The sequence below is a fragment of the Homalodisca vitripennis genome, chromosome 4 (assembly GCF_021130785.1).
Source record: "Homalodisca vitripennis isolate AUS2020 chromosome 4, UT_GWSS_2.1, whole genome shotgun sequence".
Classification (NCBI taxonomy): domain Eukaryota; kingdom Metazoa; phylum Arthropoda; class Insecta; order Hemiptera; family Cicadellidae; genus Homalodisca; species Homalodisca vitripennis.
The window spans coordinates 133,169,103-133,457,460 of NC_060210.1; the positions used below are offsets into that span (position 1 = coordinate 133,169,103).

Genomic DNA, 288,358 nt, shown 5'->3' on the forward strand with positions numbered 1-288,358 from the left:
TGATATGCCTCCCCAAACAACAATTCCATATCTTACATGATTTTCAAAAAGTGCAAAGTATGCAACTTTAACTGGCTCTACAGAGGAAACTGTTCTAGTTCTTCGAATTGCATGCAAAGTTGAGCCCAGTTTGCTACATAAGTACTCCATGTGGGTGGTCCACGACAAGCATTCAACTATAATTACACTCAGATGTTTTGTTGTATAGATTTGCTGTAAGTTTGGTAGTGGCTGATAGCTCGTCTTTCTTCACAGTGTAAGTTTCTTCCCTGAACTGATTTGTCATAGGCGTATACATAAAACAAATAAATTTATCGTAACAATTTTATTTTTATACTAGCAGTTATATGCAGCTATGCATGCAATTTCCTATTGAATAACAGGTACGTTTTTTTTTAAATGGCATAATAAACACTCCTGGAAAAAGTTATGATCTTTGTAAGATATTCCATTTCCTAATCAATTTGAGAATGATTGGACTTTAAGTTTATAGAGCAATGTTTTGGGACCCTAATGTCAGAGAGATTTTATGAGTACCAATGAAATACAACATAATATTTGAATGAATAGCTTCAACAAATTTCAGTAACATTTGAATTATTTTAGACTTAAATGGAAAAATATGAAGTCCCTAGTAACCTTAATGAGAGCACTTATGATGCAATGTGGAGTCCTGTATAATTTTGAATCAGAATTAGACATGTTTAAGGTAAATATTATTTCAGCATTCAATGTAAGGAGGTTCATAAGTTAAACAAAATTGGCACTGGCTCACCCTTAAAGTTTAACACTTGAAGAAGCATTTCTGGTTTGGATCAATTATATTTCAAACCTCAAGTAGAGTTTACTTTGTTTCCACAATCAAAATAATATTTACTTAATTGGTCTGAGAAGTGTACTGTAGTTAAACATTTTCTACATTTGCCCTTTATAATCTTCATCCTGTCTCTAAAAATTATTCCTAGTGCATCTAGTAGCATTTGCATTGTTGCTCTGATAAAATTTTATATGTGTGTGTATATACACATATGCATTGATCTAAAGTCTTCCTCAGTGAAAAGCATCTACTTCCAACCATTTTAATTTTTTTCTGGTCTAAGATATTTTTGCCCCGTTGTAGGATTTGTAATGTTGCCCTGATCAAGAAAATATATAAATACTATATAGGTCTGAAAAGTCTTCTTTGGTGATAAAGATCCCTGTTCTGGTAACCGCCCTAAGGTATTTTTGGTACCCTTCGTTCGCATGGTACCACAATCTTGTTTATCAAATTTTACATCTCAAGGACAGCAGGAATGTAAAAACTTTATATAGTACTTCAAGGGGTTGCAACCCCATTTTAACCCATAGGTCTTAAGAGTTTCTGTTAAGAGCTCAAGCTACGATTATCATAATTCCATAATTCTAGCTAGACCAACGTGAAGTTTAAAAACAAATATATGGGTTTAAACCTGTTTGGGTACCTGATCATTATAAGAATGTTTTTATTATTCTTTGTAAGTCATGAGACATGGGTGTGTCAAATTCATTTTTCAAGGACATTGAGAAGTTTGAAAACAAAATATAGTTATTTTGGGGTTCCAATCTTATATCAATCCCTACGAATGTTTGACTTAATAAAAATGTTTTAGTTTTGCTATTTAAGTCATGAGGCATTCAGGCCCAAATTCAAGTTTCTGTGACACCGAGAAGTTTGAGAGTTAGTAATGGGTGAGTTAGTGACCTTTTATTTATATATGTAGATAAAAGCTCACAGTCTTCATCTACTTTTCGATGTAATTGCTACCAATATTAAGGTACATGTCTTTATCATAAAACAACTCTTTTGTGTACCTATGTCATATAAGTTTGCTGCCTGATTTTAACGATTGTTTTTAATGCTATTGTCATTATTAAGGTGGTAACCTTTAAGATGCTTTTTCAGTTGTAAAAACATGTGGTAGATAGGAGCTTTATAAGCAAAACGATCAAATTGTTCCCATCCCAATTTTGTTATGGGATTTTGAGTTTGTTTTTCCACATGTGGACGGCGATAGACGTGCAGTGAAACAATCCTTTTTGATTTTTTAAACATTCAATACAAATTTTATAGAGAATGCTTTTTGAAACTTGAGAAAATTCCTGTAATAAATAAATAAATCGTGCAAAATCTGTTCACTTTCAGTAACAATCATCCAATCCATTTCTCATTATGACCATTCGTTTGGTCATCTTTAAATTACTCACTCATCTGTAATAATAATAGTAATATTTTTTATTGCGGTAACAATTATAAAATTGCATACAAACGTCATAAATAAATGTATGCCACTTCTTCACTGATAATGCTTTGTCTCTAAACTCTCCACAATTCTTATATATATATATACATACATACATACATACATACAATACATACATACATATATACTCTTCACACAAGTAGTTTTTGAATTCATTCCGGTAGCATAAATTGGGACATTGAGTCCATAAATAAATCTAAATTGTTGTCTGTACTGATATGGTATCTGAATATCCCTTGCTTCATCAAGAGTCTCAACACCACCATTATCTTTTGATACAACACTTCTCTTGCACAAGCAACTTTTAAAAATCCTTACTTGTACACTATAATATTGTTGGAGATGAGAAAATTTGCAAAACACATTGGAGTCTTAACATGTAACAAAAGAAGGCTAAGATTGAATAATTGAAAGTTGTTTTTGGATTGACAGCAAAAAGTCTGTAATTATGTCTTTCTACTTCATGCCTCCTGAAAGTTCCTAATTTTTAAATGTTTGTCCTAAATATAATTCTGTGAAATTTCATGATCAGTCACTTTAGTGCAAATTCATCAGTTTCAATTGATCCTTTTTCATATTCTGACTGCTTGAGTTTTCCCCATTTTTGAATACTATTGCATGTATAAAACAATACTGTTTGTGTTTAACAATAAATAATTCATTACCATCCTAAATACTCATTATTGCTATCATGGCATACTTTTTATCCAGTAACAAATCAGTAGAACAACTTGAAATTAACACGCTTATTTATTTCAGTCAGCCCAACGTACGGGGTAAAACAAGAGTTGAATGAAAGTAAAACTCTGAAGAAATAAGGATGGTTTGTGCAGTTCTTAAACTTGAACAAGTTCACTCAACAAACATCTTGGAATTCCTTGAATAAGAACTTAACTTAAATAATCATGTTGATGAACTAAGCACAAAGCTATCAACTCAACTCTGTTATTTTTGATCTCAAAAGAGTGAAATCCATTCTCCTGAGGTAACAGTGATGGCTCATCATGCATCTTTTGAGTTACACAATAATTATGGTTTAATTCTATGGGAAACTAAGCACAAAGCTATCAACTCAACTCTGTTATTTTTGATCTCAAAAGAGTGAAATCCATTCTCCTGAGGCAACAGTGATGGCTTATCATGCATTTTTGAGTTACACATTAATTATGGTTTAATTCTATGGGAAAGCAGTTCTGAAAATCTGCACAGAATCATGGTTCTACAGAATAGAGCTTTGAGAATTATAACTAACCTAGCTTCCATTGCCAACTGAATACAAACTTACAAGAATCTTAAAATACATTCCTGTAATAATTAATATCATTTCACTTGCTTGCAAGCTGGACTTATTAAAAACAAAGATATTCATGGACGGCTTGTTTGAATCTTCTGCACAATATGCAGAAGAATTAATTACTGTAGTACCTCTCTCACAGAGCTATCCTGTTTGAAAGAAAACACCTTCATGTGCTGGGCAAAGCTCTATGCAACTTCCTACAGAGCTGAAGACACATGATGTTAAGAAGTTGAAGACGATTCTGTGAAAATGGTTTGTTGAGAGACACAATTTACATTATTCAACAAGTTCCTGGCTCACTGCTTAGTTTTAATGGCTATCAAATAATATTTTAGCTTAGTTGTTATTGGTAATATGTTCCTTGTACATTAATTATTGTAATGTGTATTGGTACCAATGCTGTAGTCTATGTTCAAGGGTATAGCCTTCTGATTCTGATACTGATTAACCTATATTGTTACCTACCCATCTTATCCTTTGTAGATATATTTTATGTTTTGTATTGTTATGCAAACTAGCAGAAACAAATTACTCAATGTTTGAAACATTATGAATCTTGTCATCATCATTTGTGTTCAATACACCATGTTTTTGCAACTGACTAACTGAACCAATACTGAACAACTGACGTATAACAATACAAGTACTCTTATATGTACACTTTTCCTGTAACGAACACAGTGTTTTATTTCTATTTGCAGTGGAACTTTTACACAACGAAAACCAGTCTGAAAAGAGTTGCTGTTATAGGATCTATATTGTTTACTGTTTAAGACCAACAAGAAAGTATAAAAATTGTAATAAACATTAAGGTATTTGCAAAATTTTAAACAATTGCCATTGCATTGAAAAAATTGTATTGCTAGTTTCCAGGCCGTTTATTAGGCAAACGGGATGGTATCTTAAGGGGGTAGCAATAAGAGAAACAATTACAACAAAATTGTATAAATTACCGTATTTATAATGAGCAAACAAAGTTAGATAAAAGGGCCTTGTGTTACTTTGAAACTCAAATTTAATGAAGACGAATTAAAATGAATTTATATTCAGAAAAAACACAGTTACAATATTATAGATCTAAAAGAGCAAAACAGAATACAAACTTGATTATAAAAATAATAATTTTTTATTAATACGCAAAAAATATTAAAAGCTAAAACAGGAAGTAGGCCTACAATGGCAGGGACCTGAGCATAGGCTTGAGTTGCACAAAAGTTAACGTGTAACCGGAACAACATATTTGAGTGCATATAAAAGTGAAAAAGATGAGTAATGATAAGATTATTTACTCAGAGAATCAAGACGTTTATGGTGCAATCAAATTGTGATTATTTAAAATAAAATTATTGCAATCATTTAGAAAAATAATTTGGTGGAAATTTAAAATGAAAATGAAATAATGATTTATTCCAGATTTTTTTACAATAAAAAGAACAAAACAAAATCAAAACAAACGCAAATAAAATTGATAATTTTTGTATAATAAATAATTGAACTATTTACTTTATTTCTAATATTTAAACACAATTAATTATAAACAGAAACATTGATATACTAAAAATATGTACTGTAAAGAGTATACTACTTACCCTAAACAACAATATAGCTCAAGAATAATTAATTACAATGCATTTTGTATGTTTGAAGATAAAATAAATGTTCTGAAGAAATGGGCCTAAATAGGTAGAGAGGCCTGTGCGTACACCCGAGTTCATACATAGGCTACTATTAATACAAAGCTACGACCAAGGACAGTTGGAAATCAAAACAAAATATGATTTAGTTAATTTAATTTGTGAGTGAGATTAATGGAATTCAATTCAGAAAAGACGACAGCCGCAAAAAGCTGTGTGGGGTTCATTATGCCGGTCTTGACGGGTGCGGGGGCTGGGAAAGTTAAGGAAAGATGGGGATGATGGAATGGAGGGAATTGGGTATTTGCATATCTGATAGATATATGTACCACCAGTAGTGCTAATACAACTCAATAAATCGTCACTTTTCCTTTTAACTGCTAAAACAAAAGTTTCATTACACACCCTAAATTTTGGGAAATATTTCAGATTTCCACACAATATATTTGAGATAGACACAGTGGCAAATCAAGGGAAGGGCTATGGGAACCATGGACCCCTTCGAGGGTTTAAAAAAATGAAGGTTGTATGACAAAAAACTTGTACTATTTTAACCATAAATATAAAAACGATTTAAGCATAATAAACTAAACTTTGAGTATACATACATTTCTTTCTAAAAGTGTTATTTTTTGTTGTATCTAAGTGCAAATCACATGTTTTAGTAAAGATAATGGTAAACTAAAACCAAGAGGCTCCCTTCCGAAAATCAGTACGGGATCCGCGCTCTTGGATTAAAAACCAATTTGTTATAGAAAAAGTCTAATTTAATCATGGTACCAGTTTTCTTGGAGTGTCTATTTATGCCAAATCTTCCAAACCATTCCTACAACCACACCTCTGTTTGAAGATTGTTCTAGACTGGAAGACGTTTTGACAAATGAAGATGTTAAAGACATTGAAGAAAATGAACTCCTTAACGAATTCATGCAATAGCAAGAAGGGTACCCAAAGACTCAAATCCATTAAGATGGTTTCTTGAACTACATCTCTGGCAATTAGCTAATTGATTGTGCCCTGAATTTGTTCCTTGTTTTAAAAATCTTGTCTTTAGCCTTCATGTGGCTTTTATTAGTGGAGAGCTTAGTTTTTCAAAATTCAAGTTAATTAAAACTTACTTTTATTCGACAGTGACGGTGGATCACAACAAGGATTATCCATCCTATCAATAGAACACGACTGGAAACCACACATTTAAGTGTACCTTGCTATCCTTTCACAAAAATGAAACCACAAGAAATGAAATTGTAGATATATTTTATGTACACTTTTAGAAATAAAGTTCTTTCTACTCGATTTAAAAATAGTTGCTTTCTTAGGGGATTAGGAGATTGAAATCTGCTTTATTCTTTGAATGTAAAAATCCCTAATGCATAAAAATGAGCAAAAAACTTAAAACTTAAAATTGTGACAGTAGAGTGTCACTCTAAAAATACGCAATACCCGACTGGTATACCTACAACATGATGTTCAGACTGAAGAGAATGAACCCAAGTGATATCATTGCGCATAAGCAAGAACACAAACAACATGTCACAAGCACCAGAGAAGGTGGGAAACTGAATAAGAAATCAACGTCGGCATGGCCTGTGGTATCGCGGTGCCCACCACAAATCGTGGAGTTATAATTTTTGTATCAATAACTGTGTTAAACGTCAGAAATCTTATTATCCTTGTAAATAACATCCATCGTCAATATCAAACTTTAAACAAAAAGTTATAGCACCGGGAACTCCATGTTGCTGGTGGTTTGTAGTCCTCTAGGTTTTGTATTCATGTGTTCTTGTTTAGAATCATATACAAAACGGGAAATATCCTGTTGTTCCGGTAATCAGGGCCGCAGGTAGAGGTGGGCAGGGGGGTCGTCTGCCCCGGGTGGCAAAATTGTAGGGACGGCAAAATAATAGAAGGCCGAGTCGTTATGTTACAACTACTATTTACGTATAGTTTAGTCTCCGCGCGAATCGCTTTACTATCGGATCAAAAAGTACAAATACCCGTGTTTGAACGTTAATCACAAAATAACTACAATTACGGGAGTTAATTTTAATTTAGATTGTTTATTTCTACATTTATAAATATAAAACAAATTATTTGCAATGAATAACTTCCAGTTATGTCATTAACAACGAATAAGGTAACAGTTTTTGGTGGTTTCCGACCAAACTGTAACGTTTAATAATTCATAACTCAGAAGCCTGAGATCTGATTAACACCAAATTTTAACACAAGATAGGCAGAAGTGTACTGTTTTAGTACGCCATTTTATAATTATATAAAAACGTTTGTTATTAAATCACCGTCTTAAAACTTACTCTTGACTGGGCGGTTCAAAATGGCCGACATTAATTGGAACTCTTATGAGATTTTCTCGGGCTTGTAATTTTTGTAAATCGCTATTTGTTTAACTTTTTAACACAGATTTAATAAATAGTTGTTTTTATTTACCGCGTCCGACGCGGCGCCTGCTCATTTGAAGGTACAAAGCACCAGACTACCGAGGCAACACCGCCCTGGCCTTGATTATAGATCCTTGACATAACATTAACATATTATTTGTTTAAAGTTTTTTGACAAGAAGCTGCGAAACCTCTCATTGTAATTAGTCCCAAGAGAATCTTAGTGCTTGCTTCCGTAGTGGCAGAATATTCAAGACGGGCAAGAGGAGGCCAGTCATCCTCCGAAGTAGACTAGACCTGTCGATCTTGTCTTGCTCCCCAATATTTCGACATTTACGGTTAATGATGTGCCGGTCCTGGTCATCCATAGAATTGTCCATATTTAAGTGACACATAGGTTTTGTTGCACCCAGTGTGGGTTCAATTGAAATGTATAAATCAACCAGAAGTTAGCCTAACTCTCCTGAAGACATGTTAATATTTTGAACATTTCTTATTATAACAAAATGATTTGTTGGCTGAAGCCTATCATTCGAGAGGTTGGAAAATTTTTATTTATCTCTGTCTGTCTGTCTGTCTGTCTGTCTGTTCTCAAGATATCTTGAAAACGAACTGACCTATACATTTAAAATGTTGTAAGAAGTTTTATTAAAATATTAGGGAATCTGAGTTCTATGATGATGTATATCGCGCACCGCACGATTTGGCTGAGGGTTAGCGAATATTTTTACAATGGTATGATGGATAACCATGATGGCAACGAAAATAATAATATAATAAATAAATTTGCAAACAATCGTGTTAATTAAGGACCCTTTTATTTATAGAGTAAAGAGAAAAGAAAAGAAAATATGATACACTAGAGTCAATGTCAAAAATCGGTGACAATATTTCATTTCGCTCTCTTGCGTTGTACTACCTAGTTTACAGAAGCTTTTATCACTTAACACTGCTATTAAATCTATCTCACTGAACAAAAATGTGAATATATCATGAATCATATCACTCAGTAGGCTGATACAATTTCTCTTTTGTCTGCAGGCAGGATGAAAATATTTCTATTCTGTATGTCTATCTGTCTACCAGTCCATAGGACATCTAGAGAATGCAATCACACACACACACACACACACACACACACACACACACACACACACACACACACACACACACACACACACACACACACACACACGCACGCGCACACACACACACACACACACACACACACACACACACACACACACACACACACACACACATTTGAAATTGTGTATGAAACCTTATTGAACCATGTTACGCAACACCAGAGTGGTTTACTACTTATATAGTTTTTTAGCTGTGTGAACATTCGATTTGATACATTGAAATATGTAAATTTGAAATTTGAGTGGTTCTCAAACAGTGTCGTAGCCACCGGGAGAATGCCGGGACGATGAAAGAAATTGTAATAGGAAAAGTAATTTTTTAAACAATAAAAATTCAACCAGCCTTTTGGGCACTTTTTGTTTGTCCTCACGTTTCTAATCTGATAAATAAAAACGAACTGTTAAATGTGTTACTTCGTAATTCTTTTTTTTACAATAATCCTAGGAGTCCGATGAAGCTTTTTACGGAGATAAAAATAGAAAAATTTTCCTGGAATATTTTAGAATTTGTAGAAATAATACGGAACACAATCCAAATTTAACTGACAGTATACAACTGTTGACACTTTCAGCTGAATTTTACCAAAGAGACAGAGAAATTTGTTTTCATTTAAATTTTATAAAATACAAAATACACAGTGTTTGATCAGTAGTATTGCGCAGATTGCAAATACGAGTACAAAGTTACTAATTTTTACTACATACTTCACCAGTGACCAATTTAAACCATGTAGTGAATTGGAAATACTATTTAAACGTTATTATAAAACCCATCTTATGAACAAGGCTGTAAATATTTTTACGTAAAGTGCTCGAAACTGGTGTGTTCCTTTGACATATATAGTGTATGATATTTGTACTGTGGCTTCAGGAAAAGTAGGGGAATGGATACACATGTGCCTCAACGACCCATTAAAGAATGGGTTCGACTACAAGATTACAGTCTGTAAATAAGAAGAATTCTATCACGCAAAAATTATTATAAACGCTTATTTAGAAATTTTCAATAAACATATTTGCAATAATTTTCCATTCTATCATTTATACCGGAAGAAGAGCACAAGCGACCAAAGTAGTCTTTTTAAACATACGTACGTAAGTTATACATTTTCTTCATTGGGATAAAATATCAAAATCAAATATATCACCAGTAATATGGTAGACCGGAAATATACATTTTTTATGTAAATTAGCTTCCAAAACCTACGTGAATATTTTTTTGATGAGTGTAACAACGTAAAGTCAGCTGTGGAACCGTAAATAAATTAGAGAAAAAATGAATTTAAACGGCGGGAATAAACACATTTGACAGCAGTAACTTTTCAGTCCTACGTGAGGCTATATATATTTCATTGTCATAGAAATGATAACCCCAACTATGGCACTTAAAGTGTCTTAGATAGGAAGTAGAAGGTTTTTTGGCAGAAGTTGGGCTTGAAAACTAACATTTTATGTATACTCGTATATTTTCTTTATTAGGGTAACAAGGCGCTGTGCTAGACTGCATGGACTTCGGAGTAGACTCTTTTAGATTGATTGTTGTTGATAAAAAGGCCGAGGACGAAGGGCTTACTATATATATATTAGGACTGAAAAGTTACTGCTGTCAAATGTGTTTATTCCCGCCGTTTAAATTCATTTTTTCTATATATAATTTCAATAAACAATGAATCGCAAAAAGTACTTGCTCCGCCGGGAGTCGAACCCGGATCTCTCACTTGCCGGGTGAATGTGCTACCATTACACCGCAGAGCGCTTACTTTTTCCGATTCAATTATTTTGTATTTGGCCGTATCTGTCACATATGCGTTTATAAATAAGCAAACTAACATATGATCGGAAGACCATTTTACTTATATATGTATATATATATATATATATATATATATATATATATATATATATATATATATATATATATATATACATAAAAGTTCAAAACATTTCTGTAGTAGCACAACTAAAAGGAATTATCCGATAATTGGTAAAATGACTTGTGAATCCAGCAATGTTATTTACCAATTGTCATGTAAAGACTGTCCGAAGGACTACATTGGTCAGACCATAACTCCATTGCACATTAGAATGAACAAAAATCGCAGCGATACAAATCTTGAAATTAAATCAAATCCTATTTCGGCCCACGCAATGGAGCATAACAAAAAATTCGATGAATGCTTTTCTCTAAAAAAGTATTAACAAAATTCAGAACCCCCATAAACTTAAAATAAATTATTTAGAAATAGCTCATCAGAGGGTGCTACAAACTAAACATCCGGATGGTCTAAATTTAAGATACGGATAGCAGTATGTATAAATTATACGTTACAATTTTAATTTATAACATTACACATTTAACTACAATTTTAATTTATAACTTTATATTCCTTGTAATAAGCAAAATTATTTACTCTTTGTACGTAATTCAAAATTAGTTTTATTAACATATGATGTTTCTTTTGTTTATTATTTTTTGTTGATATATTTGCTTATTTACCTACTGTATATCTCTTGAAAATGTCTTAAGACGAAATATAGAGAATTTTTATGTTCTTTTCTTCTATTCTTTTCTATTCTTATTGAAGATATATATATATATATATATATATATATATATATATATATATATATATATAGTGTCTTTATTGTTACAACAAGGCAAACTCAACTTAAACACTGGAGATCGGAAGTAGATTACAAGGGTCGGAAGTAGACGCCTTTGATCAAAGTAGGTTTCTGAGACCTTTGTATTATATTTGTTGATCGGGATATTAGGGTGGGCACTCATCTGTGGCGCCAGAAATGTAATTTAATCGAACTAAAAATTAATGATTCGACACGTGCAAAACGGGAAATGAGACAGTACAAATTTTATGTCACCCTTGAATCTATAAACCATGGACATTGAAATCATAAGTACCAGGTATATGCGTACGTTTGCCCAAAAAATGTCGTAAGATCTCATCATAAATGCTTTCACTAAGAAGGAGTACTTAGATCTTGAAAATTGCTTGCGGTGCCGCAAGTAACTGTTAGTAACAAATATAGTAATAATTATTAAGTACTTCTGGATTATTTAAAAGCTGATTTAGAAGCAGCATAGAAGGAAATTTTTAAAATGCTTGAGTTGAGTGGTGGGAAAGGGCAGTAGGCTAAATTTAGGGCTTGCCCTTCCCCCCTCCTAGAAAATGGTGTAGCTGTGGCTCTGCCTGTAATAAAGGTATTGTTACTTTTAAAAACATGGCATTGAATTTTTTTTTTAGCGTTTCTGCGATGAGGGGGAGCGTGGAGCAATGTAGTTAGTTAGTGTTGGGGTCGACAAAGAGGTATTTTGTTTAGGCCGCCAAAATAGTTTGATTCATATAAAGTACCTTGGTCTAATATAAAGGAAGATATTTTTATGAACTATAGTATTTTAATGATGGTTCTTTGTTGAAAAGAGTCTGCGATGTTATAATAAGCATTAGCATGTACATTACATTGATTTGTTCAAATATAAAGTGGCCGTGTATTTTTTCCTTTAATACATGTCAACAGGACACTGTAATATCATAGTCTTCCTCTGCTTGATGGAATGGTTACTTGTTCTGTAAATAATTGTGATTTAATCTTACCATAAGGGATCCGTAGAGGGTAGGCCAAAGATGACTAGAAGACCGGATAGGTGGTGAACCCCACTAGATATGGAATGTACAGTTAAATATGTTTGTATACTGGAGGAGTCTCATCCCAGTTGTTACAGCCCAAATGTGTGTAATTATACTAACTTGTAAAAATATAATTGGACCTTTGGGCAAGTTCTTTGTTTTGAAAATGTTGTAAGAAAACATAAAGGTAATATTAACCTTTGTTTGAGTAATACAAAAGGCACCTCCTGAGTTTGAGTAAGTATCATATCTTTTTATTTGTAAAAAATAATTTAATTTAATATTTGCATAAATAAAGTCATGCAAGTGGATCTCCTTAAAAATGGAAAAACCACAATGCGAAGTTTTGACAGGGCCTTATTTACAACTTTTTATATATCATTTAATTGTTATTGAATGGGAGATGGATGTGGGTGACTCGTCCCAATTTTCCTGAATTTTCTCATCACTTAGGAGCTGAGTGTTGATATTTTTAATTTAGAAAATCTATGGACTGCATAATGTTTAATGAGAACACTTAAAAAAATTTCACGGTGAGCTACGATGAACACAATATTACTAGTTAGTTAATATGATGATCTTGAGTGTATTGATTTGTTAACATTCTTATGTACAGTAGTACCACATTAGAAAAACAGGCAAATTACAGACATTTTCTGAGATGTTTTTTTTTCCTTTGTATTTCGATATAAAACTGTTATTCAGATATCTCAGAATTTGCTAATAAGTTGTCGTTTCGAGGAGGGAGCTTCTACTCACGTGCCCCTGTATAGGCTACTCGCTGAAGCATGGTTTGCACATTTTGGGCCCACACATTACAAACAGCTTGTCATCTGAAAGCCCTGCATGGTGGAGTCTCACACTATTTAAACAATCGCTAATGTTGACATGTCAATTGGTCGCGGTCGACTATTGGTTTAGCACGCGTGCCATTATCCACAGACCAGTAGTCGACAATGTGTCAGTGGCGCAGCGTAGCGGAAAATGGGGCAGTTTAGTTCCGGCCCATTGACGTCACGGGAGGGAAGAGAGGCCGTGCGCTGCTTGTCTTCCCACAGACCAACAAACAGAACCGGCCGGCCACAGCACGCGCCCATCGTTTATCTTGTTTCTGTAATCTGCAGCTTCCCCCGCTCCCGCGTACTTGTATTCCTTTATTCTTCACCCTTTGTAGTGTTTGAGTTTCCCGCCCAAGTGGGCAGCCTTTCGTCAGAAAGCGATGTTCTAAATGTGGTCACCGTAAATTCATCTGCTCTTCCGTTATCTGGTATGATGGTGATGAACTTTCTGTGCTTTTATTCATTTATGACCACCACAACACCATTACCGCAAACCACAGTAATGTATTGTATAGGTAGAGTATACTTATTGAAAAAATTACAATTACATGTGGTTGTTAGATTTATTTAATACCTTAATCAGAGGTATCCCTGTTTAAAAATAATACTAAACCTAAGCCGATAAATCGCTTGGACATTTAAAATAAGAATCAAGCGACAAGATAGGATGAAATAGTATTGAAACATACTATTTGCAGACCAAACGACTCCCGAATGCCCATCTTCATAAAGTAGCATTTTGTGACTTCATCCATCTTCATTTCTTTGGCAACTTCCGGAATGATTCTCTGGCGAAGCTATGCAAAGAGCCAAAATTAATCTATGTTTTAACGAAAAAGAACTGAAAAGAACTCGACCAAGTCCAATGGAATTTTAACACGATTTCTTCGTTGAGTACCTATTGCATTTTCCTGGTTATTAAAGAGGGCATATACAAAGAAGTAACTGAATGTAGGGTATATCTATGCAAACTTATGGTCTTGGAGAGCAAGCTGCTAATAACACAGCTAATAAAAACTGTATAGACTAACATAGTCAATGTAATGCCAATGGCCTTGCCCTATGGTCATTTTTTGACAGCGTTATAAAACAATTAAACAAAGGTTTGCCTTTCCTAACCTTATATGTCTTTGGGTTGGTGACATCTGAAGAAGAAAGAGGACGGATTCCACTCTCGCCACTTATTTTTAGTTATTATTTTTACTCGGAGTCGTAAGTATTCTGACTCCTCTAATTATGTACTCATTTTTATAAATTCAATTTTAATATTTAGTAACTAAGAACAATATTTGGTACTTTGGTATTATCTGGAGACTACTCTGTCCTTATATACTACTTACTATTACGCGATATAAGTAGGTTTTGTAAATATATTATTAGTAGTACATAATTAAAGATAACCTTTACGAGCGCTCACGTGATCTGAGCTTGAATTTTGGTAATTTCTCGATAGATATTTTCGAGTGCGGGGTGTGTCACACGTGATCTGGTTAGAACATTTGGACGATCTGTGACGTGATCTGAGGTCGGGAAAATAACGACCGAAATCGGAAATGCCACTGGCCTTCATTGTGGGCTAAGGTGGCGCCTTACCCGCACTTCTGGCGAAAAAAGAAAACATCCCTTGTTATAGTACCAAAATTCAAGCTCAGATCACGTGAGCGCTCGTAAATGATAACTTTAACTTTTTTATTTGTATACGTACATATGTATTTACCTACATATATAGTTTAAAAATAAATGATAGGTAGGGACGGAGAGACCTCAGGATAGTACCTAAATGGCAAACATTTGTTATCATATTTGGTACCTTTCTAAAATATATCTATAATGACTAATTTTTCCGCTTTGCTGATAAATAGCTAGCTGAAGTGTGCTCAATCGAAACACTACTGTCTAATATCCCGATCGATACATTAAACAATAAATTTAATGCACTCATAGGTCGTGAATAATAAGTCTACGACACATACAGTAGGGTCTACGACGCGTTTCCTATATCCAGTAAAGTCTGCATAACCTATAAACAACGTCCAAAGGTTTTAAGAAAGAAATTTAAACATTATAAGAAAAACAAGTATAGTGATTTGTTTAATTGTATGCCTATTTATTGATAGTGTTATTCAGTACAATGCAACATATGATGACTAAATTAACTGTCACAAAATTCTGTTGACTGAAACTAAAATCATAAAATGTCTACTTTAAGGGTGTAGAAGACAACAACTCTACGAGGTTCATTGCTCACTACACTCGTCTATGGCGGAAGTGTGCCAAATCTGTCTGTCTTCGTAGAACTTGATCACAAGATGGGGACAGATGAGTTTGGCTTCCTCGGCGGTCACCAGATCTGCCCTGCGCGACCTCTTCCACTTCATCAGGAACATCATCTCCTCCCCGCTGTATGTGGCGGCGACGATCATCTCCGGCTCCAAACCTCTTTCGAACCCTTGTTTAACTTCATCAGGAGTTTTACTACCCACGGACACTCTCTTCTGTTTTGCCACTGGGTTGGAAATGTTATACTTACGAACGACAGTCTTCTTCTTCTTCTTACGTTCGTCCTCAAAATCCTTAATCAAATCGGGACAGTTCAAATTGTGTTCGGGCTCCCACGAATTGTCGATGTCACTATACCCTTTCCACTTTAAGAAGTATTCTGTTTTTCCCCTGACAGTCCTTTTGTCTAGTACCTTTTCTACGTGGTATACTTCGCTGCTCGGAGATGGTGGCACTGTATCTGCCGGAATGTAGACTATTCTATAGTATTGTGTGGAAGTGACATGATCATTTCGCAAATTTCGTCTAGATCCATAGTAAAATTCAGAACTAAACATTGCACAATCACAATAAACAACTTGCAATAAGAAAACACTGGAGAACAATAAATACTGTACAAAAAAGTATCAGCTGTGCTGAAAAACCCAATTGGGAGCATTGCTTGATTGAGATTACGATTCAGTTATGTGAACTAGCATGTGTTTCACAATATCAATATTTATATAACCAATATTTTATACACTAAAGTAATAGGCAGATCAATACTATACACGTATAATTTTAAGGAATGTTAAATACGATAAAACACTAAGTATACCGGTACTATAAATAAAGTCATCTTGATTTATCCAAAACATTTAGCAATAGTTAATTCTACAACTTACAAGACAAACTTTTACACAGTGTCCAAACACGACCATATATAATAAAAGCTGATCAAACACTTTATTGATTATATTGTTTTCAGATCTTTTGTAGATATCGTACGAAACATTTTTGCCAGAACATAATTTTATTTGATAAGCGTTGTTTTTAACCTACATTTAATGTTCAAGAAATTCATGTTTCACGTGGGAATACGTATTGGGATTGGAAGTTACAATAATATTGTATAGGAGTTATTAATTAGTGCCAACAACATAAACGGGAAAGATTGCTTGTTCGACGGTATGACTATTACATCGAGATTAGATAACTGTTCAGTAAACGCGCGGAGCCAGGACTATATCTAATTTAAATTAAATTAGAGCAAGAAACACAATATGCATAGAGTGACGAATAAAAATATTACGACATAAAGAAAAATAATACCGTCTTAAACAATTGATGTAAGAACAAAGAGTAAAGAATAAGAGTTGAAAGTCCATGTTAAAAGTCGATGCCAAAATTCGAATACATGGCACTCTCGTGCTGTAATATCTAGGTCACACCTCGTTCCGGAATTACTCCTAGGCGCCAATTTCAAAACTTTTATTTATTTTGCTGACTTTATTTTATAGTAGAACTTTTTTGCTCTAATCGTTTAAAACAGTTTTTGGATGAAGTTTAATAACTATTTAAGTATAAATTGTGTTAATATAAAGGAAAAGGAAGTCTCATTTCTAATTTGAACACAGTTTTCAACTCATCGGGCCTAAATAAAAGATGAATAAATATTACTATACGGTTGGTTTGTGCTCACAGTAGTCCAAAAAACAACTATAAAACTAAAGAACGTTAATAATGAATACTAATCATACAATTCATATATAATTTGAAATTTATATTACGAGAATCAGCCAAAACTAGTAATAGAAAGTAATTGAATCCATTAGAATGGATAAACACGAAACAAGCAGTAGAGATGTGGAAATTAATGATAGTTTACATCACTATGATGAATCATTTGGCAATTCACTTTCGTTTGGTAGGGTCGGATTGAATACTATTGGTAGAACAAATTTGTATAACTACCTCATGTATTTACAGAGAGCATTTACTGGATTAAAAAGTAAGACTGTATTTTTTATGCAAATTAAGCACTTCAGTATTTGTACTATTGCATACATGGATTCCTGTTAGTAGATATTATTAAACTTTGCTGTTTTAAAACTAAGCAAAATGGAATTTACAGCAAAAAAGCTCCTTCCGTTTGAAATCCAATAACAAAATATTAGCGGACAGTTACATCCACGGATATAAATAGATTTGAAAAGTACAAAATTTTGGAATTTTATAATGTATAAATAGAAACTGTTACCTACGTTACCTTCTTCGGACGGGGGGGGGGGGTGTCAATATAAAGGAACGTCATTCCACAAAGTATTTTAGGTATTAAAAATTGTATTTGGGGGTATTCTATAATCAGGACCACAGAAAAACGAGTGAAATTAAAGATATGAAACTTTTACAATATGTAAACTATTTATTGATAACCAAAGGCAATGGCGATTTTATAAAAAAAAAAAAAATAAATAAACTGTCCTAATAATATTTTGTTAAAACATGCATTTTTTAAAGTTCCCATATAGTTAAACATTTGATTTGATTAAGTCGCAAATAATAAAAAAGTCATAATTCGTATACATAATGTACAAAAGTCACAATCTTTTCTTCAGTCGTTTATCCCACAGCATGATTAAAAAATTGCCCGAGTACTGAGTTTAATGCTTATGAATCCTTGAAAAATATTAAAACATTTAAAAACATTTGTTCTGTCTTCAGGGAATTTATCTTAGAGGAAAATTACTTTGAGATTTGAAAAACATTCATTATATACTCCTGGGTCTTTACTTTTAATATTTTTAATTTTTATCCATTCACAATTTATATATTATTTGATTTTACAATATATCGTTTCACATTATTGCTCACTTTTACAGTCCTTACAATTTTAGGGAAAACATATTTCATAAAATTATAAATTTAACAAGTTTAAAACACAGAAATAGATTACCTTTGTTATGAACAGTATTGATATCGATGAAATAGGTCACCCTTCCAATCCCCTAAGGCTAATTATACGATATTTGCAAACGACTGGTAATGGGTGGTGTCCCTTCACCCACCGGTCCCTGGCGCTGACAGACCCTGGTGTGAAATCTCAATTGGCACTGCCCCCCTCCCCCTCCGGTACTTCTGCGGCACGCGCCTGGACACGACAGCACACCTCACCGCCCCCACACCCGCCACTTCCACGAGTAGAGGAGACGTGTGTCAGAGAGCTGGTACATGGCTGCCGCACAGATAACGGTGATTACAACTGGCAATTGAAACTGCTGAGATTGTTTTTACTGCTCGTTGAACCGGCAACCACAAAAAAGTGTTGCTGAATATCGAGACTTACGCTTCAGGGGATTTCAATACCGATGCTTCATTCACAATGTTGATCAGCTTCAGTTTGTCTATTCACGCACATTTTTTGTCGTTGTTCTTGTTCTCTTAGGACAAGAAGCTTATAAATTGCACTTAGTCCTTTAAGAATCTTTGCGCTGCTTCCGGAGTGACAGGATATTCATGATGGGTAAGGTTAGGGAGTAGGGGCCGCCTCCTACCGAGTGAAGAAGGAAGAATTAAGGCACTACATCTCCAAGTCATGTCTCCCCGGAAGAATGGGAGGCCAGCTCTGTACCAGCCTCTCCAGCCAAAGTAGGCACAACCTTGTTGAGGCTAGCAAGAAACTCTGAGGTTAGGGAACAAACCCCACCAACTCCAACAGTCATCTCCCACAGTAGACTAGACCTATCAAATTGCCCATGAACCCCAGAATCTCAACACTTGCGGTTAGTGATGTACCGCTCCTGGACGACATCCATATATTTGCCCAGATTTAAGTGACACATCGGTTTTTGCTGTGTCCAGTGGTGGGTTCAACTGGAAGGTATAAACCAGCCAGAAATGAGCCATGCTGGGTCACGCACAAGGTTGCGATCTAGCCGAGTCAGCCTGGTTGCCAACACAGTTAGCTTCGAACATAACGGACAGCTCGTCGTGATCCGACGAAGAATGCCGGATTGGATATTCGTACATGAACTCATATGTTTCCATAGTACCAATACTGGGGCAGCAGGGAACTTCAGCAAGTAGCCGACCTTCTGTAAAGTCATCTAGGTCTCGGGTATATATGGGTTAAACATGTCCAAATGATTTCAAAAAGTTCAAGTTCAAATCGTTTTATTCAGAATATTTGGAACAATTACAATTCTTTGTGTGTCCCATGCAACTCTCAGGTTGCGCTTGGGAACAGTTTAATAAGGAGTAATAATTACTTAAGTTTATTCAGTCAGTCAATTACTGGCACTCTTTTAACTGGCATATTGTGCATTCAAAGTTCAACAGGAACCAACATTTAAATTCTGTTAAATAACAACTAAGCAAACTAAGAAAATACAATATTAAAAAGCTACTTTGTAAATAATAAGAAGTTAAACAATACAATCATAAGGTCAACAAAGAATATTACAATAAAGTATAACAAACAAACAATGTAAATCAATAATAACGGTATCACTAGTCGTTATTTTTAATTACCCAAAATTAACAATAATTTTATAAATAAATTAACAATTACGACCATGCACTATACAACCTTTGCAAATCAATAGCAATATAATTAATTCACCTCTTCATAATAAAGTAAAAAGAAGAGCAAAAAAAAAAAAAAAAAAAAAAAAAAAAAAAAAAAAAAAAAAAAAAAACTTAGGACATTATATTACACATTTTGGTTGGCTATAAAATATCGTAATCTCATCTTTACTTTAGGGTTTGTTTAGAAATTTATACTATTTCCGTAATTTTGTGGGGATAGATTAAACATTCTAGGTCCTTGATAACAGAATTGGGACTTGCATATATACTGTGCATTACGTGTCAACCTACTCATCCCCTAAATTGAACTCGATATAGGTACTTATAGACATGCATGATTGTATCGCATATATATATATATATATATATATATATATATATAATATATATATATATATATATGTGTGTGTGGTGATATTGAAATGTCATAATATTATGTCCAGTGAATAACTAACTCATTCTTTCCATGTACCTCATCCCATAAATTGTTCGCAACGCATGTCTCTGACACATTGCAACACGTTGAAGTATTGTTGGATGAGTGCTTCCTCCAAAGTGAATCAATCCGTATCGCAAGGTGCTCTCAAACCATTAAAAATAAATTTTTTTTGCAATCACTGTCAAAAGTTTGTAGTGCAGGGCGTAGTTAATTTTACCAAGTTTTTTCCATGTTAATTTACATGTTGGTCAACTTAAATCTTTAGATATTCTACGGATGCAACAATTTCAACATTTTCACATTTGCAGGAATATAAACATTGGTTCAAGTGAGGCCAAAGTTGTTTTTAAGGTTATCTCTGGAAACGTTGCAATAAAAAACATAATGCATCTTGATTTTGATGAGTTAACAAGCAATTTATTTTGGATCAGCCAATTTGAAATTTGACAATATCTTTTAGTGCTTTGAGCTTTAGTGAATCTCTGTTATAAGCTGAACACCTTAGCTGTATCACCAGCATACGCAAACATTGTTGAGGTTAAATTCAAACTCAGCATATTATATTTATGTAAATTTGGAATATCACAGGACCCAACACACACACTTGAAGAGTGCCGTATTGTATTTGCATAATGTCACTCAATACATTGTTCACCTTGACAGCCTGTCTTCTATTGCAATAAAAGGATTCTAACCACATGAGTAACCTACCATCTATATCATATGATCTAAAGTTACCCATTAAAATATGAATATACAAAACGTCGAACGCTTCCTGAAAGTCTAAATAAACAGACAGAGTATACTTTCGTTTTTAATAGACTTGTTAATGCAACTTATATGTTTTTCTATTGTTAGGTCTGTTCCCTTTCCCTCAAGAATCCATATTGATTAACCGTCAAAAAAAGACGCTATAAAAATACCACAATCCCGATGCTCAAGATGTAGAAGCTTATTTTTACCACTGTCTCAAACGCCTTAGCTATTATATTTATTACAGAGATTGGGATCAGATGAGACAACTGAGTCTACACCTGCTTTATAAATTGGAAGCTACTTTAAGCTCGTCCAGAAAAATTCATAACCTTAGATTCTTTGAGGTGGTGCTGGCAATCGATTTTGAATTGAGTAGAATTTGTTAAATATAATAATCAAAATCTTTCAAGATACTCTTCCTGATAACAGAAAAAGAACAGAAGAAATTTTGGGTCACGAGAAATTATAGACATTTGAAGTACCTAGTCATTGTTAGTCTTTTTATAATCAGGCCTAATATAAAACGTCTGACGATAAAGATTTCAAATTTTTACAGAAAATATGTGAAATATGATCGGAGTGATTGACATATTTTTCATTTTGAGTCAATTTTTCGACTATGTTTAAAATGTTACCGAAATATAATAATTTGATATAAATTTGGAATTAAAAATGTGTTACTTCCTTTGGGATAATGATATAAAAAATTTGGCGTTTTAAAATTGCGCTTCCCCTACCAACGGCAGTCCCCTTAACCGGCCTTACCCCTCCAGCCCCTCAATTAGTTCCTCTCTTCTTTCGCTCTGCACTTGATGTCTCCGTTCTCGGCTCTGTTATAACTAAACATGTAGTTTTACAAGGCTAATCTCTCTGAGTCTTCTTTCTTGTGTTAAGCTGAGCACACTTCTTTAATTACATTCTGAATCAAGATATATTTATATAATGTTATACTAATACGTTTTAAACACTTAAAGCAATCAAAACATCGTTAAATGTAAAAGTTAAGGTGGATTGAATAAACTTCAACGCTTGACACAAGGGTGCTTTAAGCAACCTTGACTGTTTGCTTTAAAATGTTGCATTCTTTTCTCGATGACATAATAGAATAATAAAAATTATCATTTTCTCTGAAGGTAAAGAAAGAATTGGAATCAGTCAAGTTAGAATAAATAGTTTAACCGTCTAATTAATAAATGACCTATCTATAAATGTAGAGACAGGAAAATTATAAAACAATCTATATAAATGACATAAATAATTATAATGGTGCCACTTGCTGAAGGTATAATGATTGTATTAGTTACACTACTAATACAATCAAAGTGTTACTCACATACATACTGCAAACATTTTTATTTTTCAGCCGTTTTTACTTGAGCCTGGTTACGCATTTGCCTAAATTTTCTTAATTAAAGGTCTATACTCCCTATAAAGTGATCGAAAACATGTTTTACTAGATCACTTATAAAACAGTTTATTGATGAGTTAACAAGAGTTTGGCGGCCTATCCTCGAGGTCGTCACTGCATACCACTTCATTTTGCCATTATTGTTAGCGCTCTTGATGTCCTTTTTCAATTGTAAATCTGCAGTTTACGGAAGTGCCTGCACGAACTGAAATCCTATCGTCACCCTCCATAGTCCTTATTATAGAAACTTTGAGACCTGAGATACTTTGAGAGTATTAGCTGAAGAGATGGTGACCGCATCTCAATAAGCGCTTTTGACGTTGCTTCTCAATTTTAAACCTGCAGTTCACTTAAGTAGCCGCACGAATTGAAGTACGATCGTCACCTTCCATATTCCTTATTATGGAAACTTTTTAGACCTGAGACAATTTGGGATTGTATTAACTGAGGAGATAGTGGCCGCATCTCAATAAGCGCTCTCGACATCCTTTCTCAATTTTAAACCTGCAGTTCATTTAAGTAGCCGCACGAATTGAAGTCCGATCGTCACCTTCCATATTCCTTATTATGGGAACTTTTTAGACCTGAGACAATTTGGGATTGTATTAGCTGAGGAGATAGTGGCCGCATCTCAATAAGCGCTCTCGACATCCTTTCTCAATTTTAAACCTGCAGTTCATTTAAGTAGCCGCACGAATTGAAGTCCGATCGTCACCTTCCATATTCCTTATTATGGGAACTTTTTAGACCTGAGACAATTTGGGATTGTATTAGCTGAGGAGATAGTAGCCGCATCTCAATAAGCGCTCTCGACATCCTTTCTCAATTTTAAACCTACAGTTCACGGAAGTAGCCGCACAAATTGAAGTCCGATCGTCACCCTCCATAGTCCTTAATATAGAAACTGCAGGAAATGTTTGCCATGGTGGCTTGTCTACACGTGACACGTGGACAGTTGTATGGAGGCGGACGGGCACGTGGACCTGTCCAGCACGTGGCAGGCTCTGGACCTACATACCGCCTGCAGCCTCTTCATCCCGCTCTCATTCTGAAGCTGCCGAGGACTTGCTTTGGACAGAAATGAATGGTAAAAGATTATATACTGCATAAATAATTATAAACTGTTTATAAAAATATCATAGACCGGATCAGAACTCCAGTATGTTTCAACGTTTTATAGAGGGTATACAGAGGCGAAATGCTTAGGATAATTTGAGCAGTTTAGCTTTAGAAAATAAAACTTGGGAAAATAAAATAACTTGGTTATATTCACTTCCTCAATAGTACAATCCAGTCAGTGAAAAACATAATTGAAAAAATAGGTTAATTAGCGTATCATTTTAAGAGTTCTTGATGAGGCAAGAGCAGCGTAATATAAGAAAACTTTCACACATAACGTAGCTGTTTCCTCTTAGTGCAGCGTCTGGAATCTGACGCTGTCACAGACTTGGCCCCTGGAATCTGGAATCATGTTCGTCCGTAGAGATTTTTAAAAAAGTAGGCGACGAAGAAGCTCAAAATGCACTCTTTAGGCTACATCATTTCGCCATCAGAGTCACCTAGACTAAAAGTATATAATTTAATCTAGGTGAAGAGGTATTCTCATTATCCCATAGGGTCCACAATTGAGTGCACTATGATGTGTTAGATACAATCTCTAAGCAATTCCAGAAGTCTACAGTAGTCTATAAAAGCGGCAGATTCCTGGTGCTCCACCAATAGGAAGGTGAACTCGAGTTAAACTCAACATTCACATAAGAAAAATTATTACAAAAATCTTAAATAACGATGGCCTTTCAAAGTTTGTTGTAATGTTAGATAGGCACTGAATGTGTTATTTCAAATTAAGTATATGGTTTGTAATACAATCAAAACTAGAAAAAGATAATAAAATAAAACCGTTTAGGGTAGTGTGGTTTATAATGATATGATAAAACTAGAACTAAATAAGCACATTTAGTTTATATCCAGTGACTGCAGAGAAAAGATTTTATTAAAAGTAATTTTACACAATAATAATTTTCTATTAGGAGGAAAATTTACAGCTACCAAATAAAACATTCAATTGCTGCCATTACAATGAAAACTTTGTTTATTTATATTTTAATTGTATCGTTTATTCCTAGAAGCTATAATCATTATAAGTATCCAGACAGTCAGTTAAAAATAAATCTAAGTTTAAGGATTCTCAAAATAAAAATAGGTAGCTGTTTCCCACTAAACTATAATGTCTACACATCGAATTGTATAAATTACCAGTTCTTACTTTATTCACACGTCTTGTATCCTACAAGTAAACATGATCTTGGGCATTGTGCGAAAGATATTAGTTATGACAGCCCTTGCTTCCCGACCTGAAGGCGGTGTCAAACAGACGCTTTACAATAAAACGACTAATAAACATACAATTAACTTAAACTTGGATTCATCATATCGTGCTTGAAAGTATTCAAAACATACGCAGTTCCTTTCTGGTCGAACACGTACATAAACTCTTGGCTGTGTAAAGCTGTGGATCGCAATAGAACTACAATTCTTCGTCAATATCTATATAATTTTTAAAAGCATTTAAATCCTAAGATGCCAATTTGGCAAAACTAATATCAACTGACGCCAAAAAAGTGTACAGTGGCGACTTTCAGTGTCTTCAGTGCATCTGTAGTTGGTGACATAAATATTAATTAAGCGTCTGATTGTTGTTTTATAAGTGTATCAAACTAGAAAAAAAAAAAATACTATCTGAGAAAAAAATATCGTTTCATATTTTTAACCTTGTTGGTACACTCCAATTTCGACCTCCGCCAAAACTATCGTGGCTCGATGTAATTTTTAGAAAAAATACCTCGATTTTTTAAATGATCGATTTCAAGAAAAACTATACTGAGTGCAGAAAAGAAGACCCACCACTCTGCCTCGTCCAATCAGAATTATGCTGCGTTGCCAAACTGTCCTCCCACCGGACAGACATAATGCTTGACTCAACGTTCTCAATATGCAATATGATTTGTGATCTGAAAATATGAAAACTGTTCTTAATCAGATACTATATAAAACAAGATGTGTTTACTAATGTCTTGGCTCGGATTCTGCTCATTGTCATTGAGGGCAGCAAGTCAGTTTCGTTGGCTTTGAAAACTACTTGCTTTTCTTTACTGAGTTCTTAACATCTATTTATTTACAAAGTCTTAAGAATATTTTATCTTAAAAGTGGAAACACTGGAACAACAAATTTAATGCACAATACAAGAAGTGGATCAAATAGAATATTCAAACTTCCAAAAGTTACAAAAAGTATTTTTAAACATTCTTTCCAATATATAGGGCCTAAGTACTTTAATCAATTACCACATGAGGTAAAAAGTTGTATAAACTTAAAAATATTTTCCAGAAAATTAAAAGAGTGGTTATTTTTAAAACAAGATGTAGACTTTATGAATGTTTGCTTGGTATAAATTCTGTACATATGTCGAAACTAATTTAAATTTTTTTTCTCGTCTGTTGTTTTATTTTTCTTCTAAAAATTGTAAATATAAGTACGTATACTATGTGAGAAATGTTAAGTTGAACTGCAGTACCACCTATTATAAGAATATAATCTGTACATATATTAGTTATTTTATAAGTAAACCAAGCGCCACAGAGAGTGTCTTTGGATGTATCGAGACTGGACTCATTTATCATTTTTGTACTGTGTATTTATATAATTAGTTTAAGGATGTTGTAAATTTGTTTATATTTAATAATTCTCACTGGCCACACATACTTGTAACTGTGGTCAGTTATTTCAAAGGACATATTATGTTATATTCATGTAAATTAACGAATGGAAAATAAAATTATTATTATTATTATTATAGTTCAAGTAAGGTCGTTACTGCTGGATAACGTTTACCAATTCGGCCCAAGAGGATTGTTGTGTTTTGCTGAAGCCAGTAAAATTAACACTTAATGTTACATCTTGCATCTTGCAGATACAGATTCTCCATTATATTTATGAAACTTAGTGTACGATTTATATGTATACATAATGTGGAATAATGGTATTTACCCGTTTACTTCATATAGGCCTACGGTTGTGCACCACAGAATCATATTAACTACTGTTTTAATTGATCTCTACTAATATTGTAAATGCGAATGTAAGTTTGTTTATTATGCTTTCAAACGAAAACTACTTAACCAATCATCATGAAACTTTGTACACATATTCTTCGTGGTATTGGAAGTAGCATAGGATACTTTTTATTAATACGAAATAATTTTACGAAAAATAAAAATAACTTTTGTCAATAAAATCTAGCTACTTCAACGCCATCTAGCATTCCAGTAATGAAGTTCCAACCCTGAGTACTGTAATATCGTCACACTGTATTATCGATAGTCAAAAATCTAATCCAATCCATCCATCAGTTGATTATAATTTTAGCTGTTTGGATTTATTCTATATTTAATGTTCTATATTTAATTTATTATTATATTAATAATATAATTTATTATATTTAATAATTCCCATCCGAAGGTATCTTCGCCTTGATGTGGCGGGTGGGCTTGCGTGCTCCAACGACCTCAAGAGCTATACCGGCGGGTAGCGTAGCTACTGGTAGGGCCTCCCTTGCCGGACAGGTCTTCGTGAGGTAGGAGCCAGACTGAGAGATACCCTGGTCCTCCAGGTTGGGGGTTGAGCGTTGGGCTGACGACCCGCCTCATAAAAAATTATTGTTACGAATCACCAACAAAGAGTAGAAACTGGACGGAATAAACGGATAAAGACCGGCTTTGCTTTAAACAATTACGATTTGGTACATGGAATGTAAGAACACTGGCAGCATCAGGGGCGAGTGACATACTAGCAGAAGAATTGCACAAGTATAACATGGATGTTGTGGCACTTCAGGAGACCCGATGGCCCCTGGCAGGGAGAATTAACACCAAAGATTATTTAATTTATTATAGTGGCTGTGAAGATGACAGATACCACGGTGGTGTGGGTGTTGCTGTAAACAAGAGAATTTCGGAGGCTGTGATACATTATGAAGCAATTAATAATAGATTGTGCAATATTAGGTTAAGGGGAAAATTTAGTAACATATCTCTAGTCAGCTTTTTACGCGCCAACTGAAGAAGTAGAAGAGGAAGAAAAAGATAACTTCTATGGTCTTCTGGACGAACTGGTGGGTAGGTTACCAAGTTTTGATATGAAGATTATTTAGGGGACGCAAATGCCAAAGTAGGAAGAGAAGAAGTCTGGAGACCTGCTATTGGAAAAGAGAGCCTGCACCAAGGAAATCAAACGACAATGGAACCCCAGACTGGCAAGTTTTGCAATTGCAATATGAATATAAAATAGTTAGGCACGATGTTCCCAAGAAAAGATATTACACAAATATACATGGACATCACCTGGTGGAAACAACAAAAAACCAAATTGACCACGTGATCACAGACCAAAGGCACAAAAGTAGTATAAACTGATGTTCGAAGCATCAGGGGAGCGGAATGTGGAAACTGACCACTCATTAGTTTTTAGTCAAAGTGTGTCAGCGAATAGCAATCCAGAGAAGAAAGGAAGTAAGGCAAGAAAGAAGAATAGAAGTGGGTAGACTTGAGCTTAAGAATATTGCTGATGAATTCAAACTGAAACTGGAGAATAGATTTAAGGCCCTGGAAGACATGGAGAACAATGAAACGGTAGATGCCAAAATGGTCTAATTTTAAGGAAGTAGTTCTGAACACAGCAGAAGAGGTATGTGGTAGTAGGAAGAAGAGAAACAAAAAACCATGGTTTGATCAGGAATGCGAGCAAGCTCTGAAAGACCGAGTTAAAAGGAAAATAACGTGGATGAATAGTAACAGGGTAGAGGATAGAGAAAGCTATAATGAAGCAAATAGGGAGGCAAACAAGTTGCTGAGGCGGAAAAAAAAAGACTGTATCTGCATAGATTGCTTGACAAGGCTGAGGAAGATAATACAGCAAATAACGCAAAGGACTTCTACAGGAAAATAAGATTCTTCAAAAGAGGTTTTACCCCATACCCATATGGGGTAAAAAACAGAAATGGAGAGTTGGTGACAGAAAGTACAAAAGTTATAGAAAGATGGAGAGAGTACTTTTGCGAGCTACTAAATGTAGAGGACCAAACTAGGGACGACGAAGAGCAAGTTGGTGAATACTATCATGTTCAACCAAATATAGAACCACCAACCATAGAAGAAGTAAAGGATGCAGTCAAAGCGCTAAAGACCAACAAAGCTCCTGGGAAGGATGAAATAACAGCAGAATTCTTGAAGAAAGGAGGAGAAATAATAGTGGAAAATCTATGGAAACTAATACTTCGTATTTGGGAGAAAGAAGAAATGCCAGCTGAATGGCAAGAAGCAATAATAATACATATACACAAGAAGGGTGAAAAAGAAGAGTGTGGTAAACTACAGAGGCATCTCACTACTCAGCATCCCATATTAAAGTTTTATCCAAAATTGTTTTAAACCGACTTGAACATTATACAAATGAAATAATCAGGGAAGAACAGGCAGGGTTCATAAAGGGCAGATCAACCACAAATCAATTTTCATTTTCAAAGAAATATTAGCTAAATACTGGGAATATAATAAAGAATTTTTTGCCATATTTATTGACTTTCAAAAAGCATACGATAGCATAATCAGAAAGGAGTTTGTGGACACAACTAGATAAAAATTTGGCATCCCGAGAAAATTAATAAACTTAGTTAAGATGAGTGTCACAGATTCAAGAGGCTCAGTAATGAATTAATGGTCGGGACTGTGTACCTTTTGGGATAAACTCAGGAGTCAGGCAAGGAGATGGTCTTTCTCAATCTTATTTAATATTGCCATGGAAGAAGCACTTCAGAGTGTAGCAGAGAGGGATTTAGGGGTGGAAGTTGGAGCTAAACTAAACATCCTGGCTTTTGCAGATGATGTTGTCATATTTGCAGAAAATGTAGATGATTTGAGGTCACTAACTGGACTATTTATGAGTGAGGCAGAGAAAGTGGGGTTGAAGGACGAATGATGCAAAAACTAAATATATGCACTTTAGAAGGAATCAAAATCAAAATCAAAGAGGAGGACCCCTACAAATTGATGGGCATGTTTTCGAACAAGTGGAGAACTTTAAGTACCTTGGGGTCACAATATCAAATAAAAAACACAGATGAACCAGAGATACAAAATAGGATCAACTCAGCAAATAGATGTGCATATGCATGCAATAGGATACTTTCAACCAAATCTCTCTCTCACAAAACTAAAACTAGAATATACAAAACAATTATATGTCCAGTGCTTTTGTACGGATCCGAAACGTGGAGGCTAAATAAGAAGGATGTGAAAAAAGCTTCTAGTTTTCGAGAATAGAATTTTACGTAAAATTTATGGGCCATCATATGAACAAGGGGTATGGAGAAAGAAAAACATAATAGAGAAATCAGGGAGCTCTACAATAGTACGGATGTAATAGGAGAAATAAAGTGCAGAAGACTCCGTTGGGCAGGCCATGTTTTGAGAAGAGAAGAGAAATGCAAACTGAGGAGGGTAATGTACGGTAACCCAGAAGGAAGACGACCCCGTGGGAGACCGAAAGTGAGATGGTGGAACCAGGTGAAGGCTGATATGGAGAAGGTGGGCGCTTCAGAGGAAGATGCGGAGGACCGTTCAAGATGGAGGAGCTTTGTTGGTGCGGCTAAATATCACCTCCGATATAAATGGCCCTGGGAGTAGGAGTAGTAGTAGTATATTTAATTTACTTCTGTCATCCGATTGACTAGAATTTCAGGTGTTTGGAATTCTTCTATTTTATATGTTATTTTCTTCTGTCATTATAACATGCAGTGTAAAACTATTTGAATGTTTGAGGTTATGTGTAATTTTTGTGGTTGGATGCCATTTCATTATTTTAGATCTTACTCATTGATTCCAATTCTTATTCCGTTCTTTAAAAATGCCTCAGAAGCGGAAATCTAGTCTATTCAAAAATTTGTCGCGAGCTCGTGCATCAATAGTTGCACGGAATCGAGAATCTGTAGTTCACGCAGAGCTGAGAAGACGACAGCAAGCACAGCGACTAAGTGTTTTGAGAGCAGCCGAAACGCCTCTTCAGGCACAAGTTCGTTCAGAAAGATTGTCATATTAATTCATTTCTATAGTAATGATCTCCGATGCTTATTTGCAAGCGAAGTTGCGGGTCAAAACTAGTATTAAATATATTAGTACAATATTATTTATACTCCTGTAAGTAGTATAGTACTACTTATTATAATATTGTAAAGTCAGGTAGATCCAATATTAATTCGAACGATCTATTTGGCGGTTACACTCACTATTCTTGAGAATTGCCTTTTTAGCGCTCACTTTATTTTCAAGACATCTTTAGGCGTGTTCCGCCTGGGCGTATTACTTCCTTTGTCCAAGCCTAGGTAAAAGATAGATTGCTTGGCGCATTGCTTCTTCTACTCACGGAAATACAAAATATAGATCGATACTACTACGTGACTTATTAATAGTTCCTCTTAGCTTTCATATTTTTATCATCATAATTAATTTGTTTCGATATATTTAAAGTTAATGAATTAAAAGTCCCTTTGTATAAGCAATACTTGTTATTAAAATGTAAACTATATTAGAGCTAGGCATTATACTCACCCTGAGAGTTAGTTGTGGTAAATAAAAATGCTATTAGATGAAAAACATTAAATTGATTGTATCGTAGCAACCTTTTCACCCCAAAACAAAGTATCATCCTTGCTTGGACCAAGAGGAGTCTGTGTAGCAAAGTTTCAAGTCTGTAACACATTTCACGAGTTATCGCATATACGGGCAGACTAACAGCCAGGCTGGCGGAGTGCCCTTTGATATTCTGACCCCAATATAAATTGGGTTCTTTCTTAGACCAAGACGAATCAAGCAACGTCGAGCGTGGTTGCTGCTTGGATGGGTTTCCGCTGGGCGATCCTGTCAATGCAAGCAGTCCGCCTGCCCGGCCATTGATGGTCAGACAAGCGGACCTCTAAGCCATTGCGGACCTCTTAGCCATTGAGGACCTCTAAGACATTGAGAAAATCTAAGCCATTGAGGACCTCTAAGCCATTGAGGTCCTCTAAGCCATTGAGGACCTCTAAGTCATTGAGAAGCTCTAAGCCATTGAGGGCCTCTAAGCCATTGAGAAGCTCTAAGCCATTGAGAACCTATAAGCCATTGAGAACCTCTAAGCCATTGAGGACCTCTAAGCCATTGGTGACCTCTAAGCCGATGGTCCTCAGGTTGAGTGTTAGAGAGCCTTAACTTCGCTTGGTAAAATAAGACGTTCTTGACTTTGTACAAATCTCTAGGAATATTTTATCCAGAGTTATTGCATAGACGAATGGACAGCGATCTTTAAGAAGGCACTATCGGGTCCTTAGCTTTATTAGTGATTAATAGGTTTTTGTGACGTTGAGTACATTGTTTGGAAGAACTAGAACGATTGAGTACGGTCTAGAGTACCACAGTCCCCGAACACCTACCCTCGACACTCACGGTGCGGTCCCAACCCTGCGCTTTGTACACGTGACCGCGGTTATGCATAATTATAATTAATTCATAGCCGGCTAATTTCCATAGTCCAAGACGAGGCGCGGCCGCAGAGCCAGCTGAGCCAGTCCGCGAGGCAATTCTCATGAAATTGAATTGGACAATGATTGTAAACATTTCGCGACCGCAACAATCAATTATTTGCATTTTAAAGGCCGCAATACAAATAGACACACTTTCTATTGTCAGCGGCGGGAGGGGAAGGGGGAGGCGCGTGGCCGGGCAAGTGCCCGAGGCGGAAAGTACTATTATCAATATTCAAAGCCCCCGCGCCTGGAGGGCCGCGCCGTGTAATCTCCGAGGCGAGACCGTGTGTCCGACTATTGGCCTTCTAGTCCTAGTTCGGACAGGTTCTCACGCACAATCACTGGTATTAGACTAATCATCGAGCACGGGACAAACAACGATAATCGTGCTGACGATTTGTCCCCCTCTCTTCCGCCTGCCGCAGGCCAAAACGAGCAAACTCGTTCGGTCCCTTTGACAATATGTGAGACTCAATTGGCAATAGTACTTAAAACTTCGACAGGAATACCAAGAAATGCCCATATAGTCCATAGATTTATAATATTTAATGAACACTGATATCAGTAACACACTAACTTGATGCCTCCGAATCAGAATTCAAAGTTCACAATAGATTTGATAACATGTCCATTGACTCTTGAAAGTACAGATAGAGATGCTCAGTACTGAAGTTAGGTGACAATAATTAAATTATCAGGTGCTAACATAAATCTTAATATTCACCCAAAACTTGGTCCATTCAATGTCACTAGATTTTTTTAGTTATTAAGTTGCGAAAAACCCGTGCCCAAAACGAGCAATATGCTGAAATCTACAAAATAATTCATAATTTAAATTATAAAAAATATAGTTATAATCTGTTTTCTAAAATATTTCTAACTAAATTATCTGTTGATGTAGACAAATATTATGGTTTCCCCCCTTGGAGAGTGAATGTACCAAGTTTGCTTCTTTATCGCATAAACATTTTAAATACTTTTGTGAAACGATGTTTTAACCCATTAATTACCAACTTTTTAGTTTTTTTACAAAATCGATAAAACTAAGGATTTTGGGTCCAAATAACATTTCATTTATAGTTATACCGTTTTTTTAATAAAAAAATGAATTTTTTAACACACAAAAATGGTTGTCCTATAAATATGACAGTGGTAGTCCATAGTGTCTTTGTATAATAACCTGGTGTCCTAAAATTATGACAGTGGTATTGTAAAGTGTCATTACGTCAAGCTAAATTTTTTAACAAAATATAATGTTATGTCAGTAACTCTTAAGATATGAAAATAATATTACTTTAAAAATTACATAAATGATTGTAAAAAAGATAAAAAAGACCTAAAATCTAAAAAAACTTATGGCTTATATACGCTCACTTAGAGTGGTAAGGGCCAAAACATTTCTTACAAAGGGTCACATTGCACTTTTTGCAAAAACGTAAGAGGCTTTGAAGTACACAGTCGCATTTGGCATCTTCTTTGCTTGTCTCTAACGTGTAAAAGATGATATCTTCCGTCAAATCTTGCGTCATCAAAAGGCGCTGCTTGTTGACTACGGGGGTATTACTGAAGGTCTTCCAATGGGCAGACGTTTATTACTTGCCTTCAAATAAGGAACAGCTATAGCTACGCCTGAAGTTTAAGAGAGGAACAGGATTGTCTGATGTAAGCTTGTGGATAATAATCCAGGCATTTACTAACGTCATGTCAATAATTCTGGTAAATAATGGCCAATACCACTTTTTCCCTTTTATTTTGATACAATATTTAGATGCCAACCAGTCATGAAGATCCACTCCCCCCATAAAGCTACTATAATTTTTAATACTTTTCGGGACTGGGAAAGGGACTTTTTTTTTTCTTTCTTACTGTACCTAGTAACATTGGCCAGGGGTTCAACACTGTCGAAGTTGGTTGCAACTGTTACTATATTATTGTCATTCCACCTCGTCAACATAATTCCACTATCCAGATCACTAGTGTAATCATAGCCTCCTCTACCTAGTTTATTCATTTCCTTTTTGTCCGGTAGGGGACATTTTTTGTGTTCGATTTTCTCTTATAGTCCCACTAGTCCTGAATCCTAAGTCAAAGAGTTCTCCAAGCAATTTCTATACTCGTAAAGAAGTTGTTAAAATATAATTCGTAGCTCAAAGGATCATCAACAAAAAAAAAAAATAGATTGAACAAACTCTCCTGCCTAATCCAATATTTTCTTCACATCCTTGATCTTTACCACAGTACAGATCAAAATTGTAACAATAACCACTTGTACCACATAATGCCCAAAACTTATATCCAAAGCATACTGGTTTTCCTCTGATGAACTGCTTTAAATTATTTCGACCAAAATACTTTATTATCATCTCAACAGCAAGTTTATCTTCAAAAACACCAAACTTTGCAAATGATTGCTGTATTTTTTCCAGGAGGGGCCTCACTTTAAAACCTCTATCACACTTTGTTTCATCATTGAGCATAGCATTATCTGCAAAATGAATATAAGATTTTATAAGCCAAAAACGATTTTTGACATTGCATTTGCCACAATGGGGACACCTAAATCCTCTGCAGTACTCCAATAAAGTGAAACTTGAGGTAAACAATTGTACCCGGATAACAGAAGAATGCCAATAAATAACTTCAATTCATCAACTGAAAAGGCAAACAACTGGTTATTTTTTATTTCTAAAGCGTATTTCATATTTTGAGTAACAATGTCTTGCATTATTGTCTGTTGTTAGTAAGCTTTCAAATATTTCAAACTGGTGATTTGCTATGAAACCTTTCTTTTAAATCATTGAGACACTGTAAAGAACCATCTCCTTTAGCTGGAAAAACCATACTCAGGTAGACACATTTTCCAAGTCGAGGGGGTAGTTCTACTGACTGTTCTTTTTCTTACTATCAGTGGATTTATGTGGTTTGTTAAAACTTTCTTTTCAATACTTTTCTAGAGTTAGTGTTCTCGGGTTTTCCTTTAGTAGGTTTGCTTTCATTTGACGTTTTACAAGTCTAGATCATTATTTTGCTTCAACTCTAATTCTAAAGTACCACATAATACCTCAGAAATATCCACATCCTCAGTATTATCATCATTAAACTGTTCTTCATCAGTAAGACAATCGACATTTTGTGGCGGTAAAACAACAACATTAGCACTAGCTACATTAGCTTCACTTTCTTCTAAATCTCCTAATAAAAGAAGTATTTCTTCAATTCGTCATGTGTGATGTACTTGCCATTGTTTATGAGTAAAAAATACACATTTATCAATAAAAAAACACAGAACTAAAATGATTCATATCACAGTAAAGACAACGTTCAGCAAAAGTAAACTGCAGGCACTCCATTGAGACTCTGGTGGGGAGAGATCAGGTTGTAACTAGTCTCTGGAGCAGATACTGCGTAAGCCACTGCTATTTACCACTGTCATATTTATAGGACAGCTTACCAAAAAACATGGCTGAGAGCTAAGTTTAAGCTTTTTTCATGAAAAAGTTATACTTTTATTGAAATATGGACTATATAAAATAAGAGATTTGTGTTGTTTAGCTCAAATAAAAATAAGTAACATTTATTGTACATATAAATGTATCATGAAAGGTTCGCAAGTAGTATTTTTACTTATTTAAAGGCAGTAAATATAGGGCTTAAACCTAAAAATTTGACAATAAAAGTGTTAAAAATATTAATTCAGTATATAATTAATAACACAAGAGGGTTTTTAACTATTATCCTAGTTTTATATATTAAAAAATTAAAATATTTTATAATATGTCCTAAAAATATGACAGTGGTAGGCAATGGGTTAAGTACCTACTGTTAAAGAATAGTAATTAAGCCAAATTTGGATAATATAAATACGGTATTTTGCATTTTGTTAAAACGGTATCTTTATAAAACACAGTGCAATCACAATGGCCATGCTCCTTTGTCTCCGTTTCGTAGTAGAAAAAAACCAGAGTGATTAGAACAAACGGAAAGACTTTCAAACTAAGTTTCCAAGGATATGAAATATAAATGTTTGTAAATATATGTTAATTTTTAACAAAACACGAATATACGATCTATCGTCCAGTGGTATTTTAAAAAGAAAATAGTTGGACGGTATATCATCCAATGGTTTTCAAAAGGATTAGCAAGAAGGGCCGGATTTATGATTTGACATTCCTCGACCTTTTAAAAAATAGCATCCAGTCCCCCTGAGGGTCAATAATGAACAGTACCAATACATTATCGTACAAAATATTAAAATTATCGTACGATCGGGATATATTATCGCGTAATTCACATTTTGGCAATACAATGTTTTATGTACTTACGTAATAAATTATGTTAAAACGCTTACCATTTGGGTTGTTTTGTTTTGGATTTGAACTGTACCAATGCCACTTTGTTTATTTATAGGAGAAACACGCAAAATAATGCAGTTTATTTATTTTTAAGAGCACCACACAAAATTGTCTAATATAGTGGAAATACGCACATAATATTAGATAAATCACTAATAAGATAGATCCAGAGAGTGCTTCTATTACACCTGCAGCGCCTCTTACTTTAACTGTAGCATCGTGGTGGAGTTTGCACAATATTGAGACGGCTACTGTTTATTGATTTTGGGTATCCTTGCAGAAGGAAGATTTAGAAAAAGTGCAGCTCTACCGTATCCGGTTAACTGGTACTTACTTCCCAAGCTATGTAAACTACAACGTTGAGGTTCTGCAGCTCACATACGGTACTTTATGTATGCACTCTGCATAGAGTAACAACTAATTTACTGTTTTACTCACATTTGTTGTAAAAAACGGAGGTAAAGGGAAAATATTAGGATGCAGCTTCTAGCAAATTTTGAAAATGCTGTTTATGTAAGGGGGAAGTCCCATCAAAATTATTGAACCTTCTACTTTAACATCAAATGAACCTACAGCTAATTGGCCAATTAATGTACCTTTAAAGATAAAAAAGATAAGTACCTTTAGAAAAGAAAACTTGAGTATATCCACGACTGAGATGGATCAAGAAGTAGGCTTATGCTTAGGTCAAGCCGCAGAACCTGCATTTGACTATTTGCTAGTTGATGCTAATTCTTTGAAGAATTAAGAGGAAAAGCTGATTTACCCTGAATTTTTACAATGTGAACAAGTTTTACTTTCAAAAAATAAAGTAGGGTTCAACACAAACTTGTGGAATGTAAACAATGTCAAAAAGAAATAGTTTCCGTGCCAAGCTCAGCTAAAGTTTCAGGCACAACCGAGTACGATGTAAATAGGAGAGTGACTAGGGCATTCCAAATTCTTAGCAAAGGCCATTCTGCAACAGAGCACTTTTATTTAGTAATGAACATGGATTATATGAGCAAAGGACTTTTCCAAAAACACTTCGGCAAACTCCACAAACTGTCCAAAATGACTAGTAATGACTATTCATTAGTCAAGATTAGATAATTTTGCCATAGTTTTTATAAGAAACAATACCAGTCTCTTACAGAGAATTCCATAATCCACTTAGCTGTGAGTTTGACGGCTCTTGGCATCAGCCTGGCTTTATATCCAATTTGATGCGTCGATAGTGTTATTCATATTGACACGGGGCGAATGATGGATTATTGCGTTCTTTCCAAATATTGTCATAACTGTACTGTTAGCCTACTACAAAAAATTTGGTTGAAAATAATCCTGAGTTCTATTTTTGGTACTAAAGACGTAGTGCAGACTGTGATATTAATTATACAGGATGTTCATCAGCAATGGAAGTCACTGCAGCAGATGTACTATGGAAGTGTTCACTTGACTACAACTTTTCAAGTAACGGTGATCAACCGTCCGTTACCGTCGGAGAACTGTTGTCAGTGACGGTGATTTAAAAGTGTTTAGTCACTTGAAGGAGACTTCTGTATATGGTAAAGATTTAACCATAGAAAAAGAAGAGTGTATCAACCATGTTTCCAAACGGCTTGGGACGGCTTTACGAAAACTAGTGAAAGATACAAGTAAAATCGAAAAGGTTTTACGCCTGAGGAAAAGCTTTCGGAAGTCTCAGAGAGAAATCAATTGCAAAGCGAACCAAGTACTACTGCAATAATTAGCAGAAAATGTGAACAAGATGTACACTTATTGACGAATTTATTTTGGGTACTTTGTATCACTGCATTTCGGCAGAAGTAACCTCAAATCGTTTTAAATGCCCACAAGGTGAACACAGCAGGCGTTTCTTCAACCGTGCCGTAGCCAACAGAGAAAAGCCAGGTCTCGATAGCCAAAACATCAAAACACATATCAACAATGTTGTTAAAAAAACTATTTATAAGAGTATTTATAAGAGTAGTTAATTTATAAAGTATCTTAGTGGCAAAACCAAAACCTTCATAGCCATTTTTGCATAGCAGTATCAGATGCAGTAGTCTATATAACTTCGGAAGTGGCTGGTGTGCCAAGTCTAGTGAGAGCATCCCTCTAGTCTGGTGCTAAGACTTCGAGAACTGCTAAACTGCGTGACCAGCATCGTTGTAACAAAATAGAAAATACCAAATCTAAAAGGTTGCAGCGAATAAAGTACTACTTGAGATTAAAGAATATCCCAGAAGAAGAAAAGAAAAGAAGGAAGGTGTTACATTCCCTAATTCAATGTAAGTAGGTTTTTATACACCAATTAGAGGAGAGTTTTGGTTTTTGTCCGTTTTCGGGAAGTTAACTTTTTTGTACGAGGAAGTATATTTCTCAAGTTCTATAAATTATAGACGGATTATTGTTTTGTTTTATCCATAAATTAAGGTCTATCATTTGTGTAGTATATGGTTTTTAGTGTCATGAAAATATTTTTAAAAAAAAACATTTTAACCGTTATTGTTAAAAAACATTATTTTTAAATGTAAAAAATATTGAAACTATGACTTTTAATATTTTGTAAAACCAATACTACAGTTGAAACACAATATATTTAGGAATAAATTTTGAAAAAAAAACGTACCCCTATTGCTTACTCAACTTGAGACATTTGCGTCCTCGTAAACTTCTTGCAAAACGTTAAAAACCCTCCTCCCCTCCTCACGACATGATGAAAAAACCACTTTCAACAAGGCAACGAAACATACACATTAGAGTATAGTTTGAAAAAATGGCCAGTAAATAAAAACAATACTTTTCATTTGACTTTCCTCCTATATAAAGTATTGTTTAACGACTATTATCGTACCTTATAAAAAATAAACCAATAAAGCTAACGAACTAGACCACAATGTACTATGGAACTCGTGTATATTCAAGTTTACTGTCCTATTAGACAAATTTGTTATTAGTATATTTGTTGATGACGCTGTATTTTCCAGATATAGAACTGTTCTAAAAGCGAGGTACATATTATACAATACTATGGAAGTATATACAAACTTGACGCCAGTAGAAGCTAGCTAGGAAGGATCAATACAGACCAGCTGCAGAGCTGCCATTGGCTGGGTCCGTACCTCCCATTTCTGTATTTGACAGCCTCATTTCGTACAGTCTGTGAGAGCAGACATTACTGAATGTAGATTTAACGATTCTACTGCGTACTTCACACGTTATGGCATCAGAGTCTGGTCATTTATTTCGGTAGAAACAAAATTTTATATGAACTAAATCGTATGTTAAACTAAGAACATTAAAATAAGGTCACTAAATGTCATTTACATGCTGGAACAATCTAACAGGAGTTCTTGTCCAGAAATTGTTTATTTATTGTTCCGACGGAATTACACCAGTAGTACACATAAATAAGTTAAAAAGGGTATACACGATTAATAGCACTAATAATATTTACTTACATAATTAAATAACAAACAGTATTAAAAATAAATAATCAACAAAACGAATAAGTAAGAAACATAAGTTAGTTAATAAATAATCAACAAAAAGGTAAAAAATACAAAGACAATAATAGTTAAATATCAAAACAAGCAACAGTAATAAATTTGTGATATGTGATAAGAAATAAGTAACAACAAAGTGATAAAAATTTGACAAATAACCATATGAAAAATAACAATACATAACCAGCAACAAGCAAGAAAAGATAAATAATCAGGAACATGCGTAAACATAAATAATAATCAACAACAATCTTAAATAATTAAATAATTTAAAATAAACATTAACTAAATCCGCCACATGCATACTAGAGTGACGTGCGACTGTGTGTGTGTGTGTGTGTGTGTGTGTGTGTGTGTGTGTGTGTGTGTGTGTGTGTGTGTGTGTGTGTGTGTGTGTGTGTGTGTGTGTGTGTGTGTGTGTGTGTGTGTGTGTGTGTGTGTGTGTGTTCAAGTTCAAGTTCAAAGTTCAAGTTCAAAATTCCTTTATTCTACAAAATTTAACAATATTACAAAAATTACAATTTTACTCCCAGTGCGCTTCAGTCAGCGCGTGCGGGAGTGGAGTTGGTGAAAGCAGTCTATTTCAGTCCATTTTCACATTACTTGCTGTACATATCAAATTATACCATGTAATTACTCATCTAAAATATATTTATCCAATTTACATTAATTTAAAGGTCTATAAACATGCAATATAAGTAAATACATAACTAAACATGCATTATTTGTTAATATTTCTGCAGTGCAGGACCATACAACATACGTCCTTTAAATTTTTACAACTTTAACATTTTTTCAAAATTTTTAATATAATACATAACGCCAACAACAAAATAAATAAACGTAACAGAAATATAATAAACATAAATATAAAACAACGATGCAATAAATAAATAAATAAATAATATATATATATATATATATATATATATATATATATATATAACAGGTTAAATAAATAAATATGTAAATATCAACATGCCAATAAATAATTAAATAAATAAAACAAGTAACAGTAAAGTTAACAAGTAGAGTTAACAATTTGCTATAGGCATGAAACAAAACCAAACAACAATGACACAGTAACTAAGCATGCATATCTGGCAGTTTGCTTACAAACTCAATTGCTTTCATCTTTACTTTTGGCTTCTTTTCAAATATAATATTTTGGCCACTATGCGTCAAGAACCTATTATATATCTGAGGTCCCAGATAGCAAAACTGGTGCCTGCTGCGTTCTTTTGTTAACAAAGGTATTTTTAACAACAGGTTTTGACTAGATCTAGTAAAGCGATTAACTTGTCTAAATTCAAATTGGCCAAGATATTTCTGAATATGCATGATTACTGAGTACTGATAAAGCTGTCTAAATCTAAAAATATTATTTTCTACAAATAAGTGGCTCATTCTATCCATGTGCTTTACATTGTAAATTATTCTGAGAGCATTCCTTTGGTTCATAACAATGGTATTTAAATAAGTTGTGAAGGTCCCCCCATAGTGCACAATACCAAACCTCAGTAGGCTCTCAAACCAGGAAAGATAAACATTTTTTAATTGATAACTGTATGCAAAATCCTTCAGGTGATAAAGAACATAGTTTACTTTTCTAAGCTTTTTTGACAGGAAATTTATATGGTGATCCCATTTAAGACATTTATCTATGTACAAACCTAAATAGCCTACTTCACACAATCTACTACTTCTATATTACTACAATAACAACTATATATACATTGCTGCTTGTGAGAAAATAAATTAAATTAATGTGTGTGTGTGTGTGTGTGTGTGAAATAGGCTAAACGATCATAAAATATTGGTGTTATTAAATTGGTTGGTGGGTTATAATCAATTAAATAATTAATTAACTTGGTTTCTAGATTGAAAATCTGAGCCTGAGCAATAAGTTTGTTTTGCTAATCAGCTGTTCTAAACTAAAAAAATAATCTCTCATAACTCATAAGAATAGCACTGGAACTACTGTGGTAGCACGTGGGGCAGAGCACTATCGTCGGATGTACAGTATATGCAACCCACAAAAGGTATGTGTGTGTGTGTGTGTGTGTGTGTGTGTGTGTGTGTGTGTGTGTGTGTGTGTGTGTGTGTGTGTTGTGTGTGTGTGTGTGTGTGTGTGTGTGTGTGTGTGTGTTGTGGGAGGGGGGGCAGGTTGCTACTTAGGTCTTAACAAGGGAAGCCACTTTTCTTCTGAATGATGCGACAGTCTCATTGAAGAAGTCAACATGTGGAGCAGCATCACTTCCAGCTCTAAGAAGTCTAGAGAGACCGCTGTGGTAGGCGTAGTAAGCAGGATGATAGCATCTACGGAAGATGGTCATCGAACGAGTTCCTCTTGAGATGGAGAAGTCAATACCACTGAGGAGGCCAGGACAGTCAAGCAGTCCATTCACCAGTTTGAAAAGAGTTACAGTAAGAATGTGGAAATCTCCGTATCAAAATGATTTTAACATTTTTTTTAGAAAATGCATTGAATTGGATTGGGTTTTCAGGTGCCGAGGGAGCGCGTTATAGAGAAGTGTCAATCTATGGTTTTGGGTAGATTATGTTACCTTTGTGGCGAGTATTGTACTGATAATTAAATGTATCTTCTGCAAAAATACAAGGATACTTTTAAAGACTCTCAAAACTTCAAGTATACAGATACTTAAAAAAGTGAGGAGATTCAGTTGCTGAAAAAGCTTACAGTTAGCACGATGACCAGATCCTGACATAATGCGAATAATCCTCTTTTGAGTCTACATACTCGTCTAAATTTCGCTAGACGGCCATCAGAATACTATAGTAACTTTTAACTTGCTGTATAAATAAGCATAGTAAATTTGAAGGATAGTTTCTTTACCAACAACAGGCATATTTTATCTACAGGCTCTTATCAGTACTCGAAAGAGCAAAAGTAATTGAAGACAGCTTTGTGCATAGGATATCAAATCAATATGTTTACACCTTTTGAGTTTATCATCCAAAATAACACCAAGAATAGGGGTACACCCTGATGGACTGATACCATTTACGCTGCAACTCGCTAAATCACCGAAATATGGTGAGGGATTCATAATTTAATCTCAACATTATCAATGATGTTTAGCACTGCTATACAGAACAGTTACACGTTTAATGTTTCTCAACTTTCGTGACTAAGTTTCGAAATAAATAGAATAAGATGAAACGACGTAAAATAGAAAATGTTCTGTGTTAAATTATTTTACTGGAATGCTACATTTCAATTCTGTTGATATTTCAGTACTGATTTTAACTCAGTTCGTATTTTAAAATTAGTAATAGAAGACGTACTAGTCGGATTATTTCAATTTAATAAAATTAAATCTCAAACATCTCTAATCTAATGGAAAGATTTCAAAACACTTTTGAGATTATGATAGCTGAAATTTTAACTAACTATAGCTCTGGTTCGTTGTGGCATTTCGGAGTCTCAGACGGTATATCTCGTTCATATTTTTATATATTACCAGTGCTCTAAAAATTGATTAATTCACGTTTTTTTATTAGATCAATATACTAGAGTTGCGCACATTCCTATCTTTCGGGATGTGAAAGGTTTCATCTTCAAATAATATAAGTGAAAGCAATTTTTTAGGGTTTTGACACAAACACCATTTCAAAAAACTGGCGGATTCATTATTAGCATGTTGATGTATTTATTTTATTGCATATTAAGGTAAGGCAAATAAAAAGGGCTAACAGCATATTTTTATTGAATATAAAAAGGAATTTTTGTCTGCTACTAGTTACAGTATATATTTTTACAGTATATACTGAAATATTAGTAAAACTTTCACCCAAAACAGTTATTACTTACCTCTAAAGACCTCCAAGCGTGGTCTTTCTGTTTATTTTGCAATGATTAGCGTATTAGTCCAGGAGAAATAGCAGTTAAAAATGGTTAAATAAATAAATGTTTTCTTACAGCAAAGTAATGGCACAATTTAGTCAAATACATCATAAATAAATTTAAAAAACCATTCCGAACCAAAATCGTCTATTAGGGGGTATAGGAGGGGTGGTTTTTAGGGGTGAAAATGGTTTTTTGCAATTTGTGAGTAAACAATGCATCCTATTGAAAAAAATCAAATGTAAAAGTGGTTGGAAATAAAAATATCTATAACTTATGTAGTAATCATTTTTGCCCTAACCTCAAAAATTTCCCCAAAAAATTCAAAAAACAGTTTTTTTGGTTTTTAATTTTTTTCTTTTACAAAAATGGTTTGATTGAGCTGAAAGTTTGATCAAATATACTTTGTGCTATTCTAAAAAATACTATATTTTTTCATTAAGAAATATTCAGCCGTTAAAATAAAATTTCACTTTAAAAAAATATTTTGATAATTTTCAATCACCATTTTGAAACATTTTTTTTAATCAAAAAAGGTTCTATGACGGCTCATTATTTTCGTTTTTTAGCCTATTTTGAAGAAATGAAATAAAAAATATGTAGTTTATTTGAAAAAACTGCAGAAAAATTGAAAATAAACAAAATATTGACATTTTTCATTATAAATTGTATTATTTACGTGGAAAAATTGTTATTATTTATTTAAATTGTAATTTTTTATACCAGTGCTAGTTGTAAGCATTAAGTAAAATAATAATGAATCATGCATATTTAACAATTACGTGGAAAGTTTTAAATAAATCAAAAAACAGAATTCGAGTCTTGGTATTTTTTGTTTTAATTTGTATTTTTCATCATATATTTTTTATTTCTTTACAATTCTTATTGAAATTGAATCGAGAAACCATTATTTCTTTCCAAAAGTTTTTTTTTTTTGAATATTTGTTTTTTTTCAGTAAACTTAAAAATATAAATATCTTTTTTTTCATATTCTACGTCATCTGATCGTGATTCATACTATATTCTACTCAATTTCCTGCTTTTTTTTAATGTAATGATTGTATCTCCTTTCATTGAAGGAAACACAAGATCGTTATCAAAACTATCACTCAATTTTTTTTAAATATATTTAATGTTGGGATATCACCATCAAAATCTTTTTAATTTCGTTAAGGGAAAATTGGCACTCGGATTAATTTTTTTAAGTAATACACGCAGTAACTTATGAAATCTTTAGAATCTACACTCGATGTATGTCTACAAGATGTTGAGCTCTCCCATCATAAAAAGATGACATGCACCTATTATGATAATAAGCTTGAACTTCATCTGATTCTTTGAGAAAATTCAGTCTAACTAACAGACTTTTATTAAATGATTCTGAAACATCCCTTCCCTTTAAAGTTGATAAAATTTTTCTTTAGTCTCAACCTTCTGCATGCCGCGAAATGCTCTATTTTGGTCTTGTTTGTTCTTTGGAAGCTGTAACAATTGATCGAGGTCTATTGTATGCCGATCGACAACCATCATGAATGTGTGCTTCAGTCAATTTATGAAATGATTTGTACCGCTGATCATTGCTTTTGTTTACTTGACGAAATAAGAGTATCTATCCCTCAACTTTTTATTTTCACCAAATCTCCATCGCGGCTTTTATAAATGATACAAGAAGGTACCTTTTCCACCATTTACATGAATCTATAAAATGCAGAAAGCACGATAAAATTAGTATACTGAAAATACGTAAAAATTACTAGATAATTAGCATGCGTAAAATTGTATGTACAGAGACAAAGTTTTATGATCTGTATTATTTTTAATAAGTTTTATTGAATAATGTGTATAAAATTTTGTTTCGCAAAATTTTAAAGTTTTACTTACGATTTGTATTTTATATGGACAAAAATCTTGTAAATTGCTAATCACGAGGCTTATTTCACGACACTACTCCAATATAACTTGACTGACGACAAAGCAGCTGCTTATTGAATGCTTAGAAACATACTGAGACCCGTATAATAGAAGAATAGGATTGACCCCGCCCTTTTGCTTCAAGGACGCTATTATATACCTGTACTATATATACCTGTACTATATATACCTGTAATCCAACTTTCACATTCAACAATGTTTCTAAACTCTTCAAAATATTCGAAAATTCTTCAACATTAAAAAAAATTATAATTTAAATAAATAATAACAATTTTTCCACGTAAATAATACAATGTATAATGAAAAATGTCAATATTTTGTTTATTTTCAATTTTTCTGCAGTTTTTTTCAATTAAAGTACATATTTTTTATTTCATTTCTTCAAAATGGACTAAAAAACGAAAATAATGAGCTGTCCTAGAACCTTTTTTGATTAAAAAAAATGTTTCAAAATGGTGATTGAAAATTATTAAAATATTTTTTTAAGTGAAATTTTATTTTAACGGCTGAATATTTCTTAATGAAAAATACAGTATTTTTTAGAATAGCACAAAGTATATTTGATCAAACTTTCAGCTCAATCGAACCATTTTTGTAAAAGAAAAAAATTAAAAACCAAAAAAAAAACGGCTTTTTGAATTTTTTGGGGAAATTTTTGAGGTTAGGGCAAAAATGATTACTACATAAGTTGTAAATTTTTTTATTTCCAACCACTTTTATATTTGACTTTTTTCAATAGGATGCATTGTTTACTCACAAATTGCAAAAAACCATTTTCACCCCTAAAAACCACCCCTCCTATACCCCCTAATAAACGATTTTGGTTCGGAATGGTTTTTTTTATTTATTTACTAGCCTAAACCCGCGGCTCCGCTCGCGTGGCAGTAGAGAGGGCTACATCAATCAAGCATCGAAAAGAAATACTAATTTTATTATACGTTTTTCCAATTAATTTATTGCTCTACTAATACATCGTAGCATATCATAAAATCTATTATAAAAGTTTTTTGTTTATTTTAATGCGTTTTGGTAAACAACGTTATTAGTTGTATTATTTGGAGCATAAATATAAAGGTTCTTCGGGTTTCCGACTCTTGTGCAAGCGACGTATAATTGACCGTGCGAGAAACATGAGGGTTCCAGATGGATTCCTGCGACGTTAAGTGATTGTCCTTGTATGTTTACAAAGAACAGCTGATTAAAAATTTGAAAAGACTCTTTCACTTAATAACATATGTTTGCTGCAATGCATTTCTTACGGGTATTTCTGTAACCAGTGGGGCGGAATCCTGAATCGGGAAAGGGATAAAAAGTATCCTATAACCTTCTACAGATCAAGACGAACAAATTAAAAAAAAAATTAGGCGAATCCGTCCAGCCGTTTGTGAGTGATGCTGTTACACACGAACAGTTTCATTTTTATATATATAGATGATGTATTTGACTAAATTGTGCCATTAGTTTGCTGTAAGAAAACATTTATTTTTTCAATCAGGTAATACGACTGGACTATATTGCATAAGTTTGAATGAATAACAAATTTTCATTTTGAATACGTCTTTGCATGTATACCCTTCATACCAATGTATAATTATTTAAATTTCTTAATATCATATGTTTATATTCGTATTAAAATGAAATTTGGATATTGTATATGACAAAACAGATGCATTTAATGATATGATAAAACAACTACAGTTTACTTTTATTCTATTGTGTTTTACTCGTATAACCTACAAAAAAATGAATCGCAAAATGTGTTGCTACTGGTCATCATGGTTATCCATAAGACTGATTAATAATATTCTCTAACCCTCAGCCACATCTTATAGAGCCAATAAACAATAAAGATTTTATGTTTGTGAATGCAGGAGTGGGTTGGTCTATGACAGCACATGCCGTGAACTGTATGTTACAGTGTGTGTGTGTGTGTGTGTGTGTGTGTGTGTGTGTGTGTGTGTGTGTGTGTGTGTGTGTGTGTGTGTGTGTGTGTGTGTGTGTGTGTGTGTGTGTGTGTGTGTGTGTGTGTGTGTGTGTGTGTGTGTGTGTGTGTGTGTGTGTGTGTGTGTGTGTGTGTGTGTGTGTGTGTGTGTGTGTGTGTGTGTGTGTGTGTGTGTGTGTGTGTGTGTGTGTGTGTGTGTGTGTGTGTGTGTGTGTGTGTGTGTGTGTGTGTGTGTGTGTGTGTGTGTGTGTGTGTGTGTGTGTGTGTGTGTGTGTGTGTGTGTGTGTGTGTGTGTGTGTGTGTGTGTGTGTGTGTGTGTGTGTGTGTGTGTGTGTGTGTGTGTGTGTGTGTGTGTGTGTGTGTGTGTGTGTGTGTGTGTGTGTGTGTGTGTGTGTGTGTGTGTGTGTGTGTGTGTGTGTGTGTGTGTGTGTGTGTGTGTGTGTGTGTGTGTGTGTGTGTGTGTGTGTGTGTGTGTGTGTGTGTGTGTGTGTGTGTGTGTGTGTGTGTGTGTGTGTGTGTGTGTGTGTGTGTGTGTGTGTGTGTGTGTGTGTGTGTGTGTGTGTGTGTGAGTGTGTGTGTGTGTGTGTGTGTGTGTGTGTGTGTGTGTGTGTGTGTGTGTGTGTGTGTGTGTGTGTGTGTGTGTGTGTGTGTGTGTGTGTGTGTGTGTGTGTGTGTGTGTTGTGTGTGTGTGTGTGTGTGTGTGTGTGTGTGTGTGTGTGTGTGTGTGTGTGTGTGTGTGTGTGTGTGTGTGTGTGTGTGTGTGTGTGTGTGTGTGTGTGTGTGTGTGTGTGTGTGTGTGTGTGTGTGTGTGTGGTGTGTGTGTGTGTGTGTGTGTGTGTGTGTGTGTGTGTGTGTGTGTGTGTGTGTGTGTGTGTGTGTGTGTGTGTGTGTGTGTGTGTGTGTGTGTGTGTGTGTGTGTGTGTGTGTGTGTGTGTGTGTGTGTGTGTGTGTGTGTGTGTGTGTGTGTGTGTGTGTGTGTGTGTGTGTGTGTGTGTGTGTGTGTGTGTGTGTGTGTGTGTGTGTGTGTGTGTGTGTGTGTGTGTGTGTGTGTGTGTGTGTGTGGTGTGTGTGTGTGTGTGTGTGTGTGTGTGTGTGTGTGTGTGTGTGTGTGTGTGTGTGTGTGTGTGTGTGTGTGTGTGTGTGTGTGTGTGTGTGTGTGTGTGTGTGTGTGTGTGTGTGTGTGTGTGTGTGTGTGTGTGTGTGTGTGTGTGTGTGTGTGTGTGTGTGTGTGTGTGGTGTGTGTGTGTGTGTGTGTGTGTGTGTGTGTGTGTGTGTGTGTGTGTGTGTGTGGTGTGTGTGTGTGTGTGTGTGTGTGTGTGGTGTGTGTGTGTGTGTGTGTGTGTGTGTGTGTGTGTGTGTGTGTGTGTGTGTGTGTGTGTGTGTGTGTGTGTGTGTGTGTGTGTGTGTGTGTGTGTGTGTGTGTGTGTGTGTGTGGTGTGTGTGTGTGTGTGTGTGTGTGTGTGTGTGTGTGTGTGTGTGTGTGTGTGTGTGTGTGTGTGTGTGTGTGTGTGTGTGTGTGTGTGTGTGTGTGTGTGGGGGTGTGTGTGTGTGTGTGTGTGTGTGTGTGTGTGTGTGTGTGTGTGTGTGTGTGTGTGTGTGTGTGTGTGTGTGTGTGTGTGTGTGTGTGTGTGTGTGTGTGTGTGTGTGTGTGTGTGTGTGTGTGTGTGTGTGTGTGTGTGTGTGTGTGTGTGTGTGTGTGTGTGTGTGTGTGTGTGTGTGTTTATACACACGTAAATACGATATATTTATTAACATAGAGATAAGTTACCGTTTTGGTTTATATTTTATAAGAAACGTTTATAAACTCACTGGACCCATATTTAAAAAAATTATTGCTTTTAATTCAGTACTTTATTTAAATGTTTGAAACATTAACAGTAGAGCGTTATGAAGAAATATTGTCTAGTGCTCTGGTTGTGTAAACGAACCATAACATAAAGTTCTCTCGGGTATGAAACGTAAATCAAACGCAGGCATTGACAAGGGGAGTCTTTTCGGGCGCCATTTTGGTCGCCCCGCCTCCAGGGGGGTCTCCGACCAATGGGGTGGCGCCCCAGTCACCCCCTCGCGCTTATAACCTTCTCTGAGCCGGCCGGAAATTTAATTAAGCCACAACGACGATCAAAACCTGAACCTAATTTCGTTCCGTCCGGGTTGTACTCCTTGTTTTATTATACGTTTTCGTTTGTGTGTTGACAAAGTTGGTGGTGGAAATGCTTGTCCAGTGCGAGTGACGAGTGAGGGCTGAGATGGCAGGTCCCGACATGCTGTTCAACTACCGACACGCAGACAGACCCACCAGGTCCCGGGTGGTCACCTCTACTGCAGACTCTAGCTCCTCACCGCCTGCGCCCACACCCCTGTGTCTCAAGTACGTACAGCCTTCAAACAGTAGTTATGCCATTATACCTTAGGGCAGAGCAATCGAATTTCGGTTGGGACCATATACTCTCCGTTTTCAATTCATAGCCTTAGCAATTGAAATTAAGAGAAAACAAAGCATGCTTTTATTCTTTGTTTGAAGGTTATTTTCTCGATGGAAGTATTGTGAAGGAAACCGGAAACAGTGTTACTGATTTCTTGTTTCACTGAACGATGGCAAATGTCCGGAATAAATCATGTTTCCTTCATGCTTTTATTGATTTATTCTTCCAACGGAAATTACACCAGTAGTACACATAAATAAGTTAAAAATAGTATAAACGATTAATAGCACTAATAACGTTTACGTATATAATTAAAGAACACACAGTGTAAAAAATAAATAATCAACAAAACAGCGAATAAGTAAGTTAACAAATAATCAACAAAAAGGTAAAAAAACGAAGACAATAATAAATAGTTAAATATAAAAACGAGCAACAGTAATAAAATTGTGGTGTATGATAAAAAATAAATAACAACTAAGTGATAAAAAATTTGACAAATGCAAAAGTAACAATATATAACTAGCAACATGCAAAAAAAGATAAATAATCAGGAACATGCGTAAACATAAATACCTCCCCCCCCATGATTTGATATCCCCGCGAGAAATTACACGCTTTTAAATGGAAATTTAGGCAATATCATAATCTGGCCCATATAAAAACTCATGAATAAAAAAAAAAAACGCTAGGTTTTTACGGTAATGTAACTGATAGGTTATAATTTTAATGAATCAAGTGTATATTTAATTGATTAATATATTTCAATGAATGGCAATACACCTTTATGCAAAATTTAATTTCTTGATGATTGTAACAATATGTAGAACCTACATAGGCCTAGTATATAAATATTAAAAAACTATACAATAACTTATAGATGAAACAACACAATGTGTTTATATATTTTACGAAAATGGTAAAACAAGAACATACGATCAAGTAACCTCCATAATTAATTAATAAATAAAATACTCTTACTTATGAATACAAACAAATATTATCTTTTGAAAATGTTATAGTTTCCCTGTAAACTAATAGTTATACATATCTTGGAAACTATGTTGGTTCATTTATGACTTACAAAAATCATATTTTTTATAAAAATAAAATAAAAAAATAATGGTTTGAATAATTTCTTCTAAAGAAAATTATGTTTCTTATGATCAAAAAGCATTTCGTTTCCTCAAGTCATCTTTTATGTACATGTCGTAAAATATTTACACATTAATCTTTAGCCGTATTTCTTTGGGCCTAATTGTAAGATCCTCCACAATTTTGCTTAAGATCTTTACCACTCCTCGTGAAATAAGTAAAGGAAATTTTCTTTATTCCTGTATTTAGAAATGGTATTTAAAATTCCATGAAAAAAGTTGTTTAAAAGTAAAAAAAGTTATCCCAAATGAAAACTAATTGTAAAAAAAAAATGAAATTATCATTTCATACATTAGGCTACCACAAGGTCAGAGTGTGATTTGTTGAATACGTTAATCCAAAATATTGTTTAATGCTTTAGAAATTGTACAGTAAAATCTACTGAATCGCTATTCAATATAGAGATATATAATTGTGAAGAAAACTATCGGGTCTTGTTAGCAAACTCGGCATCCTTAGAGTTTATAATTTTTAAGAATGATAACATGTTTATGAAATGATTCTATCCTACTTTTGATATGACATATAAAAGGCAGAAGACGCTTCAATTAGAAGTCTAACACTAGAAGCTCACACATCACACACATAATAAGTCCGTTTGTTTATCATTTCATTTATCAAATTGATCATCTTATGAAGGGTAATAATTTAAATACTCGGGACTGCGCGTTGATCCCTTGCATGTGACCTTGAAACATCACGATATTATTGATAAAATGTTTTAAATAGTATAGCTAAATCATTAAATTTAATGTTAACATTAAATTTCGAACACAAGTTATTCATTATAGTGATCTCGTGTCTATGTAATGCATGTGTAAATGTAATAAAATACTTAAAAAGCAATGTAAGCACTGTGTATTTGATAATAGAGTAGACAATACATTTTTTAAGCTATGTGATGATTATTTTCTCACATTCTTATAGTGAAAAAAACACACACTAAAAACACCTTTATAGTAGGTGACTTTAATACTCAGGTTTCTTTCCTAACATATGAACATCCCTAACATGTCAGGGATATCACAGGTATATATTAAGAGTGGTGTTATTAGAATCTGCCTCAACTTCATCAACAGCAAAATGTCCAGATCTCGTCCAAAAGAGCTGCCCAAGTCTAATCCTGCCTTACGACGTTGCCACGGCCGTATTTAGTTATTGTGTGTCCATGTGCTGTAAGTCGTTAACCAGCCTCGGCAGTCTGATGGGTTGTGGGTTTCAACGAGCAGGCGTCCGTCGTGTTATATTGACAAAATCTGTTCAATAAAACCAGTGTTAAAAAATTAAAGTTTTTAATGGTAATTTACAAAAGCACACGCCCAAGATAATAACTTCAAAAACTGCATTGCCGAATTTTTATAACCACACGGTCAAGAATATTAGTTTAAGATGGTAATTTGGTAAGAAAGTTTATTCGCATATCTCAAAACTTCTAAAAGTTCATACTCAAAAACATTAGGCTACACTTGAAACTTCCTTTTACACAAATTATGTATTAATCGAATTTTAAGTATCAGAGTTACGAATTTTCAAACTTTTAGTTTGTTTGAAAAGAGACTAAAATGTACCTTTTTCGTTGTTATTGAAATAAAAAGTAGAAGTCATTGTTTGTGAACTATTTGCTTTATATTTCTAAGGTCAGTAATAAACAAGGCAAATTTTAAAGTAACTTCTGTTATTGTAGCTCTAATACTAGTTTGTGGTTCAGACTCGGGTGTGTCTATACTTTTTTACCCGATATTAGTAGAGCTGTTGGCGACACAGATTCCCTCCTAAACGATATCCGTTGACATACACAATTCTGAGTACTACTCAGTGTGCCGCCCTCATTCATACTGTCTTATAATGGCATTACTCATTAATAATATAATAATTATTTTAATGCTTTGTACATATTCTATTATGGATGTGAAAAATAAAATTTGTTTAAGGTTTTTGCCCCCCCCCCCCAATTTAGCTGCCCTTTGAGCACAGAATAGCGAGTGCCTATATACGGACCTGGTCAGGAGAGATGGGTTCGTCGTTATAGCAACATCTGGGTTCGTGTTGTTCTTTGGCTGATGAATCATGCCTGACCTTGAATTATTTAGTTATACCTCCTGCTTTTGCCTTATAACGGAACTTGTCTCTCACCCTCTCTGTCACTATTTCTCAAGATTTCAATTATATTCCTATGACGGATAAAACACCCGTGATAAAGACAGTATTTGTAGTGCCATGACTGGTCATCTCAAACCTGATTACTGAAGACGAAGTTATCTATTTTTTGTTAGGATAATTTGTTTTATCTTTTATCGTGATAGGTCTGGAGACCTTCCTGGATACAGAAAGAGTATAAAATATATTTTATCATTCCTAAAGAATTTATAGGCGTTCAAAGTAGGATATGGAGGCAATTTTGTAATCAAGCTCAAGATAAAATAGCTGAAGATGAAAATGTGAATTTTTACAAATTGTAAATATTTAAAGAAAACTGCTTTGATTACATTTTGTAACAACAGCCTTTTATATCCTTACTTATAATCAATATTTTCCTTTTTGAAGCAATGTAGTAGCTTACATAAAATGTTACATCAGATTGGTATTAAGATGGTGTACCGTTTTAGAATACTGTTCTTTTTTTTTCTTATGATGTGTTTTTCGTGGTTCATGCAATACATGTAATATCGGTTTATCTGAATTAGGGTGATTTAATACAAGGTATCAGAACGCCATACCACGCGTTACGCAACAGTCTTCGCTGAAGTTGCATGCAAGATTTCACACAAATTATTATTGTCTATATAGGAATAAAGTTTCATGCAAAATTTTAAGTCTATAGATTAAATTCTTCTCGATATATCTGTTCATATTATTCAATGTAATTTCCGTTCATTAAGTTAGGTTTTATTGCAGTGTTAAAATAATAAAAGTTTCGGGAGCTAAGGAGGACACTGCAACGAATGAGTGAGCTGAAACAAAATCCTGTCACTGAATGTATTGACTTTCCATATTTTGTTTTTGTTTTAAACCATGAATAAAAATATGAAATGTTAAAATCTCATATTATTCTTTCAGTTTGTGTACAAATGTATGTATTCTAGTATTTTTTTCATTGCCATCATGGTTACCCACAAGACTAATATAAAGATATTCGCTAACGCTCAGCAAAAGTCCATGAAGTGACCATGCACCTTCATCGAACTCATCTCAGTGTTGCATATATACTGTAGAAATGAAGCTTCATGCAACCTTTCATACATATAGCCCAGTTTGTTTTTTGAGATATCTTAAGTATAGGAAGACAGGTAAACATAGTCAGCACAGACATATACATTAAAACACAGACATTGAACTTTTCATCCAACATTTTTATTTTGCTTCACCGACTTTTATCATTCGAAATTCATGTAAGGATTAACTAGAGCTGATATAACTTTTTATTTTCAGTAAACAGCGAGAACAGTCTAGTGATCTCTCATGTAGCTTTAAAGAAATTAGATATGTAAAAAAGAATAGATCGCGCGCGCTTATACAGAGATTGTGAGGCAGATTAGTTCGTTCAGCCCTGCTAACTTTAAATAGCACTATAATATTTTAAATGTCTTGCTGATCCCTAATAACGAGTCAGTCCTGCGAGTTTTAGATGTCACTAACATGTTAAGTCTTTTGCTGAGCTCTAATAGCAGATCAGTCCTTTGAGTTATAGATGGCACTAACATGTTAAGTCTTTTGCTGAGCTCTAATAGCAGATCAGTCCTTTGAGTTATAGATGGCACTAACATGTTAAGTCTTTTGCTGAGCTCTAATAGCAGATCAGTCCTGTGAGTTATAGATGGCACTAACATGTTAAGTCTTTTGCTGAGCTCTAATAGCAGATCAGTCCTGTGAGTTATAGATGGCACTAACATGTTAAGTCTTTTGCTGAGCTCTAATAGCAGATCAGTCCTGTGAGTTATAGATGGCACTAACATGTTAAGTCTTTTGCTGAGCTCTAATAGCAGATCAGTCCTGTGAGTTATAGATGTCACTAACATGTTAAATCTTTTGCTGAGCTCTAATAGCAGATCAGTCCTGTGAGTTATAGATGTCACTAACATGTTAAATCTTTTGCTGAGCTCTAATAGCAGATCAGTCCTGTGAGTTATAGATGGCACTAACATGTTAAGTCCCTTGCTGAGCCCTAATAGCAGATCAGTCCTGTGAGTTTTAGATGGCACTACCATATTAAATCTCTTGATGAGCCATTATAACGTTTAGTCCTGTGAGTTGTAAATGGCACTAACATGTTAAATTACTTGCTGAGTTGTAGACCATTTTACTTTATCTGTAATGATATAATTTTGATAGTACTCAAAGGTTACTCATTATAACATGTTTTATACATTTCTGTATACATTTATCATTAATATTTATTTCGTTTACAACTAAGTAGGCCGCAATCCGACATTCATGTATCAACAGATTTTAGGGTTTGACATATCTTCTCCTAGAGGGGATGGGCGGCACTATTGGGATTTCCGTAGGCGGCATACTTTCATATCCGCCTCAGCTGTGAGCAGAGAAATTTTTATAGTAAATCTGAGTTAATTCGTAGCTGATTAAATAAATTTCTGTTTATCTGTCCGTTCGATAATTTTTCATATAAAGATTATAGAAATTTTAACTTGGTATGACACTTCCTCTTTGTCCACGGAAGAGCTTTTTTTGATTTTGGGTTTTGATTTTGTCCGTCCGTCTGTAAGATAACCCTTTCGTTGCGATCTGTCTGGTCTTTTGATACTCCATTGTATAGGTTGATTCTCTCAGGAGATTATACTAGTTTTGACTGCGAGAAATAGAACAAATCTGGTATAGAAGGTAATTGGCCTTACAGGCTAAAAGGTCCGCTGCTTTAGTTTCAATAGTTCAAAGAGTGTACTGTTTTCAGTTCCCACAAGGTGGCCAGCCTGGTACAGTACAACGGCTACTCAGAGCTAAGCGAGGAAGAGCCCGTGGACTTGCCCAGCTGTGTGTACGCCTCCAGGAACATGCTCTCTCCCGCAAACTGCAGCCATTTGCCGGCATACTTGTCGCTGACAACCCAGGGTAAGTGGTGTACCTATGACAGTTGCGTAGGATATCATGTGGTAGTGGTATTGAAGGCGTCTTGACAACATTGTTCTGAAATTGGATTAATTTTTACAAAAAAAAGAAAAGGTTTTACAGAATTTAAATCTAATTTTCTGTACCACTAATAGTCACGTTTATAATTTTAAGTTCCGAACTCAGATGCATCGCATTATTATTTAGGTAGAATAAGGTAAGGATTCGAGATCCACGAGGAGGATAGTGGGCACTATATCTCAGTCATGTATACCATGGAAGAATGGGAGACCGTATCAGTACCAACTTTGACTACAGCTGTCTAACATCTGTTGGTTGGCCAGAACTTAAAGTGAAATCTCACACACAATCAAATATCTTAATTCAGTGTGTTTTTCTTTTTCAAAATCATCTTGCTGTAAACAAAGAAAAACATATTTAATCGAATTTTACATTAAATTGGATTTTATATAAATAATACGTATTGTGCTTGTTACGTTGGTCATGTCTTCTCGTATCAACCATCTCTCGTCATCTTGCACGAAATTGTTTGGAATTTACATCGAACAAATTTAAGATTTACTGATCGCATTGGATCGGTATGTAAAAAGCTAAGTTCCGGAATTGTTGGGTTCAAGCCACTTTCTTCAAATCTGGACATACAAATTTGCTACCAGCGTATTATTATGGGCTGATTTACCCCTATCTTAGCTGCAGTGTATAAATCTGGGAGTACGAAAATATAAGAACATACCTGGTCTTTAAATTTCGAAAAGAGCTAATCAAGCGATTTTCCATCTTCCGCGCACCCATATGGGTGCGCTCAGCGGTCACCCATATTTCCAAGAAAACAGTTTAATGACATTCGAACTATATACATAGATCAGTTCTCCTCTATCTATAGTCATCTATAAGATAAGATCTTACGCTATCATAGTTATTACTGATGCATATCAAGTGTACTATGTTACTGTCTCACGATGTGCATTCATAGTCTATTTGTCTCACAAAACGCTTTGGGCTTGACTGTGGCGGCTGTACCCGCGTCTGCAGCCCTACGGTTCGATGGGGGACAGATGTACAGTAAGGGTAGCGCGGCGCCGCAGCAACAAGCATATCACGTGACAGGTGATGTCACTTAAGTGATGATCAGCACCTGCTAATTGAAGTTCGGCTGATATTTGAGAAGTAATGATGAAGACAAGGGAACTAGTAGTTACGATTTAGTAAAATACGAACCGGAACAAGTATACTGTGAAAGGCAATACGATTGTTATATACAGACAACTCATGTAAATTATATTGAGCAAGGAACGATTTTTGAGGTCTGTTCGAGATATGTCTTTCAGTCAACAATAGTCTATAAATCATCGTTCTTATTCTTACGCGGCAAGTGGGCCACGACTAGCATCTAAGTTTTCCTGTTCACACAGCGTCGAAACATTGTTTACACAGTTAATTCATAAAATATTTCGCTATGAAAATCCATCTTCAGTTAACAGATTTTAAAACAAAAACCGTTTAGGTTTTTCAATGCTAAAGTTCCAGGTTTAAAAGCGATGCAGAATAATATTCAAAGAATTGATTGTATAAGAAAGGTTTCGACTGTTTTAAACAGAAATTGTTGATGTTGGGTCGTAAGTGTCTCGTTTCTTTAACAGAGCTACATGGCCTCAAATTCAGCCAGAAAATGTGATTTCTAGTTATTGAAATATTACCAAATGTAGTATCTAGTCGTGTTTTAACAAACAAAATTGAATTTCGGCCATGAAAAACGCGTGGTTTTTGTCTTAACATAGGTTTTCTCAAAATCTGTACATCACATAACCAAAACACTGCGCACGTTAATGTGGTAAAGTCAATTTTGGGTTTGTAAAATGGCTTTATGATGAATTGGAGCCCCTTATATAACTGCCCAAAACATAGAAAAAGAGTGAAACATTTTTAGATTACTTTACGTAGCCCCCTGACACTTAACCTCGGGACCAATGGTTTAAAGGCGACTTCCGAACCACCACCAATGGCCGGGCAGGCGGGCTGCTTGCAAGGACAGGATCGCTCAGCGGTCACCCATCCAAGCAGCAGCCACGCTCGGCGTTGCTTGATCTGATTAACTTGCGATAACCGTTATACGCTAAACTGCGCCATTAACACTGTATTTGTAGAGAGTATAGTTGCATTTTAACTTCATATGGTACATTTTTATAATTAAATATAATTTTATAAAATTACATGATCAAAAATGTTTTTCTTAGCTAAATTTTTGGAAGAATAAAAACATGTTACTTTCTAAAACCATAACTCATGTTTGTGCTGTAAAAGTATGACATATATGACATACCTTCAGCTGTTTGTATTTGAGCCTGGCTACAAAATTATTTAAATTTCCCATTTTTAATATCTGAAATTTCATGTAGAGTGATAAAAATAGTGTGTGCTTTCACGAATTTGGAAAGTTATCAAAAAGGTCTATGAATTTATCATGTTTTCTTATCCTTAAATCGATTGTAACGCTAAATTATATTCCATATTTTAAATATTTAGCCCAGGAATATAAAATTTGGGATTAAAAGTAGTACCCACATATTTTAGTTATAAGATCATATATAGCTCTGCGCTTAATAATGCCCCCGGAATCTAAAAAGATCGTCGCATTTCCATACAGAAGTGATAAATAACAATATTATCAGGCTAATTTGGGGTGACTATAGCTTCAAAAGAAAGCATTTTGAATTCGTGCACGCTTGAAAATTTTTATGTTGACCACTACAATGCGCAATATAAAGATATTTAGTATAGGTCTATAAAAATTATATAGCCTACTGTTTGTTGTTGTTTAGTAACCAACATAACTGTTGTGTGGTGTTGAAAACTAGACAATAGGATTTTGGATATTTTATATAGTTATAAGTAAAAAAATAGAATACTACTTGTCGAGGATTGAACAGTAATCCCTCCTTGGTGTTTCAAAAAACCCTAAACATGTACAAAAAATGATAAAACTAAAATTGTGGCGATGAACTTGCCACACACTAAACCAAATTTGAAAATTGGATATGTAGACTATACGTAAAAAAATCAAGCGTATACCTGACTTGTATAACACCTTCAGTGCAGACTGCTGAGAATGAATCCAAGCGATGTCACGTCACAGAATCCAAAGCAACAGGGAGATACTCCAAGTCAAGTCCCAAGTGTTTGTACATGTTTAACTTTTATGTTTAAGGTTTTTGATACCTGATCTGGATGGTAGAATACAAGCCTCGAAATGCAGAGTTCTACTTTTCTAACATATTATCCTTTCAAGCAAAGAAAATTTAGATCTTGGCATTTTTCAGATAAAGGTATATGGATTATTGTTTGGTGTAAAGACCGACTATTTTTGACAGATGAGGCGCACGACGGACTGGGCTGTGACGACGGCTACTACCCCAGCGGCAGTCCGTACCGTGTCCAGCGGCAGGCTGCCAACATACGCGAGCGAAAGAGGATGCTCAGGTCAGACCCGAGACCCAGGGCCCCTGTTGAGCGACCTCCGGTCAAAATGTAAGCCTCACAAATACCCACAAACAGCGAAGCAAGTCAGGGGCGCCACCCTCCCTCTACCACTGCTGCCACTCCACACCCATTACTCTTTCTTTATTTTCATTTTACATTGGTTTTACTAACTTTTAGTTGCTTAATTTTTAACATTTCCTTTCCTAAGGCGTAGGCTTGTATGTTGTCACCTAACACAGCACTCATCTCAAGGGCGAACGCTGAGAAAAGGAACAACAAATATATCAGAAATCTTTGACTTGGCATGAGAATTTTCGAAACTTATTTACAAAATAATTATAAATCTGACACTATTTTATTTTATTTTATTATTCAAGAGCGTTTAATGAAACGAAGTCAATCAACCAGATCAAGACTTGGCTTAAATTTACAAACTTAGATTTTTATAGATAATCGACTCACCAAAAATAACTAAAACTTGTTAATACATGTTATACATTTTTATACAAGAGACTGCGGATGACATAGATGTATACATCTCAATAAAAAAATTAAAATGTTAACAATTGAATTTTCTGTTAAATTATTGTACAGACAAGTACGACGTTTTAATGATCTGGATGTGGCGATGAGTTAATTTACTAATAAGTAAAAAACATTGTTTTTAAATTAGTTCCTACTTTGTGCTCAACTACTATAGTAAAGTAAATTAACAAACATACACACATAAAATCCACTTACTAAATAATAATACGAGTAAATAACAGTAGACAGCTGCTGTAATTATTGAGTAGTAGTTTTAAACTTGTTTTAATAACGGGTCACGTGATTTGAGTTCATATCCAAAATTTCGGATCGATCGAGTAATGAAAGATAGTTTAATTTAAGTAATGTATCTTTGCGTCATGAAGATATACACACAGAGCTTGCAAGATAATAGTAGGAATTGAAAATCTTTACTAAATTGACATAGTGTGTTAATAAAAGGATGTTTTATACGGCAAGAACCTTACATCCGACATGTCGTGAGTAAGGTTTCTTAATACTCCATTTTCGCCTTTTTTGTTGAGAAAACGTGGGAAATTGCGTAATACAAACTGTATATACGACATATGAGCTTCCAGATTCCGTTTTCCTCAATTAGTTTTAAAAATAATCTTGACATGAGCCACAATTTGATTTGGCTAATTCAACAATCGTGGTCTTTAGAAAATGTTTGAAAACTTTTGGAGTGCAATGCCAAATTAGAAGCGATATTTGAAGGAAAGAACAATCATACATACTACGAATAACACGTGAGCCCAGTTTACTTACACACTTTTACATAGGTTACACTCGGACACTCGTTACATGAACCTAACGTTTTGTTTTAATGTTGATACATTTTTACCGTGGACATCCTCTCTCCATCATAAACAGAATTATTTAACACCTCTGTCTGTTTTTTGGTAACACCTATGTTTTATTCAGTTAAAACTGTATTTGTTTATTTTTCTTTCTTAACTTTCAATTCATGAGTATTTTTTAAACCCTCAAACCTCTTCACACCTGAAAATAAACAGCGAAGCTCTTAATGCTTTAAATTATTTTTAGTGATAATGTAGAAATAACACATTTATTTAAACTCTATTCAGCCAATATAAATGTCAAATACTATTTTGTTATGTATTAAGTATGAACAACTAAATGTGATCCCTTGCGATGTGGAACATATAATTAAAACGGTTTTTGTATAATTAACGGAATGAACAGTTAATTAATTTTTAATTTTATGTATTGGAATTTTAGTACACAATTAATTTAATTGGCTTACACAGTAAAACGACAGAGAGAGTACACAATACTGAAAACACAATGTAAATCCAAATTACTTTTTTCAATTACTTGTGAATGTTAAGTTTTAACTAATCGTTGAGCTATTTTAACAAAATATTTATTGCTAATTGTTAGTTTTATGTGTGTATTTAACAGTTAATTTTAAGAGTAATTAACCTTGTAAGTGTTGGATCAGTTTGTTGACAAAAATTAGGATTCTGCATTGCTAACTGATAAAATGCTGATTCAAAATAAGTTTTAAGGTTGAATAACATTTTAACTTGCAAAATAACATCGGTGTCACTTGTACGAGCCTGTGTCTTCGCTGTTTGTTTGGTTGTGTGTGTAGGCTACATTTCGTCCTTTGGTTCCTCTTCCTGTTCCTTAAAATCTCGCTTTTCACAAAAGATATCCCGTAGTATAAGGCAGCATATCAGTGCTTCAGTTATTACGGTTGAGTAGTCAAGTATATACCATGCATGTTTTTTGTTTGTGAACTTGTCTAATTGTCTTGAGAGAAATGTGGGCAACTAAATAATTAGTAATGTGTTTCTAAAGTTTGATCATTACTCCAATTCGGATCATCATAATTTATGCAGGAATGAGTAATTTGTTAAACAAAGGAAAACAAACAAGAACATAACTTCTCTAAATATTTTAAATGATTTTAAACTTGATCATTTCAGTCGTTTAAGAATAATGTTTACCTTTATTTTTATATTAGTTTATAATATAAAAAGGGAGGAAGGTTTCAAAGCAACCCTTTCAGATGGTGCGGGCGATGTTCGATTTTTTTTAAATTAAAAAAATCATTATTTCTAGCCTTTTTATCTTTTTTTGTAGACGAAAAAGAAAAAAACCATTTTTATCTTTCAGCGAGAATGTAAGCATTTAAAGAAATGTTTGGAGGCATCTTGTGATCAAGCTTGCAGAAAATGGTTGAAATTTTAACAATATGTGTATAACATTCCTGTTTAATGTTTGTTATTAATGATGGAACATTTTAAAGGATAATAGGATTTCCGAACTTTTAGATCGTTAAATGTTACAAAGTTAGAACACCACGCTTCGAGCATTCTTTACAATATACATTTACGCGTTAAACATATTTGACCCGTTAAGAAGAGCATAAATTCCAATCCTAAAAATACGGTTGTAACATATAACAATGGAAAACGTGCGAAATCCTATTAAACTTTCAAATATAACTGAAGTCTATCTATATTATTAAAGGAATGTCTTGATTTTGTAAGATGATTTTAGGAATCTAAAACTGTTATTCCATGTACATATTTGGAGCCAATCAAAAGCTGTTATACTCCTAGACGTGCCTTTTATGGGTTGCATATACCGTACATCTGACGATAGTGCTCTGCCCCACGTGCTACCACAGTAGTTCCAGTGCTATTCTTATGAGTTATGAGAGATTATTTGTTTAGTTTAGAACAGCTGATTACCAAAACAAACTTATTGCTCAGGCTCAGATTTTCAATCTAGAAACCAAGTTAATTAATTATTTAATTGATAATAACCCACCAACCAATTTAATAACACCAATATTTTATGATAGTTTAGCCTATTACACACACACACACACACACACACACACACACACACACACACACGCGCGCGCGCGCGCGCGCGCGTTTTACTTTAAAAAAAACTCGTTCTAAAATTATGTTTTATTAACACTTTTATTTCCTTACTCCATAATTAATTTAAAAAACAACAATGTCAAAAATGTACAATGCTTTTTCAGCCGTTTTTTAATCCGTGCCCTAATGCTTATATTTCTCCTGACACGATCAAAAATATTTCTATATTTCATGTCTTCAAGGGAGATCATCTTAACCCTTTCAGGGCCAGGACCAAATATGAGATGTTGCAAAATTTTTTCACATATCTATCCCCTTGTGACTAGTCAAAAGTGCCAGGCTAAAATTGGCGATTTTGCAGTCTCTTAGATTAAAATTTATAACTTTTCATAAACATTAGAGAATGACCTAAAAGTTGCACCAAATTACTCGTATAGATATATACTATCAACAAAAAAATATAAAGATGTAGTTTTAAGTAATTTAAAATTAAAAAAAAATAATGTTTTAATGGATTACATAAAAAAAATTTAATTTTTTAATTTTTTTCGTAAATAACTAAAAAAGGAAAAATAATTTTACTGTAGAAAGCTATGTTATTATATTGTACATTTATAAAGGAACAACCATACAAAATTTTGTGTTATTTCTCTCATAAATAAATTTTTTATGACACATTTTGTATAAATACGCATAATTGTACTTCGCAACAAGTGATAAAGCAACTGACTCTTAACTGCAAGAAACTTAAAATAAATATTTACATTACGGATGTACCGGTAAACAGATGATTGTAGGATCCATAAGCAGTTTCAATACAGTTAAAAACACTATTTACCAAGAAATATTTACACAATTTTATTTGAAATTTATTTACACTTTTTCTATTTACAAATATGCTACTTACAATTTCACTCCCGTGAGATCGCAAATTGTCAGTCATTGTAACTACTACACACAATAGCTAAGCAGGTAACACTACTAATATTTACAACCACAAAATAAAATAATGAAGAAGAATCCAGCATACAATGGTACGATTGCACTAAAGCATAAAGAATTAACAACAATAGATCGAGTCACCTGATAATGTCACGTGACAATTACGAAATAAAAATGCATAGACCTCCAAAATAAAAATTATATTCATATTAAATATCTACAAATATACCAGGGAATAAAAAAACATAAAACTTTAATCATTTGATGTCGTATTTTTTAAAGAAAATTACGAATATCAAGGCGGCAATATATTGCCGCCTGGCCCGGAAAGGGTTAAAGGACTGTAAAATCATTCAAAATGTAAAACACTAACCCCACAAAAACCGACTGCAGCTCCACTATTCGAGCCATCAATGAATGGGTGGGGAGCTCGACTTCATTGGCATTATTATTTCCAGCAGCATCAACTCGGCATTCGACGAGCTGAGGAGCCACGTGCCCACATTTCCGTACGAGAAACGTCTGAGCAAGATCGACACGTTACGGCTGGCCATCGCTTACATCGCGCTGCTGAAGGAGGTGCTGACGGCGGACTGTGATCCTCTCACGTATGTCGAGAAGTGTCTGCGGGGCGAGAAGCAGGTGGAAAGGGCTGAGTGGAACACCAGTGGTACGTTTTCAGTAAGGCCTCGGTAAACCGGCTCTCGGTTAATCGAGTATGCGGAAAACAAAATCGAAGCTTCAGAGATTAAATGCAGGACTAATACAACTACTATACGAATCTGTTCAAATATTTTGAAAACCTGCATTTCAAAAATTTTGAACATCTTAGCAATGTAAAATTGTATAATAACGTTATAGAAATTTTGGAAAATAAGTTATAATAGTGAGAACTTCTGAATGGTCTTTCGGAAATGATGTTTCCTAAACTTCCATCAACGGAACGGTTCAAATATGTAGTTGTGATATGCTTTTCAATGTTTAACTCTAACTGTTATTAATTTTTAGTTTTAGTATTTCTAATCCATTGTTATGATTTTACTCACGACTTATTTGAATTTGACGTATACATTCAAGTTTTTCACTGCCTTTCTTTTCCAACAATAATACCTTCCGATAAAACAATATAGACACCCCAGTGTGAACGTGGCGCTTTTAAACCAAATTACAACTTTGAACATTCACAATCTTCTTACCGAAATAAAAACTGGAAGTTATTGTTTTAATTAATTTAATTTATATTCCTAGACTCAGAAGTTAGTTGTGGTTAAATCGAAGCTCATGTAGGTTATCTATATTTTTGGTCCGCAAGTAGTCACTTTTACCTTATATAGACTAATACAAATGAGTTTTTTATGTCCTACTTTTACACGGAAAGTTTTATTTGTAATCGTAGTACTAATTAACCACTTGCATAATATTGGTTCATACTATTTTACTTATACTGTAATGGTTGTCTCTTAACTACAACCATTAATTGTTTGATTCAAAAGCAAACCGATTAATGAAAGTAACATTTCCTGTATCTAACATTGAGCAACAAAAATGGTTCCATTGTATCAGCAATTTCAGCATTTCAGAGAATGTGACTCATTCTCGTATGAATTTTAATAATCTCAATCGTAAAAATTGGAGGGAGGATTCTCTATGTGAATCCTTGGAATCTTGAGTTACATACACGTCGACGTAACACCTTCAATATTTCGCCCAGCACCAGTGATCAGCACTGTATTAAAATAGTATTGTTTTTATGCAGGCGCCTCACCTCTCACGGAACGTCTTATTCTCTCATATGTGATTGTATACTTGATTAATAAGACTTTAACCGAAAATGACATTATGTTTACATTAAAATTACATTTCATGTTTATAAGCTCAATACTAATACAAAAATATGATTACTTAAAACTTTAATCATTGTATAATTATTATTAGTGTACATATTCCTATACGAATGAATGGTTAATTGCAAACTGTTTAATTACAACTTCTTGTTTGGTGCATGACAGGTATATTGTATCTATTTAGAATACATTGTACAAAACATACATAAACTGATACAACAGAAGAAATCTTAAATATAAAAGTGAGTTCGAAACAACTCTAAATTTAACCAGGTTATTCTTATTTTGTTATTTATAGAATGAATTTTTACAGATCTAACAGCTCGGCTGTCCTGGATCAACTGGGAAAACCTTGGAGTGAACCCAAACAGACGAAGTGTCTTGACTACGTTAGCTCTCACCACAGACACACTCAACACCTAGTGTGGGGGCCGCCACCATAGAGTAACAAATTATATCTTCGTTACTCTATGCCACCATAACAGTTGGCATTGTGTTCTAGTCGCTGTGCAATACCGCCTCACCCACCCATTGTTGTTATCCCTGTTGTTGTATCATTTGTTTTAAATTTAAATATACTAACCTTTATTCCATATATGAATTTATTCTTTTACTGTCTTGTTAATGTTATTTTTCTTTTTGGTTTTACTATCTAGAAAGATTAGAGAAGCCTAATAGATGAGGTCTATATGTCAATACATAGTTACAGTAACTATTACAATGCCTACATTGAGATAATGTAAGACTACTTGCTATGTTTTTTCTCTCCAGAACACTTGTAAACCAAGGCAGGAGCTGTTGTCAATACATAGCTACAAAGCCTACAAAACACAATTTATAACCATTGATAAGTACGTTCCGATATCGATAGTTTACCGATATTCGAAATCGTTATCAAACTTCAACATCGATACTATCGCACAAATTATCGATATTAACAATATCGAATGCCATTTTTACTAACAAAACGTAAACACGTTTAATCACATATTATGAGTATCATCAATATTTTACGATAGTGGGATTTTTTAATAAGATAAATATATTCCTAAGACTAATTTTACCTTTACATCACGGTAAATTTTAGTAGATTTCCCTTTGAGTAACATTTGGAGACAATAAACTCTTTGAGGTTAACTCACTGAAAACACCTTATGTGTAGCTAATTGTAGAGATTGCTATTATAAGGTAACTATCACTGTATGGTTTCATTTTAGTACCAAAACATAAATACTTGTTATTTCTGCAGTTTGAAAAATATTATTTTATTAAATCAATGTCATTATGAAGTATATATTCATTGTTTTCTTAAAACAAATCATTTGATAAAATATGCAACAGTCACACTACGTGTATGGAAAAGGAAACTACAGCTTCCAGTTTTCGATCAGAGTAGGTACTACAACGTGAGAGTTCGTTAAAGCCAAATTTGGGAGGATCAGCTGGTAAGTTTTACGGCAAGCTGGTTGACTATTTTCTCTGATTCATGTAGGTAGGCTACTCATTTTGATAAGTAAACATGTTTTTGTTAGTTCTCCTCCATAGACTAATGTTTATAGTCTCGGCTTTCTAACCGAGAGATCACGGGTTCAAATCCCGGAGAGGTCTTATCATTTACTTTGACAATAAAATCCAGTGCACTTCGAAGCCGGCATAGCTGACGCTGAGGCTTAAATGAGATAAAAAAAAAATGTTTTTTTCTTTTGTATAATATTGATATACATACTTATATATTCTTTTTACGTATAAAACGCTTTTTTGCTTTTTTATATGTGTTATCATTGTAAAATGTGTCAAACCGTCATTGTTCAAACATAATCCCAGAGCTCCTGTGATGTGTAAAATGGCAACATTGCGCTGCAAACAGATAACTATTGCTGATGCATCACTGTCAAACATGAATAATTCTTCTTATACGGGTAAAGGCAAAGGGTTCGTCCCTTGAAATAAACGAAAATCGGTAAGTTCAAGCAGCGTTGTTAAACATAAGAACTCGCTGTTGATACGTTCTGGACTCTAATCAACTGTGTAGACAAAATAGATTTCTCCTATCAGAACTTAATTATGCTGCAATAAGTGACAATACAGCCAACTTTGGAGTGGATGACAGCACTGCCCTTGATACCCATTCTAAGCCGGAAAAATTGTCTCCTATGTTTCTTCACGGTATGAAAAATTACCAATAAATACTGAAGGATCTTAAAACAACATTAACAACTATATTTTCCACTGAAATAAGAGTTAGGACTCTTAAAGTAAATCTTCAAACTACAGATAGATTACTTTAGAAGTCTAACTGACTTTTATGACTTTAAGGTCCTGCTCATGCAAATGCTAACAGGGACATAACGCAGTTTTCCTGAACATCCCAATCAACTTCACGTGGTTTCCAATACGTCAAGTAACACAAAACGAATCTTTATCTAGGACTGTCGACGAACCTAAAACACTCAAAGATGGTAGAAATGATGATTTACTCTTTTTAAACATTAAAGGACTTGTCCTTAATAATATAGTCTAAACACTTATGCTAACGACAAAGAAAGTGTTGTGAAGTGCTATGAAAACTTTGTTCTAAAATGGCTCAATCTAATGTCTCAATCATTCAACATCAATTAACCATTTTTTATTTGAGTTCGGACGGTTTGAATTTAAAGAAAACAGTTTTTCATCTTTCATACCCGGTCATAATACAGACATTTGGTGAAGTGAATAAAGTTGGAGTACATGCTCCATAGCAGATGCTCAGGTAGTGAGGAGTAACTCCTTCTAACACGAGTAAGTGCTCTGATTCGATGTGACAAAAAAGTCAATATTGGGCCAGAGGACTTGCTCAGGCAAATGGAGCAAGTGCTCACAGTTCCCTTCCCTATTTTGTGCTAGACATATGTGTTGCAACTTGTCCAGATATCGAGCAGATAACACTAATATTCAGCGTCCACATTCGCATTGTTGTTTTAGTTGTCTCACGAGTTACAACAAAACAAGTGATGGCTTGTGATAAAGAGAATAACCCACAACTTGAAAACCAGGCTTATTTTATTTCGATTATAAAGGAATATCCAGTTATTTTGGAAAAGAGTAATATACCAAGTATCAAAAACAAAAGAAACAGAGCCATTGAAGAGATTCAAAATTGAATCGATAATGAATTGGGATTGCATCTCGACTCAAGGCAAATTTTGAAAAAAATTCAATAATATGAAGAGTAGAGTGAAGTCAAAGGCAGATACTAACAAGACTGGCAACAAGAAGGTTATCTTGAAACCATGGGAAGAGGAGTTACTTAATTTGATTGAAGGTGACACCGACAGCCCGGCTATTGTGCGTTTAAAAGGTAAGTTCAGTTTAAAACTGCTAAAAAAATAATTTTGCCTTTTATAACAGTTATTTGATCTTGTTGGCATGATAAATAAACTCTCATTTTTTCTTCATATTGTACTGGTATACTTTGTGTTAATGTTTTTCAGAACTACGCTTGTAATAAAGAACTTTACGTTTTCAGGTGTTGTTACTACTGCGGGACTGAAGAGACTCAGAATAAAAACAGTGTTTCTTTTGACTCTTCGGTGGATTCCACCAACTTTGAGACTAGCTCGGACAAAACAACTGAGAATCGAACGAGGAAAAACGCAAGATTCAAACTGCTGAACAACGTAAAGTAACTGGACCAAACGTTAAACAAAGCAAATCAAAAAACTTTAATTAATTGAAACTGAGGAAACTAAAGATTTGACCTTGCCTGAGCTACAACGTTTGGTGTTACTTAAGCAGCTTGAGTACTTCAAAAAAGCCGAAAAATTGGTTGATATACAATTGAAACGAGAAGAATCTAAGGAAATCGACCAGCCACAATCAACAGCACCATCTGAGCAAAACGGAATTTCAACAGAGGAACTACAAACTATGATTGGAACTTCATATTCAACAACTTACAGTGATGGATTGGAGTTCACTACTCTGTAATAAATGTATAATAATGTAAAAATAAATTCTCATCCTGATCCTAGGTTAAAAAATACCTACCTACTTCCAATTCTTAAAAAAAAATACACAAAAAAAACAAAAGCAATTCCAAATATATTTAAACTATGGGGTCGTAATGACCGTGTTTACGTGCGTACGACTTTCAATAGAGCCAGTTTTACAGCCGTAAAGCCAGTGTCTGGGACAGTCGCTCAAGGGTCTTATGTAGGCAGTGTGTACAACCGCGTATACAACACGGCCCACAAGCAAAGGTTAGGTCCTACTGTGTTTACAACAAGGCTTGTGGCCGTGTTGTATACATACACACTGCCTACATAAGACCCTTGAGCGACAGTCCCAGACACTGGATTTACGGCTGTAAGACTGGCTCTATTGAAAGTCGTACGCACGTAAACACGGTCATTACGACCCCAGAGTTTAGATATTTTTGGTATTGTTTTTGTTTTTTGTGTGTTTTTTTTTTAGGAATTGGAAGTAAGTAGGTATTTTTTATTCTTTTACCAGAACATTTATTTACACAGTACATTCTTTTTAAGCTGTTAAGCTCCATGTATCAGCCGAGCAATTTCGGTTCTTCTCTTGTTTTCCTCTATTGCGGATGTCTCTTTCGTTTACGATTCTCTACATTGCCAACTTCATTGTTTTGCGTTTCCTCAATGTTAAAGTCAAAGTCTTCATCACTTAGGCATTTTGCTACATTATGAAGAATAAAGCAACAAACAACGATCAATGGAAAATTTTCAGTTTTAATTCCTAATTTTGTTTTGCATAATTGGGAAACGTTGTTTTAACTGACCAAAACAACGTTCAATTATTACTCTTTCTTGGGCTAAACACTGATTGTATGCCCTTTCTCTAGCGGTTATTGGGTTTTCATAGGGCATCATAAGCCAGGGAGCTATCCCGTAACCCGAATCTCCAAATAGGAGTGCATTAGCTCGATTGAATTCCATAATTCTGCAAATATCTGAATTTCTCCAAATTCGTGCATCATGCACTGAACCTGTCCAAGAAGCATCTACGCTTGTGAACTCTTCAGCAAAATTACAAGTTGCTTGCACATTTATACTTGGAAACCTCTTTCTATTTATATATTCATCGCCATGGTTAGAAGGCATGCGTATATAGGTATTTGAGTGCAGGTCAACAGCTCCAATGGCTGAGGGAAATCTGTAATTTTCTTGCCAATTGGCTTTTCGTTGTTCCATTTCTTCTCTGGTAGAACGAAATTTTATCCATACGTTTTTTCTTCAGTAATATAGCTGCCATTACATCTGAAATGGTTTTTGTGACTGTAGTTCTGTCGATATCAAGATCTTCGGCAACACCACTCTGAAACCCAGGATCACCAACATATCGAAGAAAAGTACGCATTCTGTCCAAATTGGGAAATGACCACCACACCTTTCAAAGTTTTCCCTAAGAAAATGATCACTCAACATTCATTTTATTAAAACGATAAAGAGCTCGGTTAGTCTTGCTCTAGAGATTCCCGACGCACTCTGTAAAGTTTTACAGCGCGAAAAAGTAAAAACTCTGCCATCACAAGATTGAACGTCTTTACTTGGAGCAAGTTGTATCTACTAATGAGTAGATCGGTAATTTCTGGAGTACCTGCTCACATTTTTGGAGCAAGTGCCTAGTTTTATTCACCTAAAAAGGTGAGTAGATACTCCAAGTCAATTGTCTAGCCGTCAACATGAGAAAGTGCTCCCGAGCCTCCACTGAGCAAGTTCTTATTTATTCACAATGAAACTAGAGTACGTACTCATTTTTTGGAGGAAAGAGCATTTGCTCAGCTTTATTCACTTCACCCATTGTTTGTGTCACTAAAACTCATTTCATACAAAACGATCGTTTTAATATCCCTGGCTACTCTATATACAGGGTAGACAGAAATATTTCTCATACATCTGGGGGTGTTCCAATTTGTATGTAAAAGAAAATTAACCACCATAGTATATTTTAGTAGGGCTTTGTTCGATTGAAGCAGTTGGAATCAACCGTAATTTAGAAAATGGTCATAACGCAAACATTATTTCTGTATACAAGAAACCGAATCGAATTTAATCAGCAGATTTCTTGAATTTATTTAATGGATGTACCGCAACTACTATTCTAGGTGATCTTAATTATAAACACCGCTTTGGTGCTATACAATCAACAATCCAAACGGAGTTTGTCTCCTTCGTGCCATCAATGGTAGTAATTTAAATATGTATGCCCCTTCTGAGCCTACACATTACCCTTGGCAAAACGATTTTCATCCAGACATACTCGACATCAGGTTTATGCGTTCTTAGTACATAAAATTCAAACCATTTTATCGTTCAATAATTATGTAAAATTTTACTCTGCCGATGCAGGTTTCTTCCAATGTTCATCACTTATCTCTAATATTCTACGACGATTTACAGTTTTATGATTTCTTATCGGATGACCTCCGTTTGGAGCCTAACTATATTTCATTAATTAGCCTGATGAAATAGACGATATTTCAGTAATTGTCACATAGTTTAGAGATGCTGGGAAACATTTCTCTGTTTCGAGATGACCTTTCGTTTGGAGGCGAATTATAAACCTTTTTAAAACAGCAATGTAAAATCCAATGCAGAGACACGTTATCTAAAGAATGTATTAAATTAGTTCAGAAATATTGTGGAATGATTCATTATTTATGTTTTGGTTGTGGGTAATCATGTTGGAGTTTAACTATTGTATTTTCTGAGGCAGTTAGAAATACTAAAGGAAGCATATATGGCGTTTTTATTCATGCTATTTACCTCAGATTTCCTTAAGAAATTTCCAAATTTAATGCAGTCTTAATTGTTCGAATTGCGGATTTTGTAATGTCCTGACTCAGGAAAATAGGATGGTCAGTGTTCAAAGAAACCCCTTCAGCTGGTCTTGGATCTTTAAAAATTGTTGATCGTGAGTTACTCAGTGATTCTAGGAGACATTTTTAATAACAAGTTTGAAATTAAATCCTAACTATATAAGTAAACTTTTGTTAATTTTCCAACTTTGATATCTTTCTTTAATTTACTGGGGATAAGCTATTTTTCTTAGTCATTCGTAAGTTTTGGACTTAATCGAAAAGAAAAAATGAATTATCCATGGTATAGTACTTAACACTTCTACAAGTTACTCTACAAATCTCGTAGAATTGTAGATGAAGAGATTGGAAAAATAGTTTGGATAAAACTAAAACCAAAGAATTAATTTAGGTTAGTACAAAATAACGTTTTGACCATTTTAACCTGTATACCACTACCATTGTCGTGGCAACAAATGCCCTTAAACACCTAATCCAAATTCTTATCAACCTTTAATATATTGACTTTCAATTTATCCACTATTTATCGACTAATATTTACTATTGCTCCACAAAATGTTACAATGAACTCGTCTACTACCAGTTTAAATAGAATTTAAAATCCACGACTTATTATAGTGTAGTATAATGGAACTGGTAGTCAGCATCAATTGCTCAGCGTATCCTTTTACTTTTTTACTCTATGACGTGTCCAATTCTACAATGGACGTGTTCTAAGCAACCACTCCGGTCCGGTTCTTCCAGCTAGCGTTCCTGCGTTCAATGTTGCCACTCTCCATGACATCGCACGAGCTCCTCCCGTGTGTGTTCAATGGAGCGATCATGCCAGGTGGTGAGAAAGAGTGGGGGCAGAGCCGAGCAGTACCGATAAATCCCGAACATTCCTGACAAACCCTGTACATGCGGCTGATAGCGACCTCAGTTCGGAACGGTTCTGATTTCTATTATCTTACGAATTAATGAGTCGTTTTATATCCGAATTAATGAGTCGTTTTATATCCGAACATATCTGCAAAACATAGAAATTATATCGAATTAATTATATTAATATTGAACTTTCTTTATAACTCCAAAGATACTTTACAAAATGTGAGATGGTGCACAACGAATAAAATGTCATAATCTAGAATAGAATAGAAAAATTATTTATTTTCTTGAAAATATGTACAATAGTAAAATTATATAAACATCATTTATACCTTAAGCACAAACACAAACATTGCTCCTTAGTTGTAGACACAATTGACATGAGAATAAAAATAAAACAATGTTACTTTTTGTTAAAGAAATATGAACATGTCTTTTTTTATTTTAATACAGCTAGGGTACATCAATAAACAAAATTCAAGAAAACAAAATAGGACCTCAAAAGGCAAGGAACTGCCTGTGTAGAGGCTCCAACTTTCTTAGAAAAACAAAAGAAAACACCACTCAAGCAAATGAAATTAACAAATAAATTCAAATACTATAAATCTTCCCATTTAAACTAAGCTTTTATAAAACAAATTTGAATAAAAAACACATTATATAATTTTCAAAGTCTAAAGCTAATTCAGTACATAAAATGCCATAAATATAAATTATAACCATATCCAGTTATATTTTTGTGATATTGGAATATATTCAAATTAATAGGACAAAAGCAACATATTATAATGTGGAGTCCTTAATTGGTAGTAAATAAATTAATAATTACTTAACCAAAAACATAATTATAGAAATATGACAAAATCAATGACAACTACCTGACTTAAATACCTAATGTAATGTATTGAATTACAATAATAATTATAATAATAATTATTATACATATTATAATAATTATAATAATAAACTATTATTATAATAAACTAATTCAGTCTTTTATTCCGATTCCCCGTAACACGTACACAACACCTAACATAGCACGTGACATCATTAATAAATACAAAATTGTCCTAATTATATTATATTACTGTACAGATTTATGATATCTATGATATCTTATCGTATTTTCTTTTGAGAACTTTAGTATTTGAACCACTTTGTTAAGTATTCATATTTTAATAACCTCAAATTATTACGATCAAGTTTTAACTTATAGCAATAGCAATATATTTCTCTGTCTGTTTGTTGGATATATCGAGAATGAGAAATAAGCTATAGACTTGAAATTGTGCATGCAACTTCGACCAAGCCTGATAAGTGCCATGTGTCGTCTGGCGTACGCGATTATAATGCTGATCTGATCTATAGTACATGGCAATTATCGAATAATTTCTAACTAATAGTAATGTAACCTACAAATTATATTTATTTGATTAAGGCAGTTGGAAAATGCAATGAACCAAATATAATGTTACAAAATAATTTTATTGGTTTACATTTTAATACAAAAGATGCAATTAAAAAACTCAACTTAATTGTTGATTTTGTGTTTGGAGACCCTGAAGATAATTCTTTAACTACTATGCTAAGTAGGGCTCTTTTTAATCCTCCTGGATGTTTAATCCACCCTCGAATGTTTTATAGCTACGCCACTGAATGTAACGAAGTTACTTTGTTACATTAGACTTCCTTACGTCTTTTTTGGTATTTCGATACTCCGTTGTATTGGTTTATTTGTATGTAGACAAGAGTAATTGCCTGCCATTAATTACGTTGTAAAATCACGGTTCAATGAAATAAATTTAATTGCGCTGCATCCTGCAGCATCCAGCTTTGAAAATGTAATATATATGTTGTTGTACCAAATTACTGAAATGTGTTTAATTCAGAGTAGAAGCTAAAAACACAGTGGTACATTTTAAGAGGCTTGTCACATTGATTGCCTGCAATTTAATTGTGCTGCATCCTGCAACATCCAGCTTTGAAAATGTAATTTAAATATATGTATGCTGTACTAAACTACGGAAAGGGGTTTGAAAATACAGTGATACATTTTAATAGGTTTGCCAGGTACTGAACTAAATTAAATTCAGAGGAGTACAGAGCGAGAACGCGCGGACTGCTCATTCCACTATTCTAATACGCGGGCTATCTCTAGTTGGCAGGAGGGGCCCCTCCATCCCCACTCTTTCTCACCACCTGGCATGATCGCCCCATTGAACACACACGGGAGGAGCTCGTATGACATCGCAGCTTTAAAAATATTTTCAATAGTATCCGACACTTGATGAAATACTAAATAAATATAAGTAAAACCAGTTAAAAAAGCTCTAATTAAAACAAATATTAATGTAGGTTTTATGAGATATAAATAATCAATTTATATGGGTAGGAAAATTTAACTACAACCACAGCTTATTACCTCTTGAGCATTACTGCAATGCAACACTGTTGGCTGAACCAAACATGAAACCTTGTATCTTCGGTTGACTTCGGTTCATTTTATTATATTGGCAATTCTATTTCTAGTCATTTTCAGCAGTGATTCACTTCACTCTTACAGTTAGAGTCAAGTGAGATGGTGTAAGGTTTATAGTTGGTCTGTCTGTTCAGCGAGTTGGCATAAAATACAAAGTTGGTTACTGTTTTTCTTTTTCGGTCTTAAGATACTGCTTTGATGTTATATTCCTTGGGTTATCATTATTTAGTAGTATGGTAAGTAATATTACATTTTACTGAGAAACATTTCTGCCCATTATTCAACAATAATTGTAGGCCTATTGTCAGTTGGAAGATTATGAAACACCAAATTTTATATCTTAACCCTTTCAGGGCCAGGAGCAAATATGAGATGTTGCAAAAATTTTTCACATAGCCTATATCATAATATCCCCTTGTGACTTGTCAAAAGTGCCAGGCTAAAATTGGCGATTTTGCAGTCTATTAGATTACAATTTATAAGTTTTCATAAAAATTAGAGAATGACCTAAAAGTTGCACCAAATTACTCCTACTGTATAGATATATTATCCTATCAACAATAAGTTATACAGAGTAAGTTTTATGTCCCGGCACACCTGGATATAATTTAAATGGCCCGAGATATCTATGTGAAACCTTGATCCTACCTATTATAACATATTTTTTTAATTTTTCAAGTTGTTGAAAATTTTCCCCCCCTTTTATAAAGGGGGGCAACTAAAAATTTTCAAATACAAACCCCTATCATGTGACCCCTCATTTTAAAGGGAATAAAAAAAGAAATCCAATAATGCAAACTAGAGGTTTCTACGTTTATTTTGACAGCTGATGCTATGATAAATTTACAATTGAGTAAAGGGGGGCAACTAAAAATTGTCAAATACAAACCCCTATCATGTCTGAAGTTTTTACGTCTAGCACACTGTCAAACAGCCGAAGGTGAACAGTTTGAACACCTGCTATATTAAAACTGGTAACTGTTTTTAGAATTTGCGTTAGTGTTGACTCATGTTACGATAAACAGGACGAGACAGTTACTGATTTTATTATTGTAAATTTGTCATAAAATCAGTTAAAATAAACGTAGAAACCTCTAGTTTGGATTATTAAATTTATTTTTTTATTCCCTTTAAAATGAGGGGTCACATGATAGGGGTTTGTATTTGAAAATTTTTAGTTGCCCCCCTTTACCCCCCTTTTTGTGATTCATTATATATATATATATATATATATATATATATATATATATATATAGATGTAGCCTAGTTTTAAGTAATTTAAAATAAAAAAAATGTTTTATTAGATTGCAAATAACAAAAAAAGGAAAAATAATTGGTAAACCTTAAGCTCAGCAACTACCGCTCCGATCGCCGTAATTTTTTGCATTCTAACACAGGTTAACGTAATTTCACCGAAAAAAATAGTCCCGATTATCGCCGTAGCCGTTTACTCCCCCCCCAAAAAAAAGTTTTTGGAAAAAATAAAATTTGAAAAACCTGACTGATAATGCATTTATTCGTTTTTTTGGTGTAATTAGTTCGTAGGGTAGTAGTCCATGTACTAATTCTAGTATAATCTCGTCTTATCTTATCAGTAATAAACGCGCGCCGCTTATCTTTTGCCTGTAATGAAACCTGCGTTAGTTCTGTCTGAGTGTTGTGTGTGTAAGCAGTCATGCGTGATCTGGGCTTGGACTTTGCAAGCTCGAGTTAATTTTTTTTCTAAAAGAGCAAGCAGCGCGAAGCGCTGCGCAGCGGGCAAGCATCGCGTGATCTGAATTTTGAATAGGCAAGCTAGGGTCTTTTTAGCGTGTGACAAGAACCATCGCAAGCCATGTCAATAACTTCACTAATTATTCCTTGTCCATGTGGGTTTGTTTGTGTACGTCTGGCGGTCAATCGAAGCCATCCTATAGGTCACGTGACCCGTCCGGCCAATCGGAAACCTTCCTGTTTGTCACGTGGCAACTGTCAATTCATCAAAACGTCCATGGTCGGCCATTGTTTTTAGTTTGATAGTCGAAAATCTTGTTATTTATGTGTTTTGTATTGCCAACATTGTACTGCTGTAAAACTGGTTTTTATATGTTAGCAATAATCGGGACTATTTTTTTCGGTGAAATTACGTTAACCTGTGTTAGTACAAAAAACCTTACGGCGATCGGAGCGGTAGTCGCTGATCTTAATATTTACCTAATAATTTTACCATGGGAAGCTATTTTATTAGGCTATACTAGCTGTTTCCCGCGGCTTCGCACGCGTCTCTTAAGCTTTGCCCGTATATTTCTTTGCCTTCAAATAGTGTTTGGATATTTTAATATACGTAACTACTGTGTTGTAATTGCAGTTTATAATGTGCAGGCGCTTTGATAACTTTTATATCTTGCAGTACAGCCTGGTGGTTAGTTACATCAATGGGCATTGCGTATAAACCTTCTACATAGAAAAATACAAATTTTCATAGTGATCGGTCCAATAGTTTCTGAGTCTATAAAGGACAAACACACAAACATTCATTTTTATATATTATGATTGCAGAAACAGTTTAAACAAAATTTGTCGTTTCTCTTAAGCTTACTCTATGCTTTAAAACTATAAGTGTAAAGAAATTTATATATAAATATATTTTTTGTCGCATTATATATGTTTACAAAGAACAGCTGATTAAAAATTTGAAAAGACTCTTTCACTTAATAACATATGTTTGCTGCAATGCATTTCTTACGGGTATTTCTGTAACCAGTGGGGCGGAATCCTGAATCGGGAAAGGGATAAAAAGTATCCTATAACCTTCTACAGATCAAGACGAACAAATTTAAAAAAAAATTAGGCGAATCCGTCCAGCCGTTTGTGAGTGATGCTGTTACACACGAACAGTTTCATTTTTATATATATAGATATACATTTAGATAGGAACAACCATGAAAAATTTTGTATTATTTCTCTCATAAATAAATTTTTTATGACACATTTTGTATAAATACGTATAATTGTACTTCTATAAGTGTATTTACCAAGAAATATTTACACAATTTTATTTGAAATTTATTTTCACTTTTTCTATTTACAAATGTGTTATTTACAATTTCACTCCCGTGAGATTGCAAATTGTCAGTCATTGTAACAATTAGGCCCTACACTCAATAGCTAAGCACGTAACAACTAAAACTACTAATATTTACAACCACAAAATCAAATAATGAAGAAGAATCCAGCATACAATAATACGATTACACTAAAGCATAAAGAATTAACAACGAAAGATCGAGTCAGCTGATAATGTCACATGACAATTACGAAATAAAAATGCATAGACCTCCCAAATAAAAATGATATATTAATTATATACAAATATACCAGGGAATAAAAAAACATAAAACTTTGATTATGAGCATATATGTTATAAACTATATCAAATGTTACATGTTATGTGTGCCAAAAATATAAGCTATTTTAATACTTCCTGTATTAGGCCTATTTTAAAAAAATGTTCACATTAGCTGATATACGAGGAGATAGCAGAGCAGCACGGGAATTGGGTGGAATGAATTAAAGGAAGTTAATAGTTGCAGCAATTAGTACTAAAATTGCAAGTGAATGGAAAGAGTAATAGAATGTTTTAAAGTGATTAAACTTGTTATCACTAGATAGTTCCTACTACAGGCCGAGAAACAGATGTTGGTTATTATTTTTTCACAACCTAAAGGTGTAATAACCTTGGTAATAAGTAGCCTACTCTACTTTCATTGATTCCTGACTATATTCTGAGTGCATGATTAGTGATAATCAAGGCCCAATTTTCAGATATGGCTTAACACTCAAATCGCCTTTTGACAATTTTGTCTAGTAATAAAACTGGCGGTCCTGATGCTACTCCATGAGCAGAATATTATTTTTTCGTCTTTTTACAGAACACTCAATCATCAAACATCATTGAAACATAAAAAATTCCAAGTTTAACCCTTTGAGTGCCACAGCGTTTTGCTGTATGGTATGCATAAAATGCAAAGCGAAAATGCCTGATTTTACAGGGGTCTGGTTAAAAATTCATAAAAAGTTATTTTTTGGTATAATGTCCTGGTTTTTGTCTTTTTTTTGTAGACAAATACATTTTCTTTATAAATATAATACATTGATTACTTATTTAACGTTTTTATACTAATAAAAAAAACATTAATACAAACTTTATGAGCAAAAACACTTTGTTTTTTATTTTGACACAACTTAGTGTTATTGACATATTTTATTATTTACTTTCAGTTATTCTATCTTATACTCCATTTAATTCTTTACAAAAAGACAAATAAATACTTTTTTTATCCTTATAAATAAAGTTTGGAAAATAAATATAAAAATATGAACCGCTACAAAACTAGAAAATTTCTAATCTTACCTAACACTCTGAGTATTTTCTACACTGCTAATGCTTAAATCTAATGCCTGCAATACTAGGTCTTCATTGTCAGCAATGTTTTTACGACTCATTGCTTATAAATATCATTGAACAAACACAAAAAACATAAAAACTGTACAAATGTATTTAGTAAAGTACTAGCTGCTTACGATCACCGTAACTCACAGTCAAGTCATTGTTCTACTTACACAGACTAGAACAACATACACAAACAAAATAATATGAAAATACTAACACTACAAACCCATTTACACTTAAAAACTTTCAATATTTACAATCATTTGTGAAATAAACACCAGCGCAAACAAAACATGTGACGGCTCATCTGTGTAGCTGTCGATTCTAAACTCGCGCTCTCTTTACAACCGCTGTAAAAATCAGAATCTAACCAAAATGCAACAAAACCTTCATCAAAAGTTATGTTGAAGCCTTTGGAGTGCGTATGTATAATCATTCAGCCAATTTAGATAAATACTATATAAAATATAAGCGTCACTGCAGAAGTCGCAAATAGCGATTCTGGCATTTCTTGCATATAATGCAGGATCACAAATAGCGATGCTCCGGCACTCAAAGGGTTAATAGCTTCAAATGTTGAACTGAACAATATTTTTAACCACACCGATTTGAAGTTTAGGGCTGGCTATAGTGTGTAAAATGATTACCTTTTTTTTCAAAGCTTCTTCTCGTGTTTATCACTTCCAGGCAAAAACTTTTCAGTTAAAAAATTGGCACATCTATCCTGAAATTGTTTATCAGTACATACCAGAGCTCATGATACTACTTACGCACATGAACGTGGATGAATATCACTCTTATGCTGATTGAACTGAAACAAAGTCATACCTACCCCATGTTGTAATACCTGCCCTAAATTTAGTAATAAAAATACCAAAACATAATTTTTTATCTTACTTATTTTAGTGCAAACTTAAAAAATAAATATAAAATAAAAGAATTCTAAATTTAAAAAATGGGTACTTTGGGATTATACCGACCACACCCAGACATGAATCGTTATTTGACATTTTGCTTCTACTGATTACTAGATTAGCGTAGAACAATATTTCGTCAATATAAAACAGGAATTGTCTTATCGCAAACCCCTCCCCATCCTCAGACAGAGGTCAAAGTCGAGCGGTCTAGTATCTACTAGACGTTATCTAACGTGATTGCAGAGTCTCACCACCTGTTCAGCTGGAGCGTCGCTTTGTTGTACTTCCGTGTTTTACCCCTACATTTTTTTTTTTTTTTTTTTTTTTTTCCTTTGGGATATTGGGGTGGATTCATAGATCCTCACACGTCAACCTGAGCTTATTGTGTGCCCCTTTGATGTTAGAGGGGTAAGCCTATCTTCGTGCCCTTAATTAGGCTAAGAAGCTTTTCCCCGATACTAGCATCTGGTTCGTCGTCGCCTGGTTGTTTGTCACCGAAAAGAGCCCTTCTCCTTGCTCCCAGTCTCTCACAGTCCAGTATTATGTGTTTTGCAGTCTCTTCAGACTTATTGCAGAGTCTACACTCCGAGGCCTCATTTCGTAAACCTAGAGTGTTTAGGTGTTTCCTGAAGTGGCCGTGTCCAGTGATCAAGGCAATCACTTGCTTAACCCGATCCCTGCCCAGCCCCATCAGCCATCTGGTGAATCCGGAGCTAGAATCGGCAAGCAGTCTTTTGCCGAGTGCTTGTCCCCCCTACATTTCTCCAAACACAAAAATTCAACAAAAACAAACATTACCAAACAAAAACTAAACTCTTTATTGAAAAAAATACACAAAACTTGTTTTTAATCTTGATCACACTCTGCCACCCAAAATGCGAGTGCCTCCAGGTGCTGCCGAAGCACGCGCTGATGTCAACAAAAGAAAAACATCCCTCGAGATAGTACCTATCAGTAAAATATCAAATTCTAGAGGGGCTGATCAGAAATATAAATTGAATTGTAATGGAAAGGCAATTATGTACCTTGCAAAAAACTTAAATAATCATGTGACGCCGCGCGGCCTGCCGTAATCGGGATTCTCAAGAAAGATAAGATAACAGCGACAACAATACCGATCACAATACCTGGAAATGCTTGTAAGTTTGTAATTAAAGAGTTGTTTTTTCGTTTTATCATGTTTGTTTCTATTAATTTATATTTTTGTTCTTCATACTGGTGTGGTCGGTATAATCCCAAAGTACCAAAAAATGTTTACATAAATTTATATGGTCAATTATATTTATACTAGAAATATTACTCAGTACATCAGCTTGAACATATTATATGCATGGGTGTGTGTTTTCTTGTTTTTCTATCAGTTGTATAAATGTTATTAACTATACAAGTAAATTAAGTAAAACATACATAAAGTATGTTGCTGAATCTGTAAAATGTGTTCAGGCAAATTATTTGTAAAGTGACATAAAATCCTTATTTATCACCCAAATCTCTTAACATTTTTAGTAATTACACAAAACAGAGTATAAAGTCGAACTTTAACAAAAATACCCAAACATACTTTTTTATCTTACCATATAAGTGATTAATACTTTATCTGAATTAAATTGGAACACTATTGTTATTTAATACATTAAAAAGAGCTGATAAACAATAATTGTAAATAACTGTAATTAAAATGTTTTTGTATTTGATAGTTTCAGTATTTCTAATTGATAATGTAGTACCCTGATATGATTGCAGTGGTGGCCTCTTACTATACTGTAGCCACTTATTTTAGTCCAAACTTAAAAAATAAAAAAATTCACATTATATAATTATATGGTGGTTTTTATACTATAAATATTGCTTAGTATATCAGCTTAAAATAAAACAAAAAATTACTAAGTTAGAGCATGTTTTGCCTGAGTTACAATGTGTTTTATAAATGCATGTAAAAGTAGCAAATTGAGCCTGGCCATAGAGTGTCCATTTTCTCATAAATCAGCTGGCTCTGAGCATTACTAATATACATTGATCCTTGGCTTTTGAATAACAATTTATTTTTATTTGCTTGGTCTTAACCCTATAAATGGCAAGCGCCGTCTGAGACGTATGATTCACGCCGCCGCGAAGTGGCAAGCACCGTCACAGCCATCGCTTCACATTTAAGGCTGTTGCTCCGCAACCATCCATTATTTTTAGGCCTAGTTTGAACTATCGTATTCTCCATGAAATTTCCTATATATATCATATAGTATAGTGTGTATTCATGTTACTAATGTTTGCTTGCCTAAATGAATCCAGCAGTTTTCAGCTGTCTGCTCGTCTCGTCACTGTTTTGTTTGGTGACTTTGCGTACTGTTATTGTCAGTATATTATTGTTTATCGCGTTGTTTGTGTTACCGGTAAATGTTTAGGTTATTCGTTCATCATGGAAAATGTTGGGGTACTTTGGGATTATACCGACCACACCAGTATGAGGAACACAAACATATAAATTTATAGAAAAAAACATTATAGAACGAAAAAGCAACTCTTCAATTACAAAATTACAACGATTATTAATTGTTAATGGGTTTCCTGTGATGCCCAGAATGCAGCAATATCAAGGATGAGTGAGTGTAGTGGATATCCGCCTTCAGCCGCAACTGCCGACCGGCACGAATATTTTAGATTAAGGCAACTAGTCACGATCTTGTAAAAAACGAATGGTCCCCTCTTCGCTCCTGGGTAAATCCCAAATTCTCATAGTGTCACCCATCACTAATCCATTACACACACAGTAAAACACGAAAGTACAAGAATGCGGCGCACCAGCTGAACAGGCGGCGATATTCTGTAATCATGTTATCTACTAGACCGCTCGACTTTGACCTCTGTCTGAGGATGGGGAGGGGTACGCTATAATACAATTCCTGTTTTATATTTACGAAATATACTGTGCTATGACAAACTAAGCCACTATTATAGGCCCTACACTACTGGGAGGAAAAGACAAGCCCTTAGTGACTAGTGACTCTAGTGACTCTGAGTAAAAAAAAAAAAAAAAACAAACAAAAAAACAAAACAAAAACAGTTTGTACATAGATTTAGTTTTTCCCCTCTAACCTTTTTGTTCTTGTAAATAGAAAAAAATGCATAGGAAGTAATGTGTTTAGAATAAAATTGTGTATATTATGTGAGTATGACATTATTTTGTAGCTCCAGTAGTTTCAAAGTGACGGACAGTAGAACTTAAAAATTATTTTTTCTAAAAGAAAATCTTTACACATCTACAATGATATTCATCTGAAAATAAAAATAAGGAACCAAATATATTTATTCTTATTCTATAGTTCATAAGGAAAACAAAAATATATAATGTTGCTAGGTTATCACTTAGACAATATTTTCTAAAAATAAGTTTAACGATCACGGCAATTTACCCGAAAACGGCCTGCCACTGAGACCACAAATGACTGCCACTTAAAGGGTTAAAAGCATTAAAAAAGGCAATAAAAAGAATGTATAATCTTCAATGTCTCTACAAACCCATTAGCCTAATGCAAAACTAAACACAAACTTGATTTTTCTGTGAAATATCTGTCACAGTGTATGCATCAAATACCTTAAACGACAGTATAGTAGTAGCTATTAAAAATACTTTTAAACTTGAGATAAACCGCTTGTAAAGAAACCTGTGCAGAAGCAAATTTCTGAGCAGTACCGTGCAGTGGGACCAGCTCCTTCTTGTACTTGTTAATCAGCTGTGTGGATTGTGTCTTGCTTGCACAGTTTTGTTTACACTGCAGCTACTTGATCTGCTCTATAACTATTATATTTTTGTGTGTAGGCCTTAACAGAATTAATTGAACATATTAATGTAGACATAGACATATCCAGGGAGCTTGCATTTTGTTGTGAGGTTAGCCATGCAGTGGCAGTGGCCAATAGAGAGGTGTCGTTCGGTCTTGACCCATTCAAATTAAACGGGTCAGTCGAGTGAACAAGTGATCCGGATCAGTGTGTTTCAAAAGACCTGGTTCACCTCAAACATTCACTTTTTCCTACCAACTGAATAAATTTGATATTTTTTTTCAAATCAGATATATTATTTTTAATGATCGTTAAAACTTGCAATATTATAGTTAAGTTCATTTTAAAACCCTTATCGTTGAAAAATAGCTTAACGTCATATGGAACTAACTAAAGCTCTTAAGTTTATGCATTACGTTACACTAGGTCCCTAACATTGTTCAGTCCTTTCTTTCATTCACTGCTAACCAATTAAGAATAAAACTGTAATTGTATAACTCAATGGGGGGAGTAGGGAGTCTGGGTATTATGAAAACTGGTAGGAAGTTAATCGGCTTGATATAAAATATCAAATATATAAAATATCTTGTTATTTATAAAAATAAATTATTTTCAAATGAGCATTGTGTTTAATTGTTATTAGTTTATTTAAATAACATTTGTAAGGGAATAATCTTACTTATGATAAATCAAAGGCATATCAATCAACCAAGTGCATTGATTATAAGGATTATCATTTAAAATATTTAGTAATATATCTGGTAACTTACAATTAATTTTTTAAATTAATTTTAATAGATATATTTACCGTTACTAGAATCCTTAAATAACACATATATTGTCATATATCTATCCGTTCACTGTACAATATGCTGTTTCTTCCTCTATTTGAACCTTTTTTATAAGCGGATCGTTTCGTTCACTCAGTCATTACATTCACTCGTTCATTTTGTTCGGTCAACATGATGAATGGTATGACATGCTCTAGTGGGAAGGCTCAGTAACTCTGTACTGAACGAATTGGAGCAGTGAACGAGACCGACTGATTCGGATCAATCAGATGATCCGATAGTGCGAATGCCGAGCAGTGGTGGGGATACTGGGAGAGGGTGGCATCACAGCGCTGGAGAGGTATTTATCCCACCCTGCATGAACTCAAATCACCCAGGGTCTTTTTGTAAATGGTTTGCCCATAATTCTGGAACTGATACAGTTAATTGGATATGGTATATAATATTTAATGTTATCTTTTTTTTGTCCTGAGGGAAAAGGACAGTTTGTCCCCGCGCTTAGCCCTAAAAGGATCTTTGCGCCTCTCTTACTTTAATTTTGTGTCCTCAAAGTCCGAGGCTATTGCAAAAAACGATCAGATTTGAGGGCTCCTGTTCTCTGATATCCTTGGGGCTGAGGAGATATGCTCCCAGGAATCTTTTCCGAGTTTCTAATAAATATTTACTGTTGCCATATTACCTAGAACAATCTAAAATTGATTTTAAGAATTTATTTAGATCTAGAAGTAACAGTACTAAACTTCCATAGTGGCATGCAGATTTTTGTGAATGTAAAAACTATTAAAAAAATAAATATATAATAGAAGATTTATATTTATTGTGTTGTATATATTTATTTCTTCACAATGAGATACAGTTTCAATTCATCACAAACTATTATGGTTTTATTGAATGAATTTTAGGTTCACTTAGATATTGATTTTTAGATACACTTATTAGATAGATACACATGTGTAAAACAAAACATTTACCAGTACACTGCAAACATGTCAAATTCAGCCCTCTGTGAAAATAATTTTTTTTAATTTTAGGCAAGAACTCATGATGAACCACATTCCTGGAACCGAAAAAAACTGTAAGCAAAGCTTTTACATTCAACCGGACTTGGCACATTTTCTTTGTTCGTAGCTCATGCGGCAGCTTCCATTGGGATGATCGAGCTTTGGTTTCTATGTCATAACCATAAACCCTTGATTTGTCACCGGTTATGACCCTCTTTAACAAATCTGGGTCATCACGGACAGATTTCAACAGGTCATTAACTAGCAATCGTAATGCGTTGATGTTTTTGGTTGAAATTGAGCAATTTTGGTATGAATTTCAAAATGAATTGAGGTGACCCCTCTCATGCCCAAATCATTGGTAAAAATCTAATGATACGAGCCAATCGATTTGTTCATGCCCTCGGCAACTTCTCTAACGGTGATTTGACGATTGCCCAATACTATTTTCTTCACTTTTCAATGTTTTCGTCTGTTTTTGACATGCTCGGGCGTCCAGTATGCTGTCGTCATTCATGTCTTGTCGGCCTTCTAAGAACGTTTTGTACCACCGATAAACATTGCTTCAGTCCAAGGTAGCTTCTCTATAAGTCACAGTCAACATTCGGAATGCATCCAGACACTTAATTTTGTTTTTAATACAATTTGATACAGATTCTTTGATCCATTTTTTTGAATAGCCACAAATAGAAGATGAACCATGACACTACATGCAAATTAGCTGTCAAAAATTAACTGAACATTCAAAAAGGCCGAAATTGTTGCGTATGTCAGAGACACGTACCAACATAACACTACAACAAAATAAACAAATATACGTAACCCGCGGAAATTAGTCACAATATTTTTTGAACAGACCTCGTATATGTTAGCATTCTGATTTTTTTCATCATCACTCTCATCAAAATGGTCCTCATACTAGTGCGGGTAATTGCAATTTTTATCCTAAGTTATGCCGTTATTTTTATATATTATGCAGTTGCAATAAATTAAAAATTAAAGAGACAAATACCGTTATATTCATACCAGTAAAATATAAAAAAAGTTGAGTATCAAACACCACCATTTTCTGGAATGTGTTCATAGTCAGAGTCATTTTCAGTAGTTTTTTCTTTTCCTCCCCATCTGAGCAGGCATTTAACAATTCTGCAATTTAGGTAGTAAGTTAGATGGCATGTTACCATAATTGTTGCATTTTGGACACCATAGTGACACCAAGTTTTCTTTTTATACTGGGAATGTCTGCACAAATTACACATAATCTTTCCTTTTAGTCCAGTAAATATTGAAGAGAAGAATGTTTATAATCCCCTGGACCAGTTTCAACGGACATTGAATCAACTTGAGGAACACCTTCTGTCAATTCATGCACAATGTTGTCTATAAAATCATTTCTCTCTATTGGCGATCTTAATTTTTAGAATAAAAAAATTAAGGTGTTAGATATAGCTATATTGTGTTAATAGAAAATGTTGTTTTCCAATGCCTCCTCCACCTCCTGGTGGCTTTACTATATTACAGTTGATGTACACTTTTACCAATGTTATTCACAATTCCCATTTCTCCAAGTGATGTAACAGTAATATTACTTTATGTATCCGGATGGTACAGTCAATATGGAGATTGAAGTAAAGATTCAGTTCACGCATGTTTCATTGAAGTACATGAGTGGTTGCTGAGTCGTAATATATGATTCATATCAGTTTCAGAGTTAAGTATTAGAAAAAGTAAGTACAGATACACACTTTATAGATCCTCTCTGTATATCACTACGTCATATGTCAAGATGAAACATCAAATATCGTCGTTAGTTATTTATTTATTACATTATCATAGCAATATTTTTTTAGTTTGAACTAGTTTTGCCTTAAATTCTTTCTTCCTTAGTGACCGGTGATGTTTCATTTCATTGCTAGAAGAAGCATTTCTAACAGTTTTACTCATATTTATATAAGTCCTCATATTCTCGATAAACTCATTGTTTATCCAGTTATTTTTATTTTATGTTCTCTTTGATTTAGTTTTGAAAAAGAGGTAAAAATAATAGGAGAAAGTTTAAAAAAACATATAGAATTTTCCGCCAATGTCTGCACAGTAAACTGACATCCAATTTTAAGTTGGTAAGAATTTATTGAAAGATTTCATGTTTGATTTGGAAAAAGTTCTGCTTATCTTTGTTATAAATTTATTGTGTTATTTTTACTATTCACAGAAAAAATATAAATTAATTGTGCATCATGATCTGCAAGTTCTGTACCTAAGCGGATTGTTTAAAATTTATTTTTGGATAAATCTGATATAATATTATAAATAGCACTGTTCTTAGATTTTGAGTTCCTGGATGGAAAATCTACTGTGAAATGCAGATTGTAAGATTTAAGGATACTTACTAAACAAGTCTTAGCATTACAATCCTCAACAGCATTAATGTTTATGTCACCAGCAACAACAAACACATTATATTTTGAACACAAAATTTGCAATAATGTATCCAATCTGATGAAAAATATGTTCTCATTAAATTTTGTTTTTTAGGAGATCTATAGATGACAGCAAGTCCAAATGTGAGATTGTTAAATTTAAACTCTGCAACAAACATTTGAAAAACTTGTCTTTGGATAATTTTTGAATGGAAGGAGTTTTAGTGCTTCCTATATTTAGGACCTGTCTACCAACTATCAATACTCCTCCTCCTATTGCATTTCTTACAAATATATATTGCATTCTGCGTCAAATGCATATCCTCGATGATTGATCAATTTATATAGTTTTTTTATAATTTTCCTCCCTCTACATTTATAGATAGATAATTTACTAATTATAATTAGATGGTTAGACTATTTGTTCTAACCTGACTAATTCCAATTGGAAAGTGTATTTTTCTTTTATATTGTCAGAGAAAACGATAATTTTCATTATTCTGTTACTTTATCAGAAAAAAAATGCTAATGTATGTAGGAAAAAAAAATAAGTATGTAGGTCAGGTCACGTAAAGAGCTCTTGTTGTCAAGCATTGAAGTTCATTCAATCCTTTTCAATTTTCACATCTAACGATGTTTTGAATGGTTCATTTATTTGAAACCCATATGTATGCAATGTTATACTAATATCTTCATTCGGAATGTAATTAAATATGTGTGCCAATGCTCAGTGAGATTGGCCTTGTTGTTTAGTTATGACAGAACTGAGACTTGAGGGGTAGCGAAGGAAGAAAGGAACTAATTGAGGGGCTGGAGGGGTATGGCTGGGCGAGGGAACTGCCGATAGTGGGGGAAGAGGGAGTGCACACCTCCTCATGTTTCCACAAACAGCGTGGCAGGAAACAGACTGAAAATACGAAGGCGCTCGGAGTCTTTTTAAAAATCAACACAGATTCTTTATGAATACGTTTTTTTAAATAACACCAGATTTTATATATCATTCTGCCAAAGGGAGTAACATGTTTTTAATTAAAAAATATATAATTCTTTTTTTTCGTAACATTTTATACATAGTTGAAAAATTAACTCGTATTTTTCAAAATAAAAATGTCAATCCTTCAGCTCATATATCATATACTTACGGTAAAAATTGTAAATCTTTATCATCAGCAGTTTTCATTTGTGCCTGATTATAAATTAGCCCAAAATAACTACTTCAGATGACTTTAATTCCTTGTGAAGGGATTCAAAAAAGTTTTTTTCTCCTACCTCTGCATTCATTAGGAGTACCTTAAAAGATTATGACAGTAACATTTTTGTTTTAATTACTCGACCCAAAATCGATTGCACCACCTTAAGGAGTTAAAGTTTAAAAACATCTCAAACCAAGTATTTTTTTGTTTCCAGGTTATAGCCTACTTAAAATTTAAATTTTTCAATGTAAATAATTTATAAACATTAACAGTTAAATTTATTGTGCTACATTGAATTTATGAGGAATGTTTTGCTAAAATTTTGTCAGTTACACTATTTGGTAACTATTCGAGCAACAAGTGTACAACGCATTCAGTTCAATTAAAAATCTCTTTATTTCATAAATATAACAACAGTTACATGAAATAGTGTCTTTTATATCTAAAACAACTTTTAATCCTCATTCTACTCATAAGTAAATACAAAATTTAGTTTTAGACATTACTTCAAAAACTTCAACATGTAATACAGAATAAGCAACATATACAGAATAAGGCCTATTGACATCTGGAGTTCACTTGTTACATGGCAATGCCAGACCCCACTCTGCCATCTAAATCTAAAATCTCATCAGATCATTTGGTTGAGAACGATTGTACACCCGCGGTATAACTTGGATTTGGCGCTGAGCGACTAATTTGTTTCACTACCTAAAGGAGTTTCCTGGCGATAAGCACTTCAACACTGATGATGAGTTGGAAGAAGCAGTTAAAGATTGGTTATCTATCCACAGGCGGCTGAATTCTAAGACATTGGCATTCAAAAGCTAGGACAACGTTATGACAACTGTTTAAACAGAAATGGAATCTATGTTGAAAAATAAAGAAAGATGTTAGAAATCAAATAGAAAGAAAGGTGTTTTTGAAAATTATGTTGTATTTTTTTTTTAAATCAGACATTAATTTTTGTATGGCCCATATATCATTATGTAGACTCTGAAGGAAAAGGAAACAGAATTTTTCCAGACAAACTGTCCTTTTGCCTCAGGAAGGAAAAAAAAGCACATTTGATGAAACAACTTTAAACTATTTTTCAACTAAGATTTATATTTAAGGACTTATATTATCTAGGAACAAAGCTTTGCAATACCTATTGAATGAAATTCTACCACCTATGTACTGTTGCGGCAGTTTTCGTGGTGATAGTGTGTAACCCCACTTTATTTATTGTCTTATTTGTTTTACAGTGATATAAGAGACCCATGTTTCATTACCAGTGACTATGTGGTTAAGAAATTCGTCACCTTCTTCGTGGTATTGGATAAGAAACTTCAGAGCTGATCCCTTTCTCTTTGTTAAGTTCATCACACAACAGATTTGGTACCCATTGAGCACAAAATTTATGATATTGAAATCTCAGAGTATGAAAGATGTGTGATAGTGAACCTTCAATTCCTCCCCCTTTTCATTTTGTTCCCTCACGACAAGAAGATAAGAAACCTCTCATTGCACTTAGTCGTAAAAGAGGACAGGATATTCAGGATGGGTAAGGTTGAGGTTAGAGAGATCCTTCCTATCGAGGTCCATGAGGAGGAGGGTTGGAGGGATAGTGGAGATTATCTGTCATGTCACCTGGGAAGAAGGGGAGGCCAGCTGTGTACCAACCTCTCCAGTCGAAGTAGGAAGATTAGCACTTGCTTTCTTATATCCAGGCTAGCAACTGCCTTTAACATTTAGGGAGCCTCATCAACTCCAACAGTCATCTTTAACAGTAGACTAGATCTATCTACCTTTGAACCCCAATATCTTGACATTGTGGTTTAAATGTGCCACTCCTGAACATATGAGATCTGTCTAGTATATACGTGAACTGAGAGTACCATAAAAACTTTATTTAGCAAAATTTTGTCATTATTGATTTTGTCCTACAAAGAACTTTCCATTCATTGCTATGCACTTATTCCATTTTCTCTTCTACTATTTAAAGTACCCTTGGAAGTCCTCAGCAGTTACGCTTTTTAGTTTTCTTACTGTTTTTGCTTTATTTTGTCCAAATCTTCCCAGTGATGACCTATTATCACATTTTTGCATTTTGGGAAAAGGAAAAAGTTGCAGGAGGCAAGATCTGGTGAATATGGAGTATGATCAAGAATGGTAATCAAATTTTTTGCTGAAACTGGTGAACAATCAATACTGAATGTGCAGATGCATTATCATAGTGAAAGATCAATCCATCACCTGGAGTCAAATTTAGTCACACAAGACACACGCAAGCTCTCAAACGCTTGAGAACTGTGAGGTAGAACTTATCATTTACTGTTTGTCTTTCATGAAGAAATTCATGATAAACAGCAGCTTCGACATACAAAAACCAGGAACATAACTTTGATTTTCAATCACTTTTTTCTTGAATTTTTCATTTGAGGTTCATCTTTTGCTTTCCACTCCTTGCTTTGCAATTTTAGTTCAATGTCATACTTGTAAAACCATGATTACCCTATTGAGAAATCCAACACAGTTTGAAGGGAATTTTTCTAGTTGATAACACATTAAACTGGCAACAGCAACTTGGGAACAATTTGTGCACACATTTTTTAAACCCAAAATGTTTGGTTAAAATAGTGTGCACTGTTGATTTTTCTAGATTTAGTTCATCAGCTTTCATGCGGACATTTTTTCGGCAATCTGTAAGGACGATGCATTGCACACAATCAATGTTGTTGTCAACACACAGAAGGTTGTCTGTTCTTGCATCATCTGTGGTGTCTTGTTGGCAATCTGTAAGGACGATGCATTGCACACGATCAATGTTGTTGTCAACACACAGAAGGTTGTCTGTTCTTGCATCATCTGTGGTGTCTTCTTGGCAATCTTTAAAATGCTTAATGGACTTAAAAACAGATGTTTTCTTCAGAACATTATCAACGTAAACAGCTTTCAACATTTGAGTAATTTCTTAATATATTTTACCACACTTCACTAAATACTTGTTATTGATTTGTTGCTCCGTAATTTCGTCAATTTCCATTTTTGACATACAGTAAAAACAAGGACAAAATAAAATTACATAATTAGCACCATACACACATTTTGACGATCTGCCAAGTACTGATGGCTCATTGGGTCTCAGGCAATGAGTCTGTGTCATAGCTGTTGGCTTGCACAAGTTTGTGTATTTATTGGGCAGAACTCGTACATAGGGATGGCCAGATTAAAGTAACTTTTTGATTTGCTGTATAAACTAGCCAGAAGTGAACTGTCTTGGGGGTTCAAGATATCTTACGTCTGAACAGTTGGTTCAAAGCAAATGCTCTTTTACCCACTACTAGAAGAATTCAGAGACAGTTATTTTTTATTGTAACTATAGCAATAGCTCTAAATCTACATCTTCCTTGTTGCAACATTTAACACAACACAAACTACAACTTTCCTAGTGGTTTACGTTGATGGAAGTCTCACTTGTAGACAGCATGTTCACTCATTATCGAATAAGCGTTGTCAGGCATATTATATGATATGTATTTCCTGTAATTAAAAGTGGATACAAAAACACTGTTAACAGTATGTTATGCTCATTCCTATCTTAAAAATAACGTTGAATTATTGGGTGTTCTGTTGAATAAATAGGCTTTTCATCATTTAAGGAAACATAGTCCTAAAAATATAATATATTAAGTATGATGCATCCTGCAAGTAGAAGTTTAGAGATTTGAAACTGTAATTTTCCATCAATTTATGTTTAACAGGCACTGATTAAAGTATTAAAAAATATATAACAATACAAAAAATTCAGTTCCTATTTTAATATAGGCTATATAATTGTTCCACTAGGCACAAAAGCATTCTTACTTATCCATTACACAATACACAAGTCTAAGACATTGTGTGAATATGCAGAAATACATTATTATAATAACTTGCCTAATGTTGTTGAATCAGAGAATTCTTTAGAGCTTTTGAGAAAAAAGTGAAAGGTTATTTGCTGGAAAAGTATTTTTATACTATAAACAAATTCTTTACTGAATAACAAAAGTTTTTATTCATTATAATATTTTGTGTTAAGGATTTTACTGTTTACTGTTAATTATTTTTATTTAATGTTTTGTGTTTATTTTTTTGTCCATACAATACAAATAAAATATTTTTAAAATGTTTGTCTCAACTCAGAAATAATACTTAAATTAACAATCTCACTTGTCTAGAATATATATATTAGTGCATGGATTGTGACATGGTGTGTTCTTGGGTTGTTCTAATATAGCTTAATGATTTTATCTTTAATAAATGGTCAAAAGTAATAAAGCTTTTTGTTCTTGTTCAACCTGTCCCGTGATTCACAGAGCATTATTTAGTTTAGTCGGCACAAGTCTTATTCCTCTCTGTTTATGAGCATTTTCTATCAATGTAGTCCATATCTGTGTGCAATCATCATGTCTTGCTACCTATGAAGTGCCAAATTTAAACTTTAACTGAAAAATTCTTTTTTGTTAGTCCACCAGTATTGCTACTATATGATTCAACATCCTGTTTCTTGGTAAAAACATCCATTCTCTGATCAAGCAACAAGTCCATTATCTCTGTTAATTGTGTCATCAATATGTTACACAACTCTTATATACCATATCTTCACTAATTCTAAAGAAGTCTAAAATCAGTGCTTTTTTACACTAGTTAGAGGAAAAAAATTAATTTTTAAAATCTACTCATTAATAAAAAGATCCACTTTCACAGTTCACTGGCCTTTGCCTGCAACAGTGGTTTTCAGTAAATGCAATTGATAATGACTGTTTGGTCAACAAAGCATATTTTTCAATGCACACTAACAATCTTATAAATAAAAAAGAATCTCTATATGTGCTGCTAAGGGACAACTGACCAAATTCAGCTCATTCTTTTTGTAAATTATTTGTTGAAATCCAAGGAAGGTCAATGAATAGAAAATCCCAAAATATTTTAGAATTTAGAAGAAATTGTGGTATTTATACATCAAAATTTAACCGTCAAAAAAATGCTTTACAACCTTATAAAAGATTATTTTGAAATCCTATTATCCTTTCAAATAATCCATAGTCAATAACAAGTTTCAAACAGTGTTTTGAAATTATGCATAAACTTAGAAAGGATTTCCCTCTTATATTGGAAGTATATGTTTTTTTTTTATAGTAATATGCTTTTCAGCCCTATCTATGCTATGTATATTTTCTTCATCAGAACAAGGAAAACTCTTATCATGGCACTGAAATATCTTTGAGCGAAAGTAGATTACAAGAGTCGGAAGTAGCCGTTTTTCAAACTAAGAGTGTTTCCGAGAGCTACATGCATAAATACTTTTTTTTTAATGGGACAGCTAAGAAAACTCAAATATTGGCACCGTAAGTGAGTTTTAATGGCTGGAAATAGACTCCTTTTTACCGAAGTAGGCTTCTCAGTCCTATCTTTTCTTCATCGGGACAACCAGGCACGCCCTACTATGGTATTGGAAATATATTAGACCAGATGTTGACGCATTTTGATCGAGGTAGATTTCTGAGACCTATATATAGTTTTTTCCTAATTAAAGGTAATAATACAAACTCAGCTGTGGCTGTATAAGTGAATTCAAATAGCCCCATTAGTTTAAGTGAAATAGGCTTCTCAGAACTACGTAGGAATATATATATATATGTTTTCATCGGGATTACAAGACAATCTATTACACTTAAAATGTTCTAGACCGAAAGTATATGAGAAGGACCGAAAGTAAACGTTTTTTGATCAAAGTAGGTTTTTGAGATCTTTGTATTTATATTTTCTTGATTGGGACAAGGGTAAACTTAACTGTGGTGTCGAAAGTATAATTTTTATGAACCAGAAACGCTCATACACAGTAAAACCTGATATAAGAGTCCGTCATTTAAACTCTGATTCACTAACCATGAATAATGAAATAATATGTACCCGATATATGCATATTTACTCTTGAAAAATTTCATAGAGCTCTATTATATTACATTATGTGCTTTTACTTAGTAGGCTAAGGACTTTGATTATGAAATTTGTTTGCAAAGCCACCGGTAAGGACTAGTAAATAAATATTAATGTTTCTTACCTCAAAGTAAACCCTGTTGCATTTAGAATGGCTTAAAGTGCAACATTATACAAACTTTTTCCACTTAACCCTCTCCCGGTCACAAGCCATGAATCGCCACGCACTGTTCCGAGCCACTGCAGGTCAAACGCCACGAATCGCCACGATCTACATTACCAACTGTGTCCGTCTGGTGCTGCCTCCCATCGGCATTAATTTGAACTATTACAGTTTCTAGGCTATACGGAGTCCTTCTTCTTACTATTGAAACCATTACAACGAATTATTATCTGTTATTTTGGCAGTAGTTGAGTGGTAAATATGGCTGATTTTAGGTGTTCGCTTCGCAACAGTGAGATTGATCGGGAGGTGTGTAGTAATAGAGATATTAGTGATGCATCAAGTGTTGGTGATTTGAATGATGTTAACAATAATATATTACTGACTGAACAAAGTGATTCAGAGAGTCAAACGATGTTGTTGACCTTGAGCCTGGCGAGCCGACGACTAGTTGTCGCCGACAAACATGCGGCCGTGTGCCCCCTCCCTGGTCTCGCACAATATAACTTACACAGAACCAAATTTATTTTACAGTGATTTTGGGCCATCTCACACTTTGCCTGTTGGTTCTGATGTCGTAGAATATTTTTATTTTTTGACAACATAGTCGAGTGTACGAATGCGTATGCTGCAAAAAAACAAGATGCTGTAAACAAACTTGACCCTCATTGGGCCCTGGTTTCTAGAGATGAAATCAAAGCTTTTGTAGGAATAGAAATTTGTATGGGCTTATATGAGCCAAACGTTGATGAATATTTCATCGGTGATTTTGTAAAATGTCCTATAGTTCAGTAATGTATGACCTTGCGCCGGTACAAGAAAATAAACCAGTATTTTCATGTAAGTGATCCAGCACACATTCAGACTCCCAGGAGTAACAACTATGATATTTTGTATAAGGCTAGACCAGTTTTAAAATTAATTGATGACTTTAGACAATACTTCAAACCAGGCCGTGACATACCTGTAGATGAGGCCATGATTGGTTTCAAGGGTCGGTTTTGTCTAAAGCAGTACATGCCGAAAAAGCCGAATAAATGGGGCATAAAAATGTGGGCGTCTGCTTGTAGCAAAAGTGGTTACTTTTTATTTGGTAAAGTATATTTGGGTAAGAAAGAAGAAAAAACAATACACTTTTTATTGGGAGAACAAGTTGTGATGGATGTGGTTGAACCATTTATTGGTAAAAACCATCATGTCTACTTTGATAACTTTTTTTCATCTTTTAATTTAGCCAATATGCTGTTAGAAAAAGACACTTATTCATGTGGGACAGTCAGAATAAACAGATTAGGATGGCCTACAGAGCTAAAAAAACCTAAATCGTTGAAGCTAAAAAGGGGTGATAGTGTGTTTAGGCAGAGTGGCCAGGTTATTGCGACTGTTTGGCGAGATAACAGAGAAGTTTTATTTCTTTCAACTAATTCCAATCCAGAGACAATTTTAGAAATAAATAGAAAAACAGGAAAGGGCAATGAAATTGTAAAAGTAAATTTTCCTGAGTTAGTAAATAAATACACAACAAATATGGGTGGAGTACATAAATCAGATCAGTATCGCAGCTACTACGGTGTTGGTAGGCCATCAAAGAAATGGTGGAAATATTTGTTCCATTTTGTTATAAATGCCACTATTGTAAATTCTTTTATTATTTATAAATTATCTAACTTACCTGCAGAAAACAAACATGGTCAAACACAACTGGATTTTCGACAAAAGCTTGTTGAGCAACTCATTGGCAACTTTACATCGCGGAAGCGATTAGGAAGAAAGCGGAGTTTACCGATAGGTGTAGTGTCACCAAAAACCCCTCATGTTTTGGAGAGAAACAGTCACATGCAACAATTTGTGTGGTTTGTCGTGATAACAAAAAGAAAACTAATTCTGGCAGACCAATCAGAAGCTATTGGAATTGTTGTAAGCAGTGCGACATTACATTCTGTAAACATCCCTGTTTCCTCACGTACCATCAAAATAAAGGAGTTGAGATTTCTCAATGACTAGTAAGTAAAGAATTTATTTATTACTAAACATATTTTAGTCTTATCCATACATCTATCTAATAATTAAAATACAGAATAGATGCAAGCAATATAAGCCGCTGAGTGCTCATCGTAACGCGTCGCCGCGAATTAATAGGTCTCGTTCTGCCGTGAGCGCCTGAAATTAATGTGACCGGGGGAGGGTTAAATTAGCCAACATTGCTCGTATAAGGGAAATACAATATGACTATCATTTAGTAGTCATGTAGTCAGCATATGAAATGTAACAGCTAACCATGTTCTTTTTATAAATAATAAACTGATACAACAGAGTATCGAAGGACCCGACAAAAAATGTAAAGAAAGAGATAGTGCACAGATGGGTGGACTGCCCTTTGACCTTAAAATCAATAGTGTTCTTTCTTGGACCAAGAGTAACCTATGTACCAAGTTTCAAGTCTCGTAAGATCTTAGATCAAAAGTTCCTATTTATTTTATCTGTATTATTGATGTTTTAATGTTATATTTTATTCGTGATTTATCTTAATGCTTTTTTTATTGCATTAGTTAGGTTCCAAAATTTTATGTAAACGTTTTAAAGTAGATTGGTTGAGTTTGGAGTAGCCTAAAAACTTTACCGACACCTGAATAATGTATTATAAATTATTCTAAACAAATATATGTAGATACCTTGTTTTTTATTGATGTTTTCTCATTATTATTTTACAAAGCCTTGAAAGTAAAATTGATGCTCTTAATATTTGTTTTTTGTTTTGGTTTCAGATTAAGGATCCCTCACATTTTATAAGGTGAATAACAAAAATGTAATATTAAATAAAATCATAATCAGTTTATATCAAGTGACTCCAAAACTTTTTCAAGCATGGAACATAGAGGAAGACCATATATGAGAAGAGGTGGTGTATTCAGAGGTGGTGAAGGAGGGGGAAGTGGAGAAGGAGGAAGGGGAATAGGAGATCGAGGAAGGGGAATAGGAGATCGAGGAAGGGGAAGAGGAGGAAGAGGAAGGGGAATAGGAGGAGATCAAGGAAGGGGAAGAGGAGAAGGAGGAATGGGAGGAGGAGGATGGGAGGGAGGAGGAAGGGGAGGAGGAGGTGGAGGATTGTTGGGAGAAGGAGGAGGAAGAGGATTGTTGGGAGAAGGAGGAGGAGGAGGATTGTTGGGAGGTAGAGGATGGGAGGGAGGAGGATGGGAGGGAGGAGGATGGTTGGGAGGAGGAGGATGGGAGAGGGGAGGAAGGGAAGGAGGAGGAGGAATGGGAAGAGGAGGAGGAATGGGAGGAGGAGGTGGAGGATTGTTGGGAGAAGGAGGAGGAGGAGGATTGTTGGGAGGTAGAGGATGGGAGGGAGGAGGATGGGAGGGAGGAGGATGGTTGGGAGGAGGAGGATGGGAGAGGGGAGGAAGGGAAAGAGGAGGAGGAATGGGAAGAGGAGGAAGAGGAAGGGGAATAGGAGGAGATCAAGGAAGGGGAAGAGGAGAAGGAAGAATGGGAGGAGGAGGATGGGAGGGAGGAGGAAGGGGAGGAGGAGGTGGAGGATTGTTGGGAGAAGGAGGAGGAAGAGGATTGTTGGGAGAAGGAGGAGGAGGAGGATTGTTGATAGGTAGAGGATGGGAGGGAGGAGGATGGGAGGGTGGAGGATGGGAGGGAGGAGGATGGGAGGGTGGAGGATGGTTGGGAGGAGGAGGATGGGAAGGAGGAGGAGGAATGGGAAGAGGAGGAGGAATGGGAAGAGGAGAAGGAGGAAGGGGAGGAAGAGGAGGATGGGGGGGAGGAGGAAGAGGAGGAGATGGAGGAAGAGGAAGAAATTGGGGAGGAAGAGGAGATAGGAATCGGTTTTTAGATCATAGTACAGCAAGCCTTAATTCTGAGTTGCTCGATAGTATGAAACCAATTCAATGTAATAAGAAGAGACAAAGAAATCGAAGAGGTTGTGATATAGGAATGAATGCAGATTCTAAAAATACTACGTCTTTAAAAACAAATATTAAATTTGAGAGACCTAGAATGGAGTTAGGGAATCCAGATTTGGGTAATAGTAGCAGTAGCATTTATTCTAATGCCTCAGATTATTACACAGGAAGTAGCCATCACACCATTTCTTTTGAAAGTGGTAGGCAACAATTACCATATGGGGCTACTTTGATTCCTGAAAATTTAATAGGCAGTAATGTACAAATAAATGAGATGGATAAAAAAGGAGATTTAGGTGGTTGCAGTTCATTTACTGGTAACAAAAAAAGGAATAAAAATGAACGAAAAACTAAAAACAAACAGCATGAGGAAAACTTATATGGCCATAATGATAATCCTAGAGAGGTGGTTACATTAGACCAATTGGAGGCTCTAGTAAGCATGGATCCAGAAGAAGTTGTGGAAATCTTGTCTGACGGAACTTACTGTTCAAAAATTGTATTTGATAGTTCAAATAAGAACCTATATTTAATTATACTTAAGATACTTACCAAAGTTTGTATTGCAGAATCTAGCGGTGCCAAAGCAGATGTATTGCGGCAAGTAAGTCTTCCAACATTCTTGGATGAAATATATAATTTTGTAAGTGAGCTTCCTTACATTGAAGATGATATTGAACATGATCTGAATGCTTTTTATAGCAATGTAATCACATTATATGATACTTTACAAGATTTTATGCCGAGTGCAGCAGGTGTATGGTGTAATCATTTACATGAAGTTCAAAAATCAATGAAGATGGTCACAAAAAACCGTAACGTACATCTAGATTCAAATTTATCTCTAGTAGTGGAGTCTTTGTTGCTAGATTTAGGTAGCAGTACAGAAATTCCAAAGCAAGAAAATAATGTGAAAGCAAGATCTGAAAAAAAGGAAAAATATTTTCCTGAACCAGTTGGAGACTTCAGAACAGTATCTTTATTCCCAAGGCCTGAAGACATATATTCAGAACAACCATTTTTATATCCAAATGTGATCAAGGGACCTTACGGTAGTGTAGAGCATTACTTGGACACTCATTTCAAATTGTTGCGAGAGGATTTTATGAGTCCCATCAGACAAGCCATCAGGGATTACAAAAAGCAGCAGAACTCAAAAGAAAAATTCAAGAGAATAGAGAATGTTAGAATATATAGAAAAGTAAAATTTCTACATTCCAAAACCATAAATGATAAAGTTGGTTATGAGATATGTTTTGATGTTGATAAGAAAATCAACCGAGTCAATTGGGAATTTTCCAACAGGTTTATGTATGGCTCTCTTTTGTTATTCACAAATGATCACTTTGACACATTTTTCCTAGCAACTGTTGCTTTTAGGAGTGTAAAGGAATTGGAGAACAAGCGTGTGGTTATAGAGCTTCAAGGAGCAACACAAAATGCAAAATCTATCTTGGGTAAGGAATTTGTGATGGCAGAGAGTGAGGCTTACTTTGAACCTTACTTTCATGTACTAAAAGCTCTACAAACATTTAGTGAAACAAACTTTCCACTCTCAAAATACATTGTTGATATGGATACTGAAACGGAACCTCCAAAGTATTTAGCTCTTCCAGACGTTTATAACATCAAAATGGCAAACAACCATTTTGCTTTCAGAGTGTTAAGTGATTTGGAATGGCCAACACATGAGGATTTGGGCTTAGACCCTTCCCAATATAAAGCATACAAATCTGCACTTACAAATGACCTTGTAGTCATACAAGGTCCACCAGGTACGGGAAAAACATTTCTTGGGCTGCAAATTGCCAAGAGCTTGCTCCAAAATGTCAGTATCTGGAATAGGACTAACTGTCCCATTTTGGTGGTCTGCTTTACAAATCACGCTTTAGACCAATTTTTAGCAGGTCTTTTGCCTGTTACTTCTAAGTTAGTTAGAATTGGAGGAAAGAGTAAAGGAAATGAGCTGGATAAGTTTAATATCAGAGAAAGAAGGAAAGAGTACAGCTATTACAAGAAAAACCAAACTCGAGAAATTAGAGATTTGTACTTGAAAATGAATACCGTTTTTGCAGAAATTAAAACTCATCAAACTAATATTCAATTGTTGGATGACACAGAAGGAGTATTGTCTGTAAAAACATTAAACTTGGTCATGGCAGATAACCAGCGAGGATATTTTAGAGATGATGATCATTTTATGGATTGGCTGTTAGCCGGTGTAGGCAGTGCTAACAAGACTAAGGAAGTGAAAATCACAATTACAGCAGATCGAGGAGTTGTACAAGAAGTGCCACGTGTGGATCCTCTGATTGCAGAAGCTGAAGATCAGCGTGTGAAACAAGTTTTCTTCGATACTATTAATTTGGATTCTGCTATTCCTCCTCCAGAGAATACAGTTAGAGTACAGTTTGCCTGTAATCTTATTAGTGTAGAGTCAAAAATTGAAGAAATATTGAAAGACCTCAACAGTAAAGGTAATCAAAGGAGAGATAGGATGATGCATCTTAAGTTCATGAGTGATAACTTGATTTTAATACTGAGACATTTGAGGAACGAGTTCTTACATAGAAAATTACCTCGTTCCGAGGCTGAAAAAGAAGCTCTTTTGAGTGCACAATTCCTTGATGGTATTCAGCCTGATAACAGATGGAAATTGTACCACACTTGGGTGGACAACCTCAGGAGTGGACTTATTGTTGAGTTAGCTACTAAGGAAGCTTTGTTCAAAGAGTATGCATTCAAGTATGAGCTACTAAGACAAAATGATGATTTACAAATCTTAAAAGCTAGCCATGTTGTTGGAACTACAACAACAATAGCTGCAAAACTGCAGCCGATGTTCACAGCTTTAGCACCAAAAATCGGTAAGTCTAGTCAGTTACACTTATTGTTTGAGATGCAGTTTTTTTTTTAACACATTCACTTGTGATAGTTGAATTTTCCGCAGTAAAAATAAAAATGTTAAAAGTAAAGGATTTGTGAAATAATAAATACTGTGTGTGTATGAAGATACTAAAATATAAAGTAAGTGCCATTTTGAAATTCGGCCACTACTGTACCTGCATTTACCACCCAGAGGGGTGGTAGGGTCTGGTACCAGTATGCTTGACTTGATACAGCACCTTCCGTCCTAAGTGAGAAAAGGAGTAGGCTAAATATTTATGGATCCATTCCTGCTGTTGTTTTCAGTTAAGTTTTTAATAGTTTCAATGTTTTAACCATACCTTGATATTGCATTTTAAAGAAAAACTTGTAAGTGTAGAACTAAATGGAGTTAGTATAATTATTGTTTCACAGCTTAGAAGTAGCCTATATTTTACTTAAAAATATGAATTTCTAAATACATTTCCAAAACATGTCACATGGCCACTTGAAATTTTACTTTATAACCGTATTATTTTACATGTATTAATAAGTTATAAATATTTAATTTCAATTTTTTAGTTATTAAAAGTTTAACTTTATTTTACCACAGTTTTGATTTTGTAACTTAATAACAAAGTTGATTAAATCAAATGAATATATTTGAATCTATTGAAATTACCTGAAAAGAATTCCTTATAATCCTTAATGGTTTTATTGTACAATAACTAAGTCTATAAGGAAAACATGGAAACAAAGCCTTGGTAAGCCTGGTGGCGGTAATTAATTTTGATGAAAATAAGTTTGGTTTATATATGGTATTGAAAAAAATGAATTTATGATAGAGCCAAGAAGTTTAAAACATTTCCCTATATTGTTATTTACAATTTAAAATTACAAAACATTTTATGTGTATTAACAATTTTGTACCAAAATTTTAATACAATAAAGAAAAAATTCTTTAAATATATACATTTTCAGTGTGTGTTTTAGAAATTTTTTAACATTTAATAGTATTGTTTTAATTTGATAATGATTTTACATAGATATAAATAAACACCAACATATCTAAATATACGAGTACTTGTAACTTAGAAGAATAAAAACCTTTTGTTTTTTTTAATTATTCCAAGCAAAAGTCAATCACTTTTGTTCTATTGTAAGATTCATATTTAACATTATTACTCAATTTAAAAACATCAAATTCCCTTCTTAGTACATATATAGTAGTATTTACATAGTTCACTATTCTTTCTTTAGTAATTTACCAAAGTATAAAATGCTTTGAAACAATTTCTTACATTAAACAAATACATGTCTATCACTATCACTTGAATCATATTGACAATCACTATATAAAACCTTCTCATCTTCAGAATTACGGAAGTTCTCACAATCGGTCATTATACATAATGTACGTAAACAAACTATTCAGTGCACAGCTAAGCTACCATTCGATGACAAGAGACATGGATATAAAAAATTAACAATATTCAGATTAGCCACACTCAAACAATAAAATAATTTGGTTATTTTTTGCATCTAAAAGCTTTGTAAAGAACATCCCTATAATATGTAGTGGAATTACGGCATACTAAGTGAACAGTTTAATGTAAAATGCAGACCACCTCACCAGCTGGTGTAAATACCCCAATGGGTTGTTTCATACAACTTAGAGGAGAAAAATATTTTTCTCCACTACAATTTAAAATAGTGATGTTTATGAATGTTCTCAGGGATACCTTAACATTTAGGAATAGTGAATATTTTATATGTTTTAATTGTTTATAAATCATTCCCACCTTTTTATTTTTTCCTTTCCTTTGTCAGCAATTGCTTTTTCTTCTTCATAGAACATCTTGTCATAAAAAGGTTTTTAGATACAAACATTCTTATGAAGATGATGAGTTTAAGTCTGAAGAATATTCACTTAGTAAGTTTCTTATTTTAACACGTTCATGACGACGTGTACCCCATCGGGATCACACAATCTTTCACAATTTCCGTTGTGTACCTGATCGAGTCGTACGCCCGATGGGGTACACGTTGTTGTGTGTTTTTATTGTTTGATTATTTAGTTATTTAGTTAAAATTAATTTTTAGGTACCCCTTGGGCCACATAGAGAAAAATTGATAAAACGTATTAAAATAATTGGTTTTGTGTGAAATTGTGACACTTAGATGTTTAACTTAAAACACCTGTTATGGTCTTTTGCCATTATTACTGAAAAATTCAACGTCAAATAAAAAGTCAGGAAAAAAGCCGTCATCGTGAACGTGTTAATTTAGATCAGCCAATTTCAGTTAGGTTTTATAAAAAGTTGTAGTAAGAGTCTTTCATTTTCATGTACACAGATTTTATCCTTGTTGGTTGACAAATATGGGTATCAATAAGACAAAATATGTTTTCAAAATATGTATAAAATAAGAGTAATATGCTCTCAGACGGCTTTTAAACTCACAGTTTTTAAAGTATTATAATTTAAAATTTTGTAGGGGAGTGCTCTCATACCCCAGTTTTACATGGAGGTATGGAAAATTTGTAGTGGTAACTCCCTTTTGGTCACCCTAGATACACCTGTTTGTCATTACTGTTATTAAAACAATGTACATTTTTTAAATAACACATCAATAATTGTATGTTTAACCTAGAACAACACTATACATTTGTAATGAATTTGTTGTTAATATGACCTTTAAAACATTAACACCTGTTCTGGAATGATTAATAGTTATTGTGGAGGAGGCTGCAGAAGTGTTGGAGGCTCATATCATTGCCTCATTGACACAGAGCTGTGAACATCTGATAATGATAGGTAAGTACCTATAGAATTTTAGTGTGAATGCAAACATAATTAACATTAATTAGGATAATTAATCTCCCCAGCATTTTATATTGGCATTGTTCAAAAATAATTATGGGTTTAATAGAAAACTATATATATAATTATGGTCTCTTTAATCTTGTGTTTATATCATAAGTAATCCCAGTTTGAAAACGTCTCCAGTGTACACTAGTTAATTGTTTCTATACTTTTCACTCCTAACGTATTTATAAATTCAAGTATTTAACCCTCTGTAAGCGGAATATTGTGCTGATTAAATGTAATGCCAAACATTCCAAGCAGAATATAATTATCATGGCATATCAGAACAACGCATTGTATTAATGTTGAATCAATTCTATAAAATTTCGTCATAATACGTGAAAGTGCTTCTTTGATGTTTTAGTGTAAAATAGCGTGTAGTGTGACTCATAATAGCATCTGTCGACAGTCACAAGTTAAGTTTTTGTTTGTTTTATCAGTATGAGCTCACTCTCAGTGGCCTAGCTGTAAGTGAAAAACTCACTTAGTTTGTTAAACTGGTACTCTGCTATTATCGGCTAATGTGCAAGGTTATCAATTTGGAAATGTGATTTCATTACATTTATATAGTATACAAAGTTATATTTGATTGGTGTTTTAATTTTACTAAGCAATCATGGCAAAATATTATCTTGCTATCTTGTATTAATATTTTTTAATTGTTTAACTAATATAGCATTACTATTATGCCTACTATTAATAACTGTAATTTTGCGTAATTATAATTAAATTAGATATTTATTTGAAATGTATCACATTTAAAGGCAATTTTAGGGTGCCTTTATATTTTTATTAATTCTTATTGTTTTTCTCACTGTTTACCTGTTATGTGTGTATATAGCGTATATACAGTAAATAAAAAAAAAAATTAGAACCTTTGTTTTAATTAATTTGGGCATCAATGAAACAAAAGGATAGTTTGTATAAATGTAATATTAATATATTTTTTAATTGAGCGCTACAGAGATATTGAGTGAATTCTTTACTGTGTAAAAAGGGTTAACTCATGAATGCATCATTATATTTTTCCAAACAGTTCTAATCACTTTCTTAATTAAAATGTATCCCATACTTCCCTATTCATATGCCAACTGCTTCTGTTCTTTATATTTTATACAGTTCTTCTTTTGTTATATTTATCTCTACATAAACTTTTGTGTATGACGTAAGTTGGATACAATTTTACAAGACAAGACTACACTAGACCACACTCACCTAACAACATTCACTAAGTATAGAATAATGGACGTCTCATGGAACCATCTTTGAGCTCAATCTTGCCTGTCTAGAAATGAAGTTTCATATAGAATTTGAAGTTGATAGCTCAATTCACTCTCAAGATATTTCCCTGAGTGACACATTTTCCTAATGCTGAGCTAAATCTAATGGACAGACATGCACCACCATCAAACTCGATGTTGCATAAGTAGAAATGAAGGTCATTCAAATGTTATAGCTTGTATGCACCATGAGCTTGCTGTGACCGTCTAAATTCTACACAACAGTATCCTGCCCCATTCTATGTTTAATGTGCGAAGAGTTTTAGGCAGAAAAAGGCATTCTATCATTAACACTGATATCTTAGCTCCGATATCACTCCCTATGACTTATTTTGATTTCCCAAAATTGCACATCAATGAAACTTATAATGATGGTGTGCAGGAGGTCCCAGGAGCTGTAACTATAGTGCTGAACAGGTTAAACAACTAAGGATAATTCTAATCGTAAAAGTGTTAAAATTATTGTGACAAGTTTCAGGAGAGACTGTTGTGAGGGATGAATTAAAATTGACTTGTCAACACTACCCTAGATACTACCTTGCTGAAATACATAATATGACCACTTCCAGTCCCTACATCTGGTTCGTCTTCTACTTGATTTGTATTACCAGTCATAGCACTGAATGTGCTATGACAATATTACCCTAGATACTACCTAGCTGGAATACATAATATGAACACTTCCAGTCCCTACATCTGGTTCGTCTTCTACTTGATTTGTATTACCAGTCATAGCACTGAATGTGCTATGACAATACTACCCTAGATACTACCTAGCTGGAATACATAATGTGAACACTTCCAGTCCCTACATCTGGTTCGTCTTCTACTTGATTTGTATTACCAGTCATAGCACTGAATATGCAATGACAACACTACCCTAGATACTACCTTGCCGGAATACATAATATGACCACTTCCAGTCCCTACATCTGTTTCGTCTTCTACTTGTTTTGTATTACCATTCGTAGCACTGAATGTGCTATCACAATACTACCCTAGATACTACCTTGCCGGAATACATAATATGACCACTTCCAGTCCCTACATCTGTTTCGCTTACTACTTGTTTTGTATTACCATTCGTAGCACTGAATGTGCTATCACAATACTACCCTAGATACTACCTTGCCGGAATACATAATATGACCACTTCCAGTCCCTACATCTGGTTCGTCTTCTACTTGTTTTGTATTACCAGTCGTAGCACTGAATGTGCTATGACAATACTACCCTAGATACTACCTAGCTAGAATACATAATATGAATTCTTTCAGTGTTTACATCTTGTTTGCCTTCTACTTGTTTTGTATTACTGTATTACTGGATATGAAAACACCACCCTAGAAAGTGCCAGTTGTAATACTTAATGTTAACACTTTCAGTGTCTTCATTCGGTTCACTCTCTCCTTGTATTACCGGTCCTAGAACTGATTTTTGCTAAGACAACACCACCCTAGATACTACAGTACCCTAGGACCTCTTTAATCCGGCACGTTTGGGACTTGATGCTTGTCGGATTAATGAAAATTCTGGACTAAGGAGGTTATTTATAAAAATGCAGGAGTCGTGTAAAAAATAACACAGAACACTTTTTCTGTATGTATTTATTATTTAAACATGGGTTATTTAAACAGTATAAATCAATACATAAGTACAGGAGAAATATTAAAATGCATTTTTAAGTACAGTACACGATGAAATAAATTTGAATACTGTATGAAATACTCCACAGTACTGTACTATTCGTGGTTTTTAGCAATAGCACTTATAAATAGCTTGAAAAAATATCTAATATCTACTTGCTTCCTTAAAACTATTTTTTTTTATTTTTAAAATACTTTTTTACTGTATGCAAGTTCATAACTTTGGCCATACTGTATTTCTTTATTTGGCTCAGCAAATTTTGACTGAGACTTCTTCATTGTCATTTTCTGATTTGTCCTGAACTAGTTTTTGATTCATACTTCATAACACCTGGTCAGAGTTTCCTCCATGACCTTTTAACTGTTACATTCTGAACATCAGTCCATGAGACAAAGCTGCAGTAAAAAAAGCATCTTTTATGTTAAAATTGGCTTGAAAGTCTTTAACACTAGACTCGGAAATAACAAATTCTTGTATGAATGAGCGTCTGCACTTAAAGTTTTAGTGAAGTGCATACCGGGACATGAGTGGATCTGAGATTTACAGAGCGGGCACGATGGTTGGCCCACTCACGTTTACTTCTCAGAGCGTGACGCTATGTGGCTCTTGAGTGTCGGCAATAGCTGTCGAGTTGCTCACTTTACAATGTTCATTGTAAAGGCAATTCTATAATATTTGTCAATGGTGGATTATAGTCAATTCCGGACTATACTGTAGAATGCTGGATTAAGGAGGTTTTACTGTACATAGCTGGAATACGTAGTATGAACACTTCCAGTCCCTACATCTGGTTCGCCTTCTATTTGTTTTGTATTACTGGTTGTAGCGCTGAATGTATAACAACACCACCCTAGGTAGTGCCTATTGTAATACATAATGTTAACACATTCAGTGCATTTATCCGGTTGACCTTCTACTTGTTTTGTATTATCTGTCATAGTACTGAATGTGTTATGACATCGTCACCCTTGTTACTACATAGCTGTAATATCTAATGTCAACGCTTTCTTTCAATGCTACATCTGCCTGCTATTTGGTTACTATTATCGGTTGTAGCATTGAAGGTATTATGACAACACCATCTGATATCTCTTCACTAGCTGTAATACTTTCAGTGTGCACACTTGTCCGTCTTCTATTTGGAGTATAACTACTACTATCATGTAGATTAGTAGTGAAGGTTTGACAACAAATTTTAATCACTAAATGAGGGTCCAAAATATTTGCTGTAACTGAACATCATAAAAACTTAAAAGTTATTGCTTCAAAAATATTTGATGCATGTAATGTTTAGGTGATCATAAGCAATTACGCCCAAACGTAGCTGAATTACGCTTGGCTCGCCAGTACCAGCTGGATGTCTCACTGTTCGAGAGAATGGTTTCGAATGGCATGGCCTGTCATACACTTACACTCCAACACCGCATGAGACCAGAAATATCCAAACAGTTGGTACCAACTATCTATCCAGAATTACTTGATCATGAATCCGTGAAAAATCGTGACCGGATAAAAGGAATGGATAAGAACATGTTCTTTATGACTCACAACCACTTTGAGGATGAGGTATGTATTTGTAAACTATTTTTGTTTTTATATTAAATTTAAAATTTTTAAAACATTTAAAAATGTCTATGGGAAGAAAGAAATGTTAAAAAAAGATTTAAATTACAAAACATTTTCTTATAATAACATTGGTCATTTTTCTTTCTACCTATAATAATTTTTTTTAATATTGGATACTTTAACAAGCCAAAGTTACCTTCAACAGGAGGTTGATTTAGTGGTCAATCTACTAATATTAAGTATGAAACCTCAATAAGCTTACCTTAAAAAAATATTCCTCACAGTCAATTACACAGTGGTATTACAATGGCTTTATACCACTTAATTTGATGATTTTTAGAGTAATATTGTTGAGCAATTTACTTTAGTCCTTTTTATCTATCTTTTTATCTCAAAAAAAAAAAAAAAAATACAGGGTGATTCAAAACTAAACGGCAATCTCTCGAGAGCTTATTCTATAGCTAAAAACAAGTAAAAAAGTTCATATAACCATATGCCCGGAAACGCTTCGTTAGCGAGTTACGCCTAGCGAAAGATTTCGCCCGGATTTCAGAACCCTTGGTGAAGTCAGGCCGTATAAAAATGGTAAAGGTAGTTACAAAGATACAAATACGATTGTTTTTTATGTTTTTATATCTTGACAAATTTATTAAAATTCGTCCCAGAGCTATAAATGCAATACTTTCAGAGATATCTTACGTAAAACACAAGAATTGGTGCAAAGAAATAACACATTTTTGTGTTTAACGTAAGATTACTTCCATAAATGTTAAATAAAGGTCATTTTTTTCTTAAACAGATTTGTAGAACATTTAATTCTGAAAAGATTCATGTGAATTACTTAGGAAAAAAGTTAATAATAGGTATTGAAATTTAGCTTTATTTAAAAATAAAACAGACGCACAAAAATGCATATTCTTATCTGTATAAAATATTAACTAATGTTTAGGTTGTGAGTAACAGCTGATCATTTATTCAACACTTTTTATCGTCATATTTTCTTTGCAAAGGTTGGCAATATCAGCTGATCAACAATTAAGTTCATGAAGTAATATTTGAATAACCTTTATGGAGGTTTTTGTATTGTGGCGTGTGAAGATTGTATTTTGTGAGATCCTGTGATTATTTGGAAATATTTTATACAAGTGTATAAAATATTTTATTAAATATTTATTTTTTAAATATTTTATTAAATATTTTTATAAAAGTGTATGTAATTATCTTAGTAAATAATGGCAGATAATGTAAATGGTATGTATTCGTTTGAAGAGTATACGGACATGATACTGATTTACGGCAAAGTTAACAAGAATGGTTTAGCTGCAGTTCAGGAATATCGTGATACTTTTCCACATCGAAGAACACCTGATCGCAAAACATTTGAAGCTGTGGAGAGACGACTTAGAGAAACTGGTAGCTTTAAACCGAAGCGAATAGATACTGGTCGTCAACGTAGCGCAAGGAACTATAATAATGAACAAGCAATAATAAATGCTGTAAAATTATCACCAACCACAAGCACCAGACGATTATCAAGTCAGTTAAATATTTGCCAGTCAAGCGTATGGCGGACACTTCATGAAGCACAGTTGTACCCATTCCATATAACACGTGTTCAAGACTTATTACCGCAAGATCTTAATAAACGGAAGATGTTCTGCCGCTGGTTAAGAAGAAATTGTTTACGACATCAGTATTTTCTTCGGCGTATTCTCGTTACTGATGAATCCTGTTTTACTAGAAATGGAATTGTAAATTTTCGTAATACCCATACTTGGGCGTACGACAACCCACATGAAACTGCGACGAGGCATTTTCAACATACATTTTCAGTCAATGTATGGCTTGGTGTTCTGGGTGATAATTTGATTGGTCCATTTTTCCTCCCTAATCGACTTAATGGAGTAGCGTACTTAAATTTTTTAAGAACAAACCTGCCTACCCTCTTGGAAGATATTCCTGTTCAAAACAGAATAAATGCATGGTTTATGCACGACGGAGCACCTCCACATTTTTCTAATGATGTGAAAAACTATTTAAATGATACATACGGTAGACAATGGATTGGTCGAAATGGACCAGTAAAATGGCCACCACGTTCTCCTGACCTCACGCCAGCAGACTTTTTCTTATGGGGTTGGATGAAGTCAATCGTTTATTCAAAACGGATTAACACCATAGAAGAGTTACGTAATCGCATTACAGAGGCGGCAGAAACTATCAAGAATGCTCCAAACGTTATGAAACGCGCTAGAAAAGAGTGGATTCGTCGTGCGAAAACGTGCATTGCTAACAACGGAGGAGACTTTGAGGAACTATTATAGGTGATTATTACAGTTTTATAAAGGTAAATACATTTTATGTTAATGTTCAGTCTAGAATAAATGATCAGCTGTTACTCACAACCTAAACATTAGTTAATATTTTATGCAGATAGGAATATGCATTTTTGTGCGTCTGTTTTATTTTTAAATAAAGCTAAATTTCAATACCTATTATTAATTTTTTTCCTAAGTAATTCACATGAATCTTTTCAGAATTAAATGTTCTACAAATCTGTTTAAGAAAAAAATGACCTTTATTTAACCCTTTTAACCCCAGCCATTTTTCCATGGACTTGCCAGAAAGCCCATGGCGATAAGGGGCCGTAGTGCAGAATTGAGGGAAAATTCATCTAGTTTTCTTATTTTTGAAGATAATTTTTAGGTTTTTGTTTTAAATTGTTCACAAATAAGTGTACTATTAGATGTAATAGTTAAAAAGTACTTTTACAGAATGATTTGTTTTTTTTTTAGCGTATTTATACATAAAATTTTTTTTATTTTTTTTATTTTTTATAGTTTGGACATACATAAACGGTAGAAAAAAAAATTGTAGCCCCTGAAAAATGAAGCAATTTTGTTGTACACATATTTCTTACTACACACACAAAATTTTAAGAACTTTCCTTGATAAATGCAGGAGATATATCCAATTAATTGTATTGCTGCATAAGCACTTCTTTATATATTTCCACATACACGTCAGTAGAAGTATACAGATATGTTTACTTGTTTTTGCACTTTTGAAATAATAACAAATTGTAAAATAACACAAACTAATTGTAATGGTTTGTAAGACTAAAACTTGTTTAATTTTTCAAAAAAGTAAAAGAAATAATATTTACAATATATACATTTTATGGTACTTTGGGAATGGGGTCAGATTCCGTTATATGCCCCCAACGCTTAAACCTTTTTCAATGAACTTAGAACGTTATAAAACGATGTAGTTGAGTAACAGAACTAACATTCCATTAATCAACAAGCATTTCCAGGTATTGTGATCGGTATTTTTGTCGCTGTTATCTTATCTTTCTCGAGAATCCCGATTACGGCAGGCCGCGCGGCGGGACTCTGCAATCACTTATCTACTAGACCGCTCGACTTTGACCTCTGTCTGAGGATGGGGAGGGGTTTGCGATAAGACAATTCCTGTTTTATATTGACGAAATATTGTTCTACGCTAATCTAGTAATCAGTAGAAGCAAAATGTCAAATAACTATTCATGTATGCGTGTGGTCGGTATAATCCCAAAGTACCGGTGTTTATCAAAGTGTTTTCACTCACTGGTAACTTTTCTCTACAACGTTTACTCATGTTTTTTTACTAATAATACAATAAATCACACGAAAAACAACCGCTTTCAATTACGCAAACTAATTGAGGTTATAAGTCAGCATACAACAACAATGCAACTGAAGTCGTCTGACAACTGACATCGACAAATAAACTACGCTCAATGACGACGAAATACGATGCCAATTGGAAGGTTTATTGTTTTTGCATGTAGCCCGTTTCTTCACCGACCACTATACCGAAACTGATGGCATTTGGACATATTATTAGCCAGCTACATATTCTCGAGACGTCCGGTATATCGGACGTTGGGCATTTTAGCTAGACCACCTCTGTCCGATATACCGGACGCCGGGGCTAAAAGGGTTAACATTTATGGAAGTAATCTTACGTTAAACACAAAAATGTGTTATTTCTTTGCACCAATTCTTGTGTTTTACGTAAGATATCTCTGAAAGTATTGCATTTATAGCTCTGGGACGAATTTTAATAAATTTGTCAGATATAAAAACATAAAAAACAATCGTATTTGTATCTTTGTAACTACCTTTACCATTTTTATACGGCCTGACTTCACCAAGGGTTCTGAAATCCGGGCGAAATCTTTCGCTAGGCGTAACTCGCTAACGAAGCGTTTCCGGGCATATGGTTATATGAACTTTTTTACTTGTTTTTAGCTATAGAATAAGCTCCCGAGAGATTGCCGTTTAGTTTCTCTCACTCACTATTACTAGAACACATTATATTGTAAATATAGTTTTGAGTATTACAAGGCACTTTTTATTTGGTTTTTACTAAACATTGCCTAATAGTGTTCTTTTGTTTTAAAAGCAGTTCAAATATTTTATTTTCTGTCTTTTTATTTTTACTTTTAGTGTTTTCAACCTTGTAATTTGTGCTGAGTATGCCGAAATAATTTCATAATAATACTTTATTTAAAACCATGTTTTTCACTAAAATTTAACATATTCAATCTTGGTGAGACCACGTCATACCACCAATACTGACGACACCTACTACCATAGTGGCGCCATAATACTTTTTTCTTACAAAGTAACATTTCATTTATAAAAATTATGTTATTTAGCAATATTGTTATTATAATCAAGAGTTTCAATGCAAATAGTTGGTAATTTTGACAGGTGTCCACACTGTTAGTACCACAATGACGTCAGGGTACTTTTTATATAAAGAAAGTTTTTTTTCCATAAAAGTTATTGTATTCCGTAATTATAATGTTAAATGAATACAATAGGCTAATATTTAAGTGTAGGATTTCAAGTGCTATACTCCCAAAATAGAACTGGGTGGTAACGTGTTAAGTGCAAGTAAAGAACAACATGGAAATTTGAGAGAAAAAGAGTTTCGGTTTCAAGATTGTGGCCATCTTAAGTTTAAAAAAGGTACATATCTCAACCACTAAGAGATATCTATTCTGATTACAAACATACATATCAGTAGTCTAAATATGATAACTGCTGTAATTTGTAACTAATTCAAATCAAATCATTTATTGTCAGGACACTACAATAGTGTATAACAACGTCAACAAGTTATAACATGTGAAACTAGTTAAAGAAGCATACTATTACTAGCATTGTAAAATTCATTTACACTATATATACACTTCTTAAGCAACATGTTTTTTATGGAGGTTTCAAACCTAGGCCTAGATAATATTTTTATATGTTCAGGTAAAGCATTGTACAATTTGATTCCCAGATACCTAAAGCTACTTTGCGTGCTTGTGTATTTACACTTCATCAGCAACAGATCATTCCTATTTCTCGTAAAATAGTTATGGTTATCACTAAGGCTAACAAGGTCATTCAAGTTATCTTTAATATACATCAAAACACTTAATACATAAACGGATGGCAGGGTTAAATATTAAACTTTGCAAACCAAGCTTTACAGTGATCTCTGTTAGATACACCAGCAATCAATCTAACAGCCCTTTTTTGCAGAATAAAAAGTGTTGTTGCATACTGTGTATTGCCCCATAAGGTGATTCCATAAGTGATAAAGCTATGAACATAAGCATAGTATACAAACATTAAATAATCAGTTGAAATTGTGCCCTTTAATGCCCTAATTAAGAAAACACCTTTAGCAACTCGAGAGGCTATATAGTTAATATAATCATGCCACTTGAGATTCGACTGAACATATATTCCAAGAAACTTAATACTATTTTCGCTACTTTTACTGTACAAATTAAGAGGTAGGTCTTGAACTTTTCCAATGTTTATGCAAAGTCTATTTGCAGAACACCAATCCAAGACAGTAGAATTCTTATCGCTAAGTTTATTTACACTGTCCAAGGCTGATTCAGTACTAACCAATAGCCCCAAGTCATCTGCAAAGAGATAAGTATTTACACAGCTGTCATTTAGATTTCCTGGGAGGTCATTTATATAAAGAATAAATAATGTTGGCCCCAGTATTGAGCCTTGCGGCACTCCAAAGTTAACAGGTTTAGTTACTGAATATGAGCCATTTAAATATACACATTGTGACCTATTTGTCAGATAAGAGTTAAAAAAATCTAAAACTAATTGATTAAAACCATAAAATTTCAATTTATTGAGTAGAATACTATGTTCAACAGTATCAAAGACCTTTGAAAGGTCATAACTTCTAAAATTAACAACATTTTTTTGTTCAAGGCCATCAAAACAAGCACTTACAAGAGCCTGTACCGCTTTTATGGTACTGCGATTAGAACGGAAACCAAACTGACAGTCACTGAACAACTTATTTGACTCTAAAAAAGCTACAATCTGCCCATGTACCAACCGCTCAAAGACCTTCGACACAGCTGGAATAATAGAAATAGGTCAATTGTAACAAAACAGAACAATTGTTGGGGAGAACTTTGAACCACCCCAATTCAATAGTTTTAGTAGCAGTTGCTCTGAAATACTTCAATCACTTTAGGATATTGTTAAGGAATTCAGTGTAGTAGCTACTATTAACACTAAAAACAAATTGTCCTTGTCCCATTAATAGTAATAAAATCAATTTTTTGCTCAACTGTACCTCCAGGATTGGTGGAGAGATTCACTGTACATTATTCTTTAACATGAACCCTCTTTATTATTAAAACTATTGTTGTTCTCTATTATTTACAGGTAACAGAGATTACTAGCAAGCGTAATGATTTTGAAGCAGAATTGATGCTAAGACTTGCGAAATACCTGGTTCAGCAAGGCTACAAACCCGATGAGATCACGATTTTGGTAACTTACAAAGGACAGATGTACCATATGAAGAATGTAAGTGTTTATTATAGCATAAACTTACTATAAGAAAATCAAACATTATAATAGTTTGTCTCAAGTTTTGAGTACTTTTTCATTGATCAAACTTTACATTTCTAAGCTAATCAAATGCTAAGTGTTAGATCTTTAAAATACAATGTTTTCCTTCTTCTATGGGGCGACCTACTGCCATGCACTTAAGCCTCAAGGGCCTTTTGCGCACCCCTAAGCACACCATGAGGCCTACCAGTCTATGATTTCAGCAGTTCCACAAACCACCGAAACAACCTATCAGGTCCTCCTGGGGAAATTCACCACCTTTGTCCAAACTACCAAAGATGGCATACCACTCCCTTGCTATTGAAGGGCAATCAAAGAGCAAGTGTTCATCCTGCTCATCACACATTCTACAGAGCGGATCCTCCTGAATGATGCCGACTCTGTGAAGATGCTTTCTCAGGTGACCACGTCCCGTGATCAGACCTATAACCTGAGAAGACACTGATCTATTGTTGAGACCTAGTGAGAGAAGGTCAGATGCCACTCCGGAGGAAGGCGACTGTAGTACCATTCTGCTCATTCTCAAGCCCGGATGCAACCTCCACCTTTTCTCATGTTCAGCGCGAACCCATTTTGGACAGCCCTAAAAGATTCACACCTTGGAATACCGCAAAACTGTTGAGGGCGTGTCATAATTGACGCTGAGCCTCGGTTGGCCAGGGTATCAGCTCTTTCATTCCCAGGAATCCCCTTATGACCAGGAACCCAACAGTCACATTGTTGATTCTGGCAAGGGAAGAAACAACTTGATAGCAATCCCAGACAAGTTTGGATTTAAACACACAAGAGTCCAGCGCCATCAGTGCTGCCTGACAATCCGTGAAAATATTGATCATCTTGCTCCTAAATTGCAGACGAAGATTCTCACAAGTACATACCATAATGCTTTGTTTGAAGGTTATTTTTGATGATGGAAGGATTGTAAAGGAAACAGGATTTTTCGGACATTTGCCATCGTTCAGTGAAACAAGAAATCAGTAACACTACGATTCGAGATCTGCAATCTGATCTCTTCTTCAGGTAAAGAACTAACCTAATACATAATTACAAACTAGATTAAAATAAACAAATCTTACCAAAGCGTTGTGGCACGCCTTAGTCAGGAATCACAACCTACATGTTGTTTGTCATATTCACTAACTCTATAAACATGCACTTAAAAAAACTATACAAAACACTAATCATTAAAACTGAACTACGGAATACAGGTCACAATACGTCTTCACTCGTCTACTAACTACCTACGACTGACCAGCGGGTCAGATGTTTTCGGAACTAATTCTTTTAGAGCCGTTTAAAGAGTAATTTTTGTGCTTATAGATGCTATCCGCGTTTAAATCGTCAGTTTCACATTTGTAGGCATTAGTCACGCTGGAAGGGTTAAAACTGCAAAAGTTATAAAAGTTCCTTATGGGGCTATAATGTAGGTGGCTGCCCGCACAGATGGTTCTTAATTAAGATTCTTAGGTTTTTCTAGTACCCAAGTTTTCAGTAGAAGGAGCAACCCTTTTTCAGAATAAGTCGACTTCTTATTTACTGTTCTGTTTTGATTTCCTCTTACTACAAAAAGAGATTGATTAGTGGAAGCGACTTCAAATAAATCATAAATATCTGCTTCTCTATCGCAAATCTATTTCCAAAATAAGTACTCAAAACAAAAATATGATGTATAAAAATATTGATCACAAAAATCTGAGTGTAGTCTTTATTACTGTTTATAGGTATATGTTTGGCATTATCTGTTATTAGGTGAACCAAGATATTTATTAAACCAACCTTGTATTTGTTATTTGTTTAGGAAATCAAGAAGTTGAATGACTTCCCAAAGGGTATCCAGATTACTGTTGTAGATAACTTCCAAGGTGAACAGAACAGGATAATCTTGTTATCTCTGGTGAGGAGCAACAAGATGAAAAAGATTGGGTTTCTGGAGACAGAAAATCGAGTGTGTGTGGCACTGTCCCGAGCTAGGGACGGGCTCTATATTGTTGGCAACATGGAGAACCTAACGGCCAGTTCAGACATTTGGCCTCAGATCAAGAACAGCTTAGTGCAACAACAAGCATTTGGTATGTACAGTATTTATGAGTTTCATTAATCTGCATAATTTAGAATTCTTATTACAAAATTTAATTAGAATAATTTAACAAAAACATTTATTACTTGATGAAAACTAGCATGGCAATATTACATAAATAAACAAAACTATGCCCTTTTGACTGTTTTAACCGTACTGAGACAGCCTTGTGGTGCTGGGTTAATTTTAAGAATTGCGCCATTCTTTCTTTGTATGTATGTATGACTCATGAAGAATAGTACATTTCATTACTAGTCTCGGAAGTGACCTATTGCGGGATGAGATTGCATTCATGGACGAGGTGAAGTTGACATATTTATTTAAATTTTTTTATAATGATATGAAATTAAAAGGGGTCAATACTTACTTTTTACAATGAAATTTACCCTCTATTAAAAAAAAAATCTTTGTTGGTAATAACACCGACAAATTTACACTGTTAAATAATATAAAGGGTATTTCAAAACTCACTGGTAATTTTTGTCGAATAGATTCCTCGTATGGAGATGAGACAAATATTTTTAATAACATGAGTTCAGAAATGCATGTTTACAGGGTTATTCAACTTCTGTTGTGGCAGCTGGAACACCCTTATAGTACAGGAAGTACAGCTGGAACACCCATATAGTACTGGAAGTGTTTAAAGTCGCCCTGTTGTACCTCAGTACAGTTAAATTATATTATTTACTCAGGATCAAATAGTAATAACCACCACAACGGAACTTTCGCAGATAAACAATGGAGCTCTAGTATAGCAAATGAATAGTTATTTAAGAATATAACTAATAGTTATTCTTCTCTGATGAGAAATAGAAGTTATAGACATGAATAAAGTGTATACCTAACCTTATATTAACAGTTAATAATAATGAATGCTCTGGCTAGCCTCTACTGGTTCATCACCTTGACACTTCTCACAGACTAAATTTGTTATCCTGTAAAATTAATTATTGGGCAAAACATAATGTATATTGTATACATACCAGTGTACTCAGAAGAAGAAGCTACATAGTATACAACAAATTAAACACTTATTTAAATTAATAATGCTACATGCTTAATAAACAGAGATCAATCCTTTATTTTCAAAAACAATTTTTGTTTTATGTTAAGCAAAGAGCCCATCAACATTGTCTTAACAATTTAAAATATACGAAATGTTAACACGTTGACAGCGACAGCACACATTAAGTTGATCCCAATCAGTATAGAGCAGCAGTGCCTAAAAAGAAAATGTATGCTTATGTGCACTTTTGCTTACAAAAAAGTTAAAGAAACATTCACAACAGAACAGAACAGAAGATATTCAAGTCTCTGAAAATGCGAGTAGTGTGTATTTCAAATCATCTCTTTCTTTTTTATTCCTCTTAAAGCTTTATTTCTTTTTCTAGACTAGATGGTAAGCCACAGTCCACTTTCAAACAACACTAGAGACTAGATGCTGTTATTTTATATTTTCCTTTAATAGAGACTAGGTGCTGTTATTTTATATTTTCCTTTAATAGAGACTAGGTGCTGTTATTTTATATTTTCCTTTAATAGGACTAGCTTGGTTGAGATGGATCTTAAAATTCAGTTAATTTTTGTTTACTGTTTATATTAATCTTCCTTGAATAAATGTTAACTAATTACAACAAACTCAGGTTGATGGGTCCCCAGTATTCATGCAATAGTGTTAAGATGTTATCAATAAAATAAATAAAAAGCAGTTCCAAAAAAAATTCCAAATTCTTACAGTTATTTTTATTACTATTTTTTTTAAATTGTACTAACTTTTCACTACTATACAGGGTGTTCATTTGAAAACTTCAAACTTGTATTAAAAGACTTATGCCCAAGTATCAAAATTCTGTAAACAGGAGTGTATAGTACTATTTGGGGGAACAAAAAAATGTTGAAATGGGGTACTCACCCCCATGCCCCCTGTACCCAAAGCCAAAATTTTGTAATGGCAACTATTACCTTGTGACACCTCAAATTAAAGCTCATAAAAATGCTGTATTTTGGTAAAAAAAATCGAAATTGGCCAAGCCGTTTGGTATCAGCAGCCAATAATGTAATTTCTTACACAGCTAATAACAACAGAATTACTCACTGAATACTGTTGTAAATCCTTTGTAAACTTCAAATCAAATGTTAAATTGGTAGCCATTGTTGTTCAAACAAAAAAGTTAAAGTAACCTATTTTCAAATTCTTGCCTAAGTTTCTCTGGTTAAGTGTCTGCACTCAGCAGTGATCCTGTTTTTCAAATCTTGTACACCAGTGGGGTGTGTTATAAAAACTACTGATTTGTAGTGATCCCATAAAAAAGTCTAAGAGTGTTAAGTCTGGAGACCTTGCCGGCCACTCAGTTGATCCTCTTCTACCGATCCATTGATCCGGGTAGTGTGTATCTAGCCATTGTCGCACAGGAAGAGTAAAATGTGGAGGAGCTCCATCTTGTTGAAAATAAAATATATCCTCATCTAAATTGAACTGGCCTACTTCATTTACCTGGTTTTAAATTGTTTCCACAATAAGAGAGTCAATAGTGTTTTCAAGCAAATCTAAGTACGATTCTCCATTTAAGTTTCCTTCAGTAAATAGAGGTCCAACAATAGTGTCGCCAAGTATTCCTCCACAAACATTAATTTTTTCAGGCCATTGGGTTGATCCTTCAATGAATGTATGTGGGTTTTGGTCTGACCAAAATCGGTAATTGTGTTTATTAACAAAACCATTAATATAAAATACATTAATATCACTAAAGTATATGTTTTTCACAAAATTTTCATTGCCAATAATGATTACACTCATTTGTTCACAGAAATCAATCCGACGGTCATAATCATCTTCATTAAGTTCATGTCAAACTTTGACTTTGTAAGGATGGAATTTGTTAATTTTCAATGCTTTATGAACAGAACCAACATAATCCAGTTTCAACAGCAAGTTTACAAATGGATGTATTAGGATTTTCAACACTATGAATCACTTCAATTTGAGATAATTCGTCAACAACTCTATTACCAGACTTTTTCTTGTTATTAAGTGAACCACTTTCAGTAAATTTTGTAACTAAATCTATGACGTACCAAGGTGACACATTCCTTCCAGGATGTAGCGTGTTGAATGCGTAAGCAGTTCTATTCGCACAACGTATCCAAAGATAAAAATAATCTCCACTCTTTCTTTGAAGGCTGTAAACCATTTTGCTTGTGAAGAAAGATGAGTTCTTCATGTACAAATGTTTAAATGTTGTATTAAAACCCAAGTTGTATTAAAATTGTTAAGAAACAAGAAAATGGCATTTGCAAGTATCAAAGGACCAAAATATTTTTTTGCAAAATAACTAGTTTTATTAGGCCTAGTATTATAGAAATCGACTTTATGTAAATACAATCTTTATGTAAAAAAAGAATCTCTTTTATAAAAAGAAGAAGTCTTTGTATGTATTTATAAAATAAATATAATACTGATCGCTAATCTTTGTCTTAAAATGTGAACCTATCAATTTACTTGTATCAGTATTGCACAAAAATATGCCATTTTATGCTTTAAATAGAATAGGGCATTTGAAAGTACCCTTCAATAGTCAGTGTCCTGTCACTGACATTGCAAAGAAGCTACTCTGTCATTGTTCTTTGCTACATTTTCAATGTTAGTTATTACTACTTGTATAATAAAAAAATGATTGTCTACGATGACCTTATTATAATAGGTATATAGTATAATACAATTTTAAAATAGGTATACTTAGTATGAAATTGTTGTTTTATAACCGTTTACATTATGTGAAAGAAAAAAGTCATACTTAGGCTAGATCTACAAAGCCCCCATTTATAACACTTGTGGCACATTATATTGCACTTATTGTTCATTACAAAAATAACTAAACTCATACTATAACCTCTATTTACTAAAGCAGTGATGTTTTAAACTGTGTAATGACAAACAATTAAACCTGAACTATTCTAAACAACAGCAAAACATTACGTTTTATAACGTTGAAATAATCAGCTGTTGTAAATCATATGTTTGGTCAAAAAAGTAGCTAGATAATTGAAACAAACTGTAATAATAAAAAAAGAAAAATTATTTTCTTTATCTTATTGAACTGCTTGAAATAGTTCAGACTAGTTCCGATAGATCGCAAAGGTATACTGTCTACACTAAGATTTTCACTAGAATCCACTTCAGCAAGGTAAATCTGCCTACTGAGACTATCATGTAAAACTAACTGAAGGGTTGAAGTATGATGTGAGTGTTTATGGCAGGGCCAGGATTCGATCTACACTGTGAGGTACACCGGGATCAGGTGATGAGAGTAACTTCAGCAAGGTAAATCTGTCTACTGAGACTATCATGTAAAACTAACTGAAGGGTTGAAGTATGATGTGAGTGTTTATGGCAGGGCCAGGATTCGATCTACACTGTGAGGTACACCGGGATCAGGTGATGAGAGTAACTTCAGCAAGGTAAATCTGCCTACTGAGACTATCATGTAAAGCTAACTGAAGGGTTGAAGTATGATGTGAGTGTTTATGGCAGGGCCAGGATTCGATCTACACTGTGAGGTACACCGGGATCAGGTGATGAGAGTAACTTCAGCAAGGTAAATCTGCCTACTGAGACTATCATGTAAAACTAACTGAAGGGTTGAAGTATGATGTGAGTGTTTATGGCAGGGCCAGGATTCGATCTACACTGTGAGGTACACCGGGATCAGGTGATGAGAGTAACTTCAGCAAGGTAAATCTGCCTACTAGACTATCATGTAAAACTAACTGAAGGGTTGAAGTATGATGTGAGTGTTTATGGCAGGGCCAGGATTCGATCTACGCTGTGAGGTACACCGGGATCAGGTGATGAGAGTAACTTCAGCAAGGTAAATCTGCCTACTAGACTATCATGTAAAACTAACTGAAGGGTTGAAGTATGATGTGAGTGTTTATGGCAGGGCCAGGATTCGATCTACGCTGTGAGGTACACCGGGATCAGGTGATGAGAGTAACTTCAGCAAGGTAAATCTGTCTACTGAGACTATCATGTAAAACTAACTGAAGGGTTGAAGTATGATGTGAGTGTTTATGGCAGGGCCAGGATTCGATCTACGCTGTGAGGTACACCGGGATCAGGTGATGAGAGTAACTTCAGCAAGGTAAATCTGCCTACTAGACTATCATGTAAAACTAACTGAAGGGTTGAAGTATGATGTGAGTGTTTATGGCAGGGCCAGGATTCGATCTACGCTGTGAGGTACACCGGGATCAGGTGATGAGAGTAACTTCAGCAAGGTAAATCTGCCTACTAGACTATCATGTAAAACTAACTGAAGGGTTGAAGTATGATGTGAGTGTTTATGGCAGGGCCAGGATTCGATCTACGCTGTGAGGTACACCGGGATCAGGTGACGAGAGTAACCTGTGCTCAGGACTTCAGCAAAGTGGCAGAGGGGGGCTGCAGTAGGATTTGTGGCCAGCAATTGTCCTGTGGTCATCTGTGTAAGTCCATGTGTCACGTGGCCCAGGACTACCACAATCGTTACAAGTGTAAGGCGCCCTGTCCCAAGTGAGTACTTTATGTTTGCTCACACAATAAGTTGGTTAGAAAAAAATACTTGTGATAAGTCATGCACATTATTGTGTTCCGAGGTAACTTCTGGTGAAGTTGACCCAGAATTATACAATTGTCGTTGTAATAAAAAATAAAACCCCAGTTAATAAAGTAACAGGGTTTTTATCATCTCAAAATAATCCATCTAAAATTAATACAGTTGAACAATAAAGAATAATAAAATAAATTTTGACAAAACAGATGTGATATAGACATATGATAGTTTGTATTAATTAATTATTCACCACAGTCATTTTTCACTTTCTCCCTCCCATAAAGATCATATAAATTACACTTTAACAATTTCCAATTGTAATAAACGGAGTTAAATTAAATCTCTGCATGTGTCTCATGTATGCATGTACATGAGTGAGTGGTTGTATGCTTGTGTACGTGTAAACGTGTGTGTGTGTGTGTGTGTGTGTGTGTGTGTGTGTGTGTGTGTGTGTGTGTACATGATCGTTGTACATTCTTGGTTACTGCTAGAGACTTTATCTTATGGATAGTCTAATTTTGATAGAATTGAAACTCAAGAAATAATTTGTGAATATCTTAAAATAAACTTCATATTTCATATAAAATTTGTTTTATCCAAAAATGTTTATAAGGTTATTACATTGAATATCACAATTTAAAATACGAAAGGGATTATATGATTTTAATGAAATATGGTATGTTCTTTCAACTCATCGTTTTAACTGCTCTAAAGGTTTTACAGTCGTTAGAGTAATTGATTTATTAGTTTACTACATAGCTACCTTTCTTATCCATAAAATTGCCAATCAATTCTCTAAATACTCTTCATAAAGCCTGGAGATTTATCTAGACTACACAATGGTGGTTTTCCAAACTGATTTACAACAGACATTTTTTCAAATGCAAAATAAAGAAATAATTTCCACATTCAAGATCGGAACTGGATGGAAATTAATTTATAACTAAGTTTTTATTTTGTGTGACAAAATTATAAAATGTTGTCAATTGATAAATATTTAAGTGGACTTTTAAACAAATAATATAGTTAGTACTATACTTCTACCTTGAATGAAGACAAAAGTAAAATTTTGAACGAAAATCCAGTATGGAATAATTTTAATAGTTACATTTTATGTGAAAGTATAATCAAAGTGTCATAAGAATTACAGTGTGCCAACTGTTTTAAGTGGCAAGTATAGTATAGCTTACCATTCCAGCTGCTGTGAGGAAAATGTTGGCAATTCCAAGCTGACAGGTACATGACTGCAGTTAGTACTATATGACAATTGGCCTCTCGGAAGTTATTTGAGATACTTTATCTGAGCACTAAGAGTTCATTTTTAAACTGGGAAATATTTGAATAAATTTCGTAAGAAAAGTAGTATTTTTAAAAGTTTTTTTTAAGATTGATACTATATGAGGTAATGTCATATCGTTCAGCTATTACTATACTGAAACTTTATTTTTCTTAATTTAACCCTACAAGTGCCATGACATCAACATATCAGACACGGTAAAAACCTTGTAAATTCCCCACATTGATTGGCACAATGAAATTGTATATAAGCGAAGTTCAATATTGATATTTGGATGTTTCCATAGCAATGAACTTTTGTTTGTTTTATTGTTTCCAGTATTGCTGCCAAGTGCATAAGATTTTGACGATGTATTATTGACATTAGTATGGTGACTGTGTAAGAAGTTTTATTTTGTGCTGTGTCTTTTATTTATAACAATGAGTGAAGAAAATTTTGCAGGCGATGAAAAGCTCTTACATTTTTTAGACAAGAGAATTAGCACAACATTTCTCAGTAGTAGGCTGGTCATTATATAATAATGGTGATAAAGAGGTAGCATTTATTATCAATTATTTTTCATGTTTGCTTTTATTTGAAAAATATAGCATGCATTTTTTTATAATTTCATGGCCTTTCAAATGGTGTAGCGAAAGATAGCTAAAAAAATTATACACTTGTACAATTTTGAATAAAATTTTTTGTTTATTAAAAAGTTATACAAAGTTTTTGTAGTAACACATATTAAAAATACATTGTATTTTATTTTTACCAAAAATTGTATGTATTATTCTTAATTTTATTGCCAAATAAAAATGAAAATCTGAAAAGTGAAACAACAAATATTTTCTGTAAAGCTTGTAAATGTACAAAGATTAGGCCAGTTGTTTGATGAGGGTAACGTAGCAAAATAGCTATGACACTCAAAAGGGTTAAAGCTGTTTATTGTATTTGTCTTTTTTAACCCTCTGACTAATGACTGACGGCACAGACGTTTATCAATACTGCAAGTGAACTGGTAAAGACGGCACTGCAGTGCTATTATTACACGGTTACACGGAAACTGTTTAAGTTAATATACCACTCAAATCATCTACTCATCAGTACAAATTCATTTATTATAGTTTATATTTGTAATATTACACGTTTTTAGCTGATATCGATTCAAATGCTGTACGGCATACAACTAACGGACTATGAAACTGGTGACGAGTTGCATGGCCTTGACGTTCTTTGTTGCTAAGTTAATATGTAGGCTAGTTGTTTATGATTGATTGTTATGTTGTGAAATGGATGATCCTTGTTGTTATAATGATGTACGTGTAATGATGATAAGAATATTAGTTACTTTTATCAAAATATGATGATAAAAGTAACATAATGGCAAATGAAGTCCATGATGATATTTCTTGGTCAGATTTGTTATCAAGTAGTCTGAATGAATATGAACCGTTGGAGTGTGAGTTGGGTTGTGAACAAATCGATAGTGACAGTGGCAACAGTTCATCATCTGATATTCCTCTTGCCCAAATAATTCCTCAAACATCAATACATATACTGCCAAAAAAGTAGTACATACTTCACATGTTTATTAATAAACTTTTTTGTGTTGTAAATAAGTATTTATATGTTATAATATTTTTGTTCACTACAAAACTGTGTATATTTTTTACATATACAGTATCTTACTATCTCGTCATGTGACCGTTACATGGAGTGAAACTTAGAAAACAAAAGATTGATTATACACATTTTTCAATTAATGTACAAATAAAAGAAACAACACAGATGTAATTGCATATTCTTTATTATTTTCCATTTCTCTCTGGTTTATAACAAAAAAATTGATATATAACCAATGAAAATCATCTCTTTTTCTAAACTTGAAGTGATTTAATTTTTGTGACTCTACTCAACATAGACTCCTTGGACAATTCAACTTTAACTAAGAGAATGTTAACTCCAATAAAGAATGCTAAGAATATACTTTAAGGTATGTCTTTGTGAATGTAAGTAATTATATTTTGTTAGGATTCTCTGCCAAGATGGACACCAGTGCCCCAAGAAGTGCCATCAGGATTGCGGAGATTGTGTTGTCCCCATGAGACGAGTCCTCATCTGTAATCACTTTGCCAACGTTCCATGTTATATGGATATCAGGTGAAATACAGAACAGTACAGCACTCTATTCTATTAACATTGCTTTAAAAATTTTAAGCATTACTATTTTTTTTAAATTTTTGTCATGAATACATTGGAACAGGGCAGGTAGTGAAACAGACTTCTGTAATCCAGCATTGAAACAATATGGTGAACGTATTTTCCTGAATTAGAATACATACAATACCTTAACATACAAAAAATGCAGTAACTCTTGTAAAAAACTGAAAGTGATGAACCATAGAAATGATATCACTAAAAGTCAAGGATTTGTAGAGTTATTCTGTAGGGATATGCTTTTCAGCAAATGTATTTTGAATATGAATGGAATCGATTGTTTAGCCAAGAAAGTAGAATTTATGCAAATGTATTGGATATAAGCTGTAAATGATATCTTTTTGTGATTGCATGGTTTGTTGAGTATTTTAGTAAATAGTTAATGGTTGACAGTGTTTTGGTATGAAAATTCTATGTTGTTTGTAGAAACTTCAAGTGTGAGGAGCTTGTGACGGTCATGGTAGCTTTGTGTGGACACCAAGTCACTGTCCCTTGTTACACCAGTGAAAACCCCACATGTAATAAGGCATGTGATATCAGACTGGAGTGTGGCCACAGTTGTGACAGGACCTGCCACGTAGACGATGATCCGGACCATTTGGATGTTAGTATGCTGTCATCACTTTCTAGTCTTAATCAACTGCCATCAGCACATCCATTTTCAACATGGGGACAAAGTTAAAACTATTACCAATAAGAACTCATTTTCAATTCATGTATCATTTCAAAAACTTATACCATTACTCATAACATATACCCTTACTATTAACCGATAATCGTATTTTTTGGATTTCATTTTTTTTCTCCTTTATTACATGAACATGAAGTACAGTAATAGTGTCATACAAAATTCAAAATGTCATACAAGTAAAAATAGTCACATATTTTACGTTATTCAATATTAGTGCAGTTCTTTCTCAGCTTGGCGTTGTCAGGAACTCTTCAAGGATGTATATTGGTCTTTTCACTAGGTAGTCAAGTCCTTTCTTGAGTCGATTTCCTGATAGGTTTCTGATGTTTTCTGGGAGCATATTTTTGAGTTTTCTACCAATGTATGATGGTTTTTTACCAAAAAAAGCAGTGCGGTGTTGAGGCAATATGTATCTGGAAGCATTACGGGTGTGGTAGGTGTGGATGTCACTTTTGGTCTGGAGGTTTAGTCTGTCAACATGTATGATTGTTTCAAATATGTAGAGAGCCATTACTGTTACGAAGGTTTACATGAAATCTGTTTGGGATGGTTGGTAAACCTGACTGATCACCTGATATTCGTACATATTTATACATTGTTAAACATCTGATCGTAAAACTTTACCAACCCTGCAGTTATTGGAATAAAACAAATCCTTTTTATTAAAAAATGAGGCGTATTTTGTAACAACTAATCCCAACAATAAGTTCAGTGCAATATTAGATGACCAGTCAGGTTTACCAACCATCCAACTAATAGAATAAAATTTCTCTCCAAACTACCTTACAAAAAACAGGTTTTTATTATTTATTTGACGAAAACCACAAGTAAATCATAACGTATATTGTATTTTTGAAATCAGTAAAAAATCTACTTCGTTTTAATTAAGTAAAGAATGGGTTGTTGCGCTACAAAAACTTTACTCAAACCCTTCACTCTGTGCTTGATGGTCTCAAAAATAATTTTCTTTATAATATTTTTAATCAAGAAGAAATTTCATGGAAAAACGTTACAATATAGGTACTAATAACTTAAGAGAACTGTGACAGTTTAAAAAGTTTGACTAAAAACAATTTTTTGAGTGCAGCGAGTGAATTAATAATTAACCAATTTGGTTTGTTGGTCTTGTTATTGTTAACTTTGTTCATTTAATCTTTACTTTATCTCTTATGGTTTCCAAGATCCCTTAATTGCGCATAAAATTTGAAACACACGGTATATAGTTTTGAAAGTATTAATAACAATAAAACATTAGAATCTTTGTTGCCTGGTGAATTATGCAAAATATATAACATTGATATCGGGTAATAATTACAGAAGCTAAAATTTCCATTCGTGTATTTAAAAAATTCAATGTGTCTAAAACACTTTTTACTAATAGCTTCACTGCAAAATATAATGTTATTGAATTATTGAGTTTTAATATTCTTTAATGGAACCACTCTATAGTATTGGAGGATATTAATTTAAAAAATTAAGCTCTTTGTAAGGATTAACCCTCCAACTGTCGGTCGGCGATTTTTGCACCGACTCGGTCGTTTCTGTAGTGTCACCGGTGATATTTTCGCCGACCGACATGTACTGGCTTTATTGCTTTTATAAATCCAAATGTCGTTCAAAGACACATAAATGATATATTATTACAAAGCTAATGAAATAGACAATTGTTTTGTATAGGTACCTTTGTCCTTATTGTCTGTTTCCAGACAGTATCGATACAACCAATTGACGTGATGATTTCTCGCAGTTGAAATACATCGAGTGTTCGCGAGATTGTGAACGAGCGGTGTTGTTGTTTCTCGTGGCGATATTTGTTATGTTTTATTGCGCTAGTATTGTTGTTTTACTGTGTTAGAGTAACAATGGGTGAGCCTTGTCGGTCAAGTGACATTAGGGAAATTCTTGCGGACCAAAATCTTAGTGAATTGACCGAAACGGAAAACGAAGATAACGACACTGGATTACTTCGTGAGACTTCATGGTTCTTTTGAGTTGTACATAGTGTAAATAGTGAAAAATTATATAAATTTTATGTTTTTTTAGTGTACAGTAAGTTTTTGAACAGTAAAAAGTGTAATTTCAACCAACACAGGCTACTATGTACTAACAAAATGTAAGTAAAATAAATAATTGTGTGAGCATGCAAATTCTTATTTTGTCGTTGCTAGGTAACCGCTTGCATAATAAGAGCATAGTAATTCCTTTTTTTAGTATATCATTATAAAGTTATATATTTTTGTATTCACAATGAAATTACAGATTTTATAGCAATCTCATTTTTTTAGAAAGATATCATTTAAATTATGTTATATACACTGAAAGTAAAAAAATTAAATGAAAAAAAAACAAAAAAAAGTTTTGACTTAAAAAAGAAACATTTTTTGATTTTAAAATGTATTTAAATTGTTTTACAGATCTTTCCAAACAAAATGATATATTTAACAACATATTTACCATAGTTATTGAATTTTGTATGAATTTTTATAAATGCCCCTGCAAAACCACCAAATATAGGCGACACTGTGGAAAATATGATAGACAGTTGGAGGGTTAAAAAGTTTTACTTGTGGAGTTAATAATTGAGTCAGGGAATTCCTACATTTTATTTATTGATATTTTTTATTTACATAATCCTACATTGTAATGTATAGTTAAAATGCCCAAATTATCCAGTATTCTGTAATTATAACCAATAATTAATTGTTAAATTAATGAGTTCAATTCTTTTTGCTATCATTATGTGGACACATGATCAGTTAACTACTGGGGCACTAGACAACTGTTATATGATGATTAGAGAGGCTCAGTTTATACCAGATATTCCGCTTATAGTGTACCAAGAGCTACATACACAGACAAGCACAGCTACCAAGATGGCGCTTACAAACAAGAATTACAAACTGTGGAGTCCTAGAAAGGTTAATAACAATTCTGATGGTATTACGTGAGAGGGATTCTGTAAAAATGGTTCCATTTTGAGTGAGCAGGAAAATCAACAAGTGATTATTTATATTTGAAAGGTGAAAAATCTAATTTTACATGTGACAATAGTGTGCAGTGGTTGGATCAAGGTCATCATAGTGTGAGTATGGAACCTGCTGCTGACACTGCTGATAAAACTGAAAATGGCAATGCTTGTAAATGTTTTGAATTTATAAAAATTTGACAGTTTAAATTTCTGAGCAAACTCAAAACCAATTTTAACTTAGAAATCAGTTGTATATTTTGTAAGCCAATAATGCAAACCTAACCTTGATTGTGAATAATCGTACAAAGGCCATTGGTGACATATTTACTTGTAATAATAAGAGTGTTTCCTAGTGTTTTGAATTTCTCTTTGCCAAACACAGACTCGACCGTTTTTGGGTAAAGATATCAGTCAAATAGACAAAAACAGTGTCCAAGTAAGTAATGTTAGTAATGACAAAGATGATTGTCTTCAGCAGTCATTTCTGATTCTGATCTACCGTGAAGCCAGTAACAATTCAGTATTGTCACCGAATACCTCAGCAGGAAATAAAAATATACTGTCCGGGATGTACAAGATCAAGAAGGCAGTTGTGTCCAATAGCCTAGTAAAGGAGACATTTGGAGTTTGTCAAGGTTCCATGACAAACTTCAAATGTCGACTGTTTTGCACTGCAATTCTCAACAGTCGTTTCTTCTCCTAATATATCCTATTTAGTGGTTGTTGATAATGAAGATGTCAACAGCGACTTTATATTAGTGAAATACAATAAACACAATTTCGTGCAATCACGGAGAAATGTTATGAACAAGAAAACCATTTTTATAACCGGTTGTGTGCATTGGTACAAAAATTTTTGTTTTGAAGGCAAATTAATGGTCGGAGCCTACCGAATTGAACTCTGTAAGGCATTTTTATGCATTTTATATACAATTTTGTGTGAAAAGCTAAAGTTCTATTGTGTTAAAAGCAATGATCTTAGGTTAGTAAAATTATATCTGTGTGTAGCAGAGAACAGAAGATTGTTATAAACAATTTTTCCTTAGATTTCCTTAGATACGATAGCAGATACCCATAAGAATTGGTTATTGGGCCTTCCTATCCTGTTCCTAGTGTTTATTAATGACTTTTATTATATCTCTACTTTCTCAGTTTTATACGTAGATGACACTACTTTACTATGTTCTAACGTACTATGCCAAAAATACAGTTATATCCGATATTATAGATTTAGTTAAAAAAGGTCTTCCAAATGCCCCGTGCGTGCTTATCATGGTTGCCAAGGTAGAATTTATAAACGACCTTCACTCTGCAGGAGGGGGAGGGGAGCACACTTTGCCTAACTCTGACCACCTGCTCGTCAGTTCTGTGCCTCCTACAGATCTACACAGAAACATATCCGTGGCATGTATTACTGATTTCTCGGTTGTTACGAGTGTGTATCTACAACGTAATTCGTTAGTATTTTTCATTGTGTGGTAGTTTTGTAATTAGTTTAAAATATGTAATTAGTATTTTTATCAATAAATACGCTAATTTTAATTAAAAGGTCCTGTTTTATACATTTTTGTCTTTTACCTTTTATAACTTAGTTATAATAAAAGTTAGCTTTAAACTTAAAGAACAAATTTTTTACTTGTCTGTGTTATAGACAATAGGCAAATTCTATATTGACATATTCAGTTGAGAATAGTACATTGCGTCATATAGTACATATCATATTTCTATTTAAATTAAATTATTTAAGAATTCATTTTCTGAATAAAATGGTCTTTCTTGTAGCCAGTTGGTCAGTGCATTTTTAAGACGTTTTGGTGGTTCTTTTCTTAGAGGTTCTGGAAGTTTATTGAAGTAAGAGCTCCTTTGTATGACGGCTTCTTTTCAGAGAGACTCAGGTGGTTGGCTGGAAGAGTAAAGTTTAAAGCATTACGAGTGTGATGGTGGTGGAAGTCTCTGTTTCTGGTTTGTCCTGAGTTGACAGCATGCAGGATAACTTCTTGAATGTAGAGGTTTACTACAAGAAAGATTTACTACTATAAGAAAGTTAAAGGATTTATTAGTGGTGTGCGAAGGGTTAAAATGTATTTTAATGAGTCTAAACATTGGTTTGCCTGTAATGAAGTAGTCATCTATGAATTAAAAAGAGTTAATTTATTTTTCAATTAAGTAATAATCTTGTAAATGAGGTAAGAAATGTAAAGCTTCTTGGAATGTATATAGGTAATAAACTTAACTGAGAATTCCATATATCACATGTAATTAAAAGGCTGTCCAGTTTCATTTATTTATTAAGTTAGCTTAATACTTGTTAGTATTGAACTTTAGGTCACTGTTTATTATGGACTATTCCATGCTCTGATTATGTATGTATGGGGGGTTAGATTGTAAGGGAATGCAACCCTTAGCCGTTAAGTGTTTTTATGGCAAAAAAGGCACTGAGGTTAATTGATAACTTGGCTGCAAGAATATCCTGTAAACTTAGTTTTAAGAACTTATTACATTTAAACACAAAAAACCAATATTTAATACTTTTATTTTTGTGAGGCCTTTCCATAGCAAGGCTATCTTCGTCAGACACATCACAAAAGTTTTAAGAAGCACAGAATTTTAACTCAAACTTCAATGTATATTTTTAGTAATTTAGTTCAAGTAAGATGTAATATTACTGAATTTGAACAGCAATCTAAAATACATAGTAATAACTCCAGATCAAAGTCAAATCTAGTCATGACTTATGTGAGATTGACATGTACCTTAAAAAAAAACACACTTACCAACAGTTAAAACTATTTAATAAGTTGCTGAACTATTTTAAAAACTTAAACCTTGTTAATTTTGAAATTGTTTGTAAATGTTTAAAAGATTGTACTCTGTAGAAGAATTTATGAACTCTTGATTTTGTAATCTAATTCACTTCATAACTAACTCCATTATCTGAGGTAATTGTTTTACCTGTGTGTTGATTTGTTCCTATTGCAATAAATGTTTGTTTAACGGCATAAATAAATCTTATTGAATCTATTGAAACAGTAAGTTAATAATATTTGTATTTGTTATATTTATGAGGTGTATAATAAATATGTCAATCAATCCAATAGCCCTAACTAATGATGTATAACCCTACTAATTGTTCACATGTAACCTGACAGACAGTACATGTTGGGACTCGTCTGACTGATCTGTGCCACGTTGTTTTATCCACTTCTCGAAGTGAAAGTTGACGAAATTATTGTTATTATAATTATTTATATATTATCTAGTTCTAGTCCCACAAGGGTTTTTGCATTTGGGGAATAAAAAAAGTTCCAAGGTACGATATTTGGCAAATAAGGTGAATTATCAAGTGCACAAATTGGGTAGATCTTGAAGTAGTACGGATCTATTTGTAACTCATTATACTTCTGATTGCGTCTGCTGTTCAGTTTGCTTCTTGTTGAAATGCTTCAACACTGAAGTTGTGTGCCAAACCGAGCTAAGATTTAACCTAAAAAGACCATAAAATGTGCATCAAAACACAATAAATTAATATTTTTTAGGTAGTGTTTGTTTAATTTTTATTAAAAAAAAATCCTATAAACTGATAGAATGACATTGCATTGTTCATACCATTTCATTTAAGCCCAATATATTACTAAATTGTGACTTAAGAGAGCATCAGCCTATAAAATGACTGTTCGCAAACGTAAACAAATATAATAAGTTATTTAAATACTTTAAACAAACCACCAGGACTTTCAGCTGGTCACTCCTTGATATCTTCATAACTCGGTAGCTAAATGATTCCCCTTAAACTTAAAGAAAAAACAACCTTTTGGTCCTTTTTGAGTCTCCTATGCAGATGCTAATAATGAGTATACAAGCATAGAAAAGTAGTTGGTATGTGGTCCAACCAATTGGTCGGAGAGGCTTCGCTCATCTCAAATTTCATGTTTTGAGATTGTTTTACTTTGATATGGCACTTAGTTTTTATTTAATTGATGTTCAACAATCTTTGCTAGATCTCAGTTGATTCAGGTCTGTGGTTGGCAAGTTTAGGGACAGTCTGTCTCTATGAACTGACAAATTATGAATATATCTTAAACAGATCTTGAAATATATTTTTAAATTTGTGGGCTCATCAAAATAAAATAAAGAATGTATTTATTTGTGAAGCGGTGATAGAAAAAACACCGTTGTAAGTCATTATGGTGATATGGTAATTCACAACATTAAAAAATGAAGGATAAGATTTTTCTGGGTAAGACTGATTCAAGAATAAAGATTCTGGATACTTTATTGTTGTTTAAAAATTTTTTTATAAATGCAATTGAGATTGTCAAATCCTTAAAAAAACACACACATGCAAGCACATACACATACAATATTAATTGTATCTTGTGACTACCAAATAAATTAATCACATGTGTTGTTTGTTGAAATTAGAATGTTCTTTATAAAAATATTGTATTTTAATAATTTTCCAAAACTCTAAACAGGTAAATTGTGTGAATCACATATTTTGTTAAAAGAATAATTAATAGCATTCATTATTGGAAGGAAAATGTTTAACATATACAGACGGTATCAGAAGAACTAAATTGAGGCAAAATACATTTTCAGAAGTATCCAGTTTATGAATATAAATGAGAAACAAAATATATTATATAAATTGGGATGTAAAGGAGGACTAAATCTTTTTTGGTATAATTGTATTAATTGTTCCAGTATCCATGTATAAAGCCATGTGCTCGTCTCAACAAAGACTGTTCTGCGGATCACAAGTGCAAAATGGCATGCATGGAGGAGTGCTTGCCATGTCCAGTCAAAACAGAGAAACAATTGCCTTGTGGCCATCCTGCCAAGGTGCTTTGCAGTACTGACGTGCTCACAGTCCAGTGTAAGCGGAAGTGTGAGCGAACCTTAACTTGTGGTCACCAGTGCTTGGACAAGAAGTGCTGGCAACCATGTCAACCATGTATGACTTTGGTAAGTTTATCGTTATTTACCTCTTAAGTTATGTAATATAAGCAAAGAGTTTCATGCAAGAGTTACCTAACATGTGTGTTTAAAGTGTATTCTTTCAGCATTGTGGAATTTTAATGTCACTTGCTTTTTGGAATCAAGTCAGAATGATCACAAATCACATGTGGATGATAAAAAGTAACAACTAGGTAAGATTTTTCTGGGTAAGACTGATTCAAGAATAAAGATTCTGGATTCTTTATTGTTGTTTAGAATTGTTTTATAAATGCAATTGAGATTGTCAAATCCTTAAAAATACACACACAGACACACACATGCAAGGACATACACATACAATATCTATTACATTGTGTCATATCTTAAAAATAGTAAAGAAAATAAAATTCTGTCCATAGCCTCTTATTGATAATACACACAACAAAACTCAATAAATAAACTACACCTTGTAACAATAATTTATATATATATATATATATATATATATATATATACAGGAAATAAATAATATAAAACAATAATATATATGTAATATAAACATGTAACAGTGGGCTAAAGTTTTAAATTACTAGGGATGCAAGACAAGTAGTACTCACAAACGAATAAAATACTTTATATATTAACCAAGTAACAATACAATTTTTTAGTTTTTCTCTAACCTAACATTAACTATATCCAATATATCTTAGTTTCTTGAATCATATTTAAGAATATAATATAGAGAATTATACTTTTCAAAATTATGTTTACATTTTACAAGACATGAATATGATACCTGGCATAGTTTGTCTATTGTTGATTCATGCATTTATTGTAGGTCCATATCATGTTAGTTTTTCTCAACTCTTTCAAATTTTGAGGAGTAAGTTGTTTGCAGAGATAATTTAAATCTTAATATTATCTTAAAATTTAATATTACTTCTTCAGAGTTTTGAAGTCATTAACTTTGTTCATCCACTTTAAGACCACACCAATACTTTATTTTCCCCGTTTGAGCATACATTTTTCAAATAAAATACCTTTAATTCTTTCAAATTATGAAGTTTTCTTTGCATTGTACCGTTTTACTGGAACATGAGGGGTTAGCTTTGAAATTTAAATTTTTGTGAAGGTTCAAAAAGGGAAACGAAAATCTTCTGAAATAAATAAAGTTCAAACTAAAATAAAACTTCTTCTTGAAAATAATTACTGGATTAAAAATAAAAATAACAACTTCTTGATGACTTTTAAGTTCAAACTTGTTATATATTCGTCACTCAAAAAATTTACAAAGTTCTTACAGCTTGTCTTTTATTCAATTTTCAAAATTCAAAACTTTCACACTCTAATCTGATCTGGCAATTCTTCACTTTAATTTATCGTCAAAATTCGATTTTATTTTGTTACTAATTTTCTTTACTTTACTTTAAACATTACTACTTCTTTTCAGTGTTAGAGAATTAAAATTGCTGAAAGCATCTGTAACAACCACAAAACTCTTTTAGTATTTTTACATAAAATTTTATATACAGGTGCTCACTGCACCAACAAGTTTTATATTGCACAGATCAAAAGGACAAGTTCCTAAATTCCCATTAAATTTAATTTTTACAATATTTCTTTCCCCAAAATTATTCAAAATAACTAAGAATGAATATTGACTGGACTCCAGTTAAAAAGTTCACTTACCCGCAGGTTCGATGACGATTAGCAAGAATAACTCTAAGCACTTTTAAAGACTTTACTCGTTACTACTACTTCCGATCAACTGAGACGGGAGGTACGGCACGTCTACCTCACCCCACCTCTCAATTTCGTTATCAAACACTCCCATCTGCGATGCACGCCTCGCTGATAGAAGCCTCTTTTGTACTGTCCAGTCCTTATCATTCTTCTGGGCCTACTCCTTCCACCGGTAATGCAGTTACCCCAGAATTACAATTCAATACAATTGGTACATCATATTCATCTTCTTAATGACAGCGACTAATAAAATCCTATAAATTTGGTGGTATAACTTTGTAATTAAAACATTAAATAAATGTTTTCAATATTGTCAGCAAGGGGACATAATTTCAGGTGTCTTCAACTTCAAGTATAAAAAAAATTAAGATCTGCTACTCAAGGAGCTATTACTACAAAAACTAAGGAACGCTGCCAGTGTGGTTTAAAACAGTTTTTATTTATTTATTTTTACTACATCATACTTGCTCTCAATTTTAAAATAGCACTCAAATTTGGTTTCATCACTAGCATTAATATAAAAAACTGTCTCATGGTCATGATATTCGTACCAAGAATAAGTACTTTTCTTGATTCCTGAAACATTATGCAAGATTGCCTTTAATCCTCCAACTGATGACCGACGGCACAGATGCTTATCAATACCGCTTGTGAACTGATAAAAACAGCACAGCCATCGGTCAACTTTCCGCTATTATTATGCAAAAACCTTTGAAGTTATAAAGGCATAACTCGCACCACTTGAATCCTCTACTCATAAATACCAATCCATTTCATATAGTTTATATGTGTAATATTACTCGTTGTCAGCTGATATCGATCCAAATGCTGTACGGCTTACAGCTGACGGACTTTGCAGATGGTAACGTGTTGCACGGCCTTGACGATCATTGTTGCTAGTGTTGTTAGGTTATTATATAGGCTAATTGTTTATAATTCATTTTTATGTTGTGAAATGGGTGGTCCTTCGTGTTTATATGATATACGTGAACTATTGGATGACGAAAATATTAGTTCTGATGATGAAGTGACATATCGGCAAATGAAGTGCATGGCAATATTTTATTGTCAGATTTGTTGTCAGGCAGTCTGGATGAATACAAACCGGTGGAATTGGATGGGTTGTGAACAAATCGATAATGACAGTAACAACAATTCATCATTACCTGATATTCCTCTTGCCCAAAGAATCATCAAGCACCAATTTGGATGTGCACTGCCATAAAAGTAGTACATTCTTCACATTTTTATCAAAAAACTTGTTTGTGTTGTAAATAAGTGTATATATGTTATAATCCTTTTGTCAGCTACAAAACTGTGCATATTTTGTACATTAACAGTATCTTACTACCTCAAGTCATGTGAATGTTACATGGAGTGAAACTTAAAACAAAAAAATTACAATACACATTTTTTGAATTTATGTACAAATAAAAAAAACAGTACTCAAGTAAGTGCATATTTTTGTTATTTTAAAATTTTTTCTGGTTTATAAAATATAACACTTATTACTTAGCATTTACCACATGTTAAAATAAAATATCTGAAAGATATGCTGTGCAAAGACAAAAACTAGTGTATCATTCTTGCAGTTTCTTATTATCAGTCGGAGGGTAAATGCTGCAGATTGATTCCATATAAAAACTTCACTTTCACTTTCTTTTTTATGAATGTGGATATCTTTTTTATGAATATAGATTTATTTTTTATGAATATGGATCTTTTATTATGTGTTAACACATTTGAGTTTGATCTTGTATTGACTGAAATAATAGCTGGTCTGGTAAATTTTTTCAATTTTTGGGTGTTTTCTTAACATACTTTAAACAGTGTCTTCAAATGTTATATCTATGTGAAACATTATACTCTTTAAAAAATATAGAAATAAGAAATATAATACACATATTTTATTAGTAATATTGCTACATGTAAATACACTCAGAAAAGCAAAATAAGCAACAGAAAGAAAATTCAACACTGAAGATGGAGATAGAAGGAAACATAATAGACAACCCCGCCGAAATAGCCGAACATTTCAACCAATACTTTTCCCAAATAGCAGATTCCACATTAGGCAAAAATAGAGAACATCTGAAATACACAGCCATAACTCATCCGATTTTGCTTCCACAAAGAAATTGTCAATCACTAATTTTAACACCAACAACTGTTAAAGAAGTCTTGGGAGTGATAGCTTCCCTGAAAACTAAATTATCATGTGGAATTGATGAAATTCCTTCAAAATTAGTAAAACACTGTGCCAAACAACTAGTACCACCACTGGTTACCATAATAAATCAATCGTTTTCCTCAGGCCAGTTTCCATCCCCCTTAAAAATATCAAAAATATACCCAAAGCACAAAAAAGGATCCATCACTAAACCCGAAAATTACCGTCCCATTTCACTAATACCAACTTTCTCAAAAATAATAGAAAAGGTAGCACTCTCAAGAATGTTACAACATCTGGACAGATATAATCTAATAACAAAGAACCAACATGGCTATCTCAAAGGACGATCCACCACCACAGCTGTCACTAATCTAATTGAATACGTCATAGATAAATTAGAAGACCACAAACACGTATCAGCTGTCCTATTAGACTACAGTAAGGCTTTCGATTGTCTAGATCATGATCTTATCTTGAAAAAGATTTCAGCCCTAGGTTTTGAAGGCTTGGCGAAAGATTGGGTGACTAGCTACCTGAAAGGACGCAAGCAAATAGTTGAGATTCAACAAAATTTAAATGGGAGTAAATGCGTGTATAGGTCAAGACAACTCACAGTAAGTAGAGGAGTGCCTGAAGGCTCAGTTTTAGGCCCCTTTTTGTTCATACTTTTTACAAACGATTTTCCAAGTTTTATCAATGACAATTCTGTAGAAACCATTATGTACGCAGACGACACAACTCTTTTGTTTACAAATAACACAGCACAAAATCTAATTTTGGATATTTCATCAGCAACAGAAAAATCACTCCAATACTGCCTTCAAAACGATCAAAATCAATCCAAAACCACCCAGCAGAAAACAATAGCAGAAGACAAGAGCAGATTCCAAAAATACCTAATATTTTAGTTGAAAAAAAGGCAAAACTGCTTGGCCTAACAATTAATGCTGACCTCTCCTGGACAGATCACATACGCGATCTGACCCAAAAAACTTTCATCTGGCACTTATGTGATAAAGCGAATGAAGTGGATAGGAGGTTTGGAGATGGCAAAGACAGCATACTATGCTGTAGTGGAGTCCCACCTCAGATATGGCTTAATTTTATGGGGAGGAACATCTGAAACCAATCTCAACAAAATCCTGATACTCCAGAAAAAAGCTGTAAGGGCACTCTATAGCCTCATCCCTAGGGAAAGCTGCAGAGAAGCTTTCAAATCCCTGCAGCTTCTTACTGTCATAGCACTATACATACATGCAGTCGTCATCTACACCAGCCAGATGGACCTTCCTAGAAATGAAAATGCTCACTCATACCACACCAGACGAGCAACGGACTACATTCTCCCTGTACACCACACATCGCAATTCAGGAAAAAACCTTCTTACGTTGGATGCAAAATCATTAATGCACTACCACCAAATCTCAAGAACATGAAAGGGAACGAACTGAAAAGACATTTTCGAGACTGGCTGATGGAACAACCTGTATATTCATTGAAGGAGTTTTTCGATCTTCTATAAATACCACATCAATATTTGTAAAGCAAGAAATATTAATCTAAGTTTTTGTTATTATCTACTATTGACGCAATTGTATTACTTAAAGAAACAACAAATAAAGAATATTGTCTATTGTCTATTGTCTACATTTCAAAATTTAATTTTATAAAAGTCCTACATGTGTATATTTGTTGTTTATCTCTATAAAAATACTTTTATGACAAATAATCTTAATTTTGGTATATTTTTAACTACTTAAATATGTATACAAATTTACAATGCTGTTCACCCAGCTTTTAACACAAAACTTGGAAGACAAGTCAAATATTTTATTTTATAATTGGATCATTTTAGTTCCATTAAGCCAATTCAACAGCTAGTTGTAATAGTACCAAACATTTCTTCAAAACAAACTAATCACTAATTGCTATTTTTTAGCTAAATAATTTACTACAAATCATGAAAAATGTTTATTATTGACTAGATTATTACCTATCAAACCATTTAATTCAAGGTGTCATTCACTGTAATGAAAAATATCTTTAATCTTGTCTATCAATAATGAATCCAGGTACTTCACCAGAATATAAAGCCACTTCAAAGTCAGAATCTAATTTTAAAGCATATCTAATCTCAATATCTCCCATAGTTTCATGTGATTAATGCTCTATCTATGTTGCTGTGAGTGATCTAGCAACATCCAGACAACGGTCATCAAAGAATTGCCAATAAATTTAGTATTTCTGTAACAGATTTTTTGTTACTAATCACAAGTCCTGTTACATTATGAGGCAGACAACACTCGGCTGTCAGATGGAAAACCCATGCTTGAGTGATAGTGACACTCGAGTGTCAGGTGTGGAATTAAGAAGTGGCAATTGAAGGGGACTCCAGCCTAGACTCACTCCAATATGTTAAGATTGATTTCCTTTTAAGTATTAATAACAGTGATTGTAAATTTCAAGTAATTTTGTCTATTGTCTATTTAATATCCAATAAAATACGGCTGTAAAAAAAGCTTTATAATTATAAAGATAGTTTAATGTAATTTCAAAACATTGTTTTATTAATATTAAACGTTTTGAAATTAGTACTGTATACTATTATTGGTAACAAGGTGATGATATAAAGTGTTTTTACCATATATGAGAGAGTTGATTCCTTCTTTTTCCTTGGTATCCTTTTTTCATGGGTTCCCACCATTACACTTCTTCAGTCAGTTCAGTTCTTGTTGTTTATGTCACGTTTCCTGTTTTATTTTTTTAATCTGGAGATTTACTCTTATTTCAGTCTTGTCTCCATTTTAGTTTTTACAATTACCTGCAGACTTTTAATTTATATACATTGGTTCATGTCTAAGTCCATTTTTGGTGAAGCTGAAGATGGATCTGGTTTCAGTGTAATATCAATATTTTGAATATCAAACCTGACCATCATTATTGAATCAATTGGATGTTTAATTAGATTAATTATGGTTTACAGGTAGAGAAGAGGGTACCCAGTTGTGGACACACTGTAAAGGTTGCGTGTAGCCAGCAGCCCACCCGTCAGCTGTGTGATGGTGCTTGTAATGTAATTCTGAATTGTGGCCACAAGTGTGCCAAGCGCTGCAAGGATATCTGCACAGCAGAAGACTGTGAACATCCCAAAAAATTTAAGATAACCACTCTTCTGTGTGGACACACCACTGCTAGCATACCCTGCAATAAGGCTATTCGAGTCCATGCTAGTAAGTAATCGTGAAGTGAAATTTATTTTTTTAATTAAAGTCGGATTTCAAGAAATTAAAGTAGATGGATTAACGTGTTAGTGGTTGTCTTCAGTCAAACAAAACTAAGTATGATACTTTAATTTTACTCATTAAATAGTCATCTTCTGTATTCGTTTGTAAAGTTTTCACAATTAATGCAAGTAACTAGAGCTGAAATTTCTGCAGATCTCACTGTATTAGGATTTTAAATTTTAATCAATTTATGTTATTTGCTATATCAAAATGTCCAAAATCTTCATGAAGTCAAATTCTTAAAAGTTTTGAACCCTATGCACTCGAAGGCAGTATTATAATTTGTCCTTGAAGCTCTACTGGCCACCGCGATGGTACAATTATTAATGTACAATCGCATCATATCTTCGGATAGTTCATATTTTTGAGAAATATCATCCCAGTGTTCTTTTTTCAAATCTCTTTTGTGTTGCATTATAAAAAGATCGAAAACACTGTAATGTCCCGCCATCTCTATTTATTAGGAAAAAATTTCAAATCAAGTTTTTATAAATTGGCTCTTTTTAGTTTTACATTCAGCACATTTTCCAGAAATTCTCTTAACTTCATTGATGTTTGCATGATATTTTATATCATTTGTTGCAGTTTTTTCTTTACATCTCACACAATATATGAGTGCCATTTATATAAGGAAATTTAGTCATCATAACCATCTAATCCATTAAATCTATTATCAATGTTTTCAAAAGATTTATTAACATCTTCTTTAAATTTATTAAAGTTTTCTTCTAGTTTATTTACTTTATCGAGTTGTAAAGAATGTTTATCATCTATTATTTTAAGTAATTCACCTTTACTTTTTAATTTTTCACGAACATTATCTTGATATGTATGAAAATCTTCCTGAACTTTTACAACTGTTTCTCTAACATTATTTTGAAATTTATTAAAAGCAAGCGCAAGTTTTATAAATTTTTCATTAATTTCACCAACATCGTCTACTGATCTTCTATTTCTGGCTTCTAACTTGTCATAGACTTCCGTTGTAAAATCTTTAACATGTTGTTTATGATTCTCATAATTTTGGTTCAGTTCATCAAACATTTTAATATGATCATCTAATTGCTCTTTTATGATAACATCAAACGGATAAATTCCCTTACTAACGCTGCTAAGTCTTTTTCCTTTAAAATCTAAGGCATTTTTAACGTTCGGATCATTTAATTCAACAATATCGATGTTTTCTGATAATTTTAGAGGCTTTAAAATTTGTTCTTTAACAACAACATCATGTTTGTCAATACTAGGTCGAACACCGACAATTCTTTTCTTATTAGCTAAACTAACATAATTCTTTTCAACTTTGATCGCTTCAGTAATTTTATCAGCTTTTTCGATATGAGACATTAAATTGGTAAATATTTTTTTTGCACCATCTTCAAATTCTTTTTTCAATGTTTTTATTTTATCAGCTACTTCATTAGAACTCATGAAATTTGCAAGTTTGTTATCATATTCTGCTTTAAAATCTTCAATCTTGACAGCAAACATATCTGAATCTGGAAGGTTTTGCAATAAATTTTCTAACTTGTTATCAAACTCATTTCTCAAACTTGACATTATTTCGAATAATTTCATCTACATTTTGAATACTTTCTGTTTTAATTTGTGTTCCAAATACATCAAAAATATTTTGTGAATTCATATTTATTAAGTAATAATTTGTTAACAACTTCTTTAAAACCTTTACCATCAGTCAACTCATTCAAAACAAAAACACATAAATGACCACAAATTGGGGGATCTTTATAGTCTTGAATTTGAGAATCATTATAATAAACGTTTGATTTTTTCAAATATTGGATCAATTCTCTCTGTGGTTTGTCCTCAATTCTTCCATACGAATCAAAATAATATGCAATCTTATCATTTTTATAATAGCAAATCCAATGCGTTCCACTTCCCATAATCGAGTCTAAATTCACAATTCCACATTCAAATTTCTTAACTTTTTCAGGTAATGTATCTCTCATGAAAATTCCTCTAAAATGTTTAATGTTTTTGCAGATTTCTTCCAATTCCCCGAATGTTAATGGTTTGATTTTAAATTTTTTTAATGTTTGATTTTACGTAATTCAAAGTTTTTTCATCTAATCCAGATCCTGTAACACCTTCCAACTCTTTATCTAACCAATTTAAAATGTTTCGAACAATAGGAATCACGTCTTTTTTAACAATTGAAGCAGCCTTTCGAACATAAGGAACAATATTTTTAACAACTGGAATATTTTCTCCAAAATCTAATAAATCTTTCAAAAGTCCACATTTTTAAGCTCTTTCAACTGGTTATAAGAAAATTCTATTCTGGTTCCTTTATTGTATTGTCTATTTGTTAAAAATATCTTATATTCAGCATTTTTTAGTTGATCTATTTTAAATTGAACACTAACAGGTACTTTCTTCTTAAAAGCGGATTTTATTTTCTCATTCTGAGTTTTACTGAAATTCACATTCACCTCCATTTATATAGCTAAAATTTCAACTTCTCTTCGATTCCCATTCCTAGTCTTTTTAAAAACATTGCTCCAGCTGTTGGAAGAGCAATAAATCTTTCACCTAAACTAGCATCTTTTGATAAAAATCTATCCATTGCCTTATCTTGTAAAATTTTATCTGCAATATGTCCGGAATTTGTGTCTCTATGTTTTCAATAAAACATGTCGTGTTCCATTGCAGCTTTATCTAATTTATTCACACCAGGATCTCCTCTTTTTAGTCTTTGTTCAAGCTTTGTCCCAGGTCCCAGATATTGATAGCCTGGTACGTGTAATTCAAAAGGTAAATTATTGTTGATAAAATCATTCAAAAGTCCACTACCTATAATTGGAGAACTTATTTGAGGCAAAATTCGTTTTAAATATTTAATTCCATCAGGTTTTTCAATCAATTCATCAAGTTTGTTCGAAATAAAATCTTTAATCGCCTTCTTTTCATTCAAAAACTTGTTGTTTCCAGTCTTTTCCTGAGCATAAATATAATTAATAAATTCCATCAAGTTTTGTTAAATCATCGATATATCTGTATTCAATCTTATTATCACTGTACTTTCTTACATCAGATCCTTCGATTCGTTTTTCCCAAATTGGATTAATTAAATTCATATATTTTTTACCTCTACTTGATTTAGGCTTTTTAGTTGATGGATCATTATTTTTGTAAATTAAATCAGATTTCCATAAAATTTCAGTATACTTTTTCAAATCTTCTTCAGAATATAAATCGTCTTTTGGAACATCATTGTCTGTTAATAATCTCCACAATCCTTGAGTACCTTCATACGTTTTTTCATTAATAATTATATCATTATGTTCAAAATTCACGGGTAAATTTCCAATCATAAAACTTTTCTTTTTTCTATCCCAATACAAACCAAATTTATCATCTTTTGCTCTAGGAAGAAATTTTTTACCAATTTCACCAATTATTATATCCGTTGTCCCAGGACTTATTGGTTCAACTATTGTAGAATCTTCAATGATTCGGGGTCTAAATGGTGTAGAAGATGGTAGTTTTGGCAATTCAATCTCTTCAGATTCGGGAATTGAAATATCGGCAAATTGTTGTACAACTGGAACTAAATCCATCATATTTTTATTTTGATTTAAAACATTTTCAATTTTAGCTTCAACATTTTTAATTGCAGAAGTTACAGTTTGATTAATTTTTTTGAAGGAATTCTTGTTCTTTTTCATTAATTTCTAATCTGTTCTTTAAGTTCTTTGATTAATTTCTTTTCGATTTGATCAAGTTTTTTCGCTTCTTCAGAAGTTACGTTTGCCATTTAATTAGAAAAATTTTGAAATGTGAACTTGGAATGTGAAAACGTGAACGTGGACCGTAAAACCGTGAACGTGGAACGTAAAAACATGAATGTGGAACGTGAAAACATGAACGTGGAACGTGAAAACATGAACATGGAATGTGAAAACGTGAACAGATTTACCGTTTTTTCAGTTATTTTCATAATGTAAATAAAAATTAAAGATAATGTAAAAATAATTATAACAAATATTTTATTGATTAAATTTATCAGACCACAGACCATAATTTATATTAGAAAATGTATTCAAATATTTACCATTTTTAGGCTTCAAAGTTAGATTAATTGTTAAAAATCCATAGTCTTTTTTCCAAATTTTATTACATAACTCATTAAAGTGGTTAAAACTCATATCAGATCCCACATAATTGTTGTAAATCTTTCTCGAATAGTGATCATCTTGCTTAAAAACACACAACATATTCAAACTATTTCTAATAACCTGTTTATCAACCTTTGAAAAGCATTGAGAAAGATAGATACAAGATATGTTTTTGTGACGAGACATTACGAAATATTCTTCAATAACATCCTGATTTTCTAAAATACAATCATCAAAAACGATTAAAGAATTGGGTTTACATTCACTTAACGGAACTATATCCTCAGAAGCATTATAAAAATGTGATATTTTTTTGCTTGTTCCAAAGATTTACTAAAAACATACAAATTTGAATAAGGAATCAACCTATTGTAGATAAAATTCAATAATAAAGTTGTCTTTCCACATCCACTTGAACCAACAATCAACAATCTAATAGGTTGATCTTTCTTGATTTCTTCAAACGTTTGTAGTTTTATCTGATCTTTGTGCTTTAAAAATTTGTCCATTTAAATAGCAAAAATGAAACTATTCAAGTTGACTTCAGAAGGCTCTAAATTAGTTTTACACTTAGAACATCCTATTCATTTAGAGGAAGAATCAAATTATTTTATTGGTTTAAGTGGTTTTTATTCTATAATTTTGTGATAAATATTAGTGAAAGTTCTCCTTATTGTATAGAATTTAGTGAAAAGAACATAACAAAATATTATGGTTTAAACAAAGGATATTATACCTTCGATTAAATAAAAAATTCCTTTAAAATTATCCGAAAACATTCAAACAATAAGATAAATCTTTAAACTTTGACAAAAACAAGTTTGAAATGCAAAAAAAAATATTTCTTTATCAAAATTCAAATAAAATCACCAGTAAGAATAATGTTTTCAGCAATTGTAGTAGATTTATTAGGGTTTGTTCAAAATTTAGACCGTTCGATGTAATTGAAGTACATTGGAATCTCGTTGAACCTAGTTTCAAAAATCATTCCGAACATCTACACAAAGAATCGGAAATATTGTACACATTTTATCCGATTATATTCCAATTAGAAAAAATATTAAAAGAATTCAAAAAATTGTTCTGACTATACAAGACTCTGAAGGAAATTTATTGAATAATGAGAGTTAAACAACAATATATTTAAGATTGAAAAAGGAATAAAAATGAGTTGATAATGATATTTCGACTTAAAACCTTTGGGGTCACTCGAGTGCCCCCAAAAATTTATTAGAAAAGATACTGTTTTTATCAATGAATCTGGTCTTTATACTGAAATAAAAATTACTAGCTAAATTTTTTCTATTTAAATGGAGTCAGTTGTAGACCTACTCAATAATCAACTTAGATTTGAAAACAAACATATCTTTACAATTGTCGATGATAATAATGAATTTTTGTTCAAAGCAAAAGATGTAGCAGAAATATTAGAATTTAAAAATACGAATAAAGCTATTATTGAGCATGTTAAAGAAAAGTATAGAAAAACATTTACAAAAAAAGGGGGTAACGAATCGTTACTACCTTCAAACTTTCAAGAAAACACTATTTTCATTAATGAACCGGGAATATATTCTTTAATATTAAAATCTAAAATGAAGAAAGCAGATTTATTTCAAGACTGGGTTTTAGAAGTTTAACCCTCTATTAGAAAATTTGGTGAGTACAAACTTGAAAACAAGATTAAATATTTAGAGGACGAAGTAAATCACTTGCAAATTAAAGATGAAATAAAAACGGAAATAATCGCAAAACAAAGTGTAAAAATTGACATAATGAAACCAGACCTTGTTTGTAAGGATTTTGATAAGAAAAAACACCATGTTTTTGTGTTAATTAAGAAGAATCACGTGTGGGAATATCCTTATTACGTTATCAGAGCTCAAAAAAGAGAAATACCAAAAAGATCGAAAGAACTTGAAATTGGAAATGGAAATTTTACCCAGAAATGGAAATTTTGTTAAGACATGGTGATCCAAATAGTATAAATCTTATAATCAAATGAAAGAATATTTAAATATTTTATACAACGAAAATCATTTTACCACAAATATGACTGAATCTCGACACATATAACATATCTAAATTGCACGATGAAAATGTTAATAAATTTTAGTAACATTTAACTAAAAACTAAAAATTATGATATTTTGTTTGTAAATGTCTTTTAAGATTATAGAATTGTTGAATTTCTCTTCCGCATACGCAATGAAGTGGTCTAGCAAAGATTTCTCTAATACATTCTTTACAATATGCTTGTTTTATTATCTTTACTATAATGCCAATTCTTAAATTCAGAAATATTCTTTATTATTTTACACTGTGTGCATTCTTTTTCTTCCAAGGATAATTTTTTAATTTTATCATATAATTCTTTTCTATATTTTTTATTACAATCCTTACAATAATAGTATAATTCATCTTTGGTATTCTTATTTTTAGAAAATTCTTCATAAACTCTAAATTCTTGATATATTTTACATTTCTTTTGAGACTCCATTTATATAGAAAAAAATTTTTATAGCTTTGACTTTCTCAATTCATATTCGTAAAAACTTCCAGTTGTTTCTTCATTATTTAAATCTTTTATACTATAAGTTACAGGATCTGTGTTATTAATTTGATAAATCACAAAAATTTCTCTTGATCAATTGTTCTTATATTTGTTCGAAAATTTTTGTTTTTTACTAACAATTGAAGGGTTGAGTGGTAGAAGGGGGTAAGTAACATTTTTTTCGAAATTGAGTTAGATGTATGAAGGGAGTAAGTGATCCTGTATTTGGTACACTGGGTCCCATTGTCCTAACTGCAGTAACAGCTGAGATATTATTTTGAATTTAGGGGGTAAGTGCAGAAACTGAACTCAAAGTTTGTGGATGAAGGAGGTAAGTGCTTCACATGCCCCCTTTTTCCACTTAAAATTGCACTTACCCCCTTCATCCACTTACTCTTTGCGCACTTGCCCCTTTTTTCCATTACTTTATGCGCACTTACCCCTTTTATCCAGTACTATATATGTACTTGCCTCCTTTATCCACTAAGAACAGATGATTATTGTTGGTTTGTCATCATCTGTGGTTGAGGTTAGATGTGAATGTAAACACCAATTTTTGTAAAGCAGTGAAGTATTTTAGCTGAAATGTCAGGAGTACATATTATTACTAAAGAGACAGAAAAAACTGACTTTTGCACTTGGACAGAAGATGTTGCGAATCGGGGCAGTAATGAAGTGGCTCCTTGCTCACCTTATTCGAACTAGATACAACCTTAATATATTGTGACCACTTAATTATACGGTCGGATTCTTCCACAGGACAAAATAAAAACTTCTTACTGATCCTACTTTATCAGTACATGGTGGCCAAAAAAAACTTTGTTGTAGACATGTCATCTCATTTTAGAGATTTTGAAGGATTTTCTGATAAACTGGGCCTAAAACAAAGTAAAAAGGATCTTCTGGAAGAGAATGTCAGATTCCGTGACGGAATAAAGTGGATAAGGGTTGACGAATTCGGTTGTTACTTATACAAAGAGACCTATGATGAAAACACAGCATTAAAAAAGGTGTCCCTGATAAAGCAGGAAAGAAAAGGCACAAAAGCTAATAATAAGAAGGGGAATGATCATCGAACATTGTCTGAAAATGTTTTTAAGATTGTTTACATTGAAAGTAAGGAAAAACGGTATGGGACTGTAACCAAAGAGAAACTCAACAATTTGAAAACACAACTTAAATATGTTAAAGGAGAATATAAGTGGTTTTATCAGAGAGTAATCGAAGAACAAGAAAACAGGTACTGGGAGAAAGAATCAGAAGAAAATGAGGAGGGGCAGATAAACAAAGAGTGACCAGTGAAAGAAACAGAGTAAAGAAAAGTGACAAAGAGTTTTACATTGAACCAATGAGAAAAACTGATTAATTAATAAAATAGACTAATATCTATTAACCTATTTCAAGGCTTTAAAATAATAATAAGATTGTAATTTTTTATAAGTAGACTTTAGTTATTGTTTTTAAAATAGCTTACAAGAGAAGGCATAAATACTTAGATGTTGTATTTAACAACAGTATTTTTTACTGTGTAATATTTATCGCTGAGGAAAGACGACTTAAAATACACTGTTCTCTTTTTAACTTCATTCAAGCATTAAACAATAATAGTATTGTGCCTTTTTGAATGAGACTAGGTTTTAGTTATTTCAGTTACCGTAAGTTAAAGAAAGACTTAGATATTACCTTTTGATAAGAGTACAGTAGAACCCCTCATATCCGGCCTCGGTTTTACCGCACCTCGGTTTATCCGGCCACTTCCCGGAAGCCAATATCGAAATTTATTTACCACGGCTTGCAGACGTGCAGTTGCACGCACTAGTCTCCCACGACTCTTGCGTTATTTTGGTGTATCTATTTGTTTACATTTTCCTGTGTTGTCCTCAGTTGAGCTAATAGGTTTAACCTGTAAACAGTTCGTTGATTATTTCCAGTGCGGTTAGTACAGTACAGTACAATTGTTTTGTTTCGTCAAGTGCTGTGTACTGTAGGTTGGTTTATCCGGCCGAATCGTTATCCGGCCAGGGGCTCGGTCCCGTGGTGGCCGGATATGAGGGGTTCTACTGTAGCCTATTAGTTACAGTTTAAAGTTTATCATTGAGATAAGGGTGTTCTCCATTTTAAATAGTAATGATATTGAGCCTTTTTGTATTTTAAAACTAGATTTTAATTACAGTTTTATTACCAACACGAAAAGACTGATAAGTTACCTTTTCATAAGAGTATTTACACCGTTAAGAGTTTGTTGTTGTGCAACAATCTCATCTAAAGGTATTCCATAAGGTAACATTTCAAATAAAGTTCTGTCTTTTACATAATATATCTTAGTATTATTTTACAGTACTTAACCCCTTCTTCCATTCCCAAGTACCCCCTTTTTAAGTGGAAAAAGGGGGTAAGTGATAGAAAAGTTGAAAATTTAGTAGGAAGGAGTATTTGAATTTTTACCAGGAGTTGCCACAAAAAATGTATGTATCTTTCCCTCCCAATGCCGTTTTCAGAGCTGAATTAAATAAAAAAATACAAAAGTTATAACTTAAAAACCATTTTTCTCAAAAGTGGCAAAATGTGACTTACCCCTTTCTTCCACTTAACCCTTCAATTCTTACATGATCATTGGCTTTAAATTTAGTTTTCGTATGAATTTCTGGTGGAATATACATGAAAACTGTCTCTAATAACTCCTTTTCTGCATCTTTATCTACATCTTTAGGCTTCATTTTAATCGTGCCATGAACAGTATTATTATAATTTGTGACTATTTTTTGAAGAATATCAATCCATTTAAAGTTTTTATTAACATCAACAATAACTTACATTCTATCATTTTGAGTTCTGTTATATCTCTCTACAATACTTGATTTCTCTTCGTTTTCAATGTGATAAATCTTAATGTTATATTTCCTCAAAACATCGCTAAATTCTTTATTTTTAAACTCTAAATCCTTATCTCTATGAAGTAGATTTGGAGGTTTATGATTGATCTTTATTGCATCTTTTACTATATCTTCGAAAGCTTTTGAAACATCCTTGTTGTTTTTTATTTTAATCGCTCTTGACCAAGCATATTTTGAGACGGTATCAATAACATTTAACATATACTTAAATCCATCATTTTGATCTGAATAATTAGACATTACAACTAAATCTGCTGCTCATAAATCATCAATTCCTAATGTTATAATTTTTCTCTTTTTAAATTTCTTTCGTACAGGTGCATGAATTTCTCTACCTTCAATCTCTATTTCCTCTTTGTTCTTCAATTCTTTCTTCACTTGTTTTTCATAAGGATTCTTTATAAATTTACTCTTATTTGTCTTACATTTTGAACATTTTGCTGCAATTCTATACAACCCATTTTGAGTTTGAACAATCTTAGAATCTATATTTTTTGTTTTTTCTTACATTTGTGACAGTGAATCAAATCATCTTCCATTTATATATATCAAAGTTTCCAAGTTTATTTAATTCATCTTCATTTTTATAGCCATACGGTACTGTATCGATCTTATTTTCTAGGACAATTCTCTTATCATCTTTAGCGTTCAGTGCTAACTTGTTTATAGTAATGGTGTATAATTCATGTTTATAACTTCTAATGCAACTCATCTCACGGAATTCTTCTTTATCTTCGAACAAACATCTCTTTAAATTATCAATATTTATTGTTTTATTTACAACGCTTCTCTTAATTCCTTTGCATCTTACTGGATTTTTGTCTAGATATTTGTACGAGTACATTTTCGATCTTAATCCACAAAATTCTTCTAATATTTCACCATTTAGCTCATCTTTGAATTTTCCTATGACTTTCTTGTTTTTGCTAGTGAAACATTCGTGAACTTTTGGATAATCGCTCGTATCAAAGTCATCAATATTTTCTTTAATAATTTTATAAGGATCTCGTTTCAATTCTAGGAAATAACTGTCTGTATCCGTGTAACACAGATTCAAATCTGGATCAAACTTCTTTAATTTGTCGTAATAAAACTCGTACATTAGCAATTTTGATAGGTCAAGAACTGAAAATCCTATGTAGATCGGTTTGTTAAATTTTACTTTCTGTTTGTACATATGACTCGCTATACAGTTGTCACCAAAGATATTAAAGCATTTGAAATTAGTTTTCTTAGCTTGTTTCATAGAAAATTCTTCATTTCCAAGTTTGATATCGCATCTATTTCGCACATTTTCCATAGATTTTCCAAAAACTGAGTTGTTCATTAACTTGTAAAAATCCTTCTCAAAGTCACTTGTAGCCTTGGTTCTCATGTTCATATTAAAATCAATGTATTCTTTCATAAAAGGCTTCTGATCGAATGCTATAACTGTATTCACATGTTTCAAAATCATACCTTGTTCCAGATAGAATTTCAAATTTCTTGAATGAACAACGTATTCAGTTTTATCCAGTAAAGTTGTGCAAAGTTTCTTGTTAGAATGTTCTGGAGCAAGAGGCAAATCCTTGTGATGTTCATGTAAATTCATTGGATATCCTAGATCAACTTCGAGAATATAGCCATAATCTTCTTCACCAGTAAGTTCTAAAATTGTTTCTTTCCATTCTGCAGTTGTGTATGTTTTCGGATCCATCCACTTAATATCACCATATGGTAAATTTTGCATAAGACCATAACCATAAAGATTATTGGCATCGACGTACAACAGATAGTTTTCAGGATTTGTCTTATCAAATCCTTTCAAATATTTGTTATTTGCTTTCACGTATCGTTTAATACATTGAGAAATGCCTCCACGAATGCCTTTTTCAATCATCAAATACATATTATAATCACTAATCAATTGTAATTCTATTTTCGTTAATTTTAACATTGCGTCCCAAGCAAGGCTTGGAGCTGTTAGATAATGTGCTGGATCAAGTTTATAGCAATTTAAGCAAATATTTCTGAAATTTTCAAATATATCAGCAAGCAATAAAACATCTTGGATATTGTACAAATTAGAGTAATTTCCTAGATTTTTTGTTTTAATTTGTTCCAGACCATTAAGTAGTGTTGAAAATCCTTCTCAGATATGCTCTCATCTGTCAAAAGCGAATAGAAATCTTCAATTTTCAGCTCTTCTGTGTAATCAAGTTTTTCAATACTATTGATAAATTCGTAAGGAAATATGCCTTTTCCAGACAATCTTTTAAAAATCTTGTCTTCATCATTTGGCTGTCTTTCTATAATTTCATTCAATATTCTTCCATCCTGTAAAAAATGATTTGTATGCTTGAAGTCTTCTTTCTTTAAATTCTTAGCTAATTTTTCAATAGACGATGCCATAAATCTAAATGTGTCTACAAAAAAAAACTTAACAAACTTTCTAGGCTTATCATTGTCAAATTCTTAGCCATATCCAGAATTTACTGAATAATTTATATATTTTTCATCTGTGTTTGCAATCAAATCAACATTTCCATATTGTTTAGCCATCTCTTTTTTGTATAAATGAGTATCGTAATTTGACATATTGTGGCAGAAAACTGGAATATTTTGAGGAAATTTCAAATTTAAATTGCAAGTTGAATGAGCTACTCCTCTAAATTTTCCAGTTAAATGACAGTGATCTCTTACTTTTAATCTTTTTTTCACCATCAAAACCTTCTGTTTCACAAATATGACATATGTTAGAATTTTGATAAAAAATTTCTTGTTCTTCTGTCAACTTCATAGGTTTCATGTTCTTTGAATTATATTTTTTCGCTATGTATGATAATTTATTGAGCTCTTCAAACAATTGTTTTGGAACATTTGGCAAATCTTCATTTTTGGCTCAATAACATATCGGTTTGTACATGCAATTGGTCACATTCAACACTAAATATAGAGTAAATCCATAAGGAATGTGTTTCTGAATCTTGGTTGTGTTCGATCTTTGTGGATTGTTCTTGCATATTGGAATTTTCTCTAATATACTCTCAAAATCCATATAAATAACATACAGATGATTAAACTTCTTTTGATAATTAGTAAATGATGTTGTTTGACCAGGAAATGGCATAATTGGTTTACAAACTTTGTGATTTTTACAAATTTCCAAATGATCTGTTAAATCTCCAGATTTGTAGAAATGGCTTAAACATCTTCGACACAAGAGCATCTTGTGAGCATTTTTTGATAATTGAGAACTCGCTAATCTACTTAAATCTGTTATCAAAGCATAATGGGATTTATCATCTTGTTTAAAATACAATAAGTCAATGTTTAACTCAGCATCATATTTTTCAGAAATTTGTAACGGAACAACCTTAATATTTTTATCAAAACTGTAGACATTGATAGACATTTTAGGATACTTATACTTGGAATTGTAACTTCGTTTTTCAAATAACTGTATATCTTTTAAAGACATAGGATAGTCGAATCCAGAAAATATTTCATCATTGACATGTTATTTTACTTTGCTCCATTTTTCTATTTATAAAGGAAAAAATTGTTATTAGTGATTTTCTAAATTCCAGTTTTATAGTGAATTTTCGAGAAATTTCATTTAAATTAGCAACTTTTAAGCTAAAATTTCGCAAAATTCACTATAAAACTGGAATTGAGAAAATCATTAATACAAATTTTTCCTTTATAAATAGAGCTACTAAACGAATTAAATGAAGTTGACAAACTAAGATTTAAAGAATATAAGAAATTAATTGATTTAGAAGAAAATTAGAAATACAAAATTGTGACATTGGAGAAAATGAAAGATAAATTCGGGCTTACAATCATAGCAGAATTGGAAGATTTCAAAGTACATTTGCTAAATAGATTTTTGACTGTTTTGGATGAAAAACGATTAAAGAATTGAATAAAAATAATAAATTACACTTGATTGTTACTGGGAAAAAGACAATAAAAGACAAAAGAATGTGTTACAATTAACTTTGTAGAATAAAGAATAAGATTTCGAAGATTTTACATTGATTCTAAGGAGATTTAACAACATTAGTAATAGACATTAAAACAGCTTAAGAAAGTAGAAGCAAACAGCTATAGATTTGGTTATTTTTCATTTGTGATTCCTCAGATTCATTTATGGTTCACTAGAGTAGATATATATTAGCCGGTTCTGGATTGCTTTTGGAGACGAATGGATGTAGATTCGGTTAATTTCTCATTGAGATTTGCTGTGTTATTTCTCAGCTTCCTTTATGGTGCATTGGACCGGACTTTACATGGAATTTCCATTCGTCTCTAAAAGTGGTCCAGAACCGGCTTATATATATCTACTTATATATATATATATATATATATATATATATATATATGTATATGTATATAAATACACACACATACCTGTTTTTATATACTTGAAGATACAAATGGTTTCATTTACTGCTCTAATTAAATCATTTTTACTACGGTACTGAACATATGAACATTATTACCTTATTTCGTCAAACGCCCTTTCAACTGTTGGTAGTTCAGTCATTCTCGAATCACCAAGTGCTGAGCACTGCGGTATTTTGCTGCTGTCAGCTGAACCTCCGGTATAGGCCGCTTTTTCTTTTGATGTGGGGGAAGGTGGAGTTCATTGTTTGAATGAATACTTATCCTTTCTTTTTCTTTTGGTATTGACTAGGGAAATATGATTTTTTAATTTTACTATATTAAAAATGTTGTATTGTTTTGTGTTTATCTGTTTTTGATCTTCTATTAAGAGGTTGTTCTGTTTGTATTTATAAATATTCCGATTTTCCCAGTTGTAAGTTCTAAGGGCTTTGTTTATGGATTTTATTAGTTGGATGTTATTAATTGGTGGAAACTGGTGATCATTTTTTTAATGTGTAAATTGGTAAATTGTATTGATTTTTGTTAAAATCATTTCTGTTGGTTAGTAAGCCATTTTTATCATTAAACAATTTTTGATATGTCACAACATTTGATATGTCGTATTTGCAATATAACTAAATTTTGCCCATATATGTTTACTTTTGGAGTTGTTTTGATCAGTTTTTTTAGTTGTTTGTTTCAATTTATTTTATATTTTTAGTTCTAATTTTACATGGTTATTTTTCTTTGTATCCGTCTTCTGTTACTATTTGTATCATGATTTGTTGTTCTCCGTAAATTTCTTCTTTAGTAAGGAGTAATCGTAGCATTTTGTATTTGAAGAAGTTATAAGCCATTGTGTGTTGATAAGGATGGCATGAGTTTTCTGTATCGTGCTGCTTGTTTGCATTGGTTTACGAAATAGTTTGTGTCAATTTAGATTGTGATGTATCGTGTGTTATTTTTAGGTCAATAAAATTAAGGCTGTTATTGTTTATGTCATCTTCTGATCATGTAACTTTATTTTTGATGAGGTTTATTTGTTATAAGAAATCATCGTAGTTTCTATCGGCATTTTATGAAATATAGAGTTTATCGTCCACATAACATAACCATTCTCCCATGCTATCTTACTTCTTGATTAGGTTGATTATATTTTGGTGTATTGTTTGAAGGAATATTTCCGAGACTATGCTTTGTAGGGAGATATTTTATTGGTATTAATTTACATTGATATGATTTTATCAACCTACTAATTGTAAAAAAAAGAAAAAGGCAATGTACGTACATGTGGTTGGCCTCAAAATGAGTAATACGACTCGAGATTTACGCACCCATGATCTTAGAGTGCGACTGCCAAGCGACAGCATCCCTGTTCACCATGCTGTCACTGTGGCAGTTGCAAGGTCACATCAACAAAGTAGAATATTGCAATGTTTTATAGGTGATTTGGTAATGTTTGTGACTGTGTTGTGCAGTGTCCGAAGAGGAACTGATGCAGTTCTGTGTGGAGCCTTGTGGAAAGATTCTGACTTGTAAACATCCCTGCAGTGGCAGTTGCAGCGAATGTATGCAGGGTCGCATCCATAAAGTATGTGATCAACCCTGTGGTAATGTCCTCATCTGTGGCCACAGGTATAGCAGTTTATTTCATGTCAGCATGATATTGTGTTAAAGAATTGTAAAAACAATTTGTTTTTTAAGTAGGTTTAAAATTTTAGAATTAATTTATAATCTCTTTTCATTGGTTTCCAAATCAGACATAGTATCTGGAATTAGAGTTGTTTTAAGATTGTTCTTAATTGAAAGAGTATGTTATTAGTATTAATTCTGGATCTGCAAGTTGAAAAGCTTTATACTACCAAGCCCATTTTGAAGCATTTACAGTCTTTTTTCAAAAATTCATAACAAATATATATGTTACATAAATATGTTAAGTTTAAGTTTGTATTGTTTTTAAGCACAAGAAATGTAGAATAATAATATATAAAAATTAAATAGATTTTTACCATAATTACTTTACTGTAGGTTTAAGATAATTTTTGAAAAAACATATGCTAGGTGAAGACAAGTTTAATGTGTGTTAGCACAGGAAACTTTTTGTCATAAATTAAATAACCAATAAGATTTTGCAGCAGTTTTATTAGTAAAAATATAATTTTAAAAGGGATTTTATAATAATGTATTATTTATAGTTCACCATGTCTGTTACGTCAATTGAAAGCTGATAAATTGTATAACTAAAGTACAATATAAATGTTGTAATTTGATTTTCTGTAAGTGTATTTTTCCTATGAAATTGGAATATGTGAATTGTTGTTTTATTATAGTATTCAGTAAAAAAAAGAAAATGTGTATATGTATATTCCAATTTCATAGGAAAAATACACTTACAGAAAATCAAATTACAATATATATATATATATATATATATATATATATTAGAAGGCATGTATAGATGATTTTTATTAGAAAATGTCAACAATTAAAAACAGGTGCTTCATAGAAACCTTTGGTGTGTGTGTGTGTGTGTGTGTGTGTGTGTTTTAGCGTTTGCGCGTGTGTGTTTGTATGTGGGTACATGAGTGCATGCATGCTATTTTAATGTGAACTAATTACTACATAAAAAGAAAAAAAGATAACAAAACAAAGTTTATTTCTAGAATACTGAAAAATAAACTTCTTGTAAAGTTAACAACTCAACATAGCACTTTCAGTTTTCACAGTATTTCAAATATTATTTTTGTTAACTGCCACAACAATTACCAAGGTAATCACTACAAATGAAGCTGATGAAATTTTGATTGTATTGTAAATTAAATTATATCTAGTTAGTTTACTGAGAAGAAATTCAAACCTAGAACATTAACAAATAGTGTCGTAGTACATCATCTGTAATTTCTCATAAATTCCATTCCAAGTTTCACTAGGTCTACCATAGAGAAAGAATAATATCATGTCTTTAGTAATGCTTGATTCTTTGGAGTATATGTTTTATATTGGTGTTAGAATCAAATTGATAAATTTCACAGTTTAATATTGGCACTAACCTAAATGTTTACAATCGCTAGATTTCCACTTAAAATTCAATGCTCAGCAATTCAAGTATTTATTAATTATTTAATGAAAGAATCAAATAACACATTAAGTGAAAGATCAGGGGTCAAGACTTTGTTACCAACTGCAATTATTTACAATAATTATAGTTTCTTTACTAATGTTTAAAATTGTTCTCTGGCACTCACAATTTGGGCAGGCACAATTATTTTATATTTCTCTAAAATATATGTTACATTTTTCTCAAGTTTGCCCAATCATAAATATCAGAATGTGATAAATGAATGCTAGAATCTCAACTTCACCGTAGTATAAAAGGTTTTTGGACTAGACGTAAGTTTTATAGGGTAAAGATTTATTCTCAGGTGCAACCAATAAGTAGTCACTAGGCAGATCCCTGTGATATCTCCTTAACCATTCTCGGTCACTCGGCCAGATGCAGAGTTAAATAAATACAATTATAGAAGACTTGCAACTCTCCACTGATATTATCTTTATTACACTACTAATTGGATTTGAATGTATTTGATTTTATAATAAATGTTTCAGATATAATAATTAACATAGAAATCAACTGTGTGTTGTGTTACTGATTACTGCTTCTTTTCTAGTTGCCCTGTGCCTTGCAGAGAAGTTTGTCCACCTTGTGACCAACCCTGCAAACATAGATGCAAACATTCTAAGTGTGTTAGAAAATGTGGACAAGTTTGTGTTCCTTGCAAGGTAAATGATTGATTTGGTATCAGTTAGTACTAGAAATCATCAGTATTAGACATTAAAATCGATTGTGAAACAAAAATGGAAGAATAACAAATTATGAAGTTTTATGAATTCTCTAGGTATATTAATTCGGAAAAAGTCTGGACTGCAAACTATACAATGATTTAAATTATTCTAGTTTTACTTACAATTGATTATATTATGATTAGGTTTAGTTCAGTATTTTATTGTATACTTCCAGTTCAATATAATGAACAGTTCTATTTGTATTAAATATTTATCCAGCTTAACTTGTAAGGAATAATATAAATTGAAATAGGAAGTGACCTTGCCTGCATCAATCTCGGATCACTGTAATTATTTGTCCTATCTATTAGGTGGCGATGGCTGTTCTCTGACAGCTTGAAGTTTTATGACAACGTCTTGTTCCTCAGCTTGTGGAGTTATTATGGGTGGCAATGGCTGTTCTCTGACAGCTTGAAGTTTTATGACAAATTCTTGTCCATCAGCTCGTGAAGTCATTATAGATGGCCATGACATTTTTCTGTGTCAACTTGAAGGTTAATGACTACATCTTGCCCCTCCACTCGTAGAATCATTGTGGGTCGCCATGGGTGTTTTCTGAGTCAGCTTGAAGGTTTATGACGTCTTGTTCCTCAGCTCATGGAGTTATTATGGGTGGCGATGGCTGTTCTCTGACAGCTTGAAGTTTTATGATAAATTCTTGTTCCTCAGCTCGTGAAGTCATTATGTGTGGTTATGGGTGTTTTCTGAGTCAGCTTGAAGGTTTATGACCACATCTTGTACTTCCATTTGTAGAATCATTGTGGGTGACCATGAGTGTTATGTGTGTCAACTTAATGGTTATATAGCAAACAGCATATACATTTATTTTTATATCCAAGTGTCAGTGTATTTAATGCATTGTCATACTATTTATTGAAACACTAGTGCATTTGTAGCCAATAATCAAAATATGGGAATGAGTTTATATTCCGTTGTTAACCCTTTGACGCTGTACATGATAACCTCTACGGCGTTACTATTTTGAAATAATCTGGTGTGATAACTTAGATGTTTTAGTAAACATGCAATATCTTAGCTAAATGTGGCTAAATACTCATGTTTTGTTCACACATATACTGGTAAAGAATTGCATAATGAAAGCATAGTAATTATTTTACATGCATATTTACATATTAATTACCTGTTAAAAGTTGATTTTGGTGTGGTAATCTTTGAAGTATGGCTTCATTTCTAGAGTTAAGCCTATTATGGTCTAATTGATATCTGTCTTCCCATGGTATCCCTTTGCCCTAACTCTAAGCCTCGTGTTTCCATTATTAGGCCCTGTAGGCATACCTTGGCCAAACTTGTTTTGAGTAGGCCTAGGTAGTAAAAGCTCATGTGAACTAACAATGCCATTGTTATCATCCAGACAGACAGGTACTTGATTACCTGTGGGCCTAGATGAACAGCATCCAAGAATGTTATTCATAACTTTTCTCACAATATATTGTTTCTTGCAACTGAGCATAGTAAATATCAACACTTAACACTATTGTCAGAATCAAAGTCCACTCAGCGGTCAATTTCACTATCACATACTGTCATTTTTACAACTAATGACTTCATTAAAATCACATATTAAAATTACAAACACCTTTCTTATGAACAATCAAATCCACCAATGCAAGACACAAGCAAATACATCCGGTAAACAAGTCCTGCCGCTTAATTTGCTCATGCCGCCATTACTGCAGTTAGCTGTTCAGACAAATAAAATGAAGAGAACAAAAACAGAACAGCAACAATGTTCCTATCCACAAGGTACTTTCATTATTACTTGGTTGAAATAGTTTGTGATTTTTTCACAAGATGGAACCACATCATAGACTAATGGCTGGCGATATATGTACGTCAAACTTCATAATGCAGTTAAGAGGTGCTGCGTCCATACAACGTCAATCCACGTCAAAGGGTTATTAAAAGTTTCTGTATTAAGACACCTAATTGAGACTGATACTAATTGAATTTTTATATTACAAATAAAAATACTGTGAAATAAGATAAAACTGTAGCTTAAAACCATAGCTTAAAGTGCATACTACTTGGTACGTTTACAAAAATAAATCGTAAACCAATAAAAAAATGTCAAACTAAAGCTAACAAACATTCTAGGTGTTCGAGGAATGCATTTATAAGGATTGAAGGTCAAATACTGCCATTAAATACGAGTCAAAGTGACCTATATGGTTATGCAATCGCTGAGATTAGACGTCGAACCCAGCCGACTACTAACCGTGGTCCGGCGAGCTGAGAGTATAACTACCTAACATTTCATTTGAACTGAGATAATAAAGGCTCCACTTAATGGATTTACGATTTCAAAAGGTTTACAAACATATTTTATGTTAAATATTTTAAATTTGTCAATAGAATTTGATTCATTATTCTGCATGTCAATAGATTGTTCATGTTTCTTCCACTACAGAAATGCATAAGAAACAATAACAGCTGCTATATGTTGTGCCTTTATTTTTATCATTGTACAAGTTTTAAAAATGTACAAGTATGAAAGGCCTGACTTTGACAGTAGGTTCACAACTGCAATTTGCATTATTTTTTTTCGAAAAATGGTACTCTCTTTTATGAGAATTTGTTCATTTGAAACTGGGACCAATGAAGCCAATTAATTTATAGTATCTTTACTATTCTATTTGGAAAACGGACCAAGTGTGATAACTTCAAACTGCATTCTGAACCTGCTGCGTACACAGACTTCTGGCATCCAGATGTGAGTGGAGCCACTGTTTATGCCATCTCCCCCTACACCACAGTCTTCCAAACTGCCTAAGTGAAGGGAAAGCGAATACGGATGCAAGTAATACAAATTTAATCAAAAACCCTCTTCAAAATTTCTCAATGTAGTGGAGATATCAGTTTTCTCTAAGGATTTAAACTTTTACGAGGCACAAAAATTGGTAACGGCACTGGATTATGTAACTGGAATCAAGTTGGCTGTTGCACAGTTATCTAAGGATTGGGGTGACCGGTTTTGTTGTAAGGCCAATCTTTTGCTCAGGGAAATTCCCTCACAAACCTAACAAACCCAATTTGACAAAAGAAGAAAAAAAGCTATGTCAATAACCTTACCAGCTGATAAAGGTAACACTACTATTGTACTTGAAATGAAATGAAATAAAATATAAATTTATTTCCACAATCTTCTTATAGGTACAGAGATTACAAATGCGTTTGCAAATTTTTGTTAACAATGAAATTTTAAACATTGTAATTTCTTAATATATATTTGTAGGAAATTAGCCTACATGGGCAAGCAGCCTGTGCGTAGGCTAGAGACGCTATCTTTTACAGAAATTAATGTTAGTTTGTTTTGCCGGGTATGGTTCAGACGCAAACGAAAGAGCAACAATAACAATAATAAATTAAATTAAACAAACCGACCAAAAAATTTATATATAATTTATTTGAAATAGTTATCACTTTGAAATGTAGATGAATGACAGATGATATCGGAGGGGGGAGGGGTGAGAGAAAGGACCAAGGTCAAGCCCGCCCATATTCTGATAAGATTAGGGCCTCGGCTCCCTCGAGGCCAATCTGTAGAAGGAAAAAATTAACGTTTTTCTTAAAAATTGAAATTGAAGTTGATTCGAATAATTTGAAGTGACTGAAGTTTTTGCAAATGTTTCTGAATAATACATGGGAAATATAAAAGGAATTTGTTATTGAAAATGATTTAACTAACCTTGTAACAGGTATACCGACATTAACTGCATGCCTGGTATTATAAGAATGTGATGTTTCTGGGAAAATTATGTTGTAATATTTATAAATATGAATTAAAAGATGCTTTATGTACAACTGTCGCAAGGAAAGGAGTGAAGATTCGTGAAAAAGAGTGTCAGTAGGATAACGCTTATTTTTCCTTAATCCTGCTTTTAAGATACATTTTTGTGTTATGTAAAGGGGCTCCAAAACTGACTCAGTAATATATAAAGAAAACAGTATGGAAGCTTTAAATACTAACAAATATACAGTTTTAAACGAAGACTTATTCATATAGAATCTGTGTTATTTTAAAAAAAGACTCCTAGCGCTTTCATATTTTCAGTCTGCTTCCTGCCACACTGTTTGTAAAATACGATCAGGTGCGCAATCCGTCTTCCCCCACCACCGGCAGTCCTTTTGCCCGGCTATTCCCCTCCAGACACTCAATTAGTTCCTCTCTTCCTATGTCTCCGTTCTCTGTCACAACTAAATAAATAGTTTTACAACAAGGCTATTCTCATTGAGCATTGGCTTTTGTTAAGTTGAGCGCAAATATTTAATTAAATTCCGACATTGTATACATATAGGTTTCAATTAAATAAGCCATTCAAAACATCGTTAAATGTAAAAATTGCAATAAATTGGATGAACTTCATTGCTTTACAACAAAAAACCATTTATAAGAAATAGGCTATATGCTATAAAATTCAGCAGTTTTTGATAGCTTAAAATTATTTTCTTTTATAACATTAAAGAATAATCAAAACACACTACTTTAATTGGAATAGGTGTCAGGTTAGAAAATCCAGTCTAAATTTATAATTAATAAATTATCTATCTATAAATGTACAAGCAGATAAAATAGAAAAAATCCATAGAAATTGATCAATCAACAAGGATATGCATTTAACACATATCATCATCTTATAATTAGTCCCAAAGTAAAACGGTTCAATATAAGGTCTTATAATATTTTGTTGACGGTATCTATGCAAAAGATACATTCAGATGAAGAATTGACGTGCGTTTTATTTCAAAACAATACATTATACTACAAAATAACTTCATTAACAAATATGTCATTTTTTACAATTATGATTACAAAAAATATAATTTTCTCAAGTCATAAACTATTAAAAAAGTGTCGCTTTTTGAAGGTACAGTTGATTGTATTAGTTCCACGCCTAGTACAGTCAAAGGTTTAGCTCACATGTACTGCAACACGATAATATGTATCTTCAGCTGTATATATTTGAACCTGATTACACAATTGCATAAACTTTTTGCTTAAATTGCATATAATTTCATGTAAAGTGATTGGAAAACATGTCATTGAGAAAATTACGTGTGTGTATATATATATATATATATATATATATATATATTTATATATACATTCATTAAATTTGTATAAGTGACAATAGCCTAATTTAATTTCAATAAACATTGAATTGCAAAAAGTACTTGCTCCGTCGGGACTCAAACCTGGATCTCTCACTTACCGGGTGAATGTGCTACCATTACACCACAGAGCCCTCACTTTTTACGCTTCAATTATTTTGTATATGGCCGTTTCTTTCACATATTATGTGTTTAAATAACTAAACTAACATATGATTGGAAGACCAAATACCTGTCAAATGACTTGTATTTACGTTCATTAAATTTGTATAAGTGACAATAGCCTAATTTAATTTCAATAAACAATTGAATCGCAAAAAGTACTTGCTCCGCCGGGACTCGAACCCGGATCTCTCACTTGCCGGGTGAATGTGCTACCATTATATATACATATATATATATGTATGTATAAACACACACACAATAAGTATCACTAGGTAGAATATATGTCATTTAGGAGCTGTGTGATATAAGGATTGGTTGGGGAAGATTGATAGAGATGTGGAGCAGCTAAGACAAAGCCATTTCCTAGTATTCAGTGTCGGTACTGGAGGGGATGGCAGACGGGCAGACTGTGCTATCTTAACTCCGCACAAAACAGGAAATTTCTATAACTGTCACAAAGACAACGTTAAGAAGATCAAGTTTGGTTGATATAATTACTCATGGTTTGGCTGTTGGGATTAACCTTGGAGGGAAATCATTATATCCTTCTCTGACTCTCTTAGGTCACAAATTTAAATGTGGGCAGGATTGATTCATATAATGATTATTGGTCTATTCATCTTATTATTATTTAAAATGACATTGTTTAAAGAATATATTGGGCACAGTATTGCATGAAGAATGTTTTATATAAACATAAGCATTAAGTGTCATTTATCTTTACTGCAGTAGAAGAAAGCAGATAATGTAAATAAAGCATATGGATTTTTTTTTTTTTTTTTTGAGGGAGAGGCAGGAAAAATGCTATTACGCACACAGGTGGCCAGCCTGTAGTGTGGGACTCCCCTAAAAACGAGTTTACCCACTAAAAAACCTCCTCTACTCTTTAGGATTCTAACCTGGGATTGTTTATCACATTACTTCAGGCTAGGCCTAAATTTGGCTTAAGCCCATGGGGCTCGCTCCTTATCCAGCCGCTCGGTCAAGGGATCTGGGCCACTTCGCGGTCCAGATCGGGTTTCTTTTCCAGGAGGATGCCCCGGACGAACTGTGACAAACAATCCCAGTTCCCCTTATCCTCCATTATCTTTTCGCAGACCCCATTATCCACCGAAAAAACCCCGAGTTTTCTTGTGGCCTCCAGGCGGGGCCTTTCCCAACACGGACAGCGGAAGAAGGTGTGTTCCGCGTCGTCGGGAACGCCCGGGCAGTAGATGCAATCCGGTGAATCGGTCTTGCCCATCCGGTTCAGGTACGACTTGAAATAGCCGTGACCTGTCAGGAACTGCGTGAGGTAGTAATCCATCTCGCCATGCCGCCTTTTGACCCACGGTTGAATCTGCTCGATGAGTCGCGCAGTCCATCGTCCTCGGGTTTCGTGCTCCCAGCTGTGTTGCCACTGCTGGAAGGTTCGGGCACGCTCTTCGGATCTTGCTGCGTCCTTGCCGATCTCGCCTTGTCTCTGATAAATCGCCTTCCTCTCCCCTGCCAAGAGCTTGACCGGGATGACTCCGGCAACCACCAGGACGGCAGTCTCGGATACTGTCCGATAGGCGGAACACACCCGGAGCGCAGCTTGACGCTGAACCCGGGCGAGTCGCAACCTATAACATTCCTTGGTAAGAGCGTCTGCCCACACATCTGCCCCATAAAGGAGTACAGACTGGACTGCGGACATCAATAACCGTCTTTTGCTGGACCGAGGACCCCCAACATTGGCCATCAGCTTACTAAGATAAGAGACCACCTTAGCAGCCTTGTCCGCCGAACGGAAGATCTGGTCTCTCCAGCTTAACTTACGGTCCACCATGACTCCGAGGTACTTGGCGGCACGCGTTGACTGGACCACTTCCCTTCCCACTCGCAGCGGGACGACGGTGTCAATTCTCTTCTTTGTGAGAATCACGATCTCCGTCTTGCTCAGAGCAAGCGAAAGACCGTGATCGGACATCCAGGCGTTGACCACTCGCATGACCTGGTTCAACTTTAGCTGGGCCAGCTCAACGTTGCGTGCGGCGATGAGAGCCGCAACGTCATCGGCGTACCCAACTAAGACGGTTTCCTCTGGCATCTCGGATCTCCGGAGGCTGTCATAAGCGATATTCCAGAGATCCGGGCCGAGTATTGAACCCTGCGCGGCACCAGAGGTGACTTCCACCGTCCGCGCTCCGTCTCGAGTGTCATATATCAGACGCCTAGAACGGAGGTAGTCCTCGATGAGCCGCAACAGATACGTTGGAATTCGGAAGGTGTCACGAAGTGCATCCAACATATCGACCCATCTCGCCGAGTTGAAGGCATTCTTGACATCAAGCGTAACAAGAAGCACTACTCGGCGGGAGAAATGGTTGTGGCTCTCGGCTCTTTCAACTGCTTTCTGTACTTCCGTAATCGCGTCGATTGTTGATCGTCCCTTTCTGAAGCCGTACTGACGAGGGCAAAGGTCCCCGACAGCTACCACGGCAGAAATCAGGCGGGAACGGATTAATTTTTCAAAAAGTTTTCCGGCCGTGTCCAGCATGCAGAGAGGTCTGTAGTACGACGGCAGCTCTGGATCACCTGTCTACAGAGCTGCGAGAAAGCATATGGATTAAGTATATATAATATTAAAGTTATTGATGGACCAACATATTTTTAAGTACGCCTAACACATGTGATCTTACATATTTGTAAGGAAGAAAATTAAATGCAGTTTTTACTATACAATAATAAGAAACAATTATATTTGGTAAATAATTCAATTCATTTCCAGGTCAATTTCGTAAGTAAATAACAGTAGATTTAATACATAAAACCACCCCATGCATGGAATGAATTTGTCTGTGTTCTTATAAGGAGTTCCTTTTAATGTAAACAGACTCAATGTAATTCTGATGTTGAACTGCAAGTGAAAGGGAGTTATCACCCTGTCCTAATCCACTTGTATTCACATAGGAGCCATGTGACTACAAGTGTTCACACCTCAAGTGCAACAAGCTGTGTGGGGAGCCATGTGATCGTGAACCCTGCTATGAGGCATGTCCTATCGTGTTGGCCTGTACACATCCATGTGTAGGCTTCTGTGGAGAGCCTTGCCCTCCATGCAGACAATGTGAGCCTGAACATTTCGAGGAATTCTTCTTCACTGGCGAGGAGACGGAGGATGATGCTAAGTAAGAACAGATATGCTGCATGACTTTCACATACTGTTTTAACTTATAAAAATGCTCAAGATGTCATTATTACCATGCTGGATGTTTTAAGTAATATGACACTTATTATGTCATGTCTATTAAATTGTATTTTGAAGAGCAATATTTTTAGCACCTCTCATCACTTTATTAATCCATTTTCAAAATTTACTGTGCCATTTTATTTGCAAAATATATCATTTTCACCCTAGAAATGATGATAATTTTGTTCAAAAATGGCAGGGGATATAATTCCCTATTGCAGTGTTTTTTGAAACATTCATAAAAAATATATTTTATATTAAAATAGTTTTGATATGTTTTTTATTTTTCAACCAAAGACGTACATTTAAACAATATTTCTTTTATTCCAAGCAAGTGTAAAAAAAGTTTTTTTATTTAAGTAATTGTTATTAAATAATTTTTTTGAAGTTTTTGGTTACCTCAAGGGTATATAAAATCTTAAAATATATCCAAGATAGCTAAAATGTAATAAATATTGTTTTTTGGATTAGTCATAAGTTAAAAGCATACTATGCTTCAACGCAATTGAGAAAATATTTGTTCATTGTATGTTGATTAGATTAAGCACACTTTAAACATATTGGCCAAATTTCCTTTGACTTTTAATTCTAAGTGAATTTTGGGTTCTAAAGATTTAAAAGACAACTTTACAATAGTAAAGTAATGTACATAATATTTGGCTTATTTCGACACATCAAAACATGTAATCAAGAATTGATCCCGTCTCAGACTAAAATATCGTGTCATCATAGCGGATCAAATTCCAAAACTCAGGTTATAGACAGCAGAATAAAAACTTTAAAATTTCATGTAAAAATTCCAAAGTTCGAATAAATAATAAAAACATGAGTCGGTACCATGGCATTTTAGGAGGCACAAATAATAAAAACATGAGGTTGTACCATGGCATATTAGGAAGCACAAATAATAAAATCATGAATCCGGTACCATGGCATTTTAGGAAGCACAGCGACCAGCAGCTCCAGGGCTAAAGATAATTTTGCTTTATCATTTTTTAAACATTTTTCTACCAATTTTCACTGTCTTGTAAAGAACCTGCAAAACTTTATGTATAAACAAAGCAAAAATTCTGATATCAAACTAAAATAATGTATCTATATGTTTTATGTAATATGTATTTTGTCATATATTTTTGCTGAAACATTTTTATTTTTAAGGAAGAAACAGAAACTTGATATTTGGTTGTTTAATAACACAAATTACTACACAAAATGACTTAACTTAATACAAAGTTACAATTTCGGGAATGTGTTCAATAACGTTGCCTCTGAGCCACTCTTATCTCCACTATGCTGTAAAATATAAATCTATGAACAATTTATAAACAAGATATTTCTAGGGTTTATGTCTGTGACACTGGAAATTTTCATACTAGTATTCTCATAACAATTGTTGGCATTAAAAGTGTTAAGTTTTTTGTTTTTTTTTAATGTTTTAACACATTCCTGACAACAGCTTATTTCCAGACTTTTATTTTCTGTCGATTTTGTTCAATAATAATGGCCGAAAACCGTAATTTATTAGTTTTTTACGTTAATAGCATGTGGGATTGACAATTTGGCACAAAACAAATTATTTCAATATGTTTTTCCAATTTTTGTCAGTGTACCCGATGGGTATTAACAAATTAATTTACCTTACAAATTAAGCAACTGTGTACACGACAAGGTATATGATAGTCCGAGGTATTTATTTAAGCGTGGGATAAAATTTTACAAATCACAAAGACAGGCAATAAAAATGTAATGAGGAATTGCATAGCAACGTACTCCAAAGCACAACACGCTTTACGAAAGGCCGGTGTGTACCCGATTCGTTGAACGTGTTAAATGTTATAAACATATTCTTAGTTTTAGTATTGTATTTAGTAATATTCCATAGTGTGTAAAATATTGTCATAAAAAACTTTCAGTATATACATTTCACCATCCTTTGATTATTCATTCTTAGTTACCACAATTAGAGTTTATAAAGTTGTAATAACATGAACACTATCAAATGTGATTACTGTATTTGGTATTTATAACACCATGACTGTAGTACATTGTACCACCCCCTCATATATATATATATATATATATATATATATATATATATATATATATATATTGAATTGAATTGGTTTTTTTCCAAAAGCTTACATTTCAATGGCCCCGCTAAGTACAACACTTGTCAGCGGGGTCCAAATTAAACTCCCTTAACTAAACCATACAATTTATTTATTAAATTACGTATCAAAATTGGCACTTATTATTTTGTTAAAATTTACAAGCAAAAATAACAGCATACAGGTTTGTTTTATTTTATCTTTACATTTCAAATTATAAACACTGATAAAACCGGTCTCTTAGCTCTTAAAATTAAGTTCATGTTCCTAACAAATTTGCACTGGTCATATAGTGTGATTGGATTGTATGATTTCGAGTCGGAAGCATTCGATGTCCTTACCCAATTCCAATCGGTATGAGACAAGAATAAATACCCCCTCCCATCAGGCGTTCCTTGTTCCGCCACTACCAGTGTTTATTTCTGCAATTGCAATGCACGCGCAAATCCAGCATGAACCTTACTCCAATTATAAAAGTTCATTCTAGTTGATCATCAACAAATAAACAAATGCGTAAATTTATTTCACCCATGTGCAACATTTAGAGCATTCAAAATACATGTCAATGTGTCCGTCCGCCCATTCAGTCTGCGATATGTGCCTGTGCTACACCTGCGCTAACCCAATTGTGCCTTGGCACTGCGCCACTGTGCATGCGCTATTGTGCATGTTCTACTGTATTGTGCTTTGACGCATTTATATGCCGATAATAATCCACTTTTCCACTCCTTCCAAAATGTAATCCACTTCACACTGCATATTGTTCAGTCACAACCAGCGAACCTCCCTTCCCCAACCTCTCCCACTGCAGCACAGCACGCGGCCACCACCACAAACTGCAGCCCCTCCCGTCCCCAGTCCAGGCCTTCATACCAATGGCAAACCCCAGCAAACAGTTCATTACTGCATCTATAAAATTCATGTGTTATACCTGGCATGTGTCTACACCAAAAAAAGTACAATAACTAAACCAATCAACCCCGACAAATACAACCCATACATCATCAACAACAACAACAAAAACCACAGGCTATGCTCTACAAATACATCTATAACAATTTCCCAACAATATCATCATCACACCAAAACACTCCAAACACAAACCACCGACAATATTATGTCAGAATTTGTAACAAAAATATATAATTTACTCTGTATCTGATTTTATCTATAATAGGGCAACCTGATCCACTATAGATTCATGACGCCTAATCAGGTTACATAAATAATTAAAAACTAGTAAGCTAGACTAATAACACAATAAATAACATATTATAATAACTATATATACTAGGCCTATATGTGTATCACATATATAACAATCTAATAATGTTTATTCATAATATTCAAAAGCACAACAAAACTATAAAAAATATAACATGGGCCACAATAACAGATTAATATACACTATATGTTTATCACAGCAATAACCAAAATCCAACAACAGACCCCAACAATAACATTACAATAACATAACTAAACTATAAAAAATGACAATATTATGGTATAAGTTAACAACAAGTTAATATAGACTATATATTTATAACAGCAACAATCATTATACAACAGTAAATGTCTACAATGTATTGTAATGTTTTACAATAATAACATACATACATACCTACATTAATCACAAATTTTCCTTTTCTAATAAACATAATAAGTTAATAATATCTAGAAATTCTGTTAATAATATCTAGAAATGTTATACAGATCTACATTCCAAATTTATAACTCTTCCATTAACCACCTGTAAACCAGTTTTTTTAAACTTGCAATAATTATGTTCATTAAAAATATAATTTGGTAGACTATTAAATAGGCAAGGAACAATATATTTGGCCAATCTTTTACCAAAAGTATTTGTTATTCTATAAACTTTGAATTTTTCAATATTTCTTAAAGCTATAGAAGTGGTTTTACTGTTTGAAATTTTATATTTATTATCTGCAAAATAATATACAAGGATGTTATACTTGTTGTAACTCTTTGGTGTCAAGCTATTGGCTTGTATATACAACTGTTTTTCTGTCATACCATTAGCTCTGCCATTCAACATCATATCCTGACATTTCTTTTGAAGGTTTTGTATCTTATTGAAGTAGTTGTCTGCAGCTGTTCCATATGCAATTATTCCGTATCCAACAATTGACTCCACTAACGCCTTGTATACTGAAATCTTGCTTTCAATACTCAATATATTTTTAATCTATAAAATACTGCAACACACGAGCAAATCTTTTTCTAGATTTTTTCAATGTGGTATTTCCATGTTAAACCATTATCTATTGTTATCCCAAGATAATCATGGGTACTTACTAATTTTATTCTGTCACAATCACATGAAGTAAGGAATAAACATGTGTTTAGTTGCTCACACATACATGTGTGGTATTTTAAACAGGCTCATTACCTACTTTTTTATTTCTTAAGTGAATATTCATCATGACAGTCTTTGTTGGATTTATTACAAGTTCCATATTATGCAACCATTTATTTATTTCATTAAAATAGTTTTTAAGCATTGCTTGGGCAGTTACCAGATTCATATGAGATGCTACCAGAAGGATGTCATCTGCATATGCCCACACCTTTACATAATTAGTTACATTAAAAATATTATTTATATAGATATTAAACAGTAATGGACCAAGGTTACTATCTTGTGGTACCCCACAGTTGCTTAGCTTATATTCACTATAAGTGTTTACTATTTTTACTCTGTAACCTCTGTTTTGTAAGTATGATTTGAACCAGTTTACGTTCACTCCAACAACACCAATGTTCTCCAGGACTACTAACATCTTATTATGATTGATAGTATCAAATGCCTTTGATAGATCCAAAAATAAAGCCAATACATAACACCCTTTTTCTAATTGTTCATATATATATATATATATATATATATATAATAAGCTGTGTAGATATGATTGTAACTTACCATTTCTAATACTGAATTATTAAAACCTTTGCTACAAGTATTTACCATAGTCCACTAGCCTGACTAAAAATATAATTGGAGGGTAAAATGTATGTCTGCCATTATTGATATATGATTACTTGTAATGTTACATTGCTTTTGTGGCTGTAACTTCAACCGTTATCTGTCATTTCAGATGGGTTTTTCTCCAAGACTGTAAACACACACTAGAAACGACTGGTCTTGAGTACTGGCTCAATATGGATCAGGAGGGGAGTGAGATCGTAGCGAAGACCTGTCCTCGTTGTAAGACGTCCATTGTTACTACCCAACGCTTCATGAATCTCATCAAAAAGACATACAGTGATGTACAGAAAGTGAAGCTAAAATGCCTTGGAAAGCTGGATGAAATCCAAAAGGAAAGAATCAAGTGTATTAGAAGATTACAAGAAATAACATTTGTGAAAATGGCTTTCCCTGTAAATGGTAAATGGAAATAGTTTTAGTTTATTTCTCTAGTTAATGATGTTTTGAGAACTTTGTTAACCTTTTTTATTTTTTTATTTTTTGTTACATAGGATTTGTGTCACAAGGAAGCACAAAAAATACCTGCACTAATTTGTCTATGCTGTGGATTCCAAGTCATAGAACAGTTTTAGTTTAATAAATCCTTCATTGTTACCGCATGCAGAGCTTTGAATTCTCTTTCAGATGGGATTAAAAAACTGGAAAACCAGGCACAGTTCAATTCTGCTTTGGAAAAACTCTTCTTAGAAAGATAACTGCATGGGTCAAGTGGGTAGAATGAATAATTGAGTGAATGGGTTTAAAAATGTAAATAGGTTTTTTATGCTATATGCTATCATGCAAAGCAATATTAGTTTTTGTTTTAATTTTTAAATTATTGAAAACAGTAGAAAGATTTATATTGATTTTTTTTAACTGGAGATTTATTTATTTATTTAGTAATTTGGTTTTTTGAAATCAATTGGAAGAAAGAGCCACGTGGCCTTAATATCACCTCTGTACTCATGTACAAATACAGTTTAAAGTGGAAGAGAGGACTTTTCAGTCCTAGCTTTCCCCTCCATAAATAAAGATTTTTCATTTCAAATAAAGAAATTATGACTACGTTTCAAAATATTAAGTATCAGATATTGGAGGTTATCGTTAGCCTCTTCTATCAATGCACATTACCTCGTACTACTAATTCATTAGTTAACTATCATACAATAAATCTGATCTACAATCACCCTGCTAAATATATCACAATTTCTTGTTTGACTGTTTGGAAAGAGCAATACAAGGTGTTTGCCTATAGACTAATGTTTCTGTACCGATACTAAATATCACTCTTAGTTCTTAGGATACGCGGTTAGTGTCTTAACTAAACTCAACGTCTTTCTGTTCACACCATGTTGAACATTGCCTACACAATTTCTTGTTTGACTGTTTGGAAAGAGCAATACAAGGTTTTTGCCTATAGACTAATGTTTCTGTACCGATACTAAATATCACTCTTAGTTCTTAGGATACGCGGTTAGTGTCTTAACTAAACTCAAAGTCTTTCTGTTCACACCATGTTGAACATCGCCTACACAATTTTTCACGCTATTTCATTTGTTAGAAGATTTTCTTTCTAGATTATTTTTAAGGTTTCTCTTATTATTTTTGGATAGTATTAGAGAATTTTAAAAAGAACTTTTGTTTTGTTTAAGTCTATTACATGTTTGGTTTTTAACATTTTGTACTTTGGGTTCTTAATACATGTCTTGGTGTGGTTTCCTGCGGCTTAAAAAAAAAAAAAATAGTAAAAAATAAAAAGTATTATTTCAGTAAGTATATAAGTATATCATACTATATATCATCATTGTAAGATTGTAATAAGTAGATAAATAAGCTGCCACATGGCGTGTTAGTCCAAGTGTTACCTTTCACACTTATAATATATTATAATAGACTTTGCTTCAATATTTGTCGGCAGATTTGTAAAGAAACTTAGTAAAACATTATTTATTATCACTTACAACAATACACAATGTGAAAAGCAGACTAACAGTGACTGCAATCAGCTCCAGTAACTGCGGTGAGACTAGCTTGTAGTATAATGGAAAATGTTTATATTTCTTTATTAAAACGGAATTCTTGGTGCCGAAATAAAAATATTTGAACTTAACAAACAATAAACATAACCAGAAAGTTTAAATCAGAAAATAACGAGTTCTGGTCTGACCTATATTCGGGCTGTACTATGTTCTGTTATTTATGTTTCTTGATGTTTTTATTGTATAATGTGTTCATTTACTCATTAAACTTGTCATAAGCTTGTCTCCCAATGTAAATTAAAACATATATATATATATATATATATATATATGGAATTTTATACACTCCAGGCATACGCAGTGGAATCATGTCCTTCACTAGTCACAAACAGTTCTTTAATTTTGGAGCTGGATTGAATACAGTTTTGATATTGCTTTGCCTTAACGTTCTCCCTACTGTATTGATCGTTCCTTCAACGTAAAAAAGACATATTAGTTAAAGCATTCTTTATTTTGACTTTGACCTATACGTGGCACATTCTGACACATAAGTTTAGTAGTTTATGTTTCTAGTGCCTCATAACCTGTGTTTTATTGAATCCATTCTCCTATAATACCTTGTATAGTGTACAGGTCTTCTGTTTATTCTCTCTTTAACACATGCGAGGGATGGAGGCAAGTGTAACTCATTAGTCATGCTAGATTACTCCCAATTGTTATATTTGTTGAACCGCGGCTTATTGATTGCGTGTCAGCTTTGAAGAGGGAGCAATCAATTGGGTAAAATCTTATGTTGAGGACAGGTGGCAAATAAAAAAGTTGAATACAGATTATTCACCCTCTCTGCCAAGAACTAAGAGAGTACCGCAAGGCAGTTGTATGGTCCTTTTTTCACATTTTATACTGCAGACTTCCTATCTTGTGCTCAGCATAGCAGTGTATGTGCATATGTTGATGAGAGTTAGTTCACCTAACCTATGAACCCAAAAACTTTCGTCTTAATTCTTGCAAGTCTCAGCGATGATCTTGAAAGTGTAAGCGAGTGGTGTGAAGCATGGTCTTAAGTTAAATTCAGAGAAATGTACAGTTCACCAAATAACACCATCTGGTGTAATATATAGACTACAGTACAGTTTTTTTTATTCTTAAAAACAAAGTATTTAAAGTAAGTTATACTGTGAAAAATCTTGTGGTAATACTAGACAGTTATGTCATGTTTACAGACCATGTCGCTTACATCTGTAGGAAAGCCTTGGGAAGAATTAGGAGTTTGTACCTGTATAAAAATATATTGCTAGGAACCAGGAAATTGAAACTTGCACAATCTTTGATTCTATCTGCTTTTTATTGCTCTCCTGCTTACAGTGCCATGAGGGAGAATGTGGATTGCATTGCTAATCATTCGAGTGCTTTTTTTTATTTACTGCATTTATTACCACTATAAAACATGTAATATCTGATCTTGTTCCTCTGAAAACCTATAGCGGTTTAAGAGGCAAGCCTAATGTGAGTCACAGTTGGTATACACCTGAGCTACAAGCTATAAAAGCCAAACTTATGGACCTTCATTACTTAGATAAAGGCACCCCTAGTGCTAGTGTTAAGAAAAAACTAGTATATTGAGCAGAGCTCAAATAAATGTAAAGCTGCCTGGAATATTATTAAGAATAACTGTGTTCTGAATAGGAAGCCTAATGTAACTCGGATATCTCCATTAACTTTTAATAAGTACTGTCTAGACTCTGTTAAGGATATTTTTAAAATGAAATATTGCTGACTAATACTTCTGCCAGAGACTTGGTAGTGAATTTTAGTAGGGTTGATTTAGCATTTGTGTGGAAAACATTATCTACAGAGGATGTTCTAAGGGCAAAAAAAAAAAACTTAACACGACTTATACTTTATGTCAAATAACATGATGAAAAAAAATATTTAACTGCATTGTTATACCTCTAACTATCTGTATAGACCGCTGTCTGCAAAAAGCACATGTTTGTCTAGTGTACAAAAAGGGTCCTAGAGACAAACTAGACAGTTTTCGTCCTATTTCAATAGTTCCTGTTCCTTCAAAAATGTTTGAAATCATTATTCATGATGAAGTAAGTGATTTTCTTGAAAATAGTTGTATTTTGTTAGGTAGGGCAACCATGGATGTCACCAGGTGTTGTATGTCTTTGAGAATAGGCTCTTTGTACAGGCTACATTATGTGATCTGAGCAGGGCCTTTGACACTGTGACATGTGGACTTGTTGTCGAAGCTTGAGCACTATGGTGTACGTGGGGTTGCTCTCAGCTTATTTAAGTCCTATCTTGCTAACCTTAAGCATAGGCAGAGGGTCTGTATTAATGGAGTACAGGGTATGACTTGTAGTTTAAAAATATATTAATTTTCCTGAATCTCTGTGAATTACTTAGAAGTAGCATGGCATTCTTAGGATTGTTTTTTCATAAAGGTCAAAGTTAAAAGTAGATTTCAGATGAGGTATTTTGTTTATTTGTTTGTTGTACTGAACTGACCTTGTGTACCAGCAAAATAGTTGTCTCGTATCAAAAGTTCGTGCATCGCAGACCTCTGACCCGCAGTGTTGAACTTCAGGCTTCCCCACGGTAGCACTGTATTGGCAATTGTTTGTTCTCTTTATTTTTCCAGATTGGATACATGTGTTTTACAAACACTACAGAAAGGAAATTTATTAGGTATACACGATGTTATGTCAACACATCGAAAGACAAAACTAAGGAGCTTAAAATAGGTGGTAGTGATTAATCGTCTCAGAATTTCTCACTTATCGCTAGTGTAGAAACTTGCTAACCACTGCAGCTTCGTTGTATTATCTGCAAATACAGCTGATGACGATAAACCTTCACCTATCCACTCTTTATAAGAGTTAAATGCGATATTACAGTTGTTTATTTGGTTAGAAAATAGACTAGAGAATCAGGAGTTTATAACCGGGAAAACAGGAGAAAACCAGGAATTTGAAAAGAGGTTTTGAGTAGCCACCCTGATTTCTATTGACTATCTTAGGTATAGTATTTAAAAGTACTACTTACTAGTTACATTTATATAAGTAAATGAGTTCTGCGTAACGTACCTAAACCCTTCATTATAAAAGGAGTTTTCAATTGCATTGAACTCCAGCTATACTATCTGAAATGTAGATAACTCAATAAATGTTGATTCAGTTGCAAAAAACGTGCAACCACTAGACCACTAGATTGGAGCCATCATCCTCCTTGATGATCAAATTGTTTCCAGCCAGATGCCATGATGAGATCTTGAGCTTATTTTGTGGTGTGTGGACAGGCATTGTTATGAAGCAAAAAGATAAGTTTTTTCTGTAATTTAAGCATTAGACAATAATATCATAAAGAACACTTCTTGATAGTTGACAGAACTCTTGAGATAAAAAAGAAATTGTTAAAGGTCTCTTAATTTTCACCTATTTGTTCATTTTTTTCACCAAATAAATAGTCAGTAATCATTGAGTGAGAATCACCCGTTCCCATTCTTCATAATGAAAATTTCTTGGCCATCATTGAAAGTTACTCATTTATGTAGCATTATATCACTCATAGTGTTTTGTTGTTGTTGTGAACAAAGAATAGGAAAACTATTTTTAAAGGTGTTTTAAAGCAACATCTAAGTAAAACTCTTCAGCATAGCCTCCATACAAGTATACTCCCTTAGCAATGAACAAGCTATGAAATTCCATTGTCCTGAAATTTTGTTACTTAAGACTTCAGTCAGTTCCAGTAGATGTGGAAATACCATTTTCTTGAAAGTATCTAGTATTTGTCAAGGATGTATTGTCTTGTTTGGTCAGACATTGTTGTGTAAAATCTTGTCTTATTTTAATATAAGTACTTGTATATCACATAAAAACAAACTTTTTGTTCACAGAGCCTGACAATTTGGAGGTTCTACTTGCCAACCTAAACAGTGAACTGCCAGAAGTAAAAATGAAGAAAAGAAATGTTTTGAGTTCACAAAAAAGTCAGCTTTTATGTTTCTTTACTGAGTTTTTCATTTTATTGTATAAAAGAAAAGAAGAAATTTGGGGAAAACTTAATAATGAAGCACAAACTACTTTGACGAAAAAAATAAACTTTTTGACCAATCTGTTGATGAAGAGGAACCAGAAAATTAATGAGCAGGAAATGAAAAGTTTTGAACTGGAAGTAAGAAGAATTCTCAGGCTTTGTGACTTAATGATATACACGAGTTCTATTGAGTACCACATGGCATCCTCTTACTCAGGGGCAACAGAAACGAGAAGGATGGCAGAAAGTATAATACATTCTGTAGTCATCTACAATGATGAACTTGATAACAAAATGAAAGAACTACTTGCTTCACTCAAAAAGCAGATAAAAAGTTCTACAGAGATTTCAAATGAAGAAAGAGAGATGATAAATAAAGCCATGAAATCTAGTTTCAACAGTTCGCAGAAGACAGGGCACTGGTTCAAGTGCAAGAACGGTCATATATACTGTATTACTGAGTGTGGTGGGGCGATGCAGGAAGCCATCTGTCCTGAGAGGGGATGTGGAGCAGCAATAGGTGGTCAGAACCATACATTACGCCAGGACCAAGTGTTAGCTAATGAGATGGATGGAGCCAGGTATGCAGCTTGGTCAGATCAGAATAATATGGCTAATTTTGGATTTGGGTTTTAATATAGCAATTTTGTTGCTTGGATGAATGATTTGGATTTGGAAGCTTGATTTTTGTTTGTTTAAATTTAATGATATGCATCCTATTGTCTGAATTTTGTTCATTATTTTGGAAGGTTTTAATTTTATTTTAGATGATATAAATAATAGTTTTTATGTGTTAGCCTAATTTTAAAAACTGTAAATAATCAGATATGTAACAATGAATGCATGTATTTCATGAATTTTTGTAATTAGTAAGAATAATGTTTGTTTAAATTATTGATTAAAATACCATTGTTAGACTTATATTTGTATTGGGAGTTTATTTATAAATAAATAGTATACTGGTGCTCCCAGTCAGTTTTCTGATTGTAACAAATTCAAAGAACACTTGTTTAGTTCATTCATAAATGTACATAATTTACATAGTGAATGTATAATTGCAAAACTGTAAATTTACAATAATTATCTTAAATATCTCCCATTTTCATTAATGTATTTGCACAGAGTTTGTTTAACTTGAAGCAAACATTAGTTCCACCTATACTTTACGTAGAAAGTGATTAAATTTGAAAAAATCTTTGTAGAAATAGATAAAAAGTCATCATTTTTGTTCTTCCACCAACCTTGTAAAAGAATATGCGTTTTTGGTTGTTAGTTTGTGGTCATGGCTTCTGTGCAAATTTCAACACATTGAATTTCAAAGTTGAATAAATAGAAGATATATAGAAAATATCACAAAAATATCAGTTTCCTCAAAGAAACCAGCTATATTGCAATAAAAATATACTATATAAATACACAATGTTCCTAGTAAACTGAGTTTTGGAACAGCTAGTATATTGCTCTTGTTCATTGGTTTGGGGATTAGCTATGAATGGATGTTCAATTATGGTAGTCACTATCCCTCCTTTAATCAACACAGCTTAGTTCATTATCATTAATAATTCATTATAAAACAAAAAGTAACATGTGCAATGTTTTTGTTTTTACAATACTTTACTAGTCCGTTGTGATTTAAATTCCAGATAAAAAATATTTTAAATTTACATTTGGACAGCATAAATTTATTATGATATAGTATGTTTAACTAGTTAAATAGAAAAAAATTCCTATGTATTTCAAATTGTTATACAGTATTGTTATAATGTTGGATTGGTAAGCAAACTTAGGAGAGAGAGACTTGTTCGTTTTATCTGTAACCTAATTCTATCATTGTTTTATTTTTATATGTTAATTACTGATTTAAAGATAAACCAAGATAAGATATTGGTTATATTGGTTTGGTTTAAGATATTTTGTGGTTGTATAAATATTATGCAATAAATGCTGTTTGATTTAATCTTTGTTATTGTATCCCTTAGGGTTTCTTAGGGTGCACTGTGGTGTGTAAGGATGCTGCCAAGTTCCACAAAAGGTTGTCTGGCCATAAAAGAAATATCATTTTAGTAAGGCACATGTTATTTACTTGAAATAATTGTAGTTATGTACTACAATTCAAATATGCAGACAAAAAATAAATCAAGAATCACACATTGCTTTAATTTACATGCTGGGTACCAGTTAAGTTAAGTTACCCACCGATATGAAAAATGGCAATGTTGATAATTCAAGGGAGTCAAAATGAAAAATATTTTAAGGTTATTTTTGATGATGGAAGGATTGTGAAGGAAATAGGATATTTCCGGACATTTGCCATCGTTCAGTGAAACCCTTCATGAAACAGGATTTAAAAAAAAAATATGAAAAATATGTAATATTATGAATTAAACATTGGACTTTCAAACCAAATTTGAAAAAAACTCCTTTTCAAAGTAAGAAATTGAGTTTGTTTGCAGCAGAAAAAATTCAAAGTGTACCAAAATTAATATTTCATGTAATCTTGAAAGTGATTAACAGTGTGATAAAAGCATTTTTTTTATCAACACCTTGGTTAGGTTATCCAACATGTAAGTCTTTAAGGAAACCAAAAACAAAAATAGTATTCATTATATTTTCTGAACATTACAGACATAAATGATGGTTTCCAAAAAACCACTATGATGTTTATTTAATGTCAGATTTGACTAATTGATTAATTTGGTGTGCAGGATTGAGCTCAATATCATGGTGAATGTGAAGTAGAGCAAGCCCAATCAATATTTTCTGCACTATGATTGCTCTGGGCGAAGACTTAACCGTCTGAGTTAAGAAAAGGATTCCTTAGCACTCACGTTACTTGCTGGTGAAGTGCACCGGATTTGGAGAAGAATGAATTTTTGGGTCTTCGTCTTTGTCACATAAGTTTAGAGTGTCAATAGCAGATTTAGGAAGTTCTCTTTCAACTTCATAATCCCAGTTCTGCATTTAACCTCGTTGACAAGACACAGGTGCCATCATCAAACAATGTCAGAAACATGCTGCAGATACATTCACAAATTTCTTGTACTTTCTCGATATCAATGTATGCAACAGACTCAGGTAACGACAATTCGAGGAATCCAGGACATAGGTAAATCTGCTTTCAAATCAGCACAAACATTGTCCAAAAAAGAATTCAATAAGAGATTCTGAAGTATTTTAATGGATCTAAGGTCTTGTAATTTGGTCTCCTGGTTCAGTGCTTATAGGTTTTCTTATTTCTTTGTTCAATAGCTTAGCCATCATATTTACTTGTGAAAATATACTTTTGAAATGCGTTTCTGTTTCAGTGTGCCTTTGTTCTAAGTTAAGAATCAAATCCCTCACTACTTGGCCAGCACTTGTGAGATTTAAAGAATCTTTTTGTAGCAAAGCGTTCAATGGAAGTGTTGTGACAAAATGTCACCTAAACAGAACATGTCACCTTCCATTCCTTTATATCTTACAATGCATCTATGAGGGCAAGTACATGAAAAATTGTACTATATGCATTTGAAAGTGATACTATTTTTGAACATGTCGCCATACAAATTTAGGCACTTATAGCATTGAACTAGTTTTTAAAATGAAAGAAAAAGAAAATACACTTACTTTTATCCATAAGATACATCAACATCCATAATAGCAAAGTCTAGAAAAAGATTCAGATACCCACACACAAACTACTGAGATCGTAAATACCCCAGCAGTTAGGTTGACATGTAAGTGGATTTAAGACATTATCAATCCTTGTTATACGTAATTCTACTAGCCAATTATTAACTACTTTCTTATATGAATAGTAACTGCCTGGAGCGAAGCTTTCACTTATATATATATATATATATATATATATATATATATATATATATAGAAACTAAAGTGTTCCTAATGTACTACTCTAAATAACACTATATTCAATCTCTTTGATTAAACTATGATTGCCTAAAACTAAAACAACCTGATATCTTGCTCTTAGATGATTTTTAAACTATTCCAAAGTTGTACCTTTTAACACCTTTATAATCCAATTTTTGCACTAATACCTCTCTTTTGACTGTGTCAAAAGCTTTAGCTAGATCTATGAAAACTATTAGTACTTTCTTATTATGCCCAACTGTATTATGAATTTCTTTTGTAAATGAAAATAAGTTATCGTTTAGGTTTTTATCATTCCGAAAGCCAAATTGGTTTCCATACAAAAATCCATGATTAATAACGTAATTTTGAAATTGGTTTCTAGCACACTTTTCTAAAATCTTGGCAAGGATACTCGCAAGGGTGATAGGCCTGAAACTAATGAACTGATTTGGACCTCCTTTATATAGGGATGACATCCAGTTTTAAACGTACCGGATATATACCAGGGTTATAAAATTCAGCTGCCTGAGACTTCAACCAGATAGTCACACCTTCCTGCAGTTCCACGTCATCATCAAAGCGCTGTGTTGCAAGCCAGGACTTTTTTTCTGAAAACAGGTGGTAGTTGCAAATCACGTGTTTTACCTAAGTTTCTTCTGTAATGATTTATTCGAGGAGAGAGTCACCATCTCTTTCATAAGTGGCCAAAAATGTCACTGAAACATCCATACGCTGATTTTTATGGGTTTCTGTTAACATTTTCAGTCCATCTTGCACAAAATGTATGTTAACCCAACTTCTGTGTAACAAACTCCTTGAAATTAAAGCAAAACTAAGTGATAGTTCTGTTATTGTGAATCGGCAGCCTTAATTGATAATCTTCTCAATGACTTTAGAGATAATTTCATCAGTCACAATGCTTGGTCGTCCACTTTGTTCGTCGTCATGCACAATAGTTTGGCCATTTTTAAACTTGGTGAGCCTTTGACGCACTCCACCTTCAGTAATCACATTGTATTACCGACCGCACTTCACAACTCCGGGATTTTTAATTGTGTCACACATTTTAACTGCTATTATAAAACAACAAGGAGCGATAATAAACTTTCACTAGCATAACTGGATAGCCTCTAAACTGAATAACGCCCTGACACAAAAATGGCTGCCCGTAGCGGCTACAGAGGGAAACATTATTTACTTTTTGGATAGCCCTCACATTATTTGGGGCAAATTTGGCATAAACTGCAGAATTACATCATGATTAATTTCACAGTCTTTTTAGTGTTTTACCCATATGAACTCACTGAGAACTGCATTTCACTTTGCAAATGAAAATAATGAAGATAACGTCTTTAATGAAATGTAGCTTCATTGATCAGTGGTACTTGAGTTGACTGAGAAGTTCTCAATTTAAGTTTATGGTTATAGCAAGGTGTCATCATGATGTTCTTCGCTGATTTTTGTATTTCATTGACAGTGCCAATGGTGTCTGATAACAACTGAGCTCCCATCAGTACCAATGCTAACTCAGTTATCAAATGAGTGTTGTAAGTGCTCCAGCTCTCTAAGAACAAATTGTCCCTAATTCTCCTCTGCTAATGGCATTTCCAAGTCTTGGTTTTCCATTGTCTTCCACTGATGGAAGAGGTCAGAATTATGGTAAAAAAACAGAAGAGTCTCTGGAATTCTAGAATCTTGAAAACTTTTTGAAGGCTATGTTGTCAAATGCTTCAATGAAACATGACAATCTACCCTTATTTCGACTCTTTCTCCAAAGTGAACATAACCTAGTACAAGAGTAGTTTTTTCTTTAGTTGAGATGCCAGGTGATTCATTAGGAATTACTGCATACCATCTTGAAGATAAAATTATGTTTAAATTGGATTCAGTGATTTCTAGCCTACAGTACTGAAACCAGTTTGAGAAGTTTTGCTTAATATGTCAGTTGCTCTACTGCATGCATTTTGAAAATGCTTTTAAGTTGTTCATCTGCATCAACTCTTAATCGAAGCACCACCCTTAATTGTATATGTTTCAAAATGGATATATTTGTCCAACATCACAATGTCATCTTAATGACATTTTTGCCTTTCAAGCTTAATTATTTTCACAATTAGTTGTAATCTTTCCTTGTTTTCTTGATATAGGTTGAAGAATTTCTCTTTAATAGGGCTGCATATGTCTTTATTAGGATTAAAATGTTTCTCTGTGATGGAGACACCAATCTCCGTTACTTTTAAAATGTCATTGTCTTACAAAGTTATTTTTTAATGCCAGACACAGTTCGAGTGGAGAAAGGCAAGTTGTAGTTGTCAGGAGGTTTCAAGGATTTTCTAATGAAGTGCAACGTCACATGAAGGGACTCAAGAACACAGGGACTTGGAGCTGGAGCAGGAGTAGTAAGCGTGTTAAATGTATTTGTTGTGAAGTGATACACTAACTGAAGGTGTCAACTCTTACTGTGGATGATCTGCATCTGAATGTTGTAGGTTTAGAACCTTTGTTGGTGACAAGAGAAGAGGTAGCTTATTATTTCATCTAAGATTATTCTTTGGTTAGCCTGAAAAGGTGATATCAGCTTATGTTCTTTTCTATGAGTCTGCAACAAACATAATACACCCATCAGGGGAAGGGAGAGTAATGGTGGGACAGCTGTTTATGTTAATTATAACCACAAAGCTGTGGCCCCTTAACCTCAACCAATTTTGTGAGGAATTAAATATAGAGTTGAGCGGAGTTGATCTTGTTGACTTAGGCCTATTGGTTGTTGCTGTTTACCTTTCAGCTGACAGAGACATTAGATTTTTTACATATCTTGACATGTGCCTAACTTATCTGGCAAAATGTAGTAAACCTGTCATCTTGGGAGGTGATTTAAATATGAAGTTAAATTTTAATAATAATGAGACAAATATTTTTTCCAATATACGTAAAAGCCACGGCCTCTACATTTCTTTATGGGAGCCAACCAGAGGAGCAAACTGTCTTGATTCAATTGCCACATCCCTTAATTCCTGGGAGTACACGGCGGATGTTCTGGACCCCCCTGTCATTGCAGACCACTGCCCAGTGGTGATTTGAGGTGAACCTGGATGAGGTAAGTGACCATGATACTTTTAACTGGCACAAGCAGTACATACATAGTGTAAGGATAGTAAAGGATGAATTACTTCCAAACTTTAAGATTGCGTTGCAGAACACAGACTGGGAATTTGTCTATTGTGACACCGCTGATATTCAGGTTGTTTTTGAATAGGCAACTTGAATAGGCAACTTTAATAAAACTTTTTATGCAATTTTTCCAATAAAACATGTTAAGCCAAAAACTGCCAAGAACTCTAAACCGCCTGTGGGTTTTGGAAGATCAAAGGAGTGGTATAGTGAGAAGCTGGCTAGTATTAAGAAAATTGTTGTTTTTCTTCATGACAGAAGTAATAGCCCTAAAGATAGGGATAAAATATATACCCCTTTACCTGAAGACAAAAAGATATTATCGGCAGAGTGTTGATGCTGCCAAGAGGCAGTACAACATGAGAAAAATCATGGAGACATCCAACCCCTGTAAGATGGCCTGGGATCTGGTCAACCGGACGCGCAAGAACAAACCAGCTATTAAATGCTCAGCAAGTCCGGATGTGTTCAACTCCTTTATATTGGGAGAGATTGATATGATTGTCAGATCTTTGCCGTCGTTGCCTGACATCGGTGCATCATCTGCGCCTACAGTGGACCACAGAAATGATTTCTTAAATAATTTTGTGGAATGGGAGCCTGTCTGTCCCTCGACAATTGTTAAAATAATTCAAAGTTTTAAAAATTCAACCTGCCAGAATGTATACGGTGTCAGTGGTAGCTCTAAAACATGTTGCTGAGGTCATTGCAAACCCTCTGAGCATGATAATAAATCTTTTTTTGACAAGAGGCATTTTTCCGGATACCCTGAAATTGGCTCGAACAGTGCCCATCTACAAGAGAGGTAACCCGTAAATACACCAGTATTTACACATCAGATTTGCCTATAGTATGGAGAACTATAGGCCAATCTCAATATTACCAGTGTTGTCCAAAGTTGCAACATCTTCACCTCTACCTGTAAAGCTTGGTGTTCCACAAGGCACAATATTAGGACCATGACTTTTCTCACCCTATAAATGATCTAGGTGTGAGAGGGGATGTTCTGCTGTTTGCGGACGACTCTAAATTTTTTAATAGGGATTAAACACCAGAAGAATCCATCAGCCTTGCGAATGTTGTCTTTGATGAAGCAGTGGACTGGTTCTCTACACACAAGCTTTGCCTTAACACAGAAAAAACCCAACGTATGATTTTTCAGGCTAAAACGAAATGTTAATACCGAAGTTAATGTAAAGAAACTGGGCTTCATTCTAGATACAAGGCTGACGTGGAGTGGCCACATCAACAATGTTTAATAACAACAACTGGCGAGAATAACCTTCCTCTTCAGAAGACTTAGAAATCTGAGGCACGTTTGGTCACGATTTACCATGCCTTGTTTCATAGTCACATTAAATATGGACTGATACTCTGGGGTCACACAGTGGGCTGTGGGGCTGTACTTCTCCTTCAGAAGAAAGTACTTCGTATAATTTCATCCGCTGGTTATCGTGATCACTGTGCTCCAATTTTTCAGAGACTTGGGCACTAAGGATGTTTAACAAACTCCCTGAGGCCGTTCAATGTTTGAAGAAAAAGGAATTTGAAGTCAAAATTAAACTATGGTTACTCTCAAATCATTTTACTCTCTTGATGAGTTTTTTGCTGTTTAGGTGGACTCCAATCTAGTGTAGTACTGCCATATTGCCTAGAGTTTTATCTAAATATTATTTCTTAATTTTAAGTACAATGAAGTAATCTATCCAGTTAGTCTGGTCAAAGGTGCAGTATTCAAGTAAGTAAGTATTGAAGTAATGTCAGCAATCAGTGTGGATTGTAATTTTTACCTTTTTCCTATACAAAGTATGTGAAGAATGTATTATTTTTGGCACATGTTTTTACAAATTGTGTTGATAATTTGTTTTGGTGGTCCTCTAACAACAGAAAAGTGGTTTTTACAAAACAAATTTCCATGTCTATGTGGATTTAACTTGATTACAAGCTAGAGTTCTTGACCAAGTTTGCTCAAATTTGGTATGTACAATGTTATGTAATATAATAACAGCTTCAGACCATTTGTTTCACTATTTTGAATTTGTTTATTTTGAGAAGTTGGATTGGTTTTACCCAAAAGACATCTTTTGTTGTTAAAAATATGAAATTTCACAAAAACAGCTCTAATGAATTTAATAAAAGTTTTACCAATAACAGCCCATTGGATTCCAAATAAAATGACACAAATTGCAAATACCATAAAATGTTGGTTGTTAAAATCTGCTATTTACAGTGTCGATGAGTTTTTTCTTGTAGTGCAAAATCTCACAAGCTAGTTTAATGTATCATTATTGACGTTGTTATATACATTCTTTGTATCCTGACAATAAATGCTTTGATTTGATTTGATATAAAAGAGAAGAGTTAAGAAAGATCCACTTTTTCTTTTAAGCTCTCTAACTTGCTTTTTATAACCTACAAAACTTCCAAGGGTCTTTAAATTGTTAATGATAATGAGCACTCATTTATTACATTTTAACAATATTTATTACCACACTTAAAAAAACAACAGTTAATATACCTAAATTTTATAGTATTAAGACAAATATAACCTATATTTACAAAGTTGGTATAAAACTAGGGATGTTTTTCAACAATCCTATTTAATACGTCATTGATAATAGTGGAAAATAAAAATTTAGTAAATAATAATTTAAAAAAATTGAGAGTTAAAATTGCAAATTTTTTTTAACAAATTAAGTTAGGATAAGTGTTTTCACACAATGTGACTGGAAATTTCAAAGTGTGTTTAAGATAAATTTATTACTATGGTAAAATTTAACATTCATTTTCAACTTATGATGTATAAAAATTATAAACTGAATTAAAAATACATATTTTATGTTTAATTTTAAGAGAGAAAGCATTTTATTTTTCTAAGAAACGCTCAACATGGTCCTTGTTAAAATATTCTTGCAATAGATAACATTTACAGTTGTGTAATGTATATACTGAAATTTTGAACTTAAATCATTTAGAGGAACATAACTTTCTAATAATTAAATAAATCAATGTTGAATCGCCCTATTATTCAACCAAAACTATTTCACAAGTTAACACATTCATTCTATACATCATTACCTCATTCGCTCCAAGACTCTTGAAGTCTGGCGTCTTAAGGATAAGAGTTGATAACATTGTATAAAAAATTCGTAAATTAATTAAAATTAGTCATTTCATACTTTATTATTTAAATTCTTACTTTCAAATGAGTTTCCATAAATATCATACTATAAACTAAGTTTATTTTAAATCACGGTATGAATAGCAAGTTTCTAAAATAACATCACTTAATATATAAACCAATGCCTATGCTAAAGTCATTCGGACAAATGAAATGTTTTGAGAATAGCAGTTACCTTATTATTGACATTTTCCTAATACCAGTATTTATACGCCTGCCACTACAAAACAATCTATATATTAAAAGCATTTAATAAATTTAAATGAGATATTTGATACATCTATAAGGCATACAAATTTCTTCATAAAAAAATACAAACTTAAAAAATATTTATTGGACTTACCTTTTTAGTGCAGTCAACATTGTTTTTATAGTTTAATAAAATATCTTAAAAAGATTAAACTTGTTTAGATGTCAGTATTACATAAATACAAGGATAACTGTTCTAATTAATTAAAAAAAGGGTTGGAGACACGGAGGTGAGCTCATCATCAGTGTGAGATGGGATGGAAAGGCTGTCCGGAAACAGGGTTGGTATCGTATTTTATAAATTTGGAAAAGGCATCAAATACCCTCCAAATTAAGTATCTGGTGAAATTAATCAAAATTTAAAACGTTAGTGTAGTTTTTAAATATGACAAGCTCAGTTAACAAAACTGTATTAAGTAATAGCCATAATTTCTTAAAATCTTCTCCAATAGATACAATTCAATATCAGGAGTTCCACAAAAGTACCAAAGAGTTGAGTTCACAACTTTATGATTGAATGGTGCTATTTCTTGACACTACTATAAAAGTTAGTCCTAAGTTCAGGTAAGATTAGCAGGACTGTGTGTATAATATGGTTCATCATCCTGTTTTGTTGTTTCATATCAAACATTACTTAAAACCTGAATAGTAAACTTGTATGGTATTATTATTCAAAGACTCAATTACATCAGTAGTTCATAGATAAACTACTTGTTTGTGATATTCTCTTAATTGAAGACTATTTAAAAAGCATCAAATTAAAAAATATAAAATTATGTGTTTTAAAAATGTAAAACCAATATAATAATTGTCAGTTTTACATTTATATGTCCTCTAGTCCTTGGCCGGTGGTCATAGAATCAGCCTTGAACACGTCTTAGCTTACATTGTTAGTGTTTGTTATTAGTTTTTGAAACTGCATATTAAAATTATAATAATCTTAAGCAGGTTTTCTTCACTTAAGGCAGGAAAAGTCTGGCTTTTGGATATTTGAGAATGTCCTAAATAATCTTGATAACTATTCTTGCTAAGTGGTTGATTGACTGAAAATTGGGAATGTTTTGCATTTGGATATCACAAATGAACAAAGTTACTAGGATCGTGTCTTTAAATCGTTTTTTTAAAGTGTTGTATAATACCTTTCATAATCTTTTAGCGTCATTAATACATTACAGTGCAGTTATTTTTAGAACAGTCTGGTAGTCAAGGCAATAGTGAAGCACAATTTAGATATTATCATATTGTATTCTAAGCTGGTATTAATCAATGAGTCTGCTATATTACTAAATTCTTAAATTTAAAATTACGTTACTAAACATACATTTGTTGTAACTAAACAAATGTATATTTTAATACGCAACCTTTCTTATTACATTTGGAGAAGTGTGCCATCCCTAGGGCTCCCCATGGAACTTCCTATGATAAAAATTCCAAATAGATGTGTCCGTAAATAAATATTTGTTTGTTCATCTATGACTCAATATCTATGTATAAAACTAATGAATATTTACAGGCGTTTAAAACTTACAACCTACTTAAACTAACCTATAACTATCTTGGTACTTTCTTTTTCTTCTTGTAACTCTCTTCGATATCTTCCATTGTCCTGCCTTCAGTTTCTGGAAGGTAGAAGTAGAAGAAGATGAGGCCCACAACACTGAAGCCTCCGTACAAGAAGAATACACCAGAGAGGGTTAGAATCTTCTCCAGGACGAGGAAGGTCTTGGTGGCAACGAATCCAAACACATATGAGATACCTGCAGCCACTCCACACGCTAGACTGCGACCTCTGTGTTCAGAAAGTAATAATCAAGATTGAATGTGGCTCTAGATAAAATTTTCTGGGAGGACTAACTTATTATGGGCGTACCCCTGTACCTGGGGTATAGAATCAAATTTTTATAACCAGGCACCTGGAAATCACATAGTAATTAATATTTTGATTATTATATTTTTCAAAAGTTTATCTACTCTAGGCTTGTTTTTTAAGAATTAAATCTATAATTTCCCTACCTGAATTTCTCAGATTTTTCTAAAAGTCATACACCTTTATGAAAATTAAAAACTGTTTAGCAATTAGATGGGATTACACTTAAATGTAAAGGTGGAAAGAGAAGACAAGAAAAAGTGTTTAACAAAGTATAAAATAGCTATAACAAAACATTTACAGTTAAAATATTTGCCACATTCATGAATTTCATGTGAAATATTAATAGTTAAAAAGTAAAGCAAAGTGTCTATGCCAAGTGCAATTTTCTCTTCTTCATAGTGCACCTTTATTCAATATCTTGAATTTGAATTTGTTCTCTCAATATTTTCTTTTCATGCACAACAGCAATAATTTGGAGAATCTCCCTTGCAGTATTAAAGTTCTCAACCAATTTTTGCTCCTCCTCTGCTATGGCAGAGAAACTTCTTTTGGACTCCTAACGTTCTCCAAGGAAATGTCATGCTTCTCAGCAAAATCTGTTATTTTCGTTCAGATTTAAAAAATTCTGCCTCACTTCTTTTTTCTTTCAAAGAATTAATTGTACCTTTAATTAGTTGTGAAGCTCCTCCCAGTGTGCCTTTAGAGTGCTGAAGCTGTTGGCTCAAAATGTGAGACAGAATTAATATTTGGTAGAAGACAAAGAGGTTAACAAAAAAGTTTCCTTTAACACTGGTGCTCAAAATAAAACCCTACAACTTCAACAGCATCCAGGTTTTCATTTTTGGTGGTTTCAAATTTCAGGGCTTCAGTAATTACATTGTGGTTTTTTATCAATTGCTCGCAGTTGTTCTCGTCTCTTCATCTACAAGTCAATCTGGCAGTCTCTGAGCAGAAATCTCAACAGAAATTTACTTTAATAGATTTGCACATGTATGTTACAGCTAAGGCTGTTTTGTGGGTGTAGCAATGCAAATACACAATTTTATGATGTCTTCTGATTATTTTTTGTTATCCAGCATTTTTCCCTTATATAACAGTGGACTCACCATACCTTAGCAATTATAGGAAGACTACTTATTCCTAATTTTTTCAAAAGTAGTCAATATGAGTAAAGCTAGTTCCTCAGCATTTCAGTCATGTGAACAGTTTAGAAACATGAGGAAACATTCCTATAAAGTCAAGAATAACAGTTCTATGTGTCTGTTCTATGTGCCTGTTCTATGTGGTGATAAAATGTACTACTGTTGAAGTAATTTGTTATCAGGGAACAGAACATAGTTAGATTAATTCGGATTTTCTTAGAATAAACACAATATTGATGTTAATAAACTACCCTCTTATGAACCACCCCAATATAATTAATACTCAATTCAAAATATTTTTGTAGCAGCACAACAAAAGGAAATCATCCAATAGTTGGTCAAATGTAACTTGTAAATGCAGCAACGTCATTTACCAAATGCTGTGTAAAAACTTTCCAACAGAATACATTGGGCAGACAGTAAATCCACTTCACATTAGAATGAACAAGATTGGCAGCAATACAAGTCTTAAAATTAAATATAATCATATTTCAGTCCATGCAATAGAACGTAACAAAAAAATTCAATAAGTGTTTTTCTTATCATTAAAATGCGTCACCAAATCCAATACCTTCATAAGCTTAAAATTAATCATTTAGAAATAACTCATCATCATTTTACAACTTCTTTTTCTTCTGAAAAATATCTAAAAATCCCAAAATATCTGAATTTGCTTGAAGACATAAAATTAGTTACGTGTTCTAAAAAGACTTCATAAGAGGCACATAATTATATAAGAAACTGTCATTGAATGAAAACATAGACTGATGAACACACACGCGTGCGCGCGCACACACACACACATTCATTTTTGTTTTGTGTCTATAAAAGAATGAAAAATCTAGGTCCTAGAGGCACAAAAATTCAAATTGTAACATACATAATATACAAGATGTTTGAAGGTCCAGAGGATAGGATATTTTGTTACAAGTTTGTTTTACTACTCATAATAAACTGATAAATAATAAAAATCCTGATCCTGATCCTGTTTAATACATAATCAAAAAATTATTTCTAATAATTCAAAATGTACATAAGCCTATCTAGAATTAGCAATTCCAAATTTATGGTATTAAAGACGAATAAGTTGTCCTTATGCTACAAATTTTATGTTCATTCATGGTTCATGGTTTAGCACAACAATGTAATAATTAATCCATTAATGTTCTTTAAAATAGAAAAATATGTTTACTGGCCCATAGAGGAATTTTTGAAATTGTACAACATGTCAATGAGTAGTAAGTACTGACAACAATTTCATTTGTATTGAGCTAAGCATGACTGTATAAGAAATGCCCATTAACTTTGCTAACATTCCTATCTCACTAGCCTCTAAGTTTCATTCAAAATTCTCTGAGTTTGTCAAACATCTTTTGAGCCTCATGGCAAAGATGACTTTGTCAATAACCCTATTGATCCTCATCTTGTGTTAGGAATTCATCACATTTACTGGAAATACAGTACACGTAAGCCAATGCCAATGTGGTGCAATTAGTTTTGCCATATATTCAGTTTATCTTGTCACAGGCGATGGTGGAAATTGACTGACTTCATGGTCACACGAAATTAGAAATTCTTGGGTTTGCCAGAACCTTTTTTGCTTGCCAAGATGCAACACTCATAATATACCAACTTTGTCAAATATCCACCATTGATAGAACCAAGGTGGTATTCAAATATACTGACTTAGTCAGCAATGTGTCATCAGACCCAAGGTGATATTGGAAACACAATGGCTTTGTCAGCAACTCATTTATGTTACTAATACTGTCAATATAATAAATCTGTTGAAAGCTATTGGAAAAATTTCCTTTATCCATATGATAAATGGTGTATACTATACACCTTCCTACAATTATTTCATTTATAATTAGTGATGATAACTGAAACATTTTAAAGAAGATAGTCTTCATTATCTTTAACAATTATGAATATCAAACTCTATGACATGTACTTATCTCTTACGTTTGAATGTTTTTATTACAAACTTTTCCTTGTCCATATTGTAACTTACCTGAAAGGAAAGACTTCGCTGAGGTACATCCAAGGCAGGGGATCCATTCCAATGCCAGTAAAAAAAGCCAGAGCCACCATCATGAGCATGGGCATCCAGGAGTGTTTTTGACCCTCTAATTCGTCAATGTAGAGAGCATACGTGCCGAGAGAGAGACAACTGACAGCACAGCCCAACACAGACACAATGGCTAGAGGCCTCTTACCGAGCCACCTCACTGTCACTGTGCACAGAACACAGCCCAGAAGACCAATGGCTGTGAACACTGTCTGCAACATCATCAATTATCAGAGATCTCAATTCCTGAGAGAGAGGCAACTGATGGTGCAGCCCAATACAGACACAATGGCTAGATGCCTCTTACCGAGCCACCTCACTTGCCAGTGTGAACAAAACACAGTCCAGCAGATCAATGGCTGTGAACACTGTCTGCAGCATAATCAGTTATCAGAGATTTTAATTCCTGAAAGAGAAGTAGCTGATGGCACAGTCCAACACAGAGGTAATCACTAGAAGCCTCTTACCGAGCCACCTCACTGCCAGTGTGAACAAAACAAGGTCCAGCAGACCAATGGCTGGGAACACTGTCTTGAACATTATCAATTATGAGAGATGTCAATTCTTGAGAGAGAGAAAACATATGAAACATTCTAACATGCATATAACAGAATTATGGTACAAAACGCATTTAGTTATGATGTATGAAATATGTTTGGGTATAATAGTAAACACTTCTTTATCTTTTCTTGTATCTATTTAATTAGAGGGAAGAGTGTTTGGTGCTCTGACTTTGGTGGTAATGGTAGTCTGCGAATACGTCATGAGCGACCAAGCCAAGCTTTGCCACTGAACTGTATTTCACAGCTCACAGTTCCTAACACATTTCTCGTGGTTCTCAAATGCAAAGGATTTTTGTTTTAATTAAATGGCACAGAATAGGTTCTCTCGTAAATGTCTTTTAATGTGAAATGCACACTTGTTTTTGTATTCTTACTCATATTTAATTACACCCCTTAATTAACCAACTTTTCTATGAGATTTGACTTGAGTCTTTGAGCAGATCTATATCTACGCAATCAACATTACGCACACCCAAAGCCCATAAAAATTTTGATGGAAAGATTTAAATTTGATTGAATGGGAAAAGATAAGGAGAATTTGAAATCTGTTTAGCGATAAACTATTCTTACGGTAGTAAAATCAGTTTTCTGTTGAAATTTCTTTAATTTCTAAAGAAGATATGGGTTACTGCTCTTCAAGATAATACTATTCCTGAAATTAGGAAGAATAACAATGTTTTTAATGTTCCATGAGTAATTTGAATTTGAAAAAAATAAATTGATTTTACTTGTTAGTTCTTTGTTGTTCTTTTCTCTCCCTTTATATAGTATGTAGTAAGCGCACAATATTTTAATAGAAATCAGAGCCATGCATAGGGTTCATCTCATGTGGCTCTTTATTCTTATTGTAATGTGTGATTACAAAGAAATAAAGATTTCATAATACTGAAGCAGAATTTTGGGATGTCTAATAGTTAGGCTCAAAGAAAATCACTTGAAAATAGGCATATGACATTTTTACAGTATGTAAATGAAAAATCACTAACTGGAGAGGGAAACATATTTTTTTATTTATACAATACTAGCAGTTGCCCGCGACTTCGCACGCAATTTCCAGGTAAAAACAGTATACTATATTCACGTATTCTTTTTCTATCACATTCTAAAAACTCCTGAGATAATTGATAGTCGTTTCTTCGTGAGCCTCTTGGGTGCATTATGAAGGTGTTTACCATATTTCCTGCCCAAAAGATCTTTCGTGATTTTTGCTAGGTGTTGAGAAGTTATTCAGTACAATTAATTTATATGGATGAATCTCGATGAACTAATTACGTTATAAAGAACCAAATTCTGTCTGTTAAAATTAATTTTCTGTCTAAGATATTTCCAGTATTTTTGTGGAGTTTGCCTTGTGCTCAGATCAAGAAAATGTATCAACGGAAACCAATTTCGATCATAAAGCGTCTTCTTTTGGCTCTTTTTATTTACCTCGGATCTAACCAAATTCGATTACCTTATGTGCAAACATTCACGGCTTTGTACAATGAGGTGGTTTTTATAACAGCGTTTAATAGTATTTTAATTGGATTAGATAGTTTATTGATCATGGTTGCAATCTAAATTTAAAATTAGGCAATAACTTCTTCTATGCATCTGCATTACACTACTAATCAAGCACTTTACAATAATAATTTTCTAAGTTTTAAATGTAAACAAATGTTTCTGCCTCTTTGATGAACTTCAGCTGAACGTATTAACAGCTGTTAAGTATCAGTTCTCTTTGTATTACATGTCATAGTGCAGTCTGCCGGATCGAAGGTAAAACATTCCAAAATCAACAACTACTTACAAATGAAAAATTAATTAAAAAAACATTTTCCAGTGGACCAAATTGTGAATATAAACCATTCTCGAATTCCATTGAAAACACACAAAAAATTTCATCAAAATCGGTCCAGTCGTTTAGGAGGAGTTCAGTCACATACACATGAACACAAGAAATATATATATAAAGATTCAGTTTATATGAGAAAGAAATGATTAAAAACATGCCATTTTCTTAGATTACATTTAGTCATAAATGAATAATAAAAAACATGTCACTATCTGTAGCTATAAATCTTGTATATACTGTAATAAATATACATTTTTTACTAGTTTTAATTTGTAACCTGATTAGAAAGTTGTTTAAAATTTCCTACTAGAAATGTGCGTATATCCTTGTGGGTTTACCACATTTGTTCAATTTCTCTGTCTTCAGAACAGTTTTCTTAAAGAGACTAAAATACAAACTTATTTTCTCAAGCAACATAAACTGGAAAAAAGTAAACATTTTCTTTACTAATCAACAAGCAGTTAAAGTACACCTTACATGTACACTCTTTTAAAATTCATATCCATTATCTTCAGCCATATTTCTTTTAGCTCATTATTCCCTAAATTCTACTTCAAATACCTACAAAATCATGTGAAGGATTACACTTTTTTTATTTTTCCTGCCTTCAAAGTAGGTATAAATGCTGTAACCAAAAATTGTTTTAAATGTTCAAAACACTTCATTCTAATTGAAAATAGATTACACCAACATTTTTTAATAGCATTTATCCATTTAGATACATCATCCTGAGTATGTATTCTCTGTTGTGTGACACACTCATTATATACTACCAAGTAAAGCGTCTAACAAACCTAACAAAATAAATGATTAACTATTTACATAGTATGTATCTATCATCTTCATTGTGAATAATCTCATTTGTATGACACACACTAACTGCCAAATAAAGAATCAACTGAGCTAGCGAAATAGTGGATTAAATTCTTACATAGTATGTATCCATTATCCTGATTGTGTATAATCTCATTTGTGTGACACATACTAACTGCCAAATAAAAAGTCACCCAAGCAAAATAACGAATTAACTTCTTAGATAGTTTGTATCCATTTAAATACATCATCCAGATTGTGTATAATCTCATTTGCTTGACATACACTAATTGCCAACTATAGAGTTAATTAAAAGGAGGAGACTGTTACATGTGGACAACAAAAAACTTGATTCTATTAAATAGTTTTAGTCTTACCGTCGCAAGGTAAGGATCCATGACAAATCCCAAGTTCATGAAAACAGGCACCATGTACGGTCTTATAGCAAGCATCCCTGAGCCGTAGGTGAAGAAGAAGAAAGAGCAGACAAGGAACATGGGCATCATCATTTCGCGCCTGCACAGATCTCTCAGTCTCTCGTTTAAAGGCAGTTTCTCCCGCATGAACGTGCTCTCTCTCCTCTCTTCTACATCAACTTCACTGCCAGCTTTATTTAAACTGACTTGGAAATCAACTCTTTTTGGAATATCGCTGGGATCATCAGGCTTGTTGTTCATGTTATCCTTCCCTGAGTACTCGTCTGCAAGGTTCACCTCATTGCTGTAAGCGTGTCTCTCCATGCTTTGACTTTGTGGGATACACTTCAGAACTTTGCTTGCTAAACTATAGCGAATGATTTCATCGTATTCACTTTGAACCTCCTCAGGTGTGACCCACCCTCGTAGCCAACAGAGAGCTTTTAAGGCATCTTCTTGCCTGTTTCGAGATATCAGCCATATCGGTGTTTCAGGAATCTGAAACAAAATCTGATGTGTCGACAAACAACAAGTGCTTATTTTAATAGAATTTTATTGCATAGTATATTGCTATGATTTGGAGAATGAACTACCTTTATTGTCTATAATAATATCCAAAGGATATTTTTACAAGATTGATAAGTCTATTATCAATAACAAACCAATCACAAAGGAGAACTCTTGAATCTACCTTCTATAATGGTGATATTACTTCTAGTTACATAAATGGTTCTTTACTGGTGTGCACGATTCTAGTTCAAAAAGATTTAAATTAAAATGTTCTTTATTGCAGTTTGACAATTTTCATAATTTTATTGTAAGCATCAATAATCAGGTATATATATATATATATATATATATATATATATATATATATATATATATATATATATATATATATTATATATATATAAATAGTGTATTTAATAAATAAATGTATGAAATTTTTTTGTTTTTAATGGTGAGATTGCTCAAAATTGTCTTTGTCCACTCACACCTATTTATGGTGAAACCAATCAAAATGTTTAAAAGGGATATCACAAAGAGATATTTCACCTTCCCTTGATGTGTTGGAATTAGGGAACTATAGTAGCTCATTAGTTATTCTTAACTCGTTGATAAGCACCAAGCAATGAAGACAAGGATTGAGTTATCATCTGTCTATTGTTAGTAGTCATAAGTTTTAGGTTATATATATCTATGTTTCTTATGTAACTAAGACTTCAAAACATAACTCTTTTTTGTGAACTCAGCGGATTGAAAACATTTTAACGTTTTCGTTTCTACTGTTGTTAATATAAACAATGTATTAATCTCACACGTTATTATTTAAAAACCTTTTAAGATTTGATTTTCTTCTTAACCATTGAAGAGTATAGTCGATTTAGAGAGTGTTAAGAGTGACACTACTGTCATAAAATGTGACAAGCCTGTTCACATGAGGTAACAACAACGCCATCTCACTGCTTGAGCCTTTCTATTATTAACAAACGTTTCATCACCAATGCTGGTGGATCGTTTGTAATAAGCCACTGAATAACATCAACCCCACTAAGCCACTATTTATAAAGCATAGTATACTCACTGTTCCTTCCATTTATATCTTGCAAAGCTTAATGTATGTTAAGGAAAATCTAGATTTATTTAAACTTAGACGCTCTAAGCATGACTACTGCACTAGACAACGAGACCTTATTGACCTAAAGCACGCTAGACTAACAAAAACTCAGCACGCATACTCTTATATTGGTATCAAACTGTTTAACAAGCTGCCTATGTCTGCTAAGGATGTTACCTGTAAAAACTTTAAAAATGTTGTAATTAAGTGGTTAAAAGAAAAAGCCTTTTATAGTATAGATGAAATGCTTCTGTGTAGTATAGATGATTTAGCCTTTTAGATTTTATTTCCTTTTGACTTGTACTTTTAACCATAAGTGTCTAGTATGTATTTTATTTTATACTATCTTGTTATACTGTGTAAATGTATAACAAAATGACTTTGTCAATGCATTGTAATATTGTGGGACGACAATAAACAGATTCTTGATTCTTGATTCTAGTATGTTACTGTGCCTTACCTGTAGCAAGGCAATGATACTAATGATTGGTACCACTGAACTGATGAGGGCACTTGCCCTCTAGTATGTTACTGTGCCTTACCTGTAGCAAGGCAATGATGCTAATGATGGGTACCACTGAACTGATGAGGGCACTTGTCCTCCAGTATGTTACTGTGCCTTACCTGTAGCAAGGCAATGATACTAATGATGGGTACCACTGAACTGATGAGGGCACTTGCCCTCTAGTATGTTACTGTGCCTTACCTGTAGCAAGGCAATGATGCTAATGATGGGTACCACTGAACTGATGAGAGCACTTGCCCTCTAGTATGTTACTGTGCCTTACCTGTAGCAAGGCAATGATACTAATGATGGGTACCACTGAACTGATGAGGGCACTTGCCCTCTAGTATGTTACTGTGCCTTACCTGTAGCAAGGCAATGATGCTAATGATGGGTACCACTGAACTGATGAGAGCACTTGCCCTCTAGTATGTTACTGTGCCTTACCTGTAGCAAGGCAATGATGCTAATGATGGGCACCACTGAACTGATGAGGGCACTTGTCCTCCAGTCTGTTACTGTACCCAAGAAGAACATCAAGACAAAGCCCATGTACTCTGCGATCTCTGCCATTGATGTCAGGGTCCCTCGCAATCTTGGTTCGCTGATCTCCCCCACGTATGTTAGGATTGACGCTTCTATCGAACCTATCCCTGTGAACATTGAATATAGATTGTGTCATCCTTGTTATTCTTGTAAAAAAAAGCAAAACACCTATACATATATATTACAATATAATATTGTACATGTTTATATATATATATATATATATATATATACACATATATACATATAAACTCTTAGGGTGTTTCAAAACTCCACTACAAACTTTACGTTATCGTTTCAAGGACCAAGAGGAGCCAAAACTTAATGCAACTATGTAGGTATGGTGGGAAGGATTGATTCAATGCAAATGCTGATTTCAGCTTAGTGCAGCCTCTGAAAAATCTGACACCATCGCAGAGGTGTCTCCTGGAATCTGGAGAAACACCTAAGCTACAATATGTCCAGTATACCCAGCAGCCATCCAGTATAATCCAGATTAAGAGATGCTCTCATTACCTCATGAGTTGCACAATTGAGTCGGCTACAAGGTTTTAGACAAGATCCCAAAGCATGGTGGAGCAACTAAGTATTCTACACAGTATAAAGAATGGGTTTGTGAAATTTTTGAAAACGTTTTTGTTTTTACTCTGATTGGTGCAATATTACTAATACTGTATATTACAGGTTTGCTGTTTTTTTTTTAAATTTAAATTTAGTGAAATCCTTTACAGCATATTTTCCACTACAAATCATGTTTCCAAAAGCGTATGATAATTTAAAGAATAAATAATTTAGTAACAGTGGAATACTTCAAAGGTAACTAAGGATCACATCTTTTAATACTTACGGAGTTGAGTTATGATTAAAAACTGAGGCGAGAATGGATGGAGATAGTAAAAACATCCTTTAGTAAAAAATGTAAGAAAGCTTTATCCTTTATTATCCTTCTTTAAAATAAACTAACTTTGGTCCATAACAGAACCATCTCTATCTTTTCAACCTCCTCTCAGTCGAATATTGCACCCGAACGATCTGGCAACTATAGTTCTGTATGATATTTTCTTCAAACAATATCATAAAAGTTATCCATTAATTCTCCTACTATGTAAGAATGACAAGTCCCCATAAGGATTCACTTCTGACTGGTTTATATCTTCCAGTTGAACCTACACTGGAAGCAGCAAAAATCAATATGTTACTTAAATTTGGGCAACCTTATAGATGTCCAGGAGCGGCACATCACTAACCGCTGCAAGAGTGCAATTTTAGGGTGCAAGGTTTGTTTGATAGGTATAGTCTAATGCGGGAGATGACTGTTAGAATTGGTGAGGGGTTTCCTAATAGTCAAAATTTCTTGTTAGCCTTAACATAAGGGCGTGTCACCCCCTGAGTACTTTGGAGAGGCTGGTTCAGTGCTGGCTTCCCGTTTTCCGAGGGGACATGACAGATTAACACCCTAAATTCTTCTTTGTGGGTCTCGACAGAAGACGGCCCCTACACCTAACCCTACCCATCCAGAAATCCTGTCACTCTGGAAGCAGAGCAAAGGCCTTTTTAGGACTGTGTGCAATTTCTAAGCTTCTTGTCCTAAGAGAGAGAAAAAAATAAAAGAGTGATAAGACTTCATGGCAGAAGGTACAAGGAAGTAATGTATGAAATCTGTGAACAAGAATTATCAGCCATACTGACCTAGGCCCATGATACCACTGAGGACGAACAGTAGAGTGACTGTGTCAGCGAAGTAGAGAGCGATCCAGCAGCAGAGAAACGGGATGTTGAGGAACACCATGGACCGTTTGCGGCCCAGCACGTCCAGGGTTGCTGCTGCAGTCAGGCTGCCGAGAGGTTGGCAGAAGTAAACTATACTGCCTACACAAATGTTTTACATTTACTCTATATCATTTATTTGTTTGAATTTTTCACCGAAGTAATAACTTAAACAAATTTTATTATTTAAACTGAAAAAGATAACTGATATATTGTTCATGAATTTGAGTAGTAATATTTTTCAGTGATAATGGAAAAGAACTTTTTAATTTTTAAATATGAAAGAAATATTCAGTTAAACAGATAAAATCATACACTGTTACAAAAATGCACTTTGAGCATCCCTAAATATATTTAAATTTTAACTATAACTTTGCAGGATTGTAAGATACAGGGTATATAATTTATTTGTTTGAATTTTTCACCGAAGTAATAACTTAAACAAATTTTATTATTTAAACTGAAAAAGATAACTGATATATTGTTCATGAATTTGAGCGGTAATATTTTTCAGTGATGACGGAAAAGAACTTTTTAATTTTTAAATATGAAAAAAATATTCAGATAAAATCATACACTGTTACAAAAAAGCACTTTGAGCATCCCTAAATATATTTAAATTTTAACTATAACTTTGCAGGATTGTAAGAGTACGGGGTGAAATTGGGTTGTGAGCCTCAAGTATTGTGACTGAAACGTTCTTTTTAGAATAGAACCTTTTAATTCTATTGACGGTGGTGTTAGTGTGCCTTTCTTATACTCATTGTTAACGCTATGTCCTAAACAAAATAACTGATTGGAACTGGATAGTATTTTATTTATAGATACTTTTCAAAGCTCTAGACTTATACATCATAAAATTACAAATCTCTTAATATTTTACTAGTAATTTTTCACTGATGCTCGCGCTGTGGCTGAACTCTATGGTATCAAAATAGTCATACCAAAGCTAGTAGGTTGAGTTTATAAAATCATTTTTCAATTCAATCACTGCCATTGAATTGAATAATGTATAGCTTGGAAAATAAATAAAAATAGATAAATCTTTGAACACAACCGTATCAATTTTCAGCAATGAGTCAAGGAAATAAGCCAGTAAAATTATGTCTATCCTATACATGAACCAAACATGATTCAATATCTGATAAGATTGTGTGATAAGTTATCAGATCTTCACTTAATTATGTTTTGTAATAGTTCATTTGTATTTCACAGCTGATGTTAAATCAGTACTGTGATGCATTGTTTAATAATTACCAGTCGACACATTTGTAATATATATTTTTATCACTCTGTATGGTAATGGCTACTATCCAGTACAACGAAAATCTGCGGAAGTCATCGTTTCCTCGTAGTTGTCAGTTAATTTTCCCTCTCCTAAACATTACTTTCCTATGCAAACAATTCTTTTCCTATGTAAACATATCTTTCTCTGTATAAACAATTGAAATTAATTTGTTTCGACAGTCCTCTATTCAAACAGCTGATTTCTATTCCAAAATGAATTATAAAATATTCTTACATTTCCTTATGGAACAATAAATAGCCTACTAGACTCTAATAAAATGTCACATCATATTTTAAAAGATTTCGTGTGCCTTTTTACACCATGATGAAAAGTATCCTTTAATACTCGTCTCAAAAGTTCTATCCCAGGGCTTGATCAATAGCCACCGTCTATACTAGTAATGAAATCTCGTACTATTTGTTGGCTTAAAATGTGTTATTCCTTCAGCTATCTAAGATAGTTTAAGATAAGTAAAACATAGCATGTAAAACTAAGGATTACTAAAGTAATTGGAAATATAATAGGATGTCGGATATTAGCCATCTTTATATATTTTATAAGATATAACTATGGAAAATGTCCAAAATATTATAGTCCTGTCAAATCACCCATGGACAGTAAGAAAATTTAAACAAAATAAAGCATATAATAAAATAAATTTACAAAATGATACATACACTGATATTTTCTATTAAGTAGTGATAAACTGGTGTCCCCTTTAATCTATATTCTTTCTTCTTGTAATTCCCTTGTGAAGTTGCTAGTCTTTCTCAGGGCACCCATCCTCCAGTTGCTAGTCTCCCTCGGGCAACCACCCTCCGTTAGTTAGTCTGCCTTGGGCACCTACCCTCCAGTTGTTAGTCTTCTTTGGGCAACCACCCTCCGTTAGCTACTCTGCTTTGGGCACCTACCCTCTGGTTGCTAGTCTCCTTCGGGCACCCACCCTCCAGTTGCTAGTCTTACTCGAGGCACCCACCCTCCAGTTGCTAGTCTGCCTTGGACACTTACTCTCCAGTTGCTAGTCTTCCTCGTGGCACCCACCCTCCAGTTGCTAGTCTCCCTCGGGCACCCACCACCCAGTTACTAGCCTCCTTCAGGCACCCACTCTCCAGTTGCTAGTCTCCTTCAGGCACCCACCCTCCAGTTGCTAGTCTTCCTCGAGCCACCCACAGTCCATTAGCTAGTCTGCGTGGGGATTTACCCTCCAGTTGCTAGTCTCCTTCGGGCGCCCACCCTTGCCAGGAGGGAGAAGGTCGAATTTGGTAGTAATTCGTGGATTAAATAAAGCAAAATACTGTAAGTTAAACTATTAAACTTATCAATTTTGGAGAAATTTGGACAAGAACTGGGAAGTCTTTGAGTAGCTTAAAGTGCACAGCAATGTTAAGAAGGAGACATAGTAAACCAAATAGTTGAAATATAATCAAGCAAGTAACTGTGTTGGAGTAAAACCCATTTACTGGTACTGTACTCAAGAAAAATAATGTAAGTACCTCACTCATTTGGGGTGTGTGCAGGCAAGACAAGGGCCAGAAGGCAAGGCAGAATATTCCCAAGACTACTGCTAGAATAATTAAAACAGTTTCTTTTATCCCCATTTAAATCATCCTACTACACACCTAAGCATATGATCACCTACTAGTGCGAACCTAGCTAGTTACTTACAATCCTGGTCTGTGGTGAAAGTGGAACCAGTGTCCAAGATTCATCAGTGAGATGAAATGTAATTTTTAACACGAGTAATGCGTTACTTCATAGCTCCTGAATTTTATGGCTGAACATATTCATTGCCAAGTAGATTAACTGTCGAAACAAAACTCCTACTTTGTTGTGTCTTACCCTTAATTAATAAGCTGGAAGTAAAATTAGAGCTCGTCCTTAAAAAGTAAAGGAAATTAAAGTAGCTTAACTTACCAAACCAGGACGCCTGAGTGATGGTGAAGTGGAGGCCGTCCTTGGCATGGAGGAGAGGAGGGATGACTATCGTGGGGAAGGCTATCACCATACCCAGGTCCAGCAATAGCAAGTTCTTTGCTAGGGCTGCTAAGTACTGGAACAAATTACGTGTTTTAGTTCTATTGTATGAGGCACAAAGAGAATGAGCGCAGTAAAGCTACAAGTAAATTAAAATAAACTGTATATTACACAAATATCTCATTACAGACTTGGTTAAGAAACCTTGCTTTTCATTGAACTATCTGGAAAGAATACTACAATATATAGACATGATTACTCACACAAAACATAAATTGAATATTCTAAGACTCTTAAAGGTACATAGTACATGTACCCATTCCATTTCCCAAAATTAAATTGCAAAATTAAATCTTCTGCCATAGAAGGTTTTTAGTAGAAAAACAGATGTTCTTAGAATTTCTAATGATCTAATGGTGTTAGAAATGATTATGTGCTATGAGGCCTTTGTGTAGGTCTTTTTCCACCCATAAAGAAACAAACACATTTCATGTTGTTTGATGCAGGTCTTGTGTATTATGGCTGGGCAGTAATATTCTTTTAAGCTCTCTTTCACTGAAGTTAGTCTTTTGTTCAGTTATTTGTTGTATAAAGTTGTAGCTTTTGGAGCTTCATAATATATAATGTCTCAGGACCAATAGACCAAAGCCTTTATTAAAATAGTACCTAGATTTTCTAGCTCTCCTTTCTGGTCTTTTGGACTCTACATCAGTGGCATAGCAAAGGGGGGGCGGTGGGGGAGGGCCGCATCGGTTGTCACCTTTTTTGGGTGACACCCACCCGGTCTCTCAACTTTAAGAACAATGTACAAACAAAAAATAAATAAATGGCTAGCAAAAAAATTTCTTTTTTGGGAATTCCTCCACTAGCACTAGCTCAGCTTTATGTATAATTCGGGGATTTCCGCAAAAGAGCCTGACGCTGTCGTGGGGGATTCCCCGTCCCATACTCGCGATCTTGGACGTTTCAGTTGCAACATTTCTCATTTATTTCGTGAAGTGTGTTGTGTTTAGTTGGCGCGAATTGTTAAACGTGTTTTATTCTATAGTGATAGATAATAAAAAGAAAAAAAATTATATCCATGACCTTTATCATAACAAATTTATTGCTTTTTACTTTCGATGAGGTGACACCAACAACTTCCGCACCGAGTGTCACCCAAGGTAGCTACGCCACTGCTCTACATCATGTTGTGATCCATGATTTCCACGCAAATTACTTAGTCATAAATTTCCTAACTTTTTGAATTCAGCTTTCATTGTCTAAAGTTTTTTGTGGAAAATTGTAATACGAATAACCGTTTTCTATAAAAGGACAATGGAGCAAAACTAAGATCAAATTTTATGACCACTCCGGGAATTAGTTTACGACTTCTTGGTTTGGGAATGGTAGCCTTATCGCTCAGTCATGGAAGAGAACGTTCCTCAACTTTCTAGCCCTTTTTACCTTATATCCTAGAAACCTAAACATCTACAACCTCCTAGCTGAAGCATTGTTAGTTCCCGGTTTGCCTAGCTCTATATCCCACAGTTCCATAGCATCGTAGTTCCTAAGCCTTCTGAATTTCTAAGATCCTAAAGGAGGGTTTTGACCACTGAGGCTCTTGCCTAGGATTCTTTAGCAAATTGTTACTACTACTCTGGTATAGATTATTTACAAAATACGAATATAGTTTGAAACACGCAGTTGGTGATATATGTATTAAATCTGAGACAAAAGTATCAAACTAATCATGTAAATTACTTACACCAACATTTTGACGTATATACTCGTATGAGCCTTAGATTTATTAAAATTGGTATTGGAACACTCCTAAATATATTTTGTTTCATCTGATATATACATTTTACGAGGGACGGCTGCCGAATCCCTTCTTCTTAAATGGACGATATATAAAACGACGAATATACATTCGTAAGTCTTTAATCTTCTCAAACAAGAGAATGAACGTTCGCATGAAGTTAAACTCATTAGCTGAAGGTAAGGTAAAGGAGAACAAATTAAAATATGTTGGGAAATACATATTTTAGATTGTTTTCGTTAATACCTTACATCTTGTTTCTAAGTCTATGTCAATAACCATTGGATAAAAAATTTTAGTTCAGCTACATAATAAAATGCCTTCATCTACTGAGTAGTGCTGGCACAGATCATGTACGTCGTTGAGTATAACATTGTCAGCTGTGATGAAGTTATAAAGTGTATTCAATGTGGCAATGTTGGTTTCTTCAAGCCTTCCTTTGATTTCTCAAATAAGAATGTCGAGAACTGGAGTGAGCACTATCACCTTGTAGTAGTCTCCCACAGTTTACTCAGTTCCAGTTGGATATTTTGTTCCTCCTCCTAACAACTTATCGGGTATTTTCTTTTTCCTCGGAATATCCGCTGGCTTGACGTTGCAACTCTCTTCACTTTTGCTGCAAAGTGACGAAAGTTGTTCAAAGACTTGTCACTTCTGATTGACGATAGTATAGATGTAGTGGATTCAAGTGTCATTGAGTATTGCATTGTCGATTTTGGTTGCCTGTTGTGCTTTTGACAAGATGTCGCACTGTGTTGGTACTAGTTAGAGTGGAATCAAACAGAAAATGAAATTAAAGTCTTCCTCGAATTTTATCAATAAGTTGGCTGCACCTCCGTTGTAAGTATCGTTTTCTGCTATTTCTCGTAATGTTTCATCGTTCTCTAGGATTGCGTTTGCGCTGTTCACTCTGCAGTAACATATTTTGTCACTTACAGACTTCAACTGAGTTTGATTTCCATGAAAAGGAATAGAATTCTTAGTGAAACGCTAAAATATTGCGTGTTTTTGGCAGAGAGATTGAAGTACGTACATTGTGTTTCGAATGGTTTGAACTTCGATAGGCCTAGATGCTGATGCGGGCTTATAACATCTTAACCTCAAAACAAGTTGCAACTCCCATGTGAGGGTGAAACACTTCACAGCGAAGGTGCTTCGATCTATCTGTGACTAAGACAACTAAGAACAGTTTGGCCACGGAATGTTTATAATGAAAGTATATAATAGGGTTTAGAATTCGCAAAGGGCAGCATACCTGTAAGCAAAAGGAGTTCAACCAAACTGCGCACAAGTGAAGAAAGAGGTTATGTAGTTAGACTAGACAGACATTTCTGCCAGGGCTAAAAACGTGATGGCTGAACTCAGGGTTAACATTATTCTTCATGACCACTATCAGTACTCAGTAGCAAAAAATTAACATGTTAATAAACAATAATTCCATATAAATAACAGTAGTTTCTAACAATTAATTACTAATTAGAATATACTTGAGGGGCAACTGCTCCCTCTTACGTACCCTAGATTCCGTCACTGCTATCAGCGATGCTATGATTTGTTGAATATACAAGTACAAGCACATGCACAAGTTTGGCATGCTTTAAAACAAACGAGTGTATACAAGGTGTTCATGGAAGGTTACAGTATGTTAATATTCAAGAATAGTTAGTTAAGGATAAGGACTAAAAGAGCAAAAATGTAAACGAGGTGATAATTATAATGATTATAACAGACTTAATAAAGTCCAATGAACAGAAACCTTGTATGCGAAAACGAATAGGAAAAATAGTGGAAAATAGGACCTGTACTTCTTCAAGAATTTTAAGGACAACTACATAGTAGTTTTTGAATTTTTGATTTTAGCTCTCAATTTGGTGACATACATTTTCCTTAACTCCGTGGTAACGATGTTTTACATGGGGTATATAGTGTTTATGTTAGTAATAACTTCTGAAAAGTTCACTTTCCAAACCTTTTGACGTAAACTTTAAACCCCACGTTTTTGGAGGTAAGTATTCCACACTATCCTTTGTCTATCCAACCTCATGCCTTACAAATTATCTAGATTGGTGGTAGAAAACTATGAATATTTTATGCCAAATTTCTATAATATTTATTGTAAACGAATTTATACTCATCTTAGTTTTTAGAGCAGTAACACTACCAGTTTCTACAAGTTTGTAAGCACGTTATGTATTCAAAATTTAGGAAAGAGAAGAATGGTCATAACATAACAAAGTTTCAAAACTAACCAACTCCGACAAATAAAATATTACTTGCTAAGATGACATATTATTATCCAAGAATAGGAAGAGTTACCTTGGGGATGACGGAAAAATAGCTGATGTAGAAGACAGCAGCAGATTATATAAAAGTTAGCAACCTATGCTAAAAACGTAGTGGCCATGAGCTGCAACCAATCATCTCCTCTACTCGCATTTATAAGCAGACATACATCACTGGCTCAGCCAGTTTCAGCATTTGACTTAATATTGGCCTTCAACAACCAGGTTGCAATATCTCAGGGTAGGAAATTGTGTTATCAACGTTTTGAAGGATTGCCAACAGAAAACTTGAAGGATAGTCAATACCTACTATTGTTTAATGCACTTGCAACATATTCATATAAGGATTTTCTGCTTAGTATTTATTTAGAATAATGATGTAATCCGTTCCAAAAAGGATTTGTCCACTACCTGAGGCAAAGCTCTCCTGAACTGGCTGACAGATCGGTGAGGTGTGTGACTGAGGGGGGGTAACGTTTGTGCCTCCTTGCTTCCATTCTGCCGCAGTATCCACTGAGAAGCCCCATTTTGAGTCTTTGCAGTCTCCGCTGCGGTCCTATAAAAATATAATAGAGTCAATACAGCAAATGTTCGTGTAGGGCCTTAAGGAAGTGTCAGGTCAATCGTTACTCTAGGGTTATAAACAGTTGAACATCAATACAATTTTAGAATCATCTAACTATTGCTCAACAGAACAACTTTAATCTGTTGAATGAAGCTTTGAGAGCTGTGGAAAATGAAAACAAACTATCCGAAGCTAACTGTGATATGTGCAATGTTTGTACACCGTATATCTGCCAACAATATGTGTCATTTGCCGTAATTCCTTCATTTATCAAAAAGTTTCAACGTTTTGCTTTAAATTTATCACACTATCAACTTTTTATAACATTATACTTTATACCATCGTCGATACCATGATATTATTTTATGAATACCTGAATAAATTCATAAGTTTTACTCAGAACGGGAACATTAAACTGTTACACAGCATTTTGGCGAGATCGTTGAATCTTAACCAAAAGCGAATATGCGTCAGATTTCTTAAACATTATAAAACTTAATAGAATAAAAATAATTTATGCGAGAATACTACAGTTTACTGAACGAAATTTCACCAAATTATTTGACTAAACAAAGAAACGTTTATATTAATGTTCCCTAGTTTTTCAGCTTCCATTTAATAATAAGTACACTTTTCTGTAACAAAAACAATCATAACTCTCATCAACAGTATAATTTCACGTGGTTGGTTCTCTCACTACGTTTTTGGAGGTAAAAAATTGTCCTACAGTTAAAAAACTCTATGTCAAGTTTACAAAAACATACATAGCAAGATAGGCAAAAATGATGCCAACAAGTTTGTTAGTTGAAACATTTTCATCTGTCTGAATCGTACTGAAAAAGGTTCAAGTTAAAACTATTCTTTTATTAAATTTAACTTAGTAACAGTTGAATTTCCATTTTAACAAGGATTATATTCGTTGTTTGTAACGGTAACATTGTTTGGGACATTTGATATAGTTATATGTTACAAAAATAGAACAGTACGTTCGAGGATTGGAATCTTTCATCTCCATCAGGCGCAAACATATTCTTAAGGCATAAAGCAAGCACAAAAATTAAAACTTAAGGCATTGCAGTGATAAACTTACCTGCAACTAAGAACAGAACTAAGAACTTAGTATAACTAAGAACAGTAGATGTGCGTAAAAATACAACTTATATTTTCACATCATCCATCGTCAATAAAAAACTATTAAGGATTATAGTGCATTCCTATTTCCTATTTCCATCATATATTTTAATGCATTCCAACACTAATTTTACTGTTGTGCCCCCTATGGTATGCCTGTCACTCAAACACTCACTTATAAACTTGTACCCACAGCCTAAACCAGTATTATCGCAAAACAGTTAAATTGAATAAGTTAAATATTCATGTTTTCAAAACTTTGTCCTTAACCGAGTTAACTTGACCAATCATTAAAAAATTCACCTTTTAAATGTTTTTGTATCACCACTACTATAGTTTTAGATTCAGAAGACTATAACAAATATAGACGTGTGTATATTTTTTGACAGTATACGTGTAAAAATGGACACTGTAAATCAAAGTAAATTAATTAAAAACAAAACTGTATAAATACAATTTTATGGTATTTAAAGCGCAAATACTATAATAGCCTTTAATGTGATACTGTTTATACTAAATTGTATGTAACCATCTTCACAATTGAATCGTGAAAGACAGGAGAGAAGGTAACTGACGTTGTTCACCATTTTATCATGTATCGGGAGCGCTGAGTACAGTATTATTATTCGTAGGTACCCAGCGAGGGTTGGGGTAGGGGTGGACTTTTTCATGCAAGTTAGTATTCCTTGGCAAAGTTATTAGTAACCGCACTATAGATTATTATAGATGTGCCATTGCCCTAAAATGAAGTTCGAAAACGTGGCAAATCGGTTTCTTAACATTAATTGTATTATGTGTAATTTAAAAATAGAATGGTTAATCCGAATTTGATCGTGGATAATTTTATGTTCATCTTATATTAACGTTTTTATTACTTCTGAACCTATGTGTTTTGCAAGTGCGACACTGTAAAGACATTTCCCCAAGAGTGTTTCACAATACTACACCATACAATTACTTTCTATTCGAGGAATAATAAAAGTAACATAACAAGAACTTCAACAATGACACGAACAAACAAAGCAATATTTTTACAATTTTCAAAGGAGCTCGCTGTTTCATTTAATAAAACAATGGAACTGACAACTGCTTTTCACCACTAGTGAGAATATCACATTTCCACTAATGGGGATACTGCAGCCAATATCATGGTAGTATGGTGAAACATACAGGGTGTAAAAAAGCCCTGCACGGACTTGATAATTCCCGTACGATTACAGATAGAGCAATAAAACTTGGTACGCCATTACTGCACCTATAAATGCACTTTTTGAAGTAACTACCATATTTTTGACGTGTCAGAGGGATGACTCGCATGGAATCAGAAGGAAAGCTTAAATGAGAGCATAGGTCGAGTATTACAACAAATTAAAGGTCTTTATTAGTAGAGTACAAAGCCCGCAAATCCGACCTCAACGGGTTAACACTTTAAAACAGTATGCTGGTTTAAAGTTTGAAATATTTACAACGTAGGTCCTGTTCTATATGGTTTAATATTCTTGCCTTGGCTCAAGTTGTGAAAGTTAAATTTATTAAATGAATACTGGACTTGTGAAATAGATTTTAAAGGATATATTTGGTTTTATTGTTTCTAAGAATGTATTTCAATTGTGGGATAAGAGACTGAAAAATACTACGGTTCTGAAATAAAAATGAATGTGGCAAATATATAAATAAAAGTGAAAATGAAAGTTATAATTTCCTAAAAAAATAGGTTGCAAGATTATCTTTAATGAATTCCAGCAATAATTTACATGCATTTTTGTAAGATAAAAATACATTTAGAATTAATTCTTTCTGATCCCCAGATTGCCACGGCGTAAGTTAAGTAAGGGACAGTTATACAGCAACATAAATGTCAAGTTCCGCGCTTTTTAAATAGATTTTTGTTATTATAATTTATTATATTAGAATGTACATTACGAATTTCTGTTCACCTCGATAGTTTGGTTTGCGTCATGATAAAATTAGCAGAATAATGGGGAAGTCTGCATGTTCGACAAAATGTGCATGATCACATTGTCCTGAAATCGGGGTTTCAGGAAGAATAACAACAATGGAAGCAGATAACTATGAGATCTGAGTTGGTCAGCAGTCAATATGAGACCGCGGGAATATCGTGTAGTGGTTGAGAGGTATGGGAGTGGAAGTACGACTATAAAACGCCGTAGGACTGCATTTCCGCTGGTTTTGTGAAGTTTGGAGTGCTTGGCATGGCCTCTCAGATCGTGAGTTATTAGAACTCACTTCGAACGGGATTTTACGGAGTTTAAATACTTATAAAAATAATTATATTATTGAAAATTAATAAGAAACTGATGATCTGTATGAAAAAAGAAACAATTCGAAGATTTTGTGTTGCAGTTAGAAGAATATGTAAAGACCGCCGTGACTTATTGAAGTATAAACTATTTTGAAGATTAGTTTAAAACATAGCCCAGAAAATGGATTAAAATAAATAATTTAAATTCACACAACTTATTTTTTATGATAAATTATTGTTTTAACTGTAAAAACTATACTTTAGACTTTTATATACCACCTGTAGATTTTTCTTCAATTCTGTTTCCTTAAAGTGCATTAAAAATCAAGTAGAATGTATTACGCATTCAAGCAACAACGCTGTGATAGCATTAAGATGTATTAATTATGTTTTAGTCATATTAATTTATTATGGAATTTGAGTTTATTATTAATAATAGCTGTTTATTTATTATGTCAATTTAAGTTTTATTTATATTTTATACATAAGAGTTGTTGGAGATATAAGAAAAGTTCATCTACTACTCGGTATACAAGTTAGGCAGGCGACCTGTCCGCAATATATTCTTTTACCGGCTGAACCGAGAAATCTAACTTCTCCGTTTTAACTAAACCCCCCCCCCCCCTTAACCACAGAGAATTCGGGAAAATCATTTTTGACACTACAAATGCCAATAAATGGCTCTGTTGGTGGAGGGGGTATGGGTAATTTTTTAAAGGGTTTAAGTGTAAAGGTAGGTTCGAGTCGTACCTCACTTAAAAGGCTGTGATTCACTGACATTGTGATAAGAATTTTAATTTATTTCGCTTCTTTGCGTACAGCGATGGTTGAATATGTTGCACAGTTTTTTACTGTTACCTCGTTAAAAACTACAAACTTTATTCAAGGTTACTATAGAAGTACTCTTTGTAAAAATATGTTACAATTGCCAATTTTCAGCAAATTTCTAATTTTTTTTGTTAATAGTCAAAATTTAGGATATTTCAAACTAATAAAACTTAAAGGTATGACTTTCACTACACCCATCATTAGCAATCTTAACATCTAAAATGTTCGTATTTAAAGTTTTGCTTTATCTTGAATGGTTGAGAAATGGTGCCAAAACTACTAATTTTCATCACGTGTCAAAACGGAGAAGGTTTTCGGTCCAGCCGCTATACATAGCGGACGAGTGACCCTATACAACCACTACTTGCAATCCACTACTTCCGTCCTTGGTAAATCTTACTAAGGTTTGGACTGATTACGATAAGGGCTTGATTGCACTAATCACGCTGTTGAAGCATTTGAAGATATTCTGCAGCTCATTTTATCACATAGCGATAAAACTGCGATGTCGTTATCTGCTGATATAGCTGCGTGGACAGAATATTTCAAACACAAATCTAAGAATGCCTTAGTTCTGACATGTGATACAATTTTAGAAATGTCCTTTATTTCACTGTCAGAAGTGCTATAATTCATCCGGAAATACTACCAACTGTCCGGTTTATAAGTAGTTGCATAATAGAGTTCAGATTAAAAGCAGGCGAACCTTTGAATCACAATTTGGTAATTAAGTCTGTTCTTATGTATCGTTCTGTAGTATAAAGGAGAAAATAATCCTCAATGCAGAGAAATATTCAATGCGTTTTCATAGAAATCAGTGGAATCAATGCAATGTACTGAGGTCAATCAACTCGGGTCAGAGGTTGTTGCAAAGGCTCTCTGACAGAATTCAAAGAATTCAAAGACAACATGAAAAGTTTGAAGAATAATTATTAGGCATATAAAGTCCCTTGTATGATTATTTTGATTACTTAAGTTTGATAACTTAAGTCAGAATTTTATGAAAACATCTGCATATCTTAACCGACCATGACCCTAGATCCTAAATTTACTGAATACAATATCACGAAGGCTTGTCAGCATGGTATCTGCCATAACTTCTTATTGATTTTACAAAATTGCTATATGAATAGAATATTCTTAAGATAAATTGAGACTCTCACTGAGCATTTTCAAGAAGGAGCTTGGATAATCTGTTTTAGAAACATTAAACAGCTCGAAAAGTTATGCCTCAGGCATCGTAGCATTGTAGAGCACGATATAGGGGTTTAGAATTGTTGAGTGGGTAATAACAATAATTACGAATCTTTATATCTCGTATGGTTTCTTGAATGAGTGAATACAATTAATTACTACCATAATGTATAATCTACTCCGCTCAACCTTGGTTGAAATTAATCTTGGTGCGTTAGACATTCTCATTAAAAAGTATTTTAAGATGGCTGCATTTTAAAATTGAGTGACCTTTTTATTTCAGTTGCTACATACTATAGATTTACAAGTACACTGCATCAATGTTTAGCAATTTAAAATATTTACGACTATACTAGAAATATAGTAATTGTATAGTACGTAAATTGTAATGTATTGTATACTACTGGATTATATTGTAAATCATCGAAATTACTGTGACTCATCAGTGTAAAAGAATAACGGCCTTCAGTGCCACGAGAATGTTGTTTTTCAAAAAGTATTTCTAATAGTATTTTTATTAAACAACAAACAGCAATTGGGTGCTTTAATTAAATCGCAGAGAATCAGCATTGTGACGAACGAAATTTAGAGATTCCTCAAGGTATTTTGTAACTCTCTCGATTACACACCACTATCGGTATTGATGAAATCTGTTCCAGCAAAATATATACCATCTCTTACCGCTCATACAAATGATGGACATCGATATGTGTCCTGCTTCCTTAACGATAATTAAAAAATACCTCAATGTATTCTGTAATTGTCTTGGTTACACACCACTATCGATATTGGTGAAATCTGTTCAAGCAAAATATCTACCATCCCTTAGCGCTTAATGATAGTCATCGTTATAGATCCTGTTTCTCTGCTGTTCAAAAATTTGAAAGTGAGTAGTTAAGAACTCTAAAAAGGGTTTTTGGCATTGTCCCATTTTACAACCTTTGCTCTCATAAGGGTTTTCACATCTCATAAGGATTCAAGATAGTGACAGTTTTTTTGAAATATACAATTCATTGCATCGATAAGAATTAATACAAAAATTTCCATAATTTATAGCTTATTCCAACAAAAACTGGCACGATCGTAATTTCAGTGTGCCTGTGGCTTATTTATTCCACGAAATCTATAAAGGATGATTTATACGTGAAATAGTTTTCTGGTTTATTTGACTATATATATATATATATATATATATATATATATATATATATATATATATATATACAATTAATTTAAATGATTTAAATTGTACGTTTTTACAATCAATACAACATAGGTTTTGACCCCATTCGTAATATTCCTATGAATGAAGATTGTGGAGTTTCAAAATTTCTAGCCAAATATTAATGTGTAGCCAGTAAAGAGTTTATAGTTACATCAAAGTTGTAAAAATTTCCCTTAAAACTATGAATGCTTCTCCAATATATTTGAGTATTCATTAAATTTATTTAAAATTCGTTTTTATTGGACAGTATGAGTACGGGTAGAGTTTATGTTTTGTTATGTAACAAACATCGCTGCATTTCCATGCAAAATTTCATAGTGTTACACACTTCGCTAACGCTCAGCCAATAAACTGGCATAGAAAAACCATCAAATCGCGAAATAATTGCTACGAAATTAGACAACACTTTAAAATAAGAAAAAGGAAGTCATCTAGTCCACAAACAAATTGAACCTCAAACATCTAGTCACGGAGATAAGTATCCACACCTGGAAGTGGACAGATCACTTCCAGTATATCCTCGCAGGATCCCCTGGAATAGTCTATCCAGCTAATGATGCGATATGGTGGTGGGAACTCACACTTGCCCCTTCCACAGATGCATAATGGATGAGCCTAATGTGCTTATAGCGCTCATGAATTTGCATGGGAAAAATTGAAACTTTCGCCTTACCTGTCAGTTTACACCTCTGAGAACAAACTCAGCCTTTGCCGCTCACTTTTGTGTACACGTTGGGAATGTTAAACTACTTATGTCATTACTCAGGACAAACCTTATTAGCGAATGTTCCTACACAGCTCTTATAGATGTAAGTATCCATGTTGATATGTTGCTAACCGGTTCATCTCTGTGTAACACTATGATTGGAAATGTTTAAACGGTGTTAAACTACTTATGTCATTACTCAGGACAAACCTTATTAGCGAATGTTCCTATACAGCCCTTATAGATGTAAGTATCCATGTTGATATGTTGCTAACCAGTTCATCTCTGTGTAACACTATGATTGGAAATGTATAAACAGTGTTAAACTACTTATGTCATTACTCAGGACATACCTTATTAGCGAATGTTCCTACACAGCTCTTATAGATGTAAGTATCCATGTTGATATGTTGCTAACCGGTTCATCTCTGTGTAACACTATGATTGGAAATGTCTAAACAGTGTTAAACTACTTATGTCATTACTCAGGACATACCTTATTACCGAATATGTTTTACACATAACGTAGTTAGGAAGGCTTGATTAAAATTAATTAAGCTCTAGTTCACCTTCCTTTTATTCCATATTAAATTGAATGTTTTTACACCGCTCTTTTAAATGGGCGAGTATCAATGTTATTATGCTGATAAATTGTTCATGTTTGTGTAACACTATGGAACAACTCTCCATCCAGGTATGTTCCATTTCGACTGTAGGACACGAACTTATAGATTGTGTTTTTCTATAATTTAATTGTCTTAAAGGCCTTAAAATATTTCCAGAACTTTATCCATCTCCAAGTTGGAGTTCTATTTGATCACCCCGTAAAATTACTCCTTAATATATTCTTTAAAATTTGAGAACTGTACCATTTTTCCATTTAAAAACGACAGGTCTGCATGGTTTCCTTTCAGACTAGTTTTTACAATGTTTATAGTGAACCGCCGAGGAATAAAGAGCTAACTATGAGTAGAACACTTTCGTTCCATTGATGTCTTGGTTAGTCAGACAGATAAGAATATTGCAATTAAGGGTTCCAAATATCCACATTATCTTAATTAACGTACTTTCAAAATTTTATTTTTCATTTATTAATTACACTATTATATTTAGAAGTACATAGTCAAATAAATCTTGAATAAAATGAAAATGTTTTACCATATTTTGTAATGTAACGTGTTTTCTCGAATTACAGCAATGTGCCCTCATATAAACTGCGTGAAATTTGGGAAATTAGTTTCAATCATAGGAGTAGTTCTGTGATGCGAACCAATGTCACTGTTTGTACCATTCCTCAAATATATACTCGTAATACTTAGAGGCTCGTTGTGGTTTCAACCGTTCTGGTTCGTTCCTCCTGTATTGAATGGAATTAGCAGGAACCTTTATCATGGTATCGACCTGTCCCCAAACATCGCCAAAAATCTGTGATAATCATTAAAATAAGTCACCGTTTTCGCACCCTCCCCTGCTCAAAGCCTGTAACCTCGTGGATTCCAATATGGATATTATAAACCATATTATCAATATTATTCATCATTGGAAGCAAATGTGTTCAACATTTCACATTTCAAGCTTCTGTATCCAATACTTGTGTTGAAATATTGAGTTCATGATGTTGCAGCCCTCCACGAGCTCTCATGATTGATTATGAAAAATACTTGTGTTCAGCGTATCAGTAGAACTTTACGTGAGTTCCTAACAAATAATTAATGATTTAATAGTTATGAACGCGATTAACTTTTTATTAACAGTATCGCAATTTTCAGTAAAATAATTGAATTACAGTCGATACATGTTTTATGACCCACTTATTCTTTTCTTCCTAATATGAACAAGTACAAATTTATTGAAGACAGGAAATCCTCCCAATATGATTCCATGTAAACACGATTTATTAGTCTTTTTAAACAAGAATTCGAAGAAAAATGTATAACGTATAATATTACATTATGTTAAAGCATTCACCACCAAATTAATCGTAAGTCATTTTCGGTAATTGTCTCCTAAACATCGTGTGTAGGGTATCATATCAACGACCAGTCGAAGGTCGATTAATTATTAATGTATATTAGTCAACCTTATCAGCGATAGGCTCTCGTGAAGTGGAAGTGGCCACATCTGATAACATATAGGGCTTGTGGCATGAGACATGCTCCCATACTGTCACGAGCACTATTTGCCGGAACTGAAACATTTGTATATGAATTATTTGTCCATTACATGGCAAATGAATAAAAACAATAGTCACATGTAGAGAATTTGTCACACGAAACTCTCAATTGCAGGACCTGCCTCAATTTCCTCGGTAGCAGGTGTAATAGGATGTGTACTCTATTCATATTTACTTCTCTGTTCCAATTGTTTCAAATGAAAGTTTTGAAAAATTAGTTTAGTTTTATGGTTATATGGAACGTAAATACAAAAATAGCCTATTAAATGTTACGATTTACAGTTCAATCACGGAAATCCGGCAAGCCACTCGTGTGGTTTTATGACTATTGATGGCAGTCACTTTAACAGAGCTGTAATAAATGCACATTAAAGTTCAACGCCGAGTTCGCGATAGTTTATGGAAAATAGGCTACTACAGAAAATCTCTCACTTTTTCGTGACGTATAATGTTAAAAGCTTACAACATTAAATTTTAAAATACACTCGAGTCCTCTTTGTAAAACAATTTTTAACATTATTTAAGATTGGACAGAATGTTTGGAAATGTTCATACTAATTATGAAAAAAAAAAATTATTTATAGTTTCAAATAAATTCATCAGTGTAAAAAGGGTTCATAATACAGCTACCATGCATTCTTTAAGTTGAAATTCAGATTGTAATTAATAACGTTTAATGGGTTTTGTGTACCTCAAAATAAAATATTTAATAATAATGAATTATGATGTTTAATAAAAAGAAGACTCAAATGAGGAATCAGTGGAACCGTTTATCTAAAAAGATATACTGTGCAAAAATGAATCCCAGTTTTCTCAACTTTAAATAGTAATGTTTTAACTTTTACAGCAAATATTTTTGTTGTTGGAAATTTATTTCAATATACCAAGAATTACAATGGATGTTTAAACCTCGAGACATATTGTGTGATCAATACAATCCATTAGTTGATTTTGCAGTAAGTAACCTGTATAATTTAAAATAAAATTACAAAACATTTCTGGTTACTTTATGTATGTTTAAAGTAAAAAAATGATTGTGGCGTAATCATTAGTTTTAAATTCCATGCTATTAACGTTTATGGATTATAAATTTCGAAACTAATTTAACTATTCGAAGGTGATGCCATACTTTGTTTAAAGTTCGTTATTGACGATGAATAACAGGATTTCGGACATTTTTCATCGTTGTATGTTACAAAATGTATATATATATATACATATATATGATTGTGTGTGTGTGTGTGTGTGCATACATATATACATTAATCAAATTTGTACAAATGGCAATAGCCTAATTTAATTCCAATTAACATTGAATCGCAAAAAGTACTTGCTCCGCCGAGAAACGAACCCGGATCTCTCATTTGCCGGGTGAGTGCGCTACCACTACACAACAGAGCCCCTACCTTTGACGATTCAGTTATTTTGCTTTTGGCCGTTTCTTTCACATATGTGAAACGAGAATGGTTTATGCAGTAACTCTTCTGTACTGATCTAACTGAACAAAAGAAGAGAGAAAAACTTTGACATTTAAAAATACATTGATGTTTATATATTGTGAATTGAAATAACATATGTCGCAATTAGACACATCCGGCATGGCTCTCAATTATTGTCTCTTGTGGAATGTTGACGATACAAGCTCATATTAATATAATTCTTGTCAGATTAGTCAAGCAACTAGTTGATAAAGAAACTATATTTTTGTTGAATTAGGAAGCTCGAGGTATTAATTAAATTGTAAAAATTAAATTAATGTTTTTCACTTAATTAAAAACCCAAAATTAGGTTAACTGAATTTATTATTTACGGATGCTTTACGTACAAGTGTTAATCTAAGGGGACATTGGTTTAAAGTGAACAATGAGGGATTCATAGCAAACTTAAAATTATAATAGATAGGAGTACGCTAGACCATGTAACAAGCTTTGCATCTAAATTATCTACAGCTTATTTGTTTTTGAGATATTCTGCGGACGGAAAAACAGAAGAGAAATTCAACTGGCCTCCTGAATGTGGCTTTGACTGGCCAAATCCAATAATGTGATATGCACTACCATCAAACTCTATATTGACTCTATATTTCGCTAACGCTTAGCCAAAACGAGGAGTTTGTTTTGCAGAGTGTTGTAGCTTTTAGGATATAACACGTTAAAGTTAGAATATTATATTAATAATATACACTAAAGTCATAAATTATTATTGACTGAGTTTACAAAATTCCCACAGAAAGATGGGCAGTCATTAAAGGGGAGGAAATGCTGGAAAAGTATTAGGAAAACGAACCCAGAGAGAGAGAGAGGGGCAGAGTGAAAGAAATAGACCACAAGGGCCATTAATTTGAATAATATTGCTCAAAATGCTACAGTGAATAGACACCATAGGGGGTAGGGGCGGAAAGAATTGCTGTAGGACTTGTGGACTCTTTTATTTGCTGAAAATACTATATACTGAGTAATTTTAGTTCGAGATTGTGAGTTCCATTTGCTTACTAAAACCCATGTTAATGTTCGTAATTTCAAAATAATTCTATCGCCGTTAATCTTTTGAGCAGACACCAGAAATTAGATGGGAAATCTTATAGAGTAAGAAATACTATTTCAACGATTGTAGTGGTTAGACTAACCAGCAGCTTTATTGAGGCATATATGAGTTCAGTGGAAGAGTGCTATGATTGTAGTGTGGAGCAAAAGTGTAAAACTATTAGATATGCGCTAAGAAAGACACTTGATCATCAGTTTCTAAAACAAGAAATGACTGATCATTCTGGTGAGATGTATCTGCATCATGATGTGGGAGTGTAGGAGGTGTTGGAATCTGAGAGAAAAAGAGAGATAAATGCTGCGGTCTCTAATACATTTAGAAACCTGTTTAAATCAAATTGATAAGAAATAAACGTAACTATTAAATTAAACATTCCGAAATTCGTAGGCCTATAGTTGAAATATTTTTCAATTTCGAACGACTGATCCACTGATAAGTTAAGATAGTAGGATATATTTTCTTAATACGATACAGGTAATGAAATTTAGAATTTTGGGTTATAGAAGTGTTATTGAAGTAACGTGTTACAATAATAGTACACAAATAAATTTAAGTGGTTATTTTGAGGTTGTAATCAATAAACTTAGTGTAGTTAAAGCTGTAGTTATTACATTTGACAAATGATAATACGAAAAATGTTAATGAGATAAACCCGCAAACTATTGCTAAAAATTATTATTTGTAATTAAATTGTTTTTTATAACAATTACTTAAATTGAGGTTAAGCAAATAGGGAGAGAAATGTTATTGGGAAAATTAGAGGTTAAGTGAGGGAAGCGGGACCTGGTACCCTAGTTTTGAAATAAAGCTGAAGTTTATTATATTTGAATATTCAGCTCATTGAGGATTAAAATTTGTAAACACTACTAGGACACGGAATAGAAATAGCACTTTTAAAATAAAATAAGATGAAAGTGTGAGTACTTACGCCATGTCCAGCTAAGTCCAAGCAGGCAGCCACTGTCACCACGCGAATGTCAGGCAGCGCGGACTCGGTCCTCTTATCCACGGCTATCTAAATAGTGCGATAACACTAACTGCATGTACACTGACTATACAGACTTCACTGCCGAAATGTGAACAGTTCCCATACGCTTTCCTGCGTATTCTGCTAGCTACCCTTGGGCCTTGATAGTATCTTATCGTACATGGTCTAGAAACTTCAACTGATAAGCCGACTACTCTATCAGCTCACAATGCCCTAACTATTAGTGTACCAATTATATCATAATTACCATTATTATCTGAGTATTTATTATTATATCAAGATTACCATACTGTTGTGTGACATGAATACAACCTTGTTTCAATGTTCTATCCCGACTAAGGATTTTGTGTTTGGACGCATAGTAGAGAAGAAAGTGCTTAATCGAAAAAAGAGTTCGTTTACTCTCAATACTGTATCTAAAATAGTAGTTTAACTGAGTGTAAACTTAATAAACCGTATAAAACACAACTAACACTACTTAAAGAATAACACGGAATAACACACATGTTAATACACTGAGTCTAAATACTTAAATACATCGTATGTAAAACACAACTCACTTTTTATAAGGCTAAGTGAATAGTAGATTGTGAATAAACTCAAGTTAACACAATATGTGACACAATCTGTATGTACAACACTATTGAACAAAATACTAGCAGTTCGCACACAAGTTTATAGGTATGTAAAACCTTAAAATTTAGATATAAAGCTTTAGATTTTGGACATTTAAATTTTATTATTTACTAAAACGCAAAGTGCCACGTTTTTAAACTTATTCAAATGTGTTATTTAGTAAGTCATAAAAATACTGGGTGAATTTTCAACCCATGTGGAAAATTTAGACCTTTCTTTAGATTGTATTGGCACATCACGGGGGAGGTTTCTTTTTTTAATTCTGAATAATTGACCTCTAAACACAATTTGTCTTAAAAAAACTAAAGAATCTAATCTTTTAGTAAATTGTTACCGTTTTGGTATGATAAAGAAATTCCGCAGAATGTTTCACTGTCACTAAAACATGTTATGGCGAAAACGGATTGATTATGTAATAATGTCTTAGAAATGGAGATATGATACTTAAAAATAATTGATAGCTAAATAGGCGTATTCCAAAATTAAATTTGGCATTAGGTGGAGATTAGGTATATTTAAAAATTTCTGACAAAAACTTATTTTTTCAAAAGCTTAAATCTGGTATTGATTATATTTTTGAAATTTAATGTACAGTACGGTCTCGTTTTAGAACTCACTGTACAGAACTATACAACTTTGTATAATAGTACATTCATTAAATAATCATTGAATCGTTTTAAAAGAGTGGAAAACCATTTTTACATTCTAGCATGCGATGTACTGCGTGAAAATGTGTACAGCGTTTTGAACATATTGGTTATCCCTTTTAAATTTTGTGTAATTTATCTAAAACACAATTTGTCTTAAAACCATCCTAACAGCTCCATGAATGAGGCACCAATGTCCCAGGACTAGCGACTGTAGTCGTAATCATAATAATGAAACTGAACTAAATGTGTGACCTTCCATATTAGATATTCACTAGATGATAAATCCAACAGATACTTTAATTACACAGCCATCCATAATATATTTGTGTTCCTAACAATCCTGTGTACACATAACGTAGCTGTCTATGGTGGAAGGGTTGATTCAATGTGAATGATGAGTTTAGCTCCAGTTCACCTTCCTCTAAGTGTAGCGTCTGAAATCTGACACTGTCACATACTTGATTCCTGGAATCTGGATTCACGTTAGTCAAAAAAGATCAAGAAAAGGTCGGCGACGAAGAAGCTCAAAACGAACTCTTTGTACGGTTTCGATATCAGATACAACCAGACTACGAATCGTAGCCAGATACTACACCTGATACGCCACCAATGAGACGATGAGAATGTAGAAGGATATTTAAAAAAGAAAAACACAAGCTTAAGCCAAAATTCGACATTTATGGGGCATTTAAATAGTATTATAACTGAAAGAACCAAAACGACTGTAAATAGTTTTTAGTACATAATCTTGTTGAAGGTGAGTATTTTAGAATTAAATTGATACGAGAGGTTTTATTGTAGAGATATTGGGGAGATGCTTGGAAATTCCTATAAAATATCTATTGCTAAACATATCAAAAGCGTCTACTTAAAACAGATTATTAAAACAAGTAATTATTAAATGTTCCTTTAATTGTATTCCCTTAGAAATAGTTTTTAGTTTGCGATAGTCCCTTAGGACTATCGCAAACTAAAATATTTTTAATTGCATCCCCACCTGTGTAATACATTCCAATATAGGAAAACCCAACCAAAATCACAGCTTTCCAGTGAAAATCTGGAGGACTTAATTTTCCTTTCCATATAATTTTGTGAACCCATATAACTGTAGAGAGAAATAAATATTTTCACTGTAATGCATTTAAAAAAAAAACGTAAAAAAACGAAAAACGTAGGCGATATTTAAACAATATAAAGAAGGAAAACCATCAGGAAGATTCTAATTCAAAATTGTTAAGTGTAACTTTAACTATAGATAGTAACATCGTTTTATCACATGAATAATTTGTTACTTATATGATTATCTCGCTGTTACGGTATTTATGTTTAATTAGACCTAAGTGCTATCACACGGAGTGTTAAAGTGTTAAGTGTTAAAACTATTGAGGCTGAGTAATTAGCGTCAAACGATAGTCAGTAGTTTTATTAATTAAAATATAATCACAGTTTATTAGAGGGTCCAATGTATAACTTTAACAAGAAGATGATTAATTATTAAGGATGAATTTATTTTTTGTAGAACTATCACCAGCCAACCAATTTAGCGTCTTCGATCCTCGCAGTATTTTTGAACTTCTTCCAAATATGTAAATTAATGCTTTGCGTTTTGGAAACTCAAATTCTATAGGTATATTACAAAACAGCTTCTCTGGGTTGTGCAAAATACTTGGTACTTTTCCCATTCTTGTAATGTACCAAAGAGGGATTACAATTTGAAATTATTATGTTATCGAAAGCAAAAAATCACATGTATATAGACATATTGGACTCCTTTAAGATGCATGGGTGCATTTGAGGTAATAAACATCCACTCAACCCTTTCACGCATTCCCCCCCCCCCAACTATACTGAAGGGATGTCAATATGAGGGATTGGATTCTACAACTCTAACCACCTCACACACTTCCATTCCAATGATTCTGTCGCCATTTATTAGTCATGTATTCCATTTATACTGTCACCGTTGAATGTTTATCTTCATTTAGCTTATTCGATTCTCCCCAAAAACTGTGAATTAAGTCTCTCTTTTCCACATTGTTTTACCCCCAAATTTGACATATTATCCAGTTGAATTTTGTAAAATGACACATGATCATTTATATTCTTTTGCAACAGAGATTTCAGGCCCAAAATCACTGGCCAATAGAATTCAAACTAACTAAGGTTCAATTCAAAATTTAAATTCTATAGTTCATTTTATTACTGATGGATAGAACGATAGACAACCTTAGTACATTTAGTACAATATTGAAATGATACAATACTTAGCTATAAGACGCACCTATACCAAGAGTTTCTTAAAACCCTTTAACATAATCTTATTTCTCCACAATAATACTACTGAATAGCTACTCCAATTAAAATTTTTATGTTTAGCTACTTTTACAAAAAATAGCGTTAAATAGTTTGTAATTTAAATTATAAAGAATAATGTAAACAACCTTTCAATTACTGACTCTAGTCGCATTTTTTAGTGTTTTTTATAACTCAGTACTGTATTAATACTATCGTATCAATAATTTACCATTATAGTATATTTATTATATATAATGTTTATTATTGTAATCGAACTTTTGTCATGCATGTACATTATGTCAACGACTATAAAAAATTATTATTTGCTGACAAAAAAATTATAAGTGGAAAATGAAACATTTTAAAATCTAATATATGTGCTAAATAAGAGTTATAAAATAAGTTTCTTAATAAATGACTTAATTGTATAAATTAAAATGCTATTATATAATAAACATTATTTGTAAAAGTATTTAGCCCACACGCTAATTATTGTAAATTGATAATTGAATAAACAAAAAAACTTGTGTAGTTTAAATACTTGATATATAAAGTACAAATTTGTTAATAAAAAAAAATTTAAAACTATATTCACTAAACAATGATTTGGAGTAAAGTATTCGAAGGCGGTATTATTTTCAATACTTACCTTTACAGTTGTATGCGGAAATTTCCTTGACTTTAGTGCACTAGGTGGAAAGTGATAAAGGTTCGGAGCCACGTGACGTTAATCGCGACACAACGCCAACGCAGCCGTTGCAAGGCAGATTGGAAATAATTAACCGAGGTCTCGGGTGTGTGTTTGTGGAGGTCTGCTGACAGTCATCACGTGTTCAATGTCGCGATCACGTTTTGTGACCTTAGTGTCGAACATTTGGAACTACAGAGGATTTACTGTAGTTCCAGTTCACATTTATCTTAGTGCAGCGTCTGGAATCTGGCGCTGTCACAGACTGGAAATCTGGAGTGCACCTGATGAGACAATGAGAATACCCTTTCACATAGATTGCATTATATTTATATATTTTGTAGTCTGGGTGATAACCATATCGAAACGATGTAAAGATTTCTTTTTGAACTTCTTCGTCACCGATTTCTTTGGATCTGTTCAGACGAACATGACTCCAAATTCCAGGATTTAAGTCTGCGAGAGCGTCAGATTCTGGACACTGCTCTAAGAGGAAGATGAACTGGAGGTAAACTCAACTTTCAGACTGAATCAAACCTTCCCACCATATTATGGAGTGCTTTGTAATGGAAGTAACTGTTTATCGTAGATCGATGGTCATAGATTTACTTCAGTTTTTTTATTATGATCACGATTGGAGTCGATATTCCTCCATAGAATAACATCGATGCGTTATTCATGGAGCTGTTGAGAGCTTTTTAGGACAATTCGTGTTATGAGAAAAATAATACAAAATTAAAAAGGAGTAACTAGTATGTTCAAAACGCTCGCAGAATGTAAAGTCAGGTTTCCACTCAAATTTCAATCTTTTATAACGATTCAAGGATTATTTAACGTATGTGATACAGAGTTATAGTTCTGTTAAATGAGTTTTAATAAGAGGCTGTGCTATCTATGCCTAATATAATCATTAATATATTTAAGCTTTTGACAAAATACGTTATTTTTCAGAAATGTTGAAAATATACGGTACCTAATCTACACGTAATGCCAAATTTCATATGGGAGTATAAAGCTTGCTATCATATTTTTTAAAAATATCTATCTCTCCATTTCTATCACATTATTTCATCATCAATTCGTCTTCATCATAACATGTTTCCGCGACAGTGAACATGCAACAATGTACTAACAGAGTAGACTCTTCAATAAAAACTATACGGGGAGAATCATCGCTCCACGATAGTCTCATGGGTCGTTCAAATCGCAATTCAGGATTTATCGAACACCATAGTAGTGTTTAACAAAGTTTTAAAATTAGCAGTTGTTACAAATTAACAGTGGCTGTGTTTTTCAGCGGCAGTATAGTGTCAAATGTGGAGGTTATTCCAAACTGAATTGCTTCATACTATTCGTTTTACATATCAAGAGAAATATTCACTTTTAGCCTACAAAGTTCACTGTAAAACATCTGAATTAAAGCTACGTATCAACTTGATTTAAACGTTGAATTTAATGCATTTTACATTAGATACTTTGTAAGTTAAACTCTAGAACTCATAATTTTATATCCTACAAGAGAACCACCATACTTTTTTAAACTGAAAAACGTGTTCTTGCAAACAAGTGAAAATATAATATTATTAGTTTTTCTTGATAAATCGTATCCAGATAGAACTTGTAAAAGTAATGTATCATTCTTTTACACGACAAGGAATTTTAGATCCGGGAATGAAATGTATGTAAACCGGAACGTGTTCAGTCCACTGTTTGGTGGGGGGAGGGGGGGGGAGGGGTATTTCCCTAGAGTGGTGGGAATTAATTGTTAACAACGAGCCTCGGGCAATTAGACGCTGTGGGTCCGATCTGTAGTTGTTCAACTCCTTGCATCATGTCAGACCCGAGAATATGTCGAGGACTTTTCACTTGAACATGAAATTAATAACAGTCAACCGCGTGGACATTAATAATTACTTCCGTCGTTGTAAGATAGCCATTTACCTCTGTTAGACAGAGTATGTTGGGAAGTTAAGATCTATAAATTAGACTCCCCTCATATTTTGCGTGTGAAATGCTTCCGTGGATGATTTGGGCCACTCGCATTAAGGTGTTGCAAGATAATATAATATAAAAAGGAACGAACGATCGCATACTTTGTATACTACAGTTAGTTTTGGACTATATCGCATTACCATTAAACGTTGGTAATACTCATAAGGTGGTTTTCTTATTTTGTACACTATAAATAAACAATATTTAAATGTCACTTAATTTAGAATAACAAGCAAACCAATAATTATACCGTTTACTACGCAAGTCCTTTCGACATCATAAGCTGTCTTCATCAGACGACCTTCACAAAAGTAAATACCCCACAATGTTGAAAGGTTAAAAAATAAAAGTATAATTATAGGTTTTTGTTGTTGAAATTAATTAATAGTTTCAAATTAAACAATACAAGCTTCATATTTAATGTTACAAAAAACAATAATAAACAATAAAAGTTTAATTTTTACAAATTTAATTTAATAGCTTATAATAGTTTATAGCTTTTAACCTAAGGTTTTTTTGTTTTTGTTTTTTTTTGTTTTTAAAGGAGAGGCCGATCTCCTTTTAAGCCTTATTCCGTCCGTCCTCATGGGCCACAGGCCTGTGCGAGGATCTTATCAAACAGAATAAAGGGGAGAGTCGATACAGTACGAGGTTGATTGTACTGATAAAAAGTGCAACGGTCACAGACAGGATTTGAACCTGCGCTATCTCTAAACTCAGACCCAAAGTCCAACGACTTAGACCGCTCGGCCATCGGAACTCCCAAAATAACAAGGTAAATAATAATAAGGTAATTCAAAACTTCAATTTTTTTAGTTTCAATGTTATATTGGTAGAAAAATTATACGTTTCACTGGTTATATGCATATAGTATGTTAAAAATATTTGTTAACAAACTGCAAATATACTTTATCAGTAAAATTCATTTGGAAACTAAATCTACATAGGGATTTTCTTTTAAGAAACTTTATTAATAAACGTACCTTGATGGGATCTACTAATTATCGGCTTACTCTTGCAATACAGACGATCGTGGCAATACTGCCCTTGGCAGTCTAGTGGTTTGCACTATTAAACGATTGAACGAGCAGGATCCGACTGCGGCAAATTAGAGAAACCTTGTTTATTAATTACGCACTAAAAATTAAACTATAACTATTTCTTCAAAAAGTTAAATGTCCAAGACAATAAGAGCAGGAATAAAAGTTTTAATGGTAATTTAGTAATACATTTTTCTATATAATTCTAAAATTTTATATAAACAACATTACATTTGTACATATTTTGTATAATAATTAGCAGTTTGGTTGAAAAGCGCCAATACCGTTACTCTTTCGTTGTTATCGACATAAAAACTGGAAGTTTAAAGTACATAATGAACATTAAATGTAATTTATTTTATGGATACTTGTTTCTGCCAACATTAATGATAGTAAAAAAATACAATCCGCATCAAATACAGACTTTTATAATTCCTATTTTTAATAAAAGCGATTCTTACATCTCAAGCACCTATTTTATAATTGCCATTCGTCCCGTTTTCAGCAATTTCTTTTTTAAAAAGCTCTTCTTGAGCAATTACCTTACCGAGTTGAATTTGTGTTATTTACAGTATTTTGGATTTTCGTAGACATGTGGTGCACGAACTTCATGTGAATTTACCAACACTATCTGGAATAATATGCAGGAAATTAAACACTCTATGTAAATAGAATGCTAGAGAATTTCAAGTAGCATTCTTGTAAACTTACTTTCTATATTAGTATTTTATTAATTTACATTTACGCTTAAATTTAATGCAAATGAATATTTTAATTTATCATTTTATACTTTTCAGCATTCAGAAGATTATATTTTATTTTTGTTAAAATCGTTAGTAATATAATTAATCTTTATTAATTAATGAACAATACTGGAACTTTTCACGTTGTAATAGCCAACCCAGCAGACGGCCCATAGGCCATTGCTGTAGTGTGTTTGTTTATACTTGATTCCATGCTTGGCACCTGATTATTCAACCGTTTTTTTTTTTTTTTTTTTTTAAATAAAACACTTTTTCTTCTTCTTCTTCTATATAAATAGAATGCATTTTCAACATGCAGTAACAATTTACTTTTGTAATAATTCCGCTTTAGATTAGGTTTTTTATAAAGGTCACATAATAATTTTAAAGTAAAAATCCACTTTTACATGATGTAAAAAAAATGAAAATTGTAATGGAAGACGATCTATCAATTAGATCTTTACCCTAGCCTAGGGTTGGTACTATCTAACCTAGAGGTCACGAGTTCAATTCCCGAGAATTTTCAAATGTGCTTGGATAATTTTCCATTTAAAATAATGTGTCCTATTAGTTAATTACAAATGTAATTCGTGTAGAATGAACTATTAACAAATTTAACATTATTTGATCGATAGGTCTAGTTCATGATAATTATAGAAATAGAATGGGGTAACCCATACAGCATGGAATTCAACTATTATTGTTAATGTGTTTGTATTTGTATTTTTGAAAGCAAAGAGTGGGCTTGAGATTGACAAAACTTTTTACTTCATTTTTTCTGGAATCGCTGTTAAGCACACAGTTCATCCAGATAAGAACGATATAGATAAGTTTTAGAAACACTAGTTCATAACTGTATGTTTTACTTAATATTGAGTATTCAGTGATTGGGCAGTACTTTAAAACAGATATAAAAGACAAAGTTATTATCTAGCTTTTACTATAAATTTAAAGACTGTTATATAACCCATTTTAGTTTTGTCTTTTGACCGAATTAGACTTTACATACCCGTATGTATATATATTTTTTCTTGATCGGGGAAACTAGGTAAAAAACTATGAAAAAAATTCTAAGACCGGTGTCAATTACAGTAGTCATAAATATATATTTCTTTTTGGCACATTTTCTTGATCGCGGCAACAAGGCAGTGCTCATACACGTGCAAAGCTACGGGTAACTGCTAGTAAACGGATAAGATATGAATAATTATGAACTAATACACGTGAACGAACTAGCAGATTACAAATCAAAAAGTAGTATAGCCTATATAGGAGCCGAATGGATAGGTTTTCTTGTTTTGCATACAGATCATATTATCACGTGGCATTCTAGATACTCTCTTACACGTTATGGAAAGACAAGAAGAGTATTGAATGTGGTAGTATATCTATACTGCTCATTAAATCTATTAAATCTCGATAAATAACGAAAAAGATGATAACGTGAGCCACTTAGAACACGTTAAGGCAATAAGTAGCTGAACCGATGATCCGCTGCCCAACCCTGCACTAGGCGCTGTAACAATCAATAGGTTGGAAGGAGGTGCTACGCGATGCGGTGGACTTGGCTGCCTGCCATGCCTCCTTATCATCACCGGTTCTGTTCAATTATTGTACTTTTAGATATGTACAGCGTTTTACTTTCACTTTCGTGCCGTTGTTTGGGTTGACCTTGCGTGTCGTCAGGCCTTCATGTATTTGGTTTTGTCATTTGTGCGTACACATATGTAACACTGTAGTGTAACACAATTTGTAATATTGATATACTGTTATTTGTTTTTTTTTATTTACTAAAATACCTTCAAGATTTTATATAATTTTACTGTATTCCCCAAACTATTCCCTTAGTTAAGGTGGTGCATAAGGTTTTGGATTTGAACAACATATTTTATGTTACAATTCGAACTGATAAGATCTTAACTAAATACAGAATAAACGGAATGTTTTGTTAGAACTTCGCGTGAAATGAAAAGCATTTAAACTCGGAGATTACGGCTTTTTTAATATGGCCCAAATAAATAACTGCTGAAAATGAAAATGTGAAAATTGTACGGTATGTACTTCAGTTATTGCTTCATGTTTTATTCATTTATGCCTTAAACAAACAGTATTTTTTTAACTGGCTATTATCCAGGAAAATGAAATGTTTCTTATTATTTGTTTCTTCACGATTTAAACAAAACCTATTACTTCATGTAGCATAAATCACGTACATCCTGCATTAATTTCATATTGTTATCTTTAGCCGGCTTTATGTCGGTCTGATTATAAAATTGTCTACATTTCCTACTTTCGGACTGCTAAAAAAATATGTTCAATTTTTCCTGTATTCAAGAAAGTTGTTTAAAGAGCTCTAAATTTGACAAAAAAAATATTTTCGAAACCCAATATCGAGTGCACCACATTTAGACAGTTTTCTGGCGAAGTGATATTGCTTAAGCCTAAAAGGAATTTACAATTTAGAGCCGAATCCCAATCAAAATACTAATCTGATAAATTTAAGAAATGTTGAAATCGCACATCAATTAATTTTAAAATCAAGGCAACCAGATGGGTTGAACCTAAGATGATTCTCTTTTCCTTTTTATAACAAAACAATTTTAGTTCTATGTAAACATTTACAAACATTCTACATACAGCTGATTTGAATCATGTTGTTTATGGTATTTATTTGTAAAAATTTTATTTCGGTTATGTCTTTTGTTCTTGGTTTTGAGTTCTGTTTGTATGTTTTAATTCAGTGTGGTTCCGATGAAGGGTTCTGTAAACTCGAAAATTAAACATGAGCACTGAATATTCTGTTTTTGTATAAACTTTAAAGTACTTAGAAGAGTATTGAAGCCGATTGGTATTACAGAAGATATATATATATATATATATATATATATATATATATATTTATATATATATAGCTTATTTAACAAAAGTAAAAGTAAAGCAATCGCTTTTTCCAGCACACCTCGAAAAAAGGTATACTTTTTTCTTGCTATCATTATTGCTAAAGACAGTTATAGTGTGGTGTCATATGCAGATACCAGTGGGTTGATAAGATTAAGATAAGATACCCAAATAAAGTGGGTTAATGCTGACATCCATGTAAAATTTGGTTAATGTATGTGTAAGAGTTTAAAGAAAGATTTGTATCAATATAAAAAACACACACAAAAACACAAGGTAAGAATATCCTTTGCTTAAAAATACAACGGCGTTTAAAAAATGAATACCATGATCCCCGAAAATATTAAAAAAGGTTTCGAAATACCACGTATAATAAAAACCAGTTACCTACAAATAATATTTTTTTAATATCTGAGTTTCAGGAATTTAAAAAAGGGAAATATTAGTTTTTCCTAAATTATTTTACAAACATTTAATACGCAACTAGGAGTTTTACTCGCTAAGTTACTAAATGCTACTGGTCATTGTCTTTCAATGTCAGCAAATGTCGAGGCGTAAAACTGTTACTGCTTTCTGTCAAGTTAGTGATAAGAGTCTGTACTAGTGATCGTTTATTTCAGAGGAGTGTTGAGAATATACCACGATCGAAATAAGAGTGTCCGATTATACCCTTGCTAAGAACCACTAGCTTCCGGGGCTGGTGCAACGAGAAGGAAAAAGAGGAACGGTTTTATCCTTTGATCACACTTGGTTGGGTCACTATAGTACGTCTAGCGTTTATGTAGAACTCTTTTCACACCTAGGTCTGTTTTGTGAGTAATTCACACCACCAACAAACAAATGTCTGTGAGGTACTGTTGTAATTTATTGTTTCTCGTTATTTCTCCAATAACTGCAAGCTTTCAATCTGAAAATATGTCTTCTGATTCGTGGAGTGATAGTGCGTTTCACGAAATGTGTACCGTCGTTTAAAAGACGCCACAAGTATTCAAACCGTTAGTAAATGAATATGCATGTTCAACCCTAACTTCAAAATAATATAACAGTTCAACAATGAAACATATACATTAATTAGCACATTAAAAATAATATTTTAGCTGTTATTTGTTTTATTATTGAACAGTTGGAATATTATGAAGAAACTTGAGGGTGGCCATGCATGTTCGGACTTTACTTGCAATAAGTTATTCATTTTTATTACATTTCCATATTCAAAATGTCATTTGATATTTTTTTATGATTTTCTACAAAAATTTTACTTACGTTACCTGTTTGTAAAATGGTTACTTTTTATGATATTTTAGTTTAAATATTAAAACTAATAGTACTTTACATTTAATTTGGAAATTTCACTAAACATATTTATTGATATATCATATATGCATGCGGTGTTTAATACAGGTCGGTTAAGTGTTGTATTTTAAGTATAGTTTATTAAGTAACAAACATATACATACAGACGTGCGGTAATAACAAAAACAGATAAACCGTTGGTTGTATTTAGTTTTAGGTTCCTCTTGGTTAATATGAGTTTTAAAGCACTCTGTCTATAAACCATGTTAATAATGAAGGATTATGAATCAAGCAAGATTTCGAAATAATCTTACTTCACGGTTTTTATAGGTCCCGTTCACTTGAAACGTGCCTGAAGAATAAATATATTGCTTCCCTCTTTACATTTAGTTTATTTCTTAATGAACCGTTAACCTCTGATATCCCACTAGTGCTAAGCTTTTCCTTACCAAAGTGTTTGTAATCTAAGTTTTTTCACTTGGCGTTACGTTACATAATTGGCTCCTACATATACTACTTTTTTATTTGTAATCTGCTAGTTCGTTCACGTGTATTAGTTCATAATTATTGATATCTTATCCGTTTACAAGCAGTTACCCGCGGCTTTGCACGTGTATGAGCACTGCCTTGTTGCCACGATCAAGAACATCTGCCAAAACGAAGTGTGTATTTATTACTACTGTAATTGACACAGGCCTTAGTATTTTTTGTGTCATAGTTGTTTTACATAGTTCCCCGATCAAGAAAATATATATAAATACAGGTCTGTAAAGCCTATCTCGGTCAAATGGGTTATATAACATTCTGTAAATTTATAGTAAAAGCTAGATAGTAAATTTGTCTTTTATGTTTGTATTAAAGTACTGTCCAATCATTGAATATCAATATTAGTTATAACATACAGTTATGAATTATTTTTTCAAATCTTATTTATAATGTTCTTATCTGGGTGAACTGTGTGCTCAACAGCGATTCCAGAAAAAATTAAGTAAGTTTTGTCACTATAAAGTTCACTCTTTGCTTTCAAACATATAAATGTAAACACATTAACAATAATAGTTAAATTAATTTAACTTATGGTTGTTCTTTCATGAAAAAAATCTTTACACAGAACAGTTGATGAAAACTAACAGGCTCCTTCAATTAATATCACTTATTTGAAAGGTGAACTGGATTCGGACATTCGCCATCGTTATTTGCTGTTGACTGTAATGCAATTTTAGAGATCAGTGGGACATAGCCAGTAGGAATTTTCGAAATAAGAGTAGGCATATAAGTTAATCAGGGTCCCTAAGAATGTCAATGTAACATTCAGTGCAATCGGTTCAGTACACAGTCTGGAGATGAGGGTTGTAGCTAAACTCTAAATTCACACGGTACAGTACTTTATACGTGATGAAATAAGATATACACTCTCAGATACCATTAGAGTTGATCTAATTTTATATAATAGAGTAGATATACAAAGTATTGGTATGCCAGACATGTCACGTAACAGGGGTCACTGAGTGTGCTTGCAAAATTTCAATTCTATAATGGATTTCATAATTATTTACTACCCCTTTCAATCCCAATGTCCGCACATACAGATATCAAACATGTCTGTGTAAAATCCTGGTGTTCGTATATAGGGACGTCGACAAAAGTTTTTTTACAGTATAAAACATAATTAAATGTTCACTTATGTTGTACTTCAAATGATCACGAAAAATCGTTCTTACTAATACAAGTTCATTATCACTTTTAGTATAGCCTGGCTTACAGTACTCTGACCATCAAATGTATACAACATCAATGAGAAGTTCTATAATATTCTATAACTGTAAGTCAGTGCATGGCCCACAGTATTATACGGGTGTCCCATAACTCTCTGGACGTAGGTATACCACGTTATTACTCAAGTCCAGACAAACATATTTCACCATATGAACATGGGGTCACCGATGCTTAGTTTCCCATCTGTCTGTCTATACGTGTTAAAAAAATTCATATCTTAAAATTTAATACATAAAATTACAGAATTTGGCCTTAAATATTTATAATACTAAGGCCAGTTAGTGAAAAATATCATAACATGATCACTAGTATTTTGCAAATGGCTGCCATTAAAAATCTTAAACTTTTAAAATCTTAAAAACCAGCAATGTTTCTCAAGAATTACTTGTTTGGTAATACTTTTTAGAGAATTTTATCACAAATCTAATGATCAAAAAATAATTAAAATCGAGTAATAAGGAACTGCATTAGAGCAGATTTACTGTGATAAGACATGGCCCACATTGTGTGTTACCGTTTATTCAGTTTTTGTATTGTTGGCTATTACTGAGAACTTCAATGTGAGCCATGTCTTGTCACAGTAAATCTGTTCTAATGCAGTTATTTATTGTTCGATTCATATACTTTTGATATCATTAGATTTGTGATAAAATTCTATAAAAACTTTTATTCTTGTAATCCTTGAGAAAAATTGCTGGTTTTTAAGATATTAAAAGTTTTAATGCCATCATTTGCAAAATACTAATGCTAGTTTCATGATATTCGTTCGCTAACTGGCCGGGTATCATAAAAATGTGAGGCAAACTTCGGTATAATTTATTTTTTTACAGATAGTTGGGAAACTAATACATTGAGGACCCATATTCATATGGTAAATTATGTTTGACTTGACCTGAGCAGTAAAATGGTATATCTTTATCCAGAGGGATCACACCCTTTATAATGTTATAAATGACATTGTCCTATGTCGACGTTTATCAAATATAGAAATCTATTGGCCGAGTTCCTCATCATGTGCTTCGTCAGGCGCCGCTACAATTCAGCGTGTTTACCAACCGTGTAGTTGATCAACGGTGTTAGTTTTTCTGAAGACTCAGCGTAAATGTTTAGTCTCACAAGAAGTCTTCGACGATAGATCAATGTTAGTATCACTTCATACGCCATTGACTTGACTCCCACCGCTACGTCAACAAACAAGGAGAGGATTGTACACCACTCACAACAATGATATCATCACAATTAATCATATGCTTTACAGTAATAAAATAAATTGCATAATGTTAAATGTGCATAGCCTGAAACATAGCCAATGCTCTATTTAGGGTAATGGTGACCCCGTGTCTATATTGCTTCAAGTGTAAACTACGATCAGAGATATTCTGCTATGAAGAAAAATGGATTATCCGGACATTCTTTATTGCTTAGAGATACAAAAAAAATTAGTAACACAACGTTTCGAGATCTGCATCTGATCTCTTCCTCAGGTGAATAAATACCCTAACACATAACTACAATTTAGGTTAAAATAACAATTCATACCAAAGTGTTATGACCTGCATGAGTCAAGAATTACAACTAAGTTGTGTGTCAACTACATACACACTAACACCACTCCACTCCAATTAATAAAAATAAACCTAGATTATAGTTATGTGTTAGGTTAGCAATTCACCTGATGAAGAAATCAGATTTCAGATCTCGAAACGTACTGTTACTGACTTTTACAATCCTTCGGTCGTAAAATGTATTCTGATGTATTATGATTTGACTTTATGTGTCAGGATAAAGTTATTACTCTAAAATATCAGACGTATTGAATTCTCAATAATGAAGTTAAAGAATCTAGTATAAAAAATATAGTCATCTTTTTCTCCCATAAGAGCAAAATCTTCAAGAACTGAGAATCGTTAGTGTTCAAGATAACCATCAATATTAGAATAGAATAGAGATCAAACCCATGAGGCAACCTCATATTGACCTCAAGATGTGGTTAATGGGTTAATGTTGCGTAAACCACTAATCTATTGCCAGTCTACAATCAGTGATCCCAAACAATACGTTCCATTGTGGAGGATTCCATCTCAAAAACAAAAAAAATAAATAAAACAATCTCGATCTAAAAAAAGAACACGATCATGAGGCCATTACTCTCGGTTAGATTTTCACATATATAATATGAAAGACTGTACAAATAACCTTCAGTCATCTTCAATAAAATATATATGCTCGCTCCCCACTTCCTTGGATAAATGAAAACCGTGCAAAACCTCTATATGATAAAATTAACATTTCAAATTCTGGTTAGCAACCAAGCAGTTGAAGACTTCAGTGAGTCCGGTATAAGTATGACGGGTTTCAGCCGTCCCTCGAGGTGGGGCGCAAGGGACATAATCTTGTTGATGATGAATCTCTCCATACAACACATCTAATACAAAAACACAATAACAAACTCCTGTGTTCAGTGTCTTTAGTAAATAACCAGGTGTCATTATATTGTCCAGGAGTTCACCGCATTTTTATGGATTTTTAAATTTTCTCATACACATCTTATTCTCCACTCTCTGTCTGTCCTTATAGTTATTTCCTTAAAGTTTGTTTTTGAGAGGAGAATCCGAAAGGTGAGATAATGTTTAAGGATATGCCATTAGTTTTAACATTTCAAAAATAATTGGACAAATCTTAGGCACAATTCTAGACATACACTTATTAAAGATAGTAATGCTTTAAAAATTGCAACAAAATTAGTTCTTTACATGGTATTTTTAATAAAACGATGGGTTTATCAACAATATTACGATTATGTATTGTATATTCATGAGAAATGTCACCAAAGCTTTTCCAAATTGAATTACATTTTTTTACATGAAATATTTTATTCATCTAAATTTGTAATAGTTGATGGTTGTTCAATAAAAAGCTCTTAAAGTGTTCAATTATGAAAAAAATTCATATACATAAAACTTGTGTGCAATTTATAAGGATTATGCTAATCAAACGTGTCTCATTAAGTTAGGCTGTGCAGAGTGCAAAAATCTAAAATAATTATGCACAAAAATCTGTCTAAAGCAGTTTTGTGCATATAAACTGCATAAAAAAATATGAATATAAACCTTACACTTAAAAAATAAAAAAAATCTTAACCTATAAGTAGGGGAATAAATGGAGTACGCTTTACATTGTTCTTGTAGAACATAAACTTAATGTGGTTTTAGTACTTATTGTTAAATAATGGTCAGACCTTAGCGAAATGACTTTGATCTACGTATTAAATATTAAAGTATTGCACAGAAAGCGTAAAAGACAGAAAACTATAAATACAAAGTAATATTTTATTGTTTAATTAATTCATTTTATTGCTTCGATAAAACCAGTGTTTTTGTCGTTTTCATTTATTATCAATATTTATACAATATACCAAAGAATAAACATAAACTTAATGTGGTTTTAGTACTTATTGTTAAATAATGGTCAGACCTTAGCGAAATGACTTTGATCTACGTATTAAATATTAAAGTATTGCACAGAAAGCGTAAAAGACAGAAAACTGTAAATACAAAGTAATATTTTATTGTTTAATTCATTTTATTGCTTCGATAAAACCAGTGTTTTTGTCGTTTTCATTTATTATCAATATTTATACAATATACCAAAGAATAAACATAAACTTAATGTGGTTTTAGTACTTATGTTAAATAATGGTCAGACCTTAGCGAAATGACTTTGATCTACGTATTAAATATTAAAGTATTGCACAGAAAGCGTAAAAGACAGAAAACTATAAATACAAAGTAATATTTTATTGTTTAATTAATTGTATTGCTTCGATAAAACCAGTGTTTTTGTAAAGTTACATCACGTTTTAATTTATTATCAATATTTATACAATATACCAAAGAATAAACATAATTCAACTGGATATAATTTAGAAAATTTTAAATTAAGAGGAGCCTAAATAATCTAACTTGAATTATTATTCAGGAACCACTTAACAAAAGGCTGTTTCACCCCTCATGAAGAGAACCCTCTTGAGATGTTTAGATAACGCTAGAGGACCAAACATGCACTTAGTGTTTAACGAGAGTCGGCTGTGACAATGAAACGAGGCTATTGACCAAGCCCAACACCGACATCGACAAGTTTACGACGGTAACAAAAACACCCTGTTCCGTGACGTGAAGTTCCTGTAAAGGTTTCACTTGAGATGTTTAGATAACGCTAGAGGACATGCACTTAGTGTTTAGCGAAGGTTGTTGTCTTTGTCAAAGAAACGTGGCTATTGACCAAGCCCAACACCGACATCGACAAGTTTACGACGGTAACAAAAACACCCTGTTCCGTGACGTGAAGTTCCTGTAAAGGTTTCACTTGAGATGTTTAGATAACGCTAGAGGACATGCACTTAGTGTTTAGCGAAGGTTGTTGTCTTTGTCAAAGAAACGAGGCTATTGACCAAGCCCAACACCGACATCGACAAGTTTACGACGGTTACAAAACACGCTGTGCCGCGACGTGAAGTGCCTGTAAAGGCACTTGTGAGAAGGACGGCGCGGCGTCGATAGGCTTTTTACAAGGCTATCTGTGCTGCTGTGATTGCATACTCTCTCCGTCAGGAACCACACTGTTCAATGCAGTTCTTGGTTGAAAAATAAATATGGTAAGGTTATGGACTAACGGTGTTTTGGGTGTATCATTCCGTAATTGTGGAAATAGTATTCTTAGATCCTTGTGCTAAATTTTTAATTGTTTATTTTAGTACCATGAACAGCCTTTTGGAATTAAACTAGAACATTTCATTTATGTATACGACTGCTATACCCTCTTGTTCTGTTTCATAAAGTATTTATCTCAAAAATGTTTCATTATATTTTTTTAAACTTGGGAGATGTCTTACTGACTCCATATATGACATGCACAAAAACGTTCTTGTAATTTTTATAAAATTTCGAAATGCCCACCGTTCATATATTTTACCGTCAAGTGCAATGTAGAATTGAAAATAGCAAGCTACACAAGTTTTAGAGGTTCTCAATACATATCTAACCATATTATCAAAATCGGTTCAAAAATTGTATTAGCACAATGAGACCTAATGTAAAATGTGATTGAAAAAAATAGCAAATCACTTTATAATTTAGTTTAAACCTAATTTGTACTAAATTTTAATTTAAATTATAAACAGTTTGAAATTTTTTTATACGATATTTGTTGGATGTTTTGGATATCTGAATTATTAAGAGATTCATTAAGTTTCACAAATGTCCTTCATGATTATAGTATTAAAATATAAAAAAGGCGAATTACGGCAAAAGCAAGGGAAAATCAAAATTATTGTTTGAAAAGTTTCGACTTAATTTTACTAGTAGACAATGGTTCTGGAAAGCCAATTAAGCTTGTATAAAAACCTACATATTAATCATTAGGGATATATAGTAAAGTAACAAGTTATAGATACGCCACACCACTTGTCGTAACAGGCTTCACTAGGGATGCATGCACAATTTCCAATCTATGGCTCATTTCATTCTCGAGACATCCTTTGGACCGAGAGACGTACGGACAAAACAGAATTTGACACGAATATGATACATTATGTAACTCAATCTTGAAGATTTGAAGTTTCATGCAAAATTTAGTCTACATGTAAAATGTTTCTCGGCGTATCTCGCTACAAGATACATTAGATTTTTATTCATAAATTGGGTTCCATGTTTAAAAAATAAAAGTCTACACGCTAAGTTACTATAAAATAATTAAATAATGGTGTATATGTTGGGATAGTTAGGCTACATGTGTTAATATGTCACATGTTTGAATTTCATTCGTGTAATGAGTTTGTTTACAAATTAATTAATTTTACTATTTTCTCGTTGCCATCATGGTATTCATGGTAAGCATATTCGTTACCGCTCAGCCAAACATCATGGAGTGACATGCACCATCATAGAAGTCAGTAATCGTCATATAGAGATGAAGATATGCGTACTTTCAATCAAGTCTATAGGTCAGTTCGTTTTCGAAATATCTTGCGGACATACAGACAGATAGACAGACAGAAATGTTTCCAGTCCCTCGAAAATAGGCTTCGTTAAAGGTCAGCCAAACATGTATACTTCTAATCAAACAATTCTAACAAAAGAGGTGTATATATATAAATTTTATGACAGCTGGGAATAACATAAGTCACACTATTTTTGATATTATGTTAGTAAAAAAGTGGACATGAGAAATGATCTTAAAATAATCTGTCACGTATGAGATTCTAGTGAGAGTTTTCATAATCTTTTAGAAAGCAAAAGGTTCTGAAGGAAACCTTTCACTTCCCAAAAAGGTGTAAAAAACTCACCAGAATTTAACTCAAGACATATTATTTCCAAATAATTTTTTGAGTCCATCTTCTTAGTGTTCCTAATAAAAGAAACATTTATACTTTGCGTTCGTGTGAATTGCATGTTCAACAAGTAAAGGCTAATTTTTTATTTTATAAATTTAAAATATTATGATTTTGGTGTCATATCATTAATACATTAAAATGTTTGACCTATGCTTTGAAGGTTTTCTCATATACATTTTGGAACGTACTACTGAGTGAAATATAACTGATGATTAACAGATATTGATTTTTATTTCGGTAAGTGAAAAATATATTTTACTCAGAACGATTTCTATCCTGAATAACTAAGCTTACACAATTAGTAAAATCACCATCCTATCAACTAACTGTTCTCGTAAAATGACAATAAATGTTTCTAAATTAATATTAAAAACTAAAATACGTTTTCAGGAAATGGGTATTTTTCTTTTATGTTACGTGTACTTAAAATTCGTAATAATATCCCGTAGTAATTTACATTGTTGTGAACCTTGAAGAATATTTTATAAAATAACATCCAATAAATATTTGTGTTGATATAACTGAAATGATGTATTAAGTGTTTTTTAATTGACCGTTTCGTGGATTAAATTTTATCCAAACTATCTTGAACATGGCTCAAATTATTTAAAAATAAATTTGACATCGTTTACGAAAAGCAGATAACCGTATTAGACGTGAGTGACCACGTGTACTACAGCACGAGACACGAGGGTGGTACAGGAGGGTATTCGGGTCCGGAGGCTGCGGGATTGGCAACACTGCGACGCCCGGGCACTCTCGCACCGCTAGTAGCAGACAGCAGTAGCATCGCAGCCGCGTCTCGGGTACTGAGTCACAGTGCACAGTGCGTGGAGTCGAGCGTCAGGCGCTAGTCATGACTTCACTCATCTCATCCACTCCGACCATTTGATTACTGGTAAATACCGATTTCTGTGCTGATTATGCCCCTCCTCCCCTCCCCCACTGTTGTGCTGTACGGTCTACACCCTCCCGCAGCGCCGGGCCGCAGCGGCGAGCTGACCGACCTCTCTGGCTCCTGTACGAGTGTGATACACACAAAGTGTCGCTAACATTGAATATTCAAAGAGACAGACTTCATGTTGAGATAGGACCCACTTCGTACCGTAGGACCCACAGGCAGGGCATGTGTCGGTCGTGAATTGTTACACCAGGAGTCGATTTGTCGTTCAAGATCAGCGTCTTAACAGTGAAATATGAGGCGAGAGGTCACGGTCACAGAGAGCTGTGACCGTGACTACACCCCCTTCACGTAGTCAGGGCCCTTCCACAAGACTATACACCGGGAGATGTATTTGTACTGGATTCGAGCACCATTAGTCAATTTAAAATTCATAATTAGTCTCTGCAATTTACAATTCTACGTATCTAAATCTAATAATATCCTTATACAAACTAGTATTGATCATGTCTCAAAAGTAGTAATAAGCACAAAACATAAACTTCAGGTAAAGCTCTAGTTGTCTACTTTAGTTGTGTTCATGTATGATCAATTCCGGCAATCTTTAAACACCCTATGTTTTGATTGACAATTCGATTTCGAAACTATTGGATTCGGATATACTTACAGAACATTATTATATTTGTAATTTGTAACCTACATAGATATCGTTGATGAACTAACAAATCAGATTCAAGGAGACACTTACTTTGTGACTGACATAGTGACACATTTTGAGTTTTACCGTGCCAGTTTGGTCCTTCTAAAATGTCCGTAACCCTATTTGTACTTCTACAACGGTATAAAAGCAAAAGTTAAAGCATTGCAGTCGTTATGAGCGAAGAGACCCGTGAGTGTATTATCCTTGAATGTTTCAGTCGTGGTTCATGAGCTGTGCGGGAGCTGAGATCAAAGAAGGTTTACTCTGTGGTCTATGCTGTCAGTAAACAACATTTTTACTGACCGTCAGGGCAGTAAATAGCTACCACAGAACTTGTTTAGGTAAACATTTTACTAGAGATGTAGTAAAGTTAGGAGAAGCTGCTGAATATCAGACTGGTAGTGTACATGAATGCCCGGACAATATTCACTAGGCAGTCCGGAACTGTTATTTCCTGGCAATGCAAGGGGAGCATTCAACTGAGATTCCACGAGCTGATAGTACAACTTATTTCCCAGTATCGTAAACGCTCAGAGTAGTGTTTGAAAAATGAAAATGAAATTTTATTTCTGCACGAATCAAATAATTAGTTTTGTTTTCTACTTAACTAGATAACTAACAAACCGTGTTGTTAGACCATTGCCACATATTGACAGTAAATATATTGTTAATATAAACGTATGCTATCAGAGTAGTTCACCCTAATTAAATGAATATTTAAAATCAGTTCGTATTCTGTTATGATGTTGAATAAACTATGAGATCGTCCATTCTCCCCGTAAATGGCTGAGCGTTATGTCGGAAATTAGTGCTTTGTGTGGGTTATATCCTGAATTGTACGGGCTTTGCGAATATACTAAATGTCTTATTATTAAAGAAATAAATGAATACCAAATCAGTTTGTACATTCTAATTCAAATTTTGTAAGAAGAATCTCACGATCTGTAAATATTTTTTTTTAATTTGAAAGGAACTTTATTTTTAAAAACTTTAAAAGGGACTTTATTTTAAAAATCCGATTTTTTCTAACAAATCTGCTCCTTAGGTTGTAGTTAAATAACTACATTTGATCCCTTATGTATTTAGGATTCTTTCAACTTATATGTTATTCACAGTTGACTATCCTTTTAGTTTGGATTGTATTGTAAAATTTAATTTTTTCTCAAATTTCGTTTATTCAATTACATTTGAAATTAAAAGTTAAGCTACGACAATTTTATTTTAATGTGGGCGGGTAAATTCAAGTTTTTCGATAGATGATCAGAGTATATAGCCTGAAACCGGTTCTTCAGGACTGATTTACTTGGGATGATTTTTTGTCAGTGTATATTAGGGTTGGGATTAGAACACGTGACACCGGGGTAAGTGGTTGAGTCGATACTAACTCATCTACGAGGGTCGACACCATATTTGAAATCATATATTATTTGTAGTAGACTATATGGCGTGGTGATATATAGTTGGTTATTTGTCAGATAGTATACTATGTACAATATATGAGCTAATTACTCACAGTTATACGATTGTTGAGAAATAGAGAATACGAGTTACTATTCCAAAATAAATCTCGAATTCAGAGGATGGATTCTAATAAAATTTTAAAATAAAGATTTCGTCCCCTAGAAATTTATTAAAGCGATCCCTTACTCAAGGAAAACTATTTACATTTTCTTAATAATATATTTGAAAATTGTAAAATGCTTACATTGGGGCTAATGGTAACCATGTTGGCAGCAAGAAAAGCGTAGAAGAAACAACTGGTAAACAAAACAATTAAAGGATAATCAAATAATATATAAGTTCCCATAGCTTCATATGATGAAGCTATTTTGTAAGACTAGTTATTTTAATAAAGTGTCTTTTAAGCATTAGATAAGTTTCACGATTTACAAGAAAATAAAAAGAGACCTTAATTCTTTTGCCATTAATTTGATGTATTTTGATTTGAACATTACAATAAGGATTTTTGGGCTTCAGAAATTAAGAGAATTTATTTTTTTTTTACACTGTAAAAATTGAGATTTATTAAAGAAACTGATTGAGTTATCGATTAACACAAACCGAGCATGTTATGCTTGTCCTTCACTTTAACACTATCAGATATGCATCGCTATACATCAGCTATACATTCCCATACACAGCCATACACCAACTATACACCGCTATTCATCAGATGTACATAGCTATACACCAACTATACATCGCTATACATCAGCTATACATTGCCATACATCATTTATACATCGCTATACATGTAATGCAGAGTAAGTGTGTGAATCCAGCTGAGTGTAGAAATTCCACAAAAGGATTTTTTCCACAGAATACTTTAAGAAATATTTCATGCCTAATTCGGTTAACTACATAGTGATTGTAAACTATTATTATAGGCTAAACCCAATTTACATTGTATTAGCACAAAACCCGGTCTTTATTGTAATTTGTATGGGAATTTTACATAAGAAATCAATTAATCATCAGCCCTGCTAGGTTTGGTGGTGCTCAAAATGGAAGGTTTTAAAATAACAAACGACAGTTTTTTTTATCAGATAATATTTTTGTTAGTTAGATACACTTAAAATGAACCGTTAGACATGAAAATAATGATAATACCACTGTCAGACAACTAGATAGTCAGAAAGCCACCACTTTCAGTCAATAGGCGGTATTATGTGACGATACTTTAACATGTATTCACACATGTGGCGGTTGACTGCAAGTGTGTTATCTAAGGAAAATATTACCTGAGAAAAATGTATTGTATCATATTTTAACCCTTGTGAAAAAGAAAAAGCAGGGAGATTTCATCTGCAAAGTTTTTATTTTGCATGAAATTTCATTTTACATAGACAAGAATGAGTTAAATAATATGATGGTGCATGTCTAACCATGGAATTTGGTAAGCGTTATTGAAGCCTATCACTGCAGAGGAATGCAATGTTTCGTTTCTGCATTGTTGTCTGTATGCCCATTTATCTATGCGCAGAACATTTCAAGAATGAAATAAGCTTTAGATTTTAAACTGTGTAAGCAAACTCAGCGAAGCCTGTTACGCGACACGTGGTGTGGCGTACTCCTACATGGCATTATTGTTTAAAAGTTCTTAAGAAATTGTGCTGAGACAAATAAAATTGTCCAGATATTTCTATAAAGTAAAATAGTATGCCCAGCTGATATGTTGTAGTAACAATGTTGATTTTAGAATTTCATAAGTGCGTCACTCAAATCTGCTAACCACTAAATAAAAAATAAGTAACAAACACTGCAGAGTAATATCTAGGGTTCAAGTGCGCTACCACCTTTAATCACTTCAAAAATTAATCCTAATTAACTTCTTTATTTAAGAATAGCACCTGTTGAATAATGCTCGTTTTGCGATTATTACACCGTTCAAAATTTACAACTTAATTCGTCGTAAAGTTAAATCATCACTACAGCTTGTAAATTCAATTACTTGTCAACCTCATACATATAATATAAATATGGTCCAGATTGCATTTTGAAAGCAAATTTTTGATACACAATCATTAAAGGAACAGTGTAAGCAGTGGTGCAGGAGGCTTGATAGTTGGTATCCCCCTGATATGTACCATAAAGGAACAGTGTAAGCAGTGGTGCAGGAGGCTTGATAGTCGGTATCCCCCTGATATGTACCATAAAGGAACAGTGTAAGCAGTGGTGCAGGAGGCTTGATAGTCGGTATTCCCCTGATATGTGCCATAAAGGAACAGTGTAAGCAGTGGTGCAGGAGGCTTGATAGTTTGTATCCCTCCCGATATGTACCATAAAGGAAAAGTGTAAGCAGTGGTGCAGGAGGCTTGATAGTTGGTATCCCCCTGATATGTACCATAAAGGAACAGTGTAAGCAGTGGTGCAGGAGGCTTGATAGTTGGTATCCCCCTGATATGTATCATAAAGGAACAGTGCAAGCAGTGGTACAGGAGGCTTGCTAATTTGTACCATCCTGATATGTACCATAAAAGAACGTTGTAAGCAGTGGTGCAAGAGGCTTAAGAGTTTGTATCCCCCTGATATGTACCATAAAGGAACAGTGTAAGCAGTGGTGCAGGAGGCTTGATAGTCGGTATCCCCCTGATATGTACCATAAAGGAACAGTGTAAGCAGTGGTGCAGGAGGCTTGATAGTCGGTATCCCCCTGATATGTACCATAAAGGAACAGTGTAAGCAGTGGTGCAGGAGGCTTGATAGTTTGTATCCCCCCGATATGTACCATAAAGGAAAAGTGTAAGCAGTGGTGCAGGAGGCTTGATAGTTGGTATCCCCCTGATATGTACCATAAAGGAACAGTGTAAGCAGTGGTGCAGGAGGCTTGATAGTTGGTATCCCCCTGATATGTATCATAAAGGAACAGTGTAAGCAGTGGTGCAAGAGGCTTAAGAGTTGGTATCCCCTGATATGTACCATAAAGGAACAGTGTAAGCAGTAGTACAGGAGGCTTCATAGTTGGTATCCCCCTGATATGTAGCATAAAGGAACAGTGTAAGCAGTGGTGCAGGGGGCTTGCTAATTTGTACCATCCTGATATGTACCATAAAAGAACATTGTAAGCAGTGGTGCAGGGGGCTTGATAGTTTGTACCCTCCTGATATGTACCATAAAGGAACAGTGCAAGCAGTGGTGCAGGAGGCTTGATAGTTGTATCCTCCTGATATTAAAGAACATTAAGGATGGTACATTTTACCTTAAAGGAACAGTGTAAGCTATTAATATTTGCCAAACAGAAACAATGTATCCAATTCTGCAAGAGCCTTTTTACATTTTAGTTGGTAGCCTCTTGATACTTGCCTTACAGGAACAGTGTATCCAGTGGTGCAATAGGTTTGTACCCTTCTGATAAGTGTTTACCGCAAAGAGACAGTGTAATTAATAGTGCAAGATGTTTCATAGTTGGCACCTTACTGATATTTGCCATAGAGGATCAGTATATCCAGTGGTGAAGGTAGGAGTACGACAGACCACGTGTCGCGTAGCAAACTATAGTGAGACTGTTTGCTATAGTTGAAATTTATAGCTCATTCTGAAAATGTCCATACAGAATAAAAATGAAGCTTCATGCAAAGTTTCAAGTCTAAATGTCTAGATATCATCCGGACAGTCAGAAATGAAATATTGGTAATATGAGACCATAGTGGAACCAGTGGATTTGAGACTCGATAACTGACGTCCTACTAATAATCTCTCACAACTACAGTGTAATCATTGACATAGACCCCTGATAGTTGACATATCTCAAATGATAGTTCTCTTGTATAGGTAATATGATACCACCAGTGGATTTGAGACTCGATAACTGACGTTCTACTAATAATCTCTCACAACTGCAGTGTAATCATTGACATAGACCCCTGATAGTTGACATATCTCTGATGATTTCTCTTGTATAGGTAATATGATACCACCAGCGGATTTGAGGTTCGATAACTGACATCCTACTAATACTCTCTCACAACTACAGTATAGTCATTGACGTAGATCCCTGATAGTTGACATATCTCTAATGATAGTTCTCTTGTATAGGCAATACGATACCAATAGAGGATTTGAGGTTCAATAATTGACGTCGTACTAATACTCTCTCGCAAAGACATTGTAACTATTGATGTAGACCCCTGATAGTTGACATGTTTCTGATAGTTCTCTCATATTGGCAATAGATACCAGTAGATTTGGGTTTCGATAATTGACGTCCTACTAACACTCTTACAACGACAGTGTAAAAATTGATGTAGACCCCTGATAGTTGACATGTTTCTGATAGTTCTCTCATATTGGCAATTAATACCAGTGGGTTTGACGTTCGATCATTTACATCCTACTAATACTCTCTCGCAGCGATAGTGTAACCATTGTTGTAGAACCTTGATAGTTGACGTGTTTCTTCTGATTAGTTCTCTCATATTGGCAATAGATACCAGTGGGTTTGACGTTCGATCATTTACATCCTACTAATACTCTCTCGCAGCGATAGTGTAACCATTGTTGTAGAACCTTGATAGTTGACGTGTTTCTTCTGATTAGTTCTCTCATATTGGCAATAGATACCAGTGGATTTGAGGTTCGATCATTTACATCCTACTAATACTCTCTCGCAGCGATAGTGTAACCATTGTTGTAGAACCTTGATAGTTGACGTGTTTCTTCTGATTAGTTCTCTCATATTGGCAATAGATACCAGTGGGTTTGACGTTCGATCATTTACATCCTACTAACACTCTTACAACGACAGTGTAAAAATTGATGTAGACCCCTGATAGTTGACATGTTTCTGATAGTTCTCTCATATTGGCAATTAATACCAGTGGGTTTGACGTTCGATCATTTACATCCTACTAATACTCTCTCGCAGCGATAGTGTAACCATTGTTGTAGAACCTTGATAGTTGACGTGTTTCTTCTGATTAGTTCTCTCATATTGGCAATAGATACCAGTGGGTTTGACGTTCGATCATTTACATCCTACTAATACTCTCTCGCAGCGATAGTGTAACCATTGTTGTAGAACCTTGATAGTTGACGTGTTTCTGATAGTTCTCTCATATTGGCAATTGATACCAGTGGGTTTGACGTTCGATCATTTACATCCTACTAATACTCTCTCGCAGCGATAGTGTAACCATTGATGTAGACCCTTGATAGTTGACGTGTTTCTGATTAGTTCTCTCATATTGGCAATTAATACCAGTGGGTTTGACGTTCGATCATTTACATCCTACTATTACTCTCTCGCAGCGATAGTGTAACCATTGTTGTAGAACCTTGATAGTTGACGTGTTTCTTCTGATTAGTTCTCTCATATTGGCAATAGATACCAGTGGATTTGAGGTTCGATCATTTACATCCTACTAATACTCTCTCGCAGCGATAGTGTAACCATTGTTGTAGAACCTTGATAGTTGACGTGTTTCTTCTGATTAGTTCTCTCATATTGGCAATAGATACCAGTGGGTTTGACGTTCGATCATTTACATCCTACTAATACTCTCTCGCAGCGATAGTGTAACCATTGTTGTAGAACCTTGATAGTTGACGTGTTTCTTCTGATTAGTTCTCTCATATTGGCAATAGATACCAGTGGGTTTGACGTTCGATCATTTACATCCTACTAATACTCTCTCGCAGCGATAGTGTAACCATTGTTGTAGAACCTTGATAGTTGACGTGTTTCTGATAGTTCTCTCATATTGGCAATTGATACCAGTGGGTTTGACGTTCGATCATTTACATCCTACTAATACTCTCTCGCAGCGATAGTGTAACCATTGATGTAGACCCTTGATAGTTGACGTGTTTCTGATAGTTCTCTCATATTGGCAATTGATACCAGTGGGTTTGACGTTCGATCATTTACATCCTACTATTACTCTCTCGCAGCGATAGTGTAACCATTGTTGTAGAACCTTGATAGTTGACGTGTTTCTTCTGATTAGTTCTCTCATATTGGCAATAGATACCAGTGGGTTTGACGTTCGATCATTTACATCCTACTAATACTCTCTCGCAGCGATAGTGTAACCATTGTTGTAGAACCTTGATAGTTGACGTGTTTCTTCTGATTAGTTCTCTCATATTGGCAATAGATACCAGTGGGTTTGACGTTCGATCATTTACATCCTACTAATACTCTCTCGCAGCGATAGTGTAACCATTGTTGTAGAACCTTGATAGTTGACGTGTTTCTTCTGATTAGTTCTCTCATATTGGCAATAGATACCAGTGGGTTTGACGTTCGATCATTTACATCCTACTAATACTCTCTCGCAGCGATAGTGTAACCATTGTTGTAGAACCTTGATAGTTGACGTGTTTCTTCTGATTAGTTCTCTCATATTGGCAATAGATACCAGTGGGTTTGACGTTCGATCATTTACATCCTACTAATACTCTCTCGCAGCGATAGTGTAACCATTGTTGTAGAACCTTGATAGTTGACGTGTTTCTTCTGATTAGTTCTCTCATATTGGCAATAGATACCAGTGGATTTGACGTTCGATCATTTACATCCTACTAATACTCTCTCGCAGCGATAGTGTAACCATTGTTGTAGAACCTTGATAGTTGACGTGTTTCTTCTGATTAGTTCTCTCATATTGGCAATAGATACCAGTGGGTTTGACGTTCGATCATTTACATCCTACTAATACTCTCTCGCAGCGATAGTGTAACCATTGTTGTAGAACCTTGATAGTTGACGTGTTTCTTCTGATAGTTCTCTCATATTGGCAATTGATACCAGTGGGTTTGACGTTCGATCATTTACATCCTACTAATACTCTCTCGCAGCGATAGTGTAACCATTGATGTTAGAACCTTGATAGTTGACGTGTTTCTGATAGTTCTCTCATATTGGCAATTGATACCAGTGGGTTTGACGTTCGATCATTTACATCCTACTATTACTCTCTCGCAGCGATAGTGTAACCATTGTTGTAGAACCTTGATAGTTGACGTGTTTCTTCTGATTAGTTCTCTCATATTGGCAATAGATACCAGTGGGTTTGACGTTCGATCATTTACATCCTACTAATACTCTCTCGCAGCGATAGTGTAACCATTGTTGTAGAACCTTGATAGTTGACGTGTTTCTTCTGATTAGTTCTCTCATATTGGCAATAGATACCAGTGGATTTGACGTTCGATCATTTACATCCTACTAATACTCTCTCGCAGCGATAGTGTAACCATTGTTGTAGAACCTTGATAGTTGACGTGTTTCTTCTGATTAGTTCTCTCATATTGGCAATAGATACCAGTGGATTTGACGTTCGATCATTTACATCCTACTAATACTCTCTCGCAGCGATAGTGTAACCATTGATGTAGACCCTTGATAGTTGACGGTTGACGTGTTTCTGATTAGTTCTCTCATATTGGCAATAGATACCAGTGGATTTGACGTTCGATCATTTACATCCTACTAATACTCTCTCGCAGCGATAGTGTAACCATTGATGTAGACCCTTGATAGTTGACGTGTTTCTGATTAGTTCTCTCATATTGGCAATAGATACCAGTGGATTTGAGGTTCGATCATTTACACTCCTACTAATACTCTCTCATAAGTACTGTGTAATCATGGATGTAGAACGTAAATAGTTGATATCGTTTAGTTTTTTTTAAGTTTACATGGAAAGTGTAAACATTGGTGCAAGAAACTTAATAGTTCATACTGTTCTTTTGATTTGCTCATCACAGGAACGTGGAGACCAAAGAATCAAGAAACTGAATATTTCCTATTCTTCTTGTAATTTTTTCACTAGTAAAGAATTGCTATTCTAGCACAAACAGTCTCACTGTTGATGATTCTCCTCTTCTAGAGAATAGAGAATAAGAATATTAACGCTATTGTCGAATCTAAATTAGAAAATGCTAAGATCTTAAGATGCTTCTTATAATCAAATCTGTGGCTAGTGGATACTTACTAGTGTAAAAATCCCATTAAAATTAAAATGTAACGATTTCTAGTCAGATTTAAATGTTTAAAGTAGCAAACCCTAAGCATGTAAAGTAAATTTTAGATGTCTTTTTAAGTTTTTAGACGTGTTTTGTTTTTATTTTTTTGAGTACCTTAGAGTATTCAACTTCAATCTCTAATAGTTTTCACTAATATAAACCTCAGGTTTCATAAGTCAGTTTTAACATTCAGTACCATAACAATGTCAAATTTGTATCTTGTGGCGTGTTTAGCTTCTGTGAAATGTCAGAATAAACAAAACGATCTATATGAAATATAGTCAATATCTATTGCTATATCTATTGCTAACAGTTTTTCAGTTCATGATCGTTATAATCATGATTGGTTTGTCATTCATAATATGATGACTCTTCACGTCATATCAGGCAATGTCAATATGAGACCAACAACTCACCGCCGCGACTACCCGTAGCGTTAATTATTTATTTATGCACACTTGACATTTACTCTGCTCAATTATTATGTTTAGTGACCTCCAATATTAAACACAGATGAATAACTATCTTGTTTAAAATAGTTTTTTATATTTTAATGATTCAAAGATAATTTAATTTTAAATTACCAAATGTAACTTACAAAACAGTGATAACTGCAACATACGCCCCGTAGTGTACTTTTACTCTCATTAGAATACTGATCTGCACTCAGTATAGACCTGCAGACAAGTATTATAGTTGGACAATTATTTTACAGTAGTTTAACCACTAGGAAAGCATAAATTTAAGTTAGCTGCTACCTTCGCCTTTGCACTCAATTTCCTATTGGAAAATAGGTACACCATAGGGTTATCTTTATTAAATCATTGGTAATCTTTAAGAGTAGTACCAACATACGCTAATTTCTCAACAACATTCCATTATATTTCATTGAATAGTTTGAATAATTTCAGTAAGTCCGTAATAATCTTAGTGAAATCACTTATGATGACATATGATGAATTTCTATGACAATTTTGAATATCGGAAATAGAAATTTTTAAGGCATATATTATTTCAGTTTTCGTTGTTAAATGTTTAAAAGTTAAACAAAACTGTCACTGGTTCTTATTTTAAGATTAATGCGTGGAGAAGCATTTCAAATACGGATATTTACATTTATTGCTGTGGGTTTATATTGTTATTTGTATACATAATTTTCGCTGTGATACCAAAACCTACATTTGTTACATTGATTCTAATGGGAAGTATCGAAATACGGTATATGCGATGAATGGACACTTACGAATTGAGATAACTTGTGTATATATGTAAACTCGTTTACATATACTGATACATAAACTGATTTAATTTGCCTTATTGAGAAAAGTGAGAACTAAAAATGTAAGAAAATGAAAGACTTTATAAGACGCCTTGCACTGCCCTCACGATACTAAAACCAAACTCTTCTGCATATTCCTGGCACATATAACGACATGTGGACGTCTACACCAGTCATTGGTAAGTTTTACCACCTGATGAATACCATGATAAAATCTCGTTATTCCTGTAAAGGCTCGTCACTTATGGTAAAATCTCTAAAATGATATGACTTCAGAGTAGAAACGCTCTATAAGTGCCAGTATACCCAATCTTATATCTGTTATGATTAGTGTACTATGAACCCGTAGGATCTAATGTTCTATGGCGACAGAAGCTTTTACCACCTGAAGTAAGCTTTTACCAAGGTAAAATCTCGTTATTCCTGTAAAGACTTGTTGATTTTGATAAAATCTCCAAAAGTATATGACTTCAAAGTAGAAATGTTCTATAGGGTCCAGTATATCTAATCTTATATCTGTCATGATTAGTGTACTATGAACCCACAGTATCTAATGGTCTATTTGGGACAGAAAAATCTAACCTTTGAAGCATTATTGATCAGCAGTAATCCTCAAGTTTGAGGATAAGTACGTTTGTAATAGAAGCAAAGTATCAATACCGGCAATGGGTGTTTGTAAGTGTACTGGACCCCCTCCCCTTAGCCACCCTCACTCGTTGCGATACCGATCTCAGTCAAAGCTACAACCGGGTTCTACAATGCGGGACCACCGGAACTGTCGAGTCGGTCTGTCTAAAGCTTTGGCTTTGTCTAAGCGCACCTTAATGGCTCGTGCCAATGGAGCTTAAAAGCCATGCAAAGAGGTCTGCAACCGTTTTGTTCGTATTGCTAGTAAATGGGATTAGTTGTTGCCATTGATGTTGAAGCTCGCTAGTAATCAAATAACAGACCCGCTGTACTAAACTGAATACGTGTCCTCGTTGTCGCAGACAAAACGTGCCCTTCATCCGCAAGCTTTTATCCTTCCAGCAGAGCTACTGGCTGCTCGGACAGATTGGAGACAGTAGTTTTGTTGTAAGTGCTGCATTCAATCAATTTACATATCGTCTAATGATATTTACAGTTAATCAGTAAACAAGAATTAAGTTACAAATACATCTATTTGGTTTTATTTGTCCTTGTAAAATATATTTAACTAAAATTTTATCTAAATATCAAATTTTTTCATTATATATTTCATAGTCAAATCCAATCGGAGCCTGTTGCTAAGATGTTTATTCTATTATATATTAAAAGGAAAGTCACGAAAGCTGCAGTGAAAATGTTATTCAAATCCCATCAAATCTTATCGACTGTAGTATTTTTTTAAAATTTGTCATTACATTGCAAACTTGACCAGTCTTTATTAATCCATTTGAAATACCACACGGTCAACACTCGTTGCCTGGCATGAAATTTAATGAAAGATGATCTGACGGTTTGATGGGAGCTTATCAAATTGTGATAAGGTTTTGATTTAATACTCTCACATGGAGCCTTCGTGACATTTAAAAATTTCTTTGAATTAATAAACAAGAACAATAAGGTTTGTAGGTAATGTTTGGAATTCTACTAAATTTGAAACTGAAAGCAAATGTTAAACAATTAAATCTTTACATTTATGAAACAAACTATCTTAGAAATTCATGGTTTAAATATTGGTCATGAAGTTGGAAAAAAATCTAGTAAACATTGATCAGATTACTAATTCAAATTGTTGTATATAAATTGTTGTATCCTTCAAAGTTTTACTTTCATCAAAGTTTTTATTAGGGTAGTGTAATCAGTATTCAATTAGGTTAAATATTATAAAGAAATGCCATATAGTCACATGCTTATAAGAAATTGTAATTAGGATTGTCTTGAAATTAGGCCGGTATAAAAATGTCTCAACGTAAGATTATACATATTTATAGTACGGACATGAATATAAGTGAAGAGATTGGCTTACTTTTTTATATAAATGAGATGACATTCCTGAAGGCATATTTTATTTAATACGTATAATTTTATTAAAATTATGTTAAATCTAAAGAATAGCATTTGCTTGTCACATTTTTTAAATAATAAGTAACATTTTAAAATCATATACGTATACAATTACAAAATTTCTCAAAATTTCACTACTGAATGTTCTTTTGAATCACAGTTGGGTTTTCTATTTTAGCTGTATCTAAGATTGTAGTCATAAGAGGTTGTGACCCTTGAAACTTAAAAATTACCCAACGTAAAATCAATTGGCAAAAACACGACAGATTAAAAGTTAGTGACATAGTGTGCCATACGCAATCCCCCGGGGAGGTCATATTATAGTGTAGTGAGACTGGGCTGCAGCAGACTTTATTGAATGTTTCATTTTAGCCTGGGCTCTGCACTGCTAGGTAGTAAAAGTCGTAAATCGTGCACTCAACAATGCAAGGGTCTGTAGATCTTCTCAGTTTATAACCAGTGCGGCGAGACTCATTAAACATACTTTTAGTGTCCTTGGCTGAGCGTTAGTGGATTCTATCACTCGAGGGGATCTGACTATATGTCTGCACGATATCTCGAGATTGAACTAACCTATGCGTTTGAAATTGTGCAAGAATCTTCATCTCTATATAAACAACATCGAGTTCAATGATGATGTAATATCAATCAATGGGATTTGCCTAAGCGGTATAAATATTTTTACATTGGTATTATATTGGGAACCATGATGGCAACCAGAAAACCATACAACAAATACATGTATAAACAAATCTCATTTATATGATGAGATATTTTGTGGGTGGGTTTTGTAAGAATTTGTTACATTCTATCGGCTTTCCAGGCTACGTTGTATCAGTTTATTTGTATGTAGACAATATATAGTTAGATGAAGACAATGCATGACCCTTGGTCTCGAAAATAATTTCAGACATAAAAGTGAAATTTTGTATATTTTGCTTACCTATCTGTAAGGGTTCTAGCAAAATTGCTATTCTGTTTGTATGTCTGTCTGTCTGTTTAAGTGTCTCTTTCCAATGGATATCTCAAGTACGAGTTCATCTGTAGACTTTCAATGTTGGAAGAAAGTACATTTCTACATGGAAAAAACTTAGGTGGATGAAAGTGCATAAAAGGGAATTGAATGCGGGTTATTAAAGTCTATCTAAAGTAGGGTAGACAACTTTCTCTTCTTTCTGGCAGGGAACATAAATAATTATTTTCTGTCTGATTGCCTATTTGTTTTTTCCGAAACATGAGAATTAAATGAAAAAGCTATATAATTGAGCTAAACCAACGGTACACATAGAGTGGTGTACACCTACTTTGTGTCTTACCTGAAAATACGGATATTCTCTTGTGTAGAAAATATTAGAGCGTTCTCCCAATCATGTAGCTCTCATTGTAGTTTTTACCTGATATTATAACACATTAAATAGTGGAGGATCCTGTGCCAACACTGGGATACAAGATAGAGCTTACACAGAATACAATTTGAATTAATCATGTTTCTTAACTTCTTTGTGCTGTTTTTAGTTTTAATGTAAAATGATTAAAATATTTACCGTTTAGGAAATGCGCTTGTATTGTATAAGTAGACAAAAATTCTAACTTAGTTTTAAATACTAACTTGACTGTAAACTTACAAAATCAGATGCAATCTACAGTCTGTTAGCGGCTACCCCACATTATGTGATGTTAACAGTGATTCAGCTACTACAGCGTATCCCGCAACGTGCTGACTGTGTCAACACGCTATCTTGGATGCAGACGGACAAGATCAGCTGTAGCCTACATTCTGGTGTCGGCTTGCTCACATTGTGTGATGCTGTGAACAGTGACTCAGCTACAACAGTGTATCCCGTGGCGTGCAGACTGTGTCAACACACTATCTTGACTGCAGACTGACAAGATCAGCTGTAGCCTACAGTCTAGTGTCAACTTCCTCACATTATGTAATGCTGTGAACAGTGACTCAGCTACTACAGCGTATCCCGCAACGTGCTGACTGTGTCAACACGCTATCTTGGATGCAGACGGACAAGATCAGCTGTAGCCTACATTCTGGTGTCGGCTTGCTCACATTTTGTGATGCTGTGAACAGTGACTCAGCTACAACAGTGTATCCCGTGGCGTGCAGACTGTGTCAATACACTAACTTGACTGCAGACTGACAAGATCAGCTGTAGCCTACAGTCTAGTGTCAACTTCCTCACATTATGTAATGCTGTGAACAGTGACTCAGCTACTACAGCGTATCCCGCAACGTGCTGACTGTGTCAACACGCTATCTTGGATGCAGACGGACAAGATCAGCTGTAGCCTACAGTCTAGTGTCAACTTCCTCACATTATGTAATGCTGTGAACAGTGACTCAGCTACTACACTGTATCCCCGTGGCGTGCAGACTGTGTCAACACACTATCTTGACTGCAGACTGACAAGTTCAGCTGGAGGCTACAGTCTAGTGTCAACTTCCTCACATTATGTGATGCTGTGAACAGTGACTCAGCTACTACTGTGTATCCCGTGGCGTGCAGACTGTGTCAACACACTATCTTGACTGCAGACTGACAAGTTCAGCTGGAGGCTACAGTCTAGTGTCAACTTCCTCACATTATGTAATGCTGTGAACAGTGACTCAGCTACTACTGTGTATCCCGTGGCGTGGAGACTGTGTCAACACACTATCTTCACTGCAGACTGACAAGATCAGCTGTAGCCTACAGTCTAGTGTCAACTTCCTCACATTATGTGATGCTGTGAACAGTGACTCAGCTACTACTGTGTATCCCGTGGCGTGGAGACTGTGTCAACACACTATCTTCACTGCAGACTGACAAGATCAGCTGTAGCCTACAGTCTAGTGTCAACTTCCTCACATTATGTGATGCTGTGAACAGTGACTCAGCTACTACTGTGTATCCCGTGGCGTGGAGACTGTGTCAACACACTATCTTGACTGCAGACTGACAAGATCAGCTGTAGCCTACAGTCTAGTGTCGGCTTGCTCACATTGTGTGATGATGTGAACAGTGACTCAGCTACAACAGTGTATCCCGTGGCGTGCAGACTGTGTCAACACACTATCTTCACTGCAGACTGACAAGATCAGCTGTAGCCTACAGTCTAGTGTCAACTTCCTCACATTATGTGATGCTGTGAACAGTGACTTAGCTACAACAGTGTATCTCGTGGCGTGCAGACTGTGTCAACACACTATCTTCACTGCAGACTGACAAGATCAGCTGTATCCTACAGTCTAGTGTCAACTTCCTCACATTATGTGATGCTGTGAACAGTGACTCAGCTACTACTGTGTATCCCGTGGCGTGGAGACTGTGTCAACACACTATCTTCACTGCAGACTGACCAGATCAGCTGTAGCCTACAGTCTAGTGTCAACTTCCTCACATTATGTGATGCTGTGAACAGTGACTCAGCTACTACTGTGTATCCCGTGGCGTGGAGACTGTGTCAACACACTATCTTCACTGCAGACTGACAAGATCAGCTGTAGCCTACAGTCTCGTGGCGGTTTGCCAACATTGGGTGGTGTTGTCTACAGTGGCCCAGCTACGAGAATATCTCCCGCAGCGTCCAGACTACGAGATGTCGTATGTCACATCTGTGTCTCGCAGTATATAACATTAAAACAAATGATGCGTAAAAAATAGAGCAAACACATCGTTCTAATGTTATGTTGTTATTAAAATTCCAAAATTATTGCTATTATTTTAAGTTACCTTCACTTTATTTATTTCATTAATTGTAAAATGGGTTTGAGGTTGAGCTGTTGCAACTAACAGATTGTTAAAGTTAAAATTCGATACAACATGACGGCTTGTATATACATTTTAAAAGTACCTAGATGAGTCGTGAATTTTTGGAATGATTTTCATAATATTTCTGGCTATTCACTGTTGTAATCATGTTGAATTTAAAACAGTATACATTTTTATGCATTAGTTTTTGTGGTATAGATTTATGCTACATTGTGAGATTTAAGCCGACACTATCAGCACATATTAGTATAAACATAGCATAGTAGCAATACATTTTAATGCTGTATGACTGAAAGAGATTATTCCACCAACTACTTGAATAATAATTTCTGGTTCACTTGCTGAAAGAGAAAACATATAATTTGTCATCAACCTGCGTCAGGCAGTCTTAACAATACAGAAAAGACATCTTTCAAGCCTAACTGCGTGTCATAACTGCCAAATCATTGATGCGGAAAAGCAGGTGGCCATATAGCCCGAGGCTTTGGAGATTGAGTCAGGTTCCGGAAGGACTAGGATCATATAGTTTTAGTAGTATACAGTCTCTCACCTTACCTAACCTTATCTCACCTTTCAGTGTAAATCTTGTCTTCAGTGAATAAGTTGATAAATACCTAAAATCTCAGTTGGCAGGCAAAAATCCAAATTATAAAGAAAATTCCTGTTACGAGTATGATAAAATTTTATAAATTTATAGCCCCATCAAATGCTTAAAAATGTCAGTAACCACTTTATATCAGTAAACATTTCAGTTCAACAGTTATAAAAGAACTAACTTTAAAAATATACAACGGGAAAAGATCAAACGAAAAAATTCATTTTAGTAACTTTTGAAATATGAGTCAAATTTAGAACAAGAAATTTGTATTTTTTACTGATTGCAAGAAAAGATAATGTTCAAAAGCAATGATTCCAAATAGAGATTACATTTTGAGAAGTTACGCCTGATTAAACCCTTCGATTCTGAGCACCATTTTTATTGCACAGTAAATGCGATCCTGTCACAGATATTGTCTTTTGCAATAGCACAAGCTAATCTGCAAAAAGACTCTCATTAAAGAAGATTTCATTACGGTTTTGTATAAAAATTTGTTAAACCCAGAGTCTTGTTTAACGCTTCTAACCAATTAGAGATGATTTTTTACCAATACTAGCCATTTCCACAGACACGGTTGAATGATAACTTCGACACATGAAGGAAAGAGGTGTGTGTGTCATAAGTGAAAAATTATTAAATATAGTTTGTTGCTTAAACTAGTTTAGTTACTTAACTAATGTTAAGTTTGTACTTTCATAATTACATTTCAACTGATGCAAATTCGTGAAACAGAAGTTGACATCAGAATTGTACTTCAAAAGGCTAACCGTTAGGTTTTTAGAGCATTCTTTCTACTTCAGTGGCATTTTAATTTACAAATTTTAATCGATCTCCTCAAGAATCGAACCCATAACCTCTTGTAGAGTGCCTCAAACCCATCCCTATTTAAAGGTGAAGGTCCTATATCATTCTCTGAAATTTGTCGGAATATCATTGTCGTTATGTTGTTAAAGGTATTATAAAAATAAAATTATGTAAACTTCATGATGGAAATTTTTACGTTTCTTAGGGTTTAAAATATGTGCTTGTTATACCCCATACATTAAGTAATTTAACAAATATAAAAGTGTTGGACAGTTGTATCTCTGAAACAGTTTCTCCAATAGGAAAAGCTCCTCCTTGTATAAAATATACGAAGTACTAATATTTACTTTTTGGATTATTATATTACGTTTCAATACTTAACAATAAAATTTAGAGCGCCAAAGATTACTGTGCAGATTACTGTGTGTTAAAATAAATTCGGTAAATAGCACACCTAAAAACGGTCATTTATTGGTCTACAAATACTTACAGTGATATTTATATAACGATATGAGTCGTAAATAAAAGATAGTGGGATGTTTTAATCTGATTGTAAAATCGATGAAACCATAACTTACATAATAATGTGAAGTTTGTTACTGAAATAATCGGTAACTATAAGTTTGGCCACCGTATCTGCGTAATATATAAGTAACATAATGATTTTACACAATATGTTGCCAGTATATGCAGACCGCAGAGGTAAAAGCACCAAATTTAAAATACCATTTCGCACAACGAATTTAGTAAAGCGTACACTCAAATTAAGGTTTTTAAACTTACACATCGGAATATAATTAATACTATTGAAACGTAAAAAGTACGCGCAGCAAATATAGACCGTATTACGGTCAGCTCTAAAGTTTACTAGTGCTGAATTTATTAACAGAAGATTTTCTGATGAACGTTGCACTACAGTTGTATCATCAATAAACCCTCGGGTGTACAGAACACGCGATCTGGCGCAACTCTATGGCGTGATCTAACCACAGTAAATAATTCATTCATCACGACGATCGTGCCGTGCTCATAATCGCCACCTGTATTATATTGTTGGTTGAAAATAGAGTGATGAATGACAGCTAACGTGTTTGTAATACACGAGGAAAACGGCTCAAGTCATCCTTCTAATGATACCCAAGACATCATTATTAAGAGCCCAAAGGATAAGTGACGATGATGATTGGCGGAGAATAATAACAGGTGAAAGGCAACAGATTTCCCCGGGAGACGGGTCAGCAGGCTGCAGTATCGCAACCACGACAGGAAGCATGAAACGATACCGCTGATGCAATCTAGCGGTCAGAGTGTGCGTTACTGTCAAATGCCTAACCTTAAAGTTGTTATTTGTTTGAAGTTTATTTTTGTCGATGGAAGGATTGTGTAGGAAACAGGATTTTTATGGACATTTACAATAGTGAAACAAAAGATCAGTAACACTACGTTTCGAGATCTGCAATCTGATCTCTTCTTCAGGTAAATAACTAACCTAACACAATTAAAAACTAGGCTAAAATAAACAAATCATACCAGAGCGTTGTGACAAGCCTAAATCAGGAATCACAACCACAATGTTGTGTGTCAACTTTACTAACTCTAAAACATGCACTTAATACAAAACTAAAACACAACACTAATTATTAAAACTGAACTAAAGAATACAGGTCACAAAAAGTCTGCATTTGTCGAGCAACCACCTATGACTGACCAAAGGCCAATAGCAATGGCGATCGTGACGGCAGAAACAAGATTCGCTACAATAAAAAGGAAGGGAGACAGGAATGGGCCCTTTTTTATTATTGGTTCATGCTTGATGAACTTCTTAAAACCATATTGTGACTCCGCATTGGTTTATTACAAATATATAATATAGTTGGTACTTTTGGTATTCTTTTTAGATCATTTTGTAGAATTGGCAACCAAAGCGGCCTAATCTCGACCGATGGTTGACTAATTGGTTGGTCTGCCAATTTAATATATATTGCCTCTATTAATTTCCTTTAAAAAAATGTCGTTCCCGATGTATTACGTTGGGATCATCTCAATTCATATGATGGTCTTCGGACCAACAATGGTGTGCAATTTTTAACTTTTCTGTGAGAGACTTTCTTGTGTTTTCTTTATGTTCTTTGTGTTTATCCTTAAGTTTCCTTAAGGTTGTTCTTGAACTTCGGAAGTGACGACTTTTGACCAGAGATTGATTGGATCATCTCAATTCGTATGATGGTCTTCGGATCAACAATGATGGTATGATGGTCTTCGGATCAACAATGGTGTGCAATTTTTAACTTTTCTGTGAGACCCTTTCTTGTGTTTTCTTTATGTTCTTTGTGTTTCCTTAAGGTTGTTCATTATCTTCAGGAGTGACGACTTTTGACCAGAGACTGATTGGTGTCGCTGATGGCACAGACCAAAGAGATAAAAATTGGGGATGCTCATGTCTGGTGTTGGTGTTGGTGTTGGCAGTGGAGACTGCACTGCCGCTGCTCTAGAATTAATGGCTTATCTTACTTTGGTCACGCTCCAAATTCCCGGTGAAGCAGAGGTGCGGATAATTTCTTCCGGTCAAGTCCAACTCGACGTGGTTTATATTTGCTTAAGGAAAAACTCTCTGACTCAGACTACACCTACTCGTATTTACGTGTTATGTAAGATAATGTTGATAGAATTTAAAATTTTTTTAAGCAAGGCGTTTTTTGTTACGCACATGCCATTTATAATGGGATATTTTTGTCTATTGGTTTTGTAAAATCAGTCATTTTAAAATAGTAGCATAAACAGAAATTTCATAAGATTACTGTATACATTATATATATAAAAAGCGTTCAGACGGATATTTTTCTATGAATTCAGAGTTATTAAAACTCATTGTCTAGAAAGTCTTTTGTGGAGTCAAACCATACCTTTTGTTCTTCAAAATGTTGGGGCATTGTTCTCTTTTGACATTTGTAGGACACATTATCAAAGCATCCTGTAGAGTTCTCACATTTGAAAATTTTCATATTCTACGAAAGATAAATGGTTTATTATTAAATTAGCTGTTACCCGCGGCTTCGCTCGCAATTTAAAAATCAATGTCCGTAGCCTAATTACTCAAAGCACTTATGATGTAATATGATGGTCCCCCATAATATTTTTAAAACGTAAGTAAGCATATGATAAGGTACGCTAATTTTTAAGGTTTGAGCGTATAAAAGAATTTATGGTTCAAATGAATTATATTTCCGATGCATATAAAATATAAACATAGGTCTCAAAAACGTACTGTTGTAAAAAAACAACTTATTTCCATCTCCTATGATCTACGGTCTTAAAAATTCTAGTCCCGGTATAGTGGGGAAAACATTAAGAAGTTCATGCAAAATTTCAGTAATCATTCGTGATAGGTTTTGAATTGTAGAATTTTTCTTTTTCGGACTGTAGTCTGGGAAATAATGGCTTTTTTAAGGATGTTAGTGTAAAAATGCCACATCACAATGTTAAGGAATACAACCCAGTCTTGAGTATCCAGACATTCTTGAACATAAATATTTGCAGTCATTATGAAACATAAATATTATCATTAAAATAGTGGTTAAATCAGATTCTTAGTTGTGCTTAGATAAAACATTGTTTATGCAAAAGAGTAGATTTAACTTTCAACTAATATTTAGTTACTTTAGACACCAAGATGGGATTTTTGCTACTATAAAGAGCAGTGGGGAGTATCCCAGAGGGATTTCCGAAATAAGAATGAATAGGCCTATATTCATCCCAAGGACCGTAATGTAAATGTCCATGTAAAATTTTGTTATAATCGTTTGAATAGTTCATGCGTGAAAGCGAAAAAAACAAACAAAGGCACTTTTGCGTTTATTAGGATTAGGATTTGATATTAAGAGTGGCTTCTAATACCACAAATAGTACCTAACCGAATTTTCGTGGATTCACAAGTACAAACCACACAAACCGTTCTTTGTAATTACAGTTTATTTAGATATATTTATTTATATAATTTTGAAAAGTAAAAATAATAAGATTTGTAATGTTTCAATAAAAATATAAACAGTAAAAAGTGTACAAGATGAAAATAAATAAAACGTGTTTAATCTATTAGTGAATTTTCTACTATGAGTTTATTTATTTTAGAGAAATTACCAAATGTACTAAATACGTTATTTTTAAAAGGCCAATAAATGCATAAATTAATAATTAAACATCCATATACATTCATACCAACACAATTATCCATATCATCAATCGTACCTTACCAAGCCTAGGAGTTTTTAGCAACCAATCAATTTTGCCAGTGATAGTCCATGGATTCTTCTACAGAGTAAAATACATTTGACAACAACTGATGTTTTACACAAGCACTTCATATAAGCTCTTCTCAGGAAGCTTGTTGAATAGTTTCACTCCTATTTACGAAGGCGATTGTTCAAATACCGAAGTTCTCTTTTTATTTTTAGCATTAATATAAGATATTTTTATTCAAGACACAACACATATAATTGAAATGAACTTTTTGTGTTATCAGTAATTCTAAGCTACAAAATAACGAAATATTTATGTAAGACAGCCGTAATGTAATATAGTAACCCAAAGCTTTGATTTACTAGTATAATACACTATGTATGTAGGCGAAATCGCTCATGCGTTTGTAAACGCTCCAATTCGAAACAATGACTAACAGAGTTCAAATCCTCATAAAGCTGTGTTTTAATTAAATTGTAATTACTTTCTTTCCTGCACGTTCATCCTGGATTGTAAACAGTGGATTGTTATTTCATAGCATCTAACGATAAATAAAATGATTGAACGAAAAAATACGATTTACATTTATCAAGTTTTTCGTCGTTTTACGAGTTTTATTTTACAGTGAGAGGTAAATGTTCATTATAATTTTTACAGTGAGAGGCGAATGGTTAGTATTATTTTTGCATTGAAAGGTGAATGGTTAGTATTATTAAACACATATTTAAACCAGTGACCTGCCAACCTAGGATATTTATGGTTTGTTTTAAACGAAACAATATTGCAAAATACCCATGAAATGTAGTTAATGTGAAAAATTTTGTCTAGATCAGTGGGATCCTCATTTATTAGGTTTTGGGAATTTACCATTCCCCCAAAAAGAATACCACTGTCAAATGATCATTATTTAACTGCAACTCCTGCATAGTAATATAGTACCTTGTTACAAACATCCAAAATAAGGACTTAGGTGAGATTTTAAGTTTTAGTCTTCATAAATTTCTATTATCAAGAGTATCATTGGGCTCTCCATAGGAATATTAATTGTAACTAATCATGCAATAAAAGATAACTTAGGAAAACTAAATGATGAGGCTTAAAAATGTTTAAGCATTAACATTTGAATTGATTTTTGACATATTGCAAAAAAGGTTTGATTTCTTGCTGTTTAGATTCTTTGTCAAGTTTATTTTTGTGTGTTTTATTTTAAATCCATCCCGTATTTTTTTGGCTCAAAAGTGATTAAGATGTTGAGATGCGTATACCATACATAATTATTCAAAATAATAAAATAAAATCAAATAAATCTTGACTTTATTAGGGGTACAATATTGACTATAAAATCTTTTCTTACACTAGGTTCTACAAAATGTAGACAAAAGTAACAAAAGTAAAAATCTATTTATCTCTGTCTCCGAGTAAGTCATAAAACAGATAACACGTTAAATTTAGGCTAAAACAATTTTTCGCGTTCTTTCCAAAAGTGTTCCAGAAAGTTTGAGTTGATTTTTGAGTGTTTTTAATACAGAACCCGACTCGATAGTAGTAAGCCAACATTTACATCCAATTGATCTATAAACTTGTATCTTAAACTAGATTATAATTACTTTAGAGGCCAATGTTTAACAGTGGTGGATTACCAAATGTAGCTAATGGTGCATTGTAGTGGTTACCGCGGCAATCGCGAGATAACTGAATCAAGCAACGTTGAGCGTGGCTGCTGCTTGGATGGGTGACTGCTGACGATCCTGTCCTTGCAAGCAGCCCGCCTGCCCGGCTGCTGAAGCCGTTGGTCCCCAGGTTAAGTGTTTGATAGGATTTCTTAACCCTAACATCGCCTGGTAAAATAAACATTCTTCTCTTTACTTTTTTTTAACTAGGTGAAGCCAATGTTTAATCAAGTACACTTGGTTGAATGTGTGTTATTCAACAAATAAAATGTGGGTTGCCGGAATACAAAATCAATAGAGGAAATCACGCTGTAGAGTTTTCAAATAAATTATTTAAAAAAATTAAAAGGTTTATTTTTGAGACGAGCAATTTAAAAATTTAAAATGTATACATTAAAAATATAAAACATATATTGCAAGTTGGCCTATATATTATTTTTTATAAAGGCTGATGAACAAAAAGAAATCACTCCGCCGGAACTTAAATCGGATACTCGTTTTGCCGGGTAAGACTGTTAATACAACACAATCCAGTCCACCATGGAAGCACGATTTGAATTGGTGCTTTTCTGTCACACTTGTTTTAAATAATCAAACTATCACGTGGAAGAGACACAACTCTGTCAATTGACTTATTATTCATAGAATAAATTCATATATATATATATATATATATATATATATATATATATATATATATATATATATATATATATATCAATCAGATGGTGATAGTTGCTGTGTAGTTTTGTTCAAAAGGTGCAGATAAAACAGATGTATAACTATAATGATGGGAATTACACGAAGAATTACATGATGTACTCATGCTAGAGTTCGTAAAGTTTGACTATATGATCCTTTTCCATCATATTATAAATGAATTCCGTTGGTAAAAATAAGTAAAAGACTTTTAGCCTACAGGTCCATGTTCATAGAGTTTCTGCCATTAGGTTTGACCCATTGCGATTTCAGTCTTAAAAAAGCTAAACCAAGAATTTGTTATTAATTCAGTGATTTATTTGACTGACACAAATAACTTTATCCCAACTCCATACATTTTTTTTTTATTTTTGGACATTAAATGGAAAATTCGAAAATGTCTATTCAACGAGTTTCGTTATTTATACATTCTCTCCTTAGGATTTTTACTCAAATACAACCTCTATTTTTTGCAAATAAATGTATTTATAGGTTCCACTTACATTGTCATTTAAACAAACAGTATAACAATAATTGGGATTTTTTATGTGGACCTCAATTTATCGTTATGACAACTATAGAGGAAATGATAAGTCGTACAATCGATCATTTTTCTTGTAATGTTTCCTAAAAAGTGTTGGCGTCATGCATTTATACTTATTCTCAAAGCATGATGAATAGCGAAAGAGTAGCTCAATCCTGAGGCAGCCAGCAGAATAACTAAAAATCAACTGCCAAAGTAATTAAGATGATCATAATTGCCAACGACTGGCCGGATGCTGGTAGAGCTATTTGTTGCAGCCCAACTCTGTCTCGGGGCATTTATTTAAATGTGGATTGTTACAATAAAGTCGCTGCTGAGTGCGCATTAAAAAATAAAAAATGTTCACAAATTGAAAAAAAAAAAATATTGCTATCAGGTTTGTTCATTTTTACAAATTATATTTAAGAATGCTTTGGGCATTTTATGGTATTTATAGGATTTAGTATCATACACACACAGAATCTGCCATCGACATTCTTGTTATTTGTTGAGCAGGGCCAATAACAACCAATACACATTGCCTTGTTGGAAACTTGACCGGTGATCTTACAGCTCAATGAACAAACCACTTAATGTTTGCCAAAAGTTAATATAATAAATACCACGTCATTTGCTACGCCGTAAATAAAAACAGATGTACTGCTAATCCTAATAATATTATAAATGCGAAAGTGCCTTTGTTTGTTTGTTCTGATTTCAAGTTTAAAGTATTCAACCGCCTGAACTGAAATTTTACGTGTAAACTCTTTGCGTCTCTGGGATAAACACAGGCCTATTCTTATTTCGTAAATCCTCCCGACCTACGCCTCACTGGTCTTTAAAGAAGCAAAAAATCACATCTTAGTCTCTAAAGTTTGTGTAATGTGAATTGAAGGAGCCAGTTAAGTGGGTTCAAAAATTATGTGTAAGCATTGTATTATGACAGCACGACCATATGCTTTTTTACATTTATATAGTAAAAACATAACAAAAGTAACAACAGAATAGAACGTATTTCAACATCGTGACAAAAAGGTAAACCAATATATTATTCTGGTTCAAAAAGCAATGCACAAGACACTGAATGGAATTCTTATGATGGGAAAATCCTTAAAGTGACATCGCATCCATTTCTCACTGATGAGATATACAGTAATAATTACGTATATTAATACTGATATAATTTCTAGACTGGACCAAGGAAATATTATGGTACAGCAAACATGGATATTTACTATAAAATGTTTTATCTTTTCATATAGATGGCAACTGTCACAATGTAAGTATTGCAATGTGTTAGTATTATTGATGTTAGTTTTTAGTTTTCAATAAAAATGTCTATATCTATACAATTTATAAAACTGTACGAATACCTTGAATCTAACTTCATTACAAAATCATATATAGGTCTATTTATATTGTTTCTCGGGAAAAATAGTAAACCCCAATTTTGCCTTGGAAATATTATTGATTTGAATTAGAAGTAGAAAATTTGAAATAAGAATTACAATTTAGCTTAACTTCTGGGTTCACACTGTAAAACGGGTACCTGATGCACGATATACGACTAATTCCACTTCAAAAACATCATAGGACCCTATATTACATCACAAATGCTGTAGTTATTAAGGAACAGACAGGTTCTTTAAATCGCGTATGATCGTCCGTCTGTCTTTCTGACTATGCGATACCTCTTGGTAAACAGGTCAAGGATACTGGAACTTAGTACATAGTTCCACTTGGTCTAAGAAAAAACTCTATCGATTTTAGGATTAAAAGGTTAAAGAAAAGTACATCCCTCTGTCCGTTTTTGCATTAACTACAGATAGAGATTCTAGAAACTTGGTTGTTTAGGTCCCGATTGGTCTAAAGATGAACTCTATGGGATTCAAAATTTGAAAAAGCAGTCCGTCCATATGTCTGTCCGTCTTATCGATAACTCTTCTTTTCGTTTTTATGGCCACACTTCGTTTAATTAGTTAATTATATATCTTTAACTGATTAGTTACTGTACCATATCACATTCCCCGGCAGTATTAAACAACTGATTCTAACTAACAAGGGATTCAATGACAAACTTCTTTTAAATAGTATCCCAAGCATCTTCCGGAGATAAGTTAGTGTTGGTCTGTGAAAGATGATCTCATATCCGAATATTTTAAATCCATAAAAAAATATATTGCATTTCTAACTCTGAATTGCAGTCCTAAATCTGATGAAGTGTATTTACTGGTGTATTAAGTGGTACACATTACTAGATCAAACGTTAAAAGTTCAGCAGTTCTTAAGTCAGAGAGCGAATAATGAGTCAATAATAATATACGATCAGTATACTACCAACGAAATTTAATAATCAAGTATATTTCATAATAGGTAAAAATTTTGATTTTGAATAAGGAATTAAAGTAACATTACGAAATTAGTTAAACATGCCGATATAGGTTTAACAAAGTTAAAATTAGCGCAAATCGCAAACGTAAAATACATGTTTCCCTCAGTTGCAGTCGGGTTTTGTTTGAGTTATATTTTTTATTCCTAACTCTACACTTAAACCTACTTCAGTCGTTACAAACTTTATTAACTATTACTTTGAACTAACGAGAATTCCAATTGTGGGCTGGTAATAGAATTTAGTTTGAAATTTAGCCTTACATAAATCATTAACATTTTCTATGTACAAGGTTGGTACCTTGCCTCAACGATCGAAAGAACACTCAAAAACAACCCTAAAACATATCAGCCGTATAAGAAAATAAATATCAGATCAGTGCATTAAAAACTCCACTAAAAATTTTACACAATCCATTGCTTCCCTTTAATGAACTACTGTATTGGTATTTAATAAACCATGATTGCATTGGGACTTCTAAAACTAGTGAATTATTAATTTAAAATCTTGAAAACTATTGACCTAAATAGACAATTAGGGCTTAAATAACTTTATATTCCTACATTTCGCAGTTTTCAAATTACGAAAAGAAGCACACTTTTATTTAAAAATCCCCAAAACAATTTTCTTTAATCACAATTTGCCAGTTTTACAAATTGTATCCATAATGATTCAGAAATGATAGTATCTGTAATTTTTTGAAATTATTGTATGATAATATAACAAATTAATTAATATAATTTGTATAGTACAGTATAAGTCCATTAATATGTATGGATCTATGTCAAAATATCAGAATATCATAACATGAAAATAATATTATATATATATATATATATATATATATATATATATATATTATATGTATCGTTCTTAATTTTTGTATTTAACGTACTCCTATTACAATTTTTAGTAAATTAGTTATAGTGTTTATTAACTAATTACAATTATAAAGCAAAACAATAGTCTAATATATCAAAAATACTCTTTTAGGATTATGTAATCAAATAATGGCAATTTCTTTTATCATGCATAAGCAGTAAAGTTTGTCACAACTCGTAAGATTACCTGCTACAGGCCTATAACAATAGTGAGTGCTCGCGCATTATTCATAGTTTCCGTAGTGTAGTGGTTATCACGTGTGCTTCACACGCACAAGGTCCCCGGTTCGATCCCGGGCGGAAACAGATATACTTTTTGCCAGACAGTAATTTACTTTTTATAACTGTGCTAGGTTTTCTTCAGCTAAGTTTTGCCATATATAAGGATGTTTAAAATAGAATACAATACAACTTACTCCGTAAAAATAAAATAAACCGCACGTTTAAAAGTACTGTACAAAATATTTGGATGCTCACATTTAAATTATATTAAACTTTTCAATTTTCCAAGAAGGAAAGAAAAGTTTTTGTGTTTTAGCTCTGTAGTAATCTGTCAAAGAGTAAAAAAAAAAAACATTTATGAAACAGTTTTATACTTGAACATTTAACACTCACGCACTAAATTAAATAATTTGAAAATTCAAAGTCACTTTTATAATATGGAAGAAAAAGTTGTCTTCAAAAAATTTTTGAAATGAATATTCAGATTATTAACCTTAAATGTACCAAAATAAATAAATGAACAAAACATTCTCAATTTTACTCCCACAAAAAGTTTACGTTAATATTTTAAAAATTTAGCTAAAATGTATCTTCCAAACTTTTAAAGATTTACTTTAACAAAATAAAAAAAGAATACCACAACTTTAGAAATGTATAACTCTCCAGAGAATGAAAGGAAAGCTAAGCACTATATGTCGGCGAATTAAGTAAGCTCTAAAGTTTAATTTAGTTGCTCATTTGTTCACATGAGGCGCTTTTGACAAGGCTTCAGCGTCAGTTGGTGCAAGATCGCGACTGCTAAACAGAAAGCTTTTTGTGTTATTGAATACGGCAGAAGTGAATCGACGACAGTTGTTCAGCGTGCATTTCGAACGTATGCGAAGTATGGTGTTCAAACTCCTGATAGGTGGTGTATCAAAGGTTGGTATAAACAGTCTATAGAGAATGGTGTTTGTGCAAAGGGAAAAGTTCTGGACGACCGCGCACGAGTGTTGAATATGTAGCACGCATACAGCAAGCATTTGTTCGCAGCCCAGGTAAAACAACTCGAAGAGCTAGCAGAGAGCTGCCACTTCCACAAACAACTGTATGGAGATTCCTACGAAAAAGGTTAGTAATGAAACCTTATCGTCTGAAATTGGTTCAAGCCCTTTCTGCAGCTGATAAGATCAAAATAATCGGAAGCAGATGAATCTTTCGTGTCGAAAATTGTGTTTAGTGATAAAGCTACTTTCCACATTAACGGGAAAGACAACCGGTACAATGTCCGTATATGGGGCACTGATAATCCGCGGGAAAGAAATTGAGCATGAACGTTATTCGCGTAAGATGAACGTTTTCTGTGCAATTTCAGCCAATAAAGGTTTAGGTCCCTTTTTCTTAGATGATGCTACTGTAACTGGACTACAGTATATGGAGATGTTGGAGAATTGGTTGTTCTCTCAGCTCGAACAAGAAGCACAACAATTCATATTTCAACAGGATGGAGCACCAACACATTGGCACTTATCTGTCCGTGACTACCTGAACGTCAACTAACCGAGGCAATGGATCGGCCGCCAGGCAGCCCGCAACAGAGCACTTCATCACTGGTCTCCAAGAAGCCCTGACCTTACACCCTGTTACTTTTTCTTATAGGGGTATTTTATGGATATGGTGTTTTGGCTACCTCTCCCAGCCACCATTGATGATTTGAAACAAGAAATAACAACAGCTATCCAAACTGTTACGCCTGATATGCTACTGAGAGTGTGGAATGAGTTTGAGTATCGTGTTTTTTTGCTCGAGTGTCTGGAGGGGGTCATATTGAACATCTCTGAACTTGTTTTTGAGTGAAAAAGTATTTTTAATACTCTTTGTAATGATGTATAACAGAAGGTTCTACTATGTTTCTTCCATTAAATACAAATATTTAAAGTTGTGGTAATCTTTTTGAATCACCCTGTATATTAATTATTAGAATGTTAAACAGGGTCTTTAATATTTTTAAATTATATTAAAATAAAATTAAATATATTTCAGAGAGATTTAACTTTAATTTTTGAAGGAGGGAGGTGGATAGGACCATCAATGTATATAAATCGATTGGTAGGACACATCCAGGAGGGAGTAGAAAGTACATGTGACAATTAATTATTGTATTTCTACACCTTAGTCAGCTGTTCTGTTCCTATCTGCCTCGGGCCCCCAAATCCAAGGATTGTCTGTCCTTATGCCTGCACTAAATTCACGAGATCTGTTCAATTATTAAGGAAATATAACACTTGTTTCTTAATAAACCTACTCGTATGTTTAACACCCTCTCTTGACCTTTTACCGTAAAAGGAGCCTAATTCCTCCATCATTATAGTTATCAATGATAAAACTGGTAAAATATCAGCTGTTACTAATTCCATTAAAATTCTCCGTATTGAACTGAGTTTTGATTCCACGGAGGATTTTTAAAATGATCCATAGATTTTATTGGGATTGTGAACTACTTGGAAATAATAAACTAACTAAGGTGATACGAATAAAGTAAATAATATCTAATAATGATATAGTAAAGCAATTATCTTGGAACATACTTCCAGTTATACCCATAATTATAATGCTCTGTATATTACCTTACGAAATAAGTGTTTTGCCATTTTAATCATATTTCACTAAAAGAAGCACTTCTAGAGAGTGGTTTTAGTATATCAGTTTTCACGTAACTCGGTAAACAATGTTATGACCTCTAATATCCGTAACTTACACTGCTTATCGATATAATATGAGATTTTGAACAATAAACTCATTGAAGTTCATAAAATCGTAAGATAAGTTTTATTCGTTTAATTGATGGAAAGAGAAGTTACATCTTATTTTAAATTGAAAAAGAAGTAAATCCAATTAAAGTTTAGATGGTTTGACGTCATTATGCACTTATTAGAGTTATAACCTAGTGTTGCCAACCTTATAATCTAAGTCATATAAATGATTAAAACCTGTATGCGTAATATCTGGAGGTATAGTGTAAAACAATAGTTTTCTGATAGTGAAAAAGTCAGTTTTTACTGTGAAATATAATGTGTTCAAAATTTATTTAAAATGAATTAATCGTAGTAAACAAAGGTAATCTCCTTCCCTATCCCTTTAAATAGAGTGGAATGGGGGGCTCTCAAGCTCACACTTGTAAGCATAACAGAATGTGTGAAAAAGTTTCAAAAATTTAATCAGAACCTTTATGTGTTTGTTGTTAGTGGTTTTTTCAAAACTGCAATATCAAAAAAAGCATTTGTTTTAAAATCCAAACCTTTCTACAAAATAGTGGCAAACATTAGAGTAAGTGCCCAAGAAGTCCTTGCATTACATTAAAAGAGAGGGGACTTCAAGAGTGCTATCGTCTAGTTTCATTTCAAAGCAGGTTATTCGAGCTAATTTCTAAGATGCTTATAAATACCAATGTGTAATGTATAATCATAGATGGAAAACCCCTTCGATTTATTACACAAACAAGCCAGTCAAACGTGTAAGTATCAACTGATTGTCCATGTACAATTTCATTATTAGGACATTCTTGAGATGAATATAGTTATTCTTATTTCGAAAATCTCTCCGGACTCCCTTTGGTCTCTTAAGGGGTTAAAATCCAATCTTGATCTCTAAAGTCACGATATATTTATTGAAAGAGCCTTTTAAATGTAATGAACTCTTCTGTGAAAACATTGTTTTATGACAGCATCAGTATATATTTTATTAATTTAACCAATATTTTAATTTTTTCATTTATAGAGTGAAAGAATTGAGTAAGCTTGATACTAACAACACTTCTTAATTCAACATCGTGGCAACATTGCCTTAATTAATTTATTCTGGATTTTCCTTAATGAACGAAATTGTAATGTATACATGTAAGGTATTGAGTTAGTTATCAGTTGACATTGTGGAATTTAAACTCATTACAACATTATAATATATGGGTCTATAGATATTGTTTCTCGGGTCAAAATAGCAAACTCCTATTTTGCGTTGGAAATATAATTAATAAATGAAAACCCTGAAATAAGAATTACTCGCAACTTTGCTTAACTTCTTATACTCTTAATCGTGAACACTGAAAATGGGTACCTGATGCATGATTTATGATTAATTCCAGTTTAAACATATCATAGAACTATATCGTATTACATCACAAGTACTAAGAGTGCTATGATCTTCCCCTTTGGAGTTCCTCTAGATTGGTATAAAATAGTTCAAGTGTTACTGAAATTGTGGGAACTGTTCAAACAAATGCACGGAATGTTGCATAGAAATTTCGGGCGAAGCCGCCGGTTTGTGCTAGTAATAATATAAAATAAAACTGAAACGTGACAAAATGTTTTAAAAAGGAATGGAAGGTTAACGTACATTAGAGTCGGGACGATAATAGAGGTGGGGGAAGAACAATGACTGTTTAGTTAGAGTTTGGCTATACTCGTACCTAACTTCTGTGAGTCTATTTAATTAGGGCGTGTGTAGAACAGCTGATTGTGTTGAAGAGGATCCGGCATTTCATCCCGAACTTCGGGATTGTTTCATAGGTGCCTTATGCTACTTGTTAAGATATTTAGAATACTATTAAATGTCACTATCATAACTAGCCTGTTTGAAATACACAAACAAAAGGGTGGTTAAACTTCCGTTTTGTCTGTTAAATTTACCAACCCATACCACCGACAGAAAAGTACATTTAACTAAGATGCTAATATTCACAACAGAAACTCCACTAAAAGTGGTATTTAAGCTAAAACCGTACTGATTTGACCGAATGTCAAAGGTAGGTTCAACATGTGCCGTAGCATGCTTCGCTGAGTTGCATGCACGATTTCGTCTATAGATAATTTCATTACGATGCACGCGTCACTAAGCCAGTTGTTGTCATCGCATGTGATTATATTCTGTTTGTTTTGAAAAGGTTTTATTCTGCTATTTTCTCCTTGCCATCATGGTTACTAAGACTAACTAAAAGGTTTTGCAACGCTCAGCCAAAGTCCATGGATCTCCATCAGCATGTCATTCCATCGTCGAACTCGAGGTTGCCAACGAACCGTATCCAATTTTTATAAACTCTTATCTTTATATTATTTTGGAATCTCATAGTATGTCAGTAAATTAATGTATATTCACTGATGAACGAAAAATGTCCTCACTCTTTTATGAGTATAACAAGTTTTTATCGTAATGGAGGACATAAAAATACTATTTATTAATTAACAAGAATTTAGTTGTTTTAAAAACACTCTCGGCATGCTTTGTTTAATGTATATACTTAAATACGAATTAAAATTACAAAACCTTATTGCACACATCAACATTTTGGAAAACCCTTACATTAAAACATGTAAGAACATGAAAATCCAAAATAGGAAAAAGTAAGAAAAAGAAATAATTCGTACCGACGAATTACGCTGAAGTCCGGGGGATTATTCCAGGTAGTTCTGAGGTCCAACGCTAGGGCTGCGCCACGTATCTTTGGTTGTTACCTTTCAAATATTTACTACCTGAGCTTTTCATTCAGCAGAATGCAGTGCGAGCGCTCAAATCTTTCTGTCTCCCAATTTTATAGTATTAGATAAGTTATTATTTCTCGTGTAACCAATACAATCAAAGATATAATTAAAAAAAACAGGTGGTTTAATAAAAAAAAATTTAGATTCCAGTTATATTTTACTTTCGTGTTCGGCAAAACCTAGCAGTAGAAAAACTCAATGCAATTATACAAATACATTACTGTCTGTGGCAAAAAGTACAGCTGTTTCCGCCCGGGATCGAACCGGGGACCTTGTGCGTGTGAAGCACACGTGATAACCGCTACACTACGGAAACTGTATGTAGTGAGCGAGCACTCACTATTGTTATACCCGTAGGCCAGTAGTAGCAGTAGGCCATATTTAGTTGTGATAGAAACTTTAATGTTCATGCGTGATACATTTCGCATTACCGCATTTGATAAGACAGTTATTTCTTATAACGTTTGTTTGGTATAAACTATTTCTGTTGTTTTATAGGTTAGAACTACTCTACTATAAACTAGTCTAACAAGGAATGGGAAAAAAAGAAAAGTAACATAAAGATTAGGAACGATTAAATTAAAAAACGTTATTCCGAAACAATGATAGGAGGCCATCTTTAGTAATGTTGTGATAGAAAGTTAATGTTGATGCGTGATACATTTCGCATTACCGTATTTGATAAGACAATTATTTCTTAAAACGTTTGTTTGGTATAAACTATTTCTGTAGTTGTATAGGCTAGAACCACTCTACTATAAACTAGTCTAACAAGGAATGGGAAAAAAAAGAAAAGTAACATAAAGATTAGGAACGATTAAATTAAAAAACGTTATTCCGAAACAATGATAGGAGGCCATCTTTAGTAATGTTGTGATAGAAAGTTAATGTTGATGCGTGATACATTTCGCATTACCGTATTTGATAAGACAATTATTTCTTAAAACGTTTGTTTGGTATAAACTATTTCTGTAGTTGTATAGGCTAGAACCACTCTACTATAAACTAGTCTAACAAGGAATGGGAAAAAAAGAAAAGTAACATAAAGATTAGGAACGATTAAATTAAAAATTATATTCCGAAGCAATGATATTCTTATATTTTTTTTATGGAACCATACACACGATAAAACTATTCTCATTGTCTCTCTAGATGCACAATTGAGTGCACCGCGACGTTTTATTGAAATAATACTATAGCTACGTTATGTGCAGAAAACTCTTTTGCTCCACCGTGATTTGGGATCGTATCTGCAGAACATCGTAGTGAGCTGAATAGTGCACCTGATGAGACAATGAGAATACCTCTTCACCTAGATTACACTGTTTTTGTAGTTTAGGTGTTTCTGAGGTTTAAACTATTCAAAAAGTTCGTTTTGAGTTTCTTCGTCGTCGGCCTATGATGGGTATCTTCAGACGACATGATTCCAGATTCCAAGAGTCAGGTCTGTGGCAGCCCAGATTCCAGGCGCTGCACTAAAAGAAAATGACAGACGTGACGTACACATTCAGTGTATTTATCTCAAACTGTGGAATTCGTAAAATCCAAGTTCTACTGATCTGAAATACTTCACAAATTTACTTTTTTTTAATATATAATCGTTAGAGAATTATTCAGGCAGCGAACCTGCTGATCAACCTGATTTTAAGTAACAGGTAAACGTGGGAAAATTTATTTTTGTGATACAAGCAACTGAAATACGAACTTTAGAAACTGCTCATCCTTTCTTTGTGTTTTGGCTGCAGGTGGTAGCACTCATGGTATATTAACTAACACACTTGTCTATTGAGCCTCTTGACTTCGCTGTCAAGAGTGCTTGTAGAGCTGCGCTTTTGTCTTACTCGCCTTAATATGCTTGTAATCCTATGTTTTACGTTCTTCCTCAAAACAAGAGCATGTACCAGATCTCAAGCAGTAAGCCAGTAAGTAAGTTTAACGTGAAGGACTTCTGAAAAATTATCTAACAAAGTATTTGAATACTATAAAGACTGTAAGTTACTTTGACAATGCAGCAGTGTCCTGGCTAAGAATATTTTCCTATGCTTATTGTTATATGAAAGGCTCTCTTCAATTCCTGAATTTAATAACCAGTCAACATAAAAAGGAATGGAAAGGAAGTCACGGACTTGACCGAGAATTGACTACTTCTTATAACGGGTTGTGAATACATATCTTGGAAAAGTACGTTATATCATTATTAAATGGTTATTTTGTATATTTTAAAATAATATGAACCGCTAAAAAAGTCTATGTTTTCTATAAATTTTATACGTAGTTTTTAAATATGTTTTACATTTCATATACTACAGTAATCACTGACTTCTATTAAAGTAAATAAATATTTATACATTTTCATTACTATCATTATATTAGTATCAAAAGTTTTGTCAGTATCATTTTCACTGCAATCTTGTATTTCCGAAATAATTTCTTAATTTTCATTGTAATTATTTTGTACCATAGTTCAAATTCATTTATGCTGAATCGCGGTAGGAAGTAGGCTCTTATTAACTAGACGCGGTGCGGGGACTTTGTTTGTTCGGTTGGACCGGCAATCAGCTGATCGGTCAGAGACGTATCGGGTGATGCGTTCCTCCCGGCTCGCTGGAGGATTCAGTTCGAGTCTTGAAGCCACGACGACAAGGTCCTGTTGAGAATCGCAGCTCTTCCTCTAACCCTATAGTGTGGGATTTAGAGTAATTCCATTTTTTATCGCGTGTAAATTTAATTCAAGTTTTTTTTAATTTTTCTTCAGTGCGTATTAAATCCCTATGAGCCTCCGTAATCTTCAAAGTAGTAAGTCCCGTACCAGCGTTTAGTTAATATCTTTGATTTTTTATACTGTTGTAATTAAAATTTCTAAAGTTTCCCATCTTTCAGAGTCTGAGAATTAATTACATTTTTTGAAGTATTGTGAATTAAATTTTGGTCATAAAGTTAATATCAAGTTTTGTGTTATATTGATTTTGAGTATTTTGAGAAGAGAACTTTTATTTTATTTTGTTAATTTAAACCATTTTTTGAGAAGTATAAATTTTTAGTTTCATTTTAATTTTAATTCATTTTTAATCAGACTCTTAATTAGATTTGTTCGATTGTGTGAAGTTTTGAAGAAAATCGAATCAAAAGTTTGTAAACTTTGTTAATTTTTTTGGTAAACTTGAATTTCGGAATAAACCAAGTATTTCCGAAAAGTTGTTTAATTTATAAAGTATTAGCTCCATATAAATTTAAAATATGTGCTATAAAAAACGGTACAATTTTATGAAATTAAATTATGGGTTTATAAAAACTGAACAATTCTGGAATAAAATTTTGCTAAATATCTTGGAAACACAGCATATATTGTTGTTTCATATCTCGTTTTTATGTTTTTATAGTTTGATATTCTTAAAATTAATGTATCTTTTAAAAAATTAAATTAATGCTTATGACGTTTATTCAGCACAATTTGTATTAAAACTTGTTTTAGAAATAATTTATTGTTTAAGTGAATGTTAAGTAAGGCTCAAATTAATTGATTAAATTCTATAGTTATTGTCAACAGAAATACTAATGTTGTTCTAGTATTAAATTACACCACAGATTTGTTAGCTAAAAAATATAATAAATTTATTTTTTATCATGTTTTAAATCGCATCAGGACGAAACTAATCGTGTACTGGAATGGAAATTAATATTAATGGAGTAAAATTAGAATCCGAATGTTACATTAAAAGATTAAATTTTGAATTACAGTATTTAATTTAATTTCTGGCAACAATACCAGAAATAAAATTGAAACCAATTCACTAATACAAATTGGTGATTTAGTCTCTAAAAAACCTAGGATTCTTGAAAAAAAAAACTGACTAAATATGCGAACAAGGAAGGAAATGTAAATTTATTCTTCTGTGGAAAGATTTCCATACAGCTTCCTTCCTGATTCAAGTTGTCACAATCCTTACTGAGGTCACAAACAGATTCTCCCCTACCGAATGCTGAGGTAAACAAAACATTCATCGCATCCAATGTAGGTTTATTATTGAGAAGGCCAAATTGTGTATCTTATATAACCGCATGTTATCCAAGAAAACCAGACAACCTTTTAAAAACTAAACGTTCCAATATCTTTCCAACGATGGTAGCGTGGAGATGTTTTGTAGTTTCTCACACAATTTATGTTGCTACTTTTATAGGCAAGATTTGTTCTTGACATTTTAAGTCGTAATGAAAAATGCCTTAAGAAATTAAGTTTTTGAATAAAACAAGTGAGTGGATTACGCAACATGAAAGCTTTTTTAATAATACCAGTGAAATGTTTGATTAAAAGCTTGCTTTTATTTGCCATATCACATTCAGAAACTGAGAATGACAAGAAGGCTCAAGATACAAAGAGCAGAACTCCTAGCAACCGTAATTGAGTATGATGACGTGTCGTTAGATATTCACTGCATAGAGGATTGAATGAAAAACTAATTAAACTTTGACGCAATTTTTGTACTGACTGTAATTACGGTACCATAGCATTATATGAGAGTATCTTAAGTTTTGGCCTATACAATCTTTTTCATATTCTTTGGACGTTTTTTGCGTTATACATTGATTTTTAATGAGCTGGAAAATTATTTTAAAGCAGGTACAGGTTCATTCTTTAGTTCATTCCTGGTTTTTAAAAAAAATATTTTTAGTTAGAAATTTAGGTTTGCATTAATTTTTCCTGATGTTATTATATATTGAAGGAAATGAAAATTCAAAATTGACGTTAATTAACATGTTAAAAGAGACCGTTCATAAACGGACCGTTCAAATAATCAAAATCCGCAAACCAAGCAACCTCAGACAATTTGGTGCCTGCTTTTTCCTATTTAATCTAAGACAGTAATCGCCTGTCTTCCCTAAAGATGGAATTGACATACCTGTAGATATAATCTGAGCCTTATAATCCGCAAGACAAGTAGATTGGACCCAGAGCGAGCAGTTTCAAGTGCCAAGATTAGGAATAAAGCACTTTTTGTAAATAGGTTGTAGGTAGGAAAAACATTGAATTTAATTTAATTAGGTTACTTTGATAAACAACTATTTTATTGTAAGGGCTAACACGTTATTAAACATACCTTATTTTAAGCTACAAGTTTTTGCATTTTAAATCTAAAGCTGTGCAAATCAGTTATGTGTTTAGATCTGCGATACCAGAATTCTTGTTG

The 288,358-nt window shown here is 33.5% G+C and overlaps 5 protein-coding genes and 2 non-coding genes across 11 annotated transcripts; 3 read left to right on the plus strand and 4 right to left on the minus strand.

The window, feature by feature from the left end:
• Positions 1-15,329: 15,329 nt before the first annotated feature.
• LOC124361491 (chromobox protein homolog 3-like) lies at positions 15,330-16,144 on the minus strand. The gene has a single exon (XM_046815544.1). The coding sequence runs from the start codon at positions 16,081-16,083 to the stop codon at positions 15,484-15,486; it is 600 nt and encodes a 199-aa protein (XP_046671500.1). The 5' UTR covers positions 16,084-16,144; the 3' UTR covers positions 15,330-15,483.
• A 33,871-nt stretch (positions 16,145-50,015) lies between these two features.
• LOC124361492 (helix-loop-helix protein 13-like) lies at positions 50,016-66,826 on the plus strand. 4 transcript variants are annotated; one of them, XM_046815545.1, is made up of 5 exons: positions 50,016-50,265; positions 56,385-56,542; positions 59,929-60,085; positions 64,848-65,059; positions 66,547-66,826. In XM_046815545.1, exons 1-5 carry the CDS (start codon positions 50,144-50,146, stop codon positions 66,654-66,656), a joined length of 759 nt encoding a protein of 252 aa, XP_046671501.1. In that variant the 5' UTR covers positions 50,016-50,143; the 3' UTR covers positions 66,657-66,826. The 4 variants fall into 4 exon arrangements, with proteins under 4 accessions (XP_046671501.1, XP_046671502.1, XP_046671503.1 ...); XM_046815546.1 differs by having other exon boundaries at positions 64,851-65,059; XM_046815547.1 differs by having other exon boundaries at positions 59,929-60,037.
• A 9,627-nt stretch (positions 66,827-76,453) lies between these two features.
• LOC124360193 (NFX1-type zinc finger-containing protein 1-like) lies at positions 76,454-184,489 on the plus strand. Of its 2 annotated transcripts, XM_046813590.1 has the most exons (17): positions 76,454-76,638; positions 99,826-99,851; positions 101,544-103,841; positions 106,572-106,655; positions 110,928-111,199; positions 117,952-118,095; positions 119,939-120,209; positions 125,567-125,768; positions 129,116-129,244; positions 129,728-129,905; positions 137,665-137,925; positions 144,799-145,045; positions 160,539-160,695; positions 162,729-162,840; positions 171,133-171,350; positions 176,640-176,929; positions 182,393-184,489. In XM_046813590.1, the coding sequence occupies exons 3-17, from the start codon at positions 101,714-101,716 to the stop codon at positions 183,166-183,168; spliced, it is 5,469 nt and encodes a 1,822-aa protein (XP_046669546.1). In that variant the 5' UTR covers positions 76,454-76,638; positions 99,826-99,851; positions 101,544-101,713; the 3' UTR covers positions 183,169-184,489. The 2 variants fall into 2 exon arrangements, with proteins under 2 accessions (XP_046669546.1, XP_046669545.1); XM_046813589.1 differs by lacking the exons at positions 76,454-76,638; positions 99,826-99,851 and having other exon boundaries at positions 100,815-103,841.
• LOC124361199 (uncharacterized protein DDB_G0271670-like) lies at positions 99,920-100,900 on the minus strand (the record flags this gene model as incomplete). The annotated part of the gene is made up of 1 exon (XM_046815239.1): positions 99,920-100,900. A coding segment is annotated over one exon (981 nt), but the record flags the coding sequence as incomplete, so codon positions are not given.
• Positions 184,490-192,019: 7,530 nt separating the features above from the next.
• LOC124360194 (facilitated trehalose transporter Tret1-like) lies at positions 192,020-227,185 on the minus strand. Its single transcript, XM_046813591.1, has 8 exons — positions 227,036-227,185; positions 213,890-214,034; positions 209,336-209,471; positions 206,056-206,235; positions 204,268-204,473; positions 201,659-202,195; positions 198,015-198,283; positions 192,020-194,777 (listed from the first exon to the last, which is right to left on the minus strand). Exons 1-8 carry the CDS (start codon positions 227,038-227,040, stop codon positions 194,540-194,542), a joined length of 1,716 nt encoding a protein of 571 aa, XP_046669547.1. The 5' UTR covers positions 227,041-227,185; the 3' UTR covers positions 192,020-194,539.
• A 50,485-nt stretch (positions 227,186-277,670) lies between these two features.
• On the plus strand, positions 277,671-277,743 carry Trnav-cac. Its single transcript has one exon. It is a non-coding gene; the product is annotated as a tRNA-Val (tRNA).
• A 5,672-nt stretch (positions 277,744-283,415) lies between these two features.
• On the minus strand, positions 283,416-283,488 carry Trnav-cac. Its single transcript has one exon. It is a non-coding gene; the product is annotated as a tRNA-Val (tRNA).
• Between the last annotated feature and the right edge of the window lie 4,870 nt (positions 283,489-288,358).

Excerpts from the sequence above, each read along its gene's own strand:
- LOC124361492 (XM_046815545.1), top strand. The coding sequence starts at position 50,144 with ATGGCAGGTCCCGACATGCTGTTCAACTACCGACACGCAGACAGACCC. Across the intron at positions 56,543-59,928 it reads CTTGTCGCTGACAACCCAGG|ATGAGGCGCACGACGGACTG; the intron begins GTAAGTGGTGTA and ends TATTTTTGACAG. Across the intron at positions 65,060-66,546 it reads GGCTGAGTGGAACACCAGTG|ATCTAACAGCTCGGCTGTCC; the intron begins GTACGTTTTCAG and ends GAATTTTTACAG.
- LOC124360193 (XM_046813589.1), top strand. The coding sequence starts at position 100,946 with ATGAAACCAATTCAATGTAATAAGAAGAGACAAAGAAATCGAAGAGGT. Across the intron at positions 129,906-137,664 it reads ATGATCCGGACCATTTGGAT|TATCCATGTATAAAGCCATG; the intron begins GTTAGTATGCTG and ends TAATTGTTCCAG. Across the intron at positions 171,351-176,639 it reads GAGACGGAGGATGATGCTAA|ATGGGTTTTTCTCCAAGACT; the intron begins GTAAGAACAGAT and ends CTGTCATTTCAG.
- LOC124360194 (XM_046813591.1), bottom strand. Across the intron at positions 204,474-206,055 it reads CAGTGGTATCATGGGCCTAG|GGATAGGTTCGATAGAAGCG; the intron begins GTCAGTATGGCT and ends CAATGTTCACAG. Across the intron at positions 194,778-198,014 it reads AGCGAAGTCTTTCCTTTCAG|AGGTCGCAGTCTAGCGTGTG; the intron begins GTAAGTTACAAT and ends TTCTGAACACAG.
- LOC124361491 (XM_046815544.1), bottom strand. The coding sequence starts at position 16,083 with ATGTTTAGTTCTGAATTTTACTATGGATCTAGACGAAATTTGCGAAAT.